Below are 288,358 nucleotides of genomic sequence, written 5' to 3' on the forward strand. Positions count from 1 at the left end.
AATCTAAAATTTACCATTTTAACCATTTTTAAGTATACAATTCAGTGGCATTAAGTACATTCACACTATTGTGTGACCATCACCACTGTCTATTCCCATAACTCTTTTCATCTTGTAAGTCTGAACTTCTATACCTGTTAAACAATTACTTTGTATTCTCTGCTATCCCTAGCCCCTGGTCATCCCTGTTGTTGATATAGTTTTGATATTACTCTTTTTGTTCAGTTCTATGAGTTATGAATATCTTCTCTCACTTTGTGAACTGTCTTTTTGTTCTCTTAAGCACACAAGTTCTTAGTTTTTTTATGTTATCTTATCTTATTTATTTATTTTATTAAGGTATCATTGATATACAATCTTATGAAGGTTTCACATGAGCAATATTGTGATTACTACATTCACCCTTATTATCAAGTCTCCCCACACCCCATTGCAGTCACTGTCCATCAGCGTAGTAAGATGCTATAGAGTCACTATTTGTCTTTTCTGTGCTATACTGCCTTCCCCGTAACCCCCCTATATTATGTGTGCTAATCATAATGTCCCTTAATCCCCTTCTGCCTCCCTCCCCACCCACTCTCCCTACCCCCTTCCCTTTGGTAATTGTTAGTCCCTTCTTGGAGTCTGTGAGTCTGCTGCTGTTTTGTTCCTTCAGTTTTGCTTTGTTGTTATACTCTACAAATGAGGGAAATCATTTGGTACTTGTCTTTCTCTGCCTGGCTTATTTCACTGAGCATATCCTCTAGCTCCATCCATGTTGTTGCAAATGGTAGGATTTATTTTCTTTTTATGTGTATATGTACCACATCTTTATCCATTCATCTACTGATGGACACTTAGGTTGCTTCCCTATCTTGGCTATTGTAAATAGTGCTACGGTAAACATAGAGATGCATATGTCTTTTTAAATCTGGTATCTTGTTTCCTTTGGGTAAATTCCTAGGAGTGGAATTCCTGGGTCAAATGGTACAAGTTCTTAATTTTAATGTCATTGAGATTATTCATATTTTCCTTTATGATTTGTGCTTTTATGTGTTTAAGAACTTCTCTATCCTGACATCTCAAAGATCCTATTTTATCTTCTAAAATTATCTCTGACATGAAGACTTTTATTCCATCTGGAATTGATTTTTGTGTATGGTGTGAGATAATTTTCACTCTCCAAACCCTGCAGAGGAATGCTCAGTGTATTGCAAAGGCTGCCCTTTCTCTCCTTCTCTGCTGTCCACCTCAAGTGTCCATATACGCACAAGCCTGTTTCTGGGCTCTCTTCTGTCCTTCTGTTCCATTGTTCTATCTCTGAGCAAGCAGCATACTGTCTTAATTACTACAGCTTTGTAATAATCTTTATATTTTGTCAACCAAATTCTCCCACGTTGTGGGAAAAAAATTTAAGATTATTCTTGGTCCTTTACATTTCCATATAAAACTTAGAGTTAGCTTATCTAATTCCACACAAAAAAGCAGTTGAAATTTTTATTGGGATTACATTGAAACTATAAATCAAATTGGGAAGACTGTTGAGTTTCCCAGCCCACAAACACAGTATATTTCTGCTTTTATTGAAGTCTTTTAAAATACAGCTTTATTGAAGTATGATTGACATACAATAAACTGTACATATTTAAAACATATAATTTGATAACTGACATCTGTATACAGCCATGAAACCAACAAGACAAGCAGATAATGAATAAATCCCTCAGCCCAGAGGTTTCTTCCAGTAGGTAGTCCCCCCTCCCAGCCCTTTCCACCCTCCCCCCCACAATGCTGAGCTGCTTTTCATGGGTTTGTTTTCCATCTGTACGTCTTCTTTGGGGAAGTGCCTGTTCATATTTTTTGCTCATTTTTAACTAGGTTGTTTTCTTACTGAGTTTTGAGAATTCTTATGTTCTAGATACAACTCCTTTATCAGATACTTGCTTTGTAAAATATCTTTCCCAGTCCATAGTTGGTCTTTTCATTCTCTTATTAGTATTGTTTGAAGAGCAAAAGTTTTAATTTTGATAAAGTCTAATTTACCAATTTTCTCTTTTACAGACTGTGCTTTTGTTGTCAAATCTAAGAAATCTTTGCCTAATCCAAGGTTGCAAAGGTTTTCCCCTATGTTTTCTTTTTATAGTTTCAGGATTTACACTTAGGTCTATGGTCAGTTTTGAGTTAACTTTTGTATGTGATGCAAGGAACAGATCAAACAAACATGGCATATTTCTGTTCCTATTGAAGTGTTTTTAAATACCTCTCAATAAAGATTTATAATTATACCACAAAGAAGCTGCACACTTTTTGTTATTTTTATTCTTGGGAATTTATATTTCTTTGGTGTTCTTATGTGCTGTGAAAAATGTTTTTCTAAGTTTTGGTGGCTAGCATAGAGAAATACAAATGACTGTATTGATTTTGTATTCAGCAATATTTTCAAACTTCTCATTTAAGAATTCATCTGTAGATCTTTTTGGATTTTCTATATGCAAAGTTTATATTATCTGAAAATTATGACAGTTTTGTTTTCCTTTCCAATCTTTTTATTTCTTTTTCTTCTTTTGCATAAAATTTATAATTGTTATATTTTCTAAGTGAATTCAGAAGCTTTTACCATTATGAAGTGACTCTCTTTATCTTTTGTAATTTTTTTTGAGTTAATGTCTATTTTGTCTGATGCTAATACAATTACTATCATAATTAACACAATATACATAAAGTTTCTTTAGGTTAATGTCTACATGGTTTACCTTTTTCTGTCCTTCTGCATTCATGCATTTCTATCTTTTTGCTTTCTATATGTCCTGTGAGTTCTATGTTGCTTTTTCTTTCCTTTCTTGCCTTCTTTTTGTAATAATCATATCTATAAAAATAGTCTTCTTTTTAAAAATCTCTTTTTCTGTTATTTTAGTGATTATCTCAGAAGTCACAACATTCATTCTTAACTTATCAAAGTCAATAATTAATAAAAACTTTTGCCCTCCTCCAAAATAATCCATTAACCCCTTCCCTGTGTAGATGCTATTGTTGCTATGTATTTTAATTCTATATGGTGTGTGTGTGTTCAGTATGATGTAGAAGTAAGAGTCCAGTCAGTAAAACAAAAATTACTCTATGTCAAGTAGAAGATTTAATTAGGAAATCTGGTTACAAATTTGTTGGAAGGCCTGGAGGAACAAAACTTTGGGGGTAGAGGAATATTTATCCAGCATCAGAAACTGCAGGAAACTCTTAAGCATCATGGCAGGAGCCAAGTTCCTTGGCCCTGCCACCTCCGTGTTCTAGTCTGTTCTTGCCACCACTACTAGGACCCAAAGACTGACTTCTATATCTGTGTCACCTTCTAATCTCATTGTCAAAACCTAATTAGAATCCTGCTGGCATGAGAATCTGTAAGATGTAGCTGCTACGCAACTAACTCTGCAATACTAAGCAAGAATAAAGCTAATAGCTGGCACTATCCCATATGTCTCACAGCATTATACTTACTGTTTTGCACAGTCCATGTTCATTATCCCATACTTACTAATTTGTTCTCCATCCTTTTCTTAAACCTTCTAATCGGGATCATTTTCCCTCTATTGCTATATAAATCACAGGATTTCCTTTGGTGAGAATCTGCTGGTAGTAATTTTATTTGTCTAAGAATACTTTCTTTCACTCTCATTTTGGAATGATATTTTGCTGGATATAGCATTGTAGACTGACAGTTACTTTTTTCTCAGAACACCAAAGATACTGTTCCACTGTTTCCTGGCTTCCAGCGCAGTTGGGAAATCAGCTTTCAGGTAATATGCCCGTTTTTTGGCTGCTTTTTAAATCTTTCCTTTGTCTTTGGTGTTCTGAAGTTTTAATAAATGTGTCTAGATGTGGATTCCCTTTTAACTGCTGTGCTTGGGATTAACTGGGATTGCTGGATCTGAGCATTGATGATTTACAACAGTTCTGGGGATTTCCCAGCCATTATTTCTTAGAATATTACCTCCTCCTCTGCATTAGTTTCCTACAGTTGCCATAACAAATCACCACAAACTTGGTGGCTTAAAACAATAGAAACATTATTTCTCAGTTTTGGAGGCCAGAAGTCTGAAATCAAGTAGTCAGCAGGGCCAAACTCCCTCCGGGGACTTGTGAGTACCTTGTTTACTTGGGTGCATGTGTGTGTGTGTGTTTCCTCTGAGTTGTTCATTTCCCTGAGAATTTTATCTGGGAATTCTTTGAGGCCTGAGTTGATAGTCCCTTCAGGAGGTATTACAGAGCCAGGACACTTCAAACAAAAGTCTTTACTTGGCATTGTTTTTTAAAATCTTTATCTCACAGGTACATGAATTCAGACTGCATACCTGTGTGCAGACCCACTCATGGTTATGAATCTTCAGGGGAATTAGCCCCCATTATCTCTATCCAGTACCAAGGTATCAGGCAGCAGAAATGTTTTTATTCATCCTTACTGTTGGGTCCCAGTTTTATGTGGAGTGACCCATTAGATTCCCCACCTTTGTGGGCCCTGTGCTTTATCTCCTTTCCCCTGTGCCTTTGTAGTTAGTGGAAGGTTATGGTCACCACAGCTCAGCAGAGACCCGAAACCAGCTTTCTACTCTGTTGACCTTCTTGGCTTCTGTTGTTGGGCTCTTAGTGATGGTTCAAAAACTTAGCTTATCATTTCTGGAAACCAGATGTCTTAGGTAGAGGATTTTCAATCTCTGTTCTTGAATGGCGACCAGATACACTTCTTCCATCACTCAAGGAATCTGCCCTTGGGCCCTGTCCTTACTGTGAGAGAGGTGAAAACTGGGCCCTGTTTTCCCACAGAAGTTGAAAACCAGGCCTCTGCAGCTTGTTCCCAGTCCCAGCTCTCAAAGACCTTGCAGCTTCAGCCTCCTGTGCAGTGTGCCCTGCCCACTGTTATGGGTTTCCACTCCCAGTGATTGTCCCTTTCTCCTGAGAGCTTCTGTCTCTTGCTGTGCTGGGATGTAAGGCTGCAAAGTAGGATAGTAACTTTGATCCTCTTTTCTGTCCTCCGATGGCCCCCTTCTTTCGTTCTGCTTCCTGAGTATAGTACTAACAGGCGAAGGCCTCCCTGGCTCCAGCAGAGAATGAATGAGGCACCCTCTACCTCCTGTATGTAGGAATTCACAGCATGAAGGAACTCAGAGCAGCTCAGTTTGCCTCACAGACAGCATGGCCCCTGTAGACCACAGCCCTTTGTGAGCTGGCATCAGATGTGGCCAAGGTGAATATGTTAGCTGAGGGTAACTTGCTCTCCTTTTATGCTCACCATGATGGGATGCACTTGCCACTTGACCAGTGAGTAGGGAAGACCTCAATCCTCTGGGAAGCTGTTCAGCCTTAGGACTCAGGACAGAAGGAAGTCAGCTCTTCAAGATCCATCCTGAGGCTCCTCCCCCAACCTCATATGGAAACTCAACCCTGTCTCTTGTTCACTTGGAATGCATTTTAGGCAACAGGAGACCACACTTGCTTTCTTCCATAAACATTTGTTTTATTAAAAGTCATTGATTTTAATTACTTACTAGATGAATACAAATCCAAGTATTACAGATAAATTCTACCTTGACCACTACTCAAATTTTGCTTTCCTCTCCAGAGATAACAGGGGTTCTGAACCTGCCCAAATCCTGTTCTGTGACTTCATATACATGCATGTGTATTATCTGAACCTGCCCAAATCCTGTTCTGTGACTTCATATACATGCATGTGTCCTAATTGCTTGTCTAATTTGTTAAATATAACTGATGTACATAGTGTTTTGCAATATGATTTTTTTAAACACCAGTTTTAGAGATCATTCCCACCAGTGTAATTATCTTCATTCTTTTTAAAAATTGAGGTATAATTGACATATAACATTATAATAGTGTCTGGTATAAGTGTCCTGATTTGATATTTGTATATATTGCAAAATGAACACCACATTAGGTCTAGTTAACATCTATCACCATACATAGTCACAATTTTTTAAAAATGATGAGAACTGTTAAGGCCTACTTTCTTAACAACTTCCAAATACTCAGTACCGTATTAACTGTAGTCCCCATGCTGTACATCACATTCCCATGACTCATTTATTTTATAACTGGAAGTTTTTACTGGTTGACCCTCCCCTTCACCCATTTCATCCACCTCCTCACCACCCACTCCAACAACTACCAATCTGTTCTCTGTATCTAAGAATTTGGTTTTGGTTTTTGTGTTTTTAGATTCCATGTGTAAGTAATATTTTATATTCAAGGTTCATCCATGTTGTCACAAATGGCAAGATTTATTCCTTTTTTATTGCTGAATAGTACTCCACTGTGTGTGTATATGTGTGTGTGTGTGTACATATACATTCATACATCATATTTGCTTTATTCATTCATCCATTGATGGAAACTTAGGTTGTTTCCATATCTTGGCTGTTGTAAATAAGCTTTAGTGAGCATGGGATTATATATATCAGCTCTAGTTAGTGTTTTGCTTTCTTTAGGTAAATAGCCAGATGCAGAATTGATGTACCATGTGGTAGTTCTATTTTTAATTTATTGAGGAAACTTCATGCTTTTCATTCTTTTTATTTTATTTTTATTTATTTTTCTGATACTTCTCCATGAGTAGCTTTAGGCCACACATTTTTGGCACAGCTACCACAGAGTAATGCTTTGTTTTTGTCAGTGTATTATACCAGGGGTACATGGTGTTGACTTGTTCCATTAATCATGCCATTAAATTTGGTCACTTAGTTAAGCTGGCATTTGCCAAATTTCTGTACAGTAATTAATAAGCATTTGTTACTTATTAATAAAAAAATAACATTTTATTGGTAGATAAATATTCTGTGAGATGATGTAAATATTCTTTCTTATCAAATTTTCATCCGTTAGTGTAAGCATCCATTGGTGAATCTTGCTTAAACCAATTTTTATTTTGATGGTTGCCAAACAATGATTTTCTAATTCCATTATTCTTTCTGTACTTAGTAGTTGGCATTATATTATGAGGTAGAGTATTTATTTATACCATTTTGGATTCATGGATTCCTATTTCATTTATAATGGGAAATAATATATTAATTTTGATATTTATTTTGATTCTTAATTTTGATATCTATTGATTCTAATTGTCCTGAATTTGGCCAATGAGAGGCCTTCAAGCTGGGTCTTTCTGATATGTCTTCATCATTGCTGAGCATTATCTCCCTTTCTGGCACAAGATGTCCCAGGTTCATCTCATATATTCACTGTCCTAGCCCCATGTATTAGTTCCTGTGGCTGCTGTAACATGATCACAGACTTTGGGGCTTAAAGCCAAAGACATTTATTTTCTGACAAGTTTGGAGGCCATAAGTCTGAAATCAGTATCACTGGACTGGAATCTAGATGTCAGAGACTGTAGGGGACAATCCATTCCTTACCTCCTCCTGATGGCTGCCAGCATTCCTTCACTTTTGGCCACATCACTCCAGTCTCTGCTGCTGTGGTCACATTATCTCCTCTTCTGCCTGTATTCTCCTTCTGCCTCTCTTAGGAAGACAATTGTGATGGCATTTAGGGCCCACCCAGACATTATACAATAATCTCATCTTGAAGAGAAGCACATCTGCAAAGATCCTCTTCCAAATAAGGTGACATTTACAGGTTCCAGGAATTAGAGTATTTGAGCCATATTTGAGCTCGCCACATTGGAATCAGTCATCTCTTGAAGAAATCCTGGTTCCTTTTAATGGGGATGATATTTTCTGATATTCTGAAGCCCAGATTGGGATATTAGGTATGCTCATTGCTTCTTGGTGTCTTTACTTCCAGACACTCTGTGCAGGTAGAGCTAGGAAATTGCACAGATAGATAAATGTGGATGTATGTCTGTATGTAAGTATGACTATGTAAGTACATATCTATGCATACATGCATATAATAAATATACCTAAGTCTAATTTATCTGTTTACATAAAAACCAGGAGTTCACACAGATATGTTCAGTTCTAATACAGAACTACAGTTTTATTCTAGCCCTCTTCCTTTCTGTATGCATAACTCAAATATAAATCATCCAGCAGTGAGAGACCTGGCTCCCATTATGCTCAATAGGCCTCCTTATTTGCTCAATTCCCCTATAATTGATCTCATTCTCTCTTAATACTGCAGAGAATCCTATGGAATGGGTGGGACTATTGTAGTCCACGTAATGGTTGCTTTCCTGATGGGCAGGTGGGCTGTTCCCAGGGCTGCCTGCTCGCCAGATGGTGCAGTGAGCATCACTACACGCCACTCTGAGTGGAAGAGTGTGTTCTACCCCTTGTTTGTCTGGTACCCCTGCCTCCCTCCCCTTCCTTTATGTGCTGGGAGGCTGGTCAAATTTGCAACCCCATCTAGTGACAAACATTTTGGTGCTTCCTCCATAGATCAAAGTTCTGGTCAATTCAGGGCTTCAAAATCTCCCACTTCACAAAAGTTAATGAGCAAAGTTCTGGAGCCCTCCGCTGGGGGAACAAAGTCCAGAGCCCAGCCCCTGACCCCTTCTCTGGCTGGGTTCCTGAGGATGCCAGGCCTTTCTGGGGGGTGGTAAGGGGGTGTAGCACCGCAGTACTGGAGCTGGGCTGTGCACAGGCAGCCACGTGACTGGGGCCTCTCCCTGACTGCAGTTTACATGCATTATACTCCTACCAGGGTATATCCTTTTCTGCTCAAATAAATTTCTTTTTCATTCATACAAGGAAGCTGGAGCTGTCACTTTCATTTTTAGCAGCTGAGGGGAGTTGGTTCCAGTGTCTGGGGTGAGGGATTTGGGAGAGTAAGTCAGACCCAAGAATGAGGATGTTATCTCTCAGGAGCTGAGTTGGGACTGAGAGGGAGGCCCATATTATTTTGAAATGAACTTTCTACCAGTCAAGCAATTGGGACTGTCAGCCATTAAGTTGCCCAAAGGATGGGGGTGCTTTCCAGGTGCTGTCAGCTAGAGTGGACTGCCCCATATGTCTTCTGCAAGGGGCACCCCATTAACATGACCAGTGTCACAGGGTCTGCTTCAGTGGGGAAAACACTGAACTTTGGCATTGGACTCCAATTGAGTCTGGAGATGTGGGCCTAATCTATGGGACTCTGATTAACTTTCTCAACCTCTCCAAGCCTCAATTTCCACGTCTGTAAAATGGGGAGAGAACACCTACACCCAAAGAGTTGTTGGGAAGGATGAGTGAGATCACTTATGTTAAAAAATAAAAAAACTGAGCAGAGTCTCTGTGTGTCACATAATGAAACTAGACTCTAATTCATCCGGAACGCAGCCAGCATGAGGTATTGCTGGAAGGAGGGGAGTACGGGGACTGGTGGGAAACACCGGCGGAGGGGTAGAGAGAACTTATCCAAGGGAGGGAAGGGCCCTGGGTCTTGAGTTTGGGTGAAAATCCTGGGTTTTCCTCCTCCCTTTGTTCTAACCCAAGGCTCATCAGGCAGCCTCTGGTTGTTACTGTTCTCCTATTGACCCTGGTCTGGACCCAGAGATAGGAGCCATCTCCTGGGTATTAGGCAAGTTCACACATTGGTTCCTTACTGGCCATCTTAACTCTGCATGGAGGTCTCATTAGCCTCATTTCATCAGTGAGAAAACAGAAGCTCAGAGATGCTCCAGGGCTTACTCAGGGTCCCTGTGCTGGCAAGTGGGGAATCCAGGGTCTGTGTGGCCCCAGCAACCACACTTCCTTCCAGAAGCATATCCTGGGTCCCCACAGAAGTATCCTTGACCCTGGAAAGGCATGCCTCCGTGGTGGGCTTCTGAATGGGCAGCGGAGTCTTAAAATTAGGGACTTGTTCCTCCCCCACCTCCCTCCAGCCTGAGCCCCACCTCCCCCTGCCTAGTAACTGGAGGAAAAATCTGTCTCTTGAATCACCCAGACCTTGAACTGGTGTGACTCAGCAGCTCTGATGGAAAGGCCCTCTAGTTCCATCTGTCACCCACAGACATTGCTTCACATGGAGAGTCTTTCTTAACAGTTCTGAAGCCTGTCAGCTGACAAAGTTAAGAGGCCTGCCAGCCCTGCCAGGGCTGGATAGTAGATGGCAGCCGAGCCCATTGCTGGGGTTTGTATGGCTGCTGCCCTGCAAGTAAGGTGGCCAACTTGTCCCATTTTCCTGGGAAAGCTCCCAGGCCCATGGAAACCTGGATGGTTGGTTCCTCTACCTGCAGGTCCAAAGCACAGTCTTTGCATTGGTGGGTGTGGCAGACAGGACAGGGGTGGCTCCCCTTGCCCTGAGAGCCCACTCTCTGCCCTGGACACTTGGCAGGAATGGGCACCTGTCACTCAGCTTGCTCCAGGAGTCATCAATGGGCTTAGAGCGTGCAACCATCAGGCTATGTGGGCTCAGTTTGCCCCAGTGTGCCACGGTCCATGGGGCTAAGGGAATAACTATTTTAGGGAATCATAGGCTGTATTTTTTTTTTTTAGCTGTGTTTTCCTTTTCAATAACCATATATCTGACTTCTTGGCCAGTGCTCCATCCAATTCCATTTGGCCCTCCTGCCAGATTTTCTCCTTTGCCACCAAGAGGTCACCTCTGGCCTGGCTTTTTCAAGCCATGTGCTTTGTGGTGAGCATGTGCTCTGGGCTCAAGGGAATGGCATGGCCTTGGCCCTGGTTCTTCAGCCTCTGACACTCAGGAGATCGGTGCATGGATGCCAAGAATCTGCCAGTGGAGGAAGTCAGTCTCACTGGGCCCTGCTGGCAGCTCAGATCCTGGACCTTGAAGGGGCTGTGGTGGGAGATTTGGTCCTGGAGATGATGAACAGCCAGGAGCTGCTGTCAGGGTCAGCCTTGGGAGGTTCTGATGAAGTCCCTGGACAGCTGTTATTCTGGGGTAGGCAGAGCAACCCCCAAACTGCCTACATCCTAATCCCTAGAACCTGTGAATATCTTACCTGACAAGATAAAATGGATTTTGCCAGTATAATAAAGTTGTGATAAAGTTGACAAGGGGAGATTGTCTTGGATTATCTGGGTTGGACCAATGTAATCATAAGGGTCCTTTTCAGGAGACAGAAGGTCAGAGAGAGGAGAAGGCAACGTGGTGACAGAAGCAAAGATTGGAGTGGTGTGGCTGACGGTCAGGGTATGCCAGCAGCCTCTAAAAGCTGGAAGAGTCAGGGACAGATTCTCTGGGGTCTCCAGAAGAAACCAGCCCTGCCAACACTTTGATCTGAGGCCCCTAAAACTCATCTCATATTTATGACTTCCACAGCTGTAAGAGATTACATCTGTGTTGTTTTAAGCCACTAAATTTGTGGTACTTTGTTACAGCAGCAACAGGAAACTCATACAGTATGAGTTCAAGTAATTCAGTCATTGATGCTCAAGTTCTGAGAAAATAGGGGCTTCCCTTTGCCCAGGGATGTGGGTGTGGAGGGGCTTAGCACAGTACCTCGCACACACATAGTGTTCAGTAAAGAGGCCTCATTCCCAGCCTGTTGCAGAGGAACAGTTTGGTACCCCAAAAGGGGATGCATCTTATTTTTTAATCTATATACTTGCTACTCAAAGTTGATCCACAGAACAGTAGCCCCAACTCCACCTGCAAGGTTGTTTGAACTGAAGAATCTCAGGCTCCAGTTCACACATAAATGAGACAGAATCTACATTTTCACAAGATCTCCACGTGATTTGCATGCACAAGTGAGTGGGGGCAGGAAACAGTGACAGGTTCAGGGAACTCTGCTGAGTGAGCTGAAGGGTCAGGCGGAGGTGAGTTGGAGAAGTGCCGGAGGCAGGTCACTGTGTCAAGAGGGTCTGGGTTTGAGCCCACAGCGGTGAGGTACCCAGACTGAGATATGCTTTCCAAGGGGAACTCTTTCTTTGGGCCGGTGGGGCTCACCTGCTTTATGAACTTTGACACTTTTCTTTCTTTTTTTTTTTCATTTTGATTATGATCTTTGTTGGTGCACATGTTTGACACTTTTCTATTCCTATTATTGCTTTCACTCCAGTTCCTACCCTCTGTGGCCAAGCAGTTTCTCACCTGGGATAAACCTGAGCTGCTTGTTCCTCTCATTTGCCCAGTGTCACGTGGATGTGACAGTCTGTCTTCATTTCCACCATTTATTCTCAGTATTGTGGAGCTGGTATACTCGACATATGAGAAAGCTGAGGCTCAGAAAGGAAAGTGACTCAGCAAGGTCCTTCAGAAAACCTGAGGCAAAGCCCAGACTGGAGCCAGGCTGCTTCCTGTTGGTTGACAATGACATTGTGTACTTGTGCTTTAACACTGCTTTCTATGTGTATGCGGCAACAATGAGGCAGGAAGCAACCTCAGGCAGTTGGGTGGGATTGGTAGGGGCCTTCCCCTCCTCTGCATCTCACAGACTGAAGGTGGTTTCTTGGCCACTGGGTGGGTGGGTGGGGGCCCCTACTCCCAGCTGGAGTCACCTGGAGGGCTCAGTCCATCTCATTCAGGGGTCATGCCACGTTGAACATGAAATACTATCTGTGTCAGGTATGGGAGACTCAGCTCGTGCCGGGGAGGACCCGTCAAGGGGCAGCTACCTGGGCCTTTAGGCGTCTGTAGCTGGTGGGCAACCTTTGCCGGCAAAGTGAGTCAGCCATGGTCTCACAGTGCCTTCTCTCCCAGTAACTCAACAACTGAATTTGTCTTTACCTTTCCTCAGAGGACCCTTTTTTGCCCTTGATCATCATTTTTAGTTTCTCTGCATCCTTTCCCCACATTTTTTCAAAGGCCACCACCCCAAAGGGACCTTGTACTCTGCCAGCATCCAAGACCAGAGTGACTGGGGCCAGGGAAGGTCATGCAGTCCCGAGTCCATCCAAGAGCAAGATATTTCCCTGCCCTTGAAACTACTGAGCTGGTCCAGCCAAGAAAAGCCGTTTCTTCTGTGGGAAAAACTATAAGGATAAGGATAAGAGTCTGGAAGCTACTCGGCTTTTCCTGTACCACACAGGAAGATGAGTCTGTGGTAAGAATCAGGTCCACAAAGGGACAAGCACATCTGAGAGGAGGGCTTCCAAATGCATTTGTGTTCCTGATTCCAGTCGTGCATGAGGCAAGCTCCATGCCTGCCTTCCTACCCTTTGTACTTCACAGTTATTTTCCTGTAAACTTTCCAGAATAATTTCACCCTTTTGCCTAACCTAGTTCAAGTTGTGTTTTTGTTTCTTGTACCCAAAGAGAATGACTAATCAGGTTTGTGTTACCAAATCTACTTTCAGGTGAGGAAACTCAGGCTTGCCAGAAGTCGCTCAGGTCATGAAAGAGCTGGAATTTGGATTAGGATCGCCTGAGCCCAAAGTCCGTGCCCCCCACCCTCTGTCCCTCACCTTAGCCCAAAGTCCGTGCCCACCAAAGTCTGTGCCCCACCCTCCATCCCACACTGTCTCTTGTGAGCCTCAGCAGGCTTCCAGGAGAAGCACCTCTGATTCTTTCCATAACAGCAAAAGCCTGTCAGAAACAGAAGTCATTTCAGAATTTCAACAGGGGAAATTGATTATAAGGATTTGGTTACACAGGGAAGAAAAAGTAACAAGGGTATAGTGAGGAAGGAGAAAACCCAGGGGAAATAACTACAGAAAGCTGCTATCACCTCTGGGGTGGGGGGGCAAAAGAGAAGAGGTTGGGGTACCAGAATCTAGGGGCTCAGAAGGCTCTGGTGCTGGAGCTCAGACACTCATGTGCCTCTGAGCTGGCCAGTAAGACTGCTTCTGGGCTGTTGGGCCCAGAGTCCAGGGTTTGGGGCTCCATCTAGGTACATTGCATGAGCAGAATGAGGGAACAGGCTCCCCACAGTCTATGAGGCAAGCTCTGGGGGCTGGAGGAGCACCCTTGCCCTGCCCAGCTCCCGCCCATGGGAATTCTGATCTGCTTGGTCCAGGCTATCTTCAGAGAACTCAGTCTGGACAGCAGGCAGTCCATGGAGAGCTGGCTGCTCTCTGGCCGGGGACAGAGGCAGGATTCATCATGGCAGTGGGCACCTTCCTAACCTCTCTGGGGGTCACTTTTTCACATATGCTCAGGCACAAGGACTGACACTAAGCCTTGCTGAGAGGGTGGCACTTTGCTGCGGCCCCTCCCTGGAGCTCCATCAGGTCCTGTCATTCTCTGGACCAGACTTCAAGGCCTGGGAATCCTCTGGGTTCAGCAGCTGTTGGGCCCCTGAGGCTGCTTGAAGCTGCCACATCTTTTCCCTGGCTCCTTGTTGCCTTGTCTCCTCCTGCCCACTCAGTTTCCTTGTCTGATGTAGAAGAAAGAGGATGGGATTTGGACATTAGTCATACTTTGCTGCACCACTTCCTGACTGCAGGACACTGACAAGCTACTTGAGCTTCTCATAAAACATAAAAACCTCACAACTTTATGGGTCCATTAACCATGCCTCCCCATCCCTTATGTGATACAGTTGTCATACATATCATATCTATATATAGTACAAACTCCACAATTTACTTTTATAATTGTTGCTTTGAACAGTCGCACAAATTTTTTAAAAAGGGAAAGTCTTTTATATTTACCCATAGCTTGCCATTTCTTGTGTTCTTTGTTCCTTCCCAATAGTCTGAGTTTCCATTAGGTATCATGTCCCTTCCTGCTGAAGAACTTCCCTTAGCACTTCTTTTGAATTGGTCTACTGGTGAGAAATCCTCTTGGTTTTATCTGAAAATGTCTTAGTTTCACTTTCATTTTTAAGGATATTTTCACTGGATATAAAATTCTGAGTTGACAGTTTTTCCCCCTGGTACTTTAAAGATGTTGTTCCACTGTCTTCTAGCCTCCATTCTTTCTGATGAGAAGTTAGTGATATTTATATCATTGTTCTCCTGTACGAAAATAAATTTCTTTTTTTTCTGGCTCTTTTCAAATTTTTCTCTGTGTTTAGTTTATGGCAATTTAATTATGTAAGGTGTGTATTTTGTACTTATCCTGCTTGGGGTTCATGAAGATAATGGATATATAAATGTATGTCTTTCACCAAATTTGGGGAAATTTCAGCCCCTTTTTCTTCAAACATTTTTCTGCCCTATTCTCTCTTGTCCCAATTATGCACATGTTCTTCCTTTGAGTATATTTTCACAAGTCCCTGAGGCCCTATTCTTTATTTTTGTTTAGTCATTTTTGTTCCTCATATTGGATACTTTCTATTGATCTGTTTTCAAGTTCCCTAACTCTTCCTTCTGTTATCTCAAATTTGCTCATACACAGACTCCTAGTTTTTGCCTGTTTCTCATTTCTTTCTAGTGCCTTTGGGTAGTTTTGCCTTGTTTTGAATCTTTGTCCAGAGTTCATAGTTTTCTGTGGTTCATAGGAGTTTCTCTGCCATCATTGGAAACAGAACTGTGGGAAGGTTATTCCTGAGCGCCAGTTCCCTCATCTAGAAAGTGATAATGACAAAAGTGACCTCATGGGTTATATCTATAAAATACCTAGTATTGGATTTGACACACAGTATGTCCATTTCCCATCCCACCTCCATTCCTGGTCAGCTAAGCCTAGATTCTACTCCCTTTTCCTTCTCACCAGAGAAAGCAAGGCACATCCTCTGGGGGAGGATAAATAGCCCACCTGAGGCTCTTTAAATTGGGACAAGGATGGAGCATCTAAGGCTTGTCTTGGTGGCAGGTTCCAGGCTGTGTTGTGACTCTTTCTCATCAAGCCCTGGCAGGACACCCTGGGTGGTTTCTGGGAGGTCTGGTCTAGGTACCAGGGGCTTTTTCTTCTCTCTGTGCCTCCTGGGGGCTAAAGCAGGGGAAGAGAAACTTATGCAGATAGGCAGGTAAGGGGCCCTGAGGCAAGGCGGGAGAAGAGAAGGCACTGGTGGACAAAGGGAAGAGAAAGCAGGATAACTCATGGAGGGTTACCCTGTGCTGAGGATCACAACATCTACCAGAGCCTCTCTCCTAAGCCTGGGTCCAGGATCAAGTTCCCTGTGGTATATGAAAGTGAGCCAGGGGTGCTGGGCTGTGCCAGTGGCAACAGGATAATTTTGGGCAAGGAAGGTGGCCCCAGGCCTCAGTTTTCTTATGTAAAAGGAAGAACTCTTTGCTGTGAGGATAAAGCACCCAAATCTTAGTGTACAGCTCAATGCATTTTGATGTGTGTATACACTCATGTAACCATTACCCAGATCAATATATCAAATATTCTCACTAATTTTTCCCCCTTTACCTATTTTACCTATGCCCCCATACCTCTCCCTTACTGCAGCGACCAGTCTATTTTCTGTGTCTGTGAGTCTATTTCTGTTTTGCTTATTAATTTGTGTTTTAGATTCCACATATAAATGAAATCATATGGTATTTGTCTATCTCTGTCTGAATTATTTCACTTAGCATAATACCCTCTAGGTCTATCCATGTTGTTGTAAATGTTAAATTCTATTCTTTTTTAAGGCTGAGTAATATTCCATTGTATATATAAAGCATATATTCTTTATTCATCTATTCACGGACACTTAGGTTGCTTCCATATCTTGGCTATTGTAATTAATGCTGTGATAAACATAAGAGTGCATATATCTTTGTGAATTAGTGATTTTTGGGGGGGCAGGGTGTAAATTCCTGGAAGAGGAGTTGCTGGGTTACATGGTATTTCCATTTTGAGAAGTCTCCCTAATACTTTCCACAGTGGCTGCACCAGTTTATTTTCCCATCAACAGTGTAGGAGGGTTTCTTTTTTCCGCATCCTCACCTGATGATTAGTGATGTTGACCATCTTTTCATGTGTCTATTGGCCATCTATATGTCTTCTTTGGAAAAATCTCTATTCAGGCCCTCTGTCCACTTTTTAATTGGATTATTCTGGTGTTTTGGTGTTGTGTTGTATAGTTCTTTATGTATTTTGGATATTAGCCCTTATTGCATACATCATTTACAAATATATTCTTACATTCAGTAGGTTGTCTTTTGTTTTATTGGTGTTTCCTTTGCTGTGCAGAAACTTTTTAGTTTGCTATAGTCCCGGTTGGTTTTTTTTGCTTTTGTTTCCCTTGTCTGGGGAGACATATCCAGAAAAAAATGACAAACAATGATGTTCGTCTTTTTCTTTTTGGGAGTCTCAATGGAACCTCTCAAGGTGCCCATCAACATTAACATCATGCCTTCAGGGCAGGGGTGGAGGGGCCTGGACCCCCTGTTGAGCTCTATGCAGAAATGAGAAAAAGACTTCATTCATTATCTTTGACAACACTTTGAGAGACAGGTCTAAGTGGAGTAGCTTTTTGCACAAAAAGGTTGTGGTGAAATAGAAGTTTCAGTTTTTATTTACTGCCTTCTCTCTGCCTGGGGTTCTAGCAGGACACAGACTCACCCCTCACCTCTGACCTTTAACCCTTCAGGTTTGGTTCCTGAGCAGACTTGGGTGGGCCTTCCTCCTTCTTTGATGAAAGCTCTCCTTGGGCAGAGTCCCACCACCAGTCTGCCGGCTATGCCCAGGCAGGAACACAGCCCAGGCTGAAACTGAGCCCCTACTCTGCTAGAATCAGGAGGCAGTGAAATGAGGCCCGATACAGCCTCTCAGGCAATACAGCCCCAGAGCCCAAACTCAATCGTGGGCTATGTGAGTATGAAATGCATGGTATTTGTCTATCTCTTAAAAGAAGGCTTAAAAGAAGCCCTGCATATCTAGAGATATAATAGGAAAATCACTATCAATAACACTGCCATGAGTATCTTTGTGGTCACCAACTTCTCTGGATTCATTTTTTTTCTTAATATAGATCCTGAATTGTGATCCTGAAGATTATTGCATCAGAAACTATGAACATTTTTAGACTCTTAGTAGAAATCAGAGAATTGCTTTCCCCCAATTCTCTACAATTACACTCCTACCTGTAGTGTATGCATATGGCATCTCACCACCTTGTCACCACTATTAAGCTACCATTTTTTCAAGTCGTGTCACTTTGATAGATGAAAGTGGTGTCATTCTCATTTATATGACATCCCAGAAAATCTTTCTCTTTTTCTTAATTGGATTGTACTCCCCTTGCCTTTTTGTGGAGTGTCTCTGAATAGCAATGACCCTACTGAGAGTCAGAGAGAAGCCCTAGGGTCTTCGTGATATTTGTGTCCTGGTGCCTGGTCAGGTGGGCAGGCTGGGGGTCACTAAGATTTCCACCTCGGCTTTCATGCTGGTGGTAAAGATGGTGACCAGTGGCCCACTGAAAAGGGGGAGGTTACTGAACAGCTTACATCATTTTTCGTGCTTGTTTTTTCCTTCTCTGGTTTCCAGCTTGATTTTTCTATCTGTATTACAGGTACAGGTCCATAAAGAGGACTGTTTAACTTAGTGAAATTTAGGTTAAACTTTGGAGAAACTTTCAGGCAACCTAGTTTAAAGGTTCTAACGTTTTGAAACATGATACAAGAATATTCTGGATGAATAATTAGTTAAGTGGTTTTAAAGAGAAAAGACTCTATCAAGTATTCAATCCCATTATATTATATTTGCACATACATTTTCAGTTATTGTAAACAGTATAGATCTCTACTTTCTCATGTTTTAAAAAAAAGCAACTTACCATTATTACCATATAAGGATGTGATAACAGCAAGAGTAGCATAAAACTTATACACATCTTGAACTTATACACAACATTCTTGGGCAAAGCTCATTAACTTGAATTTACTGATAGGGAAGCTGAGAACAGAGAAGAGCTTTAGTGACTTGCCCAGGGACCCCCCGAGCTAGGAAGAGTTAACTTGGGACGTGGACCTTTGTTTTCTCGTTCTGAATTCAGTGGTATTTGGCACCTACTCAATTAAGATGCTTTCACCTTGTCAGTTTAGTCACTGATCTGGCAATTGTAAGAATATGGATGGTTGAAGTACAGTCCCTCATGGAAGCAGAAGAGGGACTGGGTGACCTTTAAGAGATCGTAATTGAAGGAGTCTAGCTCGGTCTCTGGAGGAGTCTCCAGTCTTCAGTCTGTTTTCAGATCTCTCTTCGTGGTTGGCTCACCTGGAGGAGGCAGAGGGCTCCTCCTCTCTCCCTGCTGCCCTTGCTGCTTCTCTCTCCCTTCTCCCTTCCATCTGCTTCTACCTGGTCCTTCTTCCTACAGTACAGTCTTCCTGATAAAACCCAGGTACATCACTACTTAGTTTATTATTCAATAAACATTTGAGTGCTAATGCCAGGTCTTCTTGAGTTCACTGGGGATATGGAAAAGAATAAAGTAGAAACCTTAATTCTAGTTGCTCAGAATAGAGGAGGCGAACTCTTTGCAGCTAGGGCTCTTTGCAGTGTGAATGACCCAAATCCCAATTCACACTGTCTTGAAACAAAGGGGAATTCACAGGTGTCATGCAAGCTGCAGTTCTCTCTCCACCTCTAGCTCATACTCTTTTCAGGCAGTGGGTGGAGGAGGGAGCAAAGAACATTCCAGATTGGAGAAGCTGTAAGGGGCCAGTGTGGCTGGAGTGCAGAGAGCAGGATAGTGAGAGGCATGAGAGGTGGCGAGATGGGCAAGGGAAGGTCCCAGGGGGCTTATGCCCCCGTGACAGGAGAGTGGTAAGGTCAGACTTGCATGTTTAAAAGATCAATGGCTGTAGAGGGAGTACAGAGTGAAGAGTCTCTGGGGGATGTCGGGAGGCTGTTCCAGAGCTCCAGGCAAGACATGGCGGTATCATGACTGGGGAGTACCAGGGGAGAGGGAGGGAAGCAGGACTTGAGAGACATTAAGGAAGTAAAAACAACATGCAATGATGGACTGGATGTTGTGAGTGAGGAAAAGGAGTTGACCATGGCTCCAAATTTTCTGGTTTGCTTAATTGGATGGGTGGTGGTGTCTTTCAGTGAGCTGGTAATGGCAGGAAGAGAACCAGACTAGTGGGGAAAGAATTTGGTTCTTGACATAATGGTTTTGTGGTACCTGTGAAACATCCAATAGATGTCAAGTTTTTCCCTTTCCTTCCACCCCAAAACTCTGATTTGCTCATTATGGCACAATATGGCACCTCCAACCCTTCCTAGCCCCAGTACCCAACCAGCACCAGCTCTCAATTCAAATTTCTCAGAGACTGAATCTGATTGGCCATTGGCCGACCAACAGCTATTGGCTCCCCTTGGGTCAGGTGACTAGTTTTCATCCAATCAGATATGCCTAGGAAGGAGAGATGAGTTGCATAGTCAAATACTGCTGCTGAGGGCTGCCCTTTTAGCAGAAGCTAAGGAGCAGGAGTTGAGGACAGAAAGGTACTCCCAAACATACTAACCATATCTTTAAAATGAGAAGTCAACTAGGTGGTCTGTAAGGGTCCTTTAGCTCTCAAAGGTTTGTGTACCCACTTCTATTGATGAACAAAAAGGACTGAGGGTCGAAAGCTGTCCACTGTGTGGAGCTCCATCTAGGCTCCAAGACCCTGAGAAATGCCTCCCTCCCCTCACCCTTCTACCCCCGCCCCCCCATGAGCCTCGTATAGCACAGGCTTTCTGTCCTTGGCAGAGGTGAGTAATCCCAGTTCTCAACTCTTACTGGAATTCACTGGTTTCTACCCTTGGGAGGACAACAAAGGGAAAGCCCATTCCCGGTTAGGAGAGCTGACTTGTGGCTTTCCCCAGTGACTAAGCCTGGGAGTGACATCAACCCAGGCCTGTGCTGAGCGAGCGCTACTTGGCTTTATCATTTCTGGGTTCCCACTCCACCCATCGCTCCTGGTTCCCAGAAACTTGGAGTCATGGACTTCCTGGCTCCTCAGTGCTTCCACTTGCGATCTCAGCCCTGTCCGGGTGATTTACAGGGTCCCTCCTGTAACTCAGGAGCCTCAGCACCTGCTCTGCCTTGCTGCCAGATCCCCGTGTCACCATCTGCCCTTGCTCTTGGGCCTGAGCCCCTGGGACTCCAGGTCCTTTGCCTGGACTGCTGCCCTCGCTCTTGTGCTGCCCTGACTCCTCCTCCAAGGTGAGACCTGCTCACCTCAGTGCCCTCCTTGCCTGATTTCTGAGTAAGGATAGGGTCCCAAGCTAACATGCTAACATTTTCCCCAATTTCTGCCTTTTCCTCTGTAATGCTGTAATGTATTTCTGTAATAAGAAATATGCATTTGGTCCTTGTCTTCATTTCTGGCACAGTTTCTAAAACACTTGGCATTTCCTAAGTGATGAGCACCATAGGGGTGACTTTTGTTGCGTTGATGAGATGACTTTTAGGTCTCTAATGATAGGGGCTGGTTGCCTGAGAACCAGCCACATGACTAGAGGGTGGGCCCTTTCAGTCCCACCCCGCTGACCTCCAGGGAGGGGAGAGGGGCTGCAGGTTAAGTCAATATCCAGTGGCCAATGATTTGACCAATCATGCCTATGTAATGAAGCACACAAAAATCGAAAAGGACAGAGTGCAGAGAGCTTCCAGTTAGTGAGCATGTGGACATTTGAGGAAGACTGGTTCATCTCCATACCTTCCCTATACATCTCTTCCACCTGGCTGCTCCAGAGCTATATCCACTCACAATAAACTGGTAATATAGTAAGTAAAATGTTTCTCTGAGTTCTGTGAGCCACTCCAGCAAATCACTTGAACTCAAGGAGAAGGTTGTAAGAAACTCCAGTCAACAGATGGTGGCTCCGAAACACAGGTGATAAATTGAGATTGTGATTGGCATCTGAAGTTGAGGGTGGGTGCGTTGGGGGAAGCCTCGTATAATTTAGCCCTTAACCTGTGGAGTCTGATGCTGTGTCCAGGCAGACAGTGTCAGAATTGAACTGAAGTGTGGGATGCTCGGCTGGTGGTGGACAATCATTTGGTGGTGGAGGGAACCCCCCAGCACACCCATTGGAATTAGTACTAGATTCATTTCACCTTCCTACACAACTGACAGCTGCCTTCCTGCCAGCTGACTGGATTCACATGGTTCTCATCTGTGAAATGGGCATAATGACGATAATCCCTCCTCCACATAGACAGTGGACCCAGAGGGGCTAAGTGGCAGTCCTCACAGTGTGGGTCCCCAGATCAGCAGAATTTGTATCGCTTGGATTAGAAATGCACATTCTTGGCCCTACTTGAGTTGGACTGCGGGGGTAGGGCCCAGCAATCACTGTTTCACCCAGACTTCTAGGAGATGTCTGATGCACACTCAAGCTAAACTGCACTGGGATGTGGGATGTGAACTGAGTGTGGTCTGCAGAGGATGGCCTCTCCCCAAACCCCCAAAATCAGGTCTTGTTTCCTTTTAACTGGATGTGCTGACTTCCCAGTTTCATCACACCAGAAGGCCCAGGCATACTTATCCTTTCTCAGTTTCAAAAGACCATTGGTTGCTTTGTCCCTCTTAGTGGTTCAGAAAACCCCAGATTCCTGCAGGTTGACTGGGTAATGTAATTGGGAGACTTGGTTTCCAAAGCCAAGTGAGACCTCCAGGACACTAACCTGTCCCAAACAAAGCTGCTCAGTGGAAGGCAATGGTACCCTAAAAAACATTATTTTTGCCTTCCTGTTTTACAGATATTGTGTGTTTTGCCCAGAGCTTGCCCTGGGACCAGCTCGGCCTGCTTCCAGGCTGACGTTCATTCCAGGACTTCTGGAAGTTTAATGTGCACATAAGTCCCTGGGGAGCTTGCTTAAGTGCAGATTCTGATTCAGTGTTTCTGAAGTAGGGCCCAAGACTCTGCATTCTAACAAGCTCCCAGGTGACACGACGCTGCTGGTCTAGCACTTTACGTATCGACGTTCCACACCACACTGTTGACTACTCATCCTTCCTCTCAGATTGATTTTCGATAAAATTTCAGCCTAAAAGAGCCAACTCTAACAGAAAAGAAATGAACCCATACTTGTGGTCAGGTAACAGGGAACAAAATCATGAACAGAAAGCAGGGGAGCTGGTGAGATTTGATGAACTGCACAGTCCCTTTGTTTCCCCAAGTTCCACTTCCAGCCAACGCTGCTAGAAAATCTGTTGATTCTGGGCCTCTTCCCGAACTGGAATCCACTGACACCCTCCCTACCCTCTGCTGCCGACAGCCCCCTCCCCACCCAGGATGCCGCAGTCCCTGCAGCGGGTCTCCCAGGCCTAGCACCACGGGAGGCTCTCACCATGGCAACAGACAGTCTCTGCGCCAAGCACATTCATTAGAAGAGCTGGAAAGAAAGCAGCCAAGCTCTTCCTGACACGACCTTTCCTGGGGAGTCTCAGACGGGGAAAGCACCTCCCCTCCCAAACACCAAGCAGAGAGCCCTGCAACTCTCATAGAATCTTAGTAGGAGAAGAAAATGTTAAGGCTTAATCTGAGCTTCTCATTTTCCAGATAATGCCAGGGAGGGCACGTGACTCACCCAAAGGCACACGGCCAGTGAAGAGCAGGTTGGGGTGAGACCTGCCTCATGGAAGGAAGCTCCTAGAAGTCAGTGCTGTGGACAGGGCGTCCTCTCTTTATATGTTGAAAGCCCAAGCCCCAGTGTGGCTGTACCTGGAGACAGGGGCTGCAGGAAGTAGGTACGGTTAAATGAGGTCATAAGGCTGGGGTCCTAATCTGATAGGACTATAAGAAGAGAGATCTCTCTCCCTACCATCTGAGGACACAGTGAGAAGGTAGCATCTGCAGGCCAGGAAGAAAGCTTTCAGCAGAACCTCACCACTGCCTTGACCTTGGAGTCCCAGCCTCCGGAGCTTTGAGAAAATAATTTTCTCTTTTTAAAGCCATTCTGTCAGTGGTATTTCATTACGGCAGCCCAAGCTGACTACGCCTGAGTCAGACACGTTCTCATTCAGCGTCCCGGGAGGAACCTGGATGTCCATCCTCACGTGGTGCTTTGAGAACTCGTTAGAAAAACCACCTCTTCTCCCTGACTGCTGGGGAGGGAATTGGCCTTCTCCACCCTCGAGAACAAATCTGGCTTGACTCTGGGTGTTAGGTTGACCTGTGTCGGTAGAAACACGTTGCACTGGGTGTGAATGAGATGGTGTGTCATGGCCTGAGGGGCCTCGGGGAGGATGAGAGCCCCAGTCCCACGCCTCCTCCTGCAACCGCCCCACTTGCACCTTCCGCTTCCACAGACCCACGTTCCCGCCTTGCTGAACGCCCCATAATGTCCCAAATGCACCGTGCCGTTCATTCCTCCACACCGCGACTTGAGCTGTCCACACTGCCCCGAACACTCCCGCCCCCCTGCCCCTGCAGCGAGTCCTCAGCTATCCTCTGGCTCTGTGCCTTGGGCCCCCCTCCATGCAGCTGCCTTCACCAACACTCCCTGACTCCACTCACTCGTTCACTAGTAACCACACACACAGCAGCTACATACGTACATACCTGCACGCACGTACGCACGCAGACTAGGTTCTTGGTTGCAAACAGTAGAAACCAACACTGGCTAATTTAAACAGAAAAGAACTTTATTAAGAGGATATTGACTCGCCTCCAAAATGACCAGAGAATTGGGAAAGCAGGCTCCTGGCTCCTGGATAGCTGCCACATCATCACCAGGGACACTACAGATCACATCTCAGGCTCCTCAGTTCCATGTGGCGCCCATTCGGGTTCAGACTCTGGGCGGGTGGATCCAGTTGGCAGAGCCTGGATGGCATGCCCAACGCCCTGGCTCAAGAATGGGAGGTGGGTTCCTTGCCTTACCAAGACCCACAAGGCGGGGAGTTCCCCGAATTATACAAAGGGATTCAGGTGGTGGGGGGCCAAAAATCATAACAAATGTCTTCTAGATCGAACGTATTTATTTCTTATTCTCTTTATTCATGGTAGTTAAGTTGTATAAAGTAGCTGTGAACGAATTAACAAATATTGAACCATCACTCTGAGGGGAAATACAGGCTTAAATGCCTACAAGCCGACAAATTGCAACATTTTTGGTAACAGATCAACACATAGTTTTGTTTTACATGTGTTTCTGTTTAAAAACACCTTTAATATGTACTGTTGATTCACCAGCACTGAACTCATGACCAACTGCCATAGCTGACACCTGAATGAAGCTTATCTAACACACATATTCTTCCCTAAGGCGCATCACAGCTTTCCTGAACGTGGGAGTGCCAGACAGCGCCACACTTGGGGACCATTTCATATAGTGAAGTCACCCCAAAACACAAAAATGCAGGAAGCATGTCACTAAATAGACTGCGAAAAGGACACTTGTTTACAGAATGAGAGTTAAAACGAGATATCACCATGTTTAATGTCAGCTGGAAACGTGTGTTGGAGCAACTTGAACTTTTTGCCTCCCTTCACATGCTCACAAAGGACTGAGCAAGTGCTACAGGTATCAATCTGGGAGCCATAAACTAATTTCAGCAAGTAGGCAAATTTGAAAATATGGAAATCTGTGAATAATGAAGAATTACTATGTATATGCATATGTGTATATAAATATGCACATACGTATTTATTTATAAATACAGTTTTGCTATTTGTAGAATTTTTTTTCCATATGTATTTCCATACCCACACATTTTGTTGCAGTGACGTTTCTCACCCATTGAGGGTGTCCCCGTGTCAGGATATCTACTAGAACTGTCTCTGTGTAGCCTTGTCTGGTTAGATTTGTACTTGAACTTATAGCAGGGCAATAGGTTGGAGAGGAAGACGTTGTTGAGAGTGAGGAGTTTCTCCTCAGTTCTGCTGGCATATGAAGCAGCCAGCCTGGAAGACCCTGTCATTGCTTCCTCCGTGTGACACGGGGGTGGGGAGACACCAGGGCTCTCTGCTCTGGGGAAGAGGGCAGATATAAAGCAGAGGAAGTATCGGGCCTGAATTCCTTCCAGTTTCAAGGAATTTTGTTAAGAATGAAGGGTCCCCTGTTTGGGATAAGAAATGGGCAAATAAGTATGGAGACCCTGAGAGCACCATTCGAGTGGCCATTATCCAGCATTTAAGTCTGTAGGGAGGAATATCTTTCATTGGTAAGTCTGAGCTGGCCTGGCTCCCTAAAGGGTATATAGGAAATTTGCAAGAGCTATAGAGAAAGAAGTGGTATTTTCTTCACAGAGTGTGGTGGTATGTGTCTAATCCTGCTACACATTAATCAGACAGACATTTGACATTTGAGTACCTATATGATGTGCCCAGCACTGTGCTAGATGCTGGAGATGCATCAGTAAGGAAAGTAAGTGGTGGGGGTGAGATTGGAGTCTTGTTCTTAAAAGAACCTGTGAATAATGAGGAATGACTATGCATATGCATATGTGTATATAAATATGCATGTATGTATTTATTTATAATAGAACCGGAAGGTAGTGGTTGAGTCAAGGTGAAGGGCAGTGAAATTTGCCTCATTTGGACTTTCACTCTAGAGGCACCCCGATACTGGCATTGTGGGGCTATCACAAGGAGCAAGACCATCCCTGCCCTGTAGGAGCTCACAGGTATGGGAAAATGGCGCAAATGAGGAAAGACCCGGATAACTATTTCAAAGCATAGAAAGTCTGCAGAAAACAGAGCAAGGTATTGCTGGATTTCATGGAGGGACGTGCCCACTTGCAACCGGAGATCAGGTGGGGTGTGGGTCAGACAGACTTGCTGGAAGAGGCCGCCGGATGGCGGTGGAGGGTCAGTTCTGGGAGTAGTGAGCTGTGAGGACACACAGTAGGGTGAAGCTGCATCAGTTACAGCTGCCCTGGCTTGGGCTGCAGCTTCTCTTTAAAAGGGCAGGAGGCAGAGATACTTCTGGTTTTAAATCCCTTTTGGAGGGAGTGGCTTTTATCTGGGAGGGAGGGTACGCACTCCACCTCTGGGCAAGAAGGACCCAGGGACTGGCAGGCTCCAGGGGTAGGACCTGTGGCCTTCCAGTTTAACAGGGCTTTAGTGTTTTCCAAGGTGTGTTACCCAATTAGCTTAGAGATGTGTTCCTAATTAATTGAAAAAAATCCTCTTTCCTGGTTGCCGAGGTGTGGACCCTCGCTTAGCAATGACACTTGCTCCTGTCAGCCCCGTGGTCTTCAGCTTTGCTTGCTAGAAGTCTGCCCAGTGGACCAACGCCATCCATTTGCACAGGACTCTGCCCTGCTCACAATGCAGCTGGCCATGGTATGGGAATGGGGAAAAGGTGAAATGTCCAAGACAGATTCTTGCTGTGCCAAGGGGTCTCCTATCCTCAGGAATAGAAAACACAAAAAAAGGGAGAAAAATGCTCAAAATGACAAAGCAAAAGAAAAAAGTTTTTTGCATAGCTGAAAAATAGAAAAAGCCTCGTGTTAAAGGAAATCAGATTATTGAATAAATGTGCAATTCCAAAATCCTTGAGAGTCACTGGAAGCCAGTAGGCTAGCTCCACTGGCGGACTGACCCGGAATGGACTGGAAGGCATTGCTCACCTCCTGGACCATCATGATAGAGTTTGGGGCCAGCGGGGTGGGGTGCAGACACAAGAGAGGGTGTGCTGGCTTGGGAGTTTGCAAAAATATTTCCAGCCATTAGCTCATGTGATTGTCACAACAGCTCCTGGGAGGTAGGAAGGTCAGCAATAGTTATTTTGTTTATTTGATAATTCAGCTTGTGATCCAAGAGGTGAAGTGATCCGTCCAAAGCCCCATGGCTAGTAAATCCCTGAGCCGGGACCTGCAAATCAGGGTCTCCTGAGGCCTTTGCTGCCTTGGCAGGAAGGGTGGTGGAATGAACACAGTCCAGCATCCCTGGGGACCTCCGGATATACTGTGTGATTTCAGCTTGCGCCTGCTGTTTTCTGCTTAAAGATGAGGAAACAGGTCTGCGGGGTGAGGCCTCTTGTCCCAGGGGCTTTGCTAAGCACATTCCCAGAAGCCGGCATGCCCCTAAGGGGGCTGGGGTCATGTGACCATGGGTCCTCTCTGGGCACGCCGCTGCGCCTGAACGGCGGGCTGTCTGGGCCCCGAGTCAGACCCATCTGACTGCAAGTGCCATGTGGTCCTGCCCCGAAGGCTCTGTGGTGCCGCCCTGGGTTCTGGCCCTGCTCCCTGACACCTCACCCCGCAGCAGCGCTCTGTCGGCCACGTCGCACTGCGCCAAGCTCCGGGACTTATAAGGTGGTGGCAGTCTGTCCGCCCAGCCCGTCCGACCTCAGCCCGGCAGCAGCCTGAGCAAGGACAACGGGTGCCGCACTGTGTGCACATCCGAATCACATAGCTGCCCCAGAGGTGATTTTTTTTCAATTACAAACAAAAATCCATGAAAAAGGCAAAGTCATGTTGCGCCCCCGCCAGGCATTTGGCTTTGGTGACACAAAGACATGGTCTTTGCCCTCGGTGAGTCTAGAGTCTCCCAACTGAAGTGCTTGCTTAGGGGACACTTAGAAATGCCTGGGGCATGTAGGTTGTCCTGTGACTGGGGGAACTGAGGGGGCCAGGGCCCGGGATGTTAAATATCCTGTTACACACGGGATAGTCTCACAGCAAGGACAGAGCCTTGCCTAACTCCCAGTGGCACCCTCCCTGGGAAGCACTGATGGGACATGGATTTGGACCTCCAGATCCACTATTGGGGAAGTTCAGCATTTCCCAGCATTTTTCAGATGTGGACCCTAAAGCTTGGGGAGGCTAAGGCACTAGAACTGAATACCAGACTCCAGAGTCCAAGTTTTTTCCACAGCCTTCAAGGCCTCCTCTTCCAAGCTTCCAGGTAAAATGGGGTGATGGCTGTGCCGACCTCTTCAGAAGGTCACCAGGCTCTTGGGTGAGCACAGCCCAAGAGCACCATCCCTAAGTCAATGGGAGGGTTTACCAATGCCCTCAGAAAAGTTGTGGGGGTCCTGGATGACTGGGAGGGGCAGCATGCTGGGTGTAACCGGGGCTGGAACAGAGGCGGGGAGGAAAGGAGGGAGATGAATCTTTTTGGACATCTTCTATGTTTTTTAAAGCTGCAGCTCCCTGTATGTTGATGGAGGCTCTCCAACAGTCCCAGTGGTCCACTTACCATGTGATTAGCCCATCTCCAAAAGAACAATAGAAAGAATCAGAGTTCTTCCTGGATGACTCCTCCCCTAGTGGGTCTTGTAGAATCACAGCCCTGTTATCCCTGGGTTCCAGGATGCCAGGTGATCAGGAGGGTAGGTAAGGAAAGAGGAGGGTGGAGCTGAAGGAGGCAGGACCTCCCACCCCCACCCCTCTAGGCCCCTGCTCTGCCAAGCTGCCCAGTCCTGCGGGCAGCTTCAGAAACCAGCTCCTACACGGGTATCCTGACTACCCCAAGAGCCTAGTGTGAACAGTCTGTAAAAGTACTAGGTTCAAAACACTGAACCTAGTCAAAGGCCCAGATTGTGCACCCAGTCAAACCAGGCAGTGTGTTCTGGGTGGAGCTGCCTCCTGGTGGGGCTCATCGACCTGCAGAATGCAGAGGTCTTAATGCGCCACTGGGCTCTGCCATTATAAGCTGTGTGACATTGGGCAGAGCGCTTAACCTCCCTGAAACCAAGGGAGTATGGAGCATTATTCATTCCTTTCTTTTTTTCTTTTTTGTATTTTTTAATGAAGTATTTTGGTATTGGAATAACCCCCCTTGCCCTCTTCCCTTACTGATTTTTTTAAAGAATTCAGCTCTTCTTTATATATGAAAGGCACTAACCCTTTGTGAACCACAAATAGTATATTTATTTTTCCTAGTTTGATATTTGGCTTTTCATTTTAATTCATCAATATCTAATTAAAAATAACATTTCATTTCAATTTATGTGTATTTATTACAGAAAAATAATAAAATACAGAGGGAGCAAAAGAAAAACCAACCATGGTTGAATCATCCAGAGACAAGCCTATCTTAGTGTTATCTTCCCAGATACTTTTCTATATATATTTTTTTGCATTGCTCATATTTTCCTTAGGGTTAAAAAATATTTATTAAGAATTTACAATATGCTGGTTAAGAGTGAAGAATATAGATATATAAAGTCTTTGTCCTGCTTTCCAGGATTTTATCATCTAGCATAGGAAATATTCTTTAAACAATTTTTAAAATTGTTACAGTGGGAGACAAAAAAGTAGTAATTAAGCAAAATACTGAAAATTTGACAAGATTTCTAGATTATTGGGCAGGATGTCTCTCCTATCTCATGAACTCCTGAGGGCAAATTTAATAATAATCAATACACTACTGATAATAATTTCATGCTTCATCTACTGAGAGGTTGCCCTTGGGAAAAAATCTTGCAGTTTTCCTATACATTTATGAACAAGCATTGGATCAACATTTTAGAACCGGTTCTTTTCACTTGATGATATATCACACAGCCTTTATCATGATAGTACATATTGCTTTACAACATGATTTTAAATAGCTGGGGGTGTTCCACTGTATGGATATGTAATAATTTACTTTACATATTGATCTATTGTTAGATACTTCAGTTGTTTCTATTTTTGCATTTTCTTTCTTTGATAGCAAACTGAGAAAGACTTTCCCTATCCTGGGATGCATTTATTTAACAAATATTTATAAAGCACCATCCAGGTGCCAGGGTCTATTTCAAGTGCTTTGGATTTGTCAATGAACAAAACAGATAAAATTCCCAGCTCTCCTGGAGCTTACAGGTGTGTGTGTGTGTGTGTGTGTGTAGAGGAAGGTAATAAACAATACAGCTAATAAGTAAATTACATGTTAGAAAGTGATGAATATTATTGAAAAGAAAGTAGAGCTGGGTAGGAGGTTGAGTGATGCTGGGGAGGGGGAATCTGCCAGGTACAGGAAGTCATATATTTTAAGCTATTTAGACAAGGTGCAAGCTGAAAGGTATGCATAGAAGGGAACTTATTATTGCTGGACACATTGTTTCTCATTTAGTACATGGCCAGTCTTCCCTCTGGTGTAGAAATGGGTCTCAGTTTCTTAGGTTGAGCTCTGGAAGAAGTGGTTGGCTTGCATTGAGGCCAAAGTGAGAGGAAGATACCTAAATGTTAGAATCACACTCAGTTCACCTGGATGCTGGCTCCGTGTGAGTCACCTAGGGTCTGAGAGTAGCTGAGGGGGCAGACTATTGTCTCCAACCTCCCCTGCTCCCTCCCCCACACCCAATGGTTCGTTGAGTGGAAGAGGAATCAAAATGTTCTGCACTTAAAATTGCTTCTGTACCCATATCTGCACCTATCTCTTTTACATCTCTATTCAAATTTCACATTTAACTCAAACCTGTTAGGAATTCATTTTGGAATATGATACTATGGCAAGGTCCTAATTTAACTTTTTCCTCCAAATATTAACAAAATTGAATAATTCTTTCTTTTCCTATTGATATGAAGCCTCACTTTATTGTGCTCTGTTCTGAATACTTACGGGCACACCACTAAATTCCTGCTTCAATGGATAACATAATTTAATCTGCTTTTTATTCCTTCCTTCCCAATTTATATGCTTTTTATTTCTTTTTCTTATCTTATTGCATTAGTTGTGACTTCCAGTACGATGTTAAAAAGGAGTGGTGAGAGGGGCCATCCTTGTCTTGTACCTGACCTTAGAGGGAAAGCTTTGAGTTTCTCACCACTAAGTATGATGTTTGCTGTAGGTTTTTTGTAGATGTTCTTAATCAAGTTGAAGAAGTTCCCCTCTATTCCTAGTTTACTGAGAGTTTTTATCATGACGGATATTAGATTTTGTCACATCTTTTAAAAAACAATATGTCATAATGTATTTTGTTGTCAGTGAATGCTCATTTATGTGATTTTAAATAGCTATAATATTCCACTACATGGTTATTCTGGTAGATATTTTAATATCCCCTCTACTATTGAAGTTGTAGTTTGTTTCAGTTGATGGTGTTTTTTGAGGTACAGAAGCTGATAAAGGCAATAGTAAGTAAAGACAGATAAACATCACTTCAGAGCCTTACATCCCAGAGGACTCGGAAAGAAGAAAACCAGAAGCAAAGAGAAGCAGGGGCACTGGAGACAAGGAAGGACAGGTGTGGAGGATGGGCTGGGCCAGGAAATGGTGCCTTCCTCCTGCATCTGCCTCCCCTTCTTGTTATCCCCAGCCGTGGGCTAGTCTGGCCCATGCCTCCAACTTGCTCCTAGTCCTCAGGCGCCCATCAGGAGGTGAGGGAAACCTGGAGGCTTTCAGGTGCCAAAGTGCTGGATCCCTGCTCAGCTGCCAGCACGCCTTGTCCAAAGCCTACTTGATCAGCTTACGTTGCCACCAGTATTCCCACCTCTTCATCTTCCCAGTGCACAGTATGACTGTGCTTCCACACAGCCTTTGAAGTGAAGCTTGGCCATGAGATTGGCAGTGTCACACCAGTGTGACAGCTTCCAGAGCCAAATGCTTCTCACGATGCTCTCTTTATTACTGCGCCTGCTGCAGTGACCAGCAATGCTCCAGGTGGGGCTGTTCCTGCAGCCTGGGTTCCAGATGGCTGAGCAGAGTGTCCAGCTGACACACTGTGGACTGATAGCATGAGTGAGAAATGAGCATTGTTGCTGAAGCCACTGAGGTTTGGGGATACATTGTTATTGCAGCGTGAGCTATCCTATCTTCAATGATACTGCACCTTCCCAGCCAAATTTTAGGACCCCGAATTAGGGCAACTTCCCATTTGCCATAGGTTTCCCATTCTTCCAGAAAATTCTGAACCATACCAAATTTATAAAAATCCCAACACACGCCTACATGAACTATGTCTGACATGTCCAATCTTATGTTGTAAATGAATGAAATGAAACGAAACCATTTGGTGAGACTCGTTCTTGCTGATTTCCTGGAGGCTCCAAGCAAGAACCCCTTCCTTCAGAAATGTCCACTGACAGTCTGTTTATACCTTGCTTTGAATTTGGGGCATACACTGACTGGACCCTCCGTTTATGAAACTAGGATTCTGTGCCCTTGCTGTCTGTCCTGTGCTTCCTCTCCAGCCCTCTGATTTCTCACAAACTATATTGACCAGAAGTTTGTGAACACAGCTGCAGGTTTTTACAGTTTCTTAATTCATCACAGGCTCTAAGTCCATCTTTGTGATATCTATCCTGCTTTTCCCAGTTTGAAGATTATTCTCTTGGATGAGGACAGAAGCAAAAGAAAAGCTAGGTGGTTCTGTTTTCTTTCCCTCTTCTGTTTTATGGTACATCAAAATCCTCAAGCCCTGGCCTAGCCTTGACTTTTTTCTCCTTTCTCTGAATAAATCTTTAAAAATCTCTGTGTTTTCTTGAGCACATTTCACAGGCTTCAGATCATTCTGGATTAATTTATCTTTCCTAATAGTATTTGTTCCCAAGTATTCATTTAAAAGTTATTTTATTAAATTAAAGTAACACTAACATGGCAGCAGATATCCAAGATTAAAGTGGCTCATAATTATATAACCTAAACAAACCAAAGATTTTGTTTTCTAATCCTTATTTTTATGCATATTTTATTTTTAAATATTAAATGGCAGCAATATTTATATAACAAAGAATTTTTTGAAATATAACAGATACATAAAGTGAAAAAAAAGTTGTTACAAAGCAAACACCAGCCAGTGTACCACACTCCAGGTCTAGAAATACATCACTTCTAACACTCCAAAGCCTCCCTCACACCTCCTCCCAATCACTGTCTTTCGCTCTCCATGTAATTAACCATAATCTTGATATTAACCCCTTCATTGTTTTTCTTTATGGCTTTACCCACTAAGCATGTGTGCCTAAACTCTAGTGTTACCTGTTTTTTGAACCTTACATAAGTGAAACCAAAAGTATGTGCTTCTTTGTACTGGCTTATTTTGTTCAATGTCCCATATGTGAGATTCATCCATGTTATACAGCATGTGACTATAGTTCATTTATTGTCTGAACAAACCAAAATGTACTTATCCATTCCATATTTGGTCATTTGGATTACTTTTACTTTTTGGCTTTTCTGAATGATACTGCTGTAAACATTATAATGTGTGTCTCTTGATGCACATGTGCATGCGTTTCTATTGGGTATATATTTAGGAATGAACTAGAGTCAGAGGCTGGGTTGTGTTCTGCTTTAGTAAACAATGCCAAACGATTTTCCAAAGTGGTCATATCAATGTGCATTCCAGTCAGCAGCATATAGAGCAGTGGCTATTGCTCTACATACTTGTTAGCACTTGTTATTATCCCTGTTTAATTTTAGCCATTCTGGTGGATGTGTAGTGGTATCAACTGTTTTATTTTGCACATCCCTGATTAATAATCAAGTGGAACACCTTTTATTGATTAGCCATTTGGATAACTCTTTTGTAAAATGCTTTTTCAAACCCTGTGCCTAGTTTTCTTTTTTAGTTGTTTGATTTTTTTCTTACTGATCTGAAAGAATTTTTAAAATACATTACCAGTGTGAGCTTTTTGTGGTTATATGTGTTACAACTATTGTCTCTTGCTTTGTGGCTTGTCCTTTCATTCTCTTAATGTCTTTCAATGATCAGAAGTTCTTAATTTTTATGTAGTCAAATTTAGTAATCGTTTCCTTTATGACTGTTACCTCCTATGACCTATTTCAAAAATTTTTGCCCTCTATGAAGTTGTGAAGAACTTTACCTTTATTATCTGGAAGGGTTCCTTCCTTCCTTCCTTTCACATTTATCTCAGTATTTCACTTCACATGCAATTACACAATATGTATACTTGCTTTGAAAGAATTTATAATTATGTTGTCCAACACCATTTATTGAATTCTGCCATTCTGTACTGTTCTGTAGTGCTACCTATATTTTGTAACTCACATATTTATATACATCTGGGTTTATTTTCGAACTTTTTATTCTATTCCACTTATGAATTTGCCCTTATACCAGACTGTCTTAAATGCTATGTTTTTATAAATCTTGGTGTTAGATAGAAAAGGCATGGTTCTTGTTAAAGAATGGCATGGTTATTCTTGATCCTTTGTATCTTCATATTCATTTTTAAAAACCAGCTGGCCAAGTGCTACAAAAAAGTTGGAATTTTGATTGAGATTACATTAAAGCTATAGAATAATTTGGATACAATAGATATCTTTACAATGTTGAGTCTTTCAATCCATGAACATGGTAGAGTCCTTTATTTTGATCTTCTTTGCTATTTTTCATACTGTTTGGAGGTTTATTTTGTAACATATTTTATTAGATTTATTCTTAGGTTTTTTCTATGCTGTTCCAAATAGTATCTTTTTGTTTTTTTCATGACATGTAGAAATACAATTAATTCTTCCGTATTGACCCTGTTTCTAATGCCTTACTTAAACTTACTTATTCTCAAAATGTATCTGTAACTCTTGGATTTTGTACACATCATATAATATATTGTATGCAAATAATGAATATTTTATTTCTTCCCTTTCAATCCTTTCTTGTCTTACTGCCTCAGTACCATAATGAATAAAACTGGTCATAACAAACATCCTTATTTTGTTCCTGATCTCAAAAGGACATTTCATCTCAACATTTCATCATTACACATCAAGATTACTATAGACTTTTTTCAAGTGTACCTTCTCATGTTAGGATGTTCCCTTCCATTCCTAGTTTACTAAGAATCATGAATAGATGTTACATTTTATCAAAATGTTTCTTTGTATCTGTTGAGATAATATATGGTTTTTATCCTTTATTGTGTCCATGCAGAATAATCCTTTATTCTGCAATGCTAAATTGCACTGATTCACTTTCAGATATTAATCCAACTCTGCATTTGTAGAATAAACCCAACTTGGTCATTCATAAATAAGCTTGGAAATATTTTGTTTAGAATTTTTACAGCTATGTTCATGAGTGAGATTGGCTTATAATTTTCCTTTCTCCAGATGTTCTGGCTAGATTTTGTTGTCAAAGTCTTGCTGGCTTCACAAAATAAGTCAGGGGAATAATATCTCTTATTCCCAGGAGAGTTTGCAAGATTGGAATTACTTCTTTTGTAGGTGTTTGGCAGAATTTGCCATAAACTGCCTAGGACTGCAATTTTCTTTCTTAGAATATTCTAAATTTATATACTGAATATGTCTTATAGTTATATGAATATTCAGGTTTTCTATTTCTTCTTGTGTCAGTAAGTTGTGTCCATTTTATCTAATTTGCAACTTTATTGGCATACAGTTCAGAGTATTTTCCTCTTGTCTTTTTAACATCTGTGGAACCTATGGTGAGATTCCTGTTTTCACTAATGACATTCATTATTATGCCTTTTCTGTCTGTCTCTTACCTATCTTGCTTAGGGTTTACCAGTTGCATTCATTCATTCAGACACAACTTGTCACCTTGTTGATACTCTTTAGTGTGTGTTTATTTTCTACATTTCATTTAATTTCTGCCTTTAATTATTTTCTCCCTTCTATTTCCCTTGAATTTAATCTGTTATCCTTTGGCTAACATCTTGAGATGAAAGTACAACTTTTTGGCTTTCTTTTCTTTTTTCTTTTCTAATTAGCTCTCATTTTCCCTCTAAGCATATCTTTAGATAATCCCACAACTTTTGATATGTAGTAGTATTATATTACTCAGTTCAAAATACTTAAAAATCCATTATGATTTCTTTGTTAATTCATGTGTTAGTTAGAAGCATATTTCTTAATTTCCAAACATTTAGGATTTTCTGGTTATCTTTTTTTATATTGATTTCAGTTTGATTGCATTGTGATCATAGAATAAATATTACCAGCATAACTTCAGCTTTTTCAAAGTTTTTAAGATTTGCTTTATGGTCCAGAATATGGATAATTTTGTAAATGTTTAACGTATGTTTAAAAAGGATACACTTTCTATAGCCCTTGGGCATAGTGTTTTACATATTTGGATTAGAGCAATTTTACTGATAATATTATTCAAATCTTTATAAGAGTTTTTTAAAAATCCACAACTAGGAGTTGTGTTTTAAACCTTCCACTCTGATTATAGAATTTTCTATTTCTCCTTATAGTTCTATAATTTTTCTTTTCCATATACTTAAGGCTGTCTTATTAGGTGAATACAAATTTGGAATTGTTATCTTCTTGGTGAATTGAACCTTTTATACTTATGAAATGTCCCTATTTATCTCTAGTAATTCTTTTTACCGTAAAGTCTACTTTGAAGGATACTAATATTGTACCACCAATTTTCTTTTGGTTAGTGTCTCATGGTAAAATTTTCCCCATATTTTTACTTCCAACCTTTCTGTATCTCTGTGTATGAGATATGCTTCTTGTAAAATAATATTAAAATTAGATTCTTAGTCTAATCTAATAATTGAAGCTTTTACGATATTTATATTTTTTGTAATTACTGAGATACTTGATTTTAAGCTACTATCTTACTATAAGTGTTTTCTACTCTTCCTGTTCCATGTTTTTTTTTACCTCCCCTTCATTAAACACTTTCACATTGATTAAGAATTTTCTTATTATCCATCCCCCATTAGCTCAGAAGTTATAGTCTTCTACAATTATTTTAAAAGTTATGCTAAAGATAAACAATATGAATCCTTGATTTATCAAAATCAAATGATAATCGGCATGTGTATATGTTTTATTACATATCGGCATGTTTTATATGCTAATTGTCATGTTTTAATTTTCTCTCTATATTTATATCCCACCTGAGATAACTACTATTAATGGTTGGTTATGGATCCTTCATCTTTCTCCATGCTCATACAAACACATACACAAGTATACAGGGATTTTATCTTTGGTTTTTATAAAACTGAGGTTTACATTAGATACAATTTTGCTGAGACTTGCTTTTTTACATAAATATGATGACTCTTTTTTAAGGCCAATAGATACAGGTTTAATTCAGTTTTTATATAGCTACATATTATTCCATACTATGGATCTACCATGCTTTATCCAGTCATTCCCTTATTACAGACATAAAATTATCTGTAAGCTTTGTCATTACAAGCATTGCTATAACAAATAACTTCGTACACATGCCTTGACATATTAGTGCTTTTATTTCTATAGGATAGATGTCTAGATATGAGATTACTGGGTCATATAGGTTAAGTGTATGTGATTTCTTTTTCTTAAAAAAACTATATCACAAAGAAATACCCCTTTTAAAATAACAAAATAAAATACTGGGGACAAGACTTGGCCCCTATGAGGAAAGTTTAAAATTTTTAAAAATACTATTGAAGGACAATAGCAATTGCAATCACATGTCATATTTTTACACAGAAAACTCAGATCTTAAAGGTGACACCCTCCCCAAATTAATTATATATGATTATCTTTCCATATTTAATATAATTACATATAAAATTAATTTATAAATTCAATGCAAATTAAATACAAATACTGATAATATGTTTTTTAACCAGATAGGCTGATTCTAAGAGCTCATATGGAAAAATAGACAAGCAAGGAGCCAGGAAAACCATATTCCTTCCAAATAGGTAGCCAGTAGTGCCAACTCCAGGTATTAAATAAACCGTCCTTTTCCTGTCACATTGAAACACCACCTTTGACATTAAGTTTCCATATATTTGGATTTATTTCTAGACTCTATTCTCTTCTACTGACCTATTGGTCTACCCGTATGCTATAGTGTTTTAATTTAGTTTTTAATGTCTCATTATTCTTGCATAATTTATGTGGCTATTCTGAAGCTTTAATTCTTTATATTGCCTTAAAAATCACTTTGTCCTTCCCACTTCAAAAACTATTGGAGTTAACTTTGGAATTATATTACATTTATAAATTAATTTTGAAAGACTTGATATCAGGTCTTCCCATTCCATTTTTATTTCTTCAGAATTGATTTTGGTAGTTGTTTCATGACTGTAAGAAATGGATACATAATAGAATACAAAATTCTAACTTTTCTGTTAAACCCAGCTTGTCAATTATAATATTCATGTTCCATAAGTCTTTGCTTATATTTTAATTTTTTGACTTGTCAAATTCTTAAAGGGATATTTAAAAATCTCCCACCATATGTAAACTTTTATCAAAATTTCTCATTATTAGTAGGAATTTTTGCCTTATATGTTTACCTGCTCTATTATTTAGGACATAAAGACTTATGATTGTTAGTCTTCATAAATAATATTTTCCTTATCATTACTTAATATTCCTCTTTGACCAATTTAATGTTTTTGATCTTGAATTCCACCTTATCTGATATTAATGTTGCCACTACTTAATTTTTCTCTTACCTCTTTATTTTCTCTCCTTTTCATCATCTTACTTTAAGTGTACTTTTGTATGTGTGATATTTTGTTTTATGCATTTATTCTGGCTGTCTCTTGATATTATAACTGATATTCTTGATTTTATTCCTAACAGTCTTATTTTATGCTTGTTTTCATTTTACTTTTGACTATTTATTTTCCCTTTCTCTCATTTTCTCTTAGTGAAATGAGTGATTCCCATTGACTGCTAGAAGAATTACATGAGAAAACTAACAGAAAAGGGAAAAGAATTCTTGAGGAGATACAGTTAGAGGATTAAAACATTTCTGGAACTAAAAGAAGGGCAAATTTAAATATTAAGAAATGTATTGACTATTGAAAGGTAGATTGATCACTGTGGAAAACAGAATTAGTGGCTTGGAAGGTCAAGGAGTATAAACAGCTCACATCACAGGAGAAAAATGGAGACACAGAATCTCCTGCTACTCTTTGCTGTGTACCACTGGGAATATGCCTGTCCTCCCTGCTTTTGCCTGAATGCCTGAAATATCTGAGTTCATTGAAAGTTTCCCAAGATGGCCAAAGTGGATTCTTTAAATGCCTCTTTTCTTTGCTCCTGAGACTATCCATGCTTGTCTGTAGAAGCTATTTCACACATTCCTCTCTAAGTTTTTTTGTCCTCCCTAAAATTAGGGCACAGTTGCATTTCTAGTCTCTAATGTAGTAATCAGTTTTGATACTTTGGACCTCAGAAGTGGGGAAGAAGAGGAGGGAGAGAGGATAAGAAGCCAAGTTATAACCACTACCCCCAGGAAGAGTGCAGAGAAGGGAAAAGTCATGGACACAAGGACCTACAGTGTGAGTCCGACTTTGCCAAGCACTGCCTCCTTGGGAGCCACTGTAGGTTCTCAAATTACAGGTTCTTTCTGAGAGACAATAAAGTGTAATGGGAGAGCATTAGAGCCAGAGTCAGCCCTACCCTGGGTTCTGGCCTTTCTTGCTACTGGCCTGGGTGACTTCAGGCAAGCCACTTCACTTCTCTAGGTCTTGGCTTTTCCATCTGTTAAGGTGGATCATATTATTATTTCATCTTAACATCTGTTAAGGTGGGTTGTATAATATTTAATAATATTATTATTTATATTTCCTGACCCTTCTCTCAGAGGATTATGTGTCCCACCCCTGCCATCAGATTGGGACATGTGATTTGGTTTGGTCCATGAAATGTGAGCCGAATTGACATGTATTTGTTCTGGGCAGGAGCTTTAAGAGCCAGCCCACTTCACAATGCAGCTTGTTTTCCCTTGGCCAGAGTGGTGTTCCACTAGAGTCTGGGGCTCTGCAGAGGTACTTTTGAGTTGCTGTTGGAGTGAGGGTGGGGAGGTCTGTGAATTCATATTGATTAGAATTAGATCAAACTGTTAATTTTTTTAAATCACAAAATAACAATGGTCTAAGCAATATAAACATTTGTTTCTCTCCTATTTGTACTTCTTTTATGAAGTCCAGAAATAGCCATCCTAGACCTGGTGTGGCAATGTCACAGATTATCAGGGATGTAGGCTCCCTCCAGCTCTCTGCTCTGCCATTCCTAGGAGGTATTCTTTGTCTTCATGGTCCAACATGGCTGCTAGAGTTCCAGCTGTTGCACCTATGTTTCAGACAGTGGGATGTCTGTGGGGGAGTCCCCCTTCCTTCTAATAAGATTATGAGAAGTCACATACAACATTTCCATGTACTCTGACTGGCTAACATGTAATCACATGACCATATCTAGCTGCAAGGGAAGCTGGAAAATAGTTTTTTATTCTAGGCAGCAATATGCCTAGCTAAAAATAAGATTTCTATTAACTAAAGGGGAAGAGGGGAAAGACTGATGACATATGTGGACAAGTGGTAGGCTCTGCTGCAGAGGTTGCTGAGACTGTAAATCTCTTCCTTATTTTAACCAGTGCAGCTGACTTTTAACTGCTTTAAAAGTTGGGCTTACTGTAGGATTTGAACACAAGAACTCTATATTTTGCAAAAGAAGAATCAAAACCACTGGGCCAAAGCAAGTGTCCCTTGCTCATGGAACACGTGAACAGCAATAATACAGAATTTTTAATGGACCTCCAACTCCTTTGTGGCCCTGGACCTGGAGCCCAGGAGAAGGCAGGGCCCAGATTCTTGGCCTCCATCTCCTTGAGAACATAGTGTAAGGAAGCCCAGACCTATAGGTAGGTCCTCTGTGAGGTGACTTCAAACCTTGTGAGCCAGGAACAAAAAGCCAAGCCAAGACCTAGAAGATAAATGGCAGCAATGTGTGTTAGTTAGGGTGGGCTAAGTTGCAGAACAAATAGATGTAAAACATTTAGTCACTGAATCAAGAAAAGGCTTACTTCTGCCCATGTAAAAGTCCAGGGTAAGGCTTTAGGTTGGTGGTGGCCTTCACCAAGCTGTGGGGTCTGTTGGCTAGTGTGAGGCCAAAGGAATAAGGATTTCAAAAAAATATATTGTATTATGGAATGGTATTCTGAACCATTTTCAGAGAAATCTAGGCTTTTTTTTTTTGCCTTCCACCTCTTCTTATAGGTAGCCATTCAAAAAATTTTTGGTCATTCTCCCAGTTTTAAAAACTGTGTGGGTGTGCACATACATACATTCTTCCTCATTTCTTAGATAAATGGCACTTTGTGAAATACACTTTTCTCTACATTACTTTTTTCACTTAACATTGTATCTGGGAGGTCACCCCAAAGCCGTGTATCAAAGTAGTCCTCACCCTTTTTAGTAGGTGCATAGAACTCCATTGTGGGGCTCAACCAGCCTCCTGCTGATGGACATTTGGGTTGATCCAGCCTTTCACTGTTATAGGTTGTGCTGTAATAAACAGCTTTGTGTGCATGATTTTTATATTTTTGCCACTGTGGTTTTGGAGTAGATTTCCAGAAGAAGGATTGCTGGGTGAAAGGGTAATTCCATGTGTAATTTGACTAGATACCACCAAATTCCCTCCAATAGGAGTTACACTGTTTTGCATTCCTGCCAGTGATATATAAGCACACCAGGAACAAACATTTCTCTCCCAATTTTAAGTTTTACAGATGAAAGAACAGAAGTAGAGGGGCACTGAATAATTTGTCCAGGTCATAGAGCTATTAAGTAGCAGAGCTAGAACCTGGACACAGCCAAGAAATGTTTCCTGGTAGGTAAGATGTATGGCAACACCCTTGGAGGACCTCACAATCCACCCTTCTGAGAGAGGGGTTAGAGAGGCGTAACCCATCCATAATCAGTGTCCTGGCCTCCTGTGACTGCCTCAGTCTCCAAAGGTTAACACTCTAGTCCCGGAAATGCTCTGTAGTTCCCACCTGTAAGGCTGCGCCTCCGGGACCTCGCAGGTTGCGCTGTCATCCCATCGGGGTGACCTCTTAGGAGCAGCTTTTCCTCCCATGGCCCATGAGTCATCACTGAGCAGACACCAGACTGGAGCTGATGCTTCTTTCTCCCCCTAATTAGAGCATTTATTTTCATGCTAAAGTGTGGCAGATACATGACCAGGAGGAACAAATGTGCCTGGTTACCAACTGCTTCTCTGGAAGCAAAGTATTTGAAGGGACACTTGAACGTTTTAGTTTTATAATAAAATGACTTGCATCCTTCATGCTTTGAGAGAGAGATTATACCACTAAGGTGAAGGCAAAAGGGAGGGGCAGAAAGTGCCACATGCCAGAGCCCAGCATGTTCTTCATACCAGCAACCTTCACACCACCGGATTACTACCGCCTTTTCACAGGGGAGGGAATCAGGCTCAGAAAGGTTAAATGAGTTGCTGAAACTCACCCAGATGGCAAATGGCAGAGGTTCCTCACATTGAGCTTCTCTGACACAAAGGCCTGTGGTTTTTTTTTCCAGTGCATTCACTCCCTCTCCAGTAGAAGAGATCCAGACTATACATAGGAAACTTCCAGAATTGCTGCATTCAGGGACCACAGCCCCTACTCCTTGGGAAACTGTCGGTAGCCTGCCTCCAGGCCCACTCACTTCCTGGTCCACCCGCACTCCCCCGCTAGGAGGTGGCATCTGGCCCCACGGCTATTATCAGTTGGGTTGTGTTCAGCTGCAAATAGCAGAGATCTCAGCCAGCCAGGCTTAGATGAGGAGGTGAAATTCTTGTCTGATGAAACTTTGAGGCAGGATGGGCTTTAACAACTTACATTAGAACTAGTACTCATTCTTTTACCCAGGTCCTTCTGCTCAGCCTCTCACTGGGTCAGTCTTCCTGTAATCCTGGCTCCCCTCCATAGTTGCATAATGGTTGCCAACAACTTCTAGGTTCTCCACGTTCAGGGAGAAGAGGAGGTTTCTTCCAGAGTGCTCTTGAAAGAGCCAGAAAACATTAAAACTTGTCTTTAGTTTCATTTCCTCAAACAGGGTCAAATGCCCACTTCAGAACTGGTTATACGGCCGGAGGATGGGCAGTGTTATTGGCTTGGCTTAGACTTGAACTTTATACCCCATTGCTGGTGCAGGGGTGGAGTTATTGGAAGGCACAGGTACACGCACATAACTTAGGGTAGTCACCATGACTATGGAGTACGAATATTGGACAGGCAACCTCCATGTCTACCACAGCTCCCAAATTCGTACTTGCGTCCTGACCTCCGAGTTCCAAACTATTAAATCCAATTGCCTACTCAGTATCTCCACTTGAATGTCTAATATGCACCTCAAGGGTAACATGAGCAAAACAGATCTCCTGATTCATTTTCCTGCCCACCTGTTCCTTGCTCAGTCTTCTCCATCTCGGTAAACGGCATCAATCATTCTCCCAGTTGCTTAATCGCAAAATCCATTAATCTCTTACCACTCTCCTCTTCACATGCTGAGCCCTAGCCACACTAGGATTCATTTGCTTCCTAGAATTGTTCCCACCTCAGGACCTTTGCACTTGCTTTTCCATCTGTCTAGATTCAGAAATTCACATGGTAAACTGCTGCTTGTCATTCAGGCCTTTATCCAAACATCACCTTTCCTGGCCACCCTGTCCAAATTAGGAACCCCCCACCCCATCTCCCACCCGTCATTTTCTAACAAATCACCCTGTTTTGGCTTCTTCTTTGAACTTATCACTATGTGAAATGATCTTGCCCATTCATTTTGTTTGCTTGTTTATTGTCTGTGCTTTCTCTAGAATGAGAGATCCATGCCTACAAAGACTTTGTCTGTCTTCTTCACTTCTGTGTCCAGTGGACACAAATATCACTCTATGTGCTATCTATGTAAATACGCATGTGAATGCTCTCCCTGGAGTTGTGTAACATAGCAGCCCCAACTGTATTCCAGAGCCTAGAATGTGTCTGGTACATAATAAACGCTCAATAAGTGTAGACAGATAAGTGGATGGGTGCACAGGTGGGTGGATAGAGGGATGGGTGGAGAGATGAGTGTGTGGACAGATGGATGATGGACAGATGGGTTGGTGGATGGAGGATGGATGGATGGATGGGGTCCTTCAGTGTAAAGATTATCTGGCCAATAAGCTCTGATGGGGACAGAGCTGTTCTCTGGAATCCGGAGAATATTGTTTTCCCTTTACTATTTCATTCTTCAGTTAGGTTGGAAAAAAAAAAGAGTGCAAGCTTTGAAACCCCTAATGATTTCAATTATCTATTCCTGTAACCCCATATGATTACCAATCCACTTAGTGCGTTCTGAGCCAGACACCACACCCCACCCCAACCTGACCCAGGTAGGCCACTGGAGCTCACGACTCTGTTGAAGAAATAACATCTTAGACTGAAATAATAACTATTACTGTAATAACTAAGATCTGTTCAGAATTTCACAGGTTATGAACTGTTATTTGCATAGCTGATCTCAGTTATTCATTACAAGTCTTGTGTTGTTATGATTATCATGTCACTGAGGCTATAACAATAATATATAATAATATTATCATGTCATTAATATGCCACATGACTATTATGATGTCACTTGGTACATGAGCCAATGCCTCCTCTGTACCTATGGCAGACATCATTAACCAATTAAGGCATTCCTTCTCATTTAGCCCAGTTCCAACCCCAGAATCCCCAATATTGTGAAGCTGGAAGCCACTTGGAATCAATCAGAAAGCATTTCCCCACTGTGCACAGTCCATGTCCCTCATTCTGCATATGTGGAAACTGGGGACTAGAGAAGCCACCCAATGAGTTAGTGGCAAAACCACTCCTGGAGCCCTGGGCTCTGGGTCCACCTGTCAGAGGTCTTCCCGCTGGCCCCTGCACATTCTGACCCAACTGGGCATTGGGCTTTTAAAGGTCCCCAGGAGATTCTAAATTATAGCCAATGTAGAAAACTACTGAAGTTTTTCCCTTCTATAACAGTATATATATTATTTTCCTGATGTTAGGAATTACCTGGAACCACTTGTTAAATGTATAATGTGCATTCGCATATGTATAGGTGTCTCCTCTGGAGCCTGATTCAGAGGGTCTGGCCCGGAGTCCGGAATGTGCATTTTCAGTGAGCATCCTGGGTGATTCTGATCATCCGGGGAAGGTGGACCATGCAACTCTGGACAGGCTCAGCTGGGATTCTCCTGGGAAAACTCAAGAATGAAGCCAGTCAACTACTGAGCACCAGGAGGCAAGGAGTGATCTGGGCTTTGTCTCATTAAGCAGCTGCAAAGACATCTACCCATTTACCATGCAGTTGCCTTTCTTTTTAAATTTCCATTCTAGATTATTACATAATCCATCTCAAGAATTTGTAAGAATATCACCCTCATGCCTGGCTTATGTAGAAAAAGGGACAGCAGGGAGAGAGATGAAGTAGAAGACAGAGGTAAGAATGAGATGAAAATTGTCTATTTTAGACGAGCAATTTTCCCTCATGTTCTGTTCTCTTGTTTGGTTGTCCTTCTGAGAGCTCAAGGGCCTTTCAAAGTAGAAAAAATCTGAGGGCTGTTCTTGAGGGAGACAATTAGCCTTGGGTGTCTGGAACTGTGGGTAAGAGTGGCTGGGAGCAGGGAGGAACCAAATGTCCAGTGCCAAGCTGCAGGCCAGGAGACTCCATCACATGCCATCTGCCCCTGAAAGGGGCTGGACAAAGTTGGAGGGCTCAGGTTTCACCGCGGGTCAGACACCAGTTGGGTCACTTTCACCGCATGAAAATCCTGCAATGTTGGCTAATATCTCCATTTTACAGATAAGTAAACCAAGGTGCAGAGAAATTATGTTGACTTTGGCTTGATCTACGAACTTCTCATTCCAGAAGGGAAAAACAGCATTTAACCCAATTCCCCATCCTACCAGGAAGACCCAGGTGCCCTGGAATAGCAGGGTGAGAATAGGCATGACACTTTAAAAATGGAAATTAACGGCATGTTTTTCAATCACACATATTAAGAAAGAAGTAGCCTGGAGAATTACAAACAGCAGACTCATCACCTAAATTTATTTGTCTTCGAGCTAATGCTAAAGTGGGTGGCAAATCCAAAGCCTGAAAGAAATGGGTCTGGAATTAAGAGCAGGCCACAAATATGCACCAAAAGCCTTAAAACTGTGCACACCCTCTGACCCAGCAATTCCACCTCTAGGAATTTATCCTCCCAAAATAGCCGAGTAAGTGGGCCAAGAAGTATTTGCAAGGCACTGTCGTTTACACTTTTGAAAAATTGAAAACAGCATAACTGTCCAGCAATAGACTTAATAAATTACAACACATGCACGTAGGCACATACCATATATCCATGAAAAATAGTGATGTGGACATATGTCTGTTAACAGAGACAGCAGTTAGTCATGCATTTGCTGAGTTAGAAAAAAGCCTCTGTTGGAATAGCATATATGACATGATTGTGGATGTGTTAAAACAGATAAATAATATTCCAGTAGTAGTAAGTGAGGTACATACATCAGGTACACACCAAAACTTTGGCAGCAGATTATTGGATCATTATCTTTGTGTAGTGGGATTAGAGATCATTTTTATTTGCCTTTTTCCCCACTTATCTCAAAAGGCTGTACATTTATACCTTGCTCTATTTTTTTTCCAGTTTTATTGACGTATAGCTGACTTAACAGCATTGTATAAAGTGTACAGCGTAATGACTTACTGGCATACATTGTGAAATTATTACAATACGTTTAGTTAACATCCCTCATCTCAGGCACAAAAAAGAACAGATTTTCATTGTGATGAGAAATCAGGATTTATTCTCTTAACAACTTTCCTATATATCTTACAAATATTATGTTGTAACTATTTATCCTATAACTGGAAGTTTGTACCTTTTGACCCCCTTCCTCCAAGTCTCCCACCTCCCACCCCTACCCTCTGGTAATCACAGTTCTGATCTCTATATTTATATGAGTTTAGGTTGTTTTTTTAATTGTGGTTTTCTTAGATTGCACATATAAGTGGGATCATAAAGCATTTGTCTTTCTCTGACTTATTTCATTTAACAAAATGCCCTCAAGTTCCATCCAAATGGCAGGATTTCCTTCTTTTTCTGTTTTTACGGTTGAAATAATATGCCATTGTACACATGTACCACAACTGTTTTATCCATTCATCCGTGGATGGACACTTAGGTTGTTTCCTGATTTTTTTTTCCCCTCAACTGTTTTTTTTTTTCCTAATCTTTCTTCTTCAGGGAATATGTTTCACTTGCATAATGAAATGAACATTTAAAAAGGAAAATGCTCCCAACATCCTTCATGACTGATCCTTGTCAGTGGTTTCTCCAGAAAAAAATTGCTGAACTGGGCCACAGGGAGGGGGCTTTTAATGCCACCAGTGAAAGGGAGATGGGGACAGTCCTGGGAGTAGGAAGGGGTGATGCGACATCAGTGTCAGGGGTCCAGGCCAGAACGTGAGCAGGGCAGCACGGGGAATTCATTCACAGCCCTGAGCCCACCCCACAGGTACACCCAGCTTACCAGCTACACGGCGCATTGCATCACACTCTTTAAGCCGGTCCTGGCCAGCTGCTGGCATGTGGAGTTCGGCTCTTGCCATGCCCCCTGTGCCCCCTGTCCTCTGCCATGTATCTCTGTGGGTCAGCTGCTTTATGCAGGGGCTGAGAAGCCTCTCGGGAAGAAACACACAAATCTTGAGCCACATACACAGTTTGGGGTCATTCATACGGAGGATGTTTGGAGGCTGACTTGGGGATGATGGGTGGGGTGGAGGATGGGGTTCCCCGAGAAGAATTCGTGAAGCAGGGAGGAGCCTTCAGCATGGGAGCCCCACTCAGGAACAGGCCTCTGGGGTGCTGGTGAGGATGGTCATGGCAGCTGCTCTAGCGGCTGCTGTCCCGTAAAGACCACAGAGGTTTTTGCTGGGGTGAACAGGCAGAGAGGTTCTCCAGACTGTGGGGCCCCTCAGGGAAACCCATGTGGAGGCCGCAGACAGCAGAGGCGACTCCGAGGAAGTGGTCTTGGCCCAGCACAAGGGGTGAGGCAGATGGGCAGGGTGGCCTAGCATGAACGTGTGGGACCATCTCTCCATGGTGGTGTGTTACAGCAGTTTTAGTTTCCTGTTGTTGATAAGCTTGGTAGCTTAACACAACACAGACTTATCCCTTTGTAGTTCTGGAGGTCAGAAGTCCTAAAAGTGAAGTGCTGGCAGGGCTTGTTCCTTCTGCAGGCTCCGGGGGGGAAGGCGTCTGCTGCCTTTTCCAGCTCCCACAGGCTGCTTGCAGGCCTTGGCTTGGGGGGCCCTTCCTCCAGTCTCTCTGACCCCTGCCTCCCCTCCTCCGCTTCTGTCATGGCACTGCCTTCGCCGCCTCTGACCCTTCTGCCTCCCTTATGTAAGGCCCTTTGTGATTACACTGGGTTCACCTGAGTAATCCAGGAGAATCTCCCCACCTTGGGTCTTTGACTGAATCACACCCGCAAGTTCTCTTTTGCCAAGTTAAGGTGTAACATGTTCCCAGGTTGCGGAGATTAGGGTGTGGACATCTTCCGGGGGCCAGGAGAGCAGGCAGGACATCTCCTTGGGGGCTCTCAAAAAGCCTTGTGGGATAAGCCATGGGGGAGTAGAAGAAGAGTGTGGACTTAGTAGGCTTTGGGCATAAATATTAAGCGGTTATTCAAACTCACAGGTTAGTGAAGTTTAGGAACACTTACAGTTCAACACAAATGGGGAAACTGAGGCCCAAAGGGACCTAAGGTTCGGTCCAAAGCTGCAGGGCTAGTTCTCCAGCCTTTCTCCAAGATGTCTGTTTCACTCAACTGATATTAGAAAAAGTGGGTATCGTGTTTTGTTGCTTCTGTTAAGGCAGAGAATAAAATCTACCAGCTGTTTTCAGGGAAGGAGGTTACTGTGTGTGGGGAGGGCGTGGGTGGGCGGGGCTGGGGCCACTGCGTGAGTCACCTGCAGACTCACTGGGCCTCTGCTCTTTGAAAGGTTCTCCCCTCACTGGGGAGGGTGGAGAGGAGCCAGGTGCTTCCGGAGCATGGCTGGCTGCCCTGAAGCTGTTGGTCATTCTTTGGAATATTTCCACAAAAAGGAAGCTCTTCCTCCTGCCTCGGATTTGGACTGTGGAGTGGTCTCCAGGGATAAAGGGAAAGTACATTGGGCCCACCCAGTAAGAAGACATTTCTCTCTATATTGTTGATCCTCTGAAGAACCCCCATGTTTGTGTGCCTGAGTGGTGAGTGGAAGGGGGACCAGACTATAGTTGACCCTTGAACAACACAGGTTTGAACCGTGCAGGTCCATTTATGCGCAGTTTTTTCTTTTTTAATTAAAGTATCATTGATACACAATCTTATGAAGGTTTCATAGGAGCAACATTGTGGTTACAACATTCACCCACATTATCAAGTCCCCCCGACACACCCCATTGCAGTCACTGTCCATCAGCGTGGTCAGATGCTATAGAGTCCTACTTGTCTTCTCTGTGCTGTACTGCCTTCCCCGTGTCCCCCCTACATTATGTGTGCCCATCACAATGCCTCTTAATCCCCTTCTCCCTCCCTCCCCACCCAGCCTCCCCCACCCCTCCCCTTCAGTAACCCCTAGTCCCTTCTTGGAGTCTGTGAGTCTGCTGCTGTTTTGTTCCTTCAGTTTTGCTTTGTTGTTATATACGCAGAGTTTTTTCAATACATATATTGGAAGAGTTTTTGGAGATTTGTGACAATTGGAGAAAACCTTTTCTCTAGCTTTATTGTGAGAGTACAGTAAATAATACATGTAACATACAAAATAGTGTTAACTGACTGTTTATGTTTTAAGTAACAGTAGTTACAGTAGTAGCTCTCAGGAGTTAAATTTTGGGGAATTGAAAGTTATATATGGATTTTCAACTGCACGAGGGGCGGGTATCAGTGCCCCTAAACTTAGTGTTGTTCAAGTTGGAACTTGAATAATTTACAGTTGTTCAACTGTATATGCTTTTATTTTTTCTTTCTACTTGAGTCAGCCAGTTTCTCCACATATTAGTCAAAAAGAACCACTGACATCAAAACCGCTGGGTTTTAGTCCCGCCCCTGCTTCTCTCCCAGTATATGACTTGAGATATGACATTTGACTTCTCGGGGCCTCAATTTACACATCTGCGGAATCAAGGTGTCTTCTAGTATCCATCTAGCTTATGCTTGAATGCTTATGACAACCTCCCGGCTGGTCTCCCCACTTCCTTCTTGGACTCCTGGGGTCTCAGTCCACCTGGTCACTAGACTCCCCAATGCCCCTGACCACTCAGTTTTGTCCTCCACCATGCCCTGGTGGGCAGCCTGGTGCCTGGCCCTCAGCAGGCTAAGCTCCATGAACATGTAGGGAATGACTCAGAGGAAGAAGCCCAGGCAAAGTGGCCAGCGTCACCCTCACTGTGCACGGGGGAAACCCTTCCATTTGGCTCTGTCCTGCAGGAGGAGTATAGAATCCCAGGAAACCGGTTGTTAAGGAGCCAGCTCCCGGCTACCAAGTTAGATAATGAGCACTTGGGTTTTTCCACCCACGTTTACCTTGTGTTAAGTACACGAAAATGATGTCATTTCTGCGCCCATCCAGCTGGCACAGCTGAGGGGTCTCTCCAGGCCTCCTTAGGGGCTCCAGCAATCCCCACTGGTCACCCAGCCCTCATTAGCAGCGTGGGCCTCGGGGCAGGTGCCAAGGCCAGTCAGTGCCGCAGCATGGCTCTCTCCTGCCCGCTGTGTTCTCCCCTCCCCCTCCCACATTCATCCCTCACCAGGAAGGCTGCAATGATGTCTAGTTTGCCCTCCTGCCGCCAGCTTGTCTCCTCCAACCCTTTATCCCACATCAAGAGGGAGCTTTCTAAAGGCATCCTGCCCCAAACCCTTGGCTCATTTTGTGTTCAGAAATCTTAGGGTGACCCCAGGCCCTGGAGACCTGCCTGCCCATCCTGCCTCCCACTAGTTCCCACCAGACCCCAGATCTCCACACCATTGCCCTTCAGCCGGTTGGAGCTTCTTCTGTGTTCTTGAAGGTGTACATACCTTTCCCAAGATCGTCACCCCTTGGGACCTCTATTCCCTTCTCCCTGTGAGTCACAGGCCCTCAGAACCAGCTCTGCCCACTCCACCCCCACCCTGTTCCCTTCTATATGCCCTCATTATATCCTACTTAGAAGAGGAAAGTCAGCGACATTCAGAGACTGTCAGAGGCTGCAACATTTGCCAGACTCTGAAAAGGCCCTGAGAATTGCTAATCACCTTAGGAGAGGTGCAGGCAGTGGAAAGAAGGGTATAACTTGGGTTGGGAAGTAGATGAGGATTCCAGAAGGAAGGGCAAAGGGGAGGAGCCAGAGATTGCAAGAGAGGCCAGCAGGGGCCCCTCTGGGTCAAGGCAGAGAGAATCCACCTCTCACTGATTCTGAGCACCTCTCCCAGCCCCTACCTCCCTACCATCCTGCCTGGCTTTGGGACAGGGGCTTGAGCACTTCAACAAGGCCCTACCAGCTGCCTCCAGCATTCCCAGGGTGCAGTGCGCACAGAACCAGTGAGGATGGGTGAGGCAGGGCAGGGAGGGGTAAGTGGCCCCTTGGTCAGGAGACAGGCACGGTGGACCAGCAGGCAGTCACTCACAGCAGGCAGAGGATGGTCAGACCCAAGCCCCAGGAAGGAGCCAAGGACTGGGAAGGTGACCCCGGGAACAAAGGCATGAACGAGGGCTCCTCTTCCACTCCTGATGGTGAGGGCAGATTTGCAGTGTCCACCGTGGCCCTTGGCTGGTTTCCTGTGAAGCGGCCCCTGTAAGCTCAGCTGGAAGGGTGTCCTGTTCAGGGAACTGGCTTCCACTGGAAGGACGTGAGGCCCGAAGGCCTGGAGCTTGTAGCCTGGCTCCCAGTCCAGCAGCCCCTGGGAAGCAGCAGCCCTTATTTTTCAGTGTATCTGCCCCATGCACAGACCGCATGCAGCAGAGCACCCGTTCCCCTGTGGGGGAGGGAGGGGCCGGCCGAGGGGCAACAGGCTGTATTGAGCAAATGCTGTGCCAGGCTTCTAGCTGCGGGCGGCTGTTACAGGGGGAACAAGCCCCTCTCCCCACCTTGCCCAGTACAGGACACAAACACAAACACAAGAGTCCTTGAGTTTGACTGAGATGCAAGCTCAGCCAAGGACACAGTCAGCCCTGTGGTAGGTGCTCCATAAAGAGATGGCAGCAAGGCCAGCTGATGCCCTTCCTCCCCACATGCCCAGGGCAGGGCACCACAGCTCCCATTTTTCATGCTTGTACATCGAGTACACATTTGTGGCAGGTACTTTAACCACAGCGAACCTCAGTTTCGGCTTCTGTTGAATGGGTGCATTGATAACCTATGCTATAAGCTTTTGTGAGACTGAATGAGGGAATATAGGTGACAGGGCTTGGTTCATAATAGGTATCAAATCTTAGCTTCCTAAGAACAGGGAACCATCTTAGTGGTGAAGCAGGTGATAGGTGGGAGCAGGCCTCTTTGGCAGTTAGGACCCCAATATGGAAAGAGCAGACCGAGTTCTCTGGGGCCAAACTTCAGGATGCCAGGCCACCAGGTGTTACCTTCCTCTGACCCCAGCCCACCCTTCCAGGCTCATGACAGGCCAAGCCACCCCGTGTCTCCATCTCCTGTTGCTCACAGTTCATTTGAGCTCTGGGCTCATCGTGCTGGCCTGCCCCAGCCTTGCCCATTCTGGTGTAGGAGAGCTAGTCCAGTCCTGGACCCCCTGAGGCAGGTGGAGGTGGGTGGCAAGGCCTCGCTGCATCCTGTCCTGGACTCACTGCTCCTGATCCCGACTCACCGGCCGCTGTGGCCGCTTCCCGCCAGGCTGGGCAAGCAGTTGCACTGCCTATAAATAGAAGAGTGAGATTCCTCGTGGCCCAGTGAATGGCACTGACATCCTGCCCCCGCCTGACTGAGCCCTGAGTCACAGGCCCCACCGGAGGCCCGCCCGGAGGACCAGGCCCGCACCCCTAACATGGCCTCAGAGGAAACACTGGGGCTGCGGAGAGACCCTGGGGAGGCCCAGAGCGGCTTAAAGAAATGTGGCTGGTATTTCCTCCTTGCAAGGCTGGAGGAAGTGAGTGTGCTGGGGGATCACGTGTGCACGTGCATGGGTGTGTGCCAGGCTGAGGTGCCTGCGTGCTCCTTCCATGAGTGTAATGAGAGGGGGACTCCCTGCTGGCCTTATCCGTGAAGCACTCTTCTCCTGGCTTTACTAATTGCAAGGCCGAACCCAAGTCACCCAGAGGCGGACACACCCATATGGGCTCAGGAAATTGACAGGAAGGCTGGAATCCAGAACCGGGCATGGGCTCGAACCAATACAGCTCCGGAGGGCCAAGCGGCAAGCAGGACAGGAATGTGTGACTCTGTTCCTCTGCCAAAGAGTCAGAGACAGATTCTGACAAGTGTTGCTGAGGCCCCACGTCCACCCTGTGGCTAGGTAGGGCAGAAGGAGCCTGGGCAGGCTCTCTCCAGAGGAGAAGAGGTAAACCCCCTAAAGAAATCAAGGGCCTGTTAGGAAGGGGTGCGGTTTTGTGGCCCAGGCCCCACAAATGCCCTCTAAATTCTCAGCTTGAGCGTCATGTGCTCGGAGAGGCCCGCCAACCACCCCATCCAGAGGGCTCTCCCCACTCACATCTCGATATTCTCTGTCCCAACTCCAGTTGTCTCTTTTATAGCCCAGGTCAGTCTAATTTGTGGAAAGAACCTGATGCACTCTGTGAGGACAAAGGCCCCGTCCGTGTGTGCTCACCATGGTGTGCCCAGCATGCACTTGTTGGATGAAGGAATGAGCAGCCTGTGTGTTCGGGGGCACACACTCTTGTACACAGACTCGGTTGCACACCCAGTCACCTACTCACATATACACACTCTTCCACACACAACAGTCCTCTTCAATTATTTGAGAGGCTTGAGAACCACCTACGTCCCTGTCACCTCCAAATCTCTCTGCCATCTGGGTGCCACTGGGGCAAGAAATCCCAGCTGTGGAGTTGAATTCCCTGTAGTTTTGACCCATGAGCTCCTCCTAAGAAAAGTGAGACGTTCTCCTGATTCATAGATAGGCATCCAGTGATTTCTCTGTCCAGAGAAATTGAAGTTGAAAAGCCTGCTCCTGCCCCACTGGAAGATCTCACTGGTTCCCTGTTGTCCACAAACTGATGTCCCACCTCTGTTGTATGGATTTTCAGCACAGGCCAAAGCTTGGAGCCAAAGGCACTTCTGCGCTTCCTCAGACACTCATTCTCTTTTATACCTCCCTGCCGCGCACAGGCTGATCCTTCTACCTAGAATGTGCCCAGCTTCCTTCACCCACACCCTACTTTGCTCATCTTGCAAACTCCTACTTTAAGACCCATCTAAATATCATCTCCTTGCAAGACTGTGAGCCACATGAACAGTCTAATTTGTCTTGAATTCTCCAAAAGCACAGGTGCACAGAACCATGGGCTTGGCCAAGTCCTTAAAGACCCCAAGTAGTTTGCAGCCCAGGGGTGGCTGGAAATGAGTGGGGCATTTTTTGGTTGCCACAGTGACAGGGGTGCTGCTGACTTTAGTGGGCAGAGGGTGAGGAATGCTAGCTAGGAAGAATTGTCCATCCCAAAGGTCAAAAGCACATTGAAAAACACTGAACCATCCCCTTTTGGATGGGGAACCCAAGGCCCAGGGAGGGAAAGAGTCTTGTTAATTTCACATAGCAAACTGGCACCAAGATGGTTGGTACCCACTCCCTTGGGAGGGGGCACTCCTGGATGGTGGGCCTGAGAGTGGCCCTCTGACCCTCCAGGTCCTCAGATCCTAGCCTGGCCACATTCCTAGCACCAGGGATGTCATGGGAATTGTGTCAGGGAGTGTCCCAAAGCACTCAACAGCTGCTGCACCTTCTCCTGCCTGTGCTGGTGGTCACGTGGCCTCCGGTGGCTGAGGATGCTCTGGAATGTGGAGTCAGCGTCCCCGACAGAGGGGAGAGCTGGGCTTGTGGGCTGGGTCCAGAGTTCTACAGTTATCATGTCCGGCTCCATGAGCATCTCTAAACACCAAGAAAGCCACCCTTTAGATCAGAGCCTGAGCACCAGCGACTGCACCACTCCAGGGCCCAGCCTGGCCACGGGAGGCGGAGAGGGAGAGGCAAGGACAGCATCCCCCAAACCAGCCCCCAGCCCTGCACTAAGAAGGCATGGTTCTCCTTCCTCAGTCTCCCACACTCGGCACTACCATGGACCCCTACCACGGGCTGGAGGGACTTTTTAAAAATGGAAAATTATACACAAAACCAGAGGCAATAATGTAGCAATTCCCCCGCATCGCAATCACCCAGCCGCTCAGTCACAGACCCATGGCCCAGCCTGCCTCAGCCAGACCTGTCCCCCCATCCGCACACTTCCTCCTGTATTATTTTGAGGCAGATCCCAGGCATGACATCATTCATCCATAAATATGTCAGCATGTATCTCTAAAAGGACTCTTCCTTACAAACTAACAAAACTATAATCAGAACACCATCCTCATGTCAAAAAAATTAATAAATCCTAATTTTATCAAGAGCCAATGTGCAAATTTCCAATGATCACATACTTGCTTTTTTACAGTTTGTTTCAATTTTGATCCAAATAAGGTCTATACACTGCAACTGGTCAGTAAGTCTTTTGAGTTTCTGGGTCTGAGTTTTTTTGTTTTGTTTTTATTTATTCATTAGTAGAAAACTAGCTGGTTGGTTGGTGTTTTGCTCCAGCTGGACTTTGCTGATTGCTGTCCTGTGGTATAGCTGAACATGTTCCTCTATCCTCTGTCCTGTAAATTGGTAGTTAGGAGCAGAGGCTTGAACAGCTTCAACTCTGATTTTTTTTTGGCAAGACTATATCATTAGGTGGTGTTGAGTTCTTCTATCAGGAGGAACATGGTGCCTGATTCTTTTTTGTGATGTTAGCAGTCATTCAAACAATTTGTTAGGGACTGCAAAGTGTTATATCCCATTCCTTCTGCATTTATTAGCTGGACTCTGCCTATAGAAAAACTTATACTCTTTTCTATTATTTGATTACATAGTGATTGATTACATATGATTACATACAAAGTTTATGTACTCCATCAGTGGACCCTGGCATAAGTGGACCAGAGAGGGCAGGTCCCTCTCTAAAGGACACACAGTAAATTGGGAGCAGGTCTAGAATTTCAAGCAGGTGCTGCATTATATGCAGCACCAATCTGGAGGTGTGATGGAGCAGAGAGGGCTTGGGTCTGGGAATCAGAGGCGTGGACGTGAATCTAGGGACTGACATCTGTAAGCAGTGGGAGCTTGGGCACATCATGTGGCCCTGATGCTCTCTATAATGTGGGGATAACACCCCCTTCCTCATACAGCTCAAGGTCATCAACCTTTCAGCCCCTTGGTAAGAAGGAACTTGTAGAAGCCCAGCCTGACCTTGCAATGTGGGGAATGTTCACAAGCCAACACTCAGCACATGCTGCCCATGGCCTCCCACTTTAATTTCCTATGGCGGCTTCAGGGACCCTCCTTTCCTTCCCAAAGGAAGGTGACTGAGGAGTTTCTCGGAAAGCTCAGGCCTCTCTCAGCAAGGCCGTGAGCTCAGGACCGGCCACATCATGTGAGGCCTTTTCCTCAAAAATGATTATGAATGTCAAGACAGCAACAGCAGAGCATCCGACCAAAGCACAGGGCCTTCTGCACAGCGGCCCTTCTGCACAGCGGCCCTGTGTGACTGCGCAGGTCACAGGCCCACAGAGCTGGCCGGGCAGAGCTCTGTCCCAGCAGGACATGGACTACTCTCACCCTATTCAACAAAATTTGAGTGTGTAAGTTGGGACCTGGTGGCCATAACCAACCAAACCCCAATCCAGCCTCAGTTAAAAGGGAGTGTTTACAGTGAACATTATTGAACAAAGTCATATAAATGCTGTTTCATGTCTTTGAATCTTTTGAGGCAAGATGTGGACAAAGCAGTTAAAAGTTGACTGTGGAGCAGAAGAAAACATGCTTGTCAGGAACACAATGTAAAAAACGTAATGCTGGCCAGGTGGCATTTAAACAGGGAGAGGAGGTGGTAGGGACATCGTATCTGTTCTTGTCTAACAAAAAAACTGCCTAAAGTTGAACAAAAGTAATGGACATTTAAATAAAGGTAATCAGTAGATACATACTAGATGTAAATTCAAAAGTTGAGAGGAAGGAGATAGGAGTATAAGTGAGCTAAATTCTTACCAACCTTACAGAGAAATCAGTGGATTTGGTCTCCAGTTGTAAATCAAGAAATAGCTGTATAAGCATATTGCCTAGAGGTAGGGAGATTAGCCGTCAGAAAAACACAAAAGGAAATGTGCTAAAGAGTTTGCCTCTGGAATGAAGAGGGAAGAAGAGGGTGGAGCCCCCTGCTTTCCTTTGTAAGCTCTTTTGTATTATTTGATTTGTTACCATGTTACCACGTTTTGTTTTGATTATACTTTAAAATTTTAAAGGGGTGGGAATCAATTGGCAGATGTGGAAAGAAAGGCAGAGGGGCCGATCTCAGCTGACTGCTTCAGGGCCTCATTCTCCCAGACCCTTATCACATGGCCACCGGAGGCTCTGGGAGCCTGAGGCTTGCAGTTCATGAACCAAGGGGGAAATACAGAGTATTTAAGGGAAGGACTCTGATCCGATCCTAGGCCCAGCCTTTGGACCCATCCAGGGCATGCTGCACTGTGACTGGGGTCATCAGGGCCACGTGACAACCCACCCACCGCCACCCCATTTGTCAGGAAGGCTGAAATACCCCAGGCCCAGACAGAGTGGTAGAGGAGCAGTTCTCCAGGGAAGCAGTTCTTGAAAGAAGGGGAGAAGGAATGCTGGGAGACTAAACCAGTAGATGCTCATGACACTGAGACTGCCATGGGCCAGGCCATGGTCAGGGGTGCCAGGTGTGGAAGACATAGCAACATGGAACCTTTACTGGGATGGGAGATGGAGATAAGGGAACGAATAGCTGTTATCCAAGGGAGAATGTGGAAAGAGCCCCAGTGATGCTCGCACAGGGTTGTCACACATGGGAGCGGGAGGACAAGCACGTGCTGCCGCGGGGACACTGAGGCCTTATCACTTCCAATGGCACCCCAGAGGCTCCCAGGTGTGGCACGGTGAACTGGGTCCAGCTCCCATTTCTGCTCAGGGAAATTACTTCATCTCTCTGAGCTTATTTATTGTGGGTAAAATTGAAACATTTACAGAATATTTCGCCTGGCTTTAGTATATCTGCATATCAATAGGCATTCAGAGGTGGAAAGAAGTATGGCTTTAGTTCATTTGCATCTTTCCTCAGGGGTGGAGAAGTTCATCTCCATATCAATGAGTGATTACCTGGGTAACAGAGGGCTTATCTGTACCTGAGAGGTGAGGGGGAGGGCCGGTGTGGTTGCTGCTGGAGCAAAGAAAGATGGACTGGGACAGCAGTTTGCGAGAAATAAACGGGTTTTAAACTTTATTTCTCCCTTTAACTGATTTCAGTTTTTAGAAGTATTTTGCCCCGGGATTTCCTCTCCCCTAATTTACATTTCTCCATTAGTAGAATGGGACAATAATTGTAATTTACCAAATGGATTGGTTTGGGAAGCTGAGTGCAGATGACCCTTGAACAACGTGAATTTGAACTGCTCAGTTCCACTTCTACTTGGGTTCTTTTCAGTAAACGTATCGGAAAATTTTTTCGAGATGTGCAACAAATTTGAAAAGACTTTTCCTCTAGCTTACTTTACTGTAGGACTATAGTGTATAATACATATACCATACAAAATATATGTTACTCGACTATTTATGTAACCAGTAAGGCTTCTGGTCAACAGCAGGCTATCAGTAGTCAGGTTTTGGGAGGGCCAAAAGTAATACATGGAGTTTTGACTGCATGGAACGGTCATTGTCTCAACCCCCACATTGTTCAGGGGTCTGCTGTACAGAGCTCGGCACAGAGCAGGCATTTCCCTACTCTCCCAGAGACCCAGGGCCACCTGCCTACAGTGCCACCTTTTCTTTGAAGATAAGTTGGTTAGTTCCAACTTAGCTTAAAATGAAAATACAGTCCTCAGAGTTGTTTCATCATACAGTCTACAGAAGAATACCAGGAATTTTTCCAAATTTCTAAAATAACCTAATTGTACCAAAGTGTCCTCATACATCACCACTAGAACAGAAGCTCCCTGAAGGCAGGCAAAGTATTACTCATTTCTGCATCTCTCCTGAGTACCTAGCATATCGGCTACTTTCCCCCCAGTGTTATTGAGAGACAGTTAATATACAACACTATAAAAGTTTAAGGTGTACAGCATATAACTTGATTTGAATATATGGTCACATGATTACCACAGTAAGTTTAGTTAACATCCATCAGCTCATACAGGTACAAGAAAAAGGAAAGAAAATGTTTTTTCCTTGTGATAAGAACTCTTAGGATCTAACAACTTTACCTTAACTTTCAAATATAGTCTACAGCAGTGTTAACTAGTCCTCATGTTGTACTTTATACCCCTAGTACCTATTTATAACTGGAAATGTGTACCTTTTAACAACCTTCATCCAATTCCACCTGTCCCTACCCCCACCTCTGGTAACCACAAATTTGGTATTTTTTTCTGAGAGTTTTGTTTTTTAGATTCTCTATATAAGTGAGATCATACAGTATATGTATATATATACTTATATAGATTCTTTAAGTGAGATCAGTGTGTGTGTGTGTATACATGTATATATATACAGACTATATATACACACTTATATACATATATATTACTTTTTCTTTATTCATCTGTCAATGGACACTTAACGTTGTTTCCACCTCTTGGCTAGTGTAAATAGTGCTGCTGTAACATGTAAGTGCAGATATCCTCTCAACATAGTGTTTTCAATTCCTTCCAATATATTCCTAGAAGTGGAATTGCTAGATCATATGGTAGTTCTATTTTTAAAATTTTGAGGAACCTCTGTACTGTTCTCCACAGGGGCTACACCAATTTACATTCCCACCAACAGTGCACAAGAGTTCCCTTTTCTCCATATCACCAACACTTGTTATCACTTGCCTTTTCGTATTAGTCATTCTAACAGGTGTAAGGTGGTATCTCATTGTGGTTTTGATGTGCATGTTCCTGACAACTACTGATGTTGAGAATCTTTTCATGTGTCTGTTGGTCATCTGTATGTTTGGAAAAATGTCTATTCAGGTCCTCTGCCCATTTTTTAATTGGATTGTTGTTTTGCTATTGGATTGTATGAGCTCTTTATATATTTTGGATGTTAACTCCTTATCAGATATACAAACTCCTTATCAGATATGCAAACTCCTTATCAGGTTTGCAAATATTTCTTCCCATTCCATAGGTTGTATTTTCATTTTGTTGATCATTCCTCTTGCTGTGCAGAAGCCTTTTAGTTTGATGTCGTCCATTTATTTTTTATTTTGTTGCTTGCTTTAGGTGTCACGTCCAAAAAATCATTCCCAAGACCCATGTTGAGGAGGTTGTTTCCTATGTTTTCTTCTACGAGGTTTATGGTTTCCAGTTTTACATTTACGTCTTTAATCCATTTTGAGTTAATTTTTGTGATTGGTATAAGATAGGAGTCTATAATGGACACTTTTAATAATGAATGTATGAACAAATAAGGGATGATTGAGGGCCTAGAAAAGACACAGTCAATACAAGAGATCAGTTTGCCAAGATGGTCTCTGAAAGACACCCCAGGAGGTTCAGATGTCAGTCAAGGACAAGCAGCAAGGGCAAAATGTATACCCAGGTTGGGGGCTGGAAGACAGGGTACACTAGAGGAGGCAACAGGCAATGTGCCTATTTCATTTGCTCATTTAACAGATGTCTATTAATCACCTACCCAGTGACAGACACCAGTTACCTGGGCTTTATCAGTAGCAAACACAAATCCCACCCTCAGGGAGATGATATCTGGGATACAAAGTGTGCAGAACATAGTGGCCCCTGGGGAAACCTGGCCTGTGCATCCCCATGGCTGCACCTTCCTGGTAATGTATTTATAATGATAACATTAATTGCAATAATAGCAGAAATCATATAGAGAACCTACTGTATTAGTTAAGACCATTACATTAGTAATAGAAACTTAATTCCAACTGGCTAAACCAAATAAAAAGAAAAATTTTATTTTCTTACTCATTCTGGAAAATACCAGGGGTTAACTAGCTTCTGTCATCGCTGGATCCAGGTCCTCCAAGACGTCATCAGGACGCTGTGTCCGGACCCATCTCTTGGCTCTTTCTTCCGACTTCAATCTCTAAAGGCTAAAAAGTAAATAGTCTCTGATGGCTCCAGGCAAATGGTCTCAGCAAAGAACAAGCACCTCTTTCCTTGTTGTTCTAGAAATTTCAGGACACTGTTACAGAGACCTTAGGTCTCATGCCCAGGCCTGAGCCAATACTGGGGTGTGTTCATTGGCCTAGATCTGATGGCAGGTGTGGCAATGGGGTAGGGGGTAGCCCAGTTTACCCAGCAGGAACTGGGCCTGAGATTTAGAGGACAGGTGGTTTCCAAAAGAGGGCAGGGCTAACTGGAAGAGATAATGGTGGACAGGCAGCCTCCATAATGCCCCCTACTATGTGCTAGGCACGAAACTGTCAGGTAAGCCTGTGGGGTGAGAATTTGTTATCCCCATTTTACAGATGGGGAAACCAGCTCAGAGAGGCTAAGTACCTAGCAAGTGGAGCATCACAGAATACAGATTCTTCTGTATCAAACAGGGAGATTGGTGGGGGAGGTCATAGCCTCTAAATACGGCAGGAGGTCAGAGAGGATCTGACTGATTGGACCTAGTGAATGGAGGAGAGAGAAAGGGGAATAATCTGAAATTTAGCACAGTTTAGCACTGCCCTTGTCCCCCATGGAGTCCCCACCCCCCTGGCAGCGACATGTAATGCAGCTATCCTCTTGTTTGCTGTCCACTGCAGCAGCGTAGGGAAAAGAGAGGGGATGTAGGCAAGGAGAGAAAGCAATGTGAGATGATGTATAATCATTGCCTCTGCTTTACAAACCACATATGGAAAATGTGCCTCAAAGGGTCCAGGGGAGGGAGGAGAAGGAATGTATCCTCCCATCATGTCTCCAATTGCTCAGTTTGTCCCCAAGTTTTTCGCCCAGAGTGTCCCCTCTACACTCATGGGTGGTGTTCTCCAGCCTCTTTGGCAGCCATTCGTGAGCCAGACCCCTCATCCTGGGATGTGGTCTGGCAGGCGGGAGCCTCTGCGGAGGCAGCTGGTCAGCTTTAATTGTGGGACAGCGTGGCTGGGGCAGAGCAGGCAGCCAGGAGTTGGGTGGACAGTGTAGCCGAGAGAATCAGCAGAGGCACGTGAGATGGATGTGATACACCCACATTCCAGCTGTGTCTTGACCTCTGCATGCCTCAGTTTCCCTCTCAGTAAAATGGGGCTAACAGTACCTCCTCTAGAGTTGTTGAGAGGATGTGAGATGTTGTATGTAAAGCATTTAGTAGTGGCTCTCCACCCCCAGGGAGGTGAACTGGACTGGCCGTTAGTTGATTTTGCTTCGGGGAACTTGGGGAAGCGCCACTGAAGGGCGTGGTCTGGCTAAGCTGTATTAGCCGGGACTCTCTCACCTGCAAGCTGACTCAAATGAAGGAAAGGATGTACTGGCTCAAAAATTGGAAGGCCCAGAGGTGCATCTGTCTTCAGCACAGCTGCACCCAGGGATGACTCTGAGTCCCAAAGGAGATGACCCAGGTCGAGCTCACAGCATGCATATTGGCGAAATGCTCTCCTCACCCTCCAAGAGCTGACTTGGGCAGAGAGAAGACCAAGAAAGAGATCTGGCTGAAGCATCTGTGGGTCCCAAGCCAAAAAAAGAAAAAGCAGGTCTCTCTTTCTGGCTAGAGTGATTTCAACTCCATGTCTTCATCGAGCTTGCTTACAGTATCAGCTCAGATAGTTCTGGATACATTGTTATGTAGTTGGGAAAAGTGGCTCTGGCTTCATGAATGCAGTGGTTTTGTAGATATAATCTTTCAAACTGTGGAATCTACAGGGGAAAAACAAATGACATTGGTCCAGAGGGGTGACAATGTAAGGACCATGGCTTCAGCTCATCTTGACAGTCCCTCCCAGCAATGACATCTGGGGCACCAGGACTCCATGAGCTCCCTCCCCAGGCAGTCCCAGAAGCCCTTTAGTAAGCAACACCCAAACACCTATGCTACATACTGGCCTAACCTGTGTTCCTGTGCAAGCCACAGGACCCATCAGCTGTGTGACTGTGGACAAGTCGGTCTATTTCCCTGAATCTCAGTTTCTGCAACTGTAAAAGGACACTGAAAACTAGATACAAAAACTGAAACATGCCTACTCAAAGACACCTATGTGAATGTTCAGCCTTTTTCATAATAGCCAAAATCTGGAAACAGTCCAAACATGTCACCTGACAAATGGATAAACACACGGTGGTACATCCATTCAGTGGAATGTTAAAAGTAATTATTGATGGACACAACATGGCTGAATCTCCAAAATGTGCTCAAAAAAGAAGCCAGCCACAAAAGAATGTACACTGTGTGATATTTATATGAAATTCTAGAAAATCCAAATTCAATCCCTAGAACAGCAGGTCAGTGGTTGTCTAGGGCCCAGGGACTGGATTATAAAGCAGAGTGAGGGGACCTGAAATGTTCTACAGATCAATCACAGTGGTAGTTACAAGGGTGTAGACATTTAAAATGGGTGGGTGATTTTATCACATGTAACATATAACTCAAACTTGATTTTTTTAAATGAGACCCTAAAAAAAAACTATTGTTGTTCCTCATTGTTTATTAGGACCCTTTCTATGACAGAAACCCCACTTAGGATTGTTGTAGAAAAGAAATGCACTGGCTCCTATAATCAGGTTAGTCTAGGCGTGCAGTTAGCTTCAAGCATGGCTGGCTCCAGGGGCTTACTGATGCCTGGACTATATACTTCCTCCATCCAATAGCTCTTTCCTCTCTATTGGCTGCGTCCTTGAGTGAAGAACGAGATGGCCACCAACCTGGAATGCCTCTTTCCACATAGCTGCTGCAACAGTCCCAACAGCAAAGTCTCCGTGTCCAGCCTGGATACATGGCTGCCTTTCAAGCCAGAGTGGTAGAGTTGGCCCCACATGAACCCCAGGGGTATGGGGTCAGGGAGAAGTAATCCCCTGGAGGAAAAGAGAAGCACTATGAGAAACAAGGGCCATGGGTGCTGGGTAGGGAAGGCCAGCAGATAGCCATCACGTCTCTCCACATACCCAGATCAGCCATTCCAACCTCAACACCTCCAGGGGCCAGGCCATCGGGGATATGTCCCAAACTCACTCAAGGCCCAAGGCTGCTTTTCTGAACATCACAGGCTCTGCCTGTTAGATACAAAACAGAAAGCAAGCGCTAATGTCTCCCCCACCAGCCAAGGCAAACAGAGAGCCCTCCCTGCCTGTGCTCGGGCACCCGCACCCCAAGAGGCTGGCAGCGGTGGAGGAGCTCTGCAGCGGCTCCTCTGGCCCAGGCCCAGAGTGCGGCCTTGGAGCGCATGGTGTCTGGACTTGCAGGATGAACCTCAAGGAGGGGAAGGTGCCTCTATGGGCCAGGCCAGAGAGGCATGCAGGGCAAGCAGGTCTCAGTGCAAAACCCCCATCCCAACGGGGTCTGGCAGGGCAACAGGGCCAGACAGGAAACTGAAGGAAAAGTCTTCTTTGTAGAGATCCAGGATGGAAGGCACCATCCAACACACTGAGACCCAAACCTCACTTCCTGGCAGCACAGTGCAAGCAGACCTCTCCCAGACTTCTCTGCTGGAAGTGCCTTTCCGGAAGGGGAGGAGAAGGGACCACTTCGTACCTACATTCAAATAAGCCTAGAAACTAGATATGTCCTGCAGGTCACTATTACCATTGAACAAATGAGGCAACAGGTTGAGAGGCGGATGGCTTTCCCCAAGGTCCCCAGCTAAGTGGGGTTAACCCTAACCCTGATCAGACTCCTGGGAAAGGGCTTGTCCCCTTCTTTGTGCCCCCAACTGCAGGAGCTCAAAGCTCTTGCCTCTGTCTGACAGCTCGAGGCTGCTGCTTAAGCTGAGGTTATTTCTGACCCAGGTAAGCCAAGGCAGCCCAGCTCCCCAAGGAATACAGGCAAAGAAAAGCTGGAGCTGAGGCCCACTGTCCTGTTTCCCACCAGGGTGCTAGCTGAGTCAGCCTGCCAACCATCCTGTTTTGTGGGAAGCAGGTTACATGGATATCAGGGCCAAGAATGTACACTCTTTTCCAAAAGGTGGTGGGGAACAGGGTTGGCCAGACAAAGGAAAGTGAGGCCAGAGCCCAGCAGGGAAGGTGTGGCCAAGGCTGAGGCCCTCCCTGCCAAAGGAAGCCTGTAGGCCTGGCCCAGAGCTGCTGGGCTCTGGGAAAGTAATAGTCTCGGCTCCTGTCTACACCCGTCATGTCCAAGGCAGGCTGCAGACCAGCCCAGGAACAGCCAACCACTTCCTGGAGCTCACAGTGCGCCTGCCCATTAGTTCTCTGCACTGGCAACCTGCCCAGGAAGCCCTCAGGCCAGGCTCCTGGAGTCCAGCTCTATAGGAAAGAGGGTGGGGTACAGACAGCCTTCTGGAGACCAAGGCACTCCTAACAGGGATCCTGACCCTGAGGGCTGCCAGCTCCGACCAGCGCGGGCCAGGTGCACACTTAGTGCTGGGGAGTCTAAGGGACAATAAGCCAGCCTCCCTAGAGGGGGCAAATGCCAACTTCAGACAGTAGCACCCACTCACCCACTGACCAAATGGTTAAGGATTAATAAGCATTATGATATATTTATTGTAACTACACATGCTAATTATAAATAATTCTTACTGAAAACACTGGCCTTGGGAGGCAGCAGCTACAGAGCTAAACCCAGGCTCTGCCACATCCTGTCCTGTGTCTGCCGGTATGTCTTCTCGGCCTCAGTCTTCTGTCTGTAAAATGAGGATCAAAAGAAGACTGAGCAGCAGAGAAAATAAAGTCTGCCAAAGGCAAACGGTCACATTGCCTTGATCAGGCTCTGAAGACAGAGCAGGACGAAATCTCTTCCATCTCTAACTCGTGGGCCTGTAGCCTGAGCTCTCTGGCTGCTTAATGGAATCCCCTGAGGAACGTGAGAAAAACAAAGACACCAATCCCTGGGTCCCCCAACCCCCAGCGGTTCGGATCCAGTGGTCTCAGGGGTGGGGTCAGGGCCCTGGCATTGGTATTTTTTTAATGTTTCCCAAGTGATTCTTTGAGACCAGAGCTGAGAAGCAGTACGGCAGCCCCCTAGGGCCACAGAGCCCACATTCCTAGCACCCCTCCCCAGAACTTCACCAGTCTTGGTTTAGAGAGAAACCCAGCGCTGCCCTGACACCCTCCAATGAGAGCTCGGAGTGACCTGGCTGGGGGCGAGCTTTGACCCACCCCGCTAGGCAAAATAAAAACTAGAGACTTTTTGGTTCCCAGGGGGCACAGAGCCTCCCCTCTCTTAAAAGCCCCAATCCTGCTAACTGGGTGCGTAGGGGCGCGTGTGCACAGAGGGACAAAAGGCTGGGAGGGTATAGTTCATTAGCAGACGTTATCTCTGGGATTGGGCATTTCCAGCCTTCTGTAGTTTTAAAATGCTTTATAGTGGAAGGCAGCCCTTTGTGGGGTGAGGCGGTACTAATCTGTTTTATTTTTGATGTATTGTTTTTTTGCAAATGTTTTGAGGTGAAGAATGAGGAACACACTCAGGAACAAAGACATTTGGGAGGACAGACGGTCAGGGCAAAGAGGCCCCAGGGAGGGACGGCTGATTTGAAGCAGCAAATGCTTAGCTATGAGGGACGATGGAATATGTATCTCCAGTGTAGGTTGTGAGAAACCCTCAACCACCTCTTCCCAAGAAGGGATAGACATCAGCCCCCACCCCCAACCCCATGTTTACCTTGGAGCTGTCCCTGCCCCTGAGCAGAAGAATGCTGAGGCTCCTTAAAAGCTCTGGGAGAGCTGGTGTGGTGGAGGATTGTGGCAGTCAAGTCCCACAAATGGCCATCTTCTTGGGTGATGACAGCTTGCAAGTTGGCTCGTGGAAACCTTAGCAATACCTCAAGGATGAATTTCCTCTGCTGACCTGTGAGTTGATGAGACAGGCGGCGAACCCAGAAGCAGGCAGGTCCTGCTGGCTGCCTGTTCCCCTCCCCATCTGTGCCTCCTCGTGGAGGCCATGTGCCCAGCCTCAGCTAGAAAGGAAGATTCTATGGCTTTGGGATCTGGTGACATTCTTGCAGATTGGTGTTCCTGAGTTAAAGGGGCATGGCAATTAGTACTTCTTGGCAAACCTCAGGACCCCCCAAATCCGCCCAAGCTAAGGTCCTGGGGGGTGGGTAGGGGAAGGGGCACCTTCTGAGAATGGAAGAGACCCAGAAGGTGAAATAAGAGTAGAGGGTATCCAGCAAGAAAAAGCAAGCTCTGTGGAGTAGCAGGGGCAGACCATGAGCCCACTGCAAGCATATTTTCAAAGAGCCAGGTAACTAGGTCTCACAAGTGGACAGAGGCTCCTCCTGTTTTAAGATACAGTACAAGTTCCACACTGGGGGCTTTCTCCCCTCCTGTCCCTAATCAGTTCCAACTTTTCAGGATCAGCCAGCCCAAGGCTGTTGCTCCTGATGTAACCGGCCCCAAAGCTGCCCTTCCTTGGACCCTGCACGTGCAGCTGGACGCCTCTGAAAACTGAAAAACTTGTATTCTCCTGAGCACCATTCTGTGCAGGAACACCTTGATGCCCAGCTCTCCCCAGTCCTCCCCAAAAAATGAAATTGTAAAGAGATATGCAAATCAATTGGCCCAACAAAAAGAGTTTTCATAATCAGTAAGTCCCCATTCACTGTCATTCCAGGAGGATGGAGGAGGCCACCCCGTGAAACCCTTCCCATCCTGGTGTGGCCAGGTGAGCGAGGGGTGGGTTGGCGGCCGCTGCCCGATGCACACTGCAAGAACAATAAGGATTTTTAGGGGCATTATGACTGAGTCAGAAAACACAGCTGCCCCTGAAAGTCCCTCATTTTTCTTGCTGTCCTTGAACATTCTCCAGGCGAGTAAGCAGTCAATCGGCTGGCCCAGGTGAGACAAGGCAGATATGGCATCCCCTCACCCAATGCTGGCCTACAGCCCCACAGCCCCTGGGAAGCTCTGGAGTGGGTAGAATGGTTGCAGGGTCCCCACAGGGGCACAGTGCTCTCCGGTGTTCAGCCCAGCCACTGGCCAGCCTCACTGCCACCAAACCACATCCACGAATGACCAGCCTTTGCTCCACCCAGAGCCAACGTGAAACGCAGAGCTTCCTGCCCACGGGAGCCACGCACTAGAATCTGCCCTTGTCTGCACACGGGGGGGCACCCATCTCACAGAGACGGAACCTCTGAGAGGCAAGTGACACTCCGGGCTGTTTAACGGTCTATAAGCCCTCTTGGAGAACAACTTAAAGACACAAGGATTCCGAGAAGGAAAGGGAGCCTGAGCTCTGGTTCTGCTTCCCTGTAGCAGCTGCGGCTCTGGTTACCTTGTCTGTAAAATGGGCTCAAAAGGAGCTAAGCTCCCACCACCGTCTCCTCTGTCAAAGGGGAAGCAAAAGAGGAAAAGAGCATTTCAGCTCTGTCATGTAAACCAAAGGGAGTACTGCTGAAAAGCTCAGGATCACAGAGCCTCTGTCCATGGGGTGGACAAGAGGTGAGAGACTGAGAAACAGCACATCTTGGGGGAGCTGCTGCTCGAACCCAGAGCTCAGGCCAGCTCTCCCTCTGTTCTACATCCCATCCCACCTTCATCAGAGGTGAGCTCCAGAAAAGGCAACAGCTTCCTCTGGGCCTGAGTAGGAAGGCAGGTCCCTGCCCCCTACAAAAAAAGCCTATCATTGGCATAGACTTCTGGTATGCCTCAGGCGGTTTGAGGACTCAAATCAACCAGTGACAGGCTCTGCTGGGCATGCAGGCTGAAAGAAACTGGGGGTAGGGTGACAGGGTGCTCAGAAAGGGGCCAGCAAGAAGAAAGGGAAGGGGCTGGTGACCAAATTTTTTCTTATGGGAGGATGAAAAGGGCTTCCAGAATCAGAGGCTGGTTTCAGGCTCTCCTTTACCAGGTGATCCTTTCTGCCCCCGGGGCCTGCACGGGCCTCTCAGCAGCTCAGCCCACACCAGGGAGGGCCCAGCAGGTTGCTCTCCATGGACCCGGGCCATTCTCCCTGGGCCCCAGCTGGCCACCAGGAGCCTGCCCCACCCAATCTGCCAGCATACCCAGAGATCCCGCTGTGCGTGTAGGACATTCAGCCTCTCAGAACATGGATGGCCCCTGCTGTGGTGAAAAGCACCACAGACAGGCCTGGTGTCACTATCTGCTTGCTGTGTGACCATGATTAGGTTACCCTGCTCCTCTGGACCTTGGCTTCCACATCTGCAACTAGTCATAATAAGCCCTCTGCAGGGTGACTGTGTACTTTCCTTCCTTGGAGCCCCACAGGCACTTAGCCGGCACTAACACAAGTCCTTCCTCCTTCGGACTGGCAGGAAGCACGTCTGGAACCCCAGCTGCTGGCTCCAGCCTTAGCCTCTCCAAAGTACATTATGGCAACTGTCGCCTCCCCATACACTAGGACTGGAGCAGTCTGGACCAGCTGAAGTGACCACATGCTTCAGCTACAAGCAGCCCCCACCCTCAGTTTGCCCTACCTCTGCGTTGTGGGGTGGGGCCGGGGTGCTCTGGCCACAGTGCAGTGGGATGGAGTACGAGGGCAAGCCCCAGCTCCCCGCTTAACCAGCCACAGAACCCTGGGCAAGCTACTTAACCCCTCTGCTTCAGTCTACAGCTTAGCAAGATCAGGGCAACTATTCCATGGGGCTTGGGAGATGATTAAATGAATTCACTACTACCAAAGGCTTAGAACTGTGCCTGGCACAAAGCATTCAATCAGGTTACCTTTCAGTCCGTTCCCTGCTTTTCTTCAAGACTCAGCTCACCTCTTCTGGGGGCCTGTGACCCCCCACACTCGTCCACTGCTTTACTTGTTTACCACCAGGCCGTGGAACCATCTATACCACAGTCACATGCACTTATTAATAATGCTGACTCCACAGCCCTGAGGTCAACCAAGGAGCCCTGGAGTCTGCATTGCTAACGGGCTCCTTGTGTGGTTTTCAGGGACACCCAAGTTTGAGAACCACCAGAGTATAACAGGGCCGGGCCCAGATGCTCAATGAGGTAAGATCATTGCCCCAGGCAATGGCCAGAGGATTTCCCCCCGACAATGGCACGCTAGGTGTGTGAAGGTCTGCCACAGAGCCCCCCAGCCCAGTTCCTCAGGCCTTCCCAAAGCCCTCACTCTGTGCCGTACCTGTGCTGAATACACAGTGCTGGCTGAGGGACTGCCCCCTTCTTCTGAGGGCTGAAAAGCCTCTGAAGCCTCCGAGGGGAAGCAGAGTGAGGAAGGAGCCTCCACTCTGAGCTCGGAGTCCCTAAAATAGCCAGCAACCCACAAAACCATGATGGAAGGAAAAGAAAGGCCAACCAGAGATATCAGCCCTTGTTTGGAATTTGCTTTAGAAAGAAAACTATGTGCCCGTCCCACCCAGTCTAGGGAAGGAAGTGGTCAGGCAGAGGGCAACAGTCCCAAAATGTCTTGGGGGAACCCCTCCTACAAAGAAGCTGCTGGGCACAGACAGGGATGCTGGGGCCTACGGCGGAGGCTAGCCGAGAGGGTCTGGTCCCGGGGCCTAGAGAAGCCAGGGGCCAAACTTCCCTGGCAGAGAGAGCTGGGTTGTGCTGGGCAGAGGGAGGCTGGTGCTCCCAGCGTTCATGGGAGTGGGCTCTGTAGGGCCGTCCTCCCTCCCCCACCCACCCTGTCTGGCCCCAGGTCAGCACACTGTGGAGGGGGAGCCACCACCGCAGAGCAAAGCCTTCTTGGATGCACAGGCCCCATACACCCTTGCTGACCACTTGGGGGCTGGGACGCACAAAGCCAGGAGACCTGAAATCCACCCGTCAGAGCCTCTGGGTTAATGATGACCAATTTCTCCCTGCCAGAAATTCTTTTGCTAAGAATACATTGGCTCCTAATGCTTGTTCTCACCCCTTTAGCTCCCCCAGGCCCCACACTGACAGCCAGCGTGCCTTGGGGTTGGCGCAGCCCCAAAAAAACTCATCAGTGGGTGGAGGCCCAAGGGCCCCTTGGCAAGGCTGGCCCGGAGCCCAAATGCATCTGTTCACACAAATACACACTCCCACTAATGAGGCCAGTCCAGCGAGGGCCTTCCTTCCCTTCCTCCACACTTGCAGACCATCCGGAGGAGCCAGAGTCAGGGCTGGGTGCTGGTGTTAGAGCCTCACCGTTCTCTCTCTAAGGGAGGTGCCACGGGATGGCGGGAAACAAGACAAGCAGACAAGGCACGCGGATAGGAAGGTGAACAGTACAGGGAAGAAAAGCGTCTGCTTAAGGACGCCTCATCCTTCTCACAGGAGACAGCAAACTGGGCTGTTTCTATAAAGCTTTATTAGAACCCAGATGGACTCATTCATTTAGGCAGTATCTCCGACTGTTCTCACATTACAGTAGCAGATTGGAGAGCTGCAACAAAAACCCTACGGACCTCAAAGCCTAAAATATTTATTTGGTGCTCCACAGAAAAAGTTCGCTGACCCCTGCTTCTGATCATTCATTCACTCAGCGCCAAGTATGCACCAGACAGTGAGAAAACAACAGTGAGCAAAACCCGCTGCGCCAAGGAGTTCAAGGCCTGGTGAGGGCTCCGAGGGCCTGCCCTTCGGGCGTCAGGCCCACCGGTCAGCGGCTCCTGGTTCCGCCCACAGGCTCCTGTAGCTGAAGGAGAAACAAGCCCCACCCCTCAGAACAGGGCGCTGCTGTCAGCTTAAGCTCACCCTCCTACACCCTCCTGCAATCTCTTCTCCCAAACCTGGCCTTACGCGTTTCAGAATTCAGGTTTTAGGAAGGTACCGAGGCGCTTATTACCAACACTCGTCATGAGACACATTAACATCCCTGCGGTGAAACCCACGAATATTCCCACTCCCCAACATAGACGTAGTCTCACCAAGTCGGTTTGGGTCAGGTGTTCCCAAGGAATTAGTTATAAAAACAGCTTTTGGTGGTTTCAGTGTTTTTGGGGGTTCTGGATTTGGGGGGAAGTGTTGTGGCCTTGGACCAATCACAGTTAAGGGTACAAAAGCAGGGTCCCGACCTCGTTCCTTGGTCATGGACGTCCCTGCCCGTGCAGACTGCCCCGGTGGTCCCTGCGCACGCGGAGAGTGCACAGGACGCAGGAGCTGAGTGCACTCACATCGCCAGGATTTTCCACCCCAAAGAACAGCTACTACAACATTACTGCTGAAAAATGTAGGAAAGTAGGATTTGAACCCAACCTTCACCTGCCTGTTCCATTGTCACGGGCAGAGAGGTGCCAACATAAATGAATAATTTTTTCAACTCCATTTACTAGGGGACAAGAAAAATAAAACTTTTCTGACCACTGTTGCTGCCTGATGGGGGCACATGAGGTGTTTCAGGGGAAGCAGGTGAGTGGGTGAGTGGGTGGTAGCCCAAACTGAAAACCCATGGTTTTGGTCCCCCTTGCGGTGTATTTCCTCAAAGCCTCCCTGTGGCCAACGTTTCATCTGGAAATCTAAAATAATTTATTTCATAGCAAATTCCTAACAGCTAATTAGAAAAAGTGCACTAATTGGATATTCTGGCCTCAGGTGTTCTAATTATACTCCTTTGGGGGTAAAAAAGAAAGTTATATGTTATTTTTATGTATATAAAATGTAAGTACTTTTTCCTACATGGGCAAAATATCCAGAAAGTCTAAAAAAAACCACCTCAAGTCTTAAGATAGTAGTGATGCTGAAAGAGTATTTCAATACACATTATGAATAAACAAATTATCCCCTATAAAATGCAGTCCTTCTACATTTAGAGATGGTATCTGAAGCTATTTCAGCATTTTAACTCCTGTCAGATGTCCTAGAATTAAATGGTCTGCCCCCCTTTTTAATGCACCATGGTTTTAGCATTCTGAAATCTCATGCCCTCTGTGTCCTAATAGAGCACTCCTACGAATGACTCCCCGAAGTTTCCTCATCGCCTGAGATTTCTAAACCCCAAATTGGGAAAGAGGTTCTGGACTCCATGAGTGATCTTTGCCTAACCCCAGCCTTGGGCAGATCTCTAGGATGGATTTTACTCCATGACTGGGAATTGTTTTTAGCCTGCCTGACAAAATGCCTGGGGTAAGAAGAGGGGAGGATTGTGTGCACTGGGGGAGTCTGCGTGGGGGCATGCCGTGGGCAGGGCATCCCTCCCAAAGCCAAATGCCTGGAAGGTGAGTCCAGGGCTGAGGGCTAGGGGGGCCACCCACAGCTCACTGTGCCCTGCAAGACTCTCTCAGTCAGGGCTGACTGCCCCAGCTGGGAGGGCCCTTGGGAGGGGGCAGGGAACTGCCACCTGTAAACAGGAGTGCCTGCAGCCCTGCAGCTCTGCCACTGTGGCTGCAACGTGCTTGGACACCACGACTCCTGGTGGAGGGGACATGGGCATCCTCTCTGGCATTTCCTCCAGCCCTCTGCAGGACACGCACTACCCTCTGACTGACAAATACCGTTCGCCTGACAAGGGCGGAACCACGTTGGCTGCACCGCGCCAGGGCCTAGGCAGGGCTGCAGAGAGAACCAGGCCCAGCAGCACTGACACTGGGCAGTAAGGTCGCTTCACTTAACGGTGTTTTCCAAAGTGGCTTCTTACCCTGATGGAAGAAAATGTCTTTTAGATGCCAAGAGAGAAAATCCTCAAAAATGTTCCTTGTCATTTTCTTTTTTTTCTGAGGGCAGTTTTCCTCTGAAAACCGGGGAACAGGCTTTGGTGAAAACCCCAGCTACGTCACTCCAGTCCCCGGGGCTGCTTGGCCCTAATATGATTACACATCTAAATGCAATAAACAGAGCAAAGTGGTATTATTTTTCTGGGAAAAACCAACATCATAAAAGGGTCTTTATTGAATCAAGGGCCCGAGAACTGTTCTCTTGCCTAATTACGGCTCCCTAGTGAACAAGGCTGGGCTTCCAGGCAGGACTCCTCACAGCGACCCAACCCGTAGGGCAATGGGATATTTGTCACAACTTGTCTAATTTCAACAAAATCCACTGAAAGGATGGAAGGGAGGCTGCCAAGGTAGGTTGGCAGCAGCCCCCCCCCCCCCCACCAACTTGGCCTCTGGAAAAGGAGGTGGGGGTTGGTCTGTTTTAAGGAGTGCACCCCCAGCCCTGCCCAGTCCATCCGCACCCCTCACATTCAAAGTCAGGGTCCTGATCCCTGCCTCTTTCCACTGTCAATGCTTAAGTGGTTTTCCAGCATCCAGCACTGTCCCCCTCTAGCCCCATCTTTATAGAAAAGGCCCATTGTCAAAATGGGATATTTTGCCAGATGGTTTAACATTCAGCAATTTGGCCAAGGTTACCATGTGCCCAGACCTGAGCAACAGTGAACATTCACTATCACCAGCCATAGGAGAGTCGGCAGGAGAGGGAGAGAGACTCGGGCCAGGGGAGGGTCAACCCTCCACACTAACCAGCTGGGAATAAGTGGTCTGATTTTCCCAGACATACAGTGGTCTTGCCAGGCAAGTTGGAGACCAATATTTTGCTTATATGCAAGTCCTGCTTCCAAGTACCTGTTTAATAGCCCTTGAAGTTCCAAGAGCAAAGACTTTTTTCCCCATGTTCTTAAGGTCATAACAGCAAGCTCCATAGGAAAGGATTCAAGAAGACATTGTCCTGACTCTTCCACTAACCTGTCCAGCACAGTGATCACATGAACCCACCCCTGAAAGTCAGCAACTTCTGTCCCCACTCCACCCCTTGCCCTCCCCAGGTGGTACCAGGCATGTCCCCTGGAGAAGCGGGACCCCCCCCCCCCCCACAGCTCTTCCCTGCCTGCCCTTGCACATACACAGCACAGACTCTTCCAGTGTTTTCTCCCTAGATATTAAGCCAGCAAACAGGCATCCCAGGCTCAGGTCATCCTTCCTTGACTTCACTGGCCCCCCAGGCCCCGGGATGAACCACAGTGTCACTTAAGAACAGCTGCCATATATTCCCCCACACCAAATGCCTGGCGCTTCATACCAGCATTCTCATTTGATCCTCATGCTGTACTGCAAAGTGGATATTTATCATCACAGACAAGGAAACTGAGTCTCAAGAAGTGACCATGTCACTGGTCCAAGGTCACCCAGCTAGTCCAAGGGAGAGCCTGGTTTCCAACTGCAACCTAATGCCCTTTCCCCAATTCCTTAGGAAAACATTTTCTGCCTTTAACCAGAAGAGGTTGGAAAGCAAGGTGCCATCAGCATATAAGCAGCAATACAATGTAATTGCTTTTGGAAGGGTGGGGAAGGCGGTCTACCTTACAATGGACATGGAGGAGACAGAACCGGAAGACCAGAATTTAAGGCTTATCAAGGAGAAGCCAGCATTTTCCCTTGCACCCCACACACCCCAGGGCAGAAATCCAGTGAGAGGAAGTGAGTTTCATGAGAATGAACCACAGCGTCTTCACAGACTGATCCAAATTTCCCAGCTGCACATGTCTGAATCCTTTCCGCACCCCTCCCAAACCACAGCCCCAGGTTCTAACCTTGTGCCCTCCTCTGCACCTCCTGGCTGAGAATCTTAGAAGGGTGTTAAGACTACAAGGGGGCACACTGTATTTGGTCCAATGCCCCATTTGACAGAGAAGGGGGCTCTCAGGCCTACAGCGGCAGAGCTGAGATTGAAATCAGACAACGGTTCTTTGCATGTAGCACCTCCCTCCCCAGCTCTCCTGGGCAGCAAACACAAGGGGTCTGGCTACAGGGCGATTTCAAAATTCCCCAGATTTCAAAATTCCCCAGACTGTGCCAGAGGGAGGAGGGCGGGAGCTGCACAGTGGGTGAGAAGTCACCTGCCCAGTGTCCATCTACAAGCCCTGCCCACGGCCAGTGAAGACTGGGAAAGGTTCTAAAGCCCTGCAAAGATTTCAGTCTACCTAAACCTCCAGTTTGAAATTCAAAATAAAAACATGACTGAGTTATAAAACAGTGTAAGGAAGTCCAAACAAAACATATTTCGTTCCCATGATGATTCCTCGGCAGCATTTTTGGAATATCAAATGATTATTTCCTCCCCCCACCCCCACCCGCCGCTTTGAGTTTATACCCTGCATGACTGGTCCCACTAGAGTGCGTTTAAGCTTGCCCACTGGGTCAATGAGTGAGCAAGCCAAGAGCTGTGGCAATTCCCCTTTCCTGGGGACCTTTCATGAAATGTGCTCAGTGTCAGAACCAGAGTCTTCGGGCCTTTCAGGCTGGATGCACTGCAGAGCAGATGTGCGAGGTGGCCACATCTGCACACCCAGGGTTCCTTTAAGGATTCTGTGCTGACTAATCCGGACCGATCCACCTCCTGTTCCATAGCTCACACTAGCTAATTCCCAACTTGGGAGGCCCTACTGCACCCAGAAGGCTGGGTATCCCACTCCTGTGGCACCAAATTCAGCTGTGAGATCCTGGAGGCACCTTTCCCTCAGAGCTTATTTTAGCCTAAGCTACAGCATGAGGACTCACAATACCCCTCATGCTCTCAGAGCTGGGGTATGAATCAGAGTGGGTAGCGAGCAGCCATGACTGTCTTGCCCAGCCTGGCCCAGTCTCTGGCACACAGTTAGTGGACAATAAAAACTGAGGACTGAGACTCAGAGAGAGGAGGGGGTTCCCAGACATTATCCCTGCTTTATGACTACAAAGCTGCTTTTCCCAGTGGGTTAAGTAACTTGCCCAAGGCCACACGCCAGCAAGCAACAGAAATGGCCTTCGAACCTGCCAGACTCACAAGCCTGAGGTCTCAATTACTCTGCACCCTTCCCAACCAACACGTATACACATGCAGATCCAAAATAAAGAGAGCTGAGAAGATGAGGACTACCAAAGGTCCCTTGGTATGTGCCAGATGCCGCCCGGCCTTCCCGCAGCACTACAGGGGGAGGTGCCACAACCCTCGTCCACAAGGGAAGAAACGGGCGCACAGAAGATACTTGTCAAAGGCCACCCAGCTGGTAAGTGGCAGTTAGGACTCTAACTCAAGCACATCTCGACCCAAAGTCTGCCTTCATGGCCCTCACACTGGGCTGCTTCGAAAAAACCCTTCATGGAACTCAAACTGATCCCTTGTTACTGAGACAACTCTCCATGGACTTGTCACCTATTAGGAACGCTGTTCTTTTGTGCAGAGGAACTGAGACAAGCCAAATAGTTACCATCGGAGCAGACAACTGCAAACTGGCCTGGCAGCAGAATAAACTCTGCAGGAGTGGGGGCCAAGCTGGCATTACACAAAGGGGGGGGACAGAATCATGCCTGTTGCTGAGGGTTCAGAAAGCCACCAGCAAAACTCTAGAGGGATTTCTCTCAGACCTTCCAGAGTTGCTAGGACTTGTGGGTGGAAATGAGAGGGTTGACTTTTCCCAACACCTCTGTCAATCTAATCATGCTGAACCAAAACTGATCTCTAATCTTTCATAGGTTGGGACTTTATTTTTCTTAAAAAAAAAAAAAAACTACAAGGGCAAGGTTAATTATTCACCAGTTTGCAATTTACTTAAGAGTTGAGGGAATGCAAGTTTCCTCCCAGTAGGCAAGACCAAGAGTCCAGCTGGAGTTTAGAGTCTTCCATGGGTCTCCCTGGGGTTCCGGCTAAAATCCTTCCCTCATATCAGCATTCCACCTTGCATTTAGCTGCTTCCTGCAGACAGCTCCCGGGCAAAGAAGTCTAATATTTAAGCCACTTCCCCCATGAAGTCTCCAGACACCCAGTTTAAAGGAGTGGATTGGGGGGGGGCAGGGGAGGAGGAAGGAGGCATCTCCTTCGTAAACTGAGAATTCAAAAGGGACAGCAAAATCTAAAAACTCTCAACTAAAGTACAATTCCCAAATAAAACTGGCTGCAAGGAGGTGAGGCCAGGTCAACCCACTATGTAGCTGATTCAGTCATGTTTTGCAAAGTTAAAAATCCCAAGAAGGAAAAACCTAATCAGTCATTACCCTCAAAGAAATGAAGCTCCAAGCCATTTCCTAAAGATCCCTAAGACCTTGATCAGTCCCCAGAGAAATGAGCACAGGTTGAGGGAAAACTGCCGGCTACCTGGACCAGGTCAGGGGAGGTCAGGGGAGGCCAGGGGCACTGCCGGGCTCCTTAGGTCTCATTCCCGGGGATTTATGTCCGCATCCCTGAACCTGTCCCCTCTGAGGTGGGTGCAAAGCAAGCCAACTATAATCAGCTTTTTTGCATCTCATTGCTCCAGCCCCATTCTTCAAGCATTTTATGACCACACAATATTCTGGAGGTTTACACTTCATTTACCTTAAGATATCGATCCCCAGGGCTGGAGAGGCATGGGTTCAAAGGGAGAACTTTGCTTTCCCAATCTGATTCAGTACTCCAAAGAGAGCATTTTCCTTAATTAGGGAAAGGTTTCCAGTTGAAGCTCCACCAGTCTACACTCCTAGATGATTTTGCCTCAAAACTGAAAATTTGTAAAAATTCTTGTACATTTAGATACATGAATGAGGAAACTCTTTTCTCTTATAATTCTGGGGTATGCATGTTCCACTAACTAGACTCTGCAAGACAAACCCACCCTGAAGAACTGCAAGCCAGCTGCAGTGGAGAGCTGAGCTCATTCCTGGGCTCACTAGCCCAACCTTGCCTCGGTAATCCCACAGCCCACTGGGCCCCCTTCCAACACCTGGCTCACCTCCGTTCAGGCTCCCATATGGCCACCAAAACGGGGACAGAGGTGTGGTAGATCCCTGCAAGGTCTATTCTAATACTAGCCCACAGAAGTTGGGAAAACCAGTGGAAAAGCTTTCCAGGATGAGTCTTTGCACACGGGGAGAGGTGGGCCAGCATGGCTGGGCTGGTTTCTCCCTCCCTCCCTCCCCACTGCCTGTAGAAACCTCTCCAGGTTTCCAAAGTCAGGAAGAAGGGGGCTCCAGGTGGCCTATTTTGTCAACTTGCCCTTCACACAGTTCAGGTCACTTCACTGCTTCTTCCCAAATGTTTTACCAAGGTCCCCACTGCCAAGACAGCCACAACACAAACAAAAATAAACAAAGTTCCAACACGGTAATCCCGAGGTTTCAGGGGTTGGTGGGGTTTTTCTTTTGAGGAGGTAGAAGCAAAATCATTGGATACAGGGTTTAAGAAGGGAAGCTCAGCATTAACTTGAAGAGAATTCAGAGCGGGTCGGCATTATGCTGCATGTCAGAGTACAAAAGACCAGCCGTTAGGAATACTACCACAAAGAGCCATCTCTATAGAAATGGGGATGTAAGCAGGGGCTTTCTCCTGCACGGGGCTAACCCTCCACGTCCCGGCCCATCTTTCCTGGGCAACTTAGAAATCCAGCGGTCCTCCCCACCCCCCGAGCTCAAGGTTGCCGCCCTGGAAAGCACAGCAGGGCACCCTGGTAGGCAAATGGGCTCGGCCAGTTGGGGAGAGGGGGACCATCTCTCTCCTCACTCCAAGTCTGTCCCCACGGGGATACGGCTCCACCCGGAAAACACAGATCACACGCAGCGATCCACTCCAATTTCTAAGCGCGTTCCCACTGCTTCTGCGAAGCGCGGGGATCCCTCAAATGTCCGCACAGAGAGGCCTCAGTGAGCGCGACTTGCCACCCGCTCTGCAGGGTGGGCCTGGGAGGTGGCGGCCCGGTCGGGGTCCATGCCCCTTCCTGGGCGCTGAGCTCGCACTGGCCCGGGAGACACCGGCCTCAAGCGAGGAGGAGCCGCTGGTCCTGGGGGCCGAGGACTGGGACTTTGTAGGCCAGTTGAACTGACACCCTCATCTCGCCCGCAAAGACCCAGCCTTCAGCTCCCGCGCGTCTCGGAGTTCCGGGTGCGCGAGCCCGGCGACCGGCTTCCTCCGACTGCGTTCCACCGCCCGCTTTCTACCGTGCTGTGCTCGGCCGAGGCTCCGGGCTTCCCCCACGCGGCGTCCCGCAAAGGCGGCACCAGCCCCGCCCAACCTCGGCCAGCAGGCTCCGAGGAAACCAGCCCTCTTAGGGTTACATGACGCTCGACATGCGGCAGCTTCCAGGCCACCCCGGGGCCACTCCAGCCCTGGCCGAGGGACAGTACTGGGGCTGACGGAGATGCGGAAACCCAGCTTACCTCCACTCCCACCCCAGTGCAAGAGTTACACGCCAAGAACTTCACCACGATCCCACGCTCCGCCTGCGAGGCCCTGCTCCGCGCCGCGGCGGTTACCTGCGCTCAGATCCGTGGGGCGCAGAGCCAGGGCTGAGCTGCGAGCCGCACCCACCCGCACCGCGGAGCCCTAGCTGCCGCTGGGGGTCGGAAGGAGTATCTGTAAGCCAGGCCCTGTGCCCCGACGTTCCGGGTGCCCTGCACGCTCTGGGCCAGAGGCCCGGGCCTCACTCAACCTGCCCAACCTGGGGGCCGCTGCCGCCCCCTGCCAAAGCAGCAAGAGCCTGGTTCAGCCGGGAGAGAAGCGGGGCAGAGAGACCCCTCGAAAGTTGGGGGAGTTCCGCTCACTCGCACTGCCGGAGCTGGCTCCACGTGCTGGTGACACATCAGGAAGGCTGCGCGCACCACGGCTCCCGGCGGGCGGACGCGACCAGCGCCCGCCTGCACCGCCTCCCGGAGCAGAGCGGACGGCGCCCCGCCCCGGCCCGCCCTCCACCCGCCCCTCGGCGGCACCGCCCCCGGCCGCGGCGCCCGCTCGTTTGCAGCACCGGTAGGAGGACACCCGGGCAGGGTTGGGGGCTACATGGGCGCTGCTCACCCGGGCTGCCCAAGTAACCTCGAGGATCGAGTGAGGACGCGGAAGGCCCGACTCGACCGTCTCGAGTGCCTTCCTCCCAGTCACTCAGCCCTTCCCGCCCCCGAGCTCCAGTAATTTTCCCTTTTCCCCCTCTGACCGTCCGGGCCGCTGCCAGCGCTTCCTCCCGCGAAGGCCAGCGCGGAGAGCCCCCTGCCGGCCGCTCTGCGCCGGGGCTGTGTCCCCGCGCGGGTGGAGCACTCCTGCGGCCAGCCTCAGCCTCCCCATCTGGAGCCTGAAACCGGCCAGGCAAGGGGCTCTGGTGACAAACCAGTAAGATAATAAATATAAAGTTTTAAGCATAGTATCCAGCAAGCATCTTGCTTTCTTGAGAAGATGTTAATTTTGGGTTTCCACACACCCCCGTTCCAGTTTCCCGCAGACAGCCTCTCTACCTGGCTGTGCTTTATGAAAACCTGAGTTTGCTTAGGGGTACAGTGCGGAGAAAGGGCGGTACAGAAAACTTAAAGGCCAAGGCCAAACTTTCCCCAAATTGGAGAGAAGTCGGAGTTCAGTGGAATCCACTTGGTGGGACCCCGCTGTCCTATTCTGGAGCTGCCAGGATGTGCTGGAGTGATTGTGTGCCTCACCTGAGTGCAGTCTGGAGGGCCCATGGGTCTCCACCAGGGCCGCAGGGACCATGGGGGAGGGAATAAAAGAGCAAGTGGCGGGGAAGCCCAGGTAACAACTGCGATTGGGTTTCCCTGCCTCTCTTCAGATGGGTCCTTAGAGCCAGACTTAAAGAAAATACTGAGACATACCTGTTTGTGGCCTGATATTGGCTGAGTTCTTGACTTCTTTTCCTGTCCTATCAACCAAATCATGCTTTAAAACCCCCGGGGGTGTGGGGGAGGATGCTGAATGGTTTATCTGCTCAATTTGCCAGCTTCCATGTCCTCACCTGGACATCCAGGTGGGACAGACAGATGTAAGGGAACAGGTGCTCCCAGGAGAGAGTGGCTCCCAGAGGAATGGAGGGCAGAGGGCAACCAGGTGCCAGCAGAAGTGCCCAGTGCGGGGGCAAGGGCAGGCCGCGGGCCCCAAGCCTTTGTAAGCCCCGTTTTGTGGGAGCCCAGGGTGAGAAGGGAAGAATAAGGAAGATGCCCTGAGATTTCTGGTAATGCTGCCTGGGCTGGGGTTTGTGCTCTGCTTTCTCTGCCCCTTTTATTGCTCTCTCTAAATCTGACAAACCCTTTGGATCTCTGAGACTCCAGGAGCCAGGAGGAGCTGGTGCCCTGGGGGGATGAAAGGGCAGGGATGTAATGGGTTTACCTCAGTGCTGATCCCAGAGAAGCTAGCAGAAGATTAAGATTTGTTCCCTCAGTTAGAAATCTCCCTGCTACCCCCTGACCACATCAAAGAACATGGCCGTAGGGGGGCACCTAATCCCATCAATGAAATCAAAGCTGGACAAGAAAGGAAATTCTGCAAACTTGGTCCAGCACACAGCTCAGAAGAGAAAGAGATACTAGGGCCCCAGCCTCCTTCAGTGGAGGTTACCTGGGATCCCAGGAAAGATCCCAGGCCAGTCTACAAGGAGACAGGGCCTGTCCTTTGCTGCTTGGAGTGGCCACAGTGGGAAGGTCAACCACAAGAGCTTGGAAGCTGGGAGTGGACTAGGGCAGAAAGGGACCCTGAGAGGCTGCACGTGTCCAGGTCTCGCAGTTCTGGTGGCCCCAGCTTCACTTTGAATAGGTGCTTTCACAGTGTCGCTCTGTACCACCAGGGTTTCCCCAAATGTGGTGCTCGTATATGAGGTTTTAGGGTAATTTTACATTTTTAAATATAAATTTCTGGAATGTTTTACAATAAGACTTAAGATACTTACAGTGAGCCAACGGAAAGGCAAGTATTTAGTAAATAATGGTACAAGTGGTATTCTAATATGGCAAAATGGTGCCAGTGGCATGCAAATTATGAAAGAAAAACATTCCTTATGAATGTCTTTAGAGAAACACTGTCTTAGAACAGTGGCTTTCAAACTTCCAGTCAAGCCCCACAGTAGGAAATATCGATAGCTATATATGTATAAAAAATGTTTTATGAGACAATTCTTATACACTCAAATATGGTTTGTTATCCGATTCTGTTTCATTAAAAAATGCTGCTTGCAGACTGTTATATTTTGTGACCCACTCATGGGTTACCTGCTGCAATTTCCTGCCTTAGAGGACCTGCCAAGAAGATGATGGCAGCTCTCAGGTAGTGAGAATTTCCAGGTGCCAAGACCCTGTGCTAAAGGCCTTACACTCTCACACTGACCTTCAGACACAGGCGTTATTACCCACATTTAACAGGTGAAATTATTTGCCAGGGTAACTCAGCGTGAGCACTGGCCTGAAAACAGCCCCCAACCCCCAGCTCCTCCCCAGCTAGCACACCTCCCACTGGCCCACTCGAGTAAATACCCAAGAAAAGCCCAGTCTCCAGGGCATGCAGGCCACATTCGCCCTTCCCACAACATCCACTACCTCTCCAAATCTGCCCCGTGGCTTCTCCCCTTTTTGCTGTTCACAAATGCCCCCCAGGAGTCAGGCTCCTCATCAAGTCGGTCTCAGAGGCCTGAGGTGGGGGTGGGAGGTGTGGTATGACACAGACAATGTTAATGTCCCAGCTAACCCTGCCAGGCTGCCACGCATATCCATCTCCGCAGCTGGGACGGATCAACAAAAACCCCATAGAGCTAGGGACACTGATCTTGTTTTCTGGTTCCCCTTAGATTCTCCCCAGGCCTTCCCTATTTTAAACTGCAGCCCCTTTTCCCATCACTTATCCCCACCCCAGCTTTTTCCCCCTTCCATAGCCCTTGGCCCCTCTAATATGCCACATATTTTACTCATCTGAATATATTTTCTCCCTGCTGCTGGTCTTTGCCTCCAACTCCCAGAATGTAAGCTCCAGGGGGTAGGAATTTTTGTCTTTCTTACACTACATCCCAGTGCCTGACCCTCGAAGCACACTCAGTAAATATTTACTGAATACCCTTCAGTCCTGCATACAATGCCCTGAGAACCCAGCTTTGTCATTATTGGATGGGCTTGACTGCCCCAAACCTTCCCAGGGATCCCCTAGGTCTGAGCCACACAGACAGAGGCACTTGCTCCAACACCTGTTGATTTACCAGCTTCCTCTCGGGGTAACCATATCCCCAAGAGCAGGAAGGCCAGCCTTCCCTGTGCCCTCCAGAGCCCAGATAATTCAAGGTGTTTAAGAACATCATTTTACAGTATTGGTTCTCTGCTAGTAGTGAACACCTGCCCTATCTCTACCTGTGCATAAAGTGCTGTGAAGTGACCGGGCAGGAAGGACAACCCCTACTTTACTGATTTGGAAACTGGGCTTGGGGAGATGAAATGATGTACTCAAGGTCACTCCCGACCCAGCTCTTTCCACGCAGCTTTCTCCTCTGGACCCTCCAGCCTTTCAAATGCCGCTTCTACAGCTGTGCTAGGTTCTTTTTGGCTTCCTGCCATCAATCAGAAAGAGCTTTGACAGAAGACACAGGGGTCCTGGTGACCAGAGGGAGAAAAGGGCTGCAAATAATTGGAAGTATTTTTGTATGTGATTATGGAATTCATGGGGCTTATTTCCACAGCATATTTTGCTCAGCTGGCAATTTGCATGGATTTTCTCTCTCTTGGCCTTGATGGCTTGGACAGTGGAAGAGCCCCCAAGCTCAGGGGGCTGGACAGGCTGGACATAAAACCTTTCATGCAGAAAAGCCATGCTGAGATCACTGCTCCTGTCAGGTTTCCAGGTCTGTTTCAGTTCCTCAGTCCTGAGCAACCTTTGATAAGTTATTCCCTATCTTTTGGGCCTGTTTCATCACTGGCAAAATGGAGATGCAATTTTCTCTGTGATTTCTCCTCTGGTGTGACAGCTCCATAATTGTATAAAGAGAAGTCGCTGCCTTTTTATATATCAGCTGAAAGAATGGAGGTCAATAACAACAAGAGGGTCCCTTTATCTATCTAGGTCACTTGAGCAGTTACAACCCTTGCCTGCAACAAGCAGTAGAGGGGTAAATTCCCCAGAAAGGAATCAATTCTCTCCAGGTGTACTAATATTTCAACAATGTCACAGCAATGCTTCAAGCTAGACTCAATTTTCCTGCCTGATGGGGGTGGGGAGGAGGCAGGCAGTCTGAGTATGACCTAGGAGTAAGGCTGAGGGGGAGGTGGGTAGCTCCTGGGAAGTAAGGTCCTGTACGGAGCCCTGCTGGCCCAGAGTCCCCGCCATCTGAAAGGCAGGGTAAATGCCTTAAAAATGTCACAGCCCTTGATCCAGAACTAGAAGTCTGTCTCCTGGGCAATCCAACTGTTGACACACATTTCTGTGTCCCTCCTATGTGGTCAAGCCTGGGGATTTTGGTCACTGTGTGCTTTCCCTATTGATCAGGGGTAAATATTAGACAGTGCCTGCTCGACCCACAGGCTGGCAAAGAGATGGACCATCTCCTTCTTGGGTACATGGCATAATAAGATGACTTTGCAAAAGCATTTGTTCTCAGTCTTTGGAAGAATTTAATTTGATAATGGTAGAGCTTACTGAATGACCTTGAACAAATCACTTTCTCTTTACCAGTTTCTATGGCTGTAAAATGAGAGGGTTGGATGGTTGTTTTTTTTTTTTTTTTTTTTTTTTTTTTTTTTTTTTTTTTTTTAATTTTTTTTTTTTTTATTGAAGGGTAGTTGACACACAGTATTACATTACATTAGTTTCAGGTGTACAACACAGTGATTCAACATTTATATACATGATAATTCTAAGTACCAGCTATCACCATACCAAGTTGTTACAATATTTTGACTATATTCCTTATGCTATACATTACATCCCGGTTGCTTATTTATTTTACAATTGGAAGTGTGTACTTTTTCTTGGTTGTTGTTGTTAGGGCATCTCTCATTTTTATTGATCAAATGGTTGTTAACAACAATAAAATTCTGTATAGGGGAGTCAATGCTCAATGCACAATCATTAATCCACCCCAAGCCTAATTTTCGTCAGTCTCCAATCTTCTGAAGCATAACGAACAAGTTCTTACATGGAGAACAAATTCTTACATAGTGAATAAGTTACATGGTGAACAGTACAAGGGCAGTCATCACAGAAACTTTTGGTTTTGCTCATGCATTATGAACTATAAATAGTCAGTTCAAATATGAATACACATTTGATTTTTATACTTGATTTATATGTGGATACCACATTTCTCTCTTTATTATTTTTAATAAGATGCTGAAGTGGTAGGTAGATACAACATAAAGGTAGAAAACATAGTTTAGTGTTGTAAGAGAGCAAATGTATATGATCAGGTGTGTGCCTGTAGACTATGTGTTAATCCAAGCTAGACAAGGGCAATAAAACATCCACATATGCAGAAGATTTCTCTCAGAACAGGGGGGGTGAGGTTCTAAGCCTCACCTCTGTTGATCCCCAATTTCTCACCTGATGACCCCCCAGCGACTGTGCCTGTCTTAGGTTGTTCCTCCCTTGAGGAATCTTACCCGTCTCTGGCTAACCAGTCATCTTCCGGGGCCACACAGGGAAATGTTAAGTTGGTAAGTGAGATGGATGGTTGTTTTAATTCCTGTTAGTCCATGATTACAGATTGGTGACTTCTGTCCCAAAGGATGTGGTTGGACCTTTAGTGTTTGCTAATAAAACCATCTACAGAGAATGAGTATTTGCTTCTGAATTGGAGATTCTATACTATGTATCAGGCTAGAGGGGCCACAGGGAAAGAAAAGCATCCTGCCTACTTAGCTGCAACCTGCATCATGATATTTGAGTGTCAAAGATGACAGAATGAGGGCAGAATTACCCATGTGGTGCTCTGGCAAATTCCTACTCATCGTTCAGAGCCCAGCCACAATGTCAAGGGTTGTCTTAGGGCAGTAGGAACCTCTCTCGTGCCCAGACTTCATCTCTGTGCCAGGTGCTAGAAACACAGACAAGAGTGAGACACTGGCCCAGCCCTAGTCCTCCCAGCTGTGGTGTGAGACACACAGAGGGGTCCCAGAAAAGGTGAGTGACTCACTACCTGGGGCAATCTAAGATGAGTCTTGCCAAACGGATTGAACCTGATTCTGGTCCAGTGTCTGGATCTAGCTGCTAATTTGCAGGAAATGCTGAGGACAGAGGAACTTGAACTTTACCAAGAGTTTGCAGTCAGCAAAGTCTAGATTCTGGGAAACTCTACAAGTAAAACAGTCTCCTCAACAACTATGCTACAACAAAATGAAAGGGAAAGAAAGGAATCCTAGTGATTGAAAAAAAAAAGGCTTATATCAACTTTAAAAATGAGCAAAGTTAAACTCTAAAGATACAAAGATGCACGACTAAGTGATAAGTAAAAATGCAAGGAAATGATTATTAAAGTAGGGGGTGTGGTTACTTCTGGAGTTTATGAATCTGTGTTTTATTGCACAATAAGAGATTAAAAGATATATATCTCTGGGCAGGAATACTGAACTAAAACTGACAGCATGAAGCCAAATGTATATACTTGAAAAATTCCGCTTTTAAGTTAAATAATATGCACTCACAGGAAAGAAGAGACCTGATCTGAACTAGTTTATATTTTTTAAACTATCCTGGAGGTTTTAGCTGGCCACAAATGGCTGTTTCCGCCTACGTGGCTCTCCAACTGCAGTACCAGTGGCCCTGTGTTCTCCTCGGGACACTGCGGGGAGCAAATGGGAGGAGTCTGAGCAAGGGGAAGCTGGCAGGGGCTGGGGCCTCTGCAGCTCTAGTCCTGCCCACCTGGGAGGACTGGTGGTAACTCTCTGGGGAGCTAGAGTCATACAGATCTCATCAGGTCGCCATGACCAGGCCCCACTGTGAAAGGGGCTACTATTCACCACCTTGGCAGCCATAGGCAGAGGGGTGGGGCAGCTTGAGCTACCCTCGCTTCTCCCAGGTAGAAACTTAGAATTTCAGGCCACAAGGCATTTAGGGAACTTTTCTTTTAACTTTCAGATTTCACAACTAAGTTGTAGCCCAGGATTTGTAAGTGATTAATAGAGGTCTTGCTGTAAATTCAGCATAGGTCTCCCCTTCTGCCTCTGCCCTTCCCCTTAGCCAGTGACCTACCTCCAGCCCCCCAGAGGGGAGTGTAGATACTCTCAGGCCTTAAGGTAATTTAATTGCCAAACCTCTCTGTTCCCATGCTCACCCCGGTACTTGCATCTGACCTACCTTCATTTCCATCTCCTGTCACCAACCTTGACCTGGGATCCGTACTGGGCTCCTGCCTCTGGCCCTTCACCTTTGGAGGCCTGTGTTTCCCCCAACATCTGTGTATTGATGTTTCTGTACCTTTACCCTCTTTTATTGGCTTTGGCTTGGCTCATCTACCTGCTTCAACTGGGGTGGAATTCTCTGCTCCAGCTACTGCAGGAAACCCAATACCCAGCCTCAAGTTCCTTCTCATCAGGAATCCAAATTAAGGGATAGGACTTAAAACAATATCCAGGAGTTCAGGACCTTTCCCCTTCCTATCCCTGAATACCTGGAATCTGCCTCTGTTTGCTTTTGGTAATAATTCCATAATAACACCAAATCCCTAGCTCAACATTCTCTTCCAAAGCCCAAAGCATCTCTTTCATTTATTAGAATTTGGGGAGAGATCAATATATTCCCCTGCTGCCTGAGCCCCATAGCCTGTCTTCTGATATCCCCAGACACTGCCCCAAAAAGACTGCTGACATTTAATCCACCCAAAGCTCCCCACGGACAATTGTGCAATGGGGACTCTGGGCAGATGTGATATTTGGTTGCATTAACAGAAATAAGGGATGTAGAGCAAGGGAGGTTTTCCTAACAAGACTACCTCTGGAGGGGTATTTTCAGAGCTGAGTGTCACAATAGAAAAAGGGGCAGACAGACTAGAGTGTTATCAGGAATGGGAGGCATTCATCATCATGTCTTATTAGATTGGGCTGTTTATCTTGGAGATAACTTGGGGAGTGTCTTTCCTGGACTAAGGGCTAGATTCAAAGGATCAATTCACATGGGCTGGAAAGGGAATAAGCACTCTGCAGCTGAACAATGTTGTTGGCCTCCTGGACAAGTAGGCAGGCAGCAAGCACAGGGACAGGGATAACTCACCTTTCAAGGAACAAACAGAAACCAGAAAACACAGCTCCAGAAACTCAAAACTCCCTTTCTGGAAAGTTCTCCTACCCTTAAGACACACAACCAGCCAGACCAGACCCCCGCTGATAACACAAATGCCTAGAGCAGGCCCTTCACCTTGGGCCTTAATGTCCCCACCGGTAACGAAGGGTCCCAGACGAGTCCCGTTCTGCGCAGGGCAGCTGGGGTGTCCCAGCTGCGAGGAGACAAGATGCGTGTCGACCAGCGATGAGCCGTGTGGCCCGGGCCTAGCCGACCAGCAAGTGGTCCTGCAGGTCCCGTTGCACCGGCTCTGCCTGTTCTGACTGCAGAGCCCAGAGAAGGAGGGTTGGAAGACACGTGAACAGAATCTGAAAAGTAAAAAATGCCGCGCAGCAGCGAACAGGGACAGCACACGGGGAAACACCACAGCCCCATAGCCAACCCTAATTTCAAGTCCGAGGCACGGACGGGGTTCGAACCCGCGATCTTCGGTTTACGAGACCGACGCCTTACCACTTGGCCACCGCGCCTGACAGCCGAGCGAGCGGGGGAAGCTCTCAGTGGAGGGTAGACAGCGCAGGCGTGGGAGGGGTGGCGCCCCGCCTTTGGTCCCGCCCCGGCCACCCACCCCTCCAGACCCGCCCACCGAGACCCGCTCTCGAAGCCCTTCGGAGCCGCTCAGTCCCACATCGGGGCCAAGGCCACGCACCGTATCCTGCTGGTGGCGGGACCCGAATCCACGGCGCGCGCGAGCCTGGCCCCACGCCGCCTCCGGCGTCCCCAGGAGCAGGGCACCCGCGGAGAGCCGGGGAAGAGGCAGGCTGGGGTTCGGAGGGGCGACGGGGGTGACCAGAGCCCAGACAGAGAAACAACCAAGACCCACGCCTGCTACGACGGGAGCGGAAGCGGACACCGCGGCCGCGTAGGAGCCAGGCGTCGGCGCGCCGCCGTGGGACCTCGGCCGGGTCATTTCTGTCGGTCCGCAGGTTACGCGGGCAGCGCCCAGAGCCCAGGCCGAGTCAACCAGGAGCCGCGGCGGCAAGAACAGGACTGGCCTCTGAGAAAGATTCAGGGAACTGGGAGGGACGGGGCCAGGCTGAAGGGGCCAGGGGAGGTCGCCCTCCCTCGCTGACTCCGCGGGAGCGGCAGTCTGTGAAAGCAAAATCTTCCCCGGGTTGCACCTGTCCCGCTTGCCCTTCAACTCCTGGCATGGTCCTTGTGCAAGAAACTCCCGGTAACAACCTGTTTAGACAAGCTGGTCTTGCCTAGGAGGAACCCGTGTGGGCGCACACGGAGATGCCCCCGGGATGTTCGTGGAGACAGTGCTAGTCGGAGTGAACTGGGGGCGACCTGCATCGAGGAATCTGTCCGTCCCGTGGAACAGGTCAGTATTAAAAGGAATGATCTAGATTCTAAGGAATGATTATCAGCATAGAAAGAGCGCAGAAGCGCATGTGATTTTAAAAAGCGAGATGTAGGACAATACATACCGTTTGTTAAAGAAAGTAGGTAAAAGAGAGGGAGACTGGCTGGAAATTGGGAACAAAAGGGACTTCTTAGGCAATGTTTTGCTCGTATTCGATGAAAAAAGCAAACATGGGGATATGAGTGATTATGATACTGTATACTTTTTGGTAGATCTTGTATTTTCTTTAAATTAAAAAGAAAAGGCGGGGTGGGGAATCAGGTCTCTCTTTGGCAGGCGGCCACAGTGTCTGTTTCGATTGGTGCGTGGGGAGGGGGTGGGGGAAGAGCCCTCCCCTCAGGGCAGAGTGTGGCCAACTGCCCGCCTCCCCCAGGGCCCAATCGTCCCCGCACCTGCGACAGGGGAGGCGGCACAGACCAGACCAGTCGCGCTACTGTCCACCTTGCCACCGCCGAGTCATTCTTGCTTATTTGTAGAACTTTTTAAAAAGTAGATTGTTGAAGATTGGAGGTAACCTAAGCTATTTTTCTGTGTGGTAAAAAAACGCAGAACATGAAATTGACCATCTTAACCATTTGTAAATGTAGTGTTAACTATATGCACATTGCTGTGCAACAGATCTTCAGAACTTTTTCATCTTGCAAAAGGAACTCCATAGCCACTGAACAGCAACTCCCCCTTCCTCCTCCCCCTCGCCCCTGGCAGCTACCGTTCTTTAAAAAAAAAAAAAAAAAAGTTTGACTACTCAGGGTACCTCACAGTGGGGAATCATACAGTATTTGTCTTTAGGTAACTGACTTATTTCAGTTAGCATGATGTCCTCAAGGTTCATTCATGTTGCCACACATAAGACAGGACTTTTTAAAGGCTCAAGATTCCATTGCGTGTTTATTCATATCTCCGTGGACATTTAGTTTACTTTCACCTCTTGGCAATTGTGAGTAATCCTGCAGTGAGCATGGGTGTGCAAATATCTTGAGATCTGTCTTCAGCTCTCTTGGCTATATACCCAGAAGTGGGATTGCTGGGTTGTATGGTAATTCTATTTTTAATTTTTTGAGGAACCTGTATTATTTTCCATAGTGGCTACACCATTTTACATTCATACTAACAGTGCACAGGATTTCAGTTTCCCCACATACATGCCCATATTCGTTTTTACAGAGTGGCCGTCCTAGTAGGAATAATGTAATGTCTTATTGCGGTTGGATTTGCATTTCCCTGATTGGTGATGTTTTGCATATTTTCAGATGCTTTTTGATCATTATCTCTTTATCTTTCCTGGAGAAATGTCTATTTGCTAGTTTTTTATTTGGTTATTTTTATTGAGTTGTAGGAGTTCTTTATATATCCTAGATATCAACCTTTTAGCAGATACATGGTTTGCAAATATTTTCTTTCATTTAATTTGATGAAATAAGGTATATATAACACACTGAAGAGAGTCAGACTCATTTTCACATTTGTGTATCTCATGGTGTCCTGATATTTCTTATGTCCTTAAAAGTGGATCATTTCATGATTGAACTGTACCACTCTGGGGCAGGATGTCAATAGTGGGGGAGGCTGTGCATGGGGTAGAGAGAAATAATATGGGAATTCTGCTTTCCATTCAGTTATGCTATGGACCTATAACTGCTTTTTTAAAAAAATAGTCTATTTTTAAAAACACCTTAAAAAAACCCACTAAAAAATAAAGTAGATAGTTCTGGTATCCTTTACTCTGATCCCCTGCTATGAGTCACAGCCGTCCCTGGACTGCAATGGAGTTGCTCATTGATGGGGACACTGTGGGTCTGTCCAGGTCCACTTCTTAGCTGGCAGGCCTAGGAGCCTGGTTTTGCCCTTCTTCCTAGAGTGAGCAGTTGTAATTGCATGATCTAATTTCTGTTTTCTAAACTTACGTGTATCACTTTTAATACAGAGCATTGGCAAAGATGCTCTGAAACTTGCCCAAAGGGTGAGAGCTGGTTCCAGAACACAAAGCTGCTAGTGGGCAAGAATCAGACCATACCCACCTCTGTGTAGTGTGGTAATAGAGCATCCAGTCATTCATTCCTTTAACCAGTCCTCACTGAGCACCTACTCCATGCCAGTCCCTGTTCCCCATGCCAGGGCTATAGCATGAACCAAGCAGTACAGATGCCTGCCCATAGGGAGCTTCCGTTCTTAACACGCAAAACATAGGATATTACTTGCTGATAAGTACTAGGGGGAAAATAAAGCAGGGAAGAAGGATACAAGGTTCTGGAGGTGGGAGGGACAGTGGAGATTTTAAGTAGAGAGGAGTGGTAGATTCAATGCAGTCACAAGTTCTTTGCTGCTTTTCCCATCCGGAGGTAGAGCCTTTTTCTCTCCCGTTTGGATATGGGCTGGCCATCCGACTCGCCTTGACCAATAGCATGTGGTGGAAATGTTGTGTGAATTCTGAAGCTTAGGTCTCAAGAGACCTTGCACCTTCTGCCTTCACTGCCTTAGAACCTTGTCCCGAGACCACTGTGTAAGGAAGACAGTCCAGCCATTGGAAGACAGGCCATGTCCCAGCCGAAAACCAGCGCCACCTGCCGGACACGTCAGACACGTCAGGCCCTCTGGGACCTTCCAGGCCAACTGACCCTTTAGCTGAATGTAGCTGTGTGAATGAGCCCAGGCCCACCCAGCAGAGGAACACCAGCCTACCCACAAATCATGAAAAATGTTCTTGTTTTAAGCCACTACATTTTGAGGGGGGATTTGTTACATAGCAGTAACATTTCATTGATATAGGAGGTTACATTCAACTAACTATTTGGTTCTAGGTGTGTGGGCTGGTAGTTATTTGCATGAAGCAGTTAAAACTTTTATGATGCTGGCTGAATGGGGCAGGGGCCATGCCCAGTGTCCCCTTTGCAGCTATTTACCCTCAGTTTCCTCATCCACAAAATGGGAGAGTTAGCTATTAGACACAGCCCTGCAGTAAGTAAATATTGAACAACCTTCATTTTTCATTGCTAAAGTTAGCAGGAGAATGACGTGCCACCTTGGCCCCTTTTCCTTGGGTACAGAAGCAACCTGACACTTTCCCCTTGGTCAAGTTTCACAGTCCCTCTGCCAGCATGAGAGCTCTAAATTAATAGGAGCAAAGGATCAATGCAACTGGAAACCTTTCTGGAGGGTATATGGCCAAGTTGGAAAATACATGCTTTTGTAGTGATGCATTTTTGCATCTATGGATGAAAATGGTCACAAGGTCAGGCCGAGTTCAAGGGGAGGGGAAATGAAGCCCATCCCTCAAAAGAGGAGTGGCCTGCCCATAGGGAGAGAACAAATCGATGGTGGCTGTTTTTGGAGACTGTCACACCTGTCATTCCCGGACTGTGTCTTTAAGTGTAGACACTGGTCGGTGCTGAGCCCTGGGGATCCTACAGAGGATGCAGAGAGATATGAAGTGGGCCCCCTTTGTCTCTACCACCCACCTCAAAATACAGACTGATTTTCAGTTCTCTCTAATGAGACAGTTTGGATCAGATCCTCTCCTGTCTCCTTCTAGCCCTGATGCTCTGGGGGTAGTTGCTGGACAGAGTAAGCTGGGAAAGCCAAATGGGGGCAGAGGGGGCCCTCTGGGCTAGAACACAGGGAATGAGGGGCTTACAGGCTCTGCTGGGCTTAGTGATGTCAAACAGGCTGCAGAAAGTGGGCTCAGAATTCAGTACCTTTGCACTCTTGGTTTGTGCCTTTCAGGAGATCCAGTGGTTTGGTTTTTCTTTAAACCCAGAGGCACTGATGTCATGGAGCCCAAATCAGAACCATATTAAAGTCAGAGCTTGGAGTGAGAGCCAAGGCCACACCAGGGATAGCAGGAGATTGAGGGGAACTTCCTGCAGCCCAACCCAGCCAGCTGCTTAGTTCCTGGAAGGACTGGCTTGACACTGGCTCTGGATTTCAAGGGCCCTTGAACCTACAACCTTGTGTGAGTGGTCTTGGAGCATCACTGACACCTCAGCCCACCTTGAGGTGCTGCACAGCCAGCCAGGCTGGCCCACAGTGGAATCCCCGTACTTCCTGGGCGTCTGCTCCTGCTTGTCAGTGCAGACAGGGCTAGGGCTGTTCCTCCTCTGGGCTCACGCTCCCACAGGGCCCCTGGCCATCCCCCCTTACATCACCTCTGCTCCCGGAGAGCTGACCCAGGTTTGGCATGTCCTGCATTCTTCCTGAAGCCTTCCCAGCCTGCAGTGTATTTGGGCTCCTGAAAGTCCCAAACCCATTCTGAGCAACACGCTCCTTGGGTTAGTCAATTGCATCTGCTCTGGGATGACCCTTCCCCTTACCAGCTGCCTGAGCATGAATCCTGAGTGGTTGTGGCTCATTAAGACACCTGTGCTGGCTCAGTTTCCCCATCTGTAAAATGGGGATAATACTACCACCCACCTCATGGGTGTGAGGATTAAATGACCAAATACAGGCCAAGCACTTAGAATACTGCGTGGCACACAGTAAGCCTTGAATAAAGGAAAGCTAACATGAATAGTCTCACCATTACCTCCTGTGGGCCAAACACTGCCTTAGGCACAGAGACTGGGGAGGAATGATGCCAAATCCCTCTTCTCCAGGGCTCTGTGATGAGCAGGCAGCCAGCCAGATGGGCTGCCCGAAGGGGAGCCTGCCTTGAGAGTGCCTTCTGCTGACCACGGGCCTCTGGACGGAGGGATAGTGCCCCCCCCGCCTGCTGCCCTGAGGGCCCTGGGTCTGAGAGGAGCTCCAGGAATAGCATTCTCCACTTTTGGGTGTAGCCTAGTCCTTCTCCAGGAATGGGATGGCTGCGATGGGCCCTCCAGCGAGGCTGTGAAATGCCTGGCTCTCTAGCAAGCAACTCTGGTGATTCCGACTCCTTATCTCAGCAGAAAAAGCAGGTCTTACCTCAGTCTCTCAGATGGCCTCTCAGGAACCTACCTGGGTCGCTGCCACTCTCTGAAACTCAGCTCCGTGCAGGCCACTCCCTGGCTGGAGATTCTCGGTGGTCGGGTGGTCACTGGCCTGCTCTCTGCAGAGCTTTTCTAAGTTCTCTTAAAGTCTTTGCACCTGCTCCTCCCTGCTCTCCTGTGTCCTGCCCAGTCTCCCTCACCTGGCCATCTCCTTCTCCTCCTTTGGGCCTCAGTTGAGATCTCCCCTGACGCCTCACAGCATTTCAGGTGTGATTATGCACCATCTCACCCATGACCCGATGCTGGAATCACGGGGCTTTGAAAAACCCCAGTGTCCACCTGTCTTGCCAATGGGTTTCAGCCCCAGACAAGTTTGCTATGGATTCAGTGTAACCAAAGAAATTGACAGCAAAACATTCTTTGGGTGAAAGGGTTTATTACCCGGCTTGCTCTCCCGGTTGTAGGTCAAACACTAGCATCTCTGCCTCCACCCAGAGCACTCTATATAGCGCCGAGCTTTCTATATAGCACAATAATAGCTTATTGCCTAAAGGTGTGGAAGCGGTAGCCTAGCAACAGGCCAGTTACATCATCAGGTTGTTTAAGTTCAATGAGAATCCTGGCCATAGGAACCCCAACTTCCCCACACTCCACCACTCCAGGATTCTCGCCTTACAATCTACGCGCTTTCAATCTTCCGCAATGGTCTCTGTCCACAACAGCAACAGAGGATAACAACAACTTAGAGATAATAACAAAAATTAAGATACAACAAGATTTTGATACAGGTAACAAAAATTATAATAATCCTCAAGCCAGAGGAAGTTCCCAATCCACAAAGACCTTAGCGGATAAGACACATGTTTGAATGGCACCAGCATAGGCAAATCTTGTCCATCACGTAGGATGCATGCAAGAGAGTGGTCCTGTGATAGAACTGTAGCAGGAAGGGGGTCCCTTCCAGGTCTAGTGTACCATACTTTTACTCCTTTCCCCATGGGCATTACTGAAGGGTCTATATACAGTGCTACTGGAGGTACATGCACTGGCCATAATGATAAAACAAAACTCCCGGCAAGATGCTCCTACCTTCTGGTCATTCAGGATATACTACTATGACCTTTGGAGGCCACTCTGCCATTATTCCAGAAATACACTGGAGGCCAGCTTCCAGGCCTTGTCCCCAAGGTGCCAGGAGAACCAGCCATTGTTGGTCCATGTGTTGAAAGGTCCAAGGCCATGTCCACTCAATGGAGTCTCCGGGGTTCAGTGCAGTTGGTGCTGGCAGCAAGATGTTATTCTGGTGGCCGAACCTCAGCTTCAGTGATTTTTCCTTGGTTTGTACTTGCAGTTTTATAGGGGAGGGAACCATATGTGTTAACATGTCTACGGGGCTCCGGGTTCCCTTTTGCGGTCTCTCATTCAAACACTGTAGCACAGTCATAAGCAGACTGACCATCCCCACAGACTATTGGTATCTGACTTTAGTCCGGATTTTAACAAGCCATTGTGCCTCTCTATCATGGCTTCTGCAGTAGGATGTATGGCACATGAAACTTCCATTTGATTCCCAGCTGTTGCACCCATTCTTGCAGTGTATGTCCAGTAAAATGGGTGCCCTGATTACTCTCAATTACCTGTGGTCGGCCATAGGTGGAAAAGAGACGCACCAGGCCTCTTTTGGTTGTCTGCTGATCTGCATAATGGGTAGGAAAAGCAACCAGAAGTCCAGTAGCTGTGTCCACACAAGTCATGGCATACCGATATCCTTCTGACACAGGTAGAGGCCCAATATAGTCTATCTGCCACCTGACGAGGGGTATAGGCCCCTTAGCTATTGTCCCATGTTGCTGTGGAACTCGTTTTTGGAGCACATGACACACTCCTGCCAGGCTCTACTAACTTCTTCAAAGGTCAAAGGCAAGCCCCACCAATGGGCTATAGCCCACATTGTCTTTTGCCCCACATGCAACAAACACTGATGTAACCATTGGGCTACATCAGAGGCAGGCTTCCCTTCTAACCAACATATCTGGGCCAATTTATCTGCTTCATCATTTCCTGGGGATGCCAGTGGTAAATGACCTGTCACATGGTATACTGTAATTATTTTGGTCTGACCACAGGCCCATAAGTCTTGCCACAATTATTGACCCCAAAGGGGTCAGTGACCAACCAGCCAGTTGGCATGGTACCATGTTGGTAGCCACAGGGTCAAGCCCCGATAGACAGCCCAGCTGTCAGTGCAGACAACTATAGGGGAGGGCTCCTGGCTGATCACAAGCCACATGGCCTGGAACTCTGCCCATTGGCTGCTCTTCCCCTGATCTTCCATCCATATTGTCTCAGTCTTAGGATGGAAAGCTATGGCCCTCCATTTTGGGGGCTGTCCACGGCTGGAGCCGTCTGTGTACCATGCATCTTCAGGTATAGGGGCTCTTCCATCCCGATAGCGACTCTCTGCTACTAATCGTTTAAAAGCACATTCTTCCTGCTTTTCACTAGTATATGTCACTGGCCCCAATAAGCCTTGGAGTTCTTCACTCAAGGGGCTACTAGAGAGGGCACTATGCTACTGTAGGTAAGCACCCCACTTGGCCAGTGTGGGCATTTGTGCCACACCACTCCTTGGCTTTTGGGTCCAGTCTCGTGCCCACCCCAAGATGGGATAGGTGGTTATTACCTTTATTGGGGCCATTCCACTGAAGGGTTCTGTAACCAGCAAGGCGTGATACATGGCAGCCAGTTGTTTTTCTATCAAAGTGTACATTACCTCTGCCCCTTTCCAGAGTTGTGACCAGAATCCAACAGGTTGGCAAGTTCGTTCAAGCCGCTGCCAGAGTCCCCAGCCATAACCTTCTTCAGTCACATGAACGTCCAGCTCACAGGGCCCTTGACGGGTCTATCACACTCAAGGCCTGCACGGCCTTGACTGCATGTTTTGCTGTAGTAAAGGCAGATGCATATGCCTCATCCCAGTCCCACCTGATGCCCTTTCATACCAACCAGTATAAGGGCTTCAGAATTTGTGCCAAATGCAGGATGAACACTCTCTAGTAGCCTAGAAGACCCAGAAACTCCTGTAGGAATGCTACAGCTGTAGGGGTAGGAAAGGACTAGAATTTATCTATAACTGCTTCTGGTATTACTTTGGTCTTACCTGACCAGATGCCTCCCAAGAATTTGACAGACAAACCAGGTCCCTGACCTTGGTACTGTTCACAGCCCAACCTTTCTCCTATAGATGTTGCAGCAGTCTAGGTGCTGCACCTTCTAGATCTGAGAGAATCAGACGTGAGCATGACATCATCAATATAATGGTGTAGCCGCACCGTTGGTGGTTTCTCCCATGTAACCAAGTCCTGGGCTACAAGTCCATAACAGGTGGTGGGGCTGTGGAGGTATCCCTGTGGGAGGACAGTGAAAGTCCATTGCTGTCCTTCCCAAGTGAAGGCAAACCGTTCCTGGCTTCCCTGCTCAATGTCAATGGAAAAGAAGGCATTAGCAAGATCTACCACATAATGGTATGCTCCTAGTTCATGGCTGAGGGTATCCATAAAGCCTGCAATAGAGGGGACAGCAGCATGCATAGGGGCTATGACTTTATTCAGTTCTCTATAATCCACAGTCATACGCCAGGAGCCATCTGGCTTTTTTACAGGCCACACTGGGGAATTGAAAAGACTATGGGTGGGCTATGTAATACCCACGTTTTCCAGCTCCTGGAGAGTTTCTCCAATCTCTTTATGCCCTTCAGGCAGTTTGTATTGTTTGGTATTAGTCACCCACCGAGGCACAGGCAAAGCTATGGGCGGGTGCCTAGCATGTCCCCTCAGACGTGCCTTCACAACACGTACTCTTAGTCTGAACTCACCTGCAGTGGTCTGCAGCCATAGACCCTGCAGGAGATCAATCCCAAAATATACTCAGGGATAGGAGATATATACACAGTATACTCTTTTGGGGGTACATGCCCTATTCCCAAAGGGATTTGGGCTTGTTTCACTCTGATAGCCTTTCCCCCATATCCATCTATGATAGTGGGGGTCCCAGGGAACCGCTCAGAGTTACCATGAATCAGTGAATATTCAGCCCCTGTGTTCACCAGAGCCAGTTCACTGGGGACCAATGGATAGCTATTTCAACATGTGACCTCTGGCTCCCCCCGGGTCCCTCAGGGCAGATACCTCGACCTTCCCCTCAGTCAAACCGTGTTCCCCAATAATTTTCCTGTGTGGGCTCAAGTGAGGTTGGCTTGCTCTCCAGCAGAAAGTCTTGCAAACACACAGGCCAGACTTGTGGCTCTGTCTCTGACCTCTGCCTCTTTGGTCTTAATGGCTGGAACTCCTGCTCTGATTTCAGTTGTTGGCATGGCTCCAGTAAGATCCTATTTGACTTCCCATCTAATTTCCTTCCATCTGCTCCTGCCCGTATTAAATCAACCCACATTGGGTCCTCATAACCTTCATGGGGCCCTTTAAATTCTTCTTGTGAGTAGCAGACCTTCTTTCTTTCTGGATTCTCATTGCTTCAGCCTCTCCTAAGTCTGCTACTGTATGTGTCACCTCGCTTATGGGCTGCCCTAAGTGAGGGGAAAGAATGGCCACTAGAGACCCAAAGAGGGATGTGGGAGCCATTTGAAGTACAATATCCCAGTAGTGAAAATCTCTTCATCTGGGCCATAAGCCTCTAGACTATAGATGGCATTTCTTATGCCTCATAACACCTGTTGGAGCTCAGCATATGTCTGCCATCTAACAGGAAAGGATGGTAGATCACCCAGATTGGGCCACACAGCACGAAGTGCAGCCATACCGAGGAGGGAGTGACTCCCTGGGGTCTGATGTGCATTTTGTAATCGCTGCCTCAAGGCGGGCTGCACTGTCAGAGAAGCCAGCTTTCCCATCTCTGATCCCGATGAACAATTACATCCACCCCTATGTCCCACAGACACAGAAGCTAAACTGATATTGACTCTGAGGGCTTCTGCGTAAACCAGGAGCCCAAATCCACCAGCTCAGCCTGAGTATAGGGGCGGACCATAGAGTGCTCCACGACCTGGGGAGGGGGCTGCTCCTCTCCTTGGGGAAGTTTCAGCTGCTGGGTTATTTTCTTTACGATCGCTGGGCATGCTTTCAATACAGGAGGGGTCAGTGCCACCGGCACCACCCCTTTATCCTACCCCAGTGCCTCCATTTTAAGGGCTGATGGCACCTTTCTCTCCCCTCCCCCGAGTGCCTCCTCTGCTACAACCTTTACCTTTTCTACTGTGCCTCGCAGTAATGCCAGCTCAGCTTTCAGCAGCTCTCTTACCTTCCCTCAATACTTCACGGCTGGTGTTCTCGTGCCACCTCCGCCTGTGCTTCCCTCAGGAGTTCGTCTTTTTCCTTGATGGCCTCTTCCTCCTTCAGAGTACCTGGCAGTGCTGCCATCTAATTCTGTAAGGAATCTTTTACCTCTTCAATGGCACCTCGCTGCTGGTGTTCTCATGCTGCCTCCTCTCGCATCAATGCCATTTCCTTCTTCAGGGAATCCACAGAAGTCTGCAGCTTGTGTTCTTGTGCCGCCATTTCTTGGGTCTTTTTCAGGAGCATGTCCTTCTCTTCTGTAGACTTCTTTAATACTGTGAGAGGCAGCCAACCCGCAGTCCCCACTGCCTCACAGGCACTCTGTCTCTCAAAAGACCTACTTACTATACCAAGGGCTATCCCTACTACCTCCGCTTGCCTCCAGTCCTGGGGTGGGGCCCAGTCCTCTAGGAGGCAAGCCACCTCAGACCACATACCCACTGGGGGATGATCCACTGTCTCCCCATTCACAGGGGCAGCTGGCTGAAGCACCCCTCCCATAAGGGCAGCCTTTTTCCTTGGTCAACAATGAACCCTGCTGACTTCACCAATTGTCTTGCCAATGGGTTTCAGCCCCCAGGCAAGTTCGCTATGGATTCAATGTGACCGAAGAAATTGACAGCAAAACGTTCTTTGGGGTGAAGGGGTTTATTTCCCAGCTTGTTCTCCCTGTAGTAGGTTGAGCACTACCGTCTCTGCCTCCGCCCAGAGCACTGGGCCGAGCTCTCTATATAGTGTAATAAAAGCTTATTGCCTAAAGGTGTGGAAGCGGTAGCCTAGCAACAGGCCAGTTACACCAGCAGGTGGTTGAAGTTCAGTGAGGATCCTGGCCATAGGAACCCCAACTTCCCCACCCCACCCCACCTACCCTTATCTCCTGAATCCAAATCCCTATCAGTGTGGTTGAAAACTCCCCCAGGTAAATCGAATATGCAGCCAGGATGGAGAACCTCTCATTTTAGCATTCTGGCAGGCACCCTGTGCCATGAGGGTGGGGTGCTGGGTTGTTCTGCAGTCATGGGCCCAGCACCTAGCCCTACACCAGGCCTCTATTAGGCACTGATGAAACATTTGCTTAATGGATGAATTCAACCCACCCTTAGCTCCTGGGCCTCTGCACTGCTTCACCAGTCCCACCTCCCAGCCACAGTACCCTGAAGGGCTAGGCTTTCTACAGAACCTGAGGCTTTCCTAGAGCTTGCAACCCTTCAGGGCTCCCTCAGGAAAGCTGTCCCTAATCCCCAACTGGCCTCAACCCCTTGCCCTCAGCTCCAACAGCCCCCGGGACCTTTCCTTCCACGCCACTCATTAGCCAGGAGTCAGCTCTCCCTCCCCCAGGACAGAAGCCTCTGCTGTCTTTTCTGTAACAACCCCCAGTACCTGGCACAGGGCTGAGCACACACAGTGGTCTCAGTAGAGTAAGTTGTTTGGTTGAGTGATTTTGTGTCTTGACATTTTTTTTCTCTTTTTTTTTTTTTTTTTTTGTGAGGTTATTTTTATTTAACAGACCCAAACTGTAGTAAATCATTGCATGAATGTGCACTTTTGGTGGTTTGAACTACAAATTGAAGTCAACAATAATATTTTCACCTTTTCTTTATGAATAGAAACTTCAAACATAAAATAAACATTTCAAATTGCTTTTTCTCTCAACATGCAGGAGGAGAAACAATTTTCTGAAGTTAATAACATTTCTGCAAAGGCTGTGGGGAAATCATGCAAAGCTAAACTGCATAACACAGAAAACTGCTAAACAAAAACTTTTTGGAACTTCTATTATATTTTTTTTCATTATTATTCTGTGAGATTTAAAGTACCTTAAAAGAGAACCATATTTTAGAGTCTGGATGTCTTATATGTCTTAGAAAAGGAGATGTCTAAACCATTCACTCTTACATCAATTGCATTCGTGAAGGCATGTCCTGACATTTTTGACCCATTCAGATGACTTTGGCTTGGGCCCAGGTGACTCTAAAGAGCCCTAAATTCGAGGGCTCACTTAGCTGATGAGATCCGCAGTGAAACACCTTGGCAGGAACTGTGACCTCTAGGGAGCGTAGGGACGATGTAAAATAAAAGTAAGGACAGGTCAGGAGCCCTCCTCCAGGACTGGTGAGTGGGGACTGCTCCTGTGCAGAGGGCATCGCCTGCACACACAGCAATGCCTGCTCCCACCTCTCTCCAGAATAGTAAGCTGACTTAATTGTGTCCCCCAAAAAGACATGTTGACATTCTAAGCCTGCATACTTGCAGTCCTATTTGGAAATAGAGTGTTTGCAGGTAGAGTCATGGAGAGGTCATAATGGATGAGGATGGGTGTGATATATGAACCATAAGAAATACATATTTGTTCATTCACATGACCAAATACATATATTTCCCAGGTATATTTGTTCTTCATCCACAATTCCTGAGAACACTGCAGTCTTAAAGGTGAAGTGGGTGTTTTGTCATGTTAATAGAAGACTTTTGGGCCCCCACCCAAGGGTGGGGGGCTGGAGGCTGAATCAGCCAATGGACAATACTTTAGTCAGTCATGACTATGCAATGAAGCCCTCATAAAACCCGAGGAGAGCTTACCTCTGCCTGCTCTCTCTGCACTCTGCTCTACGTTCTCTGTAGGGTTGGATCCTGCTCCTCAGTTGGGGAGAGCTTCTATGCTTGGGAAACCAGGATGCCTCCACATGCCACCGGGCCAGGCCCCAAGCTCCACAGGGACAGAAGCTCCTTTAGTTGGGACCTTGCCCTGTGTCTCTCTTCATCTGAGTGTTAACCTGTATCCTTTATGTATCTTTTATTAAAACTGGTAAACCGTACAGTTCTCCTGAGTTCTGTGAGCCACTCCAGCAAATTAATTGAACCTAAGGGGGAGGTCGTGGGAACCTCCACTCTGTAGCCGGTAGGTCAGAAGCACAGGGAACTGCCTGGGACTTATGACTGGAGTCTGGAGTTGGGGCTGGAGGGCAATCTTGTAGGATGGAGCCCTTAACTGGGAATTTGGTGCTGTCTCTGGGCAGATAGCATCAGAACTGAGTTGAGTTCTCCAACACCTTGCTGTTTGAGAATTGCTTGGTTAAATATGTGTGGGAAGCCCCCCTCCCACATATTTACACACATTGGAATTGGATCTGGGTACCCAAATGAAGTTATAGTGTTACTGCTGTGTATAATATTGTTACTGTTACACATATGTCTTGAAAATGGGTTTCAGCCCTGGGCAAGTTCACTATGGATTCAGTGAGATCAAAGAATGACAATGGAACATTCTTTGGGTGAAAGGGTTAAACCCAACTTTATTCCCATGGTGGCAGGTCAATCACTAGAATCCGGTCCACTCAAGAGCGAGTCTGCATGCAGCAAGCCGGTCTCCGCCTCTGGGCCTCTCTGCCCGCCAGCCGTCTCAGTCTCTGTCCTCAGCACTGCCACCACTCCACTCTCGTCTCTGCTCTCCTGCAGCCTTGCAGCCAAGCCACTGAGTCACCCAGAGCACTGGGTGGAGCTCTTTATATAGAGTCAATAATAACGTATTGCCCACACGTGTGTAGTGAACTAGCTGACCAGGGCCAGGTGAGAATCCTGGCCATGGGAACCTTCTCTTTATCCACAACATACACGTAGGGAAGAAATACACCATTACATTAGGTGTCAGAGGTATGACAGTGGGCCCTGGTCCAATGTCTGGTGCCCTTACAAGAGCAAAATTTGGACACAGAGGGAAGACTTCCATGTGAAGACGAAGGCAAAGACATGCAGCCGCAGGCCAAACATCACCAGGACTGCTGGCAACGACAGAAGCCGGGAGAGAGGCCCGGGGCAGACCTTGGAGCCTCCGTTAGGAGCCAACCTTGCTGACACCTAGGATTTGGACTGCTGGCCTCCAGAACTGTGAGAGAATAAATTTGTTTTAAGCCACCCAGACTGTGGTACTTTTTTAAATTTTATTTCATTTTTTTTACTTTTTCTCTTTTTTATTTTTTTATTTTATTTTATTTTTTTTTGAGAGGGCATCTCTCATATTTATTGATCAAATGGTTGTTAAAAAACAATAAAATTCTGTATAGGGGACTCAACGCACAATCATTAATCCACCCCAAGCCTAATTCTCAATAGTCTCCAATCTTCTGAAGCATAACAAACAAGTTCTTACATGGTGAACAGTGCAAGGGCAGTCATCACAGAAACTTTCGGTTTTGATCATGCATCATGAACTATAAACAATCAGGTCAAATATGATTATTCGTTTGATTTTTATACTTGATTTATATGTGAATCCCAAATTTCTCCCTTATTATTATTATTATTATTATTATTTTAAATAAAATGCTGAAGTGGTAGGTAGATGCAAGATAAAGGTAGAAAACATAGTTTAGTGCTGTAAGAGGGCAAATGTAGATGATCAGGTGTGTGCCCGTAGACTATGTGTTAATCCAAGCTAGACAAGGGCAACAAAACATCCACAGATGCAGAAGATTTCTCTCAAAACGGGGGGGTGAGGTTCTAAGCCTCACCTCTGTTGATCCCCAATTTCTCACCTGATGGCCCCTCTACGACTGTGCCTGTCTTAGGTTGTTCCTCCCTTGAGGAATCTTACCCATCTCTGGCTAACCCAGACTGTGGTACTTTTTAATGCTGCCCCCTCCCCCAAAAAAACTAATACAATAGAGGAGACACACTGATAAGGTCTCTTTTTAGGGAAGATAAGTCTTGCCTCCCAAATCTAGATTCTGATTCTGCAAGCACCTTCCACACCCCGATCTGCTGCCTTGGCAGCTGTGGCTTGGTCACTCTTCATTATAATTCCTGGGGTAGAAACTGTTACTTCCCTTGCTTTACAGACGAGGCAACTGAAACTCAGAGAAATGAGTAGCTTGCTTGGTTACACAGCTGGGCAGTCATGGAGTGGGGGTACAAAACCCCAGCCTCTGGTTTTAAGTCCAGGAATCTTTCTGTAAACAGAGTCAGTGCTTGGAACATGCCTGATGGCTTGATTATTGTGAAACATCAGCAAGTCTGAAGTTTATTACTGGAGTTCTTCAGCGATACCTCTGTCCCCACTCCAGTTCCCAGCCCATCATTGCTGTCTCCTCCACTTCCTGGACTATGCGCTGAGTTCACCTCCGTATCTTGTCATTTGGTTATTCAGGGCTCCAGATTTCTTCACACTCCCCAGGCAGGGTGCAAGGGGGCTGCAGTTCCTGGAAAGGCAGGAGTCACTTCTGGGTGGCTGGGGTGGGGAAGGCAGGACCAGTCTCAAAGTAGTGGCAAACTAGAGGGAACCTGTTTCTGAAACGGGTGCAAACCAAGCGCTCAGGAATTGGAGACACCTGAATGGCAGCAGAGGGGCCCTGCAAAGGGTTGGGAATAGGTTTGCCAAATAAAAGGCCAGACAACTTTGAACAAGTTAAGTTCAGATACGCAATGAATGAATTTTTAGAATTGCATGGGACATGTTTAAACTAAAAAATTATCTGAAATTCAAATGTAATGGGATATCCTGTATTTTTTTGACAACCATCTAGGAGGATGGAGGGAAGCAAGGTCCAGACGTCATGTAACTCCCAGAGCTGGAAGATGCCTTCCCTGTGAGCCCAGGAGTCTGAGTAAATTCAGTGAGTGGGGCATCATCCGCCTGCCCTGGCGGACCCGTGGCACATGGGCCTGAGTGGGGAGATGGATGGGCCTGGTCCTGCCTGTCCTGAGGGTCTGAGCCAACAGGGGGGAGCACCCATCTCCAGATGCTGGGCCTGGGTGACCTGTGAACTGCTTCAACACCTGAAATCCCATAAGAGGATGAGGAAGGCGCAGGCAAGAATGCAGAAATATGGAGGCTTGAGCCACCTAACTTGGAGCCACCTTGATATTCTAGGGCTCGGCAGGACCAGTGCTGGCAGGTGGGTCTGGAACCAGGCTTGAGTGGATAACCTGGAGGAAGATGGCACCGGGACCCCATGAGTGGCCAGAACAAGCGGAGACCCTGGAGAAGCCTTTGATGAGAAAGGGAACGTGGTTGTGGCAAGGAAAGGTTTTGCCCATCAGCCCCTTGGGACTGGAATGGTGGTGTCCCAGGGCTTCACGTCTCTCCACGGGACCCTGCTGCCCCCTGCCCCTGGAGGAAAGCAGCAGCTGTCCCCGTGTGCCGGTGGGGCCTGCGTTCCTGAGGGAGGCCGGAACAAGGCCTCACCTCTTCCACCCTCCCCAGCCACAGAAATGCACCATCACATCAGGCAAGAAGAGCAAACTGTTTATTTACACCTTGGTCTGTACACTAGAGTTCCCGAAAGAGCCTGCTCTTGAGAGCCTGCCACTTTTGGCCAGGAGGAGGCTGGAGGCAGAGCTCGGGACTCTGGCACACAACCTTGGGGCCTCACCCCACTCTCCCCACCCTGGGGCCTGTGGTAAAGGTCACCCCAGCCCCAAAGCTAAGCCTGCTTCCAGATGGGGCTCCTGAGGCAAAAGACTCGCATGGAATCCCACGGAGAGTCAAAGCCATGGAACAAAGCCTTGGGCATGAGGCCACACGTGTAGCCTCTTCCACCTGGGCTCCAGGTGGCCCAGTCATGAAAGGGCTGGGACGAGGGGAGCCAGTCAGCTGTGAGAGAGTCCTCAGCAATGCACGGTTTGATGGCTGTCCTGACATCAGTTGGGCATTTAATGGCACCCGGGTCTGAGCACCTTCAGCAGATGAGGAAGACTCGGCAGGTGTGAGTGGTGGGCAGGGGCAGCTGCAAGAAGCCTCTTCCTTCTGCCCACTTGGAGTCCGAAGCTGTTCTGGACATCAGGTGGCGATGGCCCTGAACCCAGGCCCAGTGTCAAGTACTGGGGGCCACACAGATGGCGCTTCCTCCGGAGGCTGGGAGTGCATCCTCCGCGGGGCCCACAGAGCTGCTGTACACCACAGCATCCCTGTGGGGCCCACGCCCTAGGCTAGAAGGGTGCACTCTGCTTTCTGTAAATATTGATGCCCATACAGGAAGGGGTTTGTGGGAGAAGCTGCTTTACACATTGTCACCCTTTTCTGCTGTGCAAGGCTTCTTAACTAGCTGTAGGTAGGCTGGATGGGGGGCTAAGTGGGTCCAAGCCGCCCAGGCTTAAGACCATAATGACAAAATTCTGTACACAGTCTGCACGACTGAGTGAACAGAGGGGAAGCAGAGCTTGACCCTTGTCGGTAAGAGTGCAGAGACCTGGCCTGGGAACAGACCTGATGTGGTGCAGGCACGCGGACACAAAGTGGATACTATGTACACATGTACAGGGCTCTGAAAGCGCCAGGGTAAACGGAACTGTAGAAAAGGGGGCAGTCGTAACATGGGGAATCCTGTACAGTGGTGACAGAGAAAAAGGCACAAGGACAACGACCCCAAACCATGCAGACAAAACAGCCTGTGTCACACAGCAAAGCAGAGGGTCCAGGCAGGAGGCATGGTCTGGCAGGGAAAACAGCACTTAGATCCTAAAGGAGGGGCCTGGACACCATCCCTAGTCACCCCCCTGCTGGCGGCTTGGGGCAGACACCCGCATTACCATCACAATGGAAAGAGGAGGAGCCTACGAGCTTGGAGCACCAACCTCCGGTCATCCAGCCACGCTTCGCCAGGGTCTACGCTTTTCAAACCAAACCTATCAGGAAAGCAGCCCAGTTCCCCAGGCAGGCAGCAGAGGGGTGGGGCCAAAGGGCCTGAACCATCCTGCCACACCCAGCCGCACCTGTTCGCTGCCCTCTCCTGGTGCTCAGAGCAGGGCGCATGGGCCTGGAGGTCCCCAAGGTGAGCGCAGGGAAGGGAGGTGCTGGAAGCCAGCTGGGAGGGGGTGGCCCCTTCTAGCCTGCCCCTCCACAGGCACGCCTGTCTCACCAGCCTGAGGCACTGCCCTAGAGGGGCGGGCCCAGTCCCAGAGGGGGAAAGGCTGGGAAGGGTGCCAGCACTGAAGCCCTGAATGGCCCCTCCTCAATCTAAAACCCACCTTAGCCCTCTGAGAATCACTGCAGATCTGCCAGGTGAGCAAAGTCATTACTTGGCATGGTGACCATCCAATGACATCTAAAGTTAGCTTTTAGGTTTAAATTTGCTAGTCTGTTAAACACACATACAGAGCCCCAAAAGGGCTGAATTTCTCCCTGATCCACCAGGCCCCACTGGCCCCTGTAGGCCTTTGCTGGTTATTAAGTCCCTCACGGGAACAGAAGAGCCCACACTGTCCTCCTGCCCACCAGGACCTGGCCAGCCCAGGAGCTCCCAGCAAGTGTGGGCTGGGACGCTGGCTTGGCCACTGATGGGAGGAGCTGCGTGACCCTCCACCACCCAGCCTGACCACGTACCAGAGGCAAAAAAACCCCACCAAGCCAGTGTCCCCTCCTGCTCGGCGGCTGGGAGGTTACTGCTGTTTCTGAGGCTGCTTTCGGGGGGACAGCCCGGCTTGTCAGCCCCACCCCCATCCATATTCTGTTCTACTCCCACTCCAGAACGAGGGGATACATCCCAACACGGGCCGCCTACCGACTCCATGGGCACCAAGCAAAGACCTGCCCCTCAGGGCTGCCAACCTCAGGCCAGTGATGGCAGCTGGATCCACCAGCTCCGAAAGGCAACCGGCACCCCGTCCTGGGGCCACAGGATCTGCTAACTTCTCACCATCCACCGTCAGAACAGGAGAAGCCTCCCACTCCATTATCCAGCCCCTGGGTTAACAAACCCAGCAGCCGTTTCCGCCTGTTTTCTCCGCCTCTGGCCAGCAACCTTCTAGGACAGGGTCTCCACCTCAGGCTGAACACTAGCATCACCTGGGGAGCTCTAAAACATCTAGATGCCTGAGTTACACTAATTAAAGCTGAATCTCTGGGGGCTCAGCCCTGTCAGCAGAACTTTTTAAAAAATCTCCCCAGGTGATTTTCCAAAGCTCAGCACCACCGTTTCAGGTCCCAATGCTTCGGGACGTTCTTGAGCTTTGTGTTTTTAACAGGTCAGAAACAAGGTAAAGCTATTTTCCTCTGATAGTTCTCAAAGAATCTTCACATTTAAAATAACTTGTTTAGCTCTGGCCAATTCAAAAGTAAAAAAAAAAAAATTTTTTTTGTTTTTTACTAAGAAACTTTCCCATACCTGTTAACAGAACAAGACCAAGCTAAACTAGAAGGTGCTTCATTTTCTATTAGATACTGTATAAAAAAAAAAAATCACTTGCTGGTTCAGACAATTCCTTTTGCTTTCCAGCTGAACATGACGATAGCCAAGTCTCATGTAAAATGTGAGTCTGAAACCTCTTCCCTAGGCCCTCGAAACTCCTCAAAACTCCAAATTACTGTTAAGCCCTCCTTGGTAGAGTTGACAGACTTAGCAAAGAAAAAAAAAAAAAAACCCACACAGGATACCCAGTGAAATCACAATCACCTGGGAAGTTCTTGCACCATCCCCGAGCCTGGCCGCACGCCACACCAGTGAAATCAGAACCTCTGGGATGGTGGCCCAGTTACCAGAATTTAAAAAATTTCTCCATTTTAAACATGTCCCAAGGATTGCATGGAACTACTTCTAAGAATTACTTGTTTACCTGGAATTCAAATTGAACAAGGCGCCCTATATGCTATCTACAGCCCCACTACTGAGAGAAAGGGGGCAGAAGCAACCAGAAAACAGACGGAGGCGGCAGAAAACACAGGAAGCGAACAGGGCAGGGCGGCTCCCCGTGCCTAGATCCCAGGGGAGCTGGAACCTGCCCAGGGGTTGTGGGGCTGGGGCCCCTGGGGCATGTGCCCCCTCAGGCTAGCTTTCAAGCGACAGAAGAGCATTTGAAAAAGCTCCATGATCTTAAAAAGCCAATTTGACAAGAATAGGTTTTATAAGATGTATTTTCTGGGTGGAGAAAGGTTGGATTTAACTTGAAGCATGTGTTATAGGGAATTCAGGCTCATCCCGGAGACCCCACACACTGCACCAGGTCCCCCGGGGTCTTTCGTCCTGGGTGCTGCCTTGAGACGTCCGTTCCGTGGCCAGGAACCCTGATCTGGCCGGCCTCTGTGCAAGGCCTTCTGATGCAAAACCCAGTCCAAAGCCATGTCACGATTGGCCGACTTCCTTCCCTTTATGTCCATTCCTCCGTACCAGCAAACTCCCAAGAGCCCCACTCCTCAGGCCTTCTCTCCACTGCTGTGCCTTCTCAGACCTTCAGGGGGGCCCACAGAGACCGGTGTCCTAAGGGACCGGCAGTGACCCTCTGCCCTAGTCTTCCTGGTGTGGGTGGCCTCATAGCCCTGGATCAGAGCAAGTGCAGCCCCACACAAATACCGCACATATGCTTAAAAAGAAATCATGAAACCCAGCAAAAGCGAAAGTTGCCTGGAACAAAATGAAGATTGGTTCTGGCCACAGCCCTGCCTTTGCGAGCAGGGAACACAGCCAGGTCCAGATCCCCTCTCCACCTCCACTGCGCTCCCTTCTCTGCCTACACCCCTCCAAGACTATCCCAGCATGCCCCAACTTTCCTTTTCACACTAGATGTGCTGAAGAAAACTGTAGGGGAGAAGACCACATGTGCTTATATATATTTATAAAGAAACAAGTCACATGCCACATGAAATTAAGACAAACTGGAAAATTCAAAGGAAAGTGCCATATCTATTCCCAGCTGCCTAGAACAAAAGATCACATTAAAAATGCAGAGTGTGAATTTCCACCATGAGCCACAAGGATGGAAGACTAAGGTTTCCTACAACTTCCTCAGCTGTGTCTCCCTCCGGTACAGCACTTGTTCCCCGGGCGGAGAACCGATATAGGTGCGATTCTGAAAGCTGAATGCAGGGGCCTCACCACCCAGCTGAGCCGAGCCCAGCCCAACCCAGAACTCCGATTCTGGAAATCCAGACCCAAGGCCTGCCATCACCAGGCTGCGGAGAGCAGGGACTCGTAAGCAAGGTACCCTCCCAGCCAGGGAAGCCAAGGAGATGGTCCATCGGTGCTTCTCTTAAAATGCAGACACGCAGCAGAAAAGCCGACAGCGTGCTCCTCCCCAACAGTCAGGTCTTTTGTTCCCCAGTGCCAACACATGCCTTAGGCACCCCTGTCTCCCAGACTCCTTCTCCTTCCTTTTAATCCCTTTGTTTTATACCTAAGTGGATGCTGCTTATTTTTCACTGTCTTAAAAACAAAACAAAATCAGAAAGGGAGAGGTAGGTAAGCAGGGATGGGGAAATGTACGGACTACTCCAGAAATACCAAGAACTCTCAGAATGAAGGTTGCCAGTGCCGGGTCCTCTGCAGCCAAGGGCCTTTGGACACACTGTGCATGAGCATTAGAGGGCACTGCCAGCCAGTGAGGGGGTTCCCTGGGGACTGGCCTCACACTCCCCCCACCCAGATGCCTCTTCCTCTTCTCTGAGCTCATGCACCTGGACTGGAAGGGGGCCAAAGAGGTTGGTGAGGATATAGCTGTTAGGCACTCAAACTCCTGGAGAAAGCATCATTTTGCTCCCATTCCTAGGGGGATCAGAGGCCTGTCTTACTATGGTACCTCTAAGTTCTTATCCCCAGAGGTAGAATCATTGTCTCCAGTATCTGAAACACAAGCTTCCAGTTCTTATTATTACAGTAACTCCTGATAGCAGACCTTGCCCCCTACCATCTATAGCACCCTCTGCCCCTTGCAAAGGGACAACAATGTGCATGGATAGCCAACTGCAGATGTCACTTATGGCCATGACCCCACGCTCACACCTCGCTGTGTGCACGGCTGCCACATACACATCAGCACACATTAAATGGTGGCTAAAAATACATTTACAGTGTGCATGTGAGGCCCAGCCCAGGGCGCATCCTCAGGCAGGATCTGCCCCTTGGTCCTGGGGTTGGGGGTTCCTGAGGCTGCTCTGCAGCCAGCCCCCTTGTCTTAGTGTTTGATCTCGAGGATGGAGGGGTTGTGGTCCAGGATGGCAAGGATAATCTTGTCCATGTACTGCCTCAGCCGGAAGTTGATCTCCTCCTGCTCCTTTAGGGCTTCCATGAGCTGAAAGGAATGCAAGACACATCAGGGACAGGGCCGGGCTCAGGGTGTGAACAGAGCCCAGAATCCTGGGCTTGCATTAAGCCAGTACCTGATGACAGAGGGGCTCAGGAGGCCCTGGACAAGGTGGGCCCAAGATCAACCTTAGCATTCAGATGCCAGGAAACGAGGCTAAGGAATGGCTCAGCTCGTACCCAAGGAGTTTGAACTGTGCAGATGCCCAGGACCCATCCCCAGAGATTCTGATTGGTCTGTGGAGGGCCCAGGTGTGGGTAATCTTTAGTAAAGGCTGAGAGTACTGGCCAGAGGCATTTACAATTAAGACTATCATCCCAAATCCTAGGGCCTTAAGACTGATAGGGCTGCCAGCTGTTTCCTCTGCCTGCAATGGCCCCCTCACCACCCCTCGCTCTGCCCCTGCCCCCTCAAGGTCACCTCCTGATGGATCCTTTGGGATGTCACTGAAGTGCTGCCTCTGCCCAGGCTGGAGGTGGTGCCGAGCTCACCAGGCAGCCCCTGGAGGCCAGAGGTCAGCTTTTAGTTCTGGGTCCAAGGGCAGGGTAAGGGGTTCAGTGACTCTGTCTTATGATTTGTGTTAAAATGTAACCAGGGTGTTTTGGAGGTCTGATCTTTTAAAACCACAGCCTAGTGGGATAAAAAGAGTGGGCTTTGGTGCTAGAGACCCAATCTCTCTCCCTCCACAAGTTGGGTGATCTTTGTCCTGGTCTCCCAATCTGTAACATGGAAGTGTCCAGAAAGCCTGAGTTATCAGAATATTGAGTGTAGACATACTGCCAGCAGGTGCTCAAGAAATGCTAGTGTCCTTTGCCTCTTGGCTTAGGGGAGGAGAATTACAGCCTCTCCTGGACTACACGTGATGAAACCCACTGGCCATTCGGGATGTTTCTGGCTGAGCTAAGACACAAACCCCACTCTGCTCCCAAACCCCTGCTTCTCCCTGGCCAAGAGCAGGAACTCAGAGCTGATATAATTCCACCTGCAGCCACTTTCCATCACAGCTCTGCCCTGTCATTCAGGGTAGCTGCAGATGGGGACTTTCAGGGGCCAGGCTGATCTGCTTTTCCCGCTCTGAACAGCCTGGGGCTCATCCCAGCGGCAGGTGAGGACGGGCCCCAAGGTGAGAGAGAGTGGGCGGTAGGTACCTCATCGCGGGAGGCTGTGTCTATTTCCGCAGCCAGAGACTGGGCTTTGGTCTGGGTGGCAAAGAGGTTCTTTGCTTCATAAAGGCTAAGGCTCAAGATCTGTCCATTCAAGTCGTCATTCTGATCCCGCAGCTTATGATTCTCCTGTGGAGTAGGACAAAGGCCACATCAACAACCAGAAGCATCCAGAACTCTCTGGAATCCACGTATTGGCATCCACTGTCTCCTGACTCCCACTGGTACCCTCCCCCTTAGGCATGTCATGGCCAGTTCATAAACGCATAGATGATAGGGCCTCTGCTAGGCTTGGTGGGAAGAAGGGCTGGGTGCCAGGAGGTCATAGGGGGGCTGAGGAGTTACAGCTCTGCTCAGGGGAGCCTGTATCCATCCAGGAACACAGGGTCCTGGCCACCCCTTCCTCTCTGGGGGTGGACAGGCCAGAGGAGGAGACTGAAGCCCTGGGTGGGGACACTGTCCACCCAGTGGTTCCTCCAATGCTGAACCGCGGTGGGTAAAATCATGCTCTTGGCTGATCTTGGCTCCTCCTGAAAATGGGCTCGGACTCCTGCTCATGGGAGTTCTCTCCAGGGGCCTGCTAACGTCTGAGTACAGCCAGCCCCGCAGTGCCCCGCCCCTCTTGGTGGCCGGCCTCCTGCTCTAACTTTGCAGGAAGGCCCCTAACTGCTCAGACCCGGGGCCTTGGGCGCCCCCTGGTGGATGAGAAGGGAAGGATGCAGGACTGTTGTGGAAGGACCCCCAGCACTGGGGGCCAGTGTGGAGCCAACCCAGAGGGTCCACCTTATACTGCACAGCTGCCTGCCCCCAGGGTCGGTCTGAGAGGGGACTTCACTCACCAGCACTCCCTCGCTTGGGCACTGCCCTCCCTGATCCTGCATCCCCCAGCCCCAACTGGTCTCCAACTGTGGGAGTGCTCCCAAGCACCATCTGAAATGGAACCCCAGGCTCAGGGTCTGCTTCTGGGAGAACCCAGCGCAGCCAGGCACTGATTCGTGCCTGGGTAGAGTCTCATTCCCCGCCCCATGCACGCAGGACAGAAGAGTGGTGTCTACTTCTTTTTAGGGACGCCAAGGAAAGACCCTGGGGTTTCTGTCTGACATAGCCTAGAGGTAAGCCGCCTGCCAGAGCTGTGAGATGGGGATGAGCAGCTCTGACAGCTGGGGTCGAGAGGACAGCCAGAATGTGGGAAGGTGTCATGCTAGCTTACTGTCCCTCACAGAGGCCCACCCGGTGGGGACAGAGGCTCTCAGAGCCCACCTGCTTGAGCCGCTTGATCTCGTGCTCCAGCTCCACCTCGCGGGCCCTGGCACTGAACTCGCCCAGGCCAGAGGATGAGCTGCGGCCCCTGCCAGGTCGCTCGCAGTCCAGCTTGTACATCTGCAGGTGTTCTAGCTCCTTCCGCAAGTCCTCGATTAGCTGCACGGGGGAGAGGCTGGTTGGCGGGAGCAAGGGCACGGGAGAGAACCCTGCAGCCCTCCGGCCTGGGACCCACCTCCTGCGTGGCCTCCCGCTCCTTCTGGAACTCGAGGCGGTTCTGCCGCAGCTTGTCCATCATACGCTTGTACAGGTCCATCTCGTCCTTGAGCCGCAGGCTGGTGTCCTCCAGCCGGTCGGACATGCGCTGCCGCTCCTGCAACCGGGAGACCGGGTCAGGGCAGGAGAGTGCCCACAGGGGCTCACCATGCCCCAGGGGTGTCCCTGGAGATCTGGGTCAGCCACCTCAACAAGTGGGCAATCACACCAGCCCCCTGAGTAATGGCTTAAAGACACAGCCAGATTCCTTAAGAGTCTAGAAACTCAGCTAAAAAACCTCAGCCCCCCAAGTCCTTCAGTAACACCAGAAGAAACATGATAGAAGATAGCAGCCCAAATATAAGCTAACTTCTTTCTCTTTTTTATTATTTTCCTCATTATATAAGAAAATATATTCAGTGTAGAAAATTGGAAAACCAGGAATATAGAAAGACAAATTATTATTCATATTTTGTTTGTTTGGTTTTTTTTGCTAGGGCAATTTTATTAACATTTCAGGAATTGGAAACGAAAGGCCTTTGATGGCCAACACTGCCTCTCTGTGGATTCAAAATCTCAGTCTGAGAGATTCCTGGACCTGCTGCTCACCTCATCCAATTTCTCTGTTTGAGACTTGAGCCGAGTCACTGTTGTTCTGAGCTCTGTATTTTCTTCCTCTAATTGTTGTACTCTGGGGAAAAGATGGGGACAAAAATGTCAGAAATGGAGATTACTTACAATAGGTTGAAAATTTGCAGTGATTCTCTGCTCCCTGCAGGAGGGAAGATACCAGAAAGCACAGAGGAGAGAGAATATGAATATTTGTTTCAGATGATTATATAGTCTTGAGCTTCCTGTCATTCAAGGCAAAATGGTAAAAACAGTTGAATTACCTTTTTTTTTTCCATAAAAGGAAACACTGACTTTGTGAATAAGAACATAAGATTCTTTCTGCATGCATCCTTAGATCCTGAAACAGCATGGGGGGGTGTTTTCCTGCTAAAGGAGAGTGTCTTCCTGTGGCTGTCCAGGCGGCGTGTGGTAGGGCCCTTCGGTTAGAACCACGGCTGGAGGCAATGGCCATCCTCGCTGCTCATCCTCCCCAGTACACCGCCCGAGGCTCTTCCCTCTGAGCACTCCCTGCAACTGCCTCTGATGCCCACAGGTCCTGGCTCTGACAGTCATGACCCCCGCGGTAGCTCCGACAAGGGACTGTCTGAACATGCCTCCACGAGGAGACAGAGCCTGGGGACCCTTTTAGATGACCTGACATGAAGGGCAGGGGAGTTGTCTGCCCGAGGTACAAGGAAAGGGCAGGGCTGTTTCTGGTACTGATTCCTGCATCCCCTCGCCTTCCCACTGTCACTCCCTCCTTCCTGGAGAGATGGCTTCCTGGCCTCCACTGCCCTCTGGGCTCCCCAGCAGAGTCCCCAAGGCCAGGGCCAGAAAGGAATTCAGACCCACATCCCACGCTCTGACAAGACCACCTCATGGGGGACTTGAGATGGTGGAGGATGAAGAACAAAGCACGCTGCATGACTCCAGGAGCACTGTCTGCATATCCTGTGTGAAAAGCACCCCCTGGAGTTGTGTGAGGGGCACAGGTTGAGACAGTTCCCAAGAGGGCCGGCTTCCTGTACTTTGGCCTGTGGCCCACTCACGGACTGTCTTCTTCCACCACCCATGGCCCAGCCACCTCTGAGGCCAGCCAGCCCGGCCAGCTGTCGGATGCAGGCAGAGAGTAGTGACACAATATGTACCGGGTCTCCAAAACCAGATGCAAACCACAGCTTCTGGAGCAGGAATGAAAACTTAAAGTGAACTGCTGGTTGGTAAGAATTAACAAAGTGGGTCTCAGGCACAGGGCAGTTGGGAGGTCCCCTCACCAAACCACACAGGGGCCTGGCCCACCCAGTTCCCTTTGGGCCTGCTTGACCTCAGCAGGCAGGGAAGCACCGGCCCACCAGGTGTGAGGTACAAGGCGGGAGTCCACCTCCCAACCTGCCCTCCATCCCAGACTGGGCCTAGCAGACTCCAGAAGGCTCAGCTCAGACACTGGGCTTCAGGGAGGCTGAGGAGTGTGGAGGCAGCCACCCTCTTGGCCAGGGGCCCAGGTGGCCTCCCCAGCCCAGGTCGGGGATGAGAGCAGCCCCCACCTCTGGGCAGTGTTCTGACGTGCACCAGCTCACCTGCCCTCATGGTTGCTCTGTGGGGCAGGCAGGGAGGGATGACAGATGAGGAAACTGAGGCCCAGAAAGGGACACAGCATGTCCAAGGTCATGCGGCTACTGAGTGACCAATCAGGTCGGGGCTCCTCTCCCTGTCTGCCTCAGGTCCAACAGCTATGCCCGAGGCCCTGGAGCCCAAAGGACAGCAGGGCCCCGCGTTTCCATTTACCGAAGCCCCTGGGGCCCAGGGTCAGGGGCAGATCTGACAGCAGGGGGAGCACCAAGCCCAGACGTGAGACCCAGCCCAGGCATCAGGGCAAGGCCAGGGATTTTTTAACTTGTTCTCGTGTTGATACACACGCGTTGTTTCCAGTTTTACCTGATAAGAACAATGCTACTGCAATCATTCTTTCACGTGCTTCCTAAAGAACATGCCCAGGTGTTCAGGTCTCCAGATAGAACTGCTGGGACATGAGGCTTTCCTGCAGGCTCAGTTCCCCGTCCCTATAACGAGGATGGCGCCTGTCCCCAGCTGGACCAAGAGTGTAAGCGCCTATCGGGGGCAGAGGCCCTGGCCTCACCTGGCGCCAAGCAGCCCGATCTCTGTGCCTTTCTCCCGCTCCAGCTTGCTGTAGGCCTCGCGGTGTCGCCGCACCTCCTCCTCCAGGGCCTGCTCAGCCGCGGTCTCCTGATCCTTCACCATCTCCTCCAGCTCATGCACCCTGAGGGCAGGGGCAAGGGCTCCGGTCCAGGGAAAACTCTCTTGGCCTGTCTTCCCCTCCCAACCCCAGCTGTGACCCCAGGAGCCCTGGGCCCCGAGACCTGGAGTCACTAACACCCTGCTGTGGGTGCTGGCAGCACGCATGCCAGGCCTGCCTTGTTGACAGACGAACCAAGGACACCGCGGCATCTCAGGAGAGGTGCGGCAGCCGTGTGCACCATGGATGGGCAGACCCGGCAGCTGGTACAGAGGACCCCCAAGGCAGGCACAGAGCCAGGTGGCAGGCCTCACCATGGCCGGGCCACACGCCCTCAGGACTCACTTCTCTTTCAGCTCTATTCCTTCCTGGCTGGCACCCCTCTGATCAATAGTTCAGCTCCTGGACACCTTGGCTCCACAAATGGGCATGTCCTGCCGAGTGGCCCTGAGCATGCCCGACCTGGGCAAGGGCCAGGCCCCACTGTGATGTCCCAACCCCACTAATGGCAGCCTGACTGGCACATCAGTCTGGGGCACGTCACTGGCAACAGTCCCTCCGTGAGGCTGCCTTTCTGGGGTGTACAAAAGGACTCTTTGTGCCCTACAAGCCAGACCCTGGTTAGGGGTCAATTTAACAAGTTCCATGCCACCCCCTGAAGACAACTAAGTCTACACACACTGCCCCACTGCGGTCGCGTCCGCCGGGCCTCTGTTGGGAGGAGGGCACTGCAGCAATGCCTGGACACTCCCTCCTGGTAGCAGGTGTGACTCCCCGCTCACCCCAGCCTCTCCCTCTACAGAGCTTGTTCCAGGAAGGGAGGTCAAGCTCTCATCATCGTAGGACAGACAGGCAGGAGAGTGCACCCCAACTCCTGCCTGAGACCCATGCTGGGGCCTACAGACCTGGCAGAGTGGGGTCAAGGTCAAGCTCCAACCAGTCTCCCCGTCCCTAAAGACCTATGCTCCTGGGTGCCCTGCACGAGAAGGGCCACATAGGAAGGGGCCGATGTGTCACAGGCCCTCCAGGCTAGGAGGACACACAGATAGCCTCCTTGAGCTTCTCTTGAGGTCCTTAGCAACAGACACAGTCCTCCATTCCCCAGGGTCATGGCAGCCAAGGCCCCAGAGCAACACCCTGGCCCCTGACCTGTGCACCAGCTGCGTGTTCTCCTGCTTCAGCTTGCTTTTCAGGTCCCCATTGGTTAGGCTGTCGTTCTCCAGTTCTGTCACCTTTTTTTCTAGGAAGCTCACCTACAATAGGGGGCAGAGGTGGGAGTGGAGAAAACCTTTGAGTCCATAGGACTGAAAACCTAGGAACTGTGGGCCTGATGGCCAGGGCCTCCATATGGCCGTGTACAAGGGGTCTTTCGGTAGGGGTGGGGTATGTGTGCCCATGTGATGGGGGCCACCTGCCCCCAATTCCTGGGCAGGGATAGGGTCTGCCACGTCCCCACGACTCCTGGGAGCGCCCTCTCCTGCCCACCCCAGGCACCTTCTCCGTGATGTCATTGTCACAGGAGTCGATGCTGTCCCGGAACAGGTCCTCGGTGCTCCCATTACTGCTGCTGAAGTTGCTGCTGTGCATGAGCTGCCTGCGGTGGGGAGGGAGGGGCATCAGGCTGCAGAGGCCCTGCAGGGACTGGGGTCCTGACTCACTTATGGGCGGGAGAGTAGCCGACCCAGGGGAGGCTGCCCCCACCCAGTCACGGAGAGGAGTTGCCTGGCCTCTGAACTTAGAGATGGCCCAGCTCAAAGGATGCAGGTGGGCTGCTATACCCTCCTGAGCCCCGGGCAGACACGCCAGTCCATCTCAGCTCTCCCCTGCTGCCTCAGAACCCTTCTCACACTGGTGCTCCAGCCGGCAGCGACCAAGGGACAGGCGCTGGCAGAGGAGCCCCTGCAGCTGGAAAAACCAAGCAGTGAAGGCAGACTGGTTCCACTGGAAGAGGGTCCGCGCCCCGGGAGGCCACCCAGCAAGACTCACCGCCTCCACCAAACCAACCCTGCTTCCTTTCTGGGGCCCTGGAAACAAGCAAACGCTTGCCAAGGTAACTCCTGCCTGGGGCAAACCTGGCTACCGCTCTCCAGGGGCTCCCACCTACTCTGACAGGCAGAAGCCGGGGTCTCTGCCAAGGGATGGTCCCATCTCACCCCAGCTCCTGGGCCAGAGCCTGGGCCCTTGCTGGCAGCTCCCTGAGCCCTTGGGAGAGACCTGGGGCCAGTCTGCAGGGGAACCAGAGGGGGTCCTGGCAGTCCCACAACATTAGCTGCGCAGGGTGTAACCTGGAGCAAAGCTACTGGCTCCAACGGGGCACACTCAGGCCCCGACCTCTGCCAGCGGGAGCCCAGGGTCCACTGGTAGAGCTGCCAGCTCCAGAGTGCAGAGGGACCAGCTGTGAGGCAGCCTGTGTCACTTAGGGCGTCCCTGGCTGCCTGCCCAAGGCTGAGGTGGAGAGGGGGCCGCTCTGCTGGCACTGCCCTAGGATGCCTGCCTGCCCTCTGCTTCCTCAGCTGTATGGAGGGCACCTGCTGGGCCGGGGCTGCAGGCTACCCTGGCAGCAGCGGCACAGTAAGGGGGGACAGCATTCAACCTGTCCTCTCACAGAGGACCTTACCGTCCGAAGGCCGTGCTAGAGATCTTTCGGTTGGGGCTACAAAGAGAAAGAGAAAGAGAGAGAGAGATTGAGAGAGAAAGAGAGAAATGGTCATTGAACAGAAGGGGCCCTAGTCTACTCCTTACTCTGCCCTGGCTTTTTCCCCACCCACTGGAAGGAATTCACTAATCAGTCTGGTCCTAAGGAAAGCACCCTGATTCTCCTGTTGCAGAAAAATGCAAGTTCCACTGCAAGAGTGCCCTCACCTGCCAAGACTCAGGGGCCAACTGCCTGCTGCTTCAACTTCTGGCCCCACCCTGGCCTCCCATCCCTCAGCTGGGCCTCAGGGCCTCACCTGTTGGCCTTCAGGTTTTTCAGTCGGGCTTCCAAGCCATTCAGCAGGTTGATTTTCTTGCAGCACTGAGAGCAGTAAACATCCAGCAATTCGCTGTTGTACACATGCCGCATTTTCCTAGGCGTCTGCCCTGCGCTGGTTCATGAGAAAGAAATCACCTCCTTAACTGCCCGATCTGCACCCTACCCCCTCCTGCCAAGCTGACCTTACTGGACCCCATACCTGTGAACCTTCTGTGTGTGTGTGTTTGCTTGGGGAGGGGGGGAACACAGCAAAAGACCTTCCCTCCCCTGATGCTCTCCAAAAGAAGCCAAGGAGTTGTGCCCATTTTACACAAAGGCAACTGAGAGCTAATGCCAGAGGAAGTAATCAGGTATGTGGGAAGGCATCACAGGAGGGCCCCTAGAAGGACCTTCAACACTGAGGTTCCAGCACGCAAGACAAGGAAGACCTGAAATCTGTGTAGCTGCCAAAGTCGGTGAACTTTCTCCCCCAAGATGGGAGGAAGGAGGAGGAATTCCAGACCCTCAATCAGGGATCAAAGGTAGCAGCCCAGACCCCAGGAACACAATCCACACAGCTCAGAACTCTGTCTACTGAACCCCCCTGGGATTACTGCTGCTGCCATTTCTCCTGGACCCCCAGTGCCACTGCAGACCAAGGGCCCACCTGGAAGACACCGAAGACCCCAGGTCTGAGTAAACATTGGTCCTGGCCTCATCATCGGGGCAGGGGCTGCTGGGGGCACAGTCCACGTCATCTCCCTCCCCATAGTCTTCAAACTGCTCCTCGTTGCTGATGAGCGAGGTGGTGGAGTGCGTGGAGAGGTCTGACGTTGTCATGGATGGAGTGTGGACCAGGGACCTGAGAGTGAGAGAAGGGCTGGCCGGTGATGAGACCCCACCCACAGCCCATGGTGGGGACAGCGCAGGCCTTCCGGGAGGTGGTTCTTGATGAAGTTTGCAGTGTTTGACCTGGTAAGTACACCCTTGGGACCTTATCATAAGGGAAACATCTCCCCACGGAAACTGTTTCTGCACAAGAGATGTTCAAACCAATGCTTCTCTAGAGCAGCAAACACTGCTTACCACCTGATGGTTTACACCTGCACCTACATTAAACTAGTTACTCAATTATAATGTAAGTTGCTAAATTAAGTTATGGACAATCAAATCATTGTTGGATGGTTTATAAAAATTATTGGCAATACTGTGGAAAAATTAATACAAATTAAAAATTAGATATGAAATTTTAGATGTAATAAGGCTGAGCATGTAAAGGGTCCATACAGAATAAGGAAAAGCAGGAAATAAAAATGTATAAATGGTAACTAGGCTTGGGTTTGGGTGGTGGGACTGTGAGTAAAAGAAGTTGTTTTCCCTCTGTTTTCACTTGCCCTACTTTTTTCATGTTCTGTTTAATTGGCTTGTACTCTAATGAAGTTTTAAAATGAATAGCAATGAGCTACTAGGTGAGATGCTTCTTCCAGTTTATAGATGGGATTTCTAGTCCAAGGAAACTTAACACCAAAGAGTGCGGGTCAGAGACCCTAGGCCTCTAGGGTGACCCACGGTGTGGCTGGGACAGTGCAAGGGGCTGCCTGAGCCCTGTCTGCCACCTAGGGATAAAGAGAAGTACAACCCCTCACCTGCCCCCAATCTCCCCTTTGTCATGCAGTAATTCCTGTTTATTATTACTCAAAGTTGAGGGTTTTCTCCATCCTACTAAACCTCCACACTCAAAAATGGGAAACCTGAACGAGTGACAAGCCGTAACAGGTTAAGGCACTAATTCTCTCACTGTGCCCGAGGAACCCCAGTCTCCTAAGAATCACAGTGGTAATGACAAGGTGCTAAAGATCAAGTCTCCCAGTACCTCTGCCCTATTATTTTTATTTACTTATTTATATCTGTCCTCAGATCCCTTAGCACCTTGGGTTGACTTTATCATACTCTTCAATTCTTTCTCCTATAAATTTTACGAAAACTCTTAGCACTCAATGATGGCTGCCTCTCAGGTACCTAGTCCCAGAGAACAACCGGAATCAAGTGGCAAACAGGCGTGTGGTCTGTGACCAGTTGTCCTTGGGCTGGGGGATCTCAAATGCAGCTGCTGGGCCTCTCCTGCAGAGTGGCCGGGAGAAACCATGGTAACGGGCTGCACCGCGAACAGCCTGATTCTTGGTCCCCTGAGTTTGGGAACCCCACACTGAGAATGTGTATGAGGTCGAACCGTATGAAATTGCCTTTTTTTGAAGGTTGAAGATGATTAAAAATTGACAGTTTTTATGGTTCAGCCGATACTGGCACCCCTTTCCTCTCTCTCCAATCCCTGGGCTGGCCACAACCATCACCTTCTCCTGATGTGCGGAGCTACAGACAGTTTTTACTCACTTGTCCTCTGGCAGGAACAGGCCCCCGAGCCCCCCATCCTTCTCCTCAGCGGGACTCCCGACCGACCCCTCCAGACTCTGCGTGCTCTCCATGGGGCTGTCCATGTCCAGCTCCGGGGAGCCGTGTGGTGGGGCCAGTGTCATGGCTTCCTCCTCGTCCTCTGGGAAGAAGCCGGGCTCCCTGGAGAGGAGCTCGCCATCGGCAAAAGCGGGGCCCAGCACCTCGCTGCCCTGAGAAAGACAGGGAGGGACAGATGAGCGAGGCTGGCTTCCCGGGACTCAGCACTCCGCATGAGACTGCAGGGGCATCAGCAGGGCCAGGGCCAGGGAGCACTGTGTGTGCGGACGCTCAGGCCCTGAGACCGCAAGTACAAGGATGCCTGGCAGGTGATTCCCCCGGGAGCCGCTCAACTGGCTGCATCCTGGGAGCCCAGAGAAGAGCCGGAACCCCCAGGGCGGCTATCCATGGGGAAGGGCCGCAGCGAGCCAGCCTCACTGTTCAGGGTACCAGGGCCGCTCAGCAGTTTCCATCACAGAGTCTGCAAGGAGGCCAAATGATGCAGAGGCGGCTTCTTGGTGACTGAGGGAAGGGCAGAGCCACAATGAATGGTCACCAAGAGCATGACTCTGACCTAGCGGAGTTTGATGCAGCATATGGTACAGGGACATCTGCGCATGGGATCTGCCCTCCACGGTTCTGAAACCACCCCTCTGAACCTCAGTTCTCTCCTCTGTAAGCTGAGAATGGCAATACAACCTTACAGGGTCACTGTGTCACAGAAGGACCTCAATGAATAAATCCCGGCCACAGGACATGATGCCAGCCTGGGAGGGAAGATCTGTCCTGGCCTCGCCACAGACATGCTGGGGAGCTGCAACACAGGTCTTTCAATTCTGAGCTTAGAAAGCTGGTCCTCCGAGCACACTGCCCCAGCACAGTGTTGGTGCATGATAAAGATTCACCTAAACCTTTTGCTAGAACAGTCTCATAGGAGAAGAGCTCTGGCTTTATTCAGAGATTACCCTAGTCTGCGGGGCAGCTCTCTGCAAACCGTTTCTTGGGTTTGCTCTGTCTCTGAGCACGATACCTCTGAAGTGCCAACTGCTTCCACTGCTTCCATCCAAGATGTCTAGCTATTCAATTGGCTCTACTAGGGCTGGCAGAGCACCCATTAAAGGTGCTTCCTGCAGCCCCAGGACTGCAAGGCGCACAGAGTAACAAGGGCTATGAAAAGCCTCTGGGTTTCTGAGACAAGAACAGGATCAGGGACATCCTAAAGGAAGGTGGTGAGCGACAGGCTTGGCTAGGACAGCCCACACGCGTGCAGCCATCCGCTGCCATTAGTGAGCGGGCAGTTCTCCTGCGGGGCTCTAGCCCCACACCAGGACATCCCTGGGCTAAGAATAGATGGCTGTTAATGAGCTTGGCTCCTGCCTGTGCACGGACATGGGCTAACACCAGATGGACCAATGAAGTTGGCATCAGGAAGCCAGGCACCCCTGGCTGGAGGCTGACGGGCTATGTAATTAAAATCACACAGCCTTTCCCACCTGTGTCACTAAATCCAGTGCCACACAGCTCCCAACCTTAGCAGACCTTGTGCCCTAAGCAAGCTCTTCATTTGCAAGCCATAAGCTGCATCCTAGTAGACAAAGGGACACCAACATTTACCGAGCAGCCACCAAGCTCTGCAGCTGGAGCCGAGAGTTAATATACTATCCTATTTGGATTTCATGACAACTCTTCAGGACAGTGGTTTTTATCCCTGTTTTACTAATGGGGAAATCAAGGCTCAGAGGGTAACCCGCCCAAAGGCCTCTGGCCAGTCGGCAGAGGGCTCCACATGCCTCTGGCCACCACATGCTTGGTTCCATTTAACACTGATACAACCACATCATGAGTTTTCAACGAGGCAAGCACACGTTATGGGGAAATGTTAGCAATTGTGAAGCCCAGGTACTCCACCTAATGCTGCACCTTCCACATGCTGCTTACTTCCTACCAGCAACAGGAGACCCTCAGGGCTAGTGCATGGCCACCCCAGGAGAAACCAGGCAGACGGGAGGTCTCCGAGGACAGCAGCGGCTCTTGCAGGAGCCATGCGAGTACTCTAGTCCTTCACTGACAGCTTTCAGCCTTTCCAGCTGCAGGGCCAGGGGAATGTCAGCATGTGCTAGGAATGCCTGCTCCGTGGCTTACGTGATTATGTAGTCACTCCCAGTCTTCACAGCCCTGAGCTGGATCTCCTTTCCCTTCTCGGTAGGTGAAAACCTGCAGGGCTGCATTGGGGCTGGACTGTGAGTCACCACTGCCCACCCTCTCCCCATGGCACTGTGTCAGTAGGGGGTCCAGGGAGGCTGCTGCCCACCCTGTTCCCAGAAGGCAGGTGGGACATCAACCAGAGGCCAGCGCCCATGTTCCTCAGGGCCCAGCTTGGCCTCTGGCTAACTCATATTTGCCACACATGTTTGGTCACTGGACACCAAGATATGGAGGCTGAGTTTCTGCCAGGCACTCAAACCCAGGGTATACAAGTGGGGACCCTGGGAGACTCACCCGACGTCCCACAGCAACATCCCCAAACTCCTGGCAGCTGGCTTAAGGTCCCAACCCTGGTGGGAAGAATAGACTCACATAGCTTGTCTCAGCCACAGGAAAGGCAGAAGGAGTCCGACATTCCCCACCCATGGAGTCCCTCCCAATAAGACCACCACCGCCTCAGACACATTCTTACCCTCTGTCTGAGCAGAGTCCTCACCTGCCTGGCCCTTCCCAGTTGACATTGTCCTGTCTCTCATACGTACCCCCATTCATCTATCACAGCAGCCCCAGAGAGTTCTGGCAGGTGTACAGGGCAGAGATTAAGGGTTCACTGTCCCAGGCTGACATGCAGGGAAGATGAGGCTTAGAGTGCGAGGGGCTGCCCTGCTGAGACCTGAAGGCAGGCTCCTGACATGCCAAGTCTGGCCCCTCACCCACCCACTGGCTATACACACATGTGTAAGTGTGTACACACACACACTCTCTCTCAGCATGCCAGCCTTTTCTCTTAAAGTTAGCTGTTTCCTACATCAACACCTTTTCATCCAACCTATAACTGTTTGCCCAAGGCAAGTGGAAATTTTATTATAACTTCAAAACCATTTCTAGTAGTTTACCCCTAAATTTGAATAACATAAAGACAGCTATAAGAAAAGTTACTGCACACCTTGGTTGGTCTAGGACAAAGTGGCCCTGTCACCTGGGGTCCTCCACCAGGGCCTCAGTCTTGGACCAGCTCCCATCCCCCAGCCTCAAGGAGAGGCCTGGGTATAGCACTGGGCCTGGGAGGGGTGCTGCCAGGGCCAGGCACAGCCTGCTCTGATCCCAAACACCTCAGGGAGGCAATGCAGGGTCAGCTGCTGGAAGGTGCTAGAAGGTCACTACACTAGGCAGGAGAACTTAGTCACATTAGAAACTGCTCTGGACTTCCTTTTGTGTTTATCAGTTAGCGTCACAGAGGGGCTTGTCCATAATAAAATACTGTCCTCCAGGGTTTCAAGGAGCCTGGGAAGATGCTGGATCCAACAGCAGGGGCTTCTCGAGACCGAGCTGCCCTCCAGCTGGGCTACCTGGCCTGGCCCTGCGCAGAGCCTTTGGGTCAGGCTGGCCATGTACACTTCCAAGGAGATCTTTGAGCGTTGTAGAGACGCTAAAGATTAACCTGTTTGGGGCGGTTAGGCAATTTCTACTGCTGCAGCCAGATCCCAGCTGAGTTCCTGGACAAACCAGAGGCCGACTCTAGGCAGTGAGAACCTGGGCTGTGGTGGCCCCTGGGTGGTGGTGGTGGCGTGGGGTCCTTCCTGTGACTGCTGGGGTTGGGGGGTGGAGGACATTACTCCACAGGGCACCTCATGCTCATGGGTGTTTCTACACTGGGAACCCTGAGGTCCAGAGAGCTGCCCACTCGGCCAGGTCACATGTTGTATGTCCAGGTCTGCTTCCACAATGGTGTGCTCCTGGAGGTCCAAAAGAACAGACTGGGTTTTAGTTCTGGCTGGCCTGGCTACTTGCAAGCTGTGTGACCTTTGTGACCTCTGAGCCCCTGACTCCTTATCTACAGAACACGGTCAGTCTACCTCAGAGGCCACTAGAAGGGCCACACATGCACCAAAGGGTCAGCAGCTGTGGGAGCAGGAATCCTGGTCTGGCCTGCATATAACAAAACCACGCTGTCCTCACAGCCCACAGGTCCTCACCTGCTCAGTCAGTGGGCTGCTGGACAGACAGGAGGCCTTCTCAAGAGCCTGGGCCTGGGGAATTAGCTGAGATCAGGGGTTTCTGGAGAGTTCTGAGGCCCAAAGCTAGGGAAACAGGCCCCAGCCAGCTGCTCTGGCAGGGCAGGTCTGCACCACCAGTGCCCCCCTCCACATCCCCAACCTGTCTCCAGCTGGGTGGGGCTGGGTGGATGAGGGCCTTCCTGGAAGTGGGAGCCTGGAGGCACACAGCCTGCCTGTGGGGCCCTCTGCAGTCTTGAGAGCAGCGTTCACCAGCCAGCAGGCCCTGAGGTCACCCCTTCGTAGGTGGGAAGTTGGCAAGGGCCAAATACAACAGCTAGAGAAGAGGCCAAGTATCAATATCCACTGGGGGGGAGGGCCTCTGACATAATGAGTTATAAGAAATACATATTTGGTCATGAATGACCAAATATGTATTTCCCAGTATAATTGGTCTTCACGAACGAAGTTCCTGAAAACACTGCAGTCTTAAAGGTGAAATGGGTGTCTGTCATGTTAATGAGAGACTTTTAGACCCCACCCCAGAGCGGGGGGGGGGGGGGGGGGGTTGGAGGCTGGATCAGCCAGTGGCCAATAATTTAATCAATTATTACTATGCAATGAAGCCCTCACAACAACCCGAGAAGAGCTTACCGCTCTGGGCTCAGTTGGATCCTGCTCCTCAGGCGGGGAGAGCTTCTAAGCTTGGGGAACCAGGACACCAGGCCCCAAGCTCCACGGGACAGAAGCTCCTTTAGTTGGGACCCTGCCCTGTGTCTCTCTTCCTTCAGCCGTTAACTTGTATCCTTTACGGTATCCTTTATTAAACTGGTACGGTTCTCCTGAGTTCTGTGGGCCGTTCTAGTAAATTAATCGAACCTAAGGGGGAGGTCGTGGGAACCTCCACTCTGTAGCCGGTAGGTCAGAAGCACAGGGAACTGCCTGGGGCTTATGACTGGAGTCTGGAGTTGGGGCTGGAGGGCAGTCTTGTAGGACGGAGCCCTTAACCTGAGAAATCTGGTGCTGTCTCTGGGCAGATAGCATCAGAACTGAGTTGAGTTCTCCAACACCCTGCGGGTGTTGGTATTACTACGTGTGGGAAGCCCCCTCCCACATACTTACACACACTGGAATTGGGTCCAGGAACCCGAAAGAAGTTACACTACTATTACTGCTATGTATAATATTGTTATGTTATACATGTATGTAAGGGAAAAAATACACAGTTAAATTTGGTGTTGGAAGAGTGGGAATCGCAGGCCCCAAGCCTCAACATGGCAAACAACGTCCCACAGGGCAGTGTGGCGTGGCCCAGACACCACTACTGCATTTGGCTCTCCCTACCTGGCCCCGCCAAGATGCCGCCTCCTCTAAGTCAAACACACCACTGTTCTGCATTTCCCTGGCAGCTCATGCACAGAGGACACAGACTCCAGGTGACCCCATTTCCACATTCCTTGGGAAAGGGAAGACCCAAAGGGAGTAACCACAGGGATTTCTGCATCGGAATCCCCAGACCAGCATTGCAGGCAGCACTGGCAGCCATTGGCAAGTCTTTGTGGAACCAGACTGTGCAGGGGAGTGGGGGAGTGGGGCAGCGCCCACCCTGGCTTGGTTACTGGCAGGCTGTGCGAGCCTGGATAAGGTGTTCAATTTCCAAGCCTCATTTAAAAACAGGGATGCAAATACCCACCTGGCACGACTGCTCCAGAGAACCTAGAACAATGCCTCACACCTCACAGGTGCTGGGAACAGGGCAAAGAGGAGAGGGGACAAAGTGGTGTTAGGAGCAAGTTCTGGAGGTGAGCTGACTAGCTCCACCACTTACGAGCTCAGTGACCTTAGGCTTACTGAACTGCTCAATGCCTCAGTTTCCCCATCTATGGAATGGAGTCAACTACTATTAGGATTAAATGAGTTAGTTCATGTTCTAAGCACACACAGAAAGTACTCAATACATCTGAGCTGTTATTGTTTTTCTTGTGATGAGAGAAGACACCCAGGGTGCTTCCTGGCCCAGTGGCCTTTGTCCAGCCGCTGGGACTCTGCCCCTTCAATCCTGCTGGCCTGCTGGGTGGAGGCAGGCTGGGTTCAGCTTCTGGAAGCCAGACTTGGGCATGCTGCAAAGCCTGCCCTCCAAATGCCAGGTGCCTTTTTTCTCCCCACTGGGGTTCTCTGCCCACTCTCCTGGAAGGCTCTCTGCACGTTAATCACACCCTCTAATGAGTGCCGGGATGAGAGGCTGCCTGGGCAAGGGAGTCTATTAGGCTTGAAGGCTCCAGCCCATCCACCCCCAGCCCTGGCAACAGCTCACTCCCCAGGCAGAACTCAGAGCCAAAGAACAGCTCTGTGGGGACAGGGCTGGGTAAAAATAGCTTGGGCAGGTATAGCCCAGCTTCCCTCGCAGCCAGGCACCAGCAGGCACATGTGGAACTCCACTGCAGGGAAGGTATGGGGGCCCAGTGTTGGGGAGAAGCCGGGCTGCTGCCTGGGCGAAGCTGAGCAGGCCTGGGGCAGGGGCCGGGATGAACAGCTCATCCCACTCCCAGCCAGCCAAGAGCCCAGGAACGGTGACAGGCCTGGCCAGGGTCTTGCTGGGCTTTCCCCACTGGTGGCAGGTGCAATTTAGGGAGTTAAGTTGTGGATGCCAACACCCCCAGGTCCACAGGCAGGTGATGGTGTTACCTGGGCAGATTCCCTACCTGCAGTGGCTCAGGCCCTCATCACAAATAGATTATGATGCAGCAGAGATCAGTAAATAGCCCAGGCTGTGCCTGGCTCCCGCTTGCAACTGCCAACCGGGCCCTGGAGCCAGGCCTTGCTCTGCAGACAGGCAGCTGGTGCTCATCAGTGTCTGATAGGTGATCCTGGCTGAACAAACATGCCCGTCAAGGGGCAAAGGTGGGAATAAAGGGGGAGTTATTTATCCACACAGGGAGGCTGGTGCCTCACTCAGCCTTGCCTCCTGAACAAAAGTAACCTAGGCTCAGATATAAGGCCAAGGGCAGGTCACCAAGCCATTAGGGTTCACCACCTGTCTCAGCCAGCCCTAGGGGCAGGCCTCCTACTATGGGATAGAAGCACTGTAGCCCAAGCTTCCTGCTCTGGCAGGCAGGTAGGGGTGAGGTCAGGGAGACAGGACAGATTGCCAGTTCCCATCCCAAGGGGCCAGGTCAGAGAGTGGCCAGAAACTACCCCCTCTAGCCAACCTCCCTCCCAGTGAGTGGTAGCGAAGGCAGCTTTCAGGCTCTCTCCTCTCAGCTGGGGGCTCCGGGACCCACCACAGCAGCTCCACACACCCCCACCACAGCTGGGCTCGCTGCCCTGGCACAGGAGCTGACAGGAGCAAATCTCAGTGTAGGTGCCCCGCTGGTACACTATTTTCCTCCTCAAGTGGACCTGCAGATCCCAGGATGGGGGACAACAGAACAACCACTGTTTCCTCAGGGGCTCATTAGTCTCAAGCAAGAAATGCTAAGAGGGTTCGATCTGTGCATCACCCCTGGAGGGAGATACTAAATCACCCCATTTTTCAGACAGAGAGACTGAGGCTCTAGGCAGATTTGGTTCAGCCCTGGATCTGGGCCCTACTGGCTGTGGAACCTCAGGCTGATACTGAACAGAGAGAAAGAAGAAGTCATTCTCGTGTTTCTCAAGAACTCCCATGCCATTGACAGAGCAAAGGCGGGCAGAGGGCAGCTCTGCTGCTGCACAAGCTGCTGCAGCGGGAGGGGCACTGCCTTGTTCTCAGTATTTTCAATATAGCTCTTAAACTGTGTCTCCCCAGCTCACACACCCTCCCCCCATCACACACAGGCTGCTGCTAAGGAGTGCAAGGGTGGGGGCCATGATGGAGCTCCCAGAAAAACTCGGAACTAAGGGATGTCAGACAGCACCCTGCTGGTTACAGGAAGACCAGAGGCAGGCAAATTTCCTGAAGGGTGACAGAGCCCAGGGACTGGAAGTATTAAGGGATCTAATGTGTCCTGCCAGGGGCTGGGAGGGGGGGTCTGAAGCAGACCCTGGCAGCATCCACCCAGGCGCTGGCCAGAGGTGTTCTGACTGGCTGACCCGCATCTCAAGCCTACCCCAAAGGCTATGGGGTCCGGCTCAGCTGGCACCAGAGCTTGAGACCACTCAACATCCATTTAGACCTTCTAACCAGCTCCCTTGTGTCCAAGCCCACCTGCACGATCAGGGAAAGCTTCCCAGGAACCTGCTGACAAAGGGAGAGAAGGGCTACCCAAGCTTGCTGGCAGAGTACAATGCTCACCATAAATCAATCAGCTGGCATATTGGCTCTGTATGTCCATTTAGGGACAAAAATGTGGCATGAGAGGCACTCAAGTCCCAGGAGTGTAGGAAAGGCCACGATTTGGTTTTCAAGCCCCTTTGGCTATGGGCCAGAACCTGGACCCCAGTGGAAACACCCCTCACAGTGAGGCCATGCGCTCTCCTGGGAGATACTCTGAACCCTCTATCTCCACTGAGCCCCTCCCATTCCAATAACATGCTTGAAAAATTACTGGGTAAAAAATAAAAATACAAATTTATTGCAAAAATATATTACTGAAAAATCCATGGAGAAAAAACATGGAATTCAAAAGTGCTTAAGACATCAAAAAGAATACAGGCAAAAAGAAGGAAAAGAGGATCAAAGATCAGATTGGGAGTGAATAACAAATAACTCAACCATATCAGTAATGTAATGAATGAAAATGGAATAAGCCATCCTATGAAAAGACAAATATTGTCAGACTAGACAAAAAACAACTACAAGATATTTTTTTTTTTAAAGAGACCCAATTTAAGTGTAAGGACAGGTCAAAAATGAAAGAATGAAAACACACCACACCACACACCCACCAGATATTGGAGGGGCTTTATTAATACCAAAGGACACTTTAAGGCAAAAAAGAGAGGGTCATTTAAAAAATGATAAAAATCAATTTAACAAGATGTCACACTCCTAATAACATGATTTCAAAATATATGAGAAAAAACTTCGAACTTAACTGAGAAGTTGGAGATTTTAATTCACCTCTCTTGAGTAATTGATGGAGCAAACAAACAGGAGAATTAGAAGGGAGACAAGATTTGAACAACACAGACCTGAACTGACACAATAGAACACTATACCCAATAACTACAAAATAAAACCATTAGATCAAAGGTTGACAAGCAATTGCATATTTGTACAGTACCAAAGAATCACCCTGTAGGTAACCGCAAAACACCAACCCTGACCCCCACCCCCACCCTGTACCTCCACCATGGAGAAAATAGGCTATTGTCACTTTAATGCAGTGATGGAACCTAGCACCACAACAGGGAACAATCAGACTGTGGCTTCCTGAGATGACATGAAGGACACAGCATCACCTATCATGTAGTCTTAACAAAACATTCAATTCTAATCAAGCCTTAAGATCTAACATCTACGAAACAGGAAAATGGGGGACAGAAGAGCAAGTTACACATCACCACAGGGAAATAATCAGACAGGAAGTAGGTGGGACCTTTTACAAGACAACTGGCCTGCTCTTTTCAAAACAAGAATACCATAAGGAAGAGGGAAGGGGATTTTCTAGACCAGTTCTCAAACCACACTGTGCATTAGGGGTGTGGGGGTGGGGATTGTTAAAACTCGGATTGAATCAGTTTCTGATTCCGTAGGTCTGTGGTGAGGTCTGAAAATGTTTGTGTCTACAAGTTGAAATAGGTTTTAAAAAGTGCATTTCTAACAAGTTCTTGGGTGATGCTGATGTTTGTTCCAGGACCAACAGTGAGGGCACAGAAACTGAATGTTATCCTTGACCAGATCCCAGTGCAAACAAGCAAGCAACCCACCCAGATGTAAAAGACATTTGGAAGCAAATAGGAAAGCCAGAATATGGACCAGATATTAGGTGATGTTAGGGAATCATGCTTGGTTTTGTTAAGTGTGTTAATGATACATAGTTAGAAAGGAGAGATGTCTCCTGTTTTGATAGTGTCTTGCCTCATTTTTTTTCAAATGGTTCAGAACAAAAGTTACGGAGACAAAGCAAATAGCAGCACTGGCGAGCAAGCAGGGCGTACAAATTCTTAATGGCCCCAGCTTCCTTCTCAACCAGCTCCGTGATGGTCCTTCTTGGTTGCAGGACTGGTTTGGGTGCAACAAGAAACAATGGGGGCACTTGTGTGTAGCTGATGGAGTCACGGGCGGTTGGAGGGGCTGCACGGTGGCTCTGGAGCCACGGGAGAAGCAGGGGGTGCTGTGAACCCCTGCAGAGAACTGCATCCGGCCACACCTTGGGAAACTATGCAGGTTGGTGACCAGGCCCCAAGCTCAGCAGCTTCCCATCATCCATTCTCACTGGTCTTACTTTTTCAGTATGTTAGAAGGAAACCTTCCATACATGAAACGTGAAAGATAGTTGCCTCAAACTTGCTGAAACCGGTTAAAGAAAAGTGTAAGCTTAATGGAGTGTAAGCTCCATTTAAAAGGAATATGAAAAAGTGAAGCCATCCTTCAAGAATGCTATCCTAGAGGTAGAGTCAACAGAAATAGGGAGGCTGGAGGACCAACACAACCTCCAAGGGTAAAATAAACCCACAAGAATCAGAACCAAATGACGAGCAGCCTAGGTTCCAAGTGACCGGACCAGGCGGCAATGGTGGCTCAAGCTGTGAGAACAGTCACCTCCGAAGGGGAGCCGTGCATCGTAACATTATTAGAAACTTCTCCAACAGTGTAGCACAGAGAAGGCAGAGTGGATCTGTGGCATCTTGCTGCACTGATGGACAGTGACTGCCTTGGGGTATGGGTGGGGACTTGATAATATGGGTGAATGTAGTAACCACGTTGTTTTTTCATGTGGGACCTTCGTAGGGGTGTGTATCAGTCACACCTTAATAAAAAATTTTTAAAAAAAGAAATCATGACATTGTTACTTTTCAAAAATACAGTCATGTGACACATTATTTAGCTGTCCACATAAAATTGAGAAAAATTTCATCTAAACAAAAAAAGAAACTTCTCCAAATAGATCATTTGGCCAAGAGCCCTCATCAATGGTGGGCTTCTGCCTGAAGGCAGAGCTGCCTCCCCTCCGCTCAGGCTGTCCCGGGACGCCAGGCTCTGCTCACCCTCCTCTTCTTTCCCTTGGAGGATGGTTCCGGGGAACCTTTCTGTTCCAGGTGGGATTGTGTCTGCCCCTCCCCTCCCTAAATTCATACTGAAGTCCCAACCCCCAGGAACCTAGAATGTGACTGTGGGGCTAGGGTCTTAAGAGCTAATGAAGTTAGAATGAGGTCACCAGGGTAGGACTGGCATCCTCATGAGGAGGGCGGTATTAGGACGCGAGTCAGCCATCTGCGAACCAACAGAGACGCCGCGGAAGCAGCCCACCCTGCCGACACCTGGACCTCGGATGCCAGACTCCAGAATTATCAAAAAATAGATTTCAGTTGTGTGAAGCCACCCCAGTACCAGTCCTTTGTACTTTGCTGTGACAGTCCTAGAAAACTAACACGCTTTCCTTCTCCTCCTCTAGGACATCTTCGTGGAAACCCCTCAGCCCGGCTTGGATTGTTCAACCACTTCCCCACCCTGAGAACAAAAGCAAATTCCTTTAAGGTCGATTCAGTTTGACCTCCAAAGAGGGCTACTGGCTTTCCAGAGCTGCATCAAAAAACGTGGTTTCTGTTCTTTGCTTCTTGGGGGAGGGGCTCTCCTCAAAAGAAATGTGGACTTCTCCTTCAGGATCATTTTGAGATGTACTGCTTCTAAAGAGACTATATTCTGCTGAAACTGAAGCCTGATGGTTCTATGATTATCAGGATGATATTTTGTAAACATTCTTTATATTCAAAACTAAGTAAATTATTTCCATTTCTTGTGTCCTTTCAACAGTACAGGTATCATATTTTGATTTTAAAGAAGTGTATGTGCAGTTTAGCCAGACGTTTCAAATTGCAAAGGCAATTTTTGTTTGCCCAAAACTGTATTCAGTAGTTAGAATACAAATGTAAAAGTATTTTACCTAAACAGAGATGTGTTTACAAGAGATGAGATCAGTAGTTAACCCTGAAACCACAGGCCCAAGCCACAGAGCCTCTAATCCTGGTCAGGCCACCTCTGTGGCCAGCAATGCTTAGTAATTGAGCAAGATACTACCAGTTTCTCCATGCCAGCTAGTATTTCTGGCTACTGGGAACCCAGAGCACATTTCTTCCCTCTAATATGGTTGGTTTGGGAAGCGAGGTCCTCACCCACTCCTAGGACGCGTGGGCACCTCACTCTGCTGTGACACCAGCCTCCCTCTGACATGGCCAGAACCAGAGACCCCTTTCCCGCCAGGCTGGCCATCCACGGTCAATAATGGCGACTGAGGGGCCTCGCAGACACTGCAGCTGACTTTGGCCAAATGACCCATTTCCAAGGAAACCCCCCCAGGTGGGGGGACCCAGGGTAAGCTTCAGCTCCTGCAGGGACCAAGCCCTTGATGGGGTGTGACTGTCTCAACAAAACCCTGGGGCCAGATCTGAGGGCCTCAGGGAATTTATCTCCTGAACAAAAAAAAAAGGAAAGAGGCCTCCCCGTCTAACCCCTGTGCCCCAAATAGCGCCCACAGTCTTCATTTTCAAATGAGACTTGGGAGCCAAACTGTTGGGGATCAGAAAAACAGAACTAAAATTGCTTCCACATCTGGGAGCCAGAGCCAGCATCCGGCCCCAGGAATCCAGGCATGTCAGCCAACAGAGAAGCTGCAGGTCAAGGGAGGCGTTTCCCGTTAGCTGAGATCCCACACCCACCATACGTGAGAGCCGTCTGCACCCAGTGGCCAGGTGGGGCCATTCCTGATGGAAAGGACAGGGAGGTGACATTCGGAAGCACCTCCCGTGGGGTCAGTGTGTGCTGGGTGCTTACCAAGGGGGTCTCACTTTCCTCCCCTAAATCCCTGCAAGTAAATACTGACTCCTTAGAGATGGTGCCCAGAGTTTAACCCACCTTACCCTGACGTTACACGGGGATTTTTCTGTGTCCCTTTGGTGTCACACAAAAAGGAGCCATGTGACCCTGAATCAGGAACCCCCTGACTTCAGTCACTCCATCTAAGCTCCACTTCCCACCAGCCACTGTATCTGTGGCTCTCCACAGAAAACCACCAGCCAGGTGTTGGGCAACTCAAATGTCAAAAGTGAATTAACAGGCGGTGGGTTGAAAGGGACACACATCAAGGGCTCTCCTGGCTCTCTGAACCGGCAGCTATTTTGGGCTACAAATTATAGCTTTTAAAGATGTGGCTGTTTGAAGTGAGCACTTAATTACTCACATAGTCAAGAGCTTGTGGGGCTTGCTTTGGGGGCTCCATATTTTATCATGATAAGAGGAGCCCCAGGCCGGCTCTCCTGCCTCTGAGGGTCCAGCAGGCGGGCTGAGCAGCGCTCCTCCAGCGGGGTGCCCTCCAATGAGGTGAGGTGAAGTGAGGTGAACTTCCTGGGGAGAGGGCACAGTTAACCCTCAGTCTAGAGCCAGGGCGGTGCCTACCCCACCCTGTCTTTGCACAGAAACCCTCAGGCCTTGGAAGGCCAAGCTGAGCGCCAATGTTCACCAGCTGCTACGGCCAGTGCTCCATCTGACCTGCCCTTCCGGAGCAGTTTGGGATCCCCCTGCCCTGCACAGCCCCCTGCACAGGCCCCTGCTGTTAAAGCCTCTGGCACCTCCCATCGGCCCAGAGCCCCAGCAGCGCTGCACAGCTCAGTTCAGGTGTCCCTCTTTGTCCTGCCTTTGCCAGGTCCGGCTACGCAGGCTGTGTGCTCCAGGGCCTGCTGCCTTGCACAGGGATGGCCAAAGCACAGCTGGCTGGAGCTTAGCCTGGGGCTAAGGGTGGGCTGGGCCAGCGCAGGCCCCGTCCCAACTCTCCCGCAGTGGGACAGGTGAGACAGCATGAGATCTGACCGCAAGCCACAGCTTGGGGCTTGGGGGCAGGAGGACCCCAGGGAGTCAAGGCTACTTGACCGTCCATCAGGACCCCCTCAGAGAGCCGGCGAGGCCCCCAATGGCCACAGAACCAGGTCCTGCTCCTCAGCCCAGCACGCAGCCCCATCCGGCGGGTCTCAGCCTCAGGACATGATACTGCCGCTCCCCTTCCCCCTGTGCTCCGAGCTCATGTCCAACTTTACCATCCCTATGCCTTGGCACACGCTGCTCCTTATGCCCAAACACAACACCTCCCGGGTGCCACAAACGCCTGTCCCTAAGCAAGCCCCAATCCCCTTCTCCATGCACATGCCCTGCACCCCCCAGCCCAGAACTGAGCTCCTACAGCCCCACAGCCCCCTGCGGGTACACGCTCCCCAGTGAGCCCTTTGTGCTCCCGTGACTCCCTCCCTGGGATGCTGGGGATGGGGCACAAGACATACCAGGGCTCCATGCTCATCTTCGTCACCCTTTATATACTATTTTAAGGAGAGAAGAATTACCCAGTGGGTAACCCTCCCATCCCAGCTTGGCAGAGCTAACCCACACAGCCTTGCTTCCTGGGGTCCCAGTGGGGCCACTGTACCAGCTTACACAGGCTCTTTGTAAGCGAAGTTCCATCCCACCCATGCCCTGTTTCTTCCTCATTACACCCCTCAGTACACGCAAAGGTCTGAGATTCACCCTTGTGCCACAGACCAAATGCCCCCTCATCAAGGAGGGGGCTGCGAACCCCCAACACTGCACAAAGCCGATGGAGCTGGGCTACTGGCTGTCTTCAGGATCTCAAGAAAGGAGACCTCTGGCAAAAAGTTTAAAACCACCTCTTGTTCTGAAGGTCTCTCTCCAGCCAGCATCTCTGAGGGGCACTACTTATGGCCCACTTTCTCCTGCACATGCCACATGGCTGTCTCCCAGTGCCTCAAAGGCAGCCCACTGCTCCCCCAGCCGTGCTCCTACCTCAGTGAGCAGTCCACCTCATCAACCAAACCCCACAGGTGTGGAGGAACGGTTTGCTCACCCCACCCCTGCCCCCTGCTGCCCAGCCATCCTGCTGTCACAGGTCCCTGTGCCTTCTCTGTGCTGCTCCCTGCCCCAAGCTCCTCCATCTGTCGCAGGCAATTATTGTTGGCTGACACCCTCAGGGCCCTTGGCACCTAGCTCAAGAAACATAAGGTGATTTTAAATATTTGAGGAAAACCAGGAAAGAATACATCTATTAAGCACTGACCATGTGCCAGATGTTTTTATGCATCAGCCACCATTCAGATGAGAAAACTTGGGCTCAGAGAGGCTAAGTAACTTGAAAAAGATCACAGAGTAATAAGCAGGGGAGGATGTGAATGAGGCTGAATTTTAACACAGCAAGAAGGGTTTAGAGAATACTATTGGCAGTAGCAGTGTCCAACACTCAGCACAGGAGCAGCCTCTCCAGAGGGCCCTGCAGGCCACAGGAACAGGAATCAGCAAGCTAGTGGCACCAGCACTTGGATTTGAGCTGAAAGTTACAGGCACCACAACACACTGGGCCACTGACCACTGTCGGCTGATGCTCCTGGGGCCTCTGCCACCCTAGCCGCAGGGCACAGGTACCTCCCCTATCCCCCCACGGGAGCTTCAGACAGGCTACATGTGGGAAGGTTTCACAGAAAGGGAGATTTGAAAGAAAATTGCTAAAAGGAAACACATGTGAAAATGAAAATTCAGGCAAAGTGTGAGGAGGAGTGAAGGAAAGAAAAGATATTCAAGGATTAGAAACTGGGTCAAGAAACTGCTGCATAACACCACAGTTTCCCTCTGCTACCCTGGGAAGGTCAGTGACTTCCTCTCTCCTCTCATTCTCTCTCTTAACTCAGGTGGAGTGGGGCAGTGCGACCTTAGATGATACCCAGAAGAGAGAAAGAGGGAAAAGGGCTTTGCAACAATTATGATGACTATGGAGCTGTGGTCCAAGGAGGAAAAACCTGAGGCTCAGAGAAGTTGTTCTAGTTTCCCAAGGTCACACAGCTGATGAGCTGTAAAGCTGGAACCTGCCTCATGTCCAAGCTCATTCCTTTGGACCACATTGTAGTGCCGCTCATAGATTTCTCCTACCACTACAGGGCGGCTCTCCTCCCTTCCTCAAAGAAACTGGGCAAATTATAGAAACTCTCTAGAGGTTACCTAGTTTCTATGTTTCATTAAATCCAAGATGCCTTTGATTTTAACAAGTACACAATGAAAGAGATGGCACTGTCAATCATAACACACCATGTATGTACAACACATAACCACTTGAGACGTGGAAATATGAAAAAGTGTGTCTCAGGATCTATAATAGTGTGGGTTTAAGTGGGGAAATGAGAATTCAGTCCCAGCTCCTTAGACTGTGTGTGCCCTGAAGGGTAGACGATTCCATGAGTACATGTGTGCATGCACACACATGCGCATGCACACACACGTGCACACACACCTGCTGCTGCAAGATCCCTCTCTGCTGATAACTGATGCAATTTCACAGACAATCACACAAAAATGTACTGGCCAGATCTGCCTTGTCAACAAAATCCCTCCTTTCACCAGGAGGCCATCAACCAAAGGTCACCCCACACTGTCACGCAGAGGCTGTCCTGACCACCACCCACCTGCCGGCCCGGGCAGCTTCACCTCAGTGGCACTACAGACCTCTGAGCAGCCAAGCTTGCCAAACAGGTAGGTCTGCTCCTTGGACATCTACCAAAGGTGCTCACTAAGCGTGGCAGGGCAACTGCAGGGCCTGCACCTTTCTGTCTGGTGCCAGTTCTCCTGGGCCCTGCAGCTATCCAGAGCCACAGAGCTTCAATAAAGCAGATACCGTGGGCTGGCAGCAGCAGATGGGAGGCACTGCTCCAAGCCAGCCTTCAGGCTGGGCAGAGGACAGCAGGCAGGCCCTAGAAGGGGCTGAAGGACAGGTGGGCAGAGGGGCAGCCCCCATCTCTTTGGTAGACAGGCCATGAGCTGGCAGGGCAGGCAGCCTCTGGGAGGAAGGATCAGGTGCAGCTCCACACCAAGCCCCAGGGAGGTGGCTGTCACCTCAGAACATGCTCTGCATCTCATTTACAGACTGCCAGCAGGCGCCAGTCACTTCGCTCTGGCTCTGAGCCTGCACCTGCAGAGGCTGAGTTCATTTATTGAAAGACAAGCTGAGAACGTGGAGTTTCGCTTCTCCCGTGAAGGCCCTCAGGTAGTGGGGTTTCTCCCCTGCCGCCTTCCTGTTGCAGCACCAACATTCCCTGAGAGAAATCTGTTAGGCGCTAAGGTTACGGGTCCCAAGGATCAAACCAGTAGAAGCTTGTGAAAACTAAAGGTAACAGCTCACTCTTATGCCTGGCACTGTTTTAAGTGCTTTTCATACATCTACATATTTGATCCACATAACAACCTTATGAGGGAGGTACTAGCATCATTCTTGTTTTACAGATAAAGAAACTGAGGCACAGAGAGTAAATAATTTGCCTGAGATTCCACAAGCAGCAACTGGCAGAGCCAGGATTTGAACACGGCGTGACTCTGGGGTCCAGGCTCTTGGGTGCCGGGCTATCCTGTGTCTCTAGCTACCTAACCATCCAGATCAGGTGCCAACCGAGCAAGTGTCAGATCCCACTCTGGGTATTTTAGGTCACAGCGGCTCATTTTTTCTTCACTTGTCACCCTATGAGGTAGATACTACTATCAACCCCATTCTACAGGTGGGAAAACTGAGGCTCAGGCAGGTGAAGCAGCTTGCCTAAAGTCCCGCCATGAGCAAGCAGCAGAGCTGGGATCTAGACCCGGTGCTTTCTGGCCCCAAACATCGGGTGACTGAGAATGAGATGAAGGCACCTGTGTTCTGAGGTGGGTACCTCTCCCACGAAAACCAGCGAGCAGGAAGGAGAAACTTGCTCCTGTGCTAAGAGAGAGACTTGAGTCTGGTGCAAAGGGCAGACCTCCCCGCCAGCTCTCTTGTCCCAAGTCCACTGCAGACAGCACCAGCTACTTGGAACCCGGGGTCCCTTTTCATGGTTTTAGGCTGTGGAGCGCGAGAAGGGCAGAGTGATAAGAGATGACTCACTGGTGTGAGCACTGCCACCCACTCTCCCACACTCGAGTTCTGTTTAGGCCTTCCTCTTTTTGATCCCTTAAAAAAAAATGCTCCCATGAGCAGTCACAGATTTAACTGCCACAGAGTCTTGCTTTCATTTGATTCATGTTTACATTGTTGGGAAAGAAACCCCTTGTCTCAGAAGATGAAGCAGACTGAATCAATTAAGAATATTAAGAATATGCCCAACAGTCAGAGAACTTCCCATTTCTTGAAGGAAGTTAAGGAGAGGGGTTAAAAACACTGGTGTTACTAGTACCAGCTGCCAGATGGAGCTGGAGCCAGAGGCCACCCCATCCCCCAGCTCTGGGCCACCACACTGCCTCCTCAGACTGCTATGCGACCCTCCAAGGATGTGCACACCTCTGGTTGTCCACTTTCTCTTTCCTCTTTACACACACACATGCACGCACGGACCCACATGCCCCCTGCTCTCCGTGAGGGCCTAGGCTGGCCAGTGTTAGACCCAAAGCTGCTGCCCAGGTGCATGAGTACCTGTGCTGGGCTTCTCAGGACACCAGGCACAGAACTGTGCTGCCCACTGCCCATGGATGGAGGGAGCGAAGGGGAAGAGCCGGGCACCCTGGGGTCCAGCGAGTTCAGGAGTCCTCGGAGGGGCTGGTCCGTGTGCAGACAGGCACAGGCTGCCAGCTGCTTTGTGGGTCTTGAGCACAGGACTGCTGCGTCCCTGACAGCACTGGCCTGTGGGGACAGGGAGACAGCCCAGCAGTGCTCTCTGCCTGAGATGCAGCTGTGCGCATGCCACCAGGGTGGTTTCTGCTGGTATTGATCTGTGTGGTGGAAGTAAGAGACTGGCAAGAACTGTTTCCACATTCACACACACAGGCTTATCTGACCCAACCCGGGCGTGAGGGCAGGAAAGTCTATGACAGCAGCAGCCATACACACACATCTCCCCAAGTAACACCTTCAACAGCAAGGGTTTGGAGCAGACAGAGCAGTGAAATGAATTTTGTACCAGTGGATTTTTCGTCCCAACTGTGCTGCTAGTCTCCTCCCTTTCTCTTCCTGGGATTCTGGGCTGCCACTTGTTAGCATCTGCACCCCCCACCCATCTCTCTGAACTTGCCCTTCATCTGGTTCACTCTCCAATCACAGCTGGCCATGCTTCCCCAGCCACAACCCCACCTTGGAGCCTTAGGAGTTGCTGCGCCCTCTGCCTGAACCTCTTTTGTCAAGACACCAATTTCTCAGCCAGGACTTCCCTGCCCACTATTTAGAAACACCCCACATTGCCCAGCAATGCCCCACTCCCCTGGCATCTCACACTCTGCCTGCCGGAGCTGCTGATCTGCCCCTCTGCCATCAAGCGAGCTCCATGAAGGCAGGGATTGTCAGTTATGTTCACTGCTGTATCTCCAGCGCCCAGCACAGAGTCCAGCTCAAATTAGACACTCAAATGTATTTTAAGTGACAGTAAGGAAGGTAGTTGAATTAATGAATTGCCTACACCAGGCAATGTGCTGGGCGGGGGCTGGGCAAACAAACGGGAAAGGATCTGTGCTCTGGAATGCCATCTGATGGAGGAGGATGCGATCCCACATCCCGAAGAGATGATCACACAATGCCCACTAAGACGCAAGGTGGGCTGCCACATCAACATGCCTTATACCCAGCTGGCCATGGGAAAGGACTACCGATCAACCCAGCTGGGAGACTGGGCAGCAGGAGAGCTCCTTCTCATTCAAAAGGCCAGTGATTTGATACCATCAAGGCCCAGTTACTGAGTCAAGAGCCTCCCTGGTGCAGGCTGTTCCAGGCCCCCGAATTGCTTCTCCTTTTCTTCCCTCACTTGACTAGAAGTCCTTTCCATGGACAAGATTCCAGGTAGTCTCTCTCATTGGTCTTCCTTGGGGCAAAGGTCATGGCTCCCAGACTGCTTACCTGGCCCTAGGCAGTCTTATCTCTCACACTGGCCTTAGTCCATTCAGCCCACCTCCTCCACCAAAGCCCAGCCTCCCTGCTCCGCCCACCCCATTACAAAGCTGTTCCCCAGCAGGCATTTGCCCAAGCTATGCTGCCTGCTACTCAAGTCTCAAGAGCTTCTCCAGGCCACACACCATGGTGAAGTCGCAGGGACCCCACAGAAAAAACCCCATCAACTTGCCTAAGGGCTCAGGGAAGTTGGGCAGGAAGCAATCAGACCCAGGTTCCTCGAATAAGCACCCGTGCACATCATCAGCATTGCATGAACGTCAGCTCGGCAGGGTAAGGTTTGGGCCAGTCTGGGAGAGCTGGTGGTGCCTGACAGGTAGCAAGACCTCAGACCATGGCAGTGACTCAAGGACTCCACAAGGCTGAATTAGATGGTTACAGGGAGGGAGGGAGGGAGACAGGGATCCCTACTGCAAAGGTCTGATGTGCACACATCTGATAAGCTTCCCCTTTGAGATTGCTTTCCCTAACCTGGCAATCACTGGAACCACATTCCACCAGAGGAAGGCCCTGGGGATGCCCTAAGGGATGTGCCTGCTCCACTCCCTTCCCAAGAGCCTAAGTGATTAGCACCCAGGGGAGGACAGAGATTTGGGGGATCTGCAGGAACCAGACCAAGGGTTTGCCAAGCCAATAAGTGTAAGCTGAGTTCAAGAACCCAGCCCCCTCACACTCCTTTGAGGAGGCAGCCTATAAATAAGTCAGTCAAGGAACACTGGCACTCCCTCGGGCAGAGTGAAGTGTCACATCCAGCAATCTGTGGGAAAGCAGGGCTGGGGAGAATAAATGGGGAAAAGGAACACTGGACGGCATGCAGGGATGAGAAGGATAAAGTCCGCGGCTGAGGAGGGGCCGGCTTCGCGTAGCACAGACGAGGTTCCCCGAAGGCTACTCCCCTGAGACCTCACAGACGCCTGTCGCCCGAAGAGACGCGGCTCCAACAGCAACTACTACCGGGCGTACCAGCCGGCTCGGAGGCCCAGGGGACGAAGCGCTGGGCGTGAATCCGCACACACCTCCGGCCTCGGCATGACCTCGGCTGGGAAGGCGCAGGGCCCTGTCCCCAAACCCCGAACCAGGCTGGCCCTCCCTGTTGCCCCTAGGAGAGAAGAGAGAAGCCCGGGAACGAACTCGGTGCAGCCGCCAAGGGCTACGGAGAAACTTCGCGGGAGTACATCCCCTAAGGCAACACCGTTCCCGAGCTTGCAGGTGCGCGAGGTGCGGAGGTGGGACGCCGGGGCGCGGGATCCCCAAGGGAGACGCCCTGGCGAACGGGTCTCCTTCCCGGCCCACTAGATACCCCTTAAAAACAGTTTGCGCCGAAGAGGGAAGCAGCCACCCTCCCCAGTCCTGCCCACCCTCGCACTTGGGTGAAGGCAGAGGGCCCGGAGAGGGCAGCGAGGGCAGCGAGGACAGCAGAGGCACAGCGGCTTCTCCTCCGTGGCCCAGAGCCGGCACGCAGGTAACCGGAACCCCGGCCGGCACCCAGAGACACGCCCGGAGCTGGTGCCGGCGCCCGGGCTGCGGCGAAGTTCCGCGCTCCGTCAACTTCCCTGGCCCCTGGGCCGCGGGGCCGGGCCAGGTGCGGTCGCCGGAGCCCCGCGAGCCCAAGCCCCTCGGCTGCCGCTTACCTGGCGACCGGGGGCCGGCAGGGTGCGCATCCGTGGCGGGCCGCGTCCGCAGCTCGCGCGGCTCCGCACCAGTTGAAGGCGGCGGCCCCGCCCCCACCCGCGCCCGTTGCCGGGAGACCCGCGTGGGCCGAAGGGCTCTTTGTATCAAAGCTGCCGTGACATCACGTGGCGCCCGGGCTAGGGGATCGAAGGGGCGGGGCCTTGCGCCGGGGGCGGAGCCGGAGGAGGAGGAGGAATAGCTGCCGGGGAACCCGAGCCGCCGGGGACGGGGCCCAGGTAACCCCGCCCCTAAGGTAGGCAGGTGGGGCAGCACTGACCAATGGCCGCACGGCTAGGGGCGGGCCCAGGCGACCCCCTCCACGGGCGCCTCCGGAGGCGGAGCTCCCGTGGGCCAGCCCTTTCCCGCTCCACCAGGTTGTATCCGTCCGGGTTTGTGCCGCCGGAACCCCAGGATTCTGAAAAACGGGGTTAGTGAGCTCACGCGTCTGCCTGGCAGGCGCTGTGGCCAGCGCTGCCCGTCCGAGGTCACTCTCACCATTGGTCGTCACCGCACTGCGAGAGCTTCCAGACTTACCTTTGGGCACTGAACCAAGACCTGCCAACCCCCTAACCCTCGTGCATCGCCACCACCAGCAGCCCGAGTCTGGAGCCTCCTAAGTTAATTCTGATTCGGCATCCCACTCACAGCTTTCCCAATCTTCGTGTAAAGTCAAAGCTGTCTTTATACCCAGCCCAGGAGTACCAAAAACCGAGTGGCAATAAGAGATTAAAAAAAAAAAATGGTGGGTGGAGGACCCCTCTGTTGAATCCTAGTAAATATAATTTAAGTAAAAAGTGAGCCACTCATAACTCTTCACTGCGTTCTTAATTAAAAGGCAAAAATATAAGTAGCAAATGCTGCAAATGTGGTTTGCCTCTGACTTGATGCTGCACTGTGTAACTGGGGGATCAGATTTATCTTCCTAGTTATCTGGCTCAGGCCAACCTGAGGCCACCTTTGCCTTCCTTGAGTCCTCATTGACCAACATGGTAGCACTCTGGAATGCACAAGGCCCGTTGCGCAGCTGGGTCCTTTGGTCCAGCACCAGCACACACACTCTCTCACACAGCTTTTCTGCCCCCTTCTCTCTGGCTTTGTGCTTTCAACTTCCTTCTCCCCAATATCCCTCCTGCAAATAAATTCCCAGCTGCTCCTCTGTTTACCAGCGCCTGTTTCTGAGGCAAAACCCACTGGGGCTCCCAGACCTACTGGAGACTCTCCAAATGGGACAGCATTAGCTAGAGGGGGACCTCCTGGCAAGGGCTCCAGGCGAGAGGAGGCTGGAGCAGTGGGATGAGATGGGAACTCCACCACAGTTGGCCCTCTCCTCTGTGCTTATGCCTTGCCATTCAGAGATCTATGTGCTGAAGCCACAGACTGACTCTCACCCTTGTCTGTGACTATCTCCACAGTCTCTTTGCACAGGAGTACTGTGGTGGATCATACAGAGCACGGGTTTGGGCATCAAACAGACCTGGGATGAATCCTTTCTGCCAGCTCTGAGTCCTGGGACAAGTTACGTATCCTCCCTGAGATTCAGTGTTTTCATCTGTAAAGTGGGAATGGCACAGTCTACCTCATGGGTTGTTGTGCACCTGGCACAGTGTGTGCACTTAATTTTAGGCAATCATCAAAGGTGTGGCACGTGAATGAGCCCATGCACTCTAGGTCTGCTTTGCCTTCCTATCTCCACCCAGAGAGACCTTAGCTCAGCCACCCATGAGGTTTCAGGGTGTGGCTGAATCCAGGGGTTCTATTTTGGTTTCCCCCCTTCCTTCCCAAGTCTTATGTTGCCCCTAAGGACCCTGGAGATCCAGAAAGCAGGTCACATGACAGGATCACCCAGAACTGGAGAAGGGAAGCACATACCTAAGGTGATCATTGACCAGCAAAGGTCATTAGAGAAAGTCAAACTGTCAAGTCCCCTTCCTGTGCTTACCAGGGACAGCCTGATGGAAATTTTCATGAGCTCTATGGAGGAGTTGGTGCTAGTGGTCCCTCTTTATTTTTCCCAAAGGTGGGAGAGCACCTCCAGGTATTTGTCCTGAAAAGTAGCATGACAGAGGGGACAGTCACAGATACTATCATTAAGCACTTCTGAGTTTGAAGCCTGCCCAGTTCTACCACTGAACATGGGGAAGTCATTTTATGTTTCAGAGCCTCAGTTCCCATATTTATAAAATGGAAACAAGACCTTTCCTCTTCCAGTTGTGAGGTTTAAATGAGACGATGAAATAAGTGTCCAGGCCAATGCCTCCTGTAGCGGGCAAGTAATAAAGAGAAGCTCCTACTTGTTACTGGCAGAGTGAACCAGGCCAGGTACGATTTGCCCATTAGGTGCGTGAGCTCCAGGGCTGGAGCCGGGGCTCACAGCTTGGTTTCACCACCTTGTAGCTGGATGACCCCAGGCACGTTTAATTCCCAGCGTCTCAATTTCCTCATCTGTAAATTGGAGAGAATAGTATAAACTTTAGGATTATCATGAGGATCAAATTCATCAGGACCCAAAAAACACTGAGAATAGGACCTGGCACATAGCTGTGCTTAATAAACAGTACCCATTCTCAATTGCCATATGGCAAGAGGGTGGGAAGAACCAATGTGAGGAGTAGAACCTGAAGAAGTTTGTGGGAGAATTTAGGACAGACACCGACTTTCAGAAGAAGCCTGGTATCTTCCACAGTGTTCTGGGAAGCAGTGATAGTTTGCATGTGGGGGGTGGGAGTGATGGGGGTGGACAGGTAGAAGGCTGACTATCTGAAATGGAATTGTGGGAACTGAGGGCTCCAGCCCAGGCTAGGGCTCCCAGAGGACTCGGTGTCCCTGTTCAAGTGGGGCTGAGAGTTTTAGGAAACAGTCTTGCCTTCTGGGCACAGCCCCACCTATGAGCCTTAGGGCAAGGAGGGTCTTGAGTTAGCTACCCTGATGGCTTAGCATAGCTGTGTTTTAGACGTCAAAGAATCAAACTATTTTAAGATGAGAAGACCCTCTCGACAAGTATTTAATGTATTTTCCCCCGTTTTACAGATGGGAAGACAGAGGCTCAGAGAAGGCTGGGAATTTGTCCAAAGCTACACAGTGAGGTATCAGACAAGAAGGAACTGAAGCTCAGGCTCCTACCAGTGGGGGGACTCTCCTTCCTGCTCCACTAGGAGCTTTGCTGATGGGGTAAGACACACAGGGATGGGGAGTGGCAGGGAGCTGACTCCTTCACAGTGGCCCAGCACTATGAGTCTCCGAAGGGATGTGACTTGCCTTTTCAGGAGAAAGAACAATCTCATTAAAAACAGAAACCCGCTGCCAGGAAATGCATCTAGGATAATTTTCAGATGGGCAAGTCACTCTGATTAATTCTTTTTATGTCATGAAACTGATTCTACCACGGTTGATATGAGAACACTCCCAACACTTTGAATGCCAAGTCACAGAGAAGCACACACAACGCTGACAAGCAGGGGTTACTATTCTCCAGAGAGTGACAGGGGCAGAAAACACCTGGTCATTTGGGTGGACCAGCTGAGGCAATAGAGTAGTAAGTTCTCTCTGTACCACAGCTATCTACCTATGTCTACTTTCCTTCTGCTGTTACCTTATAGGAGTTAGCTCAACATCAGATAGTATAAAGAAGCAATGTTTGCACATGTTTGGGACCATACGGAGAGACAGGCTAATCATACATATATGGCATCACTATAATAGGAAATGAGCTCTCTGAACACTACCCAGTGTTAACATTAGCCAAGCAACTGATGCCAACCAACATTAGCCAAATGAACAAACAGAAGACAGCTATACAAATAATACCAGAGCTGGGAAAAAGGGCATCAGGTCCAGTTGTTTTCAAACTGGGTTCCTTGGGACCCTAAGGGTTCTGTGGACACCCTGCAAAAGGAAGGGGGTACTCCAGGTAAACAGAATAGCTGTACTTCTGTTTGCATGATATATTGACTTACTCCCTTGCCTGAGGGTTTCAGCCCCAGGGCAAATTTACTATAGATTCAGTGAGAAATGACAGTGGAACATACTTGGTTTTATTCTCACAGTGGTAGGTCAAGCATTAGATTCACATCCGCATCCAGCAGTCTGCAGGTCTGTAATCCACCTCTGTCTCCATCCCTGCCCAGAGCACTGGGCAGAGCTCTTTTTACAGTGATTCAGTCGCTATTATTGCCTACGGGTGTGGATCAGTAGCCTAGCAGTAGGCCAGTTACATCATCATGTAGTTTAGGGTCCGGTAAGAATCCTGGCCATAGGAACTTTCATTTTCCCCATACTTACACATGAGATTTCATGTGAACAAAGGGTTCTGTTGCTTTAAAAGTGTTCAAATCACTAGTCTAGTACAACCACTCATTTTCCAAGCAGGGAAATGAACCCCAAAGGTGGGAAATAGCTTCTCCCCTCACATTTGTAAAGTTAGCGGCAGAGCTGGGATTAAAGCCAGGTCTCATTACTCTCTTTCTAACACTAAGACTAAGACAGACATCAGTCATCAACCAGGGCTGTCAACAACAGCTAAACCTGGTCACCCACTGGACATTATATCTGCCCAAACAGTATCTCCAGGAGCTGCTGTTTGTGTGGAAAAGCCTTCCATGTAGCCAGCTCAGTCTTTACTGCAAACCTATAACCTCTCACCTACACTTTAGAGGTCCCTCGACTCCACAGTCAGAAAGAGTCAGCCCTGACTGTTATGCCTCAGCTTTCCATTCCAGGGGCCAAATTCAACCTCTGATTACTTAAGTAGTGGCTTTGGAAAGGGAAATAGGTACTAAGGAAGTTGGCAGGACCCTGGGATTGCAGAGTCGTCTGGACCTCGAGGGAAAGTTATTCCCAATCTCCCACTTAGGAGAAACAGGAGCTACACCTGAGTCCCAGAGGCCTTCAGCTCCAGCAGGGGCTTGTCCAGGGGGCCTGCACTGTACCTCAGAAAAGGAGGGCAACTGGGGCCATTCTTTCCTTTGGAAAGCACAACACTTGGTCCCTTCCCATTCCACAAAACTGGGCTAGCCTGGCAGCGGATCTTGGACCCAAGTGCACGCCCTGGAAGCAGAAGCCCCTTTCCATTGGCAAACACTTCGTTCTTTGGCTGGGATGCCTTCACTAGTCTGTCCCCAGGGCTGGGTTCCCTCATAATGTCTGGCTGGATGTTGTGTAGACAGGGTGGGACCTGACTCTGGGTCCAGGCTCAGTGTTCAGAAAGGCCAAGCTCTATTTTTGTTAACCTATGCACACGTGAACAATGGGTTTTCTTACTCAGGCAAACCCAACAAGAGGGGAAAATGGTGAGAAAACCCGAGTTTCCTCTGACTCATTCAGTCATCCAAGAGGAGGAGGTGGCAGGGGAGGCGGAGTCAAACCAGGTCTTTTTTTGACTTGGATGCGGGGAGGGCAAGGAGGGAAAACTCCCCTTTCCTTTACTCGGTAATGTTGGGGGTCTGCAAACTCCTGAGAGCACCACCTCCTCTCCTACAAATGCCTCTGCCACCCTCCCCCCATCCCCCTCTCCTCAGACCAGACAGCCCATACCTCTGATATTTAGGAGTGGACAGGAAAGCCGTGGTTCACAAACTACACTGTACACCAGACTCACTTGGGGAACTTAAAAAACGTCAACGTCACACCTGCGTCGTGCCCCAGAGCAACTAAATCCAAATGTCTGGGGTGGGAGCCAGGGGTTAGCGGTTTTTAAGGATCCCCAGTGTTTCCAATGCAACAAAGTTTGGAAACTACTTTGCCGAAGGCTTGCTGACTACAGGTGGAGGCCTCCTTTGTCCATTCATTCATTCACTCATTCACTCCCAAATATTTAATGCAGATTTTCCATGGGCCAGACCCTGTTTTGAGTGTGGGAGACACGGCCGAGGTCAATAAACTCTCTTCTTGTGGAGCTTACATTCTAGTGTGGGAAGTCAGTGAACAAATAAATGGGCAAATGATATCCATGGCCCGTGTTATGAACACCAAAGCAGGATGAGGGAGTGGAGAGATTTGGGGAGAGCTGGGGTCTATTTTCGCCCTGGATTTAGGTATCAGTTTTTGCTTCACGAGGGTGGCTGCACCGTCCCTGCTTGTTGTCCCAGACTTTATCCTGCTTTTTGGCTAAAACAGCTTTCACTGGACTCCTCAAGGTCCTACAGCCTGCTAACTGCTTTCCCTTAAGTGATTTCTTTAGAGCAGGGGCCTCGGTCCTCTGGCACCACACCCTGGACTCTTCCTCTTCCCCGTCTGTCGGCAGTAACAACGAACACAGGCAAGGCAAGGCCAGTGACCTGTCAGGGCCACTTCTGTGCACCGAGGGATTGTAGGCTTGTGTGGTGCAGGAGAGGTCATGGGGAACAGTGGGGAGAACTCTAAGACACAGGTTCAGAGACCTGGACTTGAGGCCTGGCTCTGCCACTTACCAGCAAACGGGAGTCACTTTACCTCTCCAAGTCTCAGTTTCCTCTTCAGTCAAACGAAGAGAATGTAACCAAGTTTATAAAGCTGGGATATTCATTAAAAGAGGAAAGGTCAAAGACTTTTGTAAAGTGTTTACAAATATGAGAACTTGTTAGAAATAATTATCATCTAGGCCTATAGAGACATGAATTAATGGTGCATTAAAGCTGGAAGGGATCCCATTTTATGATTGGGAAACTGAGGCCTGGAGTGAAGAAATGACTAAGCCACAGTCATAAAAATTATTAATGGCAGAGGATTCACACTGACTCAAGAAAGGGAATGTGGTTGCTCTTTTAGTATCAAACATTTTGCTTCCTCTGTCCACTAGCCAAACTCCTACTCATCCTTCAAAACCCCACTCAGGTATGACCTGCCAGGTGAACCCTTCTCTGTCTCCTCCAGTGAGAGTAAATTACTCCTTGGCTTCATGATCTCCTTGCCTCAAGCACAAGCCCTGATATTGTAAAGGGCACACCGTATCGCTGGGATTAGCCCTCTACCATACTGCAATTCCTGAGAACAGAGTCTGTGTCCCTAGGGTCTTTGGACTCCAGCTTCTACCATGTTTAGCACATAGCAAGCACTTGAGCAATGTCTGAGGCCCTTAATGGGACTGTGGATCACTCAAACGCAGACAATGGAGAACTGAGAGCCTGAAAGATTGTGAATTAGCAGGGGTTTTTTCTGAAGTTCCTGAGATGGGCATTTCAAAGGAGCAACAAGGAAAAGAGGAAGAATGTTTTCAAGATACAGCTGCCATTTTTCTGGAACATAACAGACCTGCGCTGTGAAGAGACACCCCTCTGCCTAACAGAAGCCTTGGACATGGGCTCTGAAACCAAAGATCATTTCCCTACAGCTTATTATTAGTAACAGCTACCAGTAATGGAAGCCTACTATGTGCCAGTCACTTCATTTCTTCCCATGTATTTTAATCCAGCTCTCTTGCAGGTAGATGTCACGACCCCTAAATCACAGATGAGGAAACCAAGGCTCATGAGGGGTAAGGACATGGCCTGGGCAGTGGAGCCAAGATTTGCACTGAGATCTGCTGGTCTGTGCCCAGGACTCCCTGATGCCTCTCATTGCAGAACCAGATGACTGACAGCAGCTGGAATCATCTGCAAACCAGCAGGAACTAATCAACAAGGAAGATACAAGACAGTGAGCAAGTAAGGGCCTCACACTTCTCTCTGTCACCCTTGGGGAGGTGTCCACTTCCAGCTCAGCATTATTTTTGTCAGCTGCAGCCCACACCAGGCCTCTGTGATTCGCCGGCGCACTCCTCTGTAATACCTCCTGGGGAGTGTCCCACCCCAGAGGATGTGGTGACAGCCCGCCTGCCCCACGGACTGCCTGAGAGCCAGGGAGCTGCGCACCCTTCTGGTGTTGACTGGGTCACTGCCTCAAGCCCAAGGGGACACATCCTGGCACTTCCCTGGGGGCCACCAGATATGAGGAGCAGGGTGGGGCCGGGGCTCCAAGAGAACAGGGAGGGATTAAGTATTTGTTGCTTCCCAATGTGTTGTGTGGAAACCCCCCATCCTGCTCTGAAAGCGAGAAAGGGCTCTGTGGTCAAATCAGCTGGCAAAGTTCCCCTCTCCCCCTTGGGGGTGTCATGGAGCCTGCTGGCACGGGAGCAACCTGTCCAGCTTTGTGTTAACAGGGCTCCTTGGGGCTGCCCCACTTTGCCCAGGACTCCTTCTCATTTAACATCTAACAACACAAGGACTCAGTACTGTGAGGGGCACCCTTGGGAAAACAATGTACCAGGCTCCCAACATGCACACACACACAATAATAAGATGTTGTTATCTTCATTTTAAAGATATTAATAGAAAACTACTACACAGCACTCCCTGCATACCAGATGCTGTTCTAAGTGCCTCACATGATATTAATGCATTTTGTTCTCATGACAACCCTATGAGGCAGGTATTACCCCCATTTTCCAGATGAGGAAACCAGGGCTCAAAAAATTACTCAAGGCCTAAAAACGGAGAGCCGGGATTCAAACCCAGCCAGCTGGCCCCAGAGACTGTATCAAGTCATTGTTCTACGAAGAAAGGGAGCTTCAGATTTGTAAAATAACTTCCCCAAAGTAGCCACAGTGAAACCAAGACCATTCATTCATTCATTCACTAACTAGTTCATTTATTTACTCCAACAGCATTCACTGAGTAGAAACTGCCGGCCAGGTACTGTGCCAGCTGCCCAGAGATGGAGGAGCAAGACGCAGTCCTGCCTGGAGCTGCTGGCCACCTGTCCAGGCCTCTGTCACACCAGGGCTGCCCTTTGTCCCACAGTGATGGTCACTTAGGTGTTCAACTAGGAGCCTTCCAGTCGTTAGCACATGTGCTCACATGTGCGTGCTGGGTATGTGAGGCCTACACCCAAGATGCTGGGCTCCAAATGCTCCCTCAGCTGCCCTGACAGCTCTGTATCCTTGAGCGAGTGGCATTTCTATATGTACAGTGGGTCAGGGAGGGCTGCACCCAGCTCTTCCAGTCCCAAGCCCAGGCTCCCTCCCCGGCCCCATAGCTTGGCAGGGGCCTGCTGCATTCTCTGCGTGGTGGCCCCCTACATGCTCTGGATGGCAGCCAGCCCACCTACCTGTCTTCAGCTGCTCTCCAGCAGGGTGTGGCCCCAAGGCCCTCTGACCCTCACCAGGTCACTGCCCCCTCCTCACAGTCTGTGGGCACTCCTGCATCCCTGTCATCACTCTAAGGGATGCTTGGGGCAGCGGGGTAGTTAATCTTGGGAATTTGGTTGGCTCTTGAGAGGAGAAAAACTCTGAGACTAGGATGGCAGAGGATGAAGACAACTTTACATCTTTTTTCAGGTCAGAAGGACACATACTGATGGACTTGTAAGCCACTATACAAGAAAACACAGTCCCCCACAATTGTCTTCTAAATTATCTTAGTGATGCTGGAATGAATAAACACCCCAACCCTACAACCCGCAAGCCGCCCATAAATGACAGAAGCAGGGCTGGGTTCTCTGCACTATGAGAAGGCAGCAGTCGGTTGGGGAGGGAGCCCGTCCTGCACATGGTTCCTCAGGGCCCAGGGCCCAGGGCTCCCTTGGACCCGCCCAGGATGGGGCAGGCTGCCCCTGAATAAACAGCCGGCCACAGTGGCAGACAGGATGGGCTCATCTTGGAGACTGGAGCTGGTCGCAGGCACACATACCTCCTTTGTGGTTCCCCTTCCAGGGCTGGACTCTGAAAAGGGAAACCAAAGGCGCCTGGCCCCAGGACACTGAGCCAGTGTTCCTCCTACTTAGAGGAAAACCACAACCCTGCAGAGCTCTGTGGCCACAGCCTGCAGCCCAGCATTCTGAAAGAGCTGCTGTGTTCAGGTAGACACTGGAGAGGCCCTGAGCCTAGGAGACCAGGGCAGGGGAGGGAGGGGCCACTCCCAGGGTGTCTTAAAAAAGAAACCTTTCTTCCAGGCCAGGCCCCCTTCCGTCCCCACTAGACCACAGGGCCACATTCCCTGGAGTGAGGTGCGCTGGTGCCTGGGCAGCCCAAGTTCAAGCCCCAGCTCTGCGACTTTCTTCTCTTAGCCTGCATGCAATAGGCTCTCATTATTCACAGTAGCTGTATGAACACTGGTCAGTGAATACGGAACCATTGCTCCTGGGGGTTAAGTTCCCACAAGCCTCTAATCACGTTTTCCTCAACCAATCAATATGTAACTTGCTTTACATGCATTTGTTTCAAAGCATGTTATTTAATATACGTTATTGGTCCATTAACATTGAACTCAGCATTATAATTCATGCCTGAACCCAGCTTATCTAGCGCACATTTTCTCCGTGAAGCACATCACAGCTCTCTTGCTCTTAGGAACAGCACTTCAGCACTACATTTGGGGGTCATTTTAAACAGCAAAAATCACCAACAAAAAGCCTCCAAATGCAAAAACATGGCACTTAAAAAATGCTAAAAGGACAGTGGTTTATAGTATGAGCTGAAACAAGAAGGCAGAGTAATGTCTCATTCAATTCAAATTTTCATCACACCAGCATGTCTGCAAATGATCATGAAAATGCTGTCAGTATTGATCTTGGGGTCACAAATAAATTTTAGCAAGTAGGCAAATTTGCAAATACAGAATCTGCAAAAAATGAGGATTAGCTGTATCTGTGTGAGAGGGTCAAGGGGGTTCATGAAATCATGTGTGAAGAACGCTTAGTGTAGCAGAAGCTCCCTGCATATTCTCATTGTTACTACTTCTAGTTGCTGCACACGCCACCTGAATCTTCGCCACTCCCTCTGCTTGGAATGTCTTTCCTTGTACTTTTTCCATCTAGTGGAGCCCAGAGCCCAGGGAGCTCCTCTAGCTCATGGCTTTAAATCCTATCAAACGCTGATGCTTCCCAGGTGTTTCTGTTGGGCCTGGACCTCTTGACGTCCAGACTACTGTAGCCAATTGCCTGTGGAAGAAGTTTACTGGGGGATGTCCTATGGCTCAGCCCTGTGCAGGGAGGTAGGGAGGGGCAGAGGGAGAGACAGGCTGCAATGCAGCATCATGAGGCCTCAGCTGGTCCCATGGGTGCTCTGGAGCCAGGACGGCCCTCCAGAGTTGTCCCAAAAAGAGGCAAGGGGTCAAAACCCTTGTATTCCCACATGGACCAGACATGGGATATAGGCCACCCCCAGGAAGGATCTGGAACCTCGGGTCAGGCAGCCCCTGGCCCCTGGGAGGGTCAGCTGCAGCCCGGCACAGATGGGAGAATGAGGGTCTCCCTCAAGTGGCTCTGGATACCCACCACAGAGTATGGGTATCTTCAATTCAACCTCCAGTAGGCACCTCAAAGAACATGTCCATGACCCAACTGCTGAATTTCCCCCCGAAACTGCTGCCTCCCTCAGCCCCCAACCCTACCCAGCTCAGCAAATGGCATCAACATGTGACCAGGAGCTAAGATGATGAACCTTGGGCTAGTCCTTGATGACTCTCTTTCCTCCACCCCACGTAGGCAAGTCCCTCCAGCAGCAGCCAGGCCACCTCCTCTTTCCGTCTGCCCACGCCATCCCTGGCCAAGCTGCCGCCCTCCCTTCCCCAGGTGGGTGCACAGCCACCTAACTGGCTGCCCTGATTCCAGCATCTGCACACACATGTCTTGGTGCTCTTTAAAACACCAAGCAGGTCTTGTCCACTTTCCAATGGAAAACTATCGCCTGGCCTCATGACAGCCAGGATAAACCCAAACGTGTCCGTGTCTCTCAGGCCCCCACCCTCCTTCAGCCTCCTCTCTCCATCACTCAGCAGCCACGGAGGCCTTCTTGCCGCTCTCAAGGTAACTAAGCTCTTTCCGCCCTCAAAGCCTTCATTCCTTTCTGTGTCTTGCTCTATCCCCCCTTCACCTGCCCCCATTCTTCACTTCTGACAGCTCTGCTCCTTCACCTCCTGAGAGAGGCCTTCCAGGGACCCCCCATGACCCTCCAGGCTTCACTCTGATTTATTTTCTTCAAAGTGCCCTTCTCTGTCTGCACTTACATTTCTGACTAGCTCTCCTGGCTAGGGTTTGCCTTGTCCCTCAGAATAGACATTCTCCAAGGGAAAGGGCCTGTCTTTCTGCTGGTAGTTGGATCTCTGGTGCTCCGCACATCATGTGGGATGAGCTCAGGGCTGAGCCTCGTGGGTCAACTGGGATAGATCCTGTGGCAGGTGTGAGTGCTGGAGATGAAGACTGTTGGGTGCTTTTATGGTCACCACAACTCAGCTCCTACTCTGGCACAGCCAACTCCCTGCACCTGCCCTGATCCCCCAGGGCAGAATCAGCTGCTTCCTCACCAAGTTCCCTCCACAGTGTACAGCAGGGACATTTAACACGAGGCACTGTGCAGTGGAACTTCATGTGTCTGCCTCCCCACGGCCGAGCTCCTCCAGGCTGGGCCACGTCATATCTCCACCCACCCTGTCCCCAGCGCAGCTCCAGCCTCTCCCAGGGTGGCACTCAGTAAGGTCTGGGGAATTGACCTCAGGTGACTGGACTCTTTCCTGCTGCATGACTCAGTATTTGAAGCCACCTCACCACCTGATAGGCCTACCTGCTGTTGGACACAAGTCCAGGCCCAGCCTGCAGGGCTTGCTGCCAACTTAGGTTCAGGCAAGGGGTTCACCAGCTGGACAGTAACAGAGTGGTGACTGTCCTCCTCACACCTGGCACCAAGAGCACGTGTCGCTGCTTCTGCCAACACCAGACTGTCACCCAGCACCTCCAGCCTGGCTCGTGGCTCCTCATCGGTTCCTGTCAAAGCCTGCTCAGGGCAGGACTTCGGACAAGGCCACCTCTCCCCTCTCCAGGAGCCTGGACTGGGTCCAGGCTCCACCTCTCACCTGCTGGGTGACATTGGGCAGCCCCATCAACAGCTGAGCCTTGGTTCCATTAGCTGTAAAATGAGTATCTCTCATGAGTATCTCTCGTGGGACTTGAATGGGGTAAAGTCTCTGCAGTGCTTGGTCCCCGTGACCTCAGTATGCATATGCTGTTATTACTACTCTGGCATTGAGTTAAGTATCTAAATATCCCATCCTGGACATTTTTTAAAAACTCCCATTTCCCGCAGACATACTTTTTTTCACATGATTTTAAAACACCTGTTCTTCAGCTTTTAAGGACTAATAGAAATCTGAAGAGTTTCTGTACTTAAGAAGAATAAAACTGATTTAAAAAATAAAACTTCTATAGGACACTTCATCTACTATGTGGCCCACTGTCTCCTTTATCATGACCCCGGGATATCAAGCATCAGAGGATCTGTCTCCCTTCCAGGCATAAAGGCGCCAAGTGGGTAGACCAGAAAGCCAGGAGAGGGCTGGTGTCTGTGGCTTTGGGGGCTGGGTCTCCGCAGCTGCACTCACCAGGCAGGTGCGTGAGGATGCCAGGGGCGCTTTCCAAATCTGGGAGGCCGACTGACTCCTCTTGGATTCTGATGCCCCGGAGAAGTCCCAGCCACTTTGGCCAGCAGTAGTGGTAACATGGACTCATGTGAGGTCCCACGAGCCTGCAAGGGCATCTCTCCCTCTGTGTCAGCCACGTGGCGTAGCTGAATGAGCTTTCAGGCAGTGGGGTGGCCGTCTGAATCCCAGAGCTCCCTCTTAGCCCATGTGCCAGCTCAGGTAAAACTGCTTCTCCCACCTGGTCTCCATTCTCTCACCTAAGAGTTGTTGAGAAGATCAACTGAGAAGACATTTGTTTAGCTTTTAGTTGGACCTGGTAGTTGCTATTAATGTTACTATGCTAGACTGGCTTACAGATGCACATGCAGAAGTCAGAATACTAAGAATTCACTCCTTTCTGTAATGTCTCAGGAGAGGCTTTTCTTTATATCCCAGGTCAAAATTATTTCATTTTTCTTTCTCCTAGCTCTCACCTAGCTTTCTCACACAGTCACCATTCCATTTGGAATTGCCTGTTTGTGTGGCTACTGACGGCCTGGTTACCCTCCCCAGAATGAGAGCTCTAGGAGGGAGCATTTGATGCCAGACTTCAGCTCAGCACCTGGCCCCCATGAGCACTATTAGGTGAGCTGATGAATGACTGTATCAGGTGCATGGCACCTGCCAGCTCCATGCTAGGCACTACGAGCATACCACTGTATACATCTAATGCCCATGACGATCCTGAGGTAATAAAAATAAAATGTAACACTTACAAGGGACTTGCTTTGTGCCAGGCACTGTTCTAGGAGCTCTGCAAATATTAGCTCTGTGACTCTTCATGGTCCCACGAGGTAGAGGTCTACACATCAGGATTTTCTGTGAAGCTAATGAAGCTTAAACTTCTAGGGCCCTCATGTGCTCAGGAGGGGCCCTGGCAGTGTGTTTATGTGGTCAAGTGTTTTGCTAAATTTGTAAAAGTAAGAGGCACTGAAATCCTTTACCTTAAATATGACTCCATTCCTTGCAGGAGCTTCGGGCCCTACCAAATCTGGACCCACCAGAGTAGGCACCACTCTCCACACCTCACAGATTAGACGGCTGAGGCTCAAGAGGATTAAGTCGCCTGCCAGGGCAGTCAGAGCCAGGGTTTGGATGCAGGCCTGCCTGACTGCAGACCCCCCTCCTCTGTGCCACTGGCCTCTCAAGTCTAGGGAAAAGAGCCCTGGACAGCCGTGACACATGGCTGCCCGAGGGCAGCTTTGCAGCTGTGGGTCCTGAGCAAAGGGAGGGAGGCAGGGAAGGAGGGAAAGAGAAGCTCTGATCAGAAGGGTCCCAGGTGCAGAACTCAGAACCCTGAGCCCCACCTACTTGACCTTGGAATCCTGGTTAATCTGGCCAATGCTTCCTCCACCCACCCTCCATGACCCACATCTACTGCTGCCTTTCCAAATCCTGAAAGCACGGAGCAGACACTGCAATGAGCAAGCTCAGCTTGCCCCAAATAAACCTGCTCCCTGTCCCTTCCCCTTCCCGGGGCCCTCTGTTGGCCCTGCAGGGCCCAGTCCGTCTCTCAAACCAGGCTAGGGCAAACGAGGGCTGGCCCACTCTGCTCTCAAGGGCAGCCCTCCCCTTGCTGTTTTGCAAAAGCCGGTTTCAGCTGCTGGGCATTCAGTTACCTTCATTAGAATGGGCCCCGAGAGCTGGCCAAGCACTGGTGGCTCAGGACAGATTCTATCACAGCGGGGCTGAAAGAAGAGAAAGAGCAGTAATGGAGCTGCCTGTCCACAGGCCACGGAGAGGGAGAGGGGCACGCAGCACCGGGAGGGGAGCACAGTGCTGCCAGGCCGGGCCCTCCACAGATTCAACAGGCCTCACTCAGCCCCTCAGTCCTCAGAGCAGTGGGAGAAGAGAGAGGGACTGCAGACCCCATTCTGGGGTGAGCAGCAGCCAGATGCTGGGCCAGACTACAAGTCCCTTCAGATCCAGAGAAGAGAATTCAATCAGAGAGAGAGAAGGAGAGAGAGAGACTGGGGGTGGGGGTGGGGGTGGGGAGGAGGGGCCCCAGGAAGAGACAGCTTTCCAAATGCCAGAAAGCTAGAGGCAGGCCTACCCTTGAGGGACACCTGGCCTCAACTCCTCCCCAAGGAGGTGACCTTGCTGACACAAGGACCCAGGGCCCTGATATTTGAACACATTCTCTTAAGCCAAAATGCAAAGATGTTAAGTGTAATACCATCTAGAAAATGAAGCTAGGCTTTGAGTGTAAATAGACACTGGCATAATAAACATGGAACTTTCAAGATTGAGGGTAGCAGTGTCCCCAGCAGGCTCTGCCCCATGAGGGACTTTTGGGACGCAGGGAAGCTGAGCCACTTTGGCCCTGTATGGCCACCTGGTTTCAGAGACCCTGCCTTTTTAGCTAAGGGAACTGGGAATTTATCCTAACCCAAGAGTGTGTAACAGGTGGAGGGCTGGGGAGGGTCTTTCTCCCTGATGTATCAGCAGAGCTGTGAAAGCTATAGTCACCCGGGTGGGGTTAAGTGGGACCAAGGGTAGAAACCTCAGCCAACTTTGCTCCTTAGTGGCTGTGTGACCCTGGGAAAGTCTTTACCTCTGCCAGTGAAACTTTCTCAGCCTGTAAAATGGGCACAATAATAGGGAACATTTATACAGACCTCACTGTGTGCTAGTTTAGTGATCTAAACATTTTATTTATACTAACACACCTGATCCTCACAACAGCTCAGGAGGGAGGCATCACCACCCTCACCCTATAGGTAAGACAGCTAAGGTACCAATAGGTGCAGAAACATCCAGAAGGCCCATGACTAGCAGAGGTGGACTTGGGTCCCAGGCGGTCTGCTTATCCATGACAGGACACCACATCTGTCCCCTTCATCTGGGACCCACTGTCGTCAGAGATGCCAGATAAGTGATGCTTTAAATGAGGATAGATTTGTCAGGAGCTGGGATCTCTGAGTGGTGAATTTTGATGCAGGGGAGGCCAGGCCCAGTGCACAAGTCTGGGGCTTTGGGACAAGTGGGGAGAGTCCACACAGTGACTCCAGAACTTGGTCAAATGAGCTTCGTAAGGATGCAGCTCCTTGGGGCCACCTCAGATACTGAGTCAGTCGATGGGGCCAGGGGATCTGCATTTCACTGGGAAACACTGGCTGAGGGTGAGGCCTCGGGCACTACGTCCAATTCCTTCCTGGCTACAGTAGTCATAGGAGACAGGAGGCAGATCTCAGACCCCACAGCCAGGGAAGCCTTGGGAAAGTCCTTGACCCTCTGTGGCCTCAGTTTCCCCATCTGAAAGATGACACGTTGCACCATCTCCACAGGCTCTGCCCTCTGAGACACTGTGGTTCTGAGCCTGTCAGAGCCCGGGCTCAGGATACTCAGACTCACGCCCGCTGGTGCTCTGCCCTCTGTAACGGGGCAGCACAGCTGATGTTTCCCTTTGATTCTGGGCTCCCAGAGGGAGGAATAAAAATAAAATAACCATGACAATAACAGCTGCTCTATCGTGAGTGGGCCCACATGGTGGGAAGAGTGCCACCAACTGTGGCCAGCAGAGCCGGCTTCTGCTGCTTAGTCAGCCCAGGAAGGCTGGGAGCGCCCCCAGGGCCAGCGCAGGCCTTCTCACAGCCACCAAACACACACAGGGGACCGCATGCCATCTGGCCGAGGAGAAAGGGTCGTGCTGCTGCCTCTGGTGCCAGGGTTTGGGGTGCTCCTGTGGCAGGAACCTGAGAAGCCCGGGCCTCCAGCGTCCCTGCTACATGATGCTGAGGGCCCTCAGCAGCCCAACTAATTCCGATCTAGTGCCCAGCACCTGCCGGGCGCTGCTTGGGGCTCTGTCACCTTTTCTACGTCACTTGGTCTGCTCACCATCCTGAAGCAGGGAAGTGCTGTTGTGCCCAGTTTGTGGATAAGGGAACTGGGGCCCAGAGAGGCAGAAGGATCAGTGTGAGGCAGCCCAGCTGCCAAGTGGCAGGGCTGGGGCTCAGACCCCACATGCCTGGACTCTCTGCTTCTTCATTAAGCGGAGTCTCCCAGGAGGTTCTCACTGCCTAACGGCATGAGGTGCAGGTGCTTACAATGTGTTACGGCCTCCTGGCTGTGCTAGATTAAGCTTTACTGGCTTCAGGGACAGTTTGCTGGAGTCTTGAGCCAGCAGCCAGCAAAGTAAAAGCAGAGCAGAGGTTGCCTACGGATCAGAACCCAGCCCAGGTTTCTGTTTGGTGACCAAGGCCGAGGCCTAGGTCCAGGAAGGAAAATTTTCAAAGAGATGGTGTGGAGACAGCAATTCTAAGAGTTCAGACACTAACTGGGACTTGGTGTCAGGAAGCTAAGTCCTGGGTCAGGCTTTGCAAGCAGCCAGCTCTGGGATGCTGGGGGAGTGCCTGGTTCACCCCAAGCCTCCCTGGGCAGTTCCAAGGCCTTAAATGCTTTCCTGTTCACTTCTAAGCAGATACTCCTGACCTGCACTAATTTTCACCCATCTGTGCACTGGCTAGCAGCCACCTTAACCTTAACCCCTTCCTGTCACCAAGTACAAACACAAACAATAAAATAGCTCATTAACAGAGCGGTATGACCAAGAACAGCGATTCCCAAACTTCTCTGCAGTTAAAGTCACCCAAAGAGCTTCTAGAATGCTCCACATCCACACTCCAGATCAGTTAAATCTGGACCTGGGCATGGGACTGGGCATCAGTAGTTTTGAAGTTCCCCAGATGACCCCAATGTGCAGCCAAGGTCAAGGCCCAGTGACCTGCAGGAGTGTGGCTCAGACTCCAAGGAGCCTGCAGTGCATCCCCAGGATCTTCAAATGCAGATTCTGATTCAGGCGGCCTGGGCTCAGTTCAGATCCTGCAGTTTCAACAAGCTGCCGGGTGAGCTCTGTGGCCACTCTTAGAACAGGAAGGGGCTAGAATGTTGGTAAAGCAGATCTCACAATATGCTCCTGAGGTGAAGAAGGGCTCCCTGGCCAAGCCCAACGGATGTCAGCATATTAAACTCTGAGGAGCCCCGCACCCATTTGCTTCTGTTTGACCATCAGCCCTACAGCCAGTACTGGATACCCTGGAGGGAGTACTTGTCTGTGCCCTCTTTGCACCAGCTGAGGGGCCTGGGGGAAGGATGGCGGTGTGGACAGGGCACCATCAGAGCAAAGGCAAAGCCCAGGCTTGCCTCTGGGGAGGGGCTTTTCTGCCTTACCGGCACACCTGCTCTTCTGCGGCACATGGCCTTGAGGTATTTATCAGGCAGGTGGGGCTCTGGGTTTCTGGGGGGCAATGAGGGAGTGGGGGTCAGTGGGTAGTGGTCCATAGGAGGTAGAGTCCATGGATGATGGGGTTCCATGAGCAGTGGGGTGTGGGTAGGGGGCCATGGTTGTAGGTGGTCATGGGTGGGGTCTGTGGGTGGTTAGGGGTGCAGCAGGTGCCCAACCAGGGTTCACGGCAGTGTTGTTCTTTATTAGCCATGTGTGATGACTCCTACGAAGTGATAAAAAACATGCAATTTTGTTTCTATGAAAAACTAGTCCCAGAGAGAAAGCCACCTGCCACCACCAGTCATGCAAGGCGAGAGAAAATGAAGAGGTCCAAGAAATTAATGGGTCTTTGCCAGAAAATAGAAGCGAAGTAGTAATATTTATAGCCACCACCATTTCCAGGGCTGTCTTGCTGTCAGGCTCCAACACAGCCCAACTAATGCCAAGGCTCTACTTTATCTCCTTGAGTCCTTACATGAACCTGCTGGGGGCACCAAGGGCATGCCCATTTCACAGATAAGGAAGGTTTGGAGAGGTGACATGTCTTGCCCAAAGTCTAACTGGGGAGCGGTTGAGCTGTGACTCAGACCCAGGTCGTTCTGACTCTGAAGTCCGCACTCTCAAGTGTGAACCTATGCCAACATCCCTCACAGACAGCAGACACAGACCCCTTACTGAGGCCAGGTCCTGAGTTACATTAAATGTACTTTTGTTTTTAAACAACAGAAAGCCCAGTAAGCCCAAGCATCAAGCACAAGTTCCAATATGCTTATTTCTCCACCAGACCCAAAGATGAATTTTTGGACCCTGAACCTGAATGTGGGGTGCTCCACCCCCACACCCCAAGTCAGGCATCAGCAAACGGGTCTGTCCCAGTGCAGCCTGGCCTGGGCCTGCAGAGGCAGCAGGGCTGACCATCCTGCCCAGGACTGTGTCACCTTGTGAAGGGTGCCTGAGATGGCGGGAGACACTGCACCTGAAAGAGCGCTGTGGCCACCACTAATTTCCAGTCCATCCTGCGGCCCATCCTGCACTGGTGCCACACAGGCTCTGAGAAGCCCAAGAGCGTGCAATGAAGTGCAACCTCCTCTGCCTAGAACAGCAGAGGAGCCCCGCTGGGACACACATAACCCCCAACCCCTTGTCAGACAGAGGTGTCAGGGCCACGGGGAGGGCCTGCGGTGGAAGGGGGCAGCTGGTTCCAGGGCGGGGAGAGGGCTGGGAAAGGCTTCTGGGGTAGCGGCTGAGCTGCCCCAAACTGCTCAGTGCTGCAGACAGAGCAGACCAGACTGCCAGGGCAGAAAACAGCATAGGTAAAGGCCTTGAAGTACAACAGGCAGTGTTTGGGAAATCCTGGGGAGACCAATCAAGCACGAGAGGAGAAGCTGACGGAGGGTTTTGGTCAAAGTGACAGGCATTCACATATACAGCAAACATCCACCAGGACCCAGGACTAGCCGCGACAGGGACGGACAGCCTCTGGCTTCCTGAAGCGAATCTAACTGAGGTAGGGCAGGGAAATGGGACAATCCTACTTAGCCTGGGAAAAAGGCCCAGTTTATTCTTTAACTTAATCTATATGCTGTTCTTTCTCTTCTTCCAGCCCCTTAATCAATTAAGTAACTTTGTAACCAGGACAGGACATAGACCTCTGAAGTATAAATGAACCTTTGTAGACAAAGAATGCCAGGATCTGGATCAACACAGTCACCTGAATAACCCTATTCAAGATGACGAACTTCAAAGGAATTACGAATCACCTGTATATATCATGCCTTATGCCGACCCCTACCCAAAAGGCCCTATAAAACCACAAACCCTAAACTCTTAAGTGCACCTCCTCTCTGAGGTCCACACTCCCGTCTGAGTGTGTACTGTCTTATATCAAATAAATTTTCTTGTTGCATAAGATGATTGTACCTGTCTCTGAACTCTTTTCCATGATAAAGACAAGAACTCTCCAACCTCCACCTCTGGTGGTCAATGTCTGTCACGTTGCTATTTCAATCAGCTTTCTAGTCTTAACACGGTCCTTTTCTCTCTCTCTGTTTTATTTCAGACTAGTAGGGAAGTGAAAGTTCTCAGAACATAATCTTGCTCCATCTAGGGCTCTGTGGCTCCCCCAGATCCTAGGGTGGGAGGGGTTTGGCTCCCATGCTGTGCAGATTCAGGGACGCTGGATGCCAGGTGACCTTGGCTTTGGGGCTGGCAAGGGATCTGCCCTGTGCTGAGCAGGAACTTCCCTTCCCTCCCCCTGTTTTCCCTGGCTCTCTACTGCCTGCATGCCTGCTGACATTCGCGTCTACTCTTGCTTTAATGAATTCCTTCCTTCCCCACCCTCACCCAACCTGGTCGAGAATTCTTTCTTGATCAGAGTCAAGAACCCTCCGCTACTGGGTTGAGGTTTCACCTAGTGCCCAGGGAGAGACCTTCCCAGACGCAGCTGCACGACATCGTAGTGATAAAGGAAACTATAACCAATGGGTTAGTACTGGTCCTTATTTTACAAATGGGGATGTCGGCCCCAGAAAAGTTAAGCTGATTTGCCCAAGATGATAACAGCCCACCCCTCTCAGAGAACTCTACTCCCAGGGCCTCTGCACAGCTCAAGGTACTGGTAGACCACTCTGGCAGTCTGCTGAAGGGAGCAGGGACTGGAAGGAGGGTAGGACTGGAGAGATGACACAAAGGAGGGGTGCAGGAGACACGGGAGGTGGCAGATTGGAGACAGGCAGTCAACAGAGAGGCTACTGCAACAGTCAGACAACTGTGATGAGGGCTGGCACCAGGATCTCTCTCGTGTTCAGATGCACAGGTTGTACAGTGCACAACCCCCAGAGATGCCATTCTCATGCATCTCTGAAAACAGTGTCCCTTGAGGTTGTGCAGCACAGCGACCTGGCTAGTAGACTGAGGCCAGACTCACACATGACTGTATGTAGCCACAAGCCTTTTAGTCTCTGCCTGACAGTTGTTGACCAAACCCCACCCTGCTGTCACTGGACCACATTCTGCTTCCTCTGGGGAAGAAGTGGCAGCTACCCCCAAAACATGTTTCACACCACACCCCGAGCTGCCCACTGGGCCAGTCAGTTCTGCATTTGTGTAACAAAGATGCTGACGCATGATGACTCTGAGAGCAAAGATGGCTGGCAAACTGCCTCCCCCTCCCTGCTGGGGGTCCCAGAGGTGCGCACGATCATTTTAAGGGCTCCCGGAAGTCCTGCAGCCAAGAAGCCACTCATCATTCCCTGACACATTTCCCAGAGTCCCTGGCAGAGGAGCCCCTTTCTGGGGAACACCTTTAATAAGCCCTGCAGCACAGCCCCACACTGGGGGCTCCGTGCCACCTGCCCTGTCACCCCGCCAAAAGGCTTCGGTTCGGGACCCTCCATGTCCAGGGCAGCAGCGACATTCAGGGGCCCAAAGCTAGCAGGAATGCCCTGGGTGATTCCTCTGCCTCCTCTCCCCCTTGCGGGCCTCAGTCCCACTCTGGAATACTTAGTTTCAGCCCTTGGGTAAAAGATCACCCTCCAGCAAGCAACGTAGAGCTCCTGATGAGCTGCCTCTGAGTTCCGCAAACCCCTCAGGGCAAATGAGTCCTCTGGTCCTTTCTTCCTTACTGGGGTAAAGGAAGTGAGGTAAAGGCCTGGGAAACCCAAGAAGCCTCAGGAAGAGAGGACAGAGCCTGCTATCTCAGGTACTGGGGTACAGATTAAAATCCTGGCCCTGTGCACTGTAGTCCTAAAACCGTGGGCAAGCAACTTAATTGCTGTCTGAGCCTCAGCTTCCTCACCAGTAAAATGGGTAGATTGGACCTCCTTGGCAGGGTTAGTCTAAGTAGACTGGATGGGGGTGGGGTGGTGCTCAGACGTGTACAGCGCCTGGCTTGGCTGACACCCCATCTGTCCCATCCCCACCTAGCCCTTGTATCTGGCTCCTGCTGAGACCTGGGTCCAACTAGAAGGCCTCCTTGTGCTGGCCTGGAGATATCAGAAATCCAGAGACAGGGAGAGAGAGAGAGATTGGCTAGACAGAGACAGAGATGGAGTCAGAGGGACAAAGAGTCAGTAAGAGATTCATACAGAGACTCAGAAAGACAGACAGAGCACAGGCATAGGTACAGAAAAGGCCAAGGTGAGGGAGGGGGTTCCTGCAGGACGAGGGGTATGGTCACCCGTGGCAGGTCAGGCCTGCAGACAGGCAGAAGGGGCCCTGCCCTGCCCACCCCCAGGCTGCAGGCCTGATACTCCCTGTGCAGGTGGACCTTCCCACCCTGCCCACCACATGGAAAGGGCACTGCAGTGGCAGCAGAACTGGCAGTGCTGCCCAGAGCTGGCCACCTCAGGAGGAGCAGGAGGCCTAGGACCTCCTCAGAGGCCGGAAGCTGGGGAGCTAGAAGCAGCTCTGGGAGGGGTGGGGTCGCGACCCAGAGCTGGGCACCCCTCAGAGAGCGGAAGAAGTGTCGCCTGCTTATTCCTGGGCCTATTAGAGAGTCCCCCATTCAGCCTGTCAACAAACACTGGAGAAAGTCCCAGGACTGGGCAGGGCAGAGCAATCAACAAGGCTGTCCCTGGGGAGAGTGCAGCCTAGAGCAGGGAAACCTGGGAACAACATGTCCCACCCTCCAATTCCCATTCTTTGCCATTAACTGCTGTCCCTACAATCAACCAGAACAAAATACTTGTTAGTCAAACTTGGATTAAGCTTCTCTTCCTCCCTCAGGTCTGTGAACTTGGGCCACCCTTGCCCGAGCCTGCATACGGCCCAGGCTGGCCTCCAGTAAAACGTTCCCTGGTCTAGTCTCCCAGCCAAGCCACCTCGTCATGCCACTTCCCCACACTGGTTCTTTCTAGCTAATTTATTCCTCCATGTGAAGAAACCCCTTCTGCCAAGCTCTGAGGTGCCTGCAGACCTTGTTGTTCACAGCGTTCTCCTTACCACCCGGCCCCTGCCTCCTATTCAATAGTTCCCTGCCCTCGGAAAGATCCTTTCAAATAGCTTCTTCTTATTAAAACTGAATTCATTTTTTGTTGCTGACATCTGGAAAATCATTTACGATACAAAGACATACACAGTTGGACTAACAAAATAAAAATAAATCATAGGGGGAGGGGCGGAAGATGGCGGCGTGAGTAGAGCAGCGGAAATCTCCTCCCAAAACAACATATATCTATGAAAATATAACAAAGACAACCCTTCCTAGAATAAAGACCAGAGGACACAGGACAATATCCAGACCACATCCGCACCTGAGAGAACCCAGCGCCTCGCGAAGGGGGTAAGATACAAGCCCCGGCCCCGCGGGAGCCGAGCGCCCCTCACCCCAGCTCCCGGCGGGAGAGGAGCAGGCAGAGCGGGAGGGAGACGGAGCCCAGGGCTGTCGAACACCCAGCCCCAGGCATCCGGGCCAGAGTGCAGGGCCCTGGATACTGGGAAAACAGGGCAGCAAGAACAGTGAGCAGGCACTGGAGGCTGGGCGACAGAGGGCATAAGAAAAGCGCGCGACCATTTTTTTTTTGCTTTTTTGCTGTTTTGTTTTGGCGAGCGCTTTTTGGAAGTCTTAAAGGGATAGGGACCCCAATACTAGGGAAACAGGGCAGAAAGACCGGTGAGCAGAGGCCTGAGGCTGGCACCGGAGAATAAAGAAAAACGAACAACCACCTTTTTTTTTTTCCTTAATTAAAAACTTTTTTTTTTTTTTTAATTAAAAAAAATTTTTTTTTTCTTTTTTTTTTTTTTGGTGGTCGTTGTTTTGTTTTGGCGGGTGCTTTTTGGAAGTCTTAAAGGGGCAGGGCGGGTCACTTAATCCAGAGGAAGGGAATCCGGGATCTCTGGGCACCCTAACCCCTGGGCTGCAGGGAGCAGGGAGGCCCCTTACGGAGATAGCCTCCCAGCAGCTCCTGCTCCAGCGCGACTCCACCATCTTGGAGTAGCTGCCCGAGCTAGGCCACGCCCACAGCAACAGCGGAGATTAACTCCATAGCAGCCGCGCTGGAAGCAGAAACCCTGTCTGCGCGCAGCTGCCCAGCACAAGCCACTAGAGGTCGCTGTTCTCCCAGGAGAGGAGGGCCACAAACCAACAAGAAAGGAAGTCCTTCCAGCTGTCACTCGTCCCAGCTCTGCAAACTATTCCTATCACCATGAAAAGGCAAAGCTACAGGCAGACAAAGATCACAGAGACAACACCAGAGAAGGAGACAGACCTAACCAGTCTTCCTGAAAAAGAATTCAAAATAAGAATCATAAACATGCTGACAGAGATACAGAGAAATACGCAAGAGAAATGGGATGAAGTCCGGAAGGAGATCACAGATGCCAGAAAGGAGATCGCAGAAATGAAACAAACTCTGGAAGGGTTTATAAGCAGAATGGATAGAATGCAAGAGGCCATTGATGGAATTGAAATCAGAGAACAGGAACGCATAGAAGCTGACATAGAGAGAGACAAAAGGATCTCCAGGAATGAAACAATATTAAGAGAACTGTGTGACCAATCCAAAAGGAACAATATCCGTATTATAGGGGTCCCAGAAGAAGAAGAGAGAGGAAAAGAGATGGAAAGTATCTTAGAAGAAATAATTGCTGAAAACTTCCCCACACTGGGGGAGGAAGTAATCGGACAGACCACGGAAATACACAGAACCCCCAACAGAAAGGATCCAAGAAGGGCAACACCAAGACACATAATAATCAAAACGGCAAAGATCAAGGACAAGGAAAGAGTGTTAAAGGCAGGTAGAGAGAAAAAGGTCACCTATAAAGGGAAACCCATCAGGCTAACGTCAGATTTCTCAACAGAAACCCTACAGGCCAGAAGAGAATGGCATGATATATTTAATACAATGAAACAGAAGGGCCTTGAACCAAGGATACTGTATCCAGCACGACTATCATTCAAATATGACGGTGGGATTAAACAATTCCCAGACAAACAAAAGCTGAGGGAATTTGCTTTCCACAAACCACCTCTACAGAACATCTTACAGGGACTGCTCTAGATGGGAGCACTCCTAGACAGAGCACAGCACAAAACACCCAACATATGAAGAATCGAGGAGGAGGAACAAGAAGGGAGAGAAGAAAAGAATCTCCAGACAGTGTATATAACAGCTCAACAAGCGAGCTAAGTTAGGCAGTAAGATACTAAAGAGGCTAACCTTGAACCTTTGGTAACCACGAATTTAAAGCCTGCAATGGCAATAAGTACATATCTTTCAATAGTCACCCTAAATGTTAATGGGTTGAATGCACCAATCAAAAGACACAGAGTAACAGAATGGATAAAAAAGCAAGACCCATCTATATGCTGCTTACAAGAAACTCACCTCAAACCCAAAGACATGTACAGACTAAAAGTCAAGGGATGGAAAAACATATTTCAAGCAAACAACAGTGAGAAGAAAGCAGGGGTTGCAGTACTAATATCAGACAAAATAGACTTCAAAACAAAGAAAGTAACAAGAGATAAAGAAGGACACTACATAATGATAAAGGGCTCAGTCAAACAAGAGGATATAACCATTCTAAATATATATGCACCCAACACAGGAGCACCAGCATATGTGAAACAAATACTAACAGAACTAAAAGGGGAAATAGACTGCAGTGCATTCATTCTAGGAGACTTCAACACACCACTCACCCCAAAGGATAGATCCACTGGGCAGAAAATAAGTAAGGACACGGAAGCACTGAACAACACAGTAGAGCAGATGGACCTAATAGACATCTATAGAACTCTACATCCAAAAGCAGCGGGATATACATTCTTCTCAAGTGCACATGGAACATTCTCCAGAATAGACCACATACTAGGACACAAAAAGAGCCTCAGAAAATTCCAAAAGATTGAAATCCTACCAACCAACTTTTCAGACCACAAAGGCATAAAACTAGAAATAAACTGTACAAAGAAAGCAAAGAGGCTCACAAACACATGGAGGCTTAACAACACGCTCCTAAATAATCAATGGATCAATGACCAAATCAAAATGGAGATCCAGCAATATATGGAAACAAATGACAACAACAACACTAAGCCCCAACTTCTGTGGGACACAGCAAAAGCAGTCTTAAGAGGAAAGTATATAGCAATCCAAGCATATTTAAAAAAGGAAGAGCAATCCCAAATGAATGGTCTAATGTCACAATTATCGAAATTGGAAAAAGAACAACAGATGAGGCCTAAGGTCAGCAGAAGGAGGGACATAATAAAGATCAGAGAAGAAATAAAAAAATTTGAGAAGAATAAAACAATAGCAAAAATCAATGAAACCAAGAGCTGGTTCTTTGAGAAAATAAACAAAATAGATAAGCCTCTAGCCAGACTTATTAAGAAGAAAAGAGAGTCAACACAAATCAACAGTATCAGAAATGAGAAAGGAAAAATCACGACGGACCCCACAGAAATACAAAGAATTATTGGAGAATACTATGAAAACCTATATGCTAACAAGCTGGGAAACCTAGGAGAAATGGACAACTTCCTAGAAAAATATAACCTTCCAAGATTGACCCAGGAAGAAACAGAAAATCTAAACAGACCAATTACCAGCAACGAAATTGAAGCGGTAATCAAAAAACTACCAAAGAACAAAACCCCCGGGCCAGATGGATTTACCTCGGAATTTTATCAGACATACAGGGAAGACATAATACCCATTCTCCTTAAAGTTTTCCAGAAAATAGAGGAGGAGGGGATACTCCCAAACTCATTCTATGAAGCTAACATCACCCTAATACCAAAACCAGGCAAAGACCCCACCAAAAAAGAAAACTACAGACCAATATCCCTGATGAATGAAGATGCAAAAATACTCAACAAAATATTAGCAAACCGAATTCAAAAATACATCAAAAGGATCATACACCATGACCAAGTGGGATTCATCCCAGGGATGCAAGGATGGTACAACATTCGAAAGTCCATCAACATCATCCAACACATCAACAAAAAGAAAGACAAAAACCACATGATCATCTCCATAGATGCTGAAAAAGCATTTGACAAAGTTCAATATCCATTCATGTTAAAAACTCTCAGCAAAATGGGAATAGAGGGCAAGTACCTCAACATAATAAAGGCCATCTATGATAAACCCACAGCCAACATTATATTGAACAGCGAGAAGCTGAAAGCATTTCCTCTGAGATCGGGAACTAGACAGGGATGCCCACTCTCTCCACTGTTATTTAACATAGTACTGGAGGTCCTAGCCATGGCAATCAGACAAAATAAAGAAATACAAGGAATCCAGATTGGTAAAGAAGAAGTTAAACTGTCACTATTTGCAGATGACATGATACTGTACATAAAAAACCCTAAAGACTCCACCCCAAAACTACTAGAACTGATATCGGAATACAGCAAAGTTGCAGGATACAAAATCAACACACAGAAATCTGTGGCTTTCCTATATACTAACAATGAACCAACAGAAAGAGAAATCAGGAAAACAACTCCATTCACAATTGCATCAAAAAAAATAAAATACCTAGGAATAAACCTAACCAAAGAAGTGAAAGACTTATACTCTGAAAACTACAAGTCACTCTTAAGAGAAATTAAAGGGGACACTAACAGATGGAAACTCATCCCATGCTCGTGGCTAGGAAGAATTAATATCGTCAAAATGGCCATCCTGCCCAAAGCAATATACAGATTTGATGCAATCCCTATGAAACTACCAGCAACATTCTTCAATGAACTGGAACAAATAATTCAAAAATTCATATGGAAACACCAAAGACCCCGAATAGCCAAAGCAATCCTGAGGAAGAAGAATAAAGTAGGGGGGATCTCACTCCCCAACTTCAAGCTCTACTATAAAGCCATAGTAATCAAGACAATTTGGTACTGGCACAAGAGCAGAGCCACAGACCAATGGAACAGACTAGAGAATCCAGACATTAACCCAGACATATATGGTCAATTAATATTTGATAAAGGAGCCATGGACATACAATGGCAAAATGACAGTCTCTTCAACAGGTGGTGCTGGCAAAACTGGACAGCTACATGTAGGAGAATGAAACTGGACCATTGTCTAACCCCATATACAAAAGTAAACTCAAAATGGATCAAAGACGTGAATGTAAGCCATGAAACCATTAAACTCTTGGAAGAAAACATAGGCACAAACCTCTTAGACATAAACATGAGTGACCTCTTCTTGAACATATCTCCCCGGGCAAGGAAAACAACAGCAAAAATGAGTAAGTGGGACTATATTAAGCTGAAAAGCTTCTGTACAGCAAAAGACACCATCAATAGAACAAGAAGGATCCCTACAGTATGGGAGAATATATTTGAAAATGACACATCCGATAAAGGCTTGACGTCCAGAATATATAAGGAGCTCTCACGCCTCAACAAACAAAAAACAAATAACCCAATTAAAAAATGGGCAGAGGAACTGAACAGACAGTTCTCCAAAAAAGAAATACAGATGGCCAACAGACACATGAAAAGATGCTCCACATCGCTAATTATCAGAGAAATGCAAATTAAAACTACAATGAGGTATCACCTCACACCAGTAAGGATGGCTGCCATCCAAAAGACAAACAACAACAAATGTTGGTGAGGCTGTGGAGAAAGGGGAACCCTCCTACACTGCTGGTGGGAATGTAAGTTAGTTCAACCATTGTGGAAAGCAGTATGGAGGTACATCAAAATGCTCAAAACAGACTTACCATTTGACCCCGGAATTCCACTCCTAGGAATTTACCCTAAGAATGCAGCAATCAAGTTTGAGAAAGACAGATGCACCCCTATGTTTATTGCAGCACTATTTACAATAGCCAAGAATTGGAAGCAACCTAAATGTCCATCAATAGATGAATGGATAAAGAAGATGTGGTACATATACACAATGGAATACTACTCAGCCATAAGAAAAGGGCAAATCCAATCATTTGCAGCAACATGGATGGAGCTGGAGGGTATTATGCTCAGTGAAACAAGCCAAGCGGAGAAAGAGAAATACCAAATGATTTCACTTATCTGTGGAATATAAGAACAAAGGAAAAACTGAAGGAACAAAACAGCAGCAGAATCACAGAACTCAAGAATGGACTAACAGGTACCAAAGGGAAAGGGACTGGGGAGGATGGGTGGGTAGGGAGGGATAAGGGGGGGAGAAGTAGGGGGGTATTAAGATTAACATGCATGGGGGGGGTGGGAGAAAGGGGAGGGCTGTACAACACAGAGAAGGCAAGTAGTGATTCTACAACATTTTGCTATGCTGATGGACAGTGACTGTAAAGGGGTTTATAGGGGAGACCTGGTATAGGGGAGAGCCTAGTAAACATAATATTCATCATGTAAGTGTAGATTAGTGATAGCAAAAAAAAAAAAAAAAAAAAAAAAGGGCAGTTCCTGTGTGGTAACCTCCAACGAGTTCTACACAAGGGTATAAAGGGCATATAAAAGTGTAGGCAAAGGGTCTGTTTGTGTTTATACAGAGGATCAAAGCCTAATTGGGCTACCCCGAAAATGAACTAAGATACGATATGAAAAAGAACTTCCAACATCTGCACTCTCTGGAAGACTCATGCCAGAAGATGATCATCAAAAAACCCCAACAAAGATCCACGCACTGCTACAGCTGTAGATGCACTCATCCCACCAGCTCCTGGACTTGCCATGGGAATGAAGGAGATATCTAAGCTGGCCTGTGCATACAGTAAAACAACAAAATTGGACTGGATCTATACTGTTGGAACTCAACCAAGAATTTGGAGAAGTGCAAATTGTAGCACTCCAAAGTCTTACAACTACAAACTATTTACTGTTAAAAGAACATATGGCATGTGAACAGTCCCCAGGAATGGGTTGTTTTAATTTGTCTGATTTCTCTCAGACTGTTCAAGTTCAGTTGGACAGTATCCACCATATCATAGATAAGTTTTCACAAATGCCTAAGGTGCCTAACTGGTTTTCTTGGTTTCACTGCAGATGGCTGGTAATTACAGATATGCTTTGGTTATGTAACTATACTCCTATTATGTTAATGTGTGTGTGCAATTTAAGTAGTAGCTTAAAACCTATACATGCTGAAGTTACTCTACAAGAAGATATATCAAAGAAATAATCAATCTTCCCAGGTTTTCTTCCGCCTGCTACTTCTATAGCTTTTCTTCTTCCTTCCTAATTACAACCCTTAAATAGAATTCGTGCCTCATATCAAATTTACCGAGTATCATAATTCTTCCAAGTGGTAAAGATACCTCAAGACAAATGCTGGGCATAGAAGCCACAGGGCATAAATATGCAAAGAAGTAAAAAGCTAACCTTTTCAAACAATAAGGCTTCCCTCTCACTTACCAACTTCACATTTCCCTGTATGGCCCCGGAAGATGACTGGTTAGCCAGAGACGGGTAAGATTCCTCAAGGGAGGAACAACCTAAGACAGGCACAGTCACAGGGGGGCCATCAGGTGAGAAATTGGGGATCAACAGAGGTGAGGCTTAGAACCTCACCCCCCCTGTTCTGAGAGAAATCTTCTGCATACGTGGATGTTTTATTGCCCTGGTCGAGCTTGGATTAACACATAGTCTACAGGCACACACCTGATCATCTACATGTGCTCTCTTACAACACTAAACTATGTTTTCTACCTTTATCTTGTATCTACCTACCACTTCAGCATTTTATTAAAAATAATAATAATAAAGAGAGAAATGTGGTATCCACATATAAATCAAGTATAAAAACCAAATGAGTATTCATATTTGAACTGTTTATAGTTCATAATGCATGAGCAAAACCGAAAGTTCCTGTGATGGCTGCCCTTGTACTGTTCACTATGTAACTGATTCATTATGTAAGAATTTGTTGTCCATGTAAGAACTTGTTTGTTATGCCTCAGAAGATTGGAGACTGACAAAAATTAGGCTTGGGGTGGATTAATGATTGTGCATTGAGCATTGACTCCCCTATACAGAATTTTATTGTCGTTAACAACCATTTGATCAATAAATATGAGAGATGCCCTCACAAAAAAAAAAAAAAAAAAAGGACAGACTTCCAATGGTAAAATAAATTAGTAACCGGGATGTAATGTATAGCATAAGGAATATAGTCAAGATACTGTAACAGCCTGGTAGGGTGATAGCTGGAACCTAGAATTATGTATATAAATGTTCTACCACTGTGTTGTACACTTGAAACTCATGTAATGTAATACTGTGTGTCAACTACCCTTCAATAAAAAATAAATAAAAAAATAAATAAATCATAAAGAAAAAGGTAAATAACTAAGTTAAAAGTTACTGATTCACCATTAGCTCTAAGTTTTCCAACTTACCAACACGAAAAAGGGAAAGCAAGGAGTTAGTGACACGACACCTCTGACCATCAGATGAGGGAAAGAAATCGTTTCATCAGGAAAGACTTTTTTTTCCCTGGTGTAAAATCCTAAAACGAATGTAGGATCAAAGCATACAAGAAGACGGCAAATCGGATAAGGTTTCCAGTAGTGAATTTAAGGAAGTTGAAGAAATATTCTGTTTAGGGTTGTCTTACACTGAGCTAAGGGAATAAAAGCAAAATGTATGTCCGTGAAAAGGTTTTGCAAGAAAGTAAGGTGAAACAGTGCTTTCCGACGTGGAACTCGATTCCAGGAAAGGAAAATCTACAGGAATGGGGGCTAGTGTGTCCTCAGGACAACTTTCTCCCGTGTCACTCCTTATCACGGAGCTGAGTTTCTGTCTGTCAATGCAGGACTGCCCTGCCCCTGGAGGAAGGCGCAGCTGCCTCCCGGGCATGAAGTTCTGACAGGCCTCTGCCTGCCCTCCCACCCATCTCAGGGGCTTTTCAGCCTAGATTTTAAATTCCCCAGAAGAGAGCAAGAGAGTTCCAAGTTCTGGCAAAGGAAGACCAGGCTGCGTGCGGGAGAGGTGGCCACCGTAACATGGGTTCTGGATGTGAAGTCACAGCGTCGGAGCTGGGAAGATGCTCAGCTTCCCAGCCCCTGTGGCCAAAGGAGCCCTCTCTGTCAACCAGATTTTGCGAGTGTGTGCAAAGCTGGGGGAGGCAGGGCACCGAGGCAGAGACTTGATCAGTGTTCCTCCTGCCCATCTGCACTGTGCTGATCACAGGAGGCTAGGGGAGAATAGTCTGCTTGCCTGGGACCCTTACTGTATCCAAAGAGGGCATAGATGTTCCAGACTTTAGAATCAGACTTTATGCGGTGTCTGATGTTAATTTCAGTCATTTTCATTCCTGGTCAGGAAACAATACAGCAACTATCAGGCTGCAAACAGTTGTTTATCTCTTGTAAAATGTTTGAGCATTCTCCCTCGGGCTCAGCAGGTGTGGTTGTCAGGCCATCGGGCCCTCCCTCCCTTGGGAAAAGAGTCTCACAAAGGGTGCGCCCAGTTCTTGGGAGGGCCTCAGGGGCTGGATTTCCTAGTTTTACAGGAATAGCAGGTTGGCTGTGGGGTTATGGGATGCACATGAGGAAGGAGGCCTGGGACACAAACAGCTCCTGTCAGTAACCCTGGAGCAAAAGATATTCAATCTATGTGATATGTCTCTCAATCTATGCATTATGAATGGACAGATTCCAGCATTTTGTAGGCATTGCACTAAGTGCCTTCCATGCATTCTCATTTATCCTTTTTATAATAACCCTGTAAGGAATATACCAGCTAAAACATCCGTTTAGCAAGGAAAGAAAGTGAGGCTCAGACAGGTTCAGTAACTTGCTCAAGGTGGCCCAATAGTAAGTGACAGGCTCAGGATTCACATCCAGGATGCGTAGACCCCAAGGACCATGCTTTCTCCAAGTTTAAATGAACCCTTTGCCTACAGGGCCGGTCAGGTATGCTTACACATCACACTCCCCAAACCAAAACTCGGAAACCCCTCAGCATTGCCTCTGGGTTTGGATGCCAGTGTCCCCCAGATCCCAGCCAGGTCAGCTGTGGCGTCCTGCACTGGGGCAGGGAACAGGGCCTGACTTCCACAGATACAACATTCCCAAGGAGTCTGCCTTAAGGAGGGGAGCACAGAGAGGAAACATGGCAGTGACAGCAGCAAGTGGCTTAGCACAATTCCTGGCAGAGAATCTGTCTTGTCTGTCACAGTAGCAGAAACGGGGTGACAGAAGCCTAGCAGGTCTCACCACATGCGGAGGTGACAGCGACTGCTAGAAACAACACTTGCTGGTGGAGTGTGGGAAGAGGGAGAGAGAGGGAGATGGAGGAGCCCCTCAGCTCTTTCCACACGGTCCCTTGGCATTTGAGCATGTGGGTAAAATTGTAATATTTCCAGAATGTCTCGCCTGGCTTTAGTACATCTGCATATTAACAGACACTCAAGAGTGGAGAGAAGTATGGCTTTAGGGCATTTGCATCATTCTTCAGGGGTGGAGGGAAATTCATCTCCATATCAACGGGTAATTACCTGGGCAACCGAGGGCGTGTCTGAACTTGAGAGGTTAAGGAGAGGGGGCTGACTTGCTTGCTGGCTTGCTTCTGCTGGAGCAGGAAGGAGAGAAGGCCCAGGACTGCAGTTTGTAAGCAATAAACGGATTTTAAACTTTATTTCTCCCCTTGACTGATTTCAGTTTTTAGAGGTATTTTGCCCCGGGATTTCCTCTCCCTGGACTTACAGAGGGGAAAGCTGGGGAAGGACCCACGAGTTGCCAAAGTTCAGCCAGTGTGATCCCTGACCAGCAGTGTCACCGCCAGCTGGGAGCTGCAGGAAGCGCAGTCAGGCCAACCCCAGACCCCCTGAATCAGTGTGCATTTTAAGTCCCCGGGTGATTCCTGCTCTGAAGTTCCAGAGCCCAGGTGTAGAGTCAGAGCCACCAGTCAGCTGAAGCACTGAGGCACAGTGTGATTTTACAGCCTGCGAGCTCAAGGGGGTGGCCAGCAACCCCAGTTGCTCCTGGGAACGAGGACCCCCAGCCCTAGCAAGGAGTTGGCACTCCAGTTATCTTTCTCAACTCCTTGGTGCAGAGTTGGCCTTCCACAGTGGAGATTCATTCCTGCACTTGTGCAACAAATGCATGCCAACAGCTTCTCCGTGTCAGGCACTGCACTTGCATGGAGATCACAGTAGTGAAACAGACAGGCAGACCCCCCAGAGCTTACAGCCTAGTGCAGGGCACAGAGCAGACACACAGACAACAAAAACTGTGGCAAACAGTGCTGCATGCTGCAGGGAAATGAGCGGGCTGTTATGATAGGGACAGGATCAGGCTGTGGAGAGGGTTCCTTGAGATGGGCAGTCAGGGAAAGCTTCTCCGAGGTGGCATGGCATTTGTGCTGAAATCTGAAGGAGGTGGGGGCAGCTGTGCAAAGCTGTAAGGGACGAGGGTCAAGGCAAAGGCAAAAAACAGCTCAGGGCATTTCAGGAATAGAAAACTGGCCAGTGTGGCCGGAACAGCAGGGATCATGGGGAAGATGGGAGGGCACCAGGTCAAAGATTCCAGCAAAAGTGAAACCTGGTAGGTCACAGTGAGAAGCTGGGGTTTAGGATTTCATTCTAAGATGGCAAGTGATTGGAACATCTTAAGTAAGGGAGTTTCAGGACCTGATTTATGAATTACGAGAACTCTCTGGCTGTAGTACAGAGGATGGGCCACAGAAAAGCAAGAGAGATGCAGGCGACCAGGTGGGAGATGATGTCAAGCTCTAATGGGGGTGTAACCGTAGACGTGGAGAGAAGGGGATGGCGTGGACCCATCCCAGAGGTGAATCCCATTACGGGGCCAGAGGAGCTAGCAGAATGATGAGCCAGGGCTAGGAAGATGCAGCAGGGTCAGAGGGGTCAGCGGGACATGCCTGGAATGCCCACCAGTCATTAGTACAGAGGGCGTGTAGTGGTTCCACACAGGAGCCTGGAGCCAAGAGCACTGTCAGTGGGGAGACAGTTTGGGGGCCACGGGTAATGCAGCATTTAGGGCTTGGGACTGGACAGCTCACCAGGGCAGTGAGTGTAGGTGAGGAAGGGCTGGGCTCAGGACCGAGGCTGGGGGCCCGCCTCCGCGGAGCAGGAGCCCTGGGACAGGAAGTCGCACAGGTGACTGCGGAGGGGCAGCCTGAGCCCGGAGGAAGGCAGCGGAGCTGGGGAAGGGCGCCCCCGAGAGGAGGGCGCTGGCGGCGGCAGGTCCCGCCGAGACTTGAGGTGAGATGAGAACGGAGAACTGCCGCTGAGATTCAGCAAGGCTGAGCCGTGGTGGCCATCAAAAGGACACTAGCCAAACAGAGGGGCCGAGCGTGGCTGGAAGGGACAGCAGAGAGAAAGGAGCTGGAAAGAAGGGTCAGACAAGCTTTGGAGGAAATAGATGCTAAAAGGGAGAGAAATGGGGTCACGGGTCGAGTGGGGGTCAGCCCCCCAGGGGCCTTACTATATCACATCAGCCGCAGGCAAGTGAAATCGCCTGGGGAGAGGAGCAGCGAGGAGGGGCTTGGCGGGGCCTGGGACCCAGGGCGCCGGCAGAGGAGTGGCCTCAGTCAGCGCGGGCGCACGTCCCCCACCTTCCCAGGGGGCAGCGGTGTGTGGGTGCAGCTGGAGGCAGGTTGCGGCTTTGGGAACGGGAAGGTGAGGGCGTTCTCTACAGGTCCCTCTGTTCGCAGATTCTCCTCAGGGATCCGAGTAGTACTGAGAAGACAATAATCAAAGCTACCACTTAACTGGGGGGCCCATTCTCTTCAGGACCCTTCATAAGGATTACCCCATTTCATTCTCACCATAACCCTGCACGTGAGGCATTACTACCCTGATTTACACCTGCAGGAATGAAGAAGGCTCAGAGAAGTGAGGTGACTTGCCCAGTGACACGCACAGAGATGGCAGGGAGAATTCACACTCAGCCCTCCTGACTCAAATCTGAGCCCTTCCCACGGTCTGAGCAGCCTGGTGGGGAACAGCAGTGCCCGGTGAGGAGCTGGCCAAAGGGGCTGCTCCTGGGCCAGGTGAAGGCTGCTCCTGGAGGCCCGCTGCAAGAGGCCATGAAATCAAGCCACCCACAGAGCCTTTCTAGTAAGGGTGCAAAAAAAAGGCTGCAAACTATTCTAGATTAACAGAGACACAACAACTAAACATAATGTGTGGTCCTGGGTTGGGTTGGGTATTTAAAAAAAAACTATGTAAATACTGGCAAATTTGAATATGGAGTTTGTAGTAGATAATACATTGCATCAATGTTAAGTTTTCTACAAGTCTAACTGTGTTGTGGTTATGCAGAGGATGTCCTTGCTCTCAGGAATGGTCAGGCAGCCAAGGATGAAGTGTCATAATGTCTCTAACTCACTTTTGAATGGTTCAGAAAAAAGAAGTGTTTACACAGACACACACACACAGGCGGAGAGAGCAGGTTAGCAGTCGGTGAATCTAGGGAGCTAGATACACGGGTGCTCATTGTGCCGCTCTTACAACTTTCCTGCAAGTTGAACATTTTCAAAGAAAGTTGGAAAGAAAGTAAATTTGCTAGGTCTTTGTGAAGCAAATGGGATCTACTCTCCATTCTTACACCTTCTGCAGATGGAGGCTGAGCTATCAGGTTTCTATGCTGGATGGCAGACGAGGAATTCTAATGACAATCTGGTTTAGGATCTGATGAAAGGAGTGTCCCAGACCTGCTGACCTAGGGTCCCCGTGGACCCTTGCAGGCCATACTCTGGAAAAGCAAAGTCATGGGTCATTGGACCCCAAGAATGTTCCCTCCCTGTGCCTAAGCTCCCAGGCAGCTGGCCTGTATGGAGGACAGACACCGTGGGCTAGGGCCTGGCCATCCCAAGCCACCCTCCCCAGAGGATACCTTCCAGAGTAACATGAAAAAGGGCAGCTGACATTTGCTGAGCAAATGTGCTATGCTAGGCATTGGCCATTTTCAAGGTATAAGACATCCATCCGCCTCTGCAGCTCTGCATCCCATACTTAGGAGAAGCTGTCTTGATGTGAAACAACCAAGATCCAGGACATTATATGGGGCATGGCTTCATGGAACCACCCGAGGAGTTCTGAGAAAGGATGCCGCCTGGGTCCCACCCCAAGGGGCTCTGCGTTAATTGTTCTGAGGGATGGCCCGGGCAAACAGTCTTAAAAGCTCCCAGATAATTCAAATTTCGACAACTTCTGATTTAGCAGCAACGTTTGAGAACTCCTGGTTCAGACACTGGGTTTTCAACTTGAGGTGTGTAATAGAATTACTTGGGGGAGATTTTATAAAGAGATGAGGGGACTCCTCCCTAGACTAATTAAATTAGAATCTCTGGGAAGCAGGACCTAGGCATCAGTTATGTTTTGAAAGCACCCTGCGTGACTCCAATGTGTGGCCAGGGTTGAGAACCACTAGTTTAATCTGTGCTGGTTCTGAGAACTAACATCTGTCCTGATGTGACTGTATGTGTGAAGTAACATCTGTCCTTACGTGATTGCATATATTGGTGTTTTCCCAGTTACCTGTGTCAGAAATGTACTTAACTCGCTGATGAGGGAACCAGCAGGTTGGTCCCAAGGAGAATAGGAGAGATCACAGTATGTAGAGTCAATAAAAGAAAGAATGCTGAAATAAGACTGCAAAGTTAGATACAAAATTAGTTAATGTCTTGACAGAATAACACAGAACCTTTTTCTCTTCTGCTTGGCTTTAAATAGACAGGATCTAAGTGGCCACTCCTTAAAGTTAGCTTAAGCTGTAACTCAGCAAGTCTAAGTTCTAAAGATATGTGTGAAATTAAGCATAAAAGCTGCATTACGCAGGAGATGGCCACAAGACTGTCCTGGGAAGTTGATGTTCACAGGACAGCCCAGCTCAGCCTTTCTGAGGTGGGGAAGGTGAGGAACAGACGGTCGGTCCGGGCAGACCAGGGCAGTGGAACAACCAAAGGGCCCGCAGCATCTGATCTGCTTCTGTCCCAGACACCATGGCTTAATCAGAGGTCAGTTTCTTCCCAAAGGTAAGACTCAAGGATCCTTTTATTCTTACAGAAATTCTGAGGCTTGTGATGAGTAAATTATTCTTTCTTTTTGGAGGGAGGTACTGGAACACAGGAAAAATACTGTGGCCATAGCTAAGCAGAAAGGATCAAGTAAGCCATTCCACCACGTGGTGTGAGCATGGCACTACCACCCACACCTTCACCAGCGCAGCTGAGTCACAGCGCTGCTTGTCAGAAAGAAATATTTTTAGAATTTAAAAGTGCCATTGTCAGAACTGGTTTTAGAAACCCTTGGTTCGGGCTGGATGAAGTTCAGCAACGACAGACTTGGACCTTCAGGCCATAAGCTCCCCAGGCCAGTTCTAGAAAGAAGCACAGAACAGATTTTTAAAATTTTTCTATCATGACTGGGGTTGCCAAAGCTCCTCCTGAATAGAGGCAGAAGAGCCAATTTGGGCTCAGATTGAAGTCTGGGTTCCCAGCAAACTCCATTTGTTTTGCCACCAGGGGATCACTTAAGCACATCAAAGAGCTCCTGGTTCCTGTGAGGTGAGGTGGGCAGGAGGGACAGGGAGTGGGGTGACAGAGAAAAAAGGAAAACTGTATCTCACCTCACTCTGGACACCAAAATTAACTACACAGATCAAAGCTTTAAACATAAAAACTGAATACATAAAATAAAATAAAACAGGATCAGTTTCACAGTCTTGAGCAGGAAAGCCAAAGGCTGAAGCCAGAATGGAAACAAAATTGATGAGTTGGCTATAAAAGTGTTTAAAAATTTGCCTTCAAACCGGGATGTAATGAATATAGTCAAGATATTGTAACAGCTTGGTATGGTGATAGCTGGTACCTAGAATTGTCATGTATATAAATGTTGAATCACTATGTTGTACACCTGAAACTAATGTAATGTAATACTGTGTGTCAACTACCCTTCAATAAAAAAATAATTATCTACAAAAAAAAAAAAATTTGCCTTCATAAACGAAGTTAAAAATAAATGACAAGATGAAAAGATATTTGTAATGTATGTCAAAAAGTTAATATTTCTAGTTCTTATAAATCAATGAAAATGAATACATCCATAGAAACTAGGGTGAAGAATGTAGGTAAGCAATTAATGAAGAAACAACTAATGAATGATAAATATAATTCAAGAAATTCAATCATATTATAATTCAAAACAGCAATCCTAATTGTAGCCTCTCAAATTAGAAAGATTTAGGAAATTGGTAATACCCAATATTAAAAGGATAGTAGGAATATGACACAATCCTGATGGGAGAGAAATCGAGACAACTTTTCGGGAAAGGCATTTGGCAGATGTATTACAGATTTTAAAATTTGCATCCTCGTGATAAAATAGTTCCCACCTATCAGAATTTATTCCAAAAGCTGGCAGTGGGTCGCACAGCTCTTTGGCAGCCACTCTGCCTGCCATTGTAGTGTGAAATAGTCACAGATAAGTGAGCAAATGGGTATGGCTATATTCCAATAAAACTTTACACAAAATAGGCTGCTAGATTTGGCCCATGGGGCCTGTAATTTGCCAGCCTCTAGCTTACTCTAAAGCCACGGTGGCTGCTGTGGGGGAACAATTTAACTGCAAGAACGATTATTACACTGCTTTTGTTAATCCTCCAAATTTGGTTAAAATATATTTTTTGCCCAATAGTAAGGAACTGGTTAATAAATTTAGTTGTCTTCTTGTGAGGACACATTATGTAGCCATTTAAATGTATGCAGAAAAATAATATGGGTACTTTGTTATATAGATTAAATAGGTTGGGGACTATTACAACTAATAAGGGAATTGAGTAAGGCTGTCCTGACAAGATCACCAAAGGTCAGATGCTGTCCCATACACTAGCCACTTTCCAATTAGAAAACGTCATGGCACAAAGACCCTATACGTAACAGCAACAGAAACTCTAAACTACAGTTACCCCATGAAGAAATGTGCAGAACCTCTTTGAGAAAATCAGAAAACTTTCCTAAAGGGCATAAAAGTAGGCCAAAATAATAGAGAGATATACTCTGTTCCTGGTGAGAGAAGAGTTCAGTATTGTAAGAAGCCAATTCCCTTCAACTGATGTCCAGATTTTAAACAAAATCTCTAGCAAGATTTTTAAAAGATTTTGACCAAAAAAAAAAAAAAAGAGTATTCTGGAGGAGAAAATATTTAAGAATAACAAAAAGCAATTTTAATAGAATGGTGAAGGAAGCTTTCTTTCCCATATCAAACTTAACATAGAGAACTGGAACTATGGTTCTGACTTAGAAATAAGTAGACAAATAGGTCAATATAACAGACCAGAGTCCAGAAAGAGACCCATGTTTATAAGGAAGTCAGGCATGCGATGAAGGGGTGAACTTTCAAATGAGTGGGGAAAGAGGGACTGGGCAACAATGGAACCTAAAGAGCTGGCAACATCTGGAAAATACTAATGCCAGATATTATCCTCACCAGACTAGGTGGATCTAAGAAGTAAGCATGAACAGTTTTTGTCTAAGAGTATTTGAAAAAAATACAGACTATGTTTATGGCCTTAAGGAAAAGAAGGCACAAAATGATACACGAAAGGCAAATGGGACAAAAGGACTGATGATTACATCAGAATTTTTACAATAAATGACACCCAAAATAAGATTAAAATACAAGCAAGATGCATAGAGATGGAGAGTCAGAATAGAGAGAGATTTTTTATAAATATTAAGGAAAAGACAACCCACTGTCAAAAATAATAAATAGGCAACTCACAAAGGAAGAAATCCAAAGGGCAGATGAGCAGGGTCAACTTGACTAGTAAACAAATGAATACAAAGTAATATGAAGTGCTAGTAATACAAATGCAACCGAGATTTAGGTTTCCTCCATCAGGTTGGGGAACAGGAGGGGAGAACAGGGAAGGGGAGACCTTTGGTAGATGGAGACTTTCCAGAGTTGGCAAAGGGGTGAGGAAATGGACCTTCATATACTGTTGGAAGATACACCTGGTACTGTTTTTTGGGGAAGAAAAATTTGGACACATTTATTAAAAATGGAATCCTGAATACCCTCTGATACAGTGATTCCATTTCTGGATTTCTAATCCTAGAACTACTTAGAGAACAAGATGTTCTCCATGGGAGCTGTGCTGGGTGTGGAGACAAGCTCCACCACTGCACGGTGAAAATGGTATTCTCACTGTGGAGGGGACATGGAGCCACCTTGGAGGTTAAGGCAGTGAGAGCAGGCACAGGGCCCCAGGGAAGCTCAGCCCAGGTGCTCCTCTAGACAGGGGGCCGGGCTGGGGCAGAGGGAACCAGGGGAGGCTTCCTGGAGGAGGTGACCCTATGTGAGTCTTAATGATGAGCAGACGCTAGCCCAGGGACAGTGGGTGGGAGGACATCTCAGGAGAAAGACAAAACTTGTGCAAAGTCTGAGAGGCAAGAGAGAACATGGCCTTTTCAGAAAATGGAGCAGTTGGTTGTCACTAATTTCAAAGTGTGAGACATGGGCTGGTGAAAGGTGCATCTGGAGACACGGGTAGGAGCCGATGACAGATGTTATCCTGTTGGTGACGATGGGCCACAGAAGGGGGTGACACAGTTAGAGCCTCCTGAGGCAGAGGGATGCTGGTCTGGAGAGAGAGGCCAAGGACGATGAGAGTCGGTGGGCAGCAATGGGGGCGGGACGAGGCGGCTAGTGGGGACCAGAGGACTCAAGGATGGCTGGGTGTGGGGCATCGAAGATGACTTTCTGGCTCAGGGACTGGCTGGGTGGTGACACCATCACTGAGATGGGGGGGACACAGGAGGAGCAGGTGGCTTGATGCCATTTTATGGGATTCCCTACTAATCTGACCATGTGGGAGAATGGCCAAGGGCCCCGGATGTCAGCGCTGTGGGGCTGGCTCCATCTCACTAACCCCTCGCCTCTGAGGCCTGAGGGCGGGCTCTCCGTGCCTGCCCATTCCCACCTCCCCATCTCCCTGAGGACCCCCACACCATGTGGGTGGGGGCTGCCAGAAAGGGCAAGCAGCTTGCTGAGCAGGCCGGCCTCGGGGGGACTCCCAGGGCCTAGGCATGCCTACGCATGGACACCGGGGACAGCATCTCCTCTAACCCAGCGCAAATCCCCTTGTACCAGGGAGCTTGCTTAACAGTTGAGTTTACCAAGCTGTCAACAAGGCTTTCTTGTGCGGGGACACAGCAGGCTCTGAGGACACAGGCAGGGTGACTCCCGGTAAGTTCAAGAACTGGTGTGGCCCAGGTACCGCCTACCCAGTGTGGACTCACATCAGCCTGCGAGTGTGGACTGCAGGCTGAGAGCCCCTGCTGTGACAGCCAGAGGTGGGGGGCTCACAGGGGTGCGGTGCCCTCGGATGCCTGAGCACCGTGTTTATCCACCAGCAATATTAAAGCGGGTTCCCTACTTTAACTGTGACCCTCAGCATGTGGTAATGTCAGGGGTCCCTGCCCCAGCCTGAGGGGAGGAGGGGCAGGGGCCCTGCATGGTCTGCAAACCACTGCTCCCATTTTCCCCCAGTGGCACCTGGGAAGCCAGCTCGTGAGTCTCTTGTCAGTCTTAAGCTGACCCCTAGGGGACAGCTGGGACACAGCAGGGCACTGAGGTCTACAGGACTAGGGCCTGCCCAGGCTGGCCCCCTCCACGTCCCCCACCAGGAAGCGGGGGTCTCACCCCTCCCGGCCTTTAGCCCAGTGGAGCCCAGGGCTGCGCTGTACAGGAGCCTGAGCCAGGAAGGGGACCCATTCACACCATGGGGCCTAGAGCCTCCAGGCGTCCACAGTGGGTCACCACAGGGGCCCTGGGTCAGCGGGCTGGGGCCTGTTCCCCCCATGCCCCGGCACCCAGGAACCCGTGGAGGAACAGAGCCCAGGCTAACCAAGCCGCCCCACCAGGAGCTCATGAGCAACACTGACCGGCGTGTCCAGTGACCAACTGCCAGCTCCCTGGGCTCTGGCAGGCCCAGGCACCTGGGAGGGCCAGATGCACGTGGAGGGTACCAGAGTCAGTGGGAGAGGCTTAGCCCAAAAGAAATGAAAAGTGCAAAGCCCCAAGGGAGAGAAAATGAGAGGCACACAGGGGTTGCTAAGATTTGACAGACGACTAGCACAATCTGTCTGCTTTTCTCTAGCCTCCAGGTGTTTATTCTGAAAAAACAACATTGGTTTGAAAAGAACCCATCTACTTTCTATTTCTCATCTTTTCTCCATTGGCCATCTTTGCGGGAAGCGTGGATGGCCTAGTGTGGGGGCCAGGAAAGCAGCCCACAGCCGCAGGACCAGGACCCTGCCCAGGGCTGCCCACTCGGTCCTCCAGCTCCTCACAGCAGGCCTTGATTCTGACATCTTTTGAAACGACCAGTCCCTGGGGGTGACAGAGAAGGTGCAGGCTGCGGCTTGGCGCCCTTCTCCCCTGGAACTCCAGGACACAGAGCCAAGGGAAGGGACTCTGGTATGTGAGCTGTTGGCTTGCTCACTGAGTTTTCATAAGCCCTCTAGACCTCCATGGTGAGCCCTGTTTCACAGCTGAGGAAACTGAGGCCCAGTGGGGTCAAGAGTGACTTGCCCGGTGTGCATGGCTAGTCAGCGTATAGGCCCAGTTCTGAATGATCCAACAGCCCACCTCCTCACGCTGCTTCCTGTTCAGCAACCCATGAGGGGCCCACTCCAAAAATCTCTGGGACAGGCAGTACCTGTCCCACACTGGAGGTCCTCTGGCCTGGTCCTGGTCTCATTAGTTGGGCCCAAATGCAGTCGCCCCACATCTGTGGGCCTGTGGAGGCAGGCCTGAGCCAGAGCCCAGCTCTCGTCACTCAGCCCTGAGGGCCACTGTTCTGGGTGCAGCGCCCTGGGGTCCAGCTCCCTGACTCCTACCATGGAGGCCCTGGCCCTGCACCCAGTGCCTGGCTTTGGTCTCTGTGACCTTTGATCCTCTGCCTTCTCCAACACCATTTTGCTGGGTGGCCTCCACTGTGGCCCTCTGTATGGACTCCCCCTCACCTAGGCCCAACCCTGACCCCACCACCCAGCCAAAGTGACCTCTGGGGGCCTGGGCCCCCTTCAGTATAGAAAATATTTGTGTTTTGGGGGGCCTAGATGAGGCACCAACGAGAGGTGGAGGACAGGTTTTGGAGCTGGCCTGCCTGAAAACAAGATAGTCCTCCCTCTGCCCTGGGGTAGCTCAGCCAGAAGGGGCCCAAGACGTCGGAGGGTACATCCTAAACCCGGTCTGTCTGTAGAACAAGGCTGCAAGCTTTGGAAAAACAGTTGAAAGTTTTATAATAAACAAACCATTAGGCAACAATAACGGAGTAAACTGTAACACAGAGCAGTGAGGACTGTGGTCTTTGCCCTACTTCTGGGCCCCCCAGCTCCCAACACCCTGGGGCTGCCTTGTTAGTCATAAGAAACCCGGCCCATGGCCTGCCAATGAGGCCCTGGGGGCAGGGCCCTGGAGAGCCTCAGGGTGGGCCTGTCACCAGGAAGAGCAAGCCTGAGATTAGAAGGTGGGAACTTTCAGGGTCCCCTCCCCACCCTGACCCCTGGAGAGAGCGTGGAATCTACATCAGCACCCCCATACTCTGCCCTGTGCCTCTTTCCCGTGTGGCTGTTCTGGGTTATGTCCTTTATGATAAACTGATCATTGTAAATATAGTGTTTTCCTGAACTCTTTGAGTTGTTTTAGTGAATCACTGAACCTGAGGGGGACTGTGGGGACCCCGCACTTCAGCCACACAGAAGTGCAGGGGGCCTGGTGCCCCACTTGCAGCTACCTCCGTGTGGGACAGAGTCCGTGACCCCGGGGTCTGCGCCAGCTCGGGGCAGTGAGTCTGAGAACTGAACTGAATTGCTGCACATCCAGTTGGTGCCAAAGAATTGGAGAATTGGGGAAATGGTGGTTTTTGGTTTTGAAAAACCACACAGGCCTGTCTGCTTAGCAGGTTAGAGCACAAGAGAAGAGAAAGGTCATCCTGCTCACTGTGACCTTGAGCTTGTTGCTTTCCCTGTGTGGGACTCAGTGCCTCCGCGGTGCCCCGGAGGAGGGGTAAAGGCTCTGTGAGGCCCCCCAGCCCCCACTGTCTGCTGTAGCTTCCCAAGGGGCTTGCTGCTCCGGTTCCAAGAACTATTCCCTGACCTTGAAGTTGCAGGGCTCTTAGATGGGAAGATCGGGGCCTCCAAGACACCAAACGGTGTAGCCACCATGTGAAGATTAAGATGGGCCAGGCAGCCGCCAGAGAACCCCGTCTCTCTGAGGGGTGTGGCGCCTGGGGCCACCCACCCCTTACCTACCTGCTCCACACAGTCCGGGATCTCCGGGGTACAGGGGGGTGTCCCTGCGCTCTCCACAGACAGCACATCCTTCAGCAGCTCCTCACACCCTGCAGACAGGCAGAGAGTGAAGGGTCAGAGCCTCAGCCTGGTGCTGCAGCTTTGCTTCTGATTAAGGGGCCTTGGCGGTGAAGGGCTGAGGGGAGGCAGGGGGCCCAAGTCTCCAAGAGCCCTGATGGTCATTTAAGGGTAGCGATGGAGCATGGAGCACGCAGGCAATGAAGGAGCTGGCCCGGGGTGCAGCTGAGGGGCCTGAGATAGGCCCTTGCCCTCTGCATGTCCTTCCATGCAGACTAACCCCAACAGGGAACACAAATAAGAGAGACTCCCAGATGCAGAGGGCAGGCTAGGGACAAAGAGAATCAAGGAGGCCTTCCTGGAGGAAGGAATGTAAGACTGTAGTTCACTGGGACTCCAAACACATGAAATCCCTTGAGCTGAGACCCCTCACCCCGCAGCTCTGCAAATTCCAGAGCATCTAGGATAGGGTCACCCTCAGGATTGCTCTACCTCCTGCTAACTCAGTTACACAGGTGGCCTCCCACCCCTGAGCCAAAACTCCATATCATGTCCACCAAAGGGCATCAAACCTGCAAAGTGCCTGGCATAGGCACATAACAGGTGCATTTAGTAGCAGCCCAATAGAGTCAACTTCATTCAGAAACCTTTGTTGGGGTCTGTGTGTGTGGGTCACCCCAACCTCTCAGTTCACTTTCCTGGCCTTGAAGTTGCAGGGAAGTAATTCCTGCTTCCTTCCTACCCTCCAAGAACTCTGGGTACTGCACAGAGGGTTCGTCCTGACCTGACCCACACAGACAGGGAGCATGGCTTCCTTCCCAGCTAACAGGAAAGCCTCGTGGGCCTGTGTTCCTCTCGCAGCCAGGGAGAAACCTTAGCAAGTCCTTCTGGCTGGGGACCTAAGCCACTTTCTTCAGACAAACAGTTTAGTGGTAAGAGTGGCCATACTCTGATTCCTGGGGGTCTCTTGACAACTAGCTTTGAGTTCAGGAAAAAGAGGGATTTTATATTGCCTCCTTAAAGAGAGAAGGGCAGGGAAGAGAGGAAGGAACTGAGGGGTTTAGGGAAGGAGAGTGGGTGGGCAGTAAAGGAGTCAGAAGGGAGGGAGGGGGGGTGAGGGGACTGTCTAGGTTTGCCCAGAGCTGTCCTGGCTGTAAAACAGTCTCACGTCCTGGGAGACCCCTCAGGAGTCCAATTATCCCAGAGGGAGGCGACCTGGGGAAGGAGGGAGAGAGAGGAAAGGAAAGTGAAGCGGGAAGGGGACAGACAACGGGAGAGCAGAAGCCACTGTCCCACTTGTCCAGGGATGCCTGGCTCCAGGTGTGGGGCTCAGAGACCCTCCACAGCTGGGCGGTCGTGGAAGCCCAAAGAGAGCTGGGGCAGAACCCCCTTCTAGAACCCATCCTGGGCTCCTGGGACCCCCGTAGGGAGGAATGTGAGCCGAAACCCCAGTCTCACCAGCCTCCCTGGCTGGGCAGGATCCCAAGAGACACCCCAGGACTCCTCCCCCAGGAGACCTCACCTTTCATGGCGAACACACCCCGACAAAAGTCCTTGAAGTTGATTCTCCCCAGGTCGTTGGGATCCAAATATTTCACAAGTTTTTCCACCTGTGGGAAAGAAGGAGGGACAGGTGTGAGGCCCCCAGAGATGCCCAGGGGCTTCACAGAGCTGGCGTGAGGCTGGGTTGGAGGGAGGCTCGTCAGCTGAGCCAAGGGTGCCGGCGGTCCCTTCCTAGCCCCCATGCCCTCAACCCAAGGTCCTCATCAAGTGCCGGGCAGCAGTGGGGCCGCTCTCTTGCCTGAAGCGGACAGATGGCACAAGGGAGCCTTCCCACAAATACTGGCACATGGAAAGCGAATGCTCTGATTTAACTTAGTTGCTTCTTTCATACAAAAATAATACAAGCTCACTGCAGAAATTCTAGAAAAGAGAATGCATCAAACCCCTGCAGTTTCCATTTTTCTTTAAAACACATTGTTTTAACCGCTTTTGGTTTTTTTTTGGATTTTGTAGTTCTCAAAGACCCTTTGTCAAATTCCCTTTTGTGTACAAGGAGGAAGTAATTATGTCACATTTGTATGGGTTATTTAGAAATTTAAATTAGCAAATCAAATACGATTTAAGGCAAAGCCAATTAAGCTCAAGATAGTGGCCACATCTGCAGAGCTTTGTAGAAGGGGGAGGATACCAGGGGTGTTTCTATTTCTTGATCTGGGTGCTGGCTACACAGTGAAAACTTGGTTGCACTTTTCTGTCCTATTTGTTCTTCATATTTCAATTTTTAAAAGTCTTAAACAATTATTAAATAAGGATTAGCCCCAAACAGCCATTCCTGGAGTTTGGGAGGTTTTTCCCTGCTTATCGATACATCAGAAACACCTTTCCACGCTGCCCGGTGGTACCACCCACATTTTTAGTGGTGCCCAATGGATGTATATCTACCACAATTTACTTAACCACCCCTAACAGTGGGCATTTGGGTTATTTTTAACTTTTTATTATTACAACTCATCTTTGGGGGCTTCTACAGCTCTGTGGATGACCAGTGAACTCCCTGACTTCTCAGATCCTTGACTTCCTCATTGCCAGTTACTTTCTCCCACAGCCCACCCCAGCCACTGAGTCCCTGGGCCACGCCAAGGACTCAGTCATCACTGTTGCCCCTCCTCCAGCATCATTTACTCAAAGGCTCCACTACCTACCCACATCTCTCCTCCCTTCCTGCCCACCACACGGTACTTTGGTGTCATTGTGCCATTGGGCAGCTGCGTCTGGGAAGGTCTTTGCTTGCACACTAGGTGGAACCTCAACCTGGACAGGGAGGGTTCTTGACTCTGAACAAGAAAGAATTCTCCAGCAGGTTGGATGAGTAGGTAAAGAAGGAATTCATTCAAGTGAGAGTGGTAGTGAATGGCAGCAGCCGGGCAGGCAGCAGAGAGCAAGGAAGAGCAGGGGGAGGAGAGGGAAGCCGCTTGACCTCCTGCTCGGCACAGGGCAGACCCCTGGCTGACTCCTAAAGCCAGGGTCACCTGGGCTCCAGTGTCCGCTTGGATCTGCACAATGTGGGAACTAAGTCCCTAGCACCCTAGGATATGGGAGAGCCGCAGAGCACTGGACGGGGTGAGATTATGTTCTGAGAACTTCCCAAAGGCAAAGAAAGGAGATTTTCAGGCAGGCTACTAAAGAGCTTGATCATACAACTGCAGTCCTGTCCGGGTCACCCAGGCGACGGGAACTTGCAGGCCCAAACCAGAGACCTCAGCAGCCCCTCCCTACTTGTAGGATAGAGGGAATGAAGATATGTGCTTAAGTCTAGAAAACTGAAATGAAAGAGTGAAGTAACAAAGATGCTAACCATTGGGAAAAGGGGTCTCTTGTTAACCTCCCAAGATTCTTGGAAGAGTGCAGAGACAAAACAATATGTTGAGCAGTAAGAAGTCTTTATTTAAGGCAAAAACTACACATTCAAACAAAGGGGAGTGCGGGCTACCTCGGAAAGGGGCACACTTAAGGGCTTAGGATTCTGTCTTTTAAGGCTTTCAAGAATGGGGCAAAGAGGGGGGATGTAGGCTTGACATGTGATCTCATGTTGACTATCTCCAGTGAGAGACATTATGTCAACATCCACAGCCAGTCCACTAGATATTCTGTCAGATAAACTTAACACAAGGGATTTCTTGATCCTGTTCTTCTCCAAGATAGTGGTTACCCTCAAGCAGTGGGGACATACCATTTAGGACTGCTTGCCCTGCCTTAAGATAGGGTGGGTTATTGTCTGATTACCATAAAATATGTTAGGAATCCCACATATGGTTTTTAAGTTCTCTGCACCCAGGACGCTCCTCTGGTGTGGCAGTTGCAGCAGAGGTCTGAAGCCCCGGTCACTGCTGGGGCCGGGCACTGGGGACATGCCCAGCTGGCTTTGGCAATGAGCCACAATCAAGGAGGCCCTAAACAAGCATCAGTTCTCCCTGGAGCTCGGTGGCCCTATGCTTGTATGTCAGTTCCAACTGCCCCTGCTTCCCGGTCAGGTGTGAGTCTGGGAGTGAGGGGTGAGCAGAGGCCATACATCGTCCGTGACCCCCTGAACCTGGTACCCAGCAGGCCCTGGGGGAAGGCCAGGGAATTCCTGTGAAGAAGGAAGGTGACTTTCTGTCATCTCCCACCTTGGCTGGGGGCCCCCTCAGCAGTGCAGCTGCCTCCTCCCCTCACCCCCAAGCAGCAGCAGTTGCTGACACTGCTGGGTAGTGATGTGGCTCCTGAGAACAGCAATGCCAGGTGCCACCTGCAGAGCTGTGGGAGCCCATCCACCTCCCCAGCTGGAGTCCCACCTCCTCTCCTCCTGCCCTCTCGTCACTGGCACTGGAGGGACTTGAGGGGTGCAGGGTGGGTGGAGCACCACTACCCCCAGGCCTCTGGCTCTCACCACTACAATCCTCTCCCAGTTTGGGGCCACACTTTAATTACCACTGATCCGAGTCAAGTGTGCAGTCACCACCTTGTGCGGAATGACTGATGCAGAGCCCCAACCTTAAATCCATCTAAGAGGCAGCAGGCTGTGGATTCGGATTCTGTCATCCCTGGAGTTGTACCTCCCTGAGGCTGGGAGACACTGCTGGGGCCAGGCTGTCCATCCCCCTGCCTCAAGGGAAAGCCAGCCTGCAGCAGAGGTATGCAGGTGTTTGATGACAGGCTGAGAGATGAGGTCCTGGGGGCCACTGCCAAGTCCCTGGAGCACCCGTGAGCTATGGCCCAGGGGACTCCCCCAGCGCTCGTCAAAGAGCAGAGATCTCAGAGAGCAGGGGGTGCGGCAGGGCCAGGTACACTGCTGTGCCGCCCAGAGGAAACAGACAGGTCCACTCTACAGCGATTACAACAGTAAATGCCAAGTAGATGCCTACAGTTCATAATTTAAAAAATACACAACAGCACAGCTTATGTAGAGAGGTGTTAATAATCCTTGCTGGGTTCATGGAGGACTTGCCAAACTCTGGTTGTACTTAATGTCATCTAATCTCATAACAACCTGAGCGGCAGCTGCTAGTATAGCCCCCATTCTACAGCTGAGGAGACTGAGGCTCAGAGAGGTTAGAAATTTACCCATTCACCGCAGTGGTAACTCTTCCTTGGACCCAGGTCAGTTTCTGCACTCAACTGCCTTCCTGCAGAAGCCGGCGCTTTACTAGGCTGCCTGCACTTAAGTGTTGATTCAACCCCCCATCCCATTGTGTATTGAAGGCTCTTTACCCAACATGGCTGGGCCTCTTACCTTTATCACCGAGAATCTCCACCCTTCTGGACACTAGATAAACCTTTGGCCAATGCACCCCAAGGATACGGCTGACCCAGTCCTTTATGGTACAGTCAGGGAAGTCAGTCCCGGGCAGGGGAGGGGCTTTCTCAAGTTCAACACCGAGCACAGCAAAGAACCACCCACACATGGTCTCGTGGTGAACTGGGGCTACGGGCGCTGGGGGCCCACAGGGCAGTGCACACACCACGCTTGGCTGGGCTCCCTGGGGGCTCCCGTGGGCTCCCAAGCCAGGAGAGATGGCACACTGGGTCTGGCAGGGCCGCAGGAGCAGCTGTCCTCACTGAAGCACACACAGCTGGGCCGTGGAGCTGGCTGCCAGGGAACTGCTTGTCTCATTGGCGGTAAAATATTGATCTTTCCCTTTCGGGGCCACTCAATTACCAGGCTTCCTCTTCTATTTCTGTTGCCTCTCTGTTCAGGCTGACTTTCCTCCCACTCATTCCCTCTGGCTCACATCTCTTCTCGCTCAGGCCAGACGATGTTCAGAGCTTCATTGTCGCTGCTCTCTGACTGGTCACCTGTCAGATCCTCCCGGAACCTGAGCCAGTGCCCAGCCACCACGCCTCCCGAATTTCCAGATCTACAGGTCAGATGGGCCGGGCAAGCCATTTGCTCACTGAGGTCTCAGCTGCCTTATCTCAACAAGGGACCCAAGCTGGCTCAGTCTGTAGGTGAGGTGCCTAGTAAATGTTAGTGATTACCATATCTAATCCCAAACACTCAGTCACTCTTTCTTTGTACCAGGCCTGTTCTGAGCACTCTCTTAACCACCTCAGAAGTAGATACTATCATTCCCATTGTCCAGGTGAGGAAACTGAGGCTCAGACAGGCTGAGTTATGCAGGGTTACAGCCACACGATGAGTTGGAGGCAGAGTCGGCATATGAACACAGGCAGCCTGGCTCCAGAGCTCATGCTCTTTACTGATAATTCTTTTAATTTCTACTAATTTAATGATAATCATTATTATTATTATCATCCAAAGTTTGGGGGCTTGCTCTGACCAGAGAATGAATAAATTTGTATTCTGCTCTGTTTCACCTAGAAAAAGTGGCCTGGGTACAGAGAACTCTGCATAAGAATTTGAATATTTAAAGGAAAAAGTGTCATTTCAAATGTGTCCCTACGCATATGACTTAGGTCCCAAATGCAGCTTGGAGACAGACTTGAATTTTTTAAATTAAATGCCAGGATTAAACACCAGCAGCAGCTCTGGTTCTGGTTAAGATGACGTCAGTATATTGCACTTGATTCCTTCCTCTGACCATGACAAAAACATTCTGGACCCAACATATAAAAAACAGCTAGAGGAGGACCCTGAAAAATAGGCATTAGCAGGCAAACTGGGAGGAAACTTCAAAGTTGAAGTAAAAACAACAAAAAAACAAAACAAAGAAAGAACTTGAAGATGAACATGGTGGTAAGTGTCCTGACTTATTTTTTCCTCACATATTTTGTAGCCTAAACTCCAGAACTGCCCAACAGGTGTGAACAGGAGAAGCTCCATGAGAGACTCTCCCTTTCTGATGAGGGGCCAGGAAGGGGGCCCTTTGGGGACAGAGACAGGGGAAGAAATGCCATTTGTTTTTTTCAGTCCCTCCCAGCCCTGCCCCAAGGCAAGCCCCAGTCTATGAATTGGGTGGTGGCAACAGATTCCATATATGTGAAATTGGGTCACGTATTTGGAGGGAGAGGGTCACAGAAAGGAAAGACCTTAAGAATAGGATCCCATGAAGTTGTGTTTGAAGCCCTGGGCCCATTCCTGAGCCCCACATACATGAAACTAACCCAAAACAGCACACCAAAGGCTTTGAGAGCTCAACCACCATGCAGACAGTGAACAGACTGCTTCCAGAAGAGTGCACACTTGAGGTGGGTATAAAGTGCACTTCAAAGGCTTTGAAAACTGAACTGACATTGGAACTGTAGCTCAGAGAGCAGGTTGGCATCTGAGGCCTCAACCTAACTGGGTGGATTTCCTCATTTAAAATAACAAACAAAAAATTGATATTCTTCAGAGGATTTTATCAGGACTCAGAATCTTCTAGTATTCAAAATGTCCAGGACAGAATCCAAAATTATTTGATGTGGAAAGAAACAGGAAAGCTCAGTAATGCACAAGGGAGGATAAAGTCAATAGATACCAACCCAATTTCACATATATGGAATCTATAAAAGCAAAACAGAAAGAAACTCATAGACACAGAGAAGAGACTGATGGTTGCCATTGAGGAGGAGGGTCCATGAAACACGTGAAGGGGATATAGAGGGACAAAAATCCCAATTATAATATAAATTAGTCATGGGGATGAAAGTACAGCATAGGGAATATAGCCAATAATATTATAGTATCTTTGTATGCTGACAGTTGGTAACTACACTTATGTGGGTTGAACATTGAATAACATACATAACTGTCAAACCACTATGTTGTACACCTAAAACTAATATAATATTGTAAATCAACTGTACTTCAATAAAAGTAAATAAACAAATACTCAGCCCAAGATGACCCAGATGTTATCGTTAGTAGACAAAAGACTTTAAAACAGTTACCATAACCATGTTTCATGAAGGAAAGGTCAACACTCTTGAAACAAATAGAAATATAGAAATTCTCTGCAGAAAAATAGAAAGTATAAAAAAGAACTGAATGGAAATTTTAGAATGGAAAACTATTACTGAAATATTAAAAATTCACTGGATGGGATCAACAGCAGAATGGAGATAACAGAAAAAAAAGTGAACTTGAAGATAGAAATTATCTAACCTCCACAAGGAAAATTACCAAAGGTTAAGAAGAACATTACATAAAAGGTTCAAGTCACTGTGAAGATAAAACAATCATAAATGTGCATACATCTAACAACAATGCTTCAAAATGAAGCAAAAACTGGTAGAACAGAAAAGGGAAAGAGACAAATTGACAATTATTGGAGACTTCAACACTTTCTCTCCAATAATAGAGCCAGTTAGATGAAAAATCAGCAAGGTATAAAAGACCTGAGAAACACCATTAACCAGCCTAACTTGATTGATGGTTATAGAATTCTCACTCAGTAATAGCGGAATACACATCCTTTTCATATGCACATGGAACATTCACCACAAGAGATCATATTCTGGAGCCATTTAACAAAAATAACAAATTTAAAAGCATTGAAATTATACAAAGTATATGCTCTGACCATAATGGAATTAAACTAAAAATCAGTAAAGATATTTGAAAAATCCCAACTACTCAGAAATTAAACAACACATGTCTAAATAATCCATGAGTCAGAGAGGAAGTCTCAAAGGAAATGTAAGATATTTGAAATTAAATGAAAATAAAAATACAACATAAATCTCAAAAAACCCAAGGCAAGAAGAAATATAAAGAGCAGAAATGTAAAAACTGAAAATAGAAAAACAGTAGAGAAAATCATTAAATTGATTGAGGAAAAGATAAAATTGATTCAGCTTCAGCCAAACTGACAAAAACAGGAGAGAAGATACAAATGACCAACATCAGAAATGAAAGCAGGTATCAATGTTAGGTAGAAAGACAGATGTGAGCAGCTGGGGAAGGGGAAGATAAGGTTCAAGGGAAAAACTGCCCAAACTCTGCCCAGGTAGGGGTCCCACATGAAGGCAACAAAGGCTTAGCAGGCAGATAACTTCTTTGCCTACTGGGACCAGGCCAGACTGGTCCGTACCTATTCCCAAGATGGGCAAAACTGAACAAAACTAAGAACCACCCAAACCACATCTCATCACAATCTTATTAAAATAAAATTGTGGTTTTGCTTGCCCCCCTCCCCCCCACCAAGCCCCCCAACAACCAAGGCTTTCCTGTATGCATTTTGGGAAAAGACATGCATCAAGAGGCATGGCTATATAAATAGAAATGTCAATCAAATGACCTCATCCCGTCAATCAAAGAGGCACCTCCCTTATAGGTCACGATAAACAGACCCTCCCCTAAAAGTATGGGGCCTCTGTCTACCTTGACTCTGGACCGCTCCTCCTTTGGAGGGCATTCAAATAAAAATTTCACTCTGCTTTGCTTTTGTGTCTCTGCCTTTCAATTCTTTGTTGTGGTGGGGACAAGAACCGAGGGGAACAAACTCAGCCCTAACATCACTACAGTCTTACAGATTTTAAAAGGTTATTAAGTATGGAGGATTTTCAGGGCAGTGAAAATACTGTGTATGATATCACAGTGATGGACATATGTCATTATACATTGTGAAGACCCGTAGAATGTACAACATCAAGAGTGAAGCCTAATGTGAAGTATGGACATTGAGCGATTACGATGTGTTAATGTAGGTTCATCCTTGGTAGAAAATGTACCATTCTAGTGAGTGACTTCAACAATAGGGGAGGCTATGCATGGGAAGGGGCAGAGGTATATGCGAAATCTCTACCTCTCTCAATTCTGTTGTAAATGTAAAACTGATCTTTTAAAAAAAGGGCCTTTTAAAAACAGATTAATAAGGGAACACTATGAACATCTCTGTGCTTATAATTTCTACAATTTAGATAAAATAGACCAATTCTTTGACAGACACAAACTCCCAAAATTCACATGAGAAGAAAGAGGGAATCTGAATACTACTACAACTATTAAAGAAATTTATTTCATAGCTTAAATCTTTCCAAAAGAAACTTCAGGCCCGAATAGTTTCACCAAACATTTAAGAAAGATAAACAGAAATTCTACACAATCTCTTCCAAAAAACAGAAGAGGAGGATGCACTTCTCAACTCATCTAATGAGGCCAGCACTGCCCTGACAGTAAAAGCAGACAAAAGCAGTACGGGTCGCCCTCGCTATCCAAAAGTAGATGGTTCTACTTCATCCAAAAGTAGATGAAGAAACCTTTCTTCAGCTCAAAGAGCGTAAGGCAAATAAGCAATTATTAATTCGCGTGGAAAGTTTTTTGAGCATTCTGAGACCCCAAAAATAAGCTCTCTTAGGCTTTTCTGAAACCGTTAGTGCTTCTTGCTAACGGATGTGCACAATAAATCGAGATAAAGCACAGACGCTCCCGGCTCGGTGCTGTAGCGCTGAGTGCCTTCCTGGGGAAGGGCGGCCGGGCCTCTCTCTGCTCAGGGTGCACGCTGCCTTGGTAGCAGCTCGCTGCAAAACAAACGCTGAATGCTGTTTTCATTTTCTGCCTTTTTTCGTAGAAGTTAAAATCTTTGGATTTATTTTGGTTAGTAAAGACAGGGACTATTGTAGGTCTGTCATAAAAGTGTTGTAATGTGAACTTTTGGAAAGCGGGGAAAACCTGGATAAAACTATACACCAATATCCTTCATGAGCGTAGATGCAATGATTCTCAACAAAATATTAGGGGAAAACATATGTGTGTGTATCTATCTATCTATCTATCTATCTATTATTATGACTAATACAACACAGCCATCACCAAGTAGGATTTATCTACCAAGGCTGGTTCAACATTTGAAAACCAATGTGATCTGACATGACTAAAGAAAAGCCACATGATCATTTCAATAAATGAAAACAAAGCAACTGGCAAAGTTCAACAACCATTCATGATTAAAAAAAAAAACCTCTCAGCAAACTAGGAGAAACTTCTTTATCCAAGAGAATTGAAAACTCATGTTCACACAAAAAACTCTACACAAATGTCTATGACAGCATTACACATAATTGCCCAAAACAGAAACGTTCCAAATATCCTCCAGCAGGTGAACAGCTAAGCCTGCTGTTCCGTACAAACCAGGAAGAAACTACAGGCAGCATGATGGGTGAATTTCAAACGCAATATGCTGAATGAAAGAAGTCAGTCTCAAAAGATTACAAGCCATGATTCCGTTGATTTGGAAAAGGCAGAACTGTAAGGACAGAGAATCAGTAGTTGCCAAGGATAGGGGGCCAGGAAGGGGGTGGGGGGCGCAGGGGAGCTTGAATACAGAAGGGCAGCACGATGGAATCTGGGTGGTACCCTGATTGTGGTGCTTCCGGGAATCTATGTAAATGTTAAAACTCATGCAATCATACATATCTCCCCCCAAAAGAAGTGAAGTTTACTGTATGCAAAATTAAAAAAATTTTTTTCAAGGAAACTGTACACACAAACTGGATTATCTGGCACTTTTTTTGAAAATCAGACTTGGCAGCCCTGGGCCCGCATTTCCCCTACTGCAACGGAGTCACACCATATTCTTCAGACAGACATGTGCTCTGCTCCCCAGCTCAACCCGGTAACCCCCAAACCCCAAGTTCCCCACCGCCAGCACCCCCGCACTCTCCCCAGGTTGCTTCCCCGCCTAGCCCCCATGGGCATCTGAGTGGTGAGTTCTGCTACCCTGGGAGGAAACCGGGTTTGGCTGGGTGCCTGGAATTTTCCCAATGCCGCAAAAGGTAGTTCCAGGGCTCGGCTTGGGTGGAGCTGAAACTCCACCGCACTGAAAAGCAGTCTCATTGGAAGCTAGGCAGGTAAAGCGGGGAGGGACGGGGTCTCGAGGGCAGCGGCCTACAAGGACAGCGGAGAGTCAGGGCTCCTTGAGAATCCTCTGGGCAGGCCCGACCAGCGCTCAGCCCCGCCTGCAGCTGCCGCGCTGTGCCCAGACAGGGAGGGGCAGTCCTCCCCGCCCCGGACCCCTGAGGGACGCGGTGGCCTCGCTCCAGTCTAAACGGTGGAGGGGAGCTAAATATGTTCTCCCCAGAATGTGCCCCTTTGTCATGCAGATTATTTTGACCTGAAGACAATCGAGGCCCAAAAGACTATGGAAGAGCTTTGGACTCCCCCCAACTGCCTCAATTTAGATAGGGGACCGGTCCAGGAAGACGCTCTCCCCTGGGGTAACTATAGAGTGTGGGCTAGGTGTGGTGAGCTGGGGATGCACATGAGGCTCCACTGCCTGCCTTTTTGAACCTCTCGTGTCTATGTGAAGCTCCCACTTTCTTTCCTGTTAATCTGTCTTACGCCAATTTAATAAACAGACCAGCTAAAAGAACCTAGAAGGGACAACGGGAAAACGTTTCTGCTCCTACAACTGTCTTCAGAGTGCTTCTGGGGAGGAGATCGGCAGAAGGCGTGAGGCATCTGCTAGAGCCGAGCGCCCTGCTCAGGCAGCCGGCCTGGGGGTCTCAAACTCGAGGGTCACCTGTGGGGACACGGGGGAATGGAACCCGGAAAGGGGGCGTCATGACTCCAAGGACTACCTGGACAGTGTTCGGCTGGGGACGGGGAAGGCAGGCGGCAAGGGAGCACGTGGGGGCAGCAAGGGTTCCCAGCCCAGGCAAGTGGCCTGTGGTGGCTGGAGGCAGAGTAGGGGTGTCATCAAGATACGCCCCATAGGGCGTCAGGGTCTGAAGGGGAAGGGCTTGGAAGCCATGCCGGGGCAGCTGCACTTGACCCCGAGGGTCTGGGCAGCAGAGCTGATGGCAGGACCGCCAGAGCAGGCACTGAAGCACAGAAGCTCCCACTGAAGGGCACTTAGGACGTGTCAGGCCTTATTTTAAGCGCTTCACAAGTCTCACCCTTCCCTCCTCCCAGTGGCCCTGTGAGAGGGCTAGGTCACCGTATCTCACAGCAGAAGATCCGGCGGCTGGCGCTGCCTGCATCTCAGCAGGTAAGGTTGGAATCTAAACCGGCCCCTGGCTCTGTGAGCCCCCGTCCTGCCCCGGGGCTCCTGACCTCTCCTGGGGCCTCGGGGCAGCGTGCTCGTGCTCGGAGCAGCTTGTTTATCCACTTTCCCAGGCCGCCCAGCTGCCTGGCATCAGGCACACAATAGGGCCCTGTCTTCTGGAGCCCCCACCCCCACCCTGAGGGACAAAGGGCAAGCAGGTGGACGGGAAGGCAGGCATAAACTTCAGTAAAACCAGCTGGTGACAAGGAGGGAGGGGCTCAAAGTGGGTCCTGCCAGTCCCTGCACCCCAGGCCCGGGCTGACCACCCCCACCTTCCAGAAGCTCACTCTCCTCCCTGTGGAGGGCTGTTCCCAGGAATAGCTCAGACCTGCCCTCAGTCGCCGCAGGCAGATGGGGAAGAGCACGTGATTGCAGGATCAGTCCCGTGGATCAGGAGCCTGGGGCTCAGGTCAGCGTCATGATCTGTGGGGCCCAGTGTAAGGTGGACATGCTGGGCCCCTTATTTAAAATATTATTCAGAATTTCCCAGTGGTGGCCCCAGAGCATTAAAGCTGGTGTGGCTGTGCGCTCATAAAGCGGGCTTTGCCTGGTCTTCAGCACATACTCACGGTGTACCCTTGGGTAAGTCAGGGGCCTGTTTGCATTTCCGCACTGCTCTTGGACCAGCTCACAGGACTACTGGAGAAGCAAAGCGACTGTGGCTGAGGGAAGAGACGGTAGACTGCGGAGTGCCATGGGGTGTCTGCACAGGAAGCGTATACAGAGGGAAGTGTGAGGGTGAGCCTCCACCTGGCAGGAGCTGGCGGAGTGCCCACCAGCCAGCTCCATCCAACACGGCTTCACTAAGGATGGGGAAGCAGATGGCTTGGAGACCCTGGAGTGTGACCCTGGGGGATACCCCGCCTCTCTGGGCCTTTTACAGCCCTTCTTCTATAAAGTCAAGACACAACAAGGACTGAAGCAGGTCCTGTGGGTCACCCTGTGCTGCCCTCCCCTCCTCTCCTCCTGTGTCGGGCAGCCCTGCTGTAGTATGCCCACTTCCTGTGGGCCAGATATCTCAGGAGGCTGCAGCCCCATGCCCGGAGTCCTGATTGGAACACGCCAGTCAGGTGGCTCATCCCCTTTGCCAGTGACTGCTTTCGGGAAAAGCATGTTCAACTTCTTTGTCCAATGAGAGATGAGGAAACATGTGCAGGGGACTCCTGGGGCTGCAGGGGTACAAGGTGGTGGGAGGGTGGGGGGCTTAGCAAATGAAGGTGCTCAGTGCACAACACAGAGGGGCTGGGCAGCATTGGGTCACCTCCAGCCACCTGGCCAGGCATGGGGAAGGGCCAGCCACAACGTACCCAGGCCACCTCCTCCTGGGCTGGAAAAGCCTTTCTTAATGAGATCCCCAGCATACACCAGTGTCAGAAGACCCCTCCTTCACAGCCTGCAGCTGTGGTGACCAGAATCCCTTAGGCCACCCAAGAGGGCTTTGTTTGGCGTCTGAATAGGGATGAAAGGGACAGACGCCTGGGTGGTCTCTGAGGAAGACTGGCCTTATGCATCCATCTGTCCATCTGTCCATTCCTTAGCAAACATTTCCTCAGTTCCTCAGCCAGACTCTGCCCTGTGGAGAGATAGACAAGCTCCCAGGAAGCCCCTGGGGAATAGACAGATGTCCTGCGGTATTTCTGAGTGAATTAAAACTAGCGTAGGGAACAGCCTAAAGGCACGTAGTGACTGTTAATAGTGCCACATGCCCAGGGGCAGTATACTGTCACTCCAGGGTCTAGAAGTGGACAGAGCTGGGCTCAAATCCCATGTCCTGCATTTGTTAGCTATGTGACTGGGGTGACTGCACTCAACCTCTCTGAGCAATACCCTCTGCTTCATGGACTGTTAGGGTTTAAAGGGAAGGACATTGGGGTTTAGAGGGGAACCTACACAGGTTCCTACAAACTGTAGTAAGTGAGCCCTTTTCTAGGCAGACAGTGCCCAGAAACTGTCCTGGGGCTAACGCTTGGCTGTCTCTGGGCACCACAGCCAGTCCTTTACATTTCTTTTCTACATTGGTTGAAGTTTAAAAATATGTTGGATGATTTTTAAGTTCAGGGGAAAGAACCAATAAGGCTCTTTTTAATTTTTTAAAGAACTACTTAGAGAATAATTGGGGGTAGATGAGACAGAATCCATGATAAAGTACCCCCCAGAAGAGGCTACCCCAAAACTCGGCAGTGGGAGCCCAGAGGGCTGGGGAGGTGCCCTGGGGGAGGGGGTGGTTGTGCTGAACCCTAAGGGACCCTAGGATTGGGGGACAAGCATGAGCAAAGGCAGGGAGAAGGGAGAGCAGCCAGGCCAGGTCCCGGAGGAGCCCTGGGGGTTGGGAATCTCCAGCTCCTGGTTCTGATCGCCCACCACCCAGTCCCCAGCCCCAGGCTGCTCTCACTCAGGCACCCACACGCAAACAGAGATGCCTTCCCACCAGCCCTCTGTCACCCAGAAAAAGGAGCCGACCAGAGCGTCTCACAGTCTTGCACTGAACTGGGTTCAGCTACTTGAAACAAAGCAAAAAATAGTGGCTCCAGCCAGAAAGTCCGTTGTTGCCATCAATACCACAGAAGGTGGCAGACAAGAAAGACCACTAGGTCTGGGGACCCCATTAGGGTATGTCTAAATTAGGGACAGGAGAAAAACAGCCTCCTCACAGACTTACCACGAGGCCCTGGACGAACCCCAGCCTCCCTGAGCCTCAGCGCTGTGGCCCGTGGAATGGAGCAGTCAGTGCTGCCAGTTTGTGCTGCCCTTGTGGGGACCAAAGGGGACGATGGGGCAGCGAGCTCGTGCCTCAGGCAAAGCGCTGTGTGGCCCGATGGATGATGCCCTGCCAGCCCCAGGCCCCCTGGTGGCTCAGGCTCCCTCCCTGTTGCCAATGGCAGCCGCAGGGAAAGGGCCAGGTCCCACCCTCCAGTGGCCTCTCCCTCAAAGAGACCCCACAAGGATCCTGGAGGTGATGGTTAAGACCACTGGGGTCAGGCTCAGGTTCACGTCCCAACTCCACGGCCTCAGCTGTGCAGCCTTGAGCATATCCCTTCATCCTTGCTAACAGCACAGGGGCGGTCTGCCTGCCAGCCTGCCCGCCTGGCAGCCTCTCAGGCCAGTGTGGGCAGAGACTGATATGGCCCAGCCCCTTCCCATCGTTGCCCCTGTGAGGTGGGCAAGATGGGGGTTAGGGTCCCAGTTTTGAGGAAGCAAATGGAACCCAGAGAGGCTGAGCCCTTGCCCAAGGTCACCAGAAGGGCATTTCTTAGTGTCAAGGTGTCCCATGAATAAAGGATTCTGAGATCAACAAGTTGGGGACATTTTAAACTACAGCCTTTACTGCACTGATAGGAGGGATAATAAGTAGGTGTCACTTCCAGACTGGCTTGACCACAAACCCTCTTTTTGTAGAACAAGGATTCCTCGGACACAGGGTGGGACCCCTACTCTGGGCACAGTCACTGCCAGTTTCTTGCCTTTGCAGAGGACGTTAAATGGGCCATTTCCACAGCAAAAGAGAATCAGGAGAGAAGAGGGCCAGTGACGCATGGTCACCCCTAGAGAATGAGGACACCTCAGTCCACTCGTCCTGTCACCCACTGCCAGGAGGCTCCTGGGGTGCACCGCCCAGCTGCCTGTACCCACCTGGGGAGGAGGATATCTGGTGGGTCTCCCTGGGTCCCCCAGGAACCAAGCAGCTTCCAGAGTGGAGGAGAAGCTGGAGGCGCTCTCTGGGGTGCAGCCCTGAGCGGTGGGGGCTAACAGGCACGAGAGGCTACCCTGTGTCACACCTTCTTGCCCCACTTCCATTCTGTCCCTTCTCCTCTAGAAGAGGCCCTGCACCCCAAGTGGCTGGCCCCATGCAAAGCATCCCGGGGAAATTACTCAGGGCAAACAGGACCGACCCTGGGGGGTTCAGTCCATTAATTCGAGGGAGCTCTTTGCAGAGGCAAATTTCTTTTCCAACCAGCACAGCAGCAAAAAAGAGGCAAGAAGCCTTGCACGTGACTTACACTCTGTTTATAATTTATACCTCTGCAGCAAAGGCAGTGCACTGGGGCCTATGGGGAAGGTCAGGAGGGCCAGTGTAAGAGGGTCCCCGGCACCATCCTGGGGGGGCCCGTGGCACCGGAGGGATGGGGGCCCCATGCCTGCCCACCCTCACCCTGTTCACCCTCAAGCCAGCTTGGAAGGGAGGCTGCCTGGCTTCATTTGCTGGAGCATCAGGGCCTTGGAGGGGAACTTTCAGCCGGGAAGGAGGCTGGTGTGGCGCGAATCCAGCATCCCGACGTTGTATCTGCAGTGGCTGGCACTGTGCCTGTCACAGTGCAGGTGCTCACACGTTTCTCTTCACTGTCACCAACAACCTGGGGCCATACAGGTTGTAGCGGGCTCACCAGATGCGGTTGGGACCGGCGCCACACTTGCCCTCCTCAATGTCCGTGAGCTTGAGAGAGTCCACAGAAATCACTTCAGTGCAGACAGTTCCGGTGCGCTGGACCCCGGGCTGAGTGGCGCGCCGCCTCCCTCGCCCACCCTTAGGAGAGCGCTATGGGAATGGCAGCACTGCAGCCCCATGCCACAGATGAGGCTCTGCACAGAGGGACCTGGTCCAGGCCAGGGAGCCAGTGAGCTGGGAAGCTGAGAGTTGGCCTCTGCCCCATGCAGCCCCAGGACTTGAGGCTGAGTCCTTGACCACAGAGCCCTCCTGCCCCCACCCTTTCACGGGAGAGGGAGGGAGGGGCTTTGCTTACAAATCCCACGACTTCAGGGCAGAGCTCAGGGGAGCTGGGCCTCCTGGGTTCCGAGCTAGTCCCCCTGCACTTCATTCACTCATTCACTCATTGCTCAAATGACATTTACTGTGCCCGGACTGTGTGCCACACCTGGGCAGGTTGTTGGGGGCGGAGCAGGGCAGGAACCCAGTTCCTGGAGAAGTGCAGAAATAAGTCCCCTCCCTGCTCCCTGGGGCAGGGCAGGCTGGGAGTGGAGGTTGTCCTCACATCTGTGGTGTCTCCCTGCCCCACCTGGCCCGTGCGCCCTGACCTTCCTCTGGGAAACCAGCCCTCCCCATCCAGGTGGCGCGGGTGGCCTGCCTCCGGGGATGGGCACTTGGTCAGGCTGGACCACAGTCCCCTCTTCTAGGCATAATTCTATCACCTGGGACAACAGCATTTAATAGGCATTGGGAAGACATTTGGTACAACTTACTATCTGGTCTTGAATAAACTCTAACAAAGGGAAACATGCAAGAGATTATAAACCTAAGCCCAGGCACCAACATTAAACCTAATGGTAGTAAGAGCAACCACTCCACTTAAAGAACAATGAGAATAGGATGGTTCTCTCAGGGTCCTCCTGCCTCTGCCACCCAACCAACCCTACATCCCCGGCCCCACCAACTAGTCCTAGAGCAGAGTCAGGCTCAGGGCGCCACCTCAGCCCCTCCAGCTGCTTCCTGGTCCAGGACCTGCCCTGTGGTCTGTGCCCAGCAAGTTTGGCTGCCCACCCTCCTGCTGTGCTGCTTTCCAAGGACAGAGTCCTCTCTTGATCCACAGCCAAGACACCTGACTGCCTCGTGCCAGCCCCCTCCCTCTACATTAGACACTTCTTGCAGCACCACCACCTTAGGGACACTGTGTGGGAGCCCACGCAGGGCAACTGCTGCCCAGGCACCCAGCAACTGGTTTTCCTTAAACTGAAATGGCCACATGACCAATGTTCCTGCAGGCCTCGCACCCAGGCCCTCCTGAATTAGGCAATGTCTCCAGTGCCACCTCCATTCCTGCTAGCTTTAGAAATGCTGGTGACTCCTAAGTCAGAAGGAAAAGTTAATTGGACTTGGGAACCCTCTTACACTGTTGGTGGCAATGTAAGTTGGTGCAGCCACTGTGGAAAGCAGTATGGAGTTTCCTCAAAAAACTAAAAACAGAAATATCGTATGACCCAGTAATTCTACTTCTAGGAATTAATTTGAAAAAAAAATGTCTCTAATTTAAAAGATACATGCACCTCTATGTTTACTGCTGCATTATTTACAATAACCAAGAAATGGAAGCAACCAAAGTGTCCATCAACAGATGAATGGATAAGGAAGAGGTGGTACATATACACAATGGAATATTATTCAGCCATTAAAAAAAAGAAATCCTGCTATTTGCAACAACATGGATGGACCTACAGGGCATTGTACTAAGTGAAATAAGCCAGGAAGAGAAAGACAAATACCATATGATTTCACTTATTTATACAATCTAAAAATAAGACAAAACAAAATGAACAAAATAGCAGTAGACTCATAGACACTGAGAAGTGACTGGTGGCTAACACGGGGGAATGGGATAAAAGGAGCACAAAAATTCTCAATCACAATATAAGTTGGTCAAGGGGACAGTAGTACAGCATGGAGGATATAGAAAATGATTCTGAAACATCTTCCTGTATTGACAGATAGTAACTGCACTAGTGGGGGTAAGAATTTAATAATGTGAGTAACTGTTGAACCATTGTCTTGTTTTTGAAAACAATATAAGATTGTGTATCAATGATACTTCAATAAAAACAAAACAAAACACAAGGGCAACCCGAAATGTATCTATAGCATGAGCAAGATATACACCTTTCTTGTTGTAAGCTAAGAAAGAAAGAAATGCATTAAACAAAAAGAAAAATGTAACTGGACTCATAAATATCAGAGAAGACATAATAAAAGTATTACTTTTTGAAGGGGACATGATTGCATACCTAGAAAATCAACCAGAAAATTACTAGAACTAATAAGTGAGATATGTGATAAATTTACAAAAATCAATTGCATTCTTATATGCTAGTGACATGCAACTAGGAAAAAAATCAATGGAAAAAAAGTATCTCACCCTCAGTAGTAACAAAACACATTAAATATTAAACACTAATTTAGCCCAACTGTAAGTCATTTATTTTTAATGTTAATATTTTGCTCCTATTGGGAGAACTAAATATATAAGAAAGATGGCAGTATGCTTTAATTTAGTACATTTAATGGAATATCAATTAAAGACCTTGAAATTGTGTTACATATTTTAAAAATCCAGAAATGGTGAAGAATATTACAGAGCTTTTTTTAAAGGTAATGATGGCTGGCTTGTCTCAATTTTAAAATATACTAAGTAATTTTCCAATGTTGCATTCAAGATAAAACAAAAAAATCTTGGAGCATCAAGAAGAATAATGATGGTAATGGACTATACACATTGGAAAGAAAAGACTCCATGAGTCTACAGTGATGTGCAGAAAAGGAGATGAAGGACAGATCTTACAGAACAATCCGTAAGAATTGATAGAAAAGTCACCATTTTACAAACATCAGTGTAATTTATGCAGGCGAAGAGCATCAAAGGATGCTAAAACAACTGTGTGAAAATCTACCGGTGAACCAGACATTTACACATCTCAGGTGCCATCCCACAGAAGGCTCATAATGATAAAGAGGAAGGAGTACTATATTGAAGAGATGCAACCTTAACCAGGCGACAAAACTCATTTAACACCAAACTCATTATCATCACCAATAATGGGACAAACTCTCATCACATGTCTTCCTATGTGATGCTCTAAATTAAAGTACATACCATACCCCTCCTTACATAGCCAAAAATGCTAGGAAACAACCAGACAAATCCAGATTATGGGACAGCCTACAGAACAACTGGCCTGTACTTGGCAGAAAATGTCAATGTATAAAAGCCAAAAAAAGAAAAAAACCATCAGAGTTCTAATTTCAAGGAGAGGAAAGAGGCCTATGACAAGCCCGATGCACCATGAGATCCCTGACTGGAGCAGGGAATGAAACAGAAGGGGGCTGGGAAGGATATTTTGAGAACAACTGGGGAAATCAGAATTTACATTAAGTCTTAGATGTGATGGTGGCATTCATACAGGCAGGAGACTGTCCCTGTTTTTACACTCTGAAGTGTTATGGGGGAAATGTTAAGATGCCTTCACTCGCTGAAAATGCTCCTGCGAAATAAAACAACACTAACGGTGATAGATGACAGACAGATGATAGATAGATAGATAGATAGATAGATAGATAGATAGATAGATAGATAGATAGATAGATAGATAGATAGATAGATAGATAGATAGATAGATAGAAAGATAGACAGACAGATAGACAGACAGATAGAGGTATAAATGGTAGAATGGGAAAAAAAGGAAATGTAGCAAAATGTTAACAGATAGTGAGCCTAGGTGAAGGGTGGCTGAGTGTATATCATATTCTTCAACTTTCCTGTTTGAGCATTTTCAAAATAAATACTGAGAAAAAAAATAGAAAAAAAAAACCTTAGTGGAATTCAGTTCAAGTTTAGAAATAAATTCAAATTATTAATAGGACTGAATATAAGATGAACCTCGTAATAAATGGGTAAAAGTTAAATATTTTCACAAATTGGGGATTTGTAAACAAAATAGCCTATTAATTCTTGCTAGACATGGGAAGTGAGTTCCTAATTACTAAAGAAATGATAAATATAATTAGAAATAAGGCAGACATGATATAATGGGAAAAGGAAATTTCTGAATGTAGGGAACATTTTGAGTAATAAAATGTGATCAACAAACAAAAAGGAAAGAGCAGCAAGAAAAAATGACCAGCAGTGCTGAAAACACAGGAAGAACTGATTTAAAAGTATAAAGATAAAAATAAAAATTCCTCTTGGTAAGCCCTCAGAAGAGATGGATGCAATAGTTAATGCAGAAGGAAATACCAAGAATAAATAGTGACATGGAAAAATGCTGATTCATTAGCAATTAAAAATGAAGATGTAAACAAGCTTGAAATATGAATACACACCCGTTAAACTGGTAGACAAATCTAAAATAAGAGTGTCGGTGGGGATTTGGAGATGTGGGCAAACCCTCCTGCCTTAAGCAGGGCTTGGGAAGAGGCAAATCAGGCTGGTGGCAGGGGAGGGAAAGAGGAGGCGACAGGAGGTACAAACGAAGTGGGATGGCCCTGGAAAGGGGGCCGAGAGGCCCAGGCACCCTCGGCCAAGTGAGCGGGCAAACAGGCTCCCGAGGGCACCTCGCAGGATGGGGCAGCAATGTCTCCCGGCAGCACCGCTCAGAGGCCCGCAGCAGGGGCCAGGGCCCAGCTGGCAGCCAAGCGTGTGGCTGGGGACAGAGTCCAGGCAGGCTGGGAACCAGCGGATGGTTGGTGGTACTGAGGGCGTCAGCCTGGCGTGCAGTGCCGTCGGAAGGCTCGTGGGGGGTGCCCAGGAATCCCCCCTCAAGCAGCCCTCCATTCTCTGGGGCCCCATCTGGGAGTTACTGCTGCCTCTGGGCTCTGCCCTGCCCGCCTGGGCTCAGGAGCTGGTCCTGCAGAGGCTGCTGGGGAGCCAGGGTGGGCCGGCCAGCCCGTGTTCCTCTACAGCAGGCTGTGCTCTACTGCCGTGCGGGGCAGAACGGACACTGTGGAGACAGGAATTTACAGTGGGTGGTGGGAGGCCCAATCCTGGGACCAGGTTTAAGCAGAAAGATGACACAGCTCTGCCTGGGACTCCAGCCCAGGAAACAGCATTGGGCAGAAAGGGGCCCAAACAGCTCATAGGCACTGGTCACCACCTCACACGGGTCACTGCCAAGGACACAGTGTGGATTTTAAGGTATTGAAAGCAATTCAGTGTTAGCCAGCTTATAAATTGATAACAGCATTTGGAACTTTTTTGTTTTAAAATGAAGGGCAGGTGCCCTCGGGAGGATTCCTAAGAGTGAGGACAGGCCTGGTGAGCCAGGTGAGCTGTGCAGGTGTGTGACAGTCGCACGCTGGCAGGCACCTCACCTGGGCTCAGGCCACATCACCCAGCCTCTAAGTGACCAGGTGCTGGGGATCACAGGAGACTCAAGAAACGATGCAGTGCTCTTTCTGTTTGTCCCAGCACCGTGCTGTGCAGGCCTGCAGATGGCTTGGGAGCCACCCTGAGACCCCACTCTCTCCTCAGCTTGACCACCTCTCCCCCCGACCCAGATGGGAGCAGCAGCTTCTCACCTCAGCCTCCTTTCCCCTAGACCCACACTACGTCCAGATGGGTTTGTCTAAAATGCAACAGAGCCATGTCATGCCCTCTGCTTCAACCTCTTCTACATCTTATCCAGCACCTTCCAGAAGAAAGCTACCCTGTCCTCCCCATCTGAGCCCCACTGCCTCGTCAGCGCCACCCCTCTCTCACCTGCCCTCCCTCCTGCCAGGCAGGTCTCTCCTCTGCCACAGCCAACCTTCCTTTCTGCCCTGCCGGATCCTGCTCAAGACTCACCCACTGTCACCTCTGGGAAGCATTCCCATCTTGGGACAGAGTGAATCTCGGGTCTTCACAACCATGCCTGGGCAAGCCTCCAGCCCTGCCCTTCTCACAGGTGTCCACCAAGATGCCCGTCTTAGACGCCCCCACCTCCCTCAGGGGTGTGCTCCCTCGGGAAAGGAATCCCATGTTATCTGTCCGTATGTCCTCTAGTCCCCAAACTGATCTACAGCAGGTGCTCAAAAAGATCTGTAAAAGAGTGAAATGGGATGGCCCACCCAGAAAACCGAGTTAGTGGCAAGTCATGTTAGCAAATACTTATGGCACTTGCTGTGTGTCATGCATCATACAGGGGCTTAGCACATAATAATATTATCCTTGCTTTACAGATGAGGAGACTGAGGCACAGAGAGGTTAAGTAACTTCTCAGAGTCACCCAGCTAGAAAGCAGCAGAGGCAGGTCTCAAACCAGGTGGGCTGGATGCCATGGCTGGACCTCCAACCTCTCTCTATAGCACAGAGAACAATAAAGCTGAACTGAGATGCTGGCAGGGGGTGGAGGAGATGGGGAGTGAGGGGAGGTCAAGGCTGGCTGGGGCCGCAGGGCCTTCGTGGCTGGGGAGGGTCCGTAGCATGGGCCAGGATGGAGGAGGCTGCAGGATGTGGACAGGGTGCTGGCAGAGTGCTAGCTGGAGAGGTCAGTCCCTGCTCCTGTCCTACCTGCCTGGGGATTGAGGGAAATCATGGAGGGGCGCCTGGCTGGAACCTGGAGCAGCCAGAGAAACACACATCTCCTGGGGCTCATCAGTTTCCATTTGATCAGGAGGCGGTGAGATGCACCCTTTAGGGGCTCCAGAGCCTCTCTGTGCTCTAAGCCCTCGGTCTGCGGGCACCTGACGCTCTCCCTAGCAGCCGGCTTCCCATATGGCACAGGGCCTGCCTGCCCTCCCACCCTGTAGGTCACACATGTCCTTCCATTATGGATCCTGCCAGGTCCTGTCCACTCCTCAAACCCAGGCCACCCCAGATTTTTAGAAACCCAGATAAACAATTTGAGGTTTTTCCAATGTCAGATTTCTGACACTCAGATCTGATCATTCGCCTCTTCCCCTGACCCTCAAAGACCTGGGGACCCCCTGTAGGCTGCGGAGGCGGCAGCTTTAAAACCAGACAGACCTGGGTTCATATTCCCTCTCCTCCACTGTGGGCCCCTGGACAACTCACTCCACCTGTCGGGTCCTCAGGGCTGTTGGACGATGAAAGGGAATAAGAAACATGAAGGCAGTCAGCATGAATCACTTCTCCATCCCCTCTGTCCACAGAGCATCACCAGTGGCTGCAGGAGAAGCTTTGCGACTGCACAAGGGAGGTCCCTGCCTGGGAAAGTACCAGGCAGAGGAAAGGGTCAGAGGTGCACTCCTAGGATTGAGAGCAGCCAGAGTGCCAACCAAGGTCATGGAGTAGGAAGGCTAAAGAAGCAACACCAACAGGCACCAAGCTAGGTCTTTATATAGTATCTCCAATCCTCAAAACAGGCCACAAAGAGAGGTTGGGATGCCCATTTTACAGACAAGGAAACTGAGGGCCATCCATCCTAATAAGCACCTTTTAAATAATCTGCACGTTCCCTTCTTTCCAGTAAGTTCTCTGCAGACCCAGTGGCCTATGTGGGAAGTGAGAAATCATAAAAACAGCCAATTCCCTGAGAGTTGGCATGTGCTGGTTGCTGCTGTCTGTCCAAAACTTATCTGAGCCACTCAGACAGTCCCAGCTCCAGATCCTTCCAAAAGGTCACCATCTGGCCCTGCTCCAGTCTGGGCCCTCACCATCCCCTCCCTTCCTGGGCCTTCTCCACATGCAGCCTCTTGTCACTCCCTGCAAATGTCACTCCCTGCAAATCTTCATGACTGGAAGACACTCATAAATGTTGGATGGTAGATGGATAGATGGGGGGCTGGGGAGGCTGGTGGAAGGGTGGGTGAACTGACAGATGGACAAATGGATGGATCGGTAATGAGTGAATCAGTAGATAGGTTAATAGATGGGTCGACAGATGGATGGGCCAGTAAATGGTTGGGTGGATGGATGCACAGATGCACGGATGGAGGGATGAATGGATGGATAGATGGATGGATGGTTGTAGGGATGGATGGATGGATGGAGGGATGGATGGATGGATGGATGGAGGGATGGAGGGAGGGATGGAGGGAGGGAGGGATGGAGGGAGGGAGGGATGATGAACAGGTAGATAGATGGGTAAGTGGGTGCATACATGGATGCACTGTTGAATGTGCAGGAGGGGGCTGGACGGATGGGTAGAGGGAAGGATAAGCAGCAGCAAGAGCTCTAGGAGGCACATCTCAGCTCACTGTATGAGGAACTCAGCCAGGGCCTTGTCAAGACAGAATGGGCTTGCCTTAGGAGGCAGTGAGTCCCATCTCTTGACAGGGATGCTCTGGAGTGACACAGGCATTGGACAGACCCCTACTTCCCCTTCAGTTTTTGGTTTGGTGTAAATCAGCCCTCTGTCTACCCTGTCCAGGTACTGGCTTTAGACTGGCATCTTCTGGGGCAATGCCCACTACGGGCCCATGTGCAAGCAATACATGCTTTTGGAGAAAGCTGGCAATCTTCCCTGAGTTTTGTGCCATGTCAGGTGAAGCATGGGTTGGACTCAGGGTCTTAGTTCTAAAGGAAACTTAGGGGACCTTATAACTATAGTTTGGGACATGGACCCCAGGAGGCCTCCTCTCTCTTGGATCACTTACATACAAACTTCTGGGGTCTGAGCTGTTTGGCTGCCCTTGTTCCCAAGATCATGCAACTATGGACAACGGGTTCCTCAGCAGTGACCCCAGGCATGACAGGTTGCAAGGAACTGGTGGTCCTAAGCCATGGCTCAGAAGATACTGCGGGGGACAGACAGTGAGGCGCAGAAAGGTACAAAGAACCCCAAGTCTAATTGTGGGGTGGCTCCAATCAGAGTCTGATGGGATGGGCTAGCAGTCATGTTCAAGCAGTTAATCATGTTTTAGCCAGTTCTTACTCTGTGCAGGGAGAAGGCAAGGGGCAGCCCCAGACCAACAGTCTGGCCTCCCAGACAGAAGATGGTGAGGCAGGTGTCCTAAGGCATCTTCTGGCCCCCAAGCCAGCCCACCTGAGTCCATAGGCCCCTATACCAGGCCTGGCTTTTAAAAGGGACTGAATCCCACCTTAATCAGGTTCTGTTTTTCCCTCTTGCAAACGTCCCTGTTGTTGGCAGTGAGACCTAAGGGCCACGGTAGAAGAGGCAGAAGGTGTCCGGGCTCTGCCAGGGGAGCAGGCTGAGCTGAGGCACATTCTTGGACTCCCCTCTCCACTGCTGGCCCACATCTGCCCTTGGGTGCCATGTGCACCTCAGGTTTCATAGGCCAACGTGGAGCTCCTGACCCCTCGCCCCACACTCCTCCTGCCTCCCGGTCTTCCCCGTCCAGCAAACGGCAGCCCCTAGGTCTTCCAAGTATCTTCTCTTGCACCACACTTCCAATGGGCTCTGTGGCCCTAGTCCAGCCACGTCTGCACTTCCGCGCCCTGTTCTGGGCCTCCAGCACCTCACCTGGAGGAAGTGGCAGCCTCTCCCAGGCCCCCTACGCCCCTGCCCATCTCCCTTCACTCCTCCTCTGCCTGGTAGTCTGCCTACTGCTCCCTAAGCCCTGAGGCTGCTCTTGTCTCTGCGGGATCAGTTGCCCCCAGACATGTGCAAGGTGCAGCCCCCACTATTCCAGGCTCCACCTCATGTCCATCTAGGACAGGAGAGGCCTGCCATGGTCTTTCTAAGGGCAAGAATCTCCCAGCGGGTTTTGTTTCAGTACTTTATGTTTCTTCCTGGTATGCAGCGCCACCTGACAGAGTCTGTTCCTTGGCCTCTTGGCCAGCACCCCTCCCCCAACCCCAAATCAGAATGTAAGCTCCAGGCCTCGCCTGTTCCCCCGGGGCCTGAGGGAGTTCTGGCATGTAGCAGGTATGCAAGAGGCTATCAGGAAAAAAAAATTTTTTTTAAATCTTGGAAACACATATTAAGACAACTCCCAAATACAAAAGGTATTTCCACTGACTATATACAAATTTCAGGGCATTCACCCAATCATGTAGGGATTGGTGGAGGACAGCAGTTAACCCAGGTGTGACATTCACTCCGTTTCCAGACCAAGGGCATTTTCCCCTGCATCCCACCCGGGGTCTGGTTCACCCCAGCTCTAACTGCCAGCCACTGCAGTGGGAGGTGGAGAGCCCCCTGCCCTCCCCCACTCACTCCAGGGCCAGGCACGGACCTCCGCACCCAAGCCTGTACAAATGGCCCTCTGAACACGGTGTCCCAGCCTGCACCAGTTGCACAGGGTGGGGCGGGGCGCCTGGATGCGCCCGGGCCCCAGATGTGAACTGGCCTCCAGGCCGGGTTGATGTGTGCGCATGGTGGTGGAGCCCATGGAAGGAGGTGCAGTTTCTCAGCCATCCACCCTCCACCCACCAGGTTTTTGGGTTGCCCCCTCCCAGGCCCCCACCCTGGAGGGGCATGCAGAAGCCTCTGGCTAGCCTCCTCTCCTGCCCTGACTCCACCACCCCCATCGCCTTCCTCCTTTGCTTCTTTGGTTCTCTTCCTGGAGCTGGGAGAGTTCCAGGGCCTCCGAGGTGGGACTGGGTCTGACAGCCACCTGCCTGGCCTGGTGACCCTGAGCCCGGGCATCCACCAGTGCAAGGGGGTAAGTCCTCCTTCACAGGGTGAACGCCCAGCACCCAAAGGTCAGTGCTGAGGTTCTCCACCCACTGAAACCCCCCCAGGGCGTGAGTAATGTTTGGAAGGCTGAACCTCTCCCCTCGTCAGATCCCAACCAGGGAGGCAGGACAGCCCCCGTCAGGGAGCCCTCCACAACCTGGAGCTCCCTCCTTCTCTAGAACCCAGTGTCTTGGGAAGGAACTATAATCTAGACATGTTTCCCTACATAGATCCAAGAAGACTGTCTGACAAGATGTACCAGTCCCCATGGGCTTTCTCCAGGTGCCCTCCCAGAAATGCCAAACCAGAGGCCCGGGGGTGCTAGCATCCCAGCAAGGGTTTGCTCCCTCCTGCCCCTGAGGGGTCACGGCCTTATCCCCAGTTTCCACAATGACCGTCAACCCCAGGAGCAGGGGTCGCTCAGGGTGCAGCCAGGTGGGACAGAATCGCAGGGAAGAGGTCTCTCTGGGCCCACTCCTGTTCTGCTCCCACATCGAAAGGCATCTCCCCCTTTCCTGTGGGGCTCAGAGGACCTGGCCTGCCTTCCTCTGTCATCCCCCATGTCCCCACATAGAGTGGGTTCTGTTCTCCAAAAGAGCCTTAAATTCTGCAATTCAGGAGTGACTTGGGGTTTTGCAGGCCTCTGGGACCCCTGTTGAATCTGCACCCCCCTCACTGCCTGCTCCTGCCTCCCCCACTCCTTCCTCTCTCACCAAATGGCACAGCCCCTCCCAGATCCAGCCTGTGTTCTTTTTTTTTTATTCTTAGTGTGTTTTATTATTATTATTAAAGTATCATTGATATATATACAATCTTATGAAGGTTTCACAGGACCCACACTGGGGTTTCAACATTCACCCACATTTTCAAGTCCTCAACACTGCCCCCACCCCAACCACAGGCAGTGTCAGCATAGTAAGATGCTGTAGAGCCATTACTTGTCTTCTCCATGTCCAGCCCCTGTTCTTAAACACACACCTGACCTCATGGCCCCACACTACAGAGAACACTGGGCCTTTCCTGGCCTGGCCCCTGCCTTTCCCTGGAGCCTCTCCTCTTGCCACCACTCCAGCTCCAAGCTCCAGCCACAGAGGTGGTGGGCACGGTGCTTCTTCCCCAGCATTCAATCCCCTCTCCTCCGGGCAGACCCAGCTTTCGTTCAGGGTTCTCCCACCCTACTAGCCTGAGAATCTCAGGGGCGGACCCCAGCCCCAGGTTGGGCTCCTGATTAGTCAGCACCCTGAGCCCTTTGCCAGCTCGGACACTCAGGCTGAAGCCAGGCAGCAGTGGCATCTCCCTCCTGGCAGAGGGGACATGGGGACTAAGGGAGCCCCATCTGGACCCTTATCTCATTCCCTGTTCAGTATGAACAAGGATGCACAGGCTCCAGTTGCTTCTGGCCATGTCTAGGGGCAGCTGCAAAGCAGGGGGAAGTTACAAATTAGTCCCAGCTTGGCTAAAACTGAGTCAGCCCCCAAATAATTAACAACACCCTCTAGATGTGGGAGTGGACCTCTGCTCCCAGCAGGCAGGACAGGCCTGCTGCCTAGAGGAGATGGTGTTATGTTAATGGATGGCAGAGACACCGTGTAACTACTCACTGGCATTCTTCTAGCAAGAAGGACAGTTTTCACACTGGAAAAGGGAGAACATCTCACAGGGTATGTGCCCCAAGACAGCTCTTGCTGCTTTCAAGCTCTCCCACTCCCAGACTGCGGGAAGGATGCAAGAGGGGCTGGAAGATCAGAGCTGGGCAAAGAGGGTGGGCTGAGAACAGACTGGGCCCAGACCTTGACCCCAACCCCCAGGAGACCCCAGCCCAGAACAGACTCTCAAAGATCTTGCGTTTAGAAAAAAATAACAGCAGTGGCTGTGATTCAGATAGTGGGTCTGCCTGGGGCAGATACAGGACCGGGCACTCTACACGCGTGAGCACGCTCCAGTTCCACAGTGACCCTGTGGAATGGGGCTAGAGTCACCCCCAGCTTATGGGTGAGTGAACAAAGTCCTAGAGAGGCTAGAAAAAGAGCAAGACAGCAGAGGTCAACACGGGTCAGGCCACCATCTTACCTGCTTGCCACAGGAGTCCGGCTGCCCCTGTGTCACAGACTCTCAGGGTTGGGACAGTGGTGGTGCCCTCGTCTCTGGGCTCCTTAAAGGGTCGGTCTGTGTGTGTCACGCAGTACAGGGACTCACGTTTCATCAAACTTCCTTGTCTTCCCTTTCTACATCAATACATTTGGGGGCTATCAGAGGCCGGCCTAATATATGCATAACATTACTATTAACTATAAGCCCATACTTTATCCAGACCTCCTTAGTTTTTACCTATTGCGCTCTTCTTGTCCTAGGCTCCCACTCACCTTAATCAGCCTGTCTTTTTAGGCTCTGTTTGGCTGCGATGGTTTCTCAGACTTCCCTTAGTTTTGATGACCTTGACAGATCTGAGGAATACTAGCCAGGTGTTTTGCAGAATGCCCGTCAGTTGGGATTTATCGGGTGTTTTTCTCATGACTAGGCTGGGGCAGGGGTTTGGGAGAAAGATGACAGAGGGAAAGTGCCATTCATATTGCGTCACATCAGGGGTACATACTGCCTACATGACTCACCGCTGCTGATGTTGACCTTGATCACCTGGCTGAGGCAGTGCTTGTCAAGTTTCTCCCCTGTAAAGTCCCTCTTCTTCCCTCTTTGCATACTGTCCAGTCACTATGCACAGCTGACACCTCAGCAGCTCCACCCCTTGATGGGGAATTATCTGTAGGAATTGTTGGAATTTCTTCTGCATGGGAGGTTTTCCTGGTATTTATTTATTTATTCAGTCAATCATTTTTTTATGCCAGTATGGTCTCATGGATATTTGTTTTATACTTTGTAACCTAGGATACTTTTAGTTTTACAAAGCACTTGATTCTGGTATTTTAGGTACTGGGGTACTTAGGAAAATGTGGATAATCCGCTCAGGGAAGTTCACAGAACCCAATATCTAACGGATAATAGTTACCCATCCTACAGCCCCAGTGGGCTGGGAAATCAAGGCCTGGAAGGTGAGAGCTGGGCAAGGAGGGTGGGCTGAGATCAGAGACTGCGCCCAGATCTTGATCTCAACCCCCAGGAAACTCCAGCCCAGAACAGCCTCTCAAAGATTCTTGAAAGTGTTTAGAAAATATTATTATTAGCAGCAGCAATTCTGACAGTGTGCCTGCCTGGTTTTTAAAGAAATGAAACAGACGCTGTTGGAGCCCATGGCATTTTGAAGGGATCCCTACATACAAAGAAATGGCATTCCTACTTTGTAATGCATACGCAAACTTGGTGTGTACTGAGTAGAGATGCAAAATGCTATTTCTGTGGGTCTGAGTCAGTAACACAGAGTGAGCAGAAAAGGCCCCTGCTAGACCCTGTCCGTGGTCCTGCGATCCGGACTTAGAGCACCTGCTTCTCCAGTGGCGTCTGAGTGACAGAGGTCAGATTTGACAGTCTCTCTATTGTCAGTTACAATGAGATAAAATGTATGAGATGAAATTTAATAAGATTAAGGGGCGGGTAACAGGTTTAGATTCAAGAAGTTACTGACACAGACGACAGGCCTGGTCTGTTCAAATAAGTCAGGATTACCAAAAATTTTAAAAGAAAAAAGGAACCATGTTAGAGTAAGAGGCCCAGAGATCACAACAACTGGACACACTGCACAGTTCTGGAGAGAAACTGGTTTAAAAAAAACTGCAAAAATGGATAGTTGGGGACCAAATAGGGAAATCTGAATAAGGCTTGCATATTAAATGAGATGAGGATTTATTGAAGCAGAAAAGTGCTGATCATTTACTGGGAAAAAAAATCAGGTTACAGAACAGTTTGCACAGCATGATCTCATTTTATGGAGAAAATCTACATATGAGCAGAGAAACAGCTCTGGAAGCATATGACCGAGGTGTCACAGCAGAGCTCTCTGGGAGATGGAAACAGAATACTTTTATTTTTGTTTGTCCATATTTCTAACTTCATACAATGCATAGAAACTGCTTCTGTCATAGTGGAAGATTAGGCTTTAAAAAGAAAGAAGTCATTGACCCTCCTCCAGGATGGAGGGGAAACCTGGTTTGGCAGAGGTGTCTATGAAAGATCCCCCCGGGCTTTAGTGGCCAGAAAGTTATTATGAGTGGAAAATGTGGTGACCACCCAAAGGGCAGCCCCACCCCGAGCTACCTACCTGAGTGTGACATGTTGGGCTTGCAGTGGCCTGGGGGTCTCCTGGTCCAACCCCTCTGTGCTGATACTAGGAAAATTAGTCAATGGCATCTCCAGTGCCAGAGGCCAGAGGGTTAGCTCCTGCCAGGTCGTATTGAAGCAGCTTGGGAGTTCAAGAATGGGGGTATTTGGCCTGCAGTAAAGCTGATGAGGGGACACAGTGGGAAAGGAGTTTATAATCAGCCTTGTGGATCTGGACTTAGAGCAGCACTTAGAGAGTGGAGGGCGCAGGAACATGTTTCCAAATATTTCCAGGCTGCTGTGTAGAAGAGAGACTCATGTGAGTTCCTGTGCAGAACCGCAATGACTAAGTGACAGGCAGGTTTGGCTCTAGAGTATATGAGGGACAAGGTTCTAACAACAGGAGTTGTCCAGCTCAGGGATAAGATGGTGAGACTTGCTGGGGGCTCAGAGCTGGGGGCACGGAGAGGTCCTGCCAGAGATTGCTGGGAGGCCCTTCCCACCACTAAGGCTCTGTGGCTCTAGAACTCCAAGTTCCAGCCAGAGCCAGGCCTGTGTCCGGAGGAAGGTGCTGGGGCTCTCCGCACGCTAGGGGGCTGCTCAGCCAGCCTCCAAGAGCCTCAGAGGGAGGCACTGGTGATAGGGATGGGCTTGGCTGGACTTGAGGGGAGGAGAAGGATCATGGTGGCTATAGGAAAGGTATGCTCCAATGAGAAATGCAGCTGCTAATTTCCTAGGGTGGGGTGCCTGAGTTCTCAAACGTGATCCTCTTCCACCTGCTGCTCCCAGGTTCTTTGGAGCAATGACTACCATGGAGAGATGACTATCACCTCTCACTTGCCAGGTGACATGGAGGCATGTATCCAACCCAGCCATGCCCCGGCTTCTCCCATGTTCTGGAACGCTAGGCCGGAGCTGTCCAAGGAACCGAATGCCAGCCAGTGCCCATTTGAGGCCTGTGGCCCCATGCTCCCCATGCTTGAGAGGCCTTAGAAACTCACGACTCAGGGATTCTGTCCCCAAGACAACACCCTAACCACTTTAGAGTGGGAAGTAGCATGAAGATGAGGATGTCCTCCTGCCAGGTGGGTGTCCTGCCCTCCCCACCCAGACATAGTCACAGTCCCTGTGCCCATGGCATTGAGAGAACACTGCTCTAGGGACATTTACTGATACTCCTCAGCCCACCCCACCTGCAGCACCCACCCTCTGATTCCAGCACTGCCAACAACCAACATAACTCCCCCTTCCCCCCAATAGACACGGCCCCACCACAGGGCTCTGCTCAGCTGCAGCTCCCCGGCTTGGCTAGAGCTGGCCTGCCGCAACGAGCACAGCCAACTGCCAACCAGGCCTGCCCAGTGGAGCCTGAATGAGGGGTCACCGGGTGCTGGAGAATACAGGATGGCCGCAAACACACCTCCCTCTGTGTTCTGGGCAGCGTGGCTGCAGTCAAGGCCTCAGCGGCCCCTCGTTGTCCCCTCCACCCCTTGGCTAGGCCCAGCAGGGCGCACGCCTCCCCACCGCATCCTGAGACTCTGTGCGCACAGATCTCTGCGTCTTGTTCTCCGCAGGCGAACGGGTCCTGCGGCCAGGTTCTGACAGCTCCTTCCCAAAACACCGAGTGGGCTTTCGATTGATCAGAGGGACCCGCACTGCGAGGGAGGTCAGGTGGGCAAGAGGCCACCCCGGGCGTGACGCGTGATGCTCACAGCACAGGCGCCAAAGGTGGAAAACCAGGGTCCTACAGGACAGGGGATGCCCCGGGTTGGAGGTCCCCAGCCTCGGCGAAGGGTAGGAGTTGGCACAGGCGGGATGCCTCCTGGCAGCAAACCACCGCCCGGTGCTTGCAGGGCCGCCGGGCACACTGGTCCCAGACAGGTGAAAAGGCAGGGAAGCTGGGGGAGGGGGGCCGGCGGGGCGACGAGGCCCGGCTCGGGAGGGAGGCGGGCGGGGAAGGCAGAGGCTCCGGGGATCGGGGCGCGGGCGCCCCCGCCGCGGCCCCCTTACCTCCTCGCCCTGGCCGAAGCGCAGTCCGAGCGCCGCGACGCGCTCCACGCGCAGGAAGCCGTCGGGGTCGCGGCCGCACACCTCGAACACCTCGCGCAGGCGGCGCACGGAGCGCAGCAGAGCCGCGGGGGCGCCCGCCCAGCCCGCGCCGCCCGCCATCCGGGCCGGCCCCGCAGCTAGCCCGAGCCCCGCGCCGCCGCCGCCATCGCCGCGCGCCCTCCGGGGCCGCCCCTCCCCGCCCGCGTGGGTGCGCGCCGCGCAGCCTCCGCCCGGCGGCGGCCGCTCCGTGTCGGCCGCGGCGCCGCAGCCCGGCGCTCGGGGCGGGCGGGGAGGGGCGGGGAGGGGCGGGGACGCGGGCGGCGAGGCGGCGCAGACAAAAGGAGCCGCGCGCTCCTCCCGCGAGGCCGCCCACGCCGAGCGTGGCGGGCTGCCAGCGCGGCCTCAGTTTCCCTCGGGTCCCCGAGCTCGTCGCCTCCCCCGGAAGGCCGGGGAGGGAGTGCGCGACAAGTGCCGGGAAGTTCAGGGCTGCCCTTCCTCCCGAGAATGCCGTGGTGAGCCGGAGCCCCGCGACCACCCGCGCAGGAGTCCCACAGCCTCCCACCCGTCCTCGGTCGCCCAACCCCATGGCCCGGCCTTCCCTGCCTACCGCGCCCTCCGTGGGTGGCGAATGGGACCGAGTGCTCATCATGTTCTGGGTGTTTCCCCCATTAGGTTAGTTTCCCGCCTTAGTGTTGGATTGTTACATTCATCTCTGAGGAAGCTGAGACCCAGAGAGGTTGAGGTACTTACCCTAGGCCACACAGCTTGTGAGAGGCAGGGTAGGATTCATGTCCAGTCTACATCTGGATGCACGTAGACTCCCTACTCTTAACTTCTCTGTGATACCTCAGAAAGCACAGTCTCCAGGCTTGGGACCATCCAATCCTCTCCAACAGCACTTCTGGGGCCAGCTCCCTGCTGGGGAAGGGCACAAGGAGAAGGTGCAGGGAACAGAGCCCCAGCCTGGAGCAGGGACCCTGGGACAGGGGAGGTAAAGAGAGGACCAGGGACAGGGAGGAGGAAGGGAAATCAAGGCCCTTCCATCAGGCTTGCCTGTTGCAGGCAAGGCCCAGGACACCCAGCACCTAAAGGTCACCTCCCTTCCTGGGGTTCGCATTCTCCTTCCTCTCAGAGCCCAGCACGGAATCCCGGCCCTGCCTGGGGACCCTGGGGCATCTGGCTGGGTTCTTGTTTCCTCTCCTACCTGGCTGCTCAGCACACCAGGCTTTTGTGGCATTAGCTGTCCCCAACCCAAATATAGGTGTTGGGTGAGCTCATGCTTTCCCGCTTAGGCCTTCCAGCTCAGTTCAGAGGTTTCCTCCTCCAGGAGCCTTCCCTGATGGCATTCTATCTCACCTGTTAGTCTGAGTTCTGGCCTGTTCCTCCAGGTGCCTGCTGAGTCCTATAATTCTCAGGTGGGGTGCCTATCCACCCCCACCATACTGAGAACCCCTCCAAGACAGGATGGGTCTTAATCACCTTCTTGTTCCTGATCTCCAGCTGGGGTGGTCCAGAGGAAGGCCTGCACCACCATCTGTAGGAGCCAAGGGCAGTGTAGGGATGCAGACAAGGAGTCTGGGGCGGGCTGGGGCCCAGTTCCGTACACAGGCTGTGTGGCCTCGCCTCTCCAGGCCTCAGTTTCCAGCTCTGTGGTCTTCCTGCCCAACTCCAGATACATCCTGTGTAGGGGCCTCCATGAGGCTTCTCTGAGAGTGAGCCAGACTCTCTTCTCTCCAGCCCCAGCTCCAGCAGCGAATGTGGCTTTTATCTACCCTTTCCCCTTAATGCTTTGATTCCTCTGCGAGCAACTGCTGGGAAGAGAGACTTGTGAGTTTGAGAACTGGCGAGTCCAAGACATGGGAGAGCAGCGAAGGGATGCCACGGTGGTTGGGGGGCATGGGGGATAGGGGTGTCCTGGGAAGAGTGGCAGCTTCTCTACCAACTGGAACGCTGATCTGCAAGATGCTAACATTTTTGAGCCTCAGTTTCCACATCTGTACAATGGAGAGGTGAGGCCACACAGCCTGTGTGCAGAACCGGGCCCCAACCCACCCTTTGGAGGGTGACTGAAGATGAGAGTCTATATATATTATAGGCAAAGGGTATGGAAAGTACCTCCCCTACCACCTACCCTGTGAAATGGAGGAGGAAGTGCAGCCAGAGAATCAGGGAAAGTGGGGGCAGCAGGAGGATCCAGGAGGTGAAGCTGCAGGCTGTTCCTTATTGGCTCTCCCAGAGTCAGCTCATGTGTTCTCTCTCACACAGAGAGCAGACAGACAGGAGCTGGGGCCTCCCTCTGGGGGGAGCTGCAGAAATGGCTCTCAGAGCACCCCCTGGCATCAAATCTCCCAAAATGGGAGGCCAGAGAGCTGGGAGGCCTTGCCCACCTCAGCTGGCACAGGCGGGGCCCCAGATGTGGGCATGTACAGGTCCCTCCAGCCAAGCTGGAAGCTCAGTCAGATTTGTGTCTCTTCTGCCAAAAGACAGGTCACACCAAATCACAAGTCTCTTCCTCAGGGGAGCCCCTTCTGACCCCTGACTTTCCTTGGCCAGGCCCTTCTGCAATTTTACCACTGTTTTGTAAGTGTTTGAGGTTTGCCTGCCTCCCCCGCCAGACATGGGCTTGGAACTGGGTCAGCTGGTCACCACAGCGCATCGCAGGCCCAGCCTCTGGGTTGTCACATTCTTTCTGTTGAGTGCCTGTGCCGGGTGAGCCTGACGGGGCGACAGAGAGGGGCGCAGCCACAGCCTGTCCTTGCTGAACAGACGCTTGGGCCGTCACAACAGATTGCGCTAAGAGCCCAGGCTAGAAGGTCCCTCAGAGATGGTGCAGCTCCCAAGGCTCCCAGATTCTTAGGGATGCAGGTGGGACCGAGCCCCAGGTCTCCCAACTCTTTGATCAAAGAGCTCGAAGCACAGCCCCAGTGGATATGACAGAAGAACCCCGACACCAAGGCTGGCACCTGGGGTGTGGGGTTTGCCCCACGGAAGAAGGAGCCCCTTGAGGGAGCAGGGAGCAAGATCACCGGGAGCCTCCCACCTCGCCGCCTCTTCCTCCAGGTGACTTGATTTCCGGGGTGATTTCCGACAGCTGCAGCAGCTTCAGCACGCATGCGAGGAGCAGCGGGGATTGCAGATGGTTCTCTAGGGAGAAGCCCCAGCAGGCTTCAGACTCTGTCTCCTGTCCCTCCTCAGCCCCTCTAAGAACATCCCAGCTCCCTCTGCCTGGGGCACCTCCTCACTGGCATCCCCTCCCCCATCCTGCTGCCTCTGGCCAAGGCCTGTCCCCCCGATTCAGGGGAAGTGGCTGCTCCTGCAGGAGGCCTTCCTGACCCCACACTTCCTCACCTGAGTTGCTCTCCCCTGTGCTCCTGTAGCATTCTGGGCAGACAGGTGACAAATACAGACTGAGAAGCCACCCTACAGATGGGGATGAGGCGCTGTGAGGGTCATGTAAATGTCAGTGCTTCAGAGAGTAAGTGCTAGCGATTGTGACTGTCCCTGCATCTCTTACTCCTGTTACTTATCACAAGAGCACATATGTATGAAAGGCATGAAATAGGCATGAAAGGTCACACAGGTTCTGAAGAGCAGGGACTATCATTTCTTTTATGATTTCTCTAGTTCCAGGCTCTTAGCACAATGCCCAAAACACACAATTACTGTCTATGAAGGAATAAATTAAGGAAGAAATGGGCAAATATGGTATATTAGGCTGGAAAAGGGCCCCCCAAAGATATTCCTGTCCTAATCCCTGGGACCTGTTGATGTCACCTTACTGGAAAAAGATGCTTTGCAGATGTGGTTAACCTCAGGATCTGGAGACAGGGAGATATCTTGGTCATCTGGGTGGGCTCCAAATGCAATCACAATGTATCCTCATAAAAAGCAAACAGAGTTGATGCAAACAGAAGTGGAGGCACTGTGGTCCCAGGGGCAGAGAGTGTGAAGTGATGTGGCCGCAAAGCCAAGAACTGGCAGCAGCCCCCAGAAGCAGCAAAAGCTGTGGGAATCTCTCTAGAGCCTAGGAGGGAGCATGGTCCCTGATCTCGGACTTCTGGCCTCCAGAACGTCAGCAGAGTGTCTGTTGTTTAAAGCCAAGTGTGTGGTAGTTGATTACAGCAGCAACAGGAAAACCAATAGATATAGTAGAAATAGCATGTGGAGGTCATTAGAGATTTATTAAGAGCCAGTGAGAATTCAAAACAGCTGACTGGGCACCAGGGTCTGCTGCTTGTTTCACCTTGTGACTGTGGATGAGTTAACTGCTCAGTGTTCCCACCTGTGAGGTGGGGGCAGTAATTCCTATCTTGCAGAGGCCCTGTATGTTTTTAACGAGAAAATGCATGTAACATACCTCTTGCAGTGCCTGGCACTGTTCCTGGATGTGGTGGTTATTACCAGTGCCAGGATGTAGAATGCCGGAACCAGGCTGGAAGGGGGAGGCATTTTTGATTTTTGTCTATGGGCCTTGACTTCCTCAAGTATGTTGTATGGAAATGGAGCAGGATTCACAGTTTCTTCCTGCTCACAACCTGCTGGGGTTTTTTTAGCCATGAATAATTGTCGCTTTGGAGGGGAGGAAGGTAGTGTGAACTCATTTGCCTTCTTCACCTGTCCTAAAATACGCCTGGTCAGAAGAGACTGCATGCTGCAGCCACACTCTTGGAGAAGCAGCCAGCATTGCCTTGGGGGGTTGAGGCTGGGGTGAGTCTGGGTGAGCAGGGCATCTCAAGACCTGCCTTGTTGGGAGGGTTGTTTGGGAAGCTGGAGGCTTCACTCACCATGGGTGCCCACCCAGAACTTTCTCTGACTCTCAGAAGGGAGCAGGACCAACTGATTGCTATCATTCCTTCCAGGATTCTAAGAAGAATGCCAAAACCTTACTTATTCTACCCAACTGGGCTCCAAACTTTTCAGCAGCAGAAATGGCTCCTAAAAGTGGCTTCTGACCAGGGCAACAGCATTTACCTCCTGATTCTTCATAGATTGGGAAGCAGTTGCTTGGCACAGGTCTCACCTACAGAAGACCCATGGATCAGCACATTCTCCTGCTTCCAGCCTTCTCTGCTGCCTCCTTCTGCCAAAAAGAAAAACTCCTAAGTCCTCCTTGCCTGCAGTAAGCAGGCAGGCCATTTACAGGCTGATCCCAGCCCATGCCCTCTGCTCTGTAAGACGTAAAACAGTAACGCCATTTGCCACAACGTCATATATTTATGGAGCACTTCCTCTGTCCCATTGTGTGGGATGTAGTAAGTTGTGTGGCATGGGTCTTGACTCTAAGAAATGACTCCACGTGGAGTGGGTCAATGAAATGCCTGGCTTGTTTTACACATGTTCCTTCTGCCTGGAATGTCCTCCTTCTCTCATCTCCATAGCCATCCTTCAAATGCTGCCTCCAAGAAGTCTTCCCTGAGTGAGCTGCCCTCCCTGCTCTGCAGGGACCTCCCTGTGGATCTCCTACAGTGTTTTGTAATCCTCAGTGATGCCCCGACCACCTGCTGCCCTTCTCCTAGCCAGAACTCCAGGCCCTCCGTGTCTCTACTCCTCAGGTCCTCAGATCTGAAGGGATCATCCCAAAACCAAGAAGGGAGAATTGACATCAATGCCAGGACCGTGCCCTCATCTGCCAACTCCAGCATGATTCTGTGCACATTCACCCAGGTGTCTAGCATGCACGTGCACATACATACACATGCATGCACTTTCCTAATACAGATCTACAGATTTTACAGTTGGGAGCCCATCTCTCTGGGCGACCCAGCTGAAGGGAGGACCTTCAGCTCATGGCAGCTTCATCTCCATTTTCTTTTCCCTCAGGGGAGACCCTTCCTCTGGCCTCTGTAACAACACTAGCTACCCCCTACTGAGGCCTGACTTTCCAGGCATCAACTGCTGTCTCTAAGAGCCCCGCGAGGGGGTGTGCTTAAACTCTCTTTAGGTGAGAGAAATGAGATAGAGGTGTGTGATTTGCCCAAGGTCACACACCTAGTACATGGCGGAGCCAGGACCTGAATCAGGCTGTCTGGCCAGGTGCCCTCTCTTTCTAAGGCCTGCTTTCCTTCTCTGGTTTTACCTCCTGACAGCACCAGGGGCTCTGTCTTCACAGAGTATAAGCTGTGCTCCGGCGAGGTCTGATCAGAGTACTTATGTGTCTTTACCAGGAGTCTGGCCAAGAGCTCATGAGGCCCAGGGGCTTTTGCCTGTCTTGCTGGTCTTCAACACACAGGCTCCTCAATCCTGCCAGGCCAGGAACCAGAGCCTAGTCAGAGTGTGGATGCCACAACCTGACTTCTTCTTACCCTCAGTGGGCTGGCATTTACTCTGTACTGCCAGGTCCCTGGCAGTCCCACCATCCTGGGCTTTTGCTGCTTCTTGTGTGAGGTATGTAAGGGGAGGCTAAGAGCACAGGTTTTATTTATTTATTTATTTTAAATTAAGGTATCATTGATATGTAATCTTATGAAGGTTTCACATTCACCCATATTATCAAATCTCCCAACCCACCCCCACCCCATTGTAGCCACTGTTTAGCAGCATAGTTAAGACAGAGCACAGGCTTTAAACTCAGACGATTTGGGGTCCATGTCCTGGCTTTGCCATTTGCAAGCTGTGAAGAAATGAAAGTTCCTGTGGCCAGGATTCTAACCTGGCCCTGGTCAGCTAGCTCACTACACACATGTGGGCATTACATTGCTATTGATTCTATATAAAGAGCTCTGCCCAGTGCTCTGGGTGACACGGTGGCATGGCTGCAAGGCTGCAGGAGAATAGAGCAGAGGCTGGAGTGGGGGCAGCGCAGAGGATAGAGCCAGAGGACAGCTGTGTGGGAAAAGAGGCCCAGAGGCAGAGACCGGCTTGCTGCATGCAGACTTGCTCTGAGTGAATGGGATTTTAGTGATTGACATGTCACTGTGGGAATAAAGTTGGGTATAACCCTTTCACCCCAAGAACGTTTTACTGTCATTTCTTTGTTCACATTGAATCCATAGTGAACTTGCCTGGGACTGAAACCCATTGGCAAGACACAAGCCATGTGATCTTGACCAATTGACATAATCTTCTGGATGACTTAATCTCAATGTTCTCATCTATCAAATGGGTATAACCATATCTACCTCATAGACTTATAAAGATAAAATAAGATCATGTATCTTAATCTTCCCACAGTGCCTGGCTCATTGCCTTCGGTAATTATCATTCACACACAAACATTGGTGTTAAGACTTAACGTTTGGGGTACAGGCTGCTTTTCCTTGATCAGCAGTATAAGTGGTCATTACCTCGGAGTTGGGACCCATGCCACAAGGTGCCTGGGACATCAGCAAGGGCTCAATAAATGGGTAAGTGGCAGGAGGCATTGATGTACTGCCAATTATTACAGTCTCCCCTGACCCCAGAACCCCCTTCCTCCAGGGGATGGTGCATCCTGCCCTATGGAACTCAAAAGTGGCCATGTGTGACTTGCTTTGGCCAGTGAAATATGGGGGAATATCATTTCTGGACCGATTTCTAAGCTGAAGCATGGTTCTCCATGTCTCCTTGCCCCCTGCCTTGGGACTGGTAGTGTCCCATGGATGCTGCTTGTCTGTCTGGGCTATGGAATAAAGGTGAGATGGGGGCCATTTGTTACTGAAGGGTAATTGGGCCCTTGCTGACTGATACAGGAGGGACCCTGGTTTTCCCGAAGCCCTGATGATCAGATGGGAGATACCTTCCTCCCAACCCCCATTCTGATCCAAGCTCACTCCTTGACCCCTGAGAAACCAGCAGTCCCAAGAGGGAAAGTGAGTGCCCAAGATTACCAAACCTTTTGGTGGAGAGGTAGGACCCCAGCCTAAGTGGCCTCCTGACCCCCAGCAATGCTCCTTCCCCACAGAAGCTTTGAGGAAGGAGGTGGGGCAGGTGATCCTGGAGTGCCTGGTGCAGCATCTCCCCGGTTAGGCTAATGCCAACCCCAGCTCCAGTTCTGCTACCCACCCCACCTGAGAAGCTTAAAAGCTAAAGAAAGCAGAGATCCAGGGCTCCCTGTTCTGCTGAATACACATCTGGGAGGTGGGAAGGGGCCGGGGCTGGGCTGGAGAAACCAGGAGCACTAAGGTACAGGAGCACAGAGGCCCAGGGAGTGTCTGTCAGGTGTTCCTCCTGGGAACCCCCACTGGTAAGGGCACTGCATGCGATGCACGGGGAGGCTTACCTTGGGGAGAAGCCCTCCCAAGGCCTCTTGGGGACAGATTGAGGTGCTGTATTTGGAAGGGGCTCCAGCAAGGCGGCCCCCAAAAGCAAAGCAGCAGAGAGGGCTCCGCGGCTCCATCCGTTCGAACTCCCTGGGTACAGGCCCTGTTCTCCCGCGACCCCTGCTGTTCAAGTGTGATTTTACAATTTAAGATCACTGCTTAGAAACCACCTCTTTCCCAGACTCATTGATTTGACTACGTGCTCAGCCCTGTTTGAGACTCGGGGGATACCTCAGTGGACAAAACAGAGCTCATTTTCTTGTGGGTTCTGGGGAAGCCCCTGGAAATTCTAGGCTTCTTCTGAGTGCCATCCTGGCTGTAAACGGTACTTCTGGTACATAAGGTCTAGACAGGAGTTACAGATTAATTCCACCTGGATTCGAGGACTCTGTGAGAGCCAGGTCCAGGACAAGGCAGCAGGGATGTAGTTGTCACGCAGACTCCTGGCCCTTCCTGATTGGGAGGCTGGGCTGAGATTGATAAGGAGTCAGCCAACAACCCACAATGCTCCAAGCGCCCAAGAGATGTAAGCTCCCGAGGGAGCAGGGAGAATGGCCCAACGAATGCTCTTCTTACTGGAGATGGCCTTAGTGGGGCGTCTCAAGGGAGAAGCAGGGGTCTCCAGGAGGACAAGGCAGGTTCCCTGGGGAGGTTGTTGAGAGCAAGGACCATTTCTCATCTGCCTTGTTAATCTTGAAGGGCTGTAAGCTCTGAGCAGAAGTAATAAAATCACAGTGAAGGGTTTGTGTGGACAGTGCTCTCTCTGGGCTGATGCAGTTGACAGGTACTTAACCTGAGCCACTGTAAACCAGGTATGCAAATGTTCCCCTGAAAAAGGAAAGACAAACCCAGATCCCTAGACTTTAAACTAGGTAAAAAAAAAACTTTTCAATAAAAGAAAAAACGTCCAACAGATGGTAGTTGTTAACACCTGAATAAATTCCAGTTATGACTACCTGTTTCAGTGTAACTACAAGTCACCATTAACCTCACCTCTAAAAAGCAAGTCAACTGTTCTTTTTAAAATAATTCTCATTGTAAAAACTAAGAAAATGTAGACAAACAAAAAACAAAAATTAATCAGTTATTCCTAGATTCATTTTGCCTATGTATGAACTATATATATGCATTTTTTTTACATAATTGGGTATTAGCCCTCATACATGATTTTTAAACTCTTGTTTCTCTTTGAAGTTTCCCCCCAAATTTAAATATTATTTTTTGAAACTATTTTAAGAGGCTGCTTAAGGAAGCCCTCTCAGCTTTCACAAAGTGCTGGATAAACACAGGTAACTTAGGCAACATTTTGGTTATCACCAGATGTTTTGATATCATAAATAATACTTTGATGAAAATCTTAGCTCTCTGGTCATTTATTTCTGTAGCCTAGATTCATAGACATATTACTAGGGCAAATGGTGTGGACATTTTTAAGGCTAGTGGTACAGAAAGATGAGGCCAATTGCCTGAGCGAACCCATCACACTACACCCTTGAACAGCACCAAATATTAAATACATCTTTGCTAATTTAACAGATGAAAATGGTATTTCACTGTTTCCATTTGCATTTTGTTACTAATGTGTGTGATGACCTTTTACATTGTGTAATTGATCAGCAAATGGTACAGTATTTCCTTTCTCTGGATTAGCCATTCATGTCCTTTGTCTTTTTCTACATGGGTCTTTTCTTAAATTGGATTTTTAGGAACTCTTTATAATGAGACTACCTTTCCTGTTTGGTTGTCCTTTAAATTTTGGCTGTGAATTTTTTGGACATGGGACATTTTAATCTGATAGGTCGTCAAAGCATAATCTTCAGGTATATACCAAGTCCTTCCCTATTGTGAGAGTCCTTGATGTTCTTGGCCCACATGTCCAGTTCTCCTTCTGGACAGAGGCAGATAGCTCTTTCTTGGAATTGTGGTCTGGGTGACAAGTTCTGGCAGTGCCTGTGAGCAGAAGTGACCATACATCTGGCCTTGGGCCTTTAATTATGAATGAGCAGACGCTGGGCTGTCAATCTAGTAGCCACTAGCTGCATGCAACTACTTACATTTAAATTAAATTAAAAAGTCTATCTTCAGTCTCAGTATTCACATTTCCACTGTTTGACAGCCCCATGTGGATACCTTATAGGACAGGGCAGAGAGAGACAATTTCCGTTATCCCTGGGGCAGCAGACAGCACTGCGTGAGCTCTCCCTCCACTCCATTACCAGCCGTTGCTGGTCACTCTGGGGCCCCAGAAACTGGGTGAGCAGAGCTACCTGCCGACCAGTGATGGACGCATAGTAAGGGTGAGAAATAAGCTTTTGTGGCCAATGAAATTTGGGGGTTACTGGTGTTTTTAAACGATAGTCTACTTGGGACCTTTCGCCTGTTCTATTTACCTAATCTAATTCCTATTATAATAGTATTAAATATTTATAAATTTCTATGTTTTATTATCTAGTAAGGAAAGTTGTCAACCATGCTCACTTTTTTTTTTAAAGCCATGCTTTCTCATTTATTCTACAAGGTGAACCCTAAGATCATTTTGTTTGGATGTGCTCTCTTCTTGAAGGGACCTGCCTGACTGGACTGTGTTCAGCAAGTAATTTGGGAGGAACTGGCACTGTACAACATTCAGTTTTCCCCTCCAGGACTGTAGCCTGTCTCTCCATTTACTCAGCTCTCATTTAAGCCCTGGGCCCTCACATGCCTGTCTGTTGGGCAGTGCTGTGTAGACTGAATTAGCAGCAATAGGAGGAAATAAGCACAACACAGTGACACAGTATAGAGCAAAATGAATTCCTCTAAAGGAACTGAACTTCATCCTACAGTCCTACTTTTTGAGATTGAAATGGCCTTTCCATTATAAAAATATTGTTTTAGAACTTTTTTTTGGTTTATAAAGGCATAAGCTGACAAATACATTTTGGAAATCCAATTGATATGTGAAATCTCAAAGCCTGGGTTAGAGTTGTCAACAGGTCTTTGTTACACAGGCCGTTGCTATTATGGTAGGGATTTTGCATTGGGATTGCTACTGTAAATTTTTTTTTCGATTATATCTACTTATATAGTTTCCTGGTAACATAGAGCCTTAAGTGTTATCAATCACCACATACTGAGTACCTTGAACAAGGCATGGTCCCTGTACCTGAAGGCCCAGAGTCTAGCCAGGGAGACAGGAATAGCTGATGACCACAACATTGTAACAAGCTGTTACAGGACCCAGAGAAGGGCTCTCAGCACAGCCCAGGGGAGATCAGAAAGCATTTTCGAGGGGTGCTGATACTGGGGTTCATTCGTGAAAACAAGGGGCCCAATAAATATTTATTTGCTAGATGAGTGAATGAATGCTACAAACTCAAAAAGACTCAGTATTTTGTTAATGAAAACAATTTTCTCTCCTGTAAAATCCTAAATATGAGAATGGGTGGGGTGGCGGTGGTGTTTTGATTAAAGGCAGATGACCCAATTCCTCTCTTCCTTCCATTTGCAAATTGCCAAATTTGTTAGGGGAGTATCTTGTGCCATCAATTTCTCATCTACTTGACTGTGGGCCAGATTCAAAGACAGAGTACCCCTATTTTTGCCAGTCTACAGTTAAGGAATGTCTTTATGGAGTTTTTAAATGTAGAAAATTAGGGTGCATTCCCCAAAGTGGGTCAAAGGAATGGAGGAAAATAAGAAAGGAATGAGCCAGTCTCCTTTCTGGTGAACTGCTTTCTGCCTAGACACTTCTGTTATCTGTGCTGTCTGGGCCACACTGCCCTAGCCTCAGTTATCTCCTATACAAATCAAGACTCTGCAGTGGATGTAAGTCCATCTGGACAAACTTCTTGGTCATTTTTCAAGACCCAACTCTTCAGTCACTGACTCTGCCAATCACTCTGTGACCATCTAAGAACCCGGTCCACACCACGGGACAGTATGGTCACTGGTTACATGGCTTTCTCCCACTAAATCATGAGCTCAGAGGGCAGAGGCCAAGCTTTCTGTTCCTGCATCTGTAATGCCTGTCATAGGCCTTGGCACAATTATAACCAATTGAAAATGTTTCTTTGAACAAGTGAGTAAGTCAGCTAAGGTCACATCTGTTGACATTTTCTTCCCTTAAACATATTTAATTTGGGCATTGCTCTCTTAACTTCTGACCAGGAAAGGGCCCTATTAAGATTCCAGTGTGACTTCCCTATTTTATATTGAGGAAGCGGCCCCAGTGGGGCAGTGGGGGTGGGGTTCTGAACCCTGTGACCATACGGGTTTAATTCTCTTTACCATAACTAGCTTGACTCTCAGCATAAACAGGTGGTAAAGGGCCTAGAAAAATTTTGTGGCATGACCTTTTGGGGATGATACAAAAAGGATAAAGGTAATTTGATTCAATTTAGGTAAAATGTCTGAACCTGCTTTGGAAATTTTAAATATTCATACATGCATGTATGTAATATATGTATAAATGAATACATAGACAGTACAAGTGGATTTTTAGCATGTACTTTTTAAAAAGGAAGCTAAATCTATTGGTTAAATTTACAATTCCACATTAATGTTATGCAATCTCCACTTATGATTAGCCAGTACTTTTCAAAGAACAAAATGTGAGAGCTTCAAACCAACAGGGACCACAATGCTATACTATGGACTAATATTTATAGAAACACAATCAATATTGCAAGAGGACTTCTTTTTAAACTGGCAGCTAAAAGGGTCTGAAGTGGAACTCACTTCAGCGCCAAGACTGTTTCTAATGAAGACGGGCCTGGCGGTTACCCAGGGCAACTAATCGCCTTGAGAGAATTTGGATGCAGCTGTGAGGAAGCTGTTCTGACGTGTCAGGTTCAGAAGTTTTACTGATAGAGACCAAGAGAGAACTAGGAGTGAGTAAATGCCACAGGCCGCCGGCCACCATAGGGAGTGGCCTTGGGGGTGGGGAGTGAAGGGCTATTTCTAGAAAAAAAGAGGAACACTGTGATGCTACCACTCACTGTGGGTTAAGTTTTTACTATTCTTTTAGCATCTCCTACTCCTCTCCAACCCCCCATGGGAATTAACTTCTCTGGCCAGGCAGTTCAAAATCACCAGACTAGCCTGAGGGGGACCCAGAAAGCAAACCCTTGTAGGCAAAACATGGGCCCAGAGGCCTCATAAAAGAAAAACAGCATGGCCCATGTCCTCAAGGAGCTTAACTGTCCAGGGATGGAGAGGTGTGATCAGATCATTACCATAAAGGCAACCCTAGCTTTGACTATGATGCTGTAGGCCACAGGGAAGGACAACTATTGCAGTACTGGGATTTTCAGTTCTCTACTCCTGTGGCCTTTAAGCCTGGTTGCCCAGGGAACCTACATGAGCAGCTTTAAACAGCCCCCCGTCCCTGCCCCCCTGCCACAGTGCCCCTCTCCTCTGCTCATCCCTGCAGAGGTTTGGGGTGGGCCCGCAAAGTACCAAAGCTCTCCAGGGGAGTACCCCTGCTTTCTGTCTTCCCATCAGCAGACCAGCACTTGCCTCACACCTTGCAGGATCTGGTTCATGACCTTCTTAGTCCTCTGTTTAATGCCAGTTGCCCTCCTAGGAGTCAGCTCTGTCCTGCCCACAGGGTCAAGGCTGGACCCTTTCTCCATCCAGGAGTAGCCCACATAGTGGGGTAAACAAAGTAGTAAATCTTGAGGCACCTGGGCCAGGGAAAGCACTGTCCAGTGTTCACATATGTAGTGTCACCACAGATTCTGTAGAGGGAGAGCTGAAAAGTTGGAGAGAATTGTGGGGCCCTAACATGCCTGCTGGCTGCTTGATCTATGGGTGTCCTGGCATTTCTGATTGCTCATTTAAAAATAAGTCAAGACAGCCTATCCTAGAGAAGAGTCCCTCAGTTTGGAAGGCCCTAAAAAAGCATCTGATGGGGTTCAGGATACACAACCCCAAAATATGGCACCCTGGCATACCGAATACCTTAAGCTGAAGGCATCTGAGAAAACTGTGGAGGCAGTTAGGTCACTAGACCTTTCCCCTGTCCTGTCCACCCTGCCCCAAAACAAACAGGACGTAAAACTGTCCCATGAGATGGTCCTCCCTATGCCCAGAAGCAAAGAGCAGCCTCACCTCCAAAGCTGAGACAAGGGGCCCCAAGGGGCCAGGGGCCTGGTGTTTCCTCTGGTTCCTGCACTTAGCTCACACTCCCTGACCTATCCTGGCTGCCCAGTCTTCATTAACACTCAGGCTTAACTGTCCCTTCCATTTTCCTTTCCTTAAGAAGGCTCCTGTGTCATGTAAAACTTAGACTAAGTAATTGCTTCGCACTTCTTCTGTTAATCTGTCTTTGTCAGTTTAAACTTCAGACCCGACCAGGGTCCCCAAGAGCCTCAAGGAAAACTTTCTCCTTCTCTACACATGTCACAAAAATCATTGTATTGCTAGTTCACAGAGGTTCTGCAAATTGAAAGGTCTTACCTGTGGGAGGCTAGGAGTGGAAGAGAACCAAAGGCCTTGAGGAAATAGCCTAATGCTCAAAAGATGAAGGAATGGTGGGAGAAAGTAAGAAAACAGAGCTGATGCATGTGAAGAAATTAAATAACTCCCCACATCTTAGAGCGGATTGAATTTACATTTTACTTAAAAAAAGAGGAGATGGAATACATACACAGGGAGGAAAATGGGAAGGGGGAACAACAGTGACCTGAAATGGATTTCTCCAGTTTCCCCTACAATGATCGGTTTTATCTGATGGGCAGTATTTCTCCTGCTGGTACAACTTCTTACAGTATCAACAAGGCTGCAGACAAGGCAACTGCCAAAGTTTGGGCCCAGGTGATAAGGAGAGGAAGTTATCATATACAATGTAAGTTTACAATACACAGTATCTTCTTTAACTGATGTAACGCAGTCGCAGGAAGAAGTTAACAATACTAACACAAGAATAATCAAATTTTTGTTTGTTATCCATGTACAGCAACTAACTGCTTTACAAAAAAAGCAAAATAATACAATATATCATCACATGTATTTACAGTGTAGTAAATATACTTTTCTGTCAAATTTTACACAAACTATTTACAGGTGAATGTACTGCATTAAAAAAAACTGTGTGGCTGACACCTAAGAGTAAATTTTTGTTTAAGTCCATTGCATAACATTGAGTAAGACATGCCTCATTATGCGGGGGGGGGGAGGGTTGCGGGGAGGGGAAAGGAAAACAAACCCAAAAAAACAAACAAAAAGCCAAAGCAAAACTGAAAAACCCCAAAACCCACTTAGCAGGGAAAGCTTACGTTCTGTAGGGGTAGAAGCTGCCGGTTCGCTGCGGCATCCTCAGCGCCTGGCTCAGGACCAGCACAGAGCCGCAGATGAACGGGTGTTAAGTGGATGAAGGACAGAGCACTGGCCGCCTTCCCCCAAGGCCAGTGAATCGCGCCTCAGTGTTGGCACTGGAGCGGTGGTAAAACAGGTAGGTTATGCATGACAAAAACGTGACGAGTTAATATTTTCCTTTTTAAAAAGTCAGGGGAAACGTCCATAAACCCTAAACAAATTACTTATAATGCTCTTTATACAGGCTTTACATCAGATTAGACAAAATGGGCAACTTGCTCTGAACTTAAAAATTTGTGTAGATCACAGGTTTGAGGCCTAAAAGTGTTTCACTTCTCAAGGGAAGCATATTGGTGAGAGATTTATCTTATGATCTTTTTAGTTACTTGGAAAGCTTGATTTCCCTCAAAAGTTGGAAGTTCTTTAAATAAGGTAAGTTTTAAACCTTAGTACGTTTTTGAATTTCCAGGATGTACTGGTCAAAAGTATTTATGCAGTTCAAGGAGGGCTCAATTCTGATGTGTGCAACGCTGATTTCATGAGGTACTTCGACTGAATTCATTCTACTCATTCCAGTAGAGGGAAACAACGAATAATACATTTAAGGGATATACCTTGGAAAACTCACTTATGGAAAGCTCAGTATTTTTAACAGTAAACCTTTGGAAGTTTCTCTGTTTTGATGGGAGAAGCAAAATGGCATTACACCACCTGCCATTCGACGCGCCAAACCAACAAAGAGAAAACACAGAACTGAAGTGATGAAAGGTTCCCGTTCGCCTTCGACTCCCGGAGGCAAGAAGTTGTGATACGCATCTCAGAAAGCACTGGGCTGTGGGAGAACCAAGACCTTACTGGCAGCTTGGCATCGGGTTGCTGATTTCTAAGCTCAGTTTTAGTTTTAGGTTCTTTATAGTTTTAGTTGCTCTGTTATTTTATAAACATTCTATTCTAATGCAGCCTCTACAATAATTAAAAACAGAAGTTTAGTTAATTGCACCTGTCTTCAATATTTTCCAACAATTCTATGTCAAAATAACTATTAATACTAAGGTTTTTTCTTTTATTTTGGCAAATGGTTCTTAACTTTTCCCAGGACTGTAAACAAATTAAAAAATTAAATTGTTATTTCTGAATATCAAAAGCAATTTTATTTACATTAACATATTACATCGTTACTGTGTGGATAAATGTGAAATGTGTTATATTATTAAAATCAGAACACTTAAATGTACCATTATGTATTGATTTAGCTGTGGAATTTAATTTACTGAAATCCACTCATCAAATAGGACTACGGGAAACTCCCCCTCCCATAGGTTTCTTTTCCCTTCCCAAAGCTATTACATCTTAACAAATAAAGAGAACTTGGGAGTTAGGGAGATAATATCTTTTCATAATAAATATGGTTTAGTCCTAAATTGGAACGTCCAGATACTTATATGCTCACTGAAATCAAATTATTTTGCACACCACAGGTACCACAATAAAATTGGATCTGCATTACTATGGAGATTCCAACCCATGATAATCCATACCATTCAGTATAGCAGCAGCAACTCTGAAGGTCCCCTATTGTCATACAATGCAGACTGACCAGTCTTTTCACAGTGATTAGATGCAATTCTATCGTCTAGAGCCCATATGTTTTGCTAAAGAGATTCCTGATTTTTGGAGGGGAGGTGGGAGATTACAAGACATTGAAAATGCATTTTATCAAAGAAAGTTTTGATAACATACACCATACTCTGTATTTCTGGGGGAAAAAAAGTTAAACAGAATAAAAGTGTCAGCTACCCATATACCCTAAAAGTCACGTACCATCCATTCTCCTATGGAGCTAATGCACGCATCTTTGAAAATTACCTTCTAGGAACGGTTTTCAACACTTTGTTCATTTATTACCCTGCTCAGAATTATTTGGGGGGAAAGAGGAGGGGAAAAACGTAAAACTACTATACTTAGTATAGTTTTGGGTTACAAAAACAAAAGACCGCCCCCCCAACAACTTTTAGTGTATTTAAAGATTAAAAGATAATCAACTAGAGTAAGAAAGAAACTAGTTAGGATGACTGAGTCTGGCTAAGGTCTCAGAAGCCACCCTTTTCATTTGGTAATGTTAAGATATATTATGGTTATGCTTATTTTTCTGTAATTATTGCTAATACTCAAGTGTTAGTATTTCTTAAGAACCCACTACAAAATATGAAATCCCACCACCCCTCAAAGTACCTCGCCTGTGGCTTTACAGTGTGAAGTCCCCAAGGCTTGACCTCTATTGGTTCCTTCAGTTTTATAAGGTAAAAAAAAGTCCACAGCTAAAAGATTAAACATACTGGGGTTATATTATTTCTCCCATAACTTCTATCTTGAAAAGTATGTAAATAAGACTAACACTTTACTTTGCATGATGAAGAGGGGGAAAACATAGAAGGCAGAGCTCTGTGCAAATGGCTTTCATAGCTGGCCAGTAGTAGCAATATTCAAGAATTCATCCTCTCTCACAATTGGGATGTTCTCAGTTCAAGTGTCCTGACCTCCCACTTTCTTTGCAGTCGTTCTGAACACTTGCTTAAATCAAACACACCAAAAGTAGAAGAAAAAATGTTAAGGAAAAAGCAGCATTAAATTTAGGCAATGCTTCCAAGAGTTGATCATCTGGCCACATGGCAGATCAGAGGGGCTTGTCATAAAACATGAAGTGCGGGTTCACAGCACGGTGGTGAAGGGCCATTAGTGAAGAGCCCGTGTAAGTTACGTCTGTTTGAAAAAGGAAAGAAAGAAAGCTTCACACTATCTTCTTAATGCTATTACGTTTGAAACTGCCAGCACTTCTTTGCTTCTGCACTTGGCTTGCGGATCCATGGCGAGTTCGTCCACTGTTACAGTGCCCAGTGGTGGGGGAGAGTTCAACATTCTCCTTGTCGATTCCTGGATAGAAACAGAGGAGCCAGTTACTCCCTCTCCTCTGGTGTTAAGCTCCAGTATAGAATCTCATGAACTGTATAATAGATACAGCCCGGCAAGTTGTTTTTGCATATTTCATTTTAACAGTCAACTGCTAGATTGTTTACAAAGACCTTGATACACAAAAAAACCCCCAAACAGTTGCAAGGAAAAGCTAGAGGCAGGAAGGCTTGAGCTAAATGAAAGGCTTAAACAGCCACCCAGACAAGACTTACACTCCTTCCTCCAAGTCATACCAGCAGAGGTCAGGTTCTAGCCACATAGTCTTTACCGGTGCTTAAATACAGAATACACTCTACAGTTGCAGAAGTTACTGAAATACGTCATTTCAAAGAAGGGCAGATGCTTTTTATTTATTTTTAATCACAGTGCCTGTCCCAAAGGAACTCAAATATTTACTGAGAAAATAATAGATTACAAAGGTCATACTGTATGATCCTGGCTTTGACCTTTCCAACTATGGCAAAGTCGTTCCACGTTCCATATCTACAACAGATAGCATTTATTTCTCCCATGGAGATTAAACCTCCAAAAACTGGGTCATACACTGAATTTTATAAATAATCTAAGTAGAAGCTTCATAAAAATAACCAGAAGCAAAAACGAGATATTTTTCACCCATCAAATTCATAAAGATTAAAAATTAGACAGCTAACAGAATTGTGGTTACCCTGGGGAAGTAGTGACATGGGTGGGGGATTGAGGATGGCTTCTCAAAGTGCTGGTAATGTTCTGTTTCTTGATGTGGATGCTGGATTTTTAAATGTGTCTACTTCTTTAAAGTTCCTGAGGTTGTAAACTTGTGATGTGTACTTTTCTGTTATACTTCAATAAAATTTACCAAAACAATTTACTGGTGGTGCCCACCTTTGGCATAACTATTGGTGGGAGAGAAAACAGCTGGACAGCATTTCAGTAATCTGCATCAAAATGTGTAAAGTACTGACTGACATTTACTGACACAGGAACATGACCATAATATTGGAGTAGGAAAAAAAAAGGCTGGGAAACATTTGCCAAAATACGTTACCTCTGGATGGCGTTATTTCAAGTAATTTTTACTTCGTTCTTATCTGTACCATCCGAATTTTAAAATAAACATTAAATTTGACAATGGAAATGTCTCTATTTTTGGACAAAAAGTGCCATTTCAAGTCAAAAGTACTTATGCTATGGAAAATGTACATAGGTCCACCTGCCTATTTCTTGGCTCCTGAACAGGAACCGGGTTTGTGATGCCTCCTTCTACGAGTCACACATCCTTCATTTGGATTCAGCCTTGACTTCAGTTCAGAGTGTAAGGCATCTAATCTACAGGCACATGGCCTGATTTACACAGCCTCAGTGGGGGTTTGCTGTCTTCAACTTATCAAAGGAACATGGGCATTTGCCAGTGTTTGTTTATGAAGAAGTGCACTGGGCTAAGAGTGTGAGTGCAGAGTCAAAAATGCCAGCAACACCTCTCCAGAGGCAAGCACAGTGAACTAGCACCTCCAATCTGTTCTAATCATAGGCATAGGAGGAGAATGGAAGAAAACACAGCACAGTATTCACAGAATTTGTCTTAGGGGAACAAATTTCTGGATGATTTTTACTCTCTTCTGCATATTTTTCTGTGTCTTTTCCAGAGCCATTAAAAAAAAAAATAACAAAATTGAAAGAAGACTACTCAGCGTTCTCCTGAATTGCCTTGAACTTTGTGGTGTGAATTTGTGCAGTCTTTTTTAATTGCTTTGACTAACTCTACAAGACAAAAATTCAATCCATATTTTTCTCATCTGTTTCCTTCATGATGAATTCTTCTGCCTTCTGTCAGAACAACTTTGTTCCTGCTTTTTATATGGCATTTATATATTATTACCTTTTGCCTACAACTTCTGTATATGTCTTATTTCCTCTATGAAGTAAAAGCGCTTAGAAGGACAAAAGATCACTTATTCACTTCTGTTTTCTTGTAAGGTCTATTTGCTGTCTTTCAATAAATACTAGTTTTGCTGAATGCTTCTATTTTTAAATGTGATGACTGTAATTCAGAGCCAAAAATGCATGCAACACCTGATCTCCAGGGGGTGGTGCCATATTTGTAGTGCAAACGACAAAAAAAAATTTTTTTAAAGCTTCCTTCACTTGAAATTATCATGAACTTGTCAGTGTATTTAGCCTTCCATTTCCTTAAAGATGCATGTGGCTGATAAATCAAAGTCCGTAGTTCCTTATTTGGGGGCATTTCCTTACTAGGAATTAAGATTCAGACAAAATTAGGTCTTTAAAAAGGCAGGAGTTTGAAACAACTAGGAGATGGCCATCAGGAGGGCCACAGCATGGACAAACACCAGGATGTCCACTCTGCTGCCCTGGGGCCCTTTCCTGGGTGCTTGCCTTTGGAGCAGCCTCGCTCTGCTAGAGGATGGCTCCCTCTTGGGGGAAATAAGTCCTTCCACCACAAGGCAATGCTTCTGTCTGAGGACAAGAGCCTGCTCAGTGATATTCTGAAGAATTAAAATTTTGTATTATAGTAACATAAAGTTACTAGGGTGAAGATTTCTTCAAAGAAATACTAACCACATTCTATTTTCTGTTTTGTTAAGCAAATACCCTTCAGACCTCTGAATAAAAATGTAAAAGCCTTATTTATCTCCTGTTAAGGTACAAAGCAAGCTATTAAATTTTTAATGACCTCAACTATGTAAAGAAAAGAACCTGGAAGGAGATGCACTGAAGTGTTAACAGTGGTAATCTTAAAGTGGTAGAGTCACAGGTGATTTTTTCTTATTTTTTCTGAATTTTCTAATTTTTTATCTAATGAACATGTTCCTTTTAATTAAAAATGTTAAAGTATCACTGGCGTAGCCCCGTCACTCATAACCCAAAGCTTCAATGTTACGTGAGAGGTTGATGTCTTACTTATACTGTCAAATTCAATTTTCACTTCAATTCATGTTTTTATATGTTTTATTCCTACTTAATGACCCAACTCTACAAGTCACATGTAGGTAAATGCCCTATGACTGATGATGGTCCTAAGTTTAACTTCACAGCAAAGATGTTTTACTTTAAGGATCAATGGGGAAGCTAACATAAAAATCTTGGAAGGGTCATTATTAAGAAAAAAATCAGTAAAAAAAGCATTATATTTATACCAAAATATAGCATCTTATAAAAGCCAAGTTAGTATGAAAAGAATGGTCATAGGCTCTGCTTCTGGCATTTAAGTTTTTAAGCAGAAGTCTCACTTTTAAGAGTTTTGGCATTCTTTCTTTTTATCCTCTAAAATTTAATCTCTAGAAGCTAGTGAAAGATTTTGGTTTCAACATTCTACAGGTAAAATTCTCAGACTGTCAGCCAGACTGCGCGAGTGGAGACAGAGTCCCTCCTGCACGGCACACGCTGTATTTTAAATTCGTGAGCAGACCCTGGCGCTGCGCTTCTTTTCATCCAGGCCCCTGTGGGGCTTTGCATTCTGGTCTCTCTAATGCCTCTAAACACTGGTTCTTCCTTTTGACCTAAGTGGGCACAAAAGCAAAAATCAATGAGGTGACAGAAATGAAATAAATGTGGGCCAACACCTGAATCAAACACAGGTAAAAACTTGTGGTTCTGATTTTCTAGTCCAAAGTCCCCTACACATACACTGAGGTCAAACATGCCATTGGTTATAAACATGCAGGGCAGAAGGAGCCGCTGGGCATTCTCCACATGCTCTGCAGTAGTATATTAATAGGTACTATGCTTCAATGAATTGTGGTGGTTCCAGACAAAGTCCTAAATAAAAGGTGTTATTGGCCAAAATTTAGTGAATTGAGTCAAGTGGGAAAAATGGTTATTAGATTACATTTTAGTTATTTAAGTCTATCTCCTCTGCTCAAACATAAGTTCCTTGAAGGCAGGTATCAGGGTCTGTTTATTTTGACAACTAAGCATACAGATCAAACCCGAAAAGTAATGAAACACTTAAAGAAATTCACCTGTTTTCTAAACACCAGAGTGGTTTTCCAAACTGGAACCTAATAATTTCATGAAATAATAAAGGAATTGAATCCCTTTTAGTTCTTGAAGAGCTAAGGAAAAATGGGTTAGGTAATTTGTGAGGAGTGACACAACAAAAACGGGACTAATAATAATCCAAATCTCCACCATGTGCACAGGAATGCTAGTAGGTTACCTGACTCTGCATTGCTTAGTTTATTACATGTATAACATGGCAAACCTGTCAGAAAAGTCTTATTACATATATGAGAAGGCAAATGACAGAAAGCTCATTTGTGACATATGTAATGAGGCAAACGTCAGAAGTCCCAGGTTTGAGTCTTGGTTGGATCAGAACTCTTATTTTGTTCTAGTTCTTAATCTGGCAATTAAGGATAACAGGAAATTGCATTTTTCGAAGGGTTGTTAAAAGAATCAGATAAAATAATCTTTGTGAAGACTTTTAGCAGATACATAAAATAATATACAAATCAAGATGCTCCTAATGCCTGAAATAAGAAAGACCAACTGGTATACTGAAAGTGGTTCTAGAACAAATGCAAAGAACTCAAATTTTATACTAGAATTTGTAAAACTGCTGAAGCTAATGTAAATAAGCACAAAATGTAATAAATCTTCTTAGAAGAAAGGTATCCACGGCTTGTACAGAACATACAAATGCATTCATGGAAACATACTAAATATATATATTTAGAAATATTTGTATTTTGAGCTAGATATACAAAACAATAACTAAGAATTTTAAGAAAAATTTAAAAGGACTTTCATCATTTGCTAACATTTCTTTTTCTAGTAGGTCTTATCTTTCTGTATAATAATTATAGAAGAGTAAAAGAAAGAAAAGGCATCATTTATACATTAGATATAGATATATTTTTTTCTTCTTAGTCCTTAGAGCTATTTAGGACCGTATTTTTTTTTTTTTTTTAATGCAGGTGATTTACTTTCTAAGGAAAAACTGGGGTCAACTTTATATTTGGGGAAAACAAGTATTTCCCAAGCTAAAAACTCTTCCTCAAACCACATACCCTGCTTTGTCTATGAACTCTCCCTGAAGTTTCTCGCTGACCTGGCGGTGTTAATCCAGGGTTGGGACTGCATCCTCAGTGTGCAAGGGGAGTGTGAGCAGCTCCTGAATCAGGGCAGGACACAGCCCTGCAGTGCCCGTAAGCACCCAGACCTTAAAGCGGTGGCTTTACAAAGTCTTCAGGTGCTGAGCCAGACTGTGCTTGAAGGAATGGTGAATGAAGTCTCATGCTATATGCCCAGGAAGAGTGCAGGAGAAGCCGTATTTCGTGCAAAGAGGACAAAAGTAAAGAGTACCTTGGTGAGGGAACAGCTGCATGAAAACCGCTGACTTAGAGCAAGGCAGAGAAGCTTCAGACACAGAATGAAAGAAAAAACAAAAGTGAGTGAGGTCCCTAAGATTGTTTAAAAGGGTGAAATATGACTAGCTATCGGTAAATTATGTTCCCGGGGTTTCATGAGGAATATGGTTTTAATCACTGAACTCTGACCATCAGTTTCCTAAATATTACACTCTGTATAAATAAATGTAGAACCTATACTCTCACAGACAGATGTGTTTTTACCACCTTTATTAGAATTAAGAATTTAGCTTAAATCAAGAATTAAGCTAAAAAGATGAAAAATTAGCAGAAATTTTACCAAGCAATTGTTCAGTTTAAAGTAATTTTCTCCCATACAGAACAGGGTGATAACAAAGAAAAAGGACAATGAATCAAAGAGAAGTAAAATCCAAACCAAACAAAGTTTTTGGACACCCTTAAGCATTTCCCTAAAACATGAAAATCGAGAGGCTTTTAAGTTTCTTCTAAGAGGGAGACATTTAAAACCTGGTAAACATGTTAGGAGTGTTACTGACTCTGAGCTCGGTCTAAATTTAGAGAAATGGTTTTGATGAACCTTCACTGTGCACACAGCTCATAGCAACATTGATTTTGGAATGCTTGTGATTCCTAGTCGATCCACCCAGCATCCCAGGAGGGAGGTCTGCATTGCAGAAGCAAAGTGAGTGAATAACTGACAGACACAGCCACTTCAAAACTAAGAGGAAGAGGTGAGTTTAAAATAAAGCCCAACTAAGTAGGTCTTTGCTCTAAAAAGCTCATACTCCAATACTAATTGTAAAATACACTGACAGGGAAATAAGTTAAAAGATTGTTTTCTAGCAAAAAACATTAAAAATAGATAAAAGCCTTGTTTTTGTTAAAAAATACCACATATCTCACATTTTTTCAGGTTAAAATATTATAAAAATTCTGCCATTATTACCTGAGTCTTCCAAACACATGTCCCTTTGAACTACCAGAGTACTTACAGTACAAGGTACAACATGACAAGGACCACAAAAAGAGGTCAAAGCAGTCATCTGTGTACATTTTACTATTCTTATTACCCTGAGATCTAGTTGAGGGCAGATACCATGTCCTACTAGCTTCCCTGCTCCCCTGGATCTAACATAATCTCTTGTGTACAGTAAACAATGAATGATCTATAGAATAAACATCTGGAATTTTGATTATTTTCCACAGATCAGGGTAGTATTAATATCGTCCTTAAAATCAAAGAACCTGAATAGAATTTGTTAAACAATGATGGATCAGAAGAAAATAACAACTTTATCTCAAAACCCAATGCTAAGATCCATAAGCAAAAACTGTAAAGTCTCTAGAGACCAAGGTCCCTCTCATCTTTAAATGTCCCAGAGTGCCTAGTATACACTTACAAAATAGGTGTTCAAATGCTTACTCAATTAAATTACAGTGTGAAAAATATTACACCTTTGTACAGTATAAATTAAATTTTAACACATTGGAAATGGATCTATTTCTTTTTAATAAGTACTAAGTCCATATAATTCCATCTCGATTTTTATTTCTAGAACACTTGCTCTTTAATATCTAGAGAGTTTGTAGGGAGACCACTTGAAATGTGTACCTAAAATAAAATGGTTATAAAACATTCAAAATATGGCTTTAAAAAGACTTGCTTACCACCTAAGAGTACCACTCATGGCTTGGCCTTAAGCAAGATGAAGTCTCATATATGGCATTTTTAGGTAGATAGGTTTTCTAGTTCTAATTGCGTTCTTCAGTTCATGACTGGCTCAGCTACACTAGATCTAATAATGGATTGCAATACCATATTTGAAATATTCTTATATATCATAGAGTAACTTTCATGGATTCTCTTTGGGGTTCTCTTTGTGGTATTTGGGAAAATCTGAAGAGGCAACATTTCAGGTCCACTTGATTAAAAGGGCCTCAGTTAACAGAATTTTATACGTACTGAAGTCTGAGTACAGCCCATTGTCTCCACTGATGCCAAGTTCAATTTCTAACAGGGAGGGAGTCAAAAGACAGTCATTTATGTATTTTTAAACATGGCCTTAAAAAACAATCCTCCTTGTGCTAAGGGGTTAGACAAGTGGCCCATGATAATTCATCAAGAAGAATGCATTTTCAGAAACAATTGCTGTATGTAAAAGAACACCACTTCCTTAAAAGCTGTTGACTGATGAATTACCACCCAAATTTTTATTTAAGAAAGGTTTAATACTTGGGAGGTAGGGAGTTTATGAATCTCTTATCTACCTGATTTGACAACAGAGAGTGTTGGAGACCAAAAGAAACTATAGCTTAGTGGCTGTCCTGCCACTAAAAACACCAAATATCTAGAATGCAGAGTTGTACACTGAAATGGACAGTTGTAGCAAAGAGCTGATCTGTGTGCCAATCAGTAACTTTTGCTTTTTGACACAGGGCAACAGGGCTTTCACCTGCTTAAAGAAGGCTGATGTTGGATAATTGGATGGTAAACCACACTTAGCTCTGTTTCAGGGAGTGACACAGAGCCTCTTTAAATACTTCTGCATAGGACTTGGCTAATGGGAGTGGAGATAGGGAAATATTTTGGTATCTATACAGCTAAATAGCAAAGTTGAAATGATGGATTGAGTTAGGAATTTGGATAAGATTCACCACTTTTTTTATATGTGTTTGTTATCAGCAAACTCAGTTCCATAAAGAATGGGGGAGATAAGGACATAAGATTACACGGAGCTAAAGATATAAAGCAGCATACCTAATTACAAACAAAATATTAACTCAAGAGTTGTCCCATAACAGCAAATGACAAAACACACTTAGGTACATAGAGAAATTGGGATCATTGCATGGAGATAAGCCCACAATTTAGAGATATAAATGGGTTTCATCGAAGTGAAGTCACTATTGAAAAGAGAACCCTTTCTCCAAAAACATGTAGTAAAAAAATCTGACAAACCAAAGGACAAACAATTTACAATCCAGAGCCAAGAAATGCTGAACACCATGATTCTACTTAATGAGTTGTCTTACTTTTAAAGCTTCACTTTCTTTTGAGAAAAGTCAGAGGTTCCAGGGTGCAGTAAGTCTATTCTAGCAGCCATCTTTGGAGAGCTACTGAGGTGACTACTGGAGGTGACACCATCGGTTTAAGACTGTAACCAAAACCATATACGCTATTCTCTGATTTTTATAAACAATTTTAAGTAGGCAGTTGCAAATTAGGATTTTTTTTTAAGCAAATGATATGGCTAATGTGCAACTAACATAAGACATAAGCAATTAATCAACTAGCAGGGGAACTGTAATGGTACCTTTATTCTCAACGTGATTATTTTATTGTCTCCATTAGTGGACAATGGTGGTCAGAGAGCCCCTTAACAATTAGTGTGGGTAAAAACTATGTCAATATAAAAACAACTAATTATTTTGACAAGTTCAACACCACTTTGGTAGCCCAAGAGGCAAAAGTTTGGTCAAAATGCACCAAACTTTAAAAACAGTAAGACCAATATAGATAAGAGTTTATGAATTCTCTAACTGTGGTCAGCATTATAAATAACAAAAAACCCAGAAAACAGCTCTACAGAAGAAAAGGACTTACAGTAATGCAGATGGGAGTAATGAGATAGAAATACATAAACAAATAAATGAAAGAAAAATGGGAAGGGAAAGGGGAATGAGAGAGGTGTCATAGATACGGAAGGCGATGAATGTGGTAGCACTGGCCTTGGCTCTAGGTAAGAACTAGGTGGTAAAGTAGTTAACTTAGCCGCTTACACCTGTCTCCTCATTGTGCAGAACACTGCGCACCTGAACTAAATTACCTCTTTAGTACCCCTAACTCCACAAGGCTAAGATTTTATTGGGGGTGAGGGCGGTGGTGAGAGAACGCATTCAGTGGCTATAATATCTAGAAGAAAGTACATTTTAAGTTTTCCTCTGGCTTTAACAGTTGAGATGCTGATAGTGGGGCAAGACCACAGGCATACCCGAGGGCAGGGCTTCTCAAAGTCTTGTGTGTGCAGGAATGAGCTAGGGTGTTTATTAAAATACAGATTATGATACAGATGGCAGGGCCCCACTGCTGGAGTTTCTTGGGCAGGAGGTCTGTGGTGGGACTCCAGCACCTGCAGTTCTAACAAGCTCCCAAATGATGCTGCTGCCGGTCTCCCAGACCACACTTAGGGAAACACTGTCTAGGGAGTAAGTGATGGGGGCAAATGAACATGGTCATAAGAGAAAAATAAATGTTGGTCAAAATTCTCTTATTTCTCGAGGAAAAAAAGGAATCTTTTTACTGACTAGATGCAATAAGGTGATTGAAAAATAAATGCTGGATCAAATAATTTGTTTCCTGTGCTGACCAAAACTTGATACATGAATACAGTTTTTTAATATAATGGCTTATAATACAAATTGGATATCATATTTGCCAAGTTCTTCAGAAACTTCGAATCTGTATGCTTAAATGTTTGTGCAAAACTGGGATTATAAACTATGGATAAATACAATACATCATTTGGCTTTTTAAAAGAAAATCCATGCTAATGCTTAAAAGAACTATTCAGATAACTTTTCCTTACAGAATGAGATGTTTTTCAGATAATGGAACCTTTAATACAAAACTCCTTTTATTTTAACCATTTTAGAATGTTATCATTCCAAATAGAAAGCATAACCATCATGGCAGCTTTCCTTCATTAGCCACTGTCATCATAACACACATGACAGTTCCGTACTGAGTAACACTTCCAGGGCCGGGCACAGTTGTATGAAACTATTCACTGACACTGAGTGAGTGCAAAAAGCTGTAGATTCGCCATTTCTGTCATCTTGTTTGTCTCAGTCCCACCCGAGAGATGAGCTATTGCTTCTCAGCATTATCTACCTCTTAGGTGCATGTTCAATTAATATACTTCCCCACTTGGACCTAAGAGTTAAGTCATAGAAAGGCATATGCTAATGGGCTTTAAGATACTATTCTTGAGATGCCTTTTTTGTCTGGTTGTTCTCTACTCCTAGATTTTCAGGTTGGTCTCTGGATGATTGATCTGTTGCTGGCATTAGGGAAGTGGGGTGATATTTTTTTGGATACAGTATGTTGAATCAGAGATATAGAAGCCCTTCAGTCAAGGTTAATATATCTAGTAAGGGGATTACGATTTTCTTCACTTACAGGATAATGTACCTTCAAGGTTGCTCTTCCTGCCCAAACTCTAAAAACTTATCAATCTTGGAACACTATGTGAACACTATGAACATTTCACTATCTTATGTATAACTGTTTGAAAGTAGAAAGCTTTATAGAATAACAAAATTCAAGTCAGGTACAATGTAAAGAAGAAATTAAGATGAATCTCATGATAAAAAGGAACAAAATCTACTATAAACTGATTAACAAGGGAATTCCTAATGTTGGTATATTAATATTATTGCTCAAATTTACATAAAGATTACATTTACTGACCTGGGGAATGCTGGGAAGTTGCAAGTGAGGTCATGGAATTAGAAAGGTTAAGGTTAGCAGTAATACTAAGCTGGCTCTGCACTGCAGGAGGATAAGGAGATGTGGGTGTCAGGAGGGACTCCTCACTGGTTTCTTCATCAATTCCAGGCAAATACGTGTCAATCAAGGCATCAAGAAACTTAACAATAAGCTCTGCATAGTCTGGGATTTGTGTTTGCTGTAATGGAAAACAGGAAATTATTTTAGCTTCAGTCTTTTTTTTTTTTTTGTAAATCCCCTTTGAAGCCAAAAAGAATTCAATTTTTGTTTGGGGCTTAATTTACTATTTGTCTTCCTTTGTATTACAGATCCTTAAAAAAAGGGGGTGGAGTAATAATCATAGACTATCATGGGACTTAACAACTGGGAATATTTTTCAGCTTCTGCTTACAGCTTCCAGATCAACCTGCAATTACTGAAAGGCATGCACAGACAAAAATGAATTAATCCTGTGAAAATACAATCATTGGCAATGATGTCTAGCTGATTTTCCAAAACAGAGAAAATGAGTAGACCATCATTATTACAGCTGCCATTTAGAGATCAGACTAACAAAAAAAATTTGAAGGGCTCAGAAGGTTTCTGGCAATTAAAGTACAAAATTTCCACATGACAGACTTATTTCTGGGACTTTAGGCCCATTTTTTAAATGACAGCATTTGCATATCAAAAGATAGTGATAACAAAACAAGACCACAAACTAAACACCTAATTCTTAAAATCAGAACAAGGTTTAAGATAATTCACATTGACTTAGCAACCCTGTATCTAGATCTCTGCATTAGGAACTGTGAAGGGATGAAGTAGCAATCCTGCCTTCAAGGAACCTCAACCAATTTGGAGAGAGACCATGTACAGACAGAATAATTAAATGCACACTTAGCACTCTATCAACCAATGCCAAACAGCAACAAACTGAAGAGGAGCAAATAAGAGGTTATATTCAGGGAAGAATGATCCTAATTCAACAGGCTGGAAGGAAAAATGTTTTCATGAAGTAGATCTTTTTCATTATGTAGTTTTTTAAAAACAGATTTAATTGACATATAACCTTATAGTAGTTTCAGGTCATGAGGTAGGTTTTATCCATAAGTAATGCTCCTTTCTAATTATAAGATACATAAGTGCATGCATTAGGATCATCAAATACATGAGGGACTGAGGGCAGAAAAGTTTAGAGGTTTATCATACCCTTCTGAAATGGAGGTCTGTGGTTTTAAATTGAATTGAGTTGTTTTTTTGTAAGAACAAATATATAAACAGATTAAAGGTGCCACTTCTTGAAAATAATCTTGTGGTAGAAAATTTTTTATACAAAAGCATACATGTTTACTGTGAATCATCATTCTGGTTTTCAGAAGATTCTGTGTTCTTAAAGCAGGCACACTAACATGGTTAAAACCTTCATTTTATCCACAGAGAAAAACATATTTTCTTACCTTTGAAAAGGGTCCTGCAAACCGCCATAAGCCATTAAAACCAAAACCTGCAACAAATCAAATGTTATTCTTATAACAAGCATGACACTCTTTTAATCTAAACAGAAGTTAAAGAAATTACATTGATGGCATATAAAACCTACATGCACATTGGAAATATTCTTTTAGAATGAGTGTCAAAGTAGACTAATACTCCCTTAAGATGTACTCAAGTTAAGACCATATTTTAACTTAAAATTGTCAACCAGTTACATATTGAACATATAATTAAAAGAGTTATTAGCAAATGGCACATGGAGAGAGAAGTATGAACCAGCCTATCCCTTAGAAAGAATTCTTCAGTGGGTGCATTCAGTAACAGCACACAGGTTAGCAAGGCCATCAGCCCTCCTTCTCCCGATAAATTTATTTACTTTGCAGGTAAGATGTTTGGTATTGTGGTGGGGATTCTTCATGGTACACCACACTCTGCACAATTCCATGAACTGGATTTAATAAATTTGGATCTTGGCACAATGACAACAGGGTGTTGATCTTAGAGTCCAACAAATTGTGCCTAAAAAGTAAAAGTCAAAAGAGGAACATTTTAAAGGAAAATTAAATGAAAATATATACTGAAGAACATATTATATATTTCCTAGAACAATGTGTAAAAATGAAGGGAGATGAGTGGTGTTCATGTTCTGGTGCTTTTCCAAATTTTCTATAATGAATGTGTGTGTTTGCTTTTTTGGTTTGTCTCTTGTTTTTGTTTTTAATCAAGGAAAATATGGTAAAACAACCCACTAGTACTGTAATATAATCATGTCTAACTATATATGGTGGACTGTTTGTTCAAGACAAGGTAGGCTTCTGTCTGCCACTCAGCATGCTTTAAGACCATTTCTTTTTGCTGTTGATATGCACCCAGGGAGTTAAAACTAAATTTAATATCAATCATTGTTTAAAAAATGCTGAATCAAATCAAATAAGGAGTGCAAGATTAGTTTAAAGGGGGTGGAATATATGATCTAATTTAAACTTAAGAAATTAACTACTTCTAACCTAGCTACACTCCATTAATAAAAATAACCAGAGTCTACTATATTAAACTCTGTAATTTTTAAATGAGATTAAACAAAAATAAGGAAATAAAGATACTACATAGAAGGCCTAGATAAGGAGAATCTCCTGTTTCTTTGGGTTCTTTAGATTTGAACACTTTGAGGTTAATATGATTTTATCCCTTAAGAGAGAATAAAATTCTTATCTCCCAAATCGGAGGTCAATTTTGTTTTCACTCAGCTATGGCTAAATACAAAAGCTCTAGTGAAAATGAAACCGTAACAGGAATATGGCTGTCTAAAGGTGTGCTCCTTAGTGAGGATATGAACAACGCTTGTCACAGCAAACCAGTTAAGAAAATCAACATGATAAAAAGGTGTTTTTCCTACTAAAAAGGCCAAAACTAGTCTGGTCTCCATTAAATCTACTGTGTCTAAGCTAAAATTACTATCACACTGTCTCACAATCCTCTCTCTACAGTCATTACTGGGTGATACTTCCTAAGCTTTTATGAAACATCTGACTTCAAGACAGAAAAGTTTAACATAAAAGGAGATACTTACACAACGGGAAAAACTTTGGGGAAAACAACACTGGCTTCTGCTAAGTATTCATAAAGAATTCGTTGATCAAACTCATCAGTGGTGTATTTAACCAACGTAGCCTGCCGACATGCAAAAGAGAAAACAAAAAACATTTTTATTTTGTGGCTGAGTTGTTAACTATTATTATGAGAAGCAGAACACAGCCTTCATTTCATGTTTTTGATATTTAAGGGTCTTCTAAGTATAGATTGGAATTAAAACTTGAGGGGGGGAAAAACATTCAAAAAGCAAGAAACCTTACCAGAACAGTAAGCAGCAGCGCTTGGATCTTCGGGTCAGTAAGTACTTCTTCATCCAAGAGAACATTTGATTCAGACACTGAAACTTTACGTAGATGTGGGTGCTGTGGTGATGAGGATATCCTTTGAGTTTCTGTGGTAAGATATGGGTTAACATGATCAGCTGTATTAATTGAATATACACACTAGATATCACTTCACCTGACATATTTTAACATTACTTTTAAAACTAAAATAGCTTATCAGCAGACACTTAAAATATCCACATAAACATTATACAGAATTACTGTTCACCTATAAAAAGGTTTTGGCTAGCTCTTTATCATATGATTATTTTTTACACAGGTTTCAGATAACTGTCATTTTAAGGGCTTGTATGGCTTATCTTTTGAAACAGAGCAAATGTTTCTATATTTCATCCTAAAGAGTCTAAGAAATGGCTAGAAAGAAAATATGGCTTTAATGTACTCTCCCAACTTATTTTCAATGATCTAGATCAATTATTAACTTTGTTTCTCACCCATTTCATAATCAGTTTCTGCTACTCTCCTCATTTTGGGGGGTGTTGTGATCCCTGATTCCATTTCTTGCCTTTTAGGAGCCTTTGTGTCTGATATCAAGTGATCAAAACTTTTTCTTGTTCCTATAAACAAAAGTTACAGAATATGGAAGTTTATTAACCACAGTGTCTGTGAATAGGAATATACTAAAAAGAAAATGTCTGGACATAAAATGTTTAAATTTTCACTTAAGGACCCAAAGAAAGCTCAAACATATCCCTGGGACAGAGTTTCTTTCCTTTATTCTCTGTCTTCTCAAGGAATTTTGGCCCTGTAGCTTTCCCTTCTAGGACAGGACATACTCTGTTGGTCCAAATTAAACTGAGAATACATTCAATATACTGGAGGTAAACCAAACTCTGCCAATAAGTACAATTTGTAATAATAAATTCAGGGATGTGCACTGTTCAGTAGCAAAGACTGACTATGTCTGAACAGCCGTTTTTCAATTTAAGAAATTCTGCTGGTGCCAAGAAATAATTAACGTATGAAGAATTTCTAAACACAGGCAAGATCAAAGTTTGATTTTAAATCTTTATGCTTTGAAAAAAAGCATATGCCTGTAAGCACTAAGTAATAGAGACACTGGGAGAGGCTTCAAAAATAGCAAGTAATACTATCTCCCACTTGACTTTGAGTTTCTCTAATCATATATGACACTAGTGTTAAATACCTCTTATTTAAAGTAAAAGTATTGAAAATGGATTACTTGGAACTTGCACTAAATCTTGTCTGCTCTGTTTTAGAAAACTTATCCCAAACTTGATTCTACTTTGCCATTCTTCCATGGCAGGCCTACACCATTTTTTGCTTGGATGGGGTATCAATCTCTTAAATGGTCCCCTTGCCAAAAATCTCTTCCTATTTCTCCGAATTATAGCCAGAAAAACTTTCCTGAAAAAATCTGGTAATGTCCCTTCCCTACTTAAATACTTCGATGGATACATCACAAGGCTGTATCTTTCAACACGGCATACAGCTTGTATGATCTAGTTCTAATCCTTCTCTAGCCTCATTTCCTACCCAAGTGGCTTTTCCTCACTTTAAAAAACGTATGTTATCCCCCTTCTCTTGACTGCATGCCTTCTTTATCTTGTGTCCATCAGACAAGCATGTATTTAGCCTTCAAGACTGGGTTCAAAAACTCTCTCTGCAGCTTTTCCTGATTTTCCCAGATCCTCAGTTTCCCCTCATCAAGACATACTACTTAATGGTAATATGCTGTTGTAATTGGCCGATTATAAGTCATAGTCACCAAACTATTAGCTCTTCAGGGCAGAGATCATAACCTTTCCATCTAGCACCTGGGTTAATGAATTCAATGTTGCATTTCCTCTGAAGCTCTTTTTTAGTTTACAACTTCCTTGGCAGGAAAATCCAGAATTATAAAACACAAAGTAACCAGGAAACTCCAAGAAGATTATTTATGGCAAAGTATAAATAGAAAGGAACTCAAACATAAAGTAGCAGCCCTATGTGACCAGTAACAGTGATTAACATTTGCGGCTTTTCATGGTTTCAATTTCTTTCATGGTTCACTACAGGTTATTTACTTCACATGTCATTGTTTATTCACTGATTCCCTTAGAACACATTTTCTCTACCTAAAGATAGTTAAAAATATGCTTGCCAGGGTAACTGAAACCCACTGGGTGATTCACAGTGTTAGTCACTGAAATGCGGATACCGATGTATTCCAGTAACAACTGAAACTTTAGCCAAAGTTATGTAAGGGCCCCTTTGCATTTCCTCTGTGGTGAGGCTGGCTCAGTGGGCTCTCTCACTGTTTACTTTCAATTTCAATGATGGTCTCACAGCATTTTAGGTGTACTTGTCATTGACAAATGTTGATATAAGTGAGCAAAAAAGAATCCTATCTCCTTATAATAATCAAAAACACAGTAACTGAAAAATCTTACCTTTTTGTCTTTTTAAAGAAAAGATTTATTATTATAACTTCAAACCATCTTCATGTATTCTGCTCTCAGATGGTAACTTTCGGAAGGATACTATTGAAGGCCCTGCACCTGAGGGCACAGATTCTTCCTTTCTCGTGAGCACCTAGTAACTTTCCTATCTCCGTTTACCTGCTGCCTGGCCAAGGCAGAACAAAACAGAGAGCCACAGTATTTAGGCTAAGAGTTGTTTCAAGATCCTATTCTCATTCCTCTACCTTAAATGATATGCTGTAACTCATCTATCAAACTCTCTTATAATTGGCATCAAAAACAGGAAAATGTGGTAATTTTGAACAGCTTCAAATAATTTTCTAAGAGTGAAAATATCTGACCATTAAAAAAAAATTCTGTATCATTTAAATAAACTAACCCAGCAACTTCTTTGTGTTGGCCTGAGAAGGCTGCCCCATGTCCAAGCTCATGGATTTCCTGGCTCGGGGACTGGTCTGGCCCACGGTCGGGTAGGAGGCTGCAAGGTATGCCTCAGAACCTTTGGGGGAGGACCATGGCTGACTCTCCTTCAGTGTCCTGAGAGATTTAAACAATTGAGAAGAACTAATTAGCATGGTGACAAATACAACGACTGCCCCTCCCAATTGGCTGTCCTATTTCCCAAGGACAATAATTAACTAATTTTAAAACTGCACTTTAATGGGCTTTAGGGTACAAGCTCTTCATGTATCCCTAGGAAGTACCCACTTTCTTGCCATGGTATCTTATACATCATGGGTACTCAGTGAATGCACAACAGAACTATACTGCATTGCTTTTTTTTTAAATCAGGGAAAATCAAATCTAGGCACTGTATTATTGGTCTAAAAATCAAAAAAATCAATGATAATTTATACTTAGATAGAACACAGGCAAATTCACTTTTCTTCTTTCCATAACAAAAAGTGCATCTCAAAAAAATACCATAGGAATGGCTGAAGAATAAGGCTATAAAAAAACCAAGTATGCCTACAAAGCTTTCACATACATTGTTAAAATCTCATGGGGAAGCTGCTGAGAGCTTTTGACCAAAAAGTGGGATGCTGATAAATTGATGATATAAGCTCTACAAATTTAAGATTTCTTTCATATGTTCAATGCTGTACATAAAACTTAGACACTTTAATTGAAATATAGAAAATTCTCCAAATGATGCCATTTTCAAGTAATTTCTCCATGTTATAGTGAAAAATCCATTACCCAAAACTATGTACAAAAGCAGACATGATTTGATTACCTTATCATCTAAATCTGTACTATAGAAAACTTTTTAATAACTTTAGTGTGAAATGAGTAAATGCAACAAACGTGGTGCATATGTATCTTATTACAAATCTGTATAGCACAGTTGTCTATCATTAAGCATGTAAGGTTGCTTATATTTCATGTTAGTTTTTCCTACGCCTTTTCCTGCAAACCAATACTTTTTAAGATAATCTCTTTCAATTATTCCACTGGTTTGTGCTTAAGAGCCAAAGTAAACATTAGCAATTAGAAGAATGATAACTTTCCTACTACCAACCCACATATAAAATACTGTACATTTACAAAATTAGTTTTGTTTTATACTCTCTGTCTAAATTGTCTTTAGATTCTCCTCTGGATCACTCTGCTGCTTGTCTCCATTAGCATGTAACCCTGAAACCTGATTTAGAATTATGTAATCTAAGTGGGAGAAGACCACTTACCTATAGTTAGGGTCGCCATGATGAATGGGATATGTATCCATAGGAACATTTTCCATTGAAATATCAGTAAGAAGAAGAGACTTTCTATGTTTTAGGCTACAGCGACTTCGAACCTCCTCAGACACTGTGAGTAAAGCTAAAAGGAAAAAGAAGGAAGATTAAAAAACTTATCAATCACAAGTATGACATGAAACAGGATATACTTCTTACAACTTCCTGAGGAGAGTAAGAGCCATTAAATATGCTTATAAAGAGCCCTAAAGAAGTTTAGTGTAAAGTTTAAGGATACAAGACACTTAGGACAGAGTGTTTATCTGAAAGGGTGTATGGTATGTTTCAGAAGACTGTGCATAAACATGAACTACACAAAGAGACTTGATAAATGCTTTGTATTAGCAAGTGGTTTAATGTACATCTGACCTCAACAAACACAAAAAGTAGGCAGGGCAGGTAGTATAAAGTCCACTTCTCAGGTAAGGAAAAAATACTCTGAGATGGTAAATGATTTATCCAAGGTCAAATGATCCATGCAAAAAGGTTTCCATGAACTTCAGCCTGCTAAATTGGAAATCAACACTTTGCACCAAATGACTATGTTCAAGAACTATATTACACATAAGTATTAAGTGTTGCTAAGTGCAGAAACACAAATCAGGTAAGAGCAAATAGGGAATGGTTTATTGGAATGTGGGGATGGGCAGACATCCTAGGTAAAGAAAATGGCATCAGGAATGAATATTAAAGAGGCAGAAAGGCACTTCCAGGAGATGGCAAGTAGATTTGCTTAAAATAGCCCATCCATTTGGAGAGGTGATAAAAAAATGAAACTTATGAAATTTAGAGAAAGAACAAAATCAGGAGGGCTGCTTAAGGGCCTAGGATGCTAGGCTGAGGTGCTCAGATTTTAAGACAATAGGAAGCCACATATGTCTTGCATCAAAGGTGACAAAGAGAACACATTTTAGACTTTAATGCAAATTCTTTTGTAAGAAAAAATGTTTTGGCAAAACTTTCAAAATTTTCACCACCACCAGAGGATCGGACTGTGAAGGCTTTAACCTGCCAAGCAGCCAGCTGAAGGACCCATAGTTGTTTGTATCTTTTGGCAGTCTTTAGTTACAGACTTTCTAAGATTAATTTAATCTATTTTGTGTTTTTACCTGCTAGGTAAGCCACGCTCTGTGTATTCACTTCGAATTTGTCACAATTTCTATGTTTATTAACCAAAGTTAGTAGTGTATGCAGAATTCTGACTGTTCTTGCAACAATGGCTGGTGAAGGATGCCTGTACCCTAAAAAAATAAAAGCAAGAAGTTAATTCATTCTGTCAACAGTATTTGTTAAGTTCTTATTCTGTGACTAGCAGCTCTGCAAGGAAAAAAAGTGTAAGACATAATTCCTGCCTTCAGAGAATACCCATTTGGGAACGTAAGAAATATATATGTGAATAGTTCATTACTTACTATAGGATTAAGTACAAAAATATGTAGAATAGAATATTTCCTGGAACTCTAAGCACCTCAGGAGGAGAAAAATTAGGAAAGATGATGGTGTTTCAAACCACCCTTTCCTTAAAGCAGCACAGGGATTTTTATAAAACCTATGTATTGGAGTTCACATTAAGGTATCTTTTGAAAATAAGTTTCTATTGCTTAAAAATTCTTTTTTTTTTTTTTTTAAAGAAAAAACCTAATGACACAGGGAATATATGCTCTTAGAGCCCAAATAATAGGGTTGACTAGAAGACAAGCTTGATTTTTGGACAGCTTTTAATCATTAATGCTACCCCATTTTAAAATAGGGGATTTCTACACTGAAAATATCTGGTATTTTTTTAGAAATATAGATTCAATAAGCCTTTTATCAGCCCAGTTGCAATCCTTCTTCTTAGTATCTTGTAGTTAAGTGTAATACTTTTGAGCAATCCCTATTCACCTTAGAGATTAAAATTGTCAATATTTTTTGCAGAAATTACATAAGGTAGTGAAATGAAATATACACATTCACAGTGGTGGGCACAGGCATATATATATATATATATATATATATATATGAGGTAAAAACTAAGGGAGACTCCATGATTCCTCAAGTCTAAGAATCATTTAAATTGATACAGAACTTCAGATTCAAGCTCTAGCTTGAGTCTTTGGTCAAATCCAGTGCTGCTTAAGACCACAGGCTCATGCCAGCTCCTTATCCCAGGACTTACTTTACGCTGCTTTGGACTCTGACTCTTCACTACATGCTGTTCCTATTAACTGCAGCCTTCGGCCATGACTGCTCCATGTTAATAAACCAAAGCTGACACACAGTGACGTCAGCAGTGGGGAGCAAAGCCAGGTTAGGGAGTAAACGAGATGGCTCTGAGGAATGGCTTTAAGCAATATAGAAATTTGGAGGGATAAGAGTGGGGTACCAGAAGATGAGGTTCTGTGGTACGTAATAATGGGACTGATCAACAATAAATTAGAAAACAAGCTGAAGAAAATCTGTGACCAAATCTTTAAGACATTTTCTAACATAGGTTACTCAAATAATATTTATTGATTTGCAGTCTGTTTTATTTTGATAATCAAAAAGATACTTAAGTAGTGTTAACTAATGATACAGCTATTTAGTACTTAGAAATATTATAAGAATCAACTTTTTTGCTTTTTAAAGGAAATCTGGTATTTGATGTGGAAATTAGGCTCTACTATAATACATATTGAACAAAAACATAACTCAAAACAGATACGGTTTGCATTTAAAGACATATGAGCCAAATTATTTCAATTTATTTCAACCAGTTATTTTAATTACTTCTGGTTTCTTGATGCCATTTCATAAAAATATTCTGACACAGGCCTCTACCTTTTAAGAGGTGTCCAACCAGTGCGAAGTTAAAGTTAGAGTTGAAATTGAGTCCAACAAAGTGATCCATTTGCTTGCAGTGCCATTCCAGAGGATTCCGGATTGCCATAAATACTTCCTCTGGGCTCTATTAAAGATAATTATGAGATGGTTGATGGGGTTCACACAGGAACTTTCCTTAAAGGATCACTTACTAATTTTCGATTGTGTTTAACAGCTATGACAAGATAAGTAATCCTTTCAAGTTGAGGGAAATTATTTTCAGATGACTACAGAAAACCATAGAACATTTAAGGTACTACAGATAAATTAGTGCAAGACAGCCAGTCAAGTATATAAATAAGAAGATGATGGAAGATGATTTACAATGCAAAATAAATGACTGTTAATTTACATCCTTGTGACTTTTTAAAAATTAGAATTATTGTTATTTTAAATAAGAATATCCATTGAATTGTAGCTGGTATTTTGTGTACTACAGTGACTAAAAGTTCAAGAGAACAAAGAGAGTTCATATTTTCTGAGTGTCTGCAGTATATATATAATGTTAAATGTATTACTGTACTGAAACCTTAAAGCGATCCTATGCAGGTTATTGGCTCCACTTTACAGATGTATTTATTAATTCATTTATCATTCTTTTGCTTATCAAATGATTATGTGTTTTTCATGTGCCAAGCATGGCTCTACACTCTGCAAATACACCAGTGAACTAAACAGACAAAAACTACCTGCCCTGGTGAATTTTACATTATAGTGTGAGATAATAAGGAAATTGAAATTCAAAAATTTTAAGCAACTTTCTCAGGATAATTAAGATTTTAACAGTGTTTCCTAAAGTGTGGCTCCAGAAATATCTGCTTTAAAGTCACTAAAGATGCTTGTTTAAATGTGGAAAGTACCAGGTTCCATCTCAGAATCATGGGAGGTGGGTAAGGTCCAGGAATTCACCTTTTTTTTTTTTTTTTTTTTTAAAGAAGCCCAGTGATTCCCTTATGCACAGAGATTTTTGAAAGCAAAAACTGAAGGTGTTTGGGGTCACGTTTAGGTCTGTCTAGATTTCTATCTCAAAGAAAGAAAAGCCCGAGTATATAAAATAAATGTTGAGAAATGTTTAGAGCACATTATTTATAATGAAGAAGAAAAGAGAAACAAATCAAATGTTCATTCATGGGCAAATGGTTGAATAAATTGTGGTTCATGCATACTATACAGTATTCTGTAGCCATGAGAAAGAATTATACATACACTCACACATGTATGTTTGTGTACATATATATATACACACACATGTATGCTTAGATGTTCACTTCATATGTTAAATAAAAAAGCAAGTTGCAGAATACTATGTAAAGTATGATTACTAACCTACTATATGTATAATTTGTTTTTCTCAGTTTTATTGAGGTATAGCTGACAAAGATATTAAAGTGTACAACATGATGATATGATAGATACATACATTGTGAAAGGATGTCTTCCCCACCCACCCCATCAAGGTAATGTGGACATATTCATCACCTCACATATTCATTCACACACACACTCCTTTTTTTGGTGAGAACATACAAGTTCTACTCTCTTAGAAAATTTCAATTATACACTTCAGTGATATCCACTATAGTCACCATGTGACATATTAGATCCTCAGACCTTATTCATATGCATCCTGGTGACTTTTAACAGCTTTAACTCAGATTCCTAGTACCCCAGGTCACTGGATACAGTATCAGCAATTGCTAAAGGGCTGTTCTGGCAGTGAGACTGCCAACACAGATACTCCTGGACAAACACTTCATTTATAAATATTCTTATCTTTTGATCACCACTGTCCCAGGACAACCCCAGAAAAGAGTAATGAGGATTAGGAAAGAGGGGCTCTGGTCCTAAACTAGCTGTATGAATGTGGCTAAGTCACTTCTTTGTTCTTTTCCATTTTGTAAAGTGGAAGTCTGACTGAAAAACTTCAAGGTAGCTTCTATGTCTCAAATTTTGTTTCCACACGTTCCAGAGCCCAAGCTTTATTGGGTCTATACTACATCTGGCAGACTAATCAAATAAAGTTTGGATCAGGTATCTTCACACTTGAAACCATGCTCCTATTCCTGGTTTCTTTCCACCCACAGCTCTGTTCAAGCTCACTTCAAGCAAATTTCTTGTTATACACACACATCTATCTTTAAAAAAAATTGCTCTCTTTTCTCTTAGACTCTTTTCATTTTTCTCCAAAGACAAAAGGAACGTAATTTCATACTGTTATATTCCCTCCTCCATACTCTATGAACCAAAATCCAACCTTAGTCAAGACTGATAAATGTTAAGAGGGGTGCTAATCATATATTTTAAAGTGAAATTAGGCAAAACAAAAAATTAGTGCAATTAACCCAAAAGTTTCCTTTAGATGCTTCACCCTCACCTTCTTCTGATTATAACTATTTTTTTCATTAAGTATTCAATAAAAATAAGCTTATTTTTAGATTATTTTTTCATATTTGAATTGGGTTGTAGAGAATGCTAACCTTTACCTTTGGGATCTGAAATTAAAATAATGAATACATAGTGCATAGTCAGCATAGAGCCTAGCAACATAGCTATTATTACTACTTGGTATTTTTTTATCCCTGATCTATTTATTAATATTGAGTGAGTACTGCTTTCTGCTATTTTTATATAGAAGATATACAGTAAAGTTTAAATAGTTTTTTATAAGCCGATAAGGAATTATACTCACAATATATTGCATTATAGAAATTCATATTTCAGTCACGGACCTCTTCTGATGTTAAAAGGACAACAACGAAAGAAGGAGAAGTTCTAAATGTATGGAATCTAGGACCAGCAGAAGGCTTGCTTACCTTGTCATTGAATATCCGGAGACTGTCCAAGGTGTGCAGGTTTTGTTCAAGAAGCGCAGTGCCTGCTGAATACAAGTTGACCTCATCGAGCTGTAGCACAGCCACAGCGACCCAGAAGAGGGCTTTGTGGAGGGGGGAGTCCTGGCAAAGGGGATGCACTCCACGTTAGTAAGATGAACCACAGAGCAGTCTCACTCAAAGCACACTGCAGTATGAAACAAAGCATGTTATCCCCCAAATTACATGTTTTCTTCTCTTGGGGAAGGTAAATATATAGAAATAGAAACTTCTATTCTGTAAGTATGAGTCAGGCTGGGAACTTTAGCATCTCTTTGATTTCTTCCTGTTCTTTGATTCTAGAATCCCCAGTCACCAAGTTTTATTGATTCTTCCAAAGTAGTCTCTCTCGCATCTCTTTACTGCTAATGACACTACTCTACGACAACTTTTTTAATGCTAAATGTGATTCTTTTCACCTCCAATTTTGCCCTACTTCAATCCACTGTGCACTCAACTTACCAGACTAACCCTTCTAAGTCCTGCTTTTGTCATATTACTGATCTGCTTGAAAACATAATGTTGAATGTTAGTTCTATCCAATCTTCTCTCTCACTATTCTCCTGAAAAGTTTCTCCATAACAACTAGAATGATTTACCCACCAACCCTCTATGGTCCCAGCATTTTTGTACAATCCTCCTGCTATACACGTTTGTGGCTCAAGGCTTTCCCCCTTTCTCTACACTAAATCCTACCTAATTCTTTCACTGTAGTTTAGACTCTACCCTTTCAACTTCCCTGCCACCATTACCAGGAATAGTAATCTCTTGTTGTCCTGAATTAAAGATACTTACTTTTGGGAACCCTTATGTAGCAATATGATACATGGGAAAATACATGGCTTGAGAGTCAGAAAGCCTTGAACTAGAATTATAGTTCTGCCTTTCATTAGGTATGTGACCTTGGGCAAGTTACTTAACCCTTCTGAGCCTCATTTTATCTTACAAGGCTTACAGTTTTTATAAAACATATAACTCAGTATCAGGAACATACAGGCATACCTTGTTTTATTATACTTAGCAGACACTGTGTTTTTTACAAATTGAAGATGTGTGGCAACCTTGTGTTGAGCAAACCTACTGGCACCAGTTTTTCAACAGCATCTGCTCATTTTGGGTCTCTGCGTCATATTTTAGTCTCCCTCACAATATTTCAGACCTTTTCATTATTATTATCATATTTGTTATGGTGATCTATGATCAGTGATCTCTGAAGTTACTTTTTAAATTGTTTTGGGATGCCACAGCCACACCCATATAAGACAGTGAACTTAAATCAATTAAATGTTATGTGTGTTCTGACTTTTCTACCGACAGGCCACTCCCCCATTTCTCTCCTCTCCTCAGGCCTCCCTATTCCCTGAAAAACAGCAATATTGAAATTAGGCCAATTAATAACCCTACAATGGCCTCTAAGTGTTCTAGTGAGAGGAAGAGTCACATGTCTCTCACTTTAAATCAAAAGCTAGAAATTATTAGTGAGGAAGGCATGGTGAAAGCTAAGAAAGGCTCACAGTCAGGCCTTTTGCGCCAAACTTTAGTCAAGTTGTGAATGCAAAGGAAAAGTTCTTGAATGAAATTAAAAGTGCTACTCCAGTGGGCACACGAATGATAAGAAAGCAATACAGCCTTATTGCTGATATGGGGAAAGTTTTAGTGGTCTGGATAGACTATCAAACCATCTAATCCAGAGCAAGGCCCTAACTCTCTTCAATTCTAGGAAGGCTGAGATAGGTGAGGAAGCTACAGAAGAAACTCTTGAAGCTGGCAGAGGTTGGTTCATGACATTTAAAGAAAGAAACCATCTCCATAACATAGCAGGGAAGCCACAAGTGCTGATGTAGAAGGTGCAGCAAGTTATCCAGAAGATCCAGCTAAGGTAAGTTATGAAGGTGGCTACACAAACAACAGATTTTCATTGTAGACAAATCAGCCTTATCATGGAAGATGACATCTAAGACTTCTACAGATAGAGAGGAGAAGTCACCTGTGGCTTCAGAGCTTCAGAGGACGGCCTGAATCTCGTTAGGGGCTAATGCAGCAGAAGCCAACGCTCACTGACCATTTACAAAATCCAAGGGCCTTTAAGAATTATGCTCAGTCTACTCTGCCTGTGCTCTGTAAATGGAACAAGAAAAGCTTGGATGGCAGTTTTCATAAACACGTCTGTTTATAACATGGTTTACTGAACATTTTAGGCCCACTGTTGAGACCTGCTGCTCAGAAAAAGATTCTTTTCAAAATATTACAGCTCACTGACAATGTACCTGGTCACCCAAGAGCTCTGAGAGAGATATACAGTGAGAATTATGTTATTTTCATGCCTACTGACACAACATCCCTTCTTCAGCCCATGGATCAAAGATTATGACTTTAAATCTTACTCTTTAAGAAATACATTTTGTAAGGCTATAGCTTCCTCTGATGGGTCTGAGCAAACTGAAAACCTTCTGGAAAGGATTCACCATTCTAGATACCATTAAGAACATTTGTAATTCATGGGAAGAGGCCAAAATAACATGAATAGGAGTTTGGAAGAAGTTGATTCAACCCTCATAGATGCCTTTAAGGGGTTCAAAACTTCTGTAGAGGAAGTAACTACAGATGTGGGGGAAATAGCAAGAGAACTGGAATTAGAAGTGGAGCCTAAAGATGTGACTGAATGGCTGCCATCTCATGATAAAATTTGAACTGAGAAGGAGTTACTCCTTATGGATGAGCTTCTAAAGAAAATAGTTTCTTGAGATGGAATCTACTCCTGGTAAAGATGCTGTGAAGACTGTTGAAATGACAACGAAGCATTTAGAATATTCCATTAACTTAGTCAATATAGCAGCATAAGAATTTAAGAAAATAGACTCCAATTTTGAAAGAAGTTCTACTGTGGGTAAAATGTTATCAAACAGCAGCCTACACTACAGAGAAATTGTTCATGAAAGGAAGAGTAAATCGATGCAGTCAAGTTCATTGTCTTCTTCTAAGAAATTGCCACAGCCACCCCAACCTTCAGCAACCTCCACCTTGATTAGTCAGCAATCAACACTGAGGCAAAATCCGCCACCAGCAAAAAGATTATATGAAAGCTCAGATGATGGCTAGCATTTTTTAGTAATGAAGTTTTTTAAAATTAAGGTATGTATACTGTTTCTTTAGACATAATGCTATTGAACACTTACTAGACTACAGTATAAACATGACTTTCATATGCACTGGGAAACCAAAAGATATATTTGACTTGCTTTATTGTGATATTCACTCTATTGCAAATTTGCTTTATTGCGGTGTCCAGCCACTGAACCTGCAATCTGCCTGTACAGGTATTTATTTCTCTGTCATCTTCCTCAGATCTGTCATACCTTTTTTACTCAACAACAGAACTATGTAATTTTAGAGCTGGATGATAATACTATGCCTTTATCTAATCTCATATACTCATTTTATCAAGGTGGAAATATATGTCCAGATGTTAAGTGATCTGCTCAAGGTCACAAAGTTGAGATGAGCTCAGGCCATTCTAAAACAGTGGCTGCATCATTTTATTCCTTTTAAATATCATCTTCACATAGCACCCAAGCTCTTTTCATGATCAGGTGTACTTTATCAGCCTTTTATTTCTCTATAGTAATGATCACAAACTAACATACTGTGTATTTTACTTACTTTGTTTATTATCTATCCAACTCCCAACTCCTACCTACACTCATCCCAGGATATAAGCTCCATGAAGGCAGGGAATTTTATTCGCCTGTTCAATACTCATTTCTAGCACTTAAAACAGTACTTAGCAAAGAGCAGATACTCAGTTAATACTTACTGGATGGAAGAATTAAGAATATGTATACTTATCTTTCCTTTAGTACTCTAAGACAAAAAAAAAGTTACATGCACTTGCCAACCTAACTCTCCATGCTTACTCTTCCTCTAATGTAAGTACTTCAAAAAAACTAAATTTTAAGACAAAGAGTTCTGCTTTATAACTAGAGCTTTCCCTTTGTCACTTCTTCTCAACCCAACTTATTTTCTGAACTCTTTGAAAGAAAAGAAGTAACATTTAACACAATACCCAAAATGAACACACTCATTTTCTATACAGTCATTACCTTATTAAGAAGTGGTTGTAATTTGGTTAGTGCTATTACTGTAGCTTCTATCAGAACTTGACTGTTGTAAGTATCAGGTCCTTTTAAGCAACTCTCAAGTGCCTTTTAGGGAAACAGAATTCTTTATTTTACTTTCATTGAAACGAAACATTGACTACTAAACTGAACCTGAGAATTAGTTCAGGAAAAATTCCTTATTTTAAAAATCCTTGAACTATTTCCAGTGCTATGATGATCTTGGTAGCTAGCTCAATGAGCACTTGGGTTCTTATTTTTTAGTATTTCTATGTTGCAAGCCAGGCATTATTATAGTAATTACAAGTTATACAATTTTATATAAGGCTAGTCTTTCCACAGTTAAGTGCTTTGAAAACTGATAAAATATTAACAGTACCTTTTTAGCAAAAGAGATAATACTTATTTTCTTTTTAAAATATATTCTTTAGAGAACTACAATAAAGAAAATAATCAAAATCCATTTTTTAAAGAATAAGCAACATATAAGACATTTTATTAAATTCAAATTTAAATATCCCTTAGAAAAAAAGTCCAAGATATGCTTTACAACTTGGGAACCACAAATATTTGGGAGGATGGAAAGGGAGGTACCTTGCTAAGAATACGGATAATTTGCTTTATCTGCCCATGAGACACTCGTTTGCTAATACAGCCAAAGACAACAAGAGCTCTTGGTTGCAAGGATGGATTATACTGGAACGCAAATCTGCAATCAGAAGATCCAGAGAGCTTATGAGAATCTTTGTGCTTATATATACTAAATAATTAAAATATTGATTATGCAGTAATTTCTATCTTTCAACAGTACACATACTTTTACTTTTAGTTAAATTTATTTGGGAGATACCTTTGAGCTAGTTCTGTCCACTGGTCCAGCCACTTGCATGTTGGAATATCTCTCATGCATGCCTGAAAAACAGGATACTCTGAATATATTTAAGTACAGAGATGTTTTTAGACACATTTCAAAAATGTTTATTGTAATATGATTAAATAAATGACACATATATCTCCGGTAAATACATCCCATGGGAGGATTTTCATTTAAGCATTAAGGGCAAAACAGCAGAATAAAGCAGTATTTGTTCCGCATAGTACTAGTGGCCTTTAGAAAATGATCTTGGTTTCTTATTTTGCTCGTATACCTCCATGATCTCCAACAAAGCTTCTGTGACTGTTTCCAAGGAAGTCAGGGCAAAAGTCTCTCTCTCATAGGAGCCAGGTGAGAATGACCTGTCCCGGTAACTGGAGCGGAAGGCAATGACAGCAGCTGACTTGACTTTGCTAATGCCAAACAGCAAGTAAAATTTGGGTAACGAGAACTCTGTTAAACTGAGTCTCAAAACTTGCTTGGTCTCTTCTGTAAAAGAAAAAAGGACAAGTAAAGACTTGAAAGATATTTAAAAGATTCTAAAGTGCCATGTTTTATTTCGAATTTAGATAATTTGAATATCATAGCAAAATTATATAACCATACTTCCTACACCAAACCTGCAGATATATTATCTTAATGTTCATTGCTTAAGCTCCATCTTTCTACAGATCTGTGCTAGTGATTAATGCAACACTGTCAACTGGCACTGAGTCTTCAGCTTGTGTGATAGGTATAAGATTCTACCTGACAAATGCACACAGAAAATTCTTGCTACAGGTTGATATGGAATGGAAGTAATTTATCCTTTTTCCTTTTGATAATATTTAATGTCATTACCACAGGTTTCAATAAGCAGCTTGATGGTAAGACACCATAATAAACAAAAAGATAATGTATGCCAATCAGGTGATATAAAATGGAGACAGGGAGTGTTGAAACACAAATTACTTTCCTGGAACTTACCACTAAAATGAAGCTGTGAACAGGTACACAGAGAATGAATTATGTTAATGACCAATCCATGTGTGGATGCTCTAAGGGAGAGTGGCCCTGTGGCTACTAAGAAAGTAACAACATGGAAGAGGTAGGGGAGGTGAGCTGCCACATCAAGGGAATTGTTGAAGGACAGCATCAGCATGTAGCGTGCCAGAATAGCAATGTCGTCCCACATGAGATGTTGTTCTAAAGTAGGAGTTGGAGATAAGCATGTCTTGTCAATTATTTTGCACATCCTTCCAATAACCTGTAAAGAAACAGAATTTTAAAAACATGGGGGCTAAAAAAGGTATTATCACAAAAAAATTCAGTTTTAACTTTAACATGACTAGTTACAGAAGGAAAAAACCTTCAGACAATAAAAACAGACATATCGTGTCATAGTCCAGAAGGCAAAGGAAAAGTGATTACCTTGCTTGAAACCAGTTTCACATTTCCAGAAGCCAGAGCGACAGCGGTATCTGCCATCACCTCAGCTTTTACGGACCCCAAGCCGCCCGTTGCACTGGTTTTGATGAAGCTGTCTAGCACAACGTCAAGGAGGTCGGTGATCTAGAGGGAGAGGGAAAAGTCACGGGTGAGCCATTCTACCAACTTGACTTTTAATTTGAAAATACTTCAAGGATATCAGCCCAATCAATATGAAAGTTCTATTTTCCTTGAAGCCTCCAAAATACTAGGTTTTATTTAGACATCTGACAGTAAATTTAATTTATTATAAAATATCCAGAAAAGGATGAGACTGTTCACTTGATTCCTTCAGAGATTAAGACTGGTATTCAAAAATTTAGAGTCTCTACATATGTTATTTTCATTAACTTGTGAAGCACCTCTGTTCTCTTCTAAGACAGTAATATATGAGCAATATTAAATAGTTACTTTAAAATATAGGAAATGACATCAAGTACTGACTATAAAACTGACTCCAAGGTCATTTAGAACTATTTGGAGTGTTTGCAGCATTGTTTGCATGAGGGTATTGCTCCTTAAGTGATTAATTTGAAGAAATGAGAAGAGTAACTCTTGTCAGATAAAAAATAAAATGTTACATTATACTCTGTATTTTAATTCTGGTATTCTTATGCTAGAACTATATATGAAAAGCAAGTATCCCAAATAATATCATTAACAAACATTTACTTATACCTACAGTATGTAGTGTACTAGAATACTTTTTTAAGCACTATTTACTAGAAACATCATCAGATATTTACAGTTAAATTTTATATAATTATGCCATGGAGAAGAGTGTTAATTAGTTTTTCTCTGGCTCTGAGACATGCATTAGACATTTACCCTTTGAACTAGGTCAAGAATTAGGCAGGTGTCTGCATGCTTCCTGAATGAGGGGACCATCTTTCCACAGTTATATCCCTAATGCCTAGCGCAGTGCTTTGTAGTGTAGGTATTAGATAAGCACTTGAGCAAACTCATACCTGCCCAAGGCTCCCCCATATTTTTGCTTGAATAGATGGGTACATCTGTTTCTCATTTATGGTCATTGTTATCAGCTTATCAAGGATAGCAGTAACTCTTTGTCGTTTGGCATCATCATTGTGCTTACAGAAACGGACTAGATTCGACAGCCATGGAGTCATGTATTCCAGACAAAGGTGTTTCAATTCAATACCTGAGGAGAAAAAAAAACACACTATTAACTTAGATGGGCAATGAAAATTACATCAACAATTATTTAAAAATAAAGGATGCGGGGAAAAAAGGGGAAAGATAAAGACCATTTCCTAGAGTCAGGCCTACAGAAGAGACTTGGCCAACATATTATTGAGGATAGAGGTGAAACATGAGAACAAGTATTGAAGAAAGTAAGCTTAAAAAACCCACAATCCAGTTTTAATAAAGTTATATCTCATTCTTTTCCCTTTTAATCATTTCTTTTCTAGTTAAAAATTTCATTAAATTTTATTCTAGTTGTAAAAGGAATATGTGGTAATCACGGGAAGTTTGGTAAAAAGGGAAAGCATTCCCACAAAAATAAAACTGTTGTTGATATAATGCTGTATCATCTCATCTCTCCTCAGGCTTTCAACTCTATGTGGAGATAATGGACATTTATGTGTGTGTATACACACATATAACCTACTCCAACTCCTTCACAAAAATTAGGATTACACTGTATATGTAGTAGGTTCTGAATTTTTTCTCACTATATGTTATATTGAGATTATTCACTCATCATTAAAAATTCTCCAAATCTATTCACCATTTCCTTTATTTCCATCTATCACTTTTTTGCTTCATAAGTCCTTACTTACCCAGGGAGCAATTGAATATTTTTTTCCTCCTCTTTTTTTTTCTAACGGTCTGGCTTTTATATTCAGGTCTTACATATAGCTAGAATTTATTAATTTGGTATCTTGTGGTTTGGGGTAAAGATGAAGACCCAACTCAATTCATTTTCCAACCTTATTTCTTCAGTGATTTAATATTTTCTCCTTCAGTCTGTGATGCTTATGTATCAATCTGTTTTTCTTATGCTGATCTGACTGCTGATTTTTGAACAGCTATGTTTCAATTATTGTACGGTTATAATGCATTCAGAGATCTGTAATATCAGGTCTCAGTTTTCCATCCTTTCAACATTTTCTTAGCTATTCTTGTACTTTCAAGTGAAATTTGTAATCATTTCAAGTTCTACCTCATCCTTAATCCTCAAATCCCATAGCTATTTTTTTATAGGATTACACTGAATTTGTAATAATCAGGGAAGAATTGTTCATTCTGGAACACAATATGCCTCTCCATTCACCCAGATATGCTTTTTACACTTTGGTCAAGTCTTACATGTTTTCTTTTTAGAGTTACATGGGTACATCTCTTATTTAAAAACATATATAAATAAAGTGATCTAGTTTGGATGAACTGTCAAAGCTTTCAATTACCTAATACAGAAAAATCAAGAAATGTGTTTGAATCCAGAAAAAGAAGTTTTATGTACTATGAAGAGAGAAAGGAAATAAGCCGGAAGAGCAACATTTATACTTCTACAGGGTATGAAGACAGACAGATGTCAAGAGGGGATGTTAAATTTATGAGACTTATTAAAGCCAAGTCAGGACTTGACTCTGGACTCTATATTATGTTCCACTGCATTCTCCATGAACTGTACATGAAAAATAAAATCACAGTTCAAAGTGAACCTGAAAAAAAGAAAAAATGACTACTTCCCAAAAAGCAAGGAGACAATGTGAATACTTCACTCATTTGGAATAATCTGCTAAGAAGAGAATGCTGAAGCTAACTAAACTGAAATATAGTGCAAAAAATACTTGGTACTGGTCTAGAGATGTTAGGTATCAAAATCTTGCCACTTTGCTTTTATTGCCATAATTTTTGTTGGATTTCTCAATCTGGTCTACCAGTGAGTTCATTCAGAGTTCCTTCAGTTACAGAGTACCACAGAGAAAAAATCAGAAGAGGTAAAGAAGTGAAAATATAATCAAAGATTTCACTGGCAAATTCTGAAATGGAAGGGTTCTCTCTGAATCTTCTTAGAATTACTGTTAGTATTAAAGAAAATTATCATTACTTACTAGATTTGCTAAATCCAGAAATACACTCTTCCAAAAATTCTAAGGTGAGGTGTGGCTCATTGGCTGCCAGTGTCTTACTAATAGAGACAATAAAGAGGGTGTTGTTGGCAGGGATACATAAACCTGATGTCTCTAGTAACTGGCCCTCGATTTTCAAATTAAAGGTACAAGTTAAGGCACACAGGAGATTATAGGCAGCTGACCTAGGAGAAAACACAAATGAAGTTGTTTTAAAACTTTTTCTTATAATTTCAAAAATTTTTCATTGACATACAACTTACAATACTATTGTAAAGCATAATCAATTACCTTAAATTTTGTGAATAATTAGAGATACAATATTATGATTCTATGACAAACCTAAGATACTCCTTTATCATTTAGGGATTTTTAAATTATTATTATTAAAGAGGTTCTTGCCATAATCAGAGGTGCACTGTGAGGCTTCTGAGGCAGGTGAGTGTAAGACCTTTCTAAGACATTCCAGTGGCATACAAAAAAAAGAGGTGTGCTCCTAAGGTATCAATAAAGTTGGAATAAGGCATATCATATTTTCAGTGAAGCCAAACCTCAAAATTGTGGTTCCCCCTTCCACTGAATCCATTTACACTGAGGATCATAAGACAAAAATGTGATGGCCCCTCATCAAATTAGATGTTAAAATCTTTCACCAGTATCTACTGAATTTCTTTATGGGTAGCTTATAAATCACACTATAAGCTGGAGGTCAACAAATTTTATAATATAATTAAGCTCTCCCTGTTTTTCCTTCCATGAACTCCTTCAGTAACATATAACCACTGAATAAAACAGAAGACATATTCAGGTTTCATTAGAAACAAAAATTCCCTTATAAATGTCTAAAAATATACTTAAGCAATTTAGGACACAGCTTAAACTCAGATCCAATTTTTAGATTTAAATTTTTCTCTGCTATCCACAGAAGAAATCGTTTGACTGCTCAGTAAATTTCAGGTTTTCCTTACCTCTGAGCTTCCATCATTCCAATATATTTATGCAACAACAGTACAGGGAGATAAAACCACTGAAATTTAAGCCCACCTAAAGGCTTCTTCTCTGGCATGACATGCTTCAGGAAAAGCAGAAGCTATCAGCTTGCTTTATTTTAGAACAGGCTCATTCAAGCTTACAATTGTTAGAAGACTGTTAGCATTCTTTCATGAGGAAATCTGAATTAGAAATTAAAGGTAGGCCTATAGCTCCGTTTTCCTAAAATAAGAATATTAATATTTTGTTTCTAAGTTTATGTAATCTCTAACTCCTAGGATTTGAATTACACTATTTAATCATGGACTTTTACTCTGAATAGTTCAACAGCTATAAAGAATTGGGGTTCATCAAACTGGTGGCAGGTGCCATAGACCCTCCAAGATAATGACAGCTGTGCACACACAAAATTTTGTGTGGAATTTTTGGGAGTTCATGGATCACAGGTGGCCCATCCAGGTAAAGAATTCTTGTTGATTTTTTTTTGTAAGGGAGTCCTAAAAGGTCTGCTTATAAAACTTAGGTTATATTATACCATAGGGAAGACTTTCTGAAGCTAAGAATTTGTATTTGCAAAAATCATGATAGTCATAAAGTACCTAGGACAAAGAATTGTTCACCTGAAAAGGAAAAGGTAAAAGAGGGAAGGGGTGCAAAGAGACGTTGGCAGAGGAATGTGGTAGGGGAGGGAGGTTGGGAGGAAGCTAGTATTTACTAAGCACAAACTATTTGCTAGGTGATACACTATATTATTAGGACCTTGCCCAAAGTCATACATAGTAGCCAATCTAGATTTAAAACACATCTACTGACACCATAGGCCACGCTCTTTCCTCACTCATGTTCAGATTAGTAAACCTCAACAGAACCAATTATTCTCTGCTCAGTGATAACTATAGTTGTCTTAAGATTTCCTTCAAGAATTTTGTTAAAAGTCAATAGATAGAAAACATGCAATGTTATTGTCTGAGTAACTGAACATTAAACCCTCCTTTGTCAAACAATGATAATCTAATTTGTGAAGAAACTTAATAGTAATACACTTTTGAACATGGGAGAACTTAATTAGAGGATTCAGAGGAAGAGAAAGTCAATTCAGGAGATGTAAAAAAAAAAAAAAAGATTTTTTGGTAAAAAACCCAAAGAAACAAAACTGCTATGTTGTATGTTTCAGATGAAAGTTCCCTGGAGAAAGAACACATATTGGTTTAGTGTGAATCACCCTACTCAGAATTGCACAGTTCATGTGAATCTCCCACAGCGTGATGAGGTCAGGCTGGTTAGCCAACAGAGCACACCTTCCAATTGAGAGTATTAAGACAAAGGCTGCTTTAAACGCTTATTAAGTGGTCTCATTTTAAGAAGCAGCAAACCCTGAATAAAGTTGAAGAAAACTTGTAAAAAACCTACCGTAAACTAGGGTCTGAGCTGCCTAAGTTAAGTAACGCAATATTGAGCAGTGTCCCAGGGACATCTTTTGGCCGAATCTTGGTGTGCTGGGGGATGGAGTCAGGCTGCGACAGCTCCCAGCGTGTGCGGATGTGAATGATGGACTGGACAATGGCTTCACACTCCTGGTGCATGAAGGTGAGTGGTGTGCCCTGGTTTGCAATGGTTAAGGTGAACTGGTTCTCATCCACTAGGCAGATCTCTTCAATTTCTGAAGCATAATAGATATCATTTAGGAAGACTGATTGCCCCAGGACTTTTGTTCGCTCTGCTGAGGTTACCTGAACAGCAGTAGAACCAACCTGGAAAGTGGTGGTGACAGGGTGGGGAAGAGAAGAATTAAATTCAATTACATAGAACTTTCTCTAAAAACTAACCAAACAAACAAAATATTATGATTGCTATTTAAGAAAAAATTACCCCCATTATACACTCAAATGGGTTCAATAATTATTATGATAAATGCTTTCAAAACAGTTGGAAAACATCAGAAAAAACATTTTATTTTTTAAAAAGTAGAAAATCCTATAGATAATTACTGATTTTTATCCTGAAGATTCATGTTCTCCAGTCTGCAAAAGGCATTAATTATGTTAACTCTCAATAGGTAATTTCCACTTTCCACACATTCCTACCATTTAACTGATGCATACAGTAAACTGCCCTCCCTACAACATTCTTCTGTCTCCAATCCACTTAATATAATTAAGTGTACATCTGTTCTGTCTTTTGCAGGACCTTCATGAAAACAGGAAGCTTGGTTTCCCTCCATCTGGACTTACTTTACATTTGATACACTGCTACAGGGACACCTAAGGAGGCCAGCACATAATCTGAAGAAAGGCAATGAATCATTTACCTAGCACAGAAGGCAACTTACTTTAATAGAAACCTTGGTGTCTTTGTGAGCTAGCTTGAGAGCATTGTGGAATACCTTCAGGTCCTCCTCTAAAGCCAAGGTAGCAGCGGGTAGTTTCTGTTGTTCATGCTCTATGTGCTCAGCCAGTTTCCCAGGACAGTCTATAAAAATGAGCCTTTTGCTGCCCTTGAGGCCAGTGAGCAGCCGCTCATGATACTTGGTGTACTCCCTGACCCAGGAGTTACAGTTATAGATATAGACTGCAGAGACGTTGTCATAAGCAAAGCCAGGAAAAACAACAAACCACTTGGAGAGAAAGTCCGTTTTAAAGCGATTGCTAGGCCCAGTATGCGTAAGGTCCACTACAATTTCATATGGCTTTGCATAATATGGCTTCAAGGTCAGCAAGACATGGTATATCAGCAAATCACCATTGATTTGACCAGTTTTGAATCTAAGGGAGATGACAAAAAAAAAGGACACAGATTAACAGAGTTCTGAATAAATACACAGATGTGACTAATCTATTTTATTTCTTTATTTTCTGATTAGCATTCTGGAGAAGACTAACTATAATTGAAAACAACCATACAAAGTCTAGAAACCATTTTTCAAATCAGTTGATCTTTACACATTTAGAAGGCTGGAAGAAAATGAAAGAAATTGGAGACAAAATCTCCAATTCAAAACCTTTTTTTTGAGCAAAAACAACAAACTTATCCACTCTAGTCAAACAAGGAAGTAGGCAGTGGACATTCGTTGGTTGCCTCTGGGCTCACCAAACTTCCCAGGTGAGCAGTGTGGATGGGAATGTCCCACCTGGAGATCTGGAGTGAAGTGAATGGCTTTAGTCAGTCCACTGATCCCTTGACCACATGACACATCATAACAACCAGGGTCAAAGAGGCCCAGTTCACAGACTTTAAACTGTTGGCAATTGAGACTTTTTCTTTCCTGATGTTTATATGCAAAGGAACACAGCCCTGGGAATTATTAGCTCCTATCCTGAGATATGATGGAAAAGCCTGCCTAAAAACTGAAGGAATGGAGCAGAGAAATGAAGAGAAAAACTGGAGCCCTGGCCATTTTTTTTGAGTCCTAGATAAAGCCTCCTCTAGGACCAAACTTATCTCCAGACTATTGTCATATATGCCAATAAATTCTAATATTTTGATTAAGCTATATTAGGTTATATGTTGTCTACACTCAAAAGAATGATAATGAATATGAGTAGCTAAAGTAAGGACCATCAGTAAGCCCTGAAGAACACAGTATTAGAATTCTGTATCAAAACAACCTATATTAACTTCTGCTCAGGGTTCTGTACTTGATGACTCTGGTAGTACTATAAAGCAGTACTAAGATAAATATCCTCACTTCAGGGTTTTTAATCTTGATGGGAGAAAGTAAGATAAAAATATGACAAGTTGAATGATTTTAAAATAAAAGAATAATATTTCAAGATTGCAGAAAAGATATGAAGCAGTATGAAATTACTTATAAAAACAATTGCAGAGAAAAATACTTTTATTAAGTTCAGAAGAGGGAGAGAGAGAACACAAACTGGGTAGTCAGTGAAAGCTACAGAGAAGATGCAATGGCTAAAGCTGGTAGGAGGGATTTCGAATTCAGTAAGAGGAGGAACTGGCAGGTTTCATGGAGAGAGGTAAAGAGGAAAAGAAATAGGTAACTAGATATGCTGAGGCAAGATTCAGCTAGTTTAGCTGGAATGGAGGATTCATGGAGGGAATTTTAAGAGATAAATTTGGAAAAATACATTAATAGCTAAATTGTGAAGGGACTAAAACTTTTCAACCAAAGAGTTCAGGTTTTCTCCTAGGAGCTTCGTATTTCTCAGAGTATCTTCTGTGGAGTTCCGGCATCAAAAATCAGTTGTGGTGCTTAATAAAAATGCAGTTTCCTAGTTCCAGCCCAGACCTACTACATACATATGAACCTATGCAGTGGGGCCTGGCAATTTTCATTATTTTTAAACAACCTTCCCATCTGATATTTATGTGCACAAACACTTCTGAATCACTGTTGTAGGCATGAGGCAGTCATTCAACTTTACCTTTTTTAAAAAAGGTGATACACTCAAAGGAAGTGATATATACAAGATATATGAAGGGTCAGGGCTAGTAAAAAGATACTGCAGTCTAGGTATGACCTAACAAGGATCATACATGGTGATACATGATACTGTCACAATACAATGGTGACAGTAAAAAAGAAACTGATTCAAGAATATGAAGGAAGGAACAATGGGATCCAAGGTCTAATCAGGACCCAAAGAAAGGGTTTGAATTAAAGACTTGCTGTATACCAAGCCTCTGAGATTACAAAGAATGCTGCTATCATGAATAAAAACAAACAAATCTTAAGGGGCAGACACTTAGGGGGGAAAAATGAAGTCTATTTTAGACATACTGTATATGAGACGATGACAGGACATTTGAGGGGAGAATGTGTGTACACATTCAACTACACAAAAGCATTTTCTGTCCCATATAATCTAAGTTTACTAGGTATTTTCCCAAATTGTTGCAGTTCCACAATTTGAGATGTGGATGACACATACATAACGCTGTTGCTTTTATCTGACCAATATTCCAGTCTCCAAACTCATGTTATCAAACAGCCTGTGATATACAAATAAAATTTTTAGTGAAGACATGAATGCTGCAGGGAAAATGCCACTTCATCTTCTTCTAAGTGAAACTAATTAATGTATCATTCAAAAGCATACAGCAGGCATAAATAATGAGCATAATGTCAAAAGGCGTTGAGCAGAAAACCCTCCCTGCCCTGGAGGCGGGGATTTGCTCCACAAAGCCTCCAGTCAGGCCGATGGCTGATTAGACCAGTTAGAGCTTTTGTTTTTTTGTTTTTTTCCCCTGTGACATGTGCTTTAGTTGCAGTGGAAAGGAAATGTGTCATCTGTGGTTTGGTTTTAAAACTGGAAAGCTAGCCGTACATATCCTTTTTTACTGCAGATTTACTTTTAAGGTTCATGGTCTCTAAATCTGTTATGCCGTAAATTACATGGAAGCTGTGCTTCAAGACAAGAAAAGAAGTGGCTTATTAAAATCAGGTTATAATCAGATCTTGACAAGCATTTTGTAAGGTAGGTCATATATATGGCTTTCTTATGCCTTTCATTTACAATTTCGTACAGTTTGGTGTTCAAGGAAGTGCTTTCTAACAGAAGCTAAGAATCTTACTAACAAAGTAGAATCAGAAGGACTGAGAGTGTATGCTGTTTCTCTCTGTCCTAGAATTTAAATTAGAAATACAAAGATTTACCAACAACAGAGTTTTAAATTAGGGTTAGGAAGGACAGTGACTTGGAAAATTTTATTTGTTATTTAAAAAATACAGAAGTGCCTCAATGCTTAGGCATTGAAATTTTATTGAAAATGATCAGAGATAAAGAAAACTGACAACATAACTTGGCCTCCATAGCATAAATTAGGGATGTAGAAACACTGCTCTATTCTCAGACATTTGTAAGGGTAAGAAAGTCTCGTTTTGTTGACAGTTTGTTTATTTGGGGATGACAGTACCTCTGGATGAAGACAATCAACAGCAGGCCTATTATCTACCCCAGGGTAAGCACTGGAAAAATGTGTATGAATACTACGATGTATACTACATTGTTAATGAACTAATGTGACAAGAATAACCCACTTTCAATAATTTTAGCATCGAATGCAGAAGTCCAGTCTCATATAGGACTTGTTACCTCAATTTAAAGTATTTCTCTTTGTGAAAGAATCGAGTATCCACAGATGTATGTCTTCAACCTAAAAATAGAAGCTGAGCTCTTTTATATAAAATTCAGTGCAAAATATCTGTAACGATATGTTAAAGATCAAATCCAAAAAGTAATCTTAATTCTAAAACATATAATAGTTTTTCCCCTCCCTACTATTAATAAAAAATATCACATCAGAGGTTAGTTTCCAGTTAGCCTTGTTTATTATGTGCTTTTGTTTATATAACAACATATCACTTTTGTTATTCTCAATCTGTATATTGATAGCATACAAATATCCTCCTAGACCTACTGAATCAGAATCTGTACTTAAAAAAGACTCCCATGCACAAATTTGAGAAGAATTCTATAAAATAAATAAAGTTCTTAAGTAGGCAATTTCATTTAGTAAATCTCAGGAGAATAATCTAGTTTTTGCTTCTAGTTCCCTCAAATAAGTGCTAATGACAAAATACTCTAACAAAAAATAGGTCAAACTGGAACGTTAAAAGAGAGCTCAATGATGGTGATCAATCTTTCCTGCTGGTTTACCAATACCTGGAACAGATATGCCAGTTCTGTTTAAATCTTCAATCATACGGCTAATAATGAAAATTAGGAACCAACTTGTCCCCTTTTTGTACTGGCTTCTAGGGAGCTCAGAGCCAAAACTGAAATCCAACTTCTTCATTTATATGCTGAGTCTCTTCCAATCTGCTTTGACTTCCCACTTCAGTCTAAATCCCCATGATCTTGAAGCTCTATGTCTATTTTATTGCACAATTTCTTTTTAAAAATTATGTCATAATATTCATATACAACACTAGCCATAAATGATGGAAAGAGTAAATAATTCTTGTTGAACTTTTGAGATTATTCAGAAGATATCTGCCTCTTTCTTTTAATGCCAGATTTTTAGGCTGAGAAAACTGGCATGCCTTTGCTTTCAGAAATCCACAATAAGTCAGGGGACATAGGGGTGAAAAGACAGGACCACCACCATAAAATTGTTTTCACAAATACCAGCTTTATTCTAAGCTTCAAGATAAAATAACACCCAAGAAGAAAACAGGACCCCATGAATTCTTACTTCAAGTCCATTTTCTATTGGTTGCCACAACACTTCTCCTTTCCCAACTAAAAACAAGAAACCCCAAAACGCCATTTGCATTTTCTGTTTATACATGAAGCAAAATGTTCAAGGCCACATTCCTCTTTTACTATGAAGATTGGTGACACATTTGTTAGAGGGTGGGGAGTTTCTGCAAAAAGAATCCTTTACTGGTCAGGAAAAAAAAAAAGGAGGAATCAAAAAAGTAAAAGCAGAAGTATCTGCCTCGCAGTTTAACATGCTTGAGGAGAAAACCATGGTATTCAGTTTACAATGATTAATAGTTATTTGTAATGTTAACTTCTACCACTTAAAGGAATAACATAAATTAAATAGTTTCTTTATATATAGCCTACTGGAAAAAAAAATCAGTTGAGAATGAATTCAAACAGGATAGCAAATGTTAGACTTCAGTTTGTAACTTACTTGTAACAATCAGTATCTTTCAACTACAATTACCAAAACTAGGAACCATTATTCTTTTACAAATTAACAGATTATATTACTATTTCAACAGAGTACCAGTATATTCATGAACATGGACCACATAAGACATTACCTGCATCTTGCCTTTCTGACGACAACAGTTTTTTCTTTGTCTCTTGGAACAAAAGCAAACTATAGCCATCTGTGGGCTCACAACACTACTGTCTGGGATCCAGATATTCAAAATAAGACAGGCAGACACCAAAATGAAAACATTAACGCAAACCCTACAACTCCTGAAGCAGATAAAAAAGGTAATTCTACAAACATGCCTGAAATAGCATCATCATCCCACATCGTATCTTTAACTCCTAAATCTGATCTGGAGCTTCATGTACCTTCTGTTTTCCGGAACTGTTCTCCAACAGTACAGAGCATCAAAAACACGAGCAATAATCACAGTGAAATTTTCAAAAAAGATTCCTGTGAGGAGAACGACAACAAAATGGCTATGCTAGTTTGCTTAATTATAATTGCAGTGCTTTTTCTTCTCTGTACCCTTCTGTTTCTATCAACTGTGGTCCTGGCAAACAAAGTCTCATCTCTCAGACGATCAAAACAAGTAGGCAAGCGTCAGCCTAGAAGCAATGGCGATTTTCTGGCAAGCAGTGGTCTCTGGCCTGCTGAATCAGATACTTGGAAAAGAGCAAAGCAGCTCACAGGCCCCAGCCTAATGATGCAATCTACTGGAGTGCTCACAGCTACAAGGGAAAGAAAAGATGAAGAAGGAGCTGAGAAACTCACTAACTAACAGGTGCTTTAGTGAAGAAAAATGCAAAGCAGCAATCAGACAGTTTATGAAGTAAAAATGAAGTCAGTGTGATATTTAATGCCAACGTGTTGGTTGGTCTGATGTCTAAAATCTGACATGGCAGGCTTGCGATCTGAACCAAGCAGGTGAGAAGGAGAGAAGTAGGCCTGCTTACTTAATTACTTAAACTGTGTGTTTTAGGTCTGACACTGAATATTTTAAAAAGCAAATAATAAAACAACCTACCATTTGGGAAAGGTTTTAAAGACTAGTTGAAGGAACTAAGAGAGGTAGAAAAGGACAATTAAGTAGTTCCTGTTCAGCAATAGTAGTCAGATGATCTTTGTCTGAATGTAATTTAACTTTGAAGAGTTTCACAGTATGCCCTTAGGAGCAAGTATATGCTTCAACATCTAACAGAGGTCAAGTTATCAATGCATAGAGTTGAAATGTATAGTTCAATGGTACTTCTCAGCTGAATACGACGGGATCCGTACCAGCTCACATATCAATACAGCTAATTTTATGCTAGATGTTTTAATCTTAACTATGGCACACTTGTTTTTCTACTATAAATATTTAATTAAAACTTTTAATTTTGTATAATAAATTAAGATTTGTTAGAATAAAATTGACTGTATATCTGCATGCACATCATTATCTTAGAGAACACCACGAAGATCAATAAGAAA

The 288,358-nt window shown here is 46.9% G+C and overlaps 3 protein-coding genes, 3 long non-coding RNA genes and 1 other non-coding gene across 23 annotated transcripts in view; 3 read left to right on the forward strand and 4 right to left on the reverse strand.

The window, feature by feature from the left end:
- Window positions 1–57,849: 57,849 nt before the first annotated feature.
- LOC118922965 (uncharacterized) lies at window positions 57,850–66,219 on the reverse strand. 4 transcript variants are annotated; one of them, XR_008997237.1, is made up of 4 exons: window positions 64,396–66,219; window positions 62,056–63,393; window positions 61,519–61,646; window positions 57,850–61,013 (listed from the first exon to the last, which is right to left on the reverse strand). It is a non-coding gene; the product is annotated as an uncharacterized LOC118922965 (long non-coding RNA). The 4 variants fall into 4 exon arrangements; XR_008997235.1 differs by having other exon boundaries at window positions 61,519–63,393; XR_008997236.1 differs by lacking the exon at window positions 57,850–61,013 and having other exon boundaries at window positions 61,484–61,646.
- Window positions 66,220–89,882: 23,663 nt separating this feature from the next.
- Window positions 89,883–89,954, reverse strand: TRNAT-CGU (transfer RNA threonine (anticodon CGU)). The gene has a single exon. It is a non-coding gene; the product is annotated as a tRNA-Thr (tRNA).
- Window positions 89,955–90,048: 94 nt separating this feature from the next.
- LOC130683480 (uncharacterized) lies at window positions 90,049–105,015 on the forward strand. The gene is made up of 2 exons (XR_008997242.1): window positions 90,049–90,808; window positions 104,411–105,015. It is a non-coding gene; the product is annotated as an uncharacterized LOC130683480 (long non-coding RNA).
- Window positions 105,016–110,265: 5,250 nt separating this feature from the next.
- RAB11FIP4 (RAB11 family interacting protein 4) lies at window positions 110,266–227,639 on the reverse strand. 8 transcript variants are annotated; one of them, XM_036906299.2, is made up of 17 exons: window positions 227,552–227,639; window positions 226,823–226,990; window positions 193,351–193,438; window positions 191,772–191,860; window positions 123,994–124,223; window positions 122,270–122,464; window positions 121,601–121,735; window positions 121,267–121,302; window positions 120,144–120,243; window positions 119,799–119,902; window positions 118,533–118,673; window positions 116,393–116,474; window positions 115,764–115,901; window positions 115,529–115,687; window positions 114,254–114,397; window positions 113,526–113,606; window positions 110,266–113,093 (listed from the first exon to the last, which is right to left on the reverse strand). In XM_036906299.2, the coding sequence occupies exons 3-17, from the start codon at window positions 193,355–193,357 to the stop codon at window positions 112,977–112,979; spliced, it is 1,758 nt and encodes a 585-aa protein (XP_036762194.2). In that variant the 5' UTR covers window positions 193,358–193,438; window positions 226,823–226,990; window positions 227,552–227,639; the 3' UTR covers window positions 110,266–112,976. The 8 variants fall into 8 exon arrangements, with proteins under 8 accessions (XP_036762194.2, XP_036762196.2, XP_057357110.1 ...); XM_036906301.2 differs by lacking the exons at window positions 226,823–226,990; window positions 227,552–227,639 and adding exons at window positions 221,885–222,039; window positions 226,034–226,160; XM_057501127.1 differs by lacking the exons at window positions 226,823–226,990; window positions 227,552–227,639 and adding exons at window positions 221,885–222,039; window positions 222,178–222,704.
- LOC118922968 (uncharacterized) lies at window positions 143,192–153,523 on the forward strand. Of its 2 annotated transcripts, none has more exons than XR_008997244.1 (4): window positions 143,192–145,733; window positions 148,970–149,110; window positions 153,327–153,389; window positions 153,478–153,523. It is a non-coding gene; the product is annotated as an uncharacterized LOC118922968 (long non-coding RNA). The 2 variants fall into 2 exon arrangements; XR_008997243.1 differs by having other exon boundaries at window positions 153,338–153,389.
- Window positions 227,640–240,887: 13,248 nt separating the features above from the next.
- The window catches only part of NF1 (neurofibromin 1), a 304,417-nt gene continuing 256,946 nt past the window's right edge, over window positions 240,888–288,358 (reverse strand). For 3 of the 5 annotated variants that reach the window (XM_057501129.1, XM_036906309.2, XM_036906306.2), the window contains 22 exons: window positions 281,583–282,015; window positions 280,664–281,004; window positions 278,246–278,448; window positions 276,131–276,324; window positions 275,106–275,246; window positions 274,662–274,941; window positions 273,970–274,184; window positions 273,672–273,733; window positions 273,416–273,530; window positions 272,807–272,908; window positions 268,650–268,790; window positions 265,795–265,921; window positions 264,102–264,233; window positions 262,942–263,077; window positions 261,633–261,790; window positions 259,265–259,387; window positions 258,747–258,877; window positions 258,464–258,564; window positions 257,270–257,412; window positions 256,857–256,903; window positions 255,379–255,595; window positions 240,888–244,536 (listed from right to left, as the gene is read on the reverse strand). In XM_057501129.1, the coding sequence (XP_057357112.1) occupies window positions 244,394–244,536; window positions 255,379–255,595; window positions 256,857–256,903; window positions 257,270–257,412; window positions 258,464–258,564; window positions 258,747–258,877; window positions 259,265–259,387; window positions 261,633–261,790; window positions 262,942–263,077; window positions 264,102–264,233; window positions 265,795–265,921; window positions 268,650–268,790; window positions 272,807–272,908; window positions 273,416–273,530; window positions 273,672–273,733; window positions 273,970–274,184; window positions 274,662–274,941; window positions 275,106–275,246; window positions 276,131–276,324; window positions 278,246–278,448; window positions 280,664–281,004; window positions 281,583–282,015 (3,685 nt within the window). In that variant the 3' untranslated portion in view covers window positions 240,888–244,393. Of the gene's footprint in view, window positions 244,537–255,378; window positions 255,596–256,856; window positions 256,904–257,269; window positions 257,413–258,463; window positions 258,565–258,746; window positions 258,878–259,264; window positions 259,388–261,632; window positions 261,791–262,941; window positions 263,078–264,101; window positions 264,234–265,794; window positions 265,922–268,649; window positions 268,791–272,806; window positions 272,909–273,415; window positions 273,531–273,671; window positions 273,734–273,969; window positions 274,185–274,661; window positions 274,942–275,105; window positions 275,247–276,130; window positions 276,325–278,245; window positions 278,449–280,663; window positions 281,005–281,582; window positions 282,016–288,358 lie in introns of those variants that run through there. The other 2 variants (XM_057501130.1, XR_008997245.1) reach the window with 2 other exon arrangements.
- EVI2A (ecotropic viral integration site 2A) overlaps window positions 283,930–288,358 on the forward strand; it is a 4,628-nt gene continuing 199 nt past the window's right edge. The window contains exons 1-3 of one of the 2 annotated variants that reach the window (XM_036906313.2): window positions 283,930–284,688; window positions 285,103–285,172; window positions 286,947–288,358. The exon at window positions 286,947–288,358 is cut by the window's right edge and continues 199 nt beyond it. In XM_036906313.2, the coding sequence (XP_036762208.2) occupies window positions 285,134–285,172; window positions 286,947–287,666 (759 nt within the window). In that variant the 5' untranslated portion in view covers window positions 283,930–284,688; window positions 285,103–285,133 and the 3' untranslated portion in view covers window positions 287,667–288,358. The remainder of the gene's footprint in view (window positions 284,689–285,102; window positions 285,173–286,946) is intronic. The other variant, XM_036906314.2, reaches the window with a different exon arrangement.

This window comes from Manis pentadactyla, chromosome 4 (assembly GCF_030020395.1).
Source record: "Manis pentadactyla isolate mManPen7 chromosome 4, mManPen7.hap1, whole genome shotgun sequence".
NCBI lineage: Eukaryota > Metazoa > Chordata > Mammalia > Pholidota > Manidae > Manis > Manis pentadactyla.

Coding starts and splice junctions, on each gene's coding strand:
- RAB11FIP4 (XM_036906297.2), bottom strand. CDS start 226,192: ATGGCGGGCGGCGCGGGCTGGGCGGGCGCCCCCGCGGCTCTGCTGCGC. Junction 191,861..193,350: donor GGGTGTGTTCGCCATGAAAG/GTGAGGTCTCCT, acceptor GCCTGTCTGCAG/GGTGTGAGGAGCTGCTGAAG. Junction 124,224..191,771: donor TCCCGGACTGTGTGGAGCAG/GTAGGTAAGGGG, acceptor TGTCTTTCTCAG/GGCAGCGAGGTGCTGGGCCC.